Source organism: Gossypium raimondii, chromosome 5, assembly GCF_025698545.1.
Source record: "Gossypium raimondii isolate GPD5lz chromosome 5, ASM2569854v1, whole genome shotgun sequence".
Taxonomy (NCBI): Eukaryota; Viridiplantae; Streptophyta; class Magnoliopsida; order Malvales; family Malvaceae; genus Gossypium; species Gossypium raimondii.
The window spans coordinates 23141329-23411569 of NC_068569.1; the positions used below are offsets into that span (position 1 = coordinate 23141329).

Sequence of the window (270241 nt, forward strand, 5' to 3'; positions counted from 1 at the left end):
TGTCACTTAACTAAAAAATTATAATTTGCTCATTAAACTATTTGAAAATTTTCATTTAAGTCACTGGGCTATTAAGTTTTTCTTTTAAAAGTTCTGTTAGCGAGCTTTAAGCAACAATTCGATGATTGATATAGTATATTAGTACCCGTCGACGAGTAGAAGAACATACTCTATATTCAAGTCGATCTGACAGTCTGTGTCAAAAATTGGAGAAAAAAACTGTTTAAATTTTTGTTCGTAAAATTGTGACGTTTAAAGTTGTTTCTTGAAAAAAAATTGAACTGTAGAAAAGGAAATAAAAGACAACTTTCGATTGGTGTAGGCAACACGAATAGAGAAAGCCATGTAATATCGATTAACAACATAATGACTTAAATGAAAACTTTTGAATAGTTTAGTGATCAAATTGTGACTTTTTTAATTAAGTGGCCAAATCGAGAATTTATCCATAAATTAGTAACTAATGATGTAGTTTACCAAAAATATTATAATGAGTGTATTTTTATAATTTTACCTTCTATAAATCAAATAATAAAATTTAAATTTAAACCATGATAAAATAAATTATTAACATTTAACTTTGCATTTGAATTTTATATGAATTTTTAATAATTATATTTCTTAATAACTGAAAATACTCCTACGGTAGAAAAAAGGAGAGGCAAAAAGAAAAAGCTATAAAAAATTATAAAATTATGGTGAACTCTCCCACTCTTGCTAATCTCTTGATTTTTCTTTCTCAGTTTCTTTCTGTTAGGTCCTCTCTCTCTCTCTCTCTCTCTCTCTCCATATCTTTCTTTTCTTACTTCATTGTCACTGTTCCTCATATCTCTGCACACCCAAAAAGAAACCCAGAAACAAAGTAAGGGGGAAGCTTTAGAATATTTAGCAGTGTTAGTTCACCTCGAGAGAATATTTTTTATTAGAGAAAAAAAAAACCAAGTTGAAAGTTATAGTTCCATTATATTTCCCTCCTTTTTTTTTAATTTTTTTTTAAAATTTTTGATTTGCTTGGGCTTTCATCAAATCAAAGAAGCTCTGCAAATTTTGGAGTCATTTTTGGGTTTGCATTTTGTGGGGTTCAAATGTGGAGTAAAGAGCAGTTTTGCTGGATTTTAATGCCGGCTGGAGAGTCGAGGGAGTTTTGAATGGAATTACAAGAGTTAATGCTTTACTTTTTCCGACATTTCTTGGAGAGGATATAATCAGCTTTGGTTCAATCATGGTAACAAGATTTGATTTTAAGCTTCGATTTGCTGTCGTTATATTCGAGGTAAACCTTCGATTTCACTGTAAATTTTCTCATTTTCTTTTTCTTGAAAAAAATTGAATCCATGGGTTTTCTGGTAGAAATCAAAATGGTGCAGAGCTCTTGCCGTTACTGAGATAATTAGTGGGAAAAAGATCAGATATTTCCCATTTTTTCTGTCTAATATTTTTCTTAAACAAAATCAAATCATTTTGCTTTGTTTTCTCTTCGTATAAAGATGGAATTAATTTGGTTACTTTTTAGTTTTATTTATATTTACTTTACTTCCATTTTTAAAACTTTTCCGGGATCTTTCCTTTTTGGTAACTGTTCACTAGGGTTTACTAATTGAACAAAACTGTGAACTTCTAGTTTAATTCATTATTGGAATTTGAAAATTATCCAGGATTATGTATATAAAGCTTTTAAATTTTATTAATTGTTTGAAGTTGGAATTTTGTCGTTTCAAATTAGCTGGATTTGAATTCATAATTTACAAAAATATCTTTTTTGTGCCGGTATTAGTCATTCTTAGCTTGGTTTCATTATCTTCATTGTTGCGTACATAGTCTCTGTTGGCTTTTGTATTTAATTTGTTTGCCTACTTCACACTGAAACCCAAGCTTTTTCTGGCGTCTATTGCAGGTTTTATTGATATTGTTATGGTTTGGAGCAGCTACTTCGAAATTTCAGGGGCATCATCCACAATGGGAAGGCCCAGAGAGCGAAATTGGTGAAAACATTGTCTCACATTCATGTATTCATGACCAGATAATTGAACAGAGGAGACGACCAGGTCGAAAGGTTTATTCAGTTACCCCTCAATTTTATGTCCACTCCAGTACCTCAAATAATGTTCTTCACAAAGGAAGGTCCTTGCTTGAGATTTCTGAGGTGCTTGAGCATCCAAAGGAGGCTAAGCAACCTATAAGAATATATTTAAATTATGATGCCGTTGGCCTCTCACCGGATAGAGATTGTCGAAAAGTTGGTGACATTGTGAAGGTGGGTGCTTTTGTTTCGTTGGTAAACTTGGTAACATCGTAGTTCTGGTCATGATTGTGAACCTAATGTGCACCCTTGGTGTTTGCTCTCTATGCTTGTTTTGTTTTCATTTTTGTATATATTTTTATTTATCAGCTTGGGGAGCCTCCTGTGAGTTCATCTCTTGGTACACGCTCCTGCAATCCTCATGGTGATCCTCCGATTTATGGTGACTGTTGGTATAATTGCACTTTGAATGATTTATCTGGGCAAGACAAACGTCATCGTCTTCACAAGGTTGTACCCTATACATACTACAGATAAACTACAAAAGAAATTTGTATTCATTTGAATTACGATGAAGCCAATGCTAACTTTTGAAAGAAATATAATGAAGGCTCTAGGGCAGACAGCTGACTGGTTCAAGAGAACCTTGGCTGTAGAGTCTGTGAAAGGGAATTTGAGATTGAGTGGATATTCTGCATGCGGACAAGATGGAGGTGTACAGCTTCCTCGTCAATATGTTGAAGGTATCTCATTCAGTTCTGTCACTGTGGTTTGGTTCCATTTATATCTTGAATGTGGCCTCTAAGAGCACTTTCATTTTAGGTTCATTGTTTTGTAACTGTTATCTTTATCCAACTTTTCTTGCAGAGGGTGTTGCTGATGCAGACTTGGTCCTTCTTGTGACTACACGACCTACCACTGGCAACACTTTGGCATGGGCAGTAGCATGTGAACGTGACCAGTGGGGCCGTGCAATTGCTGGTAATTTCTAGTTGGCACATCTCTAAAGTGTCGAATATGTTGCTGTCTTGTGAAGTAGAAGTCTAAAACCAAAGGCAATGTTTTTGTAGGACATGTGAATGTTGCTCCTCGGCATTTAACTGCAGAAGCAGAGGCTTTACTTTCAGCTACTCTTATCCACGAGGTGTGGTGATGTTATTTTATGAATTTAGAAAAGCATAGAAGGAAATTTAGTGTCCTAAATATTGTTCTTATCCAGGTTATGCATGTTCTTGGCTTTGATCCCCATGCTTTTACGCACTTTAGGGATGAGAGAAAAAGGAGGCGTAGTAAGGTAATTGCATGGTGTTTACTATGAATATGTCCTTGAGGCATCAAAGCAATTTGCATAAGTACTGTTCGGTTATCTCTGTGTGCATTCTGCAGGTTACTGAACATATTATAGATGAAAGGCTTGGGAGGATGGTTAAACGTGTGGTGCTCCCACGTGTTGTTATGCACTCGCGGCATCATTATGGGGTATTGTTGACATTTTTTTTGTGTCGAGTTTTGTGGTTTTAGATTATTGAAACAATGAGAAAATCGAACAAATAGTTTATGGAAGTTAAATTGACAGGCATTCTCAGAAAATTTTACTGGCTTAGAGCTAGAAGATGGTGGAGGACGTGGGACATCAGGTATTCAGTTCTGTCTGTTATTTGTCTCTCTCCTCTCTATTGAGATGTTGCTTATGGGTTTTTTTTTTAACACATGGAACCTTTCTCAAAACTAGCGTACATTGCACTATATGATTCCTAACGGAAGATGCAGCAAGCAGTTTGGTCATTAATGTTTGAGTGATGACTTGGCTGCAGGATCTCATTGGGAGAAAAGGCTTTTGATGAATGAGATAATGACGGGATCCGTGGATACAAAATCAGTAGTTTCAAAAATGACACTGGCTTTGTTGGAGGATAGTGGATGGTATCAAGCTAACTATAGCATGGCAGATCATCTTGATTGGGGTCACAACCAAGGAACTGATTTTCTGACTTCTCCTTGCAATCTCTGGAAGGGAGCATATCATTGCAACACAACCAATTTGTCCGGTTGTACGTATAACAGGGAAGCAGAAGGTTACTGTCCTATTGTAAGTTATAACAGGGACCTACCTCAATGGACTCGGTACTTTCCTCAGGCTAACAAGGGTATGTTCTTGTTTGTGTTCTTTTATCTGTCTGCTTTTTGTTTTTGAGGCCCTCTTTTGTGACCTGCTCCCTCTTTTGTAATTCATATTTGAACAGGTTTCAAGATATGGGCATGTAATGCAATCATTTTATGCTTATCAATGTCATTGAACTTTTAGTTTGGTCCTCCTTGTGAGGTCTATGTACTTATGTTTTTTACTTTTCCAGGTGGTCAGTCCTCATTGGCTGATTATTGCACATTCTTTGTGGCTTACTCTGATGGATCTTGTACGGATAGTAATAGTGCAAGGGCCCCGGATAGAATGTTAGGCGAAGTGAGAGGGAGTAACTCCAGGTGAGTTTTGAGTTTCAACCTTAAAAACTTTACTAGGAATTGGTTTAAAATTTTTATATTACCTTAGGAATGGTTGATGAAGTTTTTGTTTTGATGTGATTATTAGGTGCATGGCCTCATCCTTAGTTCGTACAGGTTTTGTCCGTGGTTCTATGACTCAAGGAAATGGTTGTTATCAGCACAGATGTGTAAATTACTCATTAGAGGTATGGGTTGGTGTTTGTAAAGTCAAGCTTTGTGCTTTTGTAATTTTTTAGAAAAGCACCTTCAAAGCTTGTGTGTTATGATCGGTGTGGGCTGTAATCTTATCTTTTAGAATAAGCTACTTGGCCAATGCTGATTTACTGCAATGTCAGAATTAAACTTGTTGATCATGGCCTGGTTGACTGAAATAATACCTTTTGTTTATATCGTAAATGTTGAAACTGACAGAATAATTTGCAGGTTGAACTTTAAGCTCATTCTCACATACACTTCTTCATCCTTTTGTTTATAATTGTTTGATTAGGTTGCTGTGGATGGTATCTGGAAAGTGTGTGCCAAAGCTGGTGGACCAGTTCAGTTCCCTGGTTTTAATGGTAATTTCAATCTATTTACTTTTTAGTTAATAAGATATATCTATATGTTTTGACAATTTCTTTCGATGTTTTTTATCTGCAGGTGAACTAATTTGTCCTGCTTACCATGAACTCTGTAGTGCTGGTCCGGTTCCAGTGTCCGGGCAATGTCCCAATTCTTGTCATTTTAATGGTGATTGTGTCAGCGGAAAATGTCGCTGCTTTCCTGGGTTTCATGGTCATGATTGTAGTAAAAGTGAGCGCCAGGATCCTTCTCTATTCCATTGTTTAGCTATGTACAAAATAACTCATGGTATGCTAAATCTGTTCTGAGCTAATCCTTTTCAATAAACTGATGTTATTTTTCTTTGTCCTCTTCTGTTATACAGGATATTGCCCTAGCAATTGTAATGGGCATGGGACGTGTCTGTCAAATGGGGTTTGTGGATGTGAAAATGGTTATACTGGCATTGACTGTTCCACTGGTAATGTGTTTATTTAGCTGTTATTCTGTAAGTTTCTTTTTTTGTGAAGAAAAATTTGAGAGGTTTGATCTTTTTGTCATTTTTGCACAGGCCTTTTTAGAGCACTTTTATCAAATAGTTAAGCACACAAATAAAAGATATATTTCTTTCCTTTTCAAAGAAAAAGAATTGAAGAGGGCTGTTTCAATATGCTTATATATTCATAGACACCTCCTAAGGTTCTCATGTCATTTTTGATACCATTTCATGATGCGAAATATGTAATCCTCCTACTTATGTCGGGATAAATACAGGCGGTTAATACCATATCCCCCCTGCCCCCATTCTTTACCTTTTTGCTTTGAATTTCATATGCAGCCGTTTGCGATGAACAATGTAGTCTTCATGGTGGTGTCTGTGACAATGGAGTTTGCGAGTTCCGCTGCTCTGACTATGCGGGATACACATGCCAGAACAGCTCCACTCTCCTCTCTAGTCTTTCTGTATGCAAAAATGAGTTGGAGAGAGAGTTGTCTGGGCAACACTGTGCACCCAGTGAGGCAAGTATATTGCAACAGCTTGAAGAAGTTGTCATCATGCCGAATTACCACCGTCTATTCCCAAGTGTTGCTCAGAAGTTGTTTACTAATCTCTTTGGAAGCAGCTACTGTGAATCAGCTGCCAAGCGACTGGCCTGCTGGGTAAAACATCCCATCCCTATCGTTTTATTCATCTCCATAGTTATTTTTGCTTTTGGTTCATGGCTCTTATTTTCCTCACGAGCTTGACTCTAAACACCGATCATATATGACCAGATATCGATCCAAAAATGCGATAATGATGGGGACAACAGACTACGAGTATGCCATTCAGCATGTCAGGCGTATAATTTAGCATGTGGAGCATCACTAGACTGTTCGGACCAAACTCTGTTTAGTAGCGAGGAGGAAGGCGAGGGGCAATGCACCGGCTCTGGCGAGATGAAGGTTTCGTGGTTCAATCGTTTCCGAAATCGTTTATTTTCAAGCAATTCGTCCTTGAAAGGAGTGTATGTAAAATATAGCCAACTCTAGCCCCCTCCTAATTCTCTTGCTCTTGTTCCTTCTAAATTTGGCTTGTAATATTTCTAGGGTTCCAGTGTAGGAAAGTTGTAGAAAAATAGGAAAATTTGGGTTTTGATTAGGCTTTAAAGCCAAATGTAGAGAAAATTGAAAAAGAATGTAAAAGCAGCAAAAGAAAAAAAAAATAGAAGAAACCAAAAGGAAGATGCTCTTGTGAGCGAGTGTCCGGATGTTTGGCCGAAGGCCTTTGGAAAGGAAATGTCTCAGATTATTGTCTTCTTCACTTTTAGGTAAACTATATAAGTAATTTATAAACATTTTGATTACTGTGCCGTTACCAATCTTAAAAATGTTATGAATTGTGATGACATCATCACGTTTCTTATCTTTTCCTTTTCTTTTTTTTCCCCTGTTCCTTCATCACCATCTTCGTCTCACCTATGAACTCTCATCTTCAACATTCAACTCTCATCTTCAACCCACTAATACCCCACGAACCAGAAAACCCAAACGTCAACAACAAACCCCCAAATCCATGAATTTGGATAGTGGAGAGGAAAAGCCTGATGAGGCTTTGGTGCTCCATTCGCAGATCTCAACGGTGAAATTGAAGCTTAAGAGTAGATAAACAACGTACAGAAAACAAAAGCTGATCCGACGATGGGGGAGGGAGATCGGAGAAAGGTAGGCTACAACTTTGGTTTTAGATCAAGAAAATCGGTGATGATTTTGAAGAAATGGAAGATAGATTCGAAAAGAGCATGAGAAAACGAAGTTGGAGATGAAGCTTGGGCTCCTCTAGCCATCGGAAATGACGACCGGCGCGGCGACCCGACACCGGAGTTAGCCAGATTCTGGGTTTGGCTTCTGGTTTTAGAGCGTTGATAGAACATTTGAGTTGGAGAGGGAAGAAAAGAAACTAAAAAAAGAAAGGAAAGAAAACGAAAAAAAACAAAAAACAAATGGGCTCTACGCTTATAAAAAAATAAAAAATTAGGATAAATTACATTAACAATAATAAAACAGTTATTCAGCTTTTAACACAGTTAATTAACAAATCAGTCCTATAACTATTTTTCATTAAAGATGTAACGAAAAATTGATCTGTCATTTAACTGGTCATGTAATAGCCCGATTTTAGGCCTAGTCGGAACAGTAGTTTCGGGACCACAAATCTGACGAAAAAAAAATGTAATGGCTTGAATTTTCAGAGGTGTCGGAACGGTGATTCGAGATCACTAAATTCGACAAATGGGTAGAAAATATTATTAATTTAGTGAGTATAAGTTAAATGTAAAGTTAGGAAAATTTTTGAAATAGTGAATAGTGCACTAGAAATAAATATTAAAATAATTAGAATCGAAATGAGGTATCAAGACCTCGGGGATTTTAAACCGAGCCATAAATATTTTTATAAATATTTATGGAGTGTTAAAAAGTTAGTATTAAAGTTTCGTTAAGAAATTTTAAAGTTCCGATAATTAATTGAACAAAAAGGACTAAATTGTAACAAATGCAAAATTATAGGAAATGATTAAATAGCTTAAATGATAAAAGGAAGAGGGCTTAAAAGGAAAATAGACCCAAGGCCTATTTGGGCTGGACGGCAGGGGCATGAAATCAGCAGAAAGTAAAGAGAATTAAGGGCAAAATTGGAATATTGCAAAAATTGCTTAATAAAGTTAGGACCAAAGTGGAATTATCTAGATTTCTCTTCATTTTTCTAAATTCTCATCAGCTAAAACACCATGGAAAGGCTTCTTCAAGCTGGTTCTTCATATTTTTATTACAAGTAAGTTCAATTCTTGACTATTTCTTGAATTTTTTGTATTTTTATGACTTTTACAACTAGGCCCACTTGTTAAATTCATTAGTTTGTGATTTTATGAAAGAAGTTGAAAGTTGATATGAATATGTGCTGGAACTATATGATGATTTATCATGAAATTAGAGCTTTAAATTGTTCATATGCTGATTGTATTGAAAGAATTGAATAGAAAGTGAATGTTTGGGACCTAATAGAAAAAGAGTTTGAAGATAGAGTTATATGTGGAAATTCTGAATGCCAATAGTTGTGTAACAGCTTATAATGTCTAGGTAAAGTATTAATTGAGAAAATTAGATTAATTGAGGGGTTAATTGAGAAAGGACCGAATTGTATAAACTGTGAAATTTGGGGCAAAATGGAAATCAACATTTTGCACTAAAGCAGTTTTGGACAGCAGCAGTAGTGTAACTTTGAAAAATCACCAAAAATTGTAGAAATTGAATTAGAGGATGAATAAAATATGAAACTAAAGCTTATTGAGTCTAGTTTCTTATAAAATAAATGATGTGAGCAATGGAATTGTAAATCATGAGATATAATAGATTTTGTGAGATAAGGTCAGAATGAATTCGGGTTCCCCTGTTCTGACTTTGAAAAATCATTAAAAATTGTACAAAAATGATTATGAGTTATAATTTATATGGTTAGAATCCTTAATGAGTCTATTTTTAGAAGAAACAAACGAAAATATTATCCGAATTCTGTACAATGAGATAATTAATTTTTAGTGAAGAGTGGTCGGAACTGTCAGACAGCGAAACAGGGGAAGCTTTAAAGAATAAACTGTACTATTTTGCTAAACCAAAAATTCTGAAAATTTTATGGTATGAAGATATGTGAGTCTAGTTTCAGGAAAAATTAACGGATCTTAATTTGGAGCTCTGTAGCTCCGGATAAAAATAATGTAGTGACTCTGACTCGGATAAACAGCTTTGAATATATATATGTTAGTGAATATTGAAATTATGGTTAATGTTGTTTAAGTGTGTTATACACATTAAGGATGTGGAATGGAGAGGAGGAGGAGGAAAATTGGGAAATATATGAATGATTTGTGTATAATTGGTCATATGCTTGATTTTAATTGATAAACGATGAAATATGAATTATACTTATATTTGTGCATTAGTGGTCATGGCATGTGTGAAAAGAAAGTTTCATAGTATGTGTGTATGGTATATTCAATATATGATGTGGCATGAAATAATGTCATGAATGGTTTATGAATTAACACATGTTGGTAAGCCTGATATATGAATAAATGGTCAAATTGAGCGGAACGCCGAATTTGAGTACTTCTGATCAAGTGAAAAAGTGATAAGTGGTAATTTTAGCTACACTTATCTGATCAAGTGACAAAGTGATAAGTGGCTACACTTATCTGATCAAGAAACAAAGTGATAAGTGGTTACACTTATCTGATCAAGAAACAAAGTGATAAGTGGTTACACTTATCTGATCAAGTGACAAAGTGATAAGTGCTAAACTTATCTGATCAAGAGACAAAGTGATAAGTGGTAGCTTTAGCTACACTTATCTGATCAAGTGACAAAGTGATAAGTGCTACACTTATCTGATCAAGTGGCAAAGTGATAAGTGGTAGCCTAGCTACACTTATCTGATCAGGGACAAGTGATAAGTGATCATACGTAAGACCATAGTTATACTATAGCAAAGTGAAAGTGAAATACTCAATTTTCCGTGACCGTTCCCTAATTTGATTAAGGATGGTAAGTGACAAATGGGCCCAAAAGAATTAAAGTAAATGGATAAGTGGTAGCGTATTTATATCAGGACGATGTTGTTATTCAAACTAAAGTGATATTTTCATTGCAAAATTGAGAATTTCATAAATGTGTTATTGAATGGTATAATCAATAAACATTGAGTTAAATGGTAAATACGTATTAGTTTTGAACTTGATGTCATTGAATTGTACGTGAATTAAATGGAAATTGCTAGTGATATGATTTAAATTATGAGCATGAGAAATTGCGAATTGAATGAAATGGAAATGAAGCATTAAATTGCATGAGTATGTATCGAGTCTCGCAGGCCCTAATTATTATGATTATAATATTTTGAGGATATACTGTGAAAAGTTATAGAAACATGTTAATTATTTTGAAAGTTTTAATTTTGATGAAATTTTATAACTCGGTTAAATACGTTTACAAGTGTATGTGTTTTGGTAATGCCTTGTACCCTATTCCGGTGTTGGATACGGGTAAGGGGTGTTACAGGTCATGTTGGTATCCTACCTGTCATTTAATTAGTCCCAATTTAAGAACCCTGACTAGGCAGTAGAAGAAAAGATAAATAAGAAGAAAAAAACAGAAGAAAAGAAGAAGAGAAAAATTCTAAATCCCAATCTTTATGACTCAAATCTGGATTAGCAAAATAAATAAAATGATAAAACCAAAACCCCCCAATGCCAAAACACATTTAAGATCCATCAGAGATATCTTAGTACCGTCAAAAAGGGGTGGCAGACGAATGGCAGTGGTGGGTTGGTGCCTTGGTGGACACCGAATGGGTGTGGTCATGTGGCCTCTACTCTAGTAGTGATGATGGTGCAGCGTGAGGAAGGCAGAGTTGTTGGAGGAAGGTTGTGAGAAGAGATTGTTTGGAAGAATTCGAGAGCAAAACTATTGCTGCAAAATTTGAAAAAACAAAAAACGTGTTGAAAATTTACACATCTATATGACCATTTACGAACTCTTGCAAAGGTTAAATGCTTTGCAATTAAGTTACCCATCTATATACCATTTCATCTACCGACTTTTACTTTAAGAGAAAGCTCCCTAAAATATTAGAAAACACAGAAAAATTCGAAATCAAAATACCCTCATCTACCATCTCCACTGTCAGATGTAGATGAAACTTTGGCTACCGCTTCTCCTCTATAGACAAAATAAAAATCTGAGAAACCCGAATAAGGTTTTGGGTTGATAGATTCTAGGGATCTGAAAGTGGGTTTAATGAGCTTTGGAGGTAATGATGATATGCCATTGGTGATGAGTGGAGCTTTGGAGGTTGGGTTTACCTGGGTTTAGAAAGGGAAGTTTTAGTTCTGACGTTTCCTTAAAAATTCACCTCCCTTGCTGCTAAATGCTATGTTGGAATAGGAAAAGCTAACAATGACAATAACATTTTGTTGATTCAGATTCGCCTCTCTCTTGTTTCGGCATCTCCATTTCTTCTTTTCTTCTCCTCTTCTTCTTTTATTGTTTTGTTTGGTTCTTAAATTGAGTTTCACCATGGCTAGTTAATTAGCCATCTCAGCTAGTTAACGGGTCACATCAGGCGTCCCATTAGGTTTATAACGAAAGATGTTAGTGGGTGATTGAATTATTATTTTTTGATAATATTAGTGACTAAATTGTTATTTTTTTAAAATTAAATGATTGAATTGAAAGTTGAGTGTGTTTTATTATTGAAACAAAAGTTAAGTAACTTTTGGTGTAATTTACCTTAATAAATATTATATGTATATATATTATTTTTAAGTATTAGTGCGCCTCATCAAAAATATGATTATATGTATATATTATTTGAAAATGACGTGATGACACAATATCATTTAATGGCACAATATATAGTTCATTAGAATTTCCTAACATTTTATTATTAAATAATAATACAGTGATTAAAATATTATAAATTGATAATATTAATGATATTTTATAATAAATTAAAATTCAATGATTAAAAAGTAATTTAAATCATATATAAATAACTATTTTTATAGTTTTGTTTTCTTTTTCATCTTAAAAATTTTCTTCTAGTTATGGATAATAATCTTTAATTTAGGTAATAAGCATAAGTTATTAATTAATTTTTATATACATATTTTTTGAATCCCTGCTGCGATTCATCGTTGGTTCATTGAATTTCATTATACTGAAGGAAAATTTTCATTCTTAAGCGCGCATTTTCTTTCTGGCCAAACAAACAAAATCACAATCTTTGAAACAGTCGAAATGTCGCAACTAAAAGATCATACCTTATCATCTATTTTAAGCAAAAATGCTTTGATTTCAACGTTACATAACAATCCAATCAACAAATTCCCATAATACCAAGCATCAAATTTACCCAAGAAACTACTAATGAACATTTATTCTAACCATAATTATGAATCAAGACACAGTTGGACAAAACGTGATCAAATAATCTGACCCAGAACAAGTCCGAGTACTTGAGGCATCATCATAAGCATAACTATATGCTGTAGGACAAGCATTCTTGAACATCACCGAGAACTGCGTCGGCGAGCAAGTCTGAGGTGTAGCATGGTCGCCAGTGCAGCAAAACTCAGGCGAGTTAAACGCCGCACAGGCGCTTTTACAGGCTACGACAGAACCCGAGTCAATGACCTGCAACTCGGGCGGGCAATTGGAATTAAGATCCGAGACACAGCCTGCATATTGGCAATCCCCTGAACCACCAGTTGCCCTGACTCCTAAGGCAACGTTGTAACCATCCACCAGACTGACATCGTAAAAGTCCTTATCCCCCGAGCCTCCGCCTGCAATGGTGAACTCCACCAGGGAGACAGGTGGCGCGCCGCCGCCAGTACACTTCAGTACGCCACCACAGTCGCCAGTGACGCATTTCCCAGAGCCAGAGTTGTCAAATGTGCAGCCGGTTCGACCCCAGAATCGACCTGACCAGCCAGGTGGAGCCTGATATTGAGCTGATGAACCAGGTGCCAAAACAAATCCGCCCTCGCCAATCGCAGCACCGTTACCGGAGAGTGAACCTGGCCATACCATGAAACTGCAATGGTTTTGGAGTGTAAAAAGCGTCGCTGAAGACAGAATCGTCCCTGAAACCGTCATTAAAACCAAAGTTGAAACAATGCAACTAGAATCCAAAATCAGCTTTCAACTAAAAATGATTCACAAAAAAAAGAAAGAACAAAAGACAAACAACAAGGATACTTTATAAATTACAGATTTACCAAAAGAGAAGAGATTTAGAAAAAGAAGATAAAGCCCAGAAATCGCCATTGATGGCATTTGTAAGGAAGGAAAGATTGAGATAAATGGGAAGGAAGTGGAGAGATTTGATGCAGGGCAAAAATGGGATGGTGAGGTGTTAATATAGAAAGTTGTTGTGTGTACCCCATAAATTTTGCTTGCAAATATAATAAAAGTTTGTCAAACTTTTCGTGCTCAGTTCTCTTTGGGAGTACTGAGTAAATTATCAAAACAATTTCTAACATCAATTTCCTCTCTTCTGTCTTTTCATGGTCGGTTATGATGCTTAGATTATTAATCTCTTGCTTCGGTTCTACAAACATGGTAATTCGTGTATTTGTATGATATTTTATGCTTTTTTTTTCTAATACTAATTATGTTCTAAGATGCTATTTATTAAGTTCATACTTTATTTCGTATCTATACTTATATCACAACACCAATTTAGTTAAATAAATTATTTAATTTTTTAATAAAAGATCAAATGATATTTTTCATCTTTTACTAGTTTTATATAAGATTTATATGTAAAAATATCAATTAAGCCCCTATATTGATTTTGCATCCAATTAAGTCCTTGTCCTTAACTAAAATAACCAATTAAGCTCATTCGTTAACAGTTTTCGTCATTGACCACGTTGACCGTTAAAATAAATTGGCGCACCAATCAAATGGTGACATGTGGTAGCTTTTGGTTTAATCTAATATTTTCTCATAAAAATATTAAAAAATTAGAAAAAATAAAAAATATAAATATTATAAATTATAATAAATTATAAAATATATTTTTTTATAAAATTAATATTTTTTAAAAAAACATTTAAAATAAAAACGTATTAGAATTCTTAAAAATAAAAAAATTGTAAATAATTATAAAAAAAATTAAATTTGATGTAAACTTATTATAAAAAAAATCATAAATGTAACACCTCACACCTAATCTGATTGTCGAATCCAAATCACTACGTTGCTGAAGCAACTCAGGCTATCTCATTATACAATCATAAAATTTAATTTATAATTATCATTCAAACCAATTTAACCACCAATCATAATCACAATCACACATTCATAATGTCCAAGAATCAAATTCATCATTTTACGGAGTTATACAAGGTCAAATTTAGAGTTAGGAATCGAATCCAAACTTAATTATCAAATTTTAGTGTTATCTCGAGACAGACTTTATTTATTTTTGATTTTTTTGCTTCGATGTTTACATGTCTTGAGGCACTAGAAGTGATGTCTCTAGGAAAGGTTCCTTAAGTCTCGAGACCAACCTCCTCTATTTTCTCAATTAAGCTTCGGTGTTTGAAAATCTCAAGACAAGGAGTTCTTGTCTCGAGACTTGAAATAGGACAAAACTTGTTTAGGTTTGATGTTTCCATGTCTCAAAACAAAGCCCACTCTATCTCGAGACATGAAAGAATAGTCTAGAAACATAGGCCATTTTAACAACCCAAATAACAATTTAACATTCTTAAAGTCTTGAGACATCTCAAAACATGTACTTTCTATCTCGACACTGAATTATATAATGACCCTAAATGCTCAATTTCAAACATTCAAAACATTCCAAATACAACCTTAAACATACTTAAACTTTATATCAATGCCAAACCATCAAATTTACGCATATAAACACAATTGCACACCACCATTTCATAGCAATTCACGCATAAATACCCAAACAACCAACTTGCCTATTCAAAACTCATATAAAACTAGCTTAATTAACTCCAAGTTACCAAATCGCAAACTCAGCACTAAACCACAATTAACCTATGTACATGTCATATAGCCCAAAGTCATACATACATACATACATACATACATACATACATACATACAAAAGAGGTAATAATACATATCTCGAACTGAGTTGTTGAGTTAGATGCTTGAATGTTGTCAATCTATGTCTACTCATGTCTAAGACTTGTGTACGGAAACAAACATAATTGTACACTGAATATTGAATACTCAATAGTACTACTATAATTCAAATTCAATATATATAATTCGATTTAAACAAATAAATAAACCTAACATTAGCTATTTTACTCCATCACAAAGTCAATAATCACATCATTTCCCAACTTCCTCATTCATTACATATTTCAACATTTCATACTTTCGTATTATGATGCATTTAATAATTCAAAATACCATTCAATGTCATTTTCAATATTTACTCATTTCGGCTTTTATTAACCAACGATAGTCACTAGGACGGATACTTGGATCTGTAAAATGAGTAAGTCCACGACCCTCTAGGAATTGTGACTGTTTTATTCTATCATCCGAGTTGCTCGATAATGATGACTTTTAGTATTTGTCTGAACTGTTTTATTCTACCATCTTGGGTTGCCTGACAACGATGGCTTTAGTATTTGCTCATTACCCTCAGGGAATTTGAGCTAGTAAACCACTGTATCAGTGACCCTATGACATGCCAACTATATCCGAATTAAGTCTAACATCATTTAACAAGGCATGATCATTATTATCACCATTATAACACAATTCAACATGATATCAAAATCTCAATATAACATATATATATGTCTGTATCAAGCATATTTTTACACTTAATTTTATATATATATATATATCACAATTCAAGCACTCAAGATTCTAAAATTCATCATTTTATAATTTGGAATGGTAATAACTTTTGATTTGCTTTATCGAATTGAAAATTGATTTAACATTTCTTTACTACAAACTTCTAACTTTCAATTTATGACATAAACTTTTAACATTTATTCAATTTAATCAAATTATCCATATAAACAATTCTCCAAACTAAGCTTAAATCAACATTACCCATTATGATCTAACATGTTCTCCACTTAATCAAACTTATACAGTTATGAAAATCATGATTCCAAGATTTAAATTTTATCAGCATTCAACAATGGAAACTTGAATTTATTTCAACAATTGAAAATTCTAAACAGTGAGCAAAACATGCTAAAGTTTCAATATTCACAATCCATGAAAATTTTCAATTAAAAATCTTACCTACCTTAAGAATTTGGATTGACGAATACTAGGAAAAACTACCAAAATTTTTCTTTTCTTTCTTGCTTTGATGAACCGAATGTGGAAGAAGAGAATGGCTTTTCTCTTTCATTCCACTACCTACTTGTCCATATTAAGCTTAATTAATTAAAACAATTTATATAAGTCAATGGTCATGATTCTTTGATGGTTGAATTACTGGAAATATAAGGTTGGGATCAAAGCGAACCGCTAACCTTATATTAATTATGGGTTATTGATTCTTAAGTACTTGTACGTGCATAAGCTTAATCAATTCTTTTATTTACTCATCATTTTAATTTAGTCCTATACGATTTATAATAATTAAATCAATTTAATTATTTGCTATCCCCACTTCTTAAACTCATAATCCATTCGTAACTTTCTCATTTCAACTTTTCGAACAATTTGATTTATTAAAATCGGTGATGAGGCTTTTCGAATATCGATGAAAATTGAATCATTACAATAAAAACTTGAACCAAACCAGTTAGCCCGAAATCGGAAGGGTACTGGTCCGAGAAAAGCCATTGGACCGATTGACCTGGAACTGGACGGTTGAACTGTTTTTTTTTTTTTAAATTTTTTTATCAAATCAAAATTTCATTATCAAACTATTAGCATATGCCAAGGTTTTCAGAATAAAAAATCGGTTTAATAGTTCAATTCTCAAGTCAACTGGTCTAATGGCTTTCTTCAGATCAATACCTTTGTTGATTTCAGTCTAATCGGTTCAACCGACAGATCCTGTCCAATTCAAATTTTTATGGGTTTTTTTTTATAATTTTTATAAGTTTATATAAATTTTCATACCTTTAATACTTTTTTTACAATTTTTTTTTCTTATTTTTATAGAAATTTAATATGTTGTTATAAAATTTTAAATAATTTAAATATGTTTTATTAATTTTATAATTTATTAGAATTGTATTAATTTTATAATTTATTAGAATTTTTTATTTTTATAATTTTATAACTTGATATCAATTTTTATATATTTTTAAATATTTAATAATTTGTATATTTTAAATATTTTTATGATTTTTAATATTTTTATAGGAAAATATATATTAAACAAAAAACACCAAGTGTCACTATCTCGATTAATCCATTAATTTATTTAACGGTCAATATGGTCAATGATAAAACCATTAATGGAGGGGCTTAATTGATTAATTTAATTAACGACAATGACTTAATTGGGTGTGAATTTAATACATGAGCTTAATCAATTTTTACTAGCTTTTTTGCATATAAACATTTATATAAATATTTAAATAAAAATAAAAAAACAATCTCTAACGTTTAAATTCAAAGCATATACTATTTTACTTATAACTAAAATTTTGACTAATTTTTATAAAAATATAGTTTAAATATTAAATGTTTATATATTTGTATTATTTTTATACGGTGTCATATGATTGTATTCTTATTTTAGATTGTGAGATGAACTGGCGTCATTATATTTTAATTGTATAGTTTCACATTGATTTAGATTCTATATATTAAGTTTTATTTTATTCCAATTTATGTTTTCTATAAAATGCGACTTGATAAGTTTTATTTAAAGGGGTTTACTAATTACTACAGAGAAGAGGACTGCACGTGCAAGAGAAGCTTCAAATCACGTGAGTTTCTCCTACGACTATGAATGCCTTTATGGTTTATGGTGTATTTTTTAGAAAATAAAATTTAATCACAAAGATAATTGCTATTTGACGTAAAGAGTTCCGAACTAAACTCATTAGATATTTTTTTCACTTCGAAAATAAAATATTGCTTTTATGGTTTATTTTTTTAGAAAATAAGATGCCTTTGAAATATATTGGTAACCAAGACACAGTAAGTATGTAAAAACTGTTTATATGTGAGGATAAAAAGAAACTTAAAAGGAATTAAGAAGGCTTCAAAGTATGTATTAATGTCACTTTCTCAAAGGTTCTATCTATCTCACCTATATTTTAGTGTGTAAAAAAATCACAGGTAAATAAACTTCAAGAATACAATGACTGTTGACATTTTGCATTGATAGAAACAGTTCATTGAATATTGAGCGGAGAATAGCAAAAAAATCAATTTCTATAAAAAATTTTATAATAATTCTTTATAGAACAATTTATGATTATTAGAAGATAAAAGAGATAGAAAGAAACTTTTAATGTGTTCTATTTTTGTATCATACAAATAAAATTTGACTCGTATTTATAGGAGTTCTCATTTCTCTTCCTAGAAACATAATTATTCAATAGATATCTACTTGAATAATTATAAATTTTTGTTAATAATTAAGTAATATAACTTTTGGTAACACGTGACATAACTTACTACTATGAATAGTGACAACTTTTGGTTAACAACCAAGTGATATAACTTTTGGATCACTTTAACTTTTAATTAAAACTATCGGAACATTATAAATATTTTAAAATGTTCCAACAATCTCTCCATTTTTAAAATATTTTAGATTTTGATAATATTGGAAATTGATTACATAAATGAATGTGTCTTACGATTGAACCTTCACTTAGTGAAAGTATGATAAAGTTAATCGAAATTGCATGGTAGATTATGTTTTGAACCTTCTATTCCGGCTATTTTACCCAAATAACCCAAAAAAATATTATATTTACAAAAATAACCCAAGTTTAAAAACAATCACCAAAATAACCTAAAATGAACAGTACCCACTCTTTTTTTGCACCAATGATTGGCTAATCATTGTGTCAAACTTAAAAAAATTATTTTTTTGGGTTCTGGCATGTCAATGGCCGGAACCCATGTATTTTTTTTAAAAAATTGTGTAATACTGAAATACGGATATGCGAAAAAGAAAAAAAACAAAAAAAAAATTTTGGGTCTTTGGCACATCAATGGCGGCACCAAGATACAAAAAAAAATTTATTTTTTTTCGTGTCAGAATCAGATAAAAAATACGAAAAAAATTAAAATTTTTTTTTGGGTGCTAACTTGTCAATGGCGGCACCCAAGATACAAGACAAAGAATTTTTTATTTTTTCGTATTTTTATCTGATTCGACACGAAAAAATAAAATTTTTTTCTTTGTATTTGTATCTTGGTGCCGCCATTGATGTGCCAAAGACCCAAAATTATTTTTTATTTTTTCGTATTTTTTTATCTGATTCTGACACGAAAAAAATAAAAAATTTTTCTTTGTCTTGTATCGGGTGTCGACCATTGATGTGCCAAGACCCCAATTTTTTTAATTTTTCGTATTTTTATCTCGATTCGACACGAAAAAAAGATAAATTTTTTTTCTTTGTCTTTAGCGTCTTGGGTGCCGCCATTGATGTGCCAAAGACCCAAAATTTTTTAATTTTTTCGTATTTTTTATCTGATTCTGACACGAAAAAAAATAAATTTTTTTCTTTGTCTTGTATGTCGGCCATTGATGAAGCAAAGACCCAAAAAATTTTTTAATTTTTTCGTATTTTTATCTCGATTCGACACGAAAAAATAAAATTTTTTATCTTGTGTCTTGGGTGCCGCCATTGACAAAGCCAACACCCAAATTTTTTTTTTTTTTCTTTTTCAGATATCCAGTATTTCAAGATTACACAATTTTTAAAAAATACATGGGTTCCGGCCATTGATGTGCCGTAACCCAAAAAATAATTTTTTTAAGTCTGATACAATGATTAGCCAATCATTTGTGCAAAAAAAGAGTGGGTACTGTTCATTTTAGGTTATTTTGGTGATTGTTTTTAAACTTGTGTTATTTTTATAAATATAATATTTTTTTGGGTTATTTAGGTAAAAGAGCCTTCTATTCCATTTGATTAGTTGAACCTTAAACAGTTGACAAAATGGCTAATTATTTGATAACCTTCAATATTTTCCAAAATGGATAACTTAATTTCATCTTAATCATGACTTTAAGTCCAATAAAGGATCGTATCTTCGATTGGATAATTGACATTAAATGTTGTATGACGTTGATTGATTAAAGTGATATTTATTAAAAAAATAATTTAATATAAATTAATAGTTAATTTTAATTCATTTTTCACACTATATAGTCTGTGCCTACCCGTTTATTGTCGATTGACTACCGATCAACCAACTTTCACATAGTTCTTGGCATTTTCCATGTTTTTCGGCCTTGATGTTCAATTGTTCATACTTATATATCGGTATTTGGTGAGCTCATAATTGCTGAAGGAATAAATATCATACATAATATATTTTATATACTAACTTTGATCTGGTACAAATTTTTATATATAATTTTAATTTTAATTTAATTTTCAATATTATTTATGGAAATTATTTTTCTTGAAGTAATGAAAATTGTTGATTGATATTTTACTAAAATAAAAAATAAATTTTAATATTTTCACATAAATTTAAATTATTTTTTCATAATGATAAAATATATAATTTAAATTAGGCAGTTTTTGTTGAACAAACCCAACATAACTAAAAAAGAAGAACAAATATAAACACTTTTTCAGACATCCCATGTGTTTTTTTGACAAAGGAGACAGCAGTAACTCTCACCTTCACCATTTCACCAAAAAAAAAAAAAACGTTTAAACTGCAAGGCTTTGTTTAACTGCACCTAAAACGCGTTAATTTCTTTGCTTAGTAAGGCAGTTGGTGGAATCTTTTGTGAGGTCATCAGTCATGTGATTCATGTTCCATGTGGGAAATAGCAAAACCTAACACACACGCACAACAAACCCAGCTTAGTGTTTCATTTTAACCACACTTGATGATGAGGAACTAATTCATCCTCGTATATCTGTTACCTTAATCCTGCATTTTTCAAGCAAATAGTCCAGGGGGAAGCCAGAACAAATTATTAGAGGGGTCGAATGAAATTTTAATTTTTTATAGTCTATATTTTTATAATTTTAAAAAAAATAAATCAAATTTTTATAATTTTAGGAGGGCCGGAGTGCAATTTTAACTTTACTAATTTAAAAATTTTAAAAAAATTTAAGGACTTAAATAGTAGTTTTACATTTTAGGGGGGCCGAGCCCTGCCAGCCCCCTAAATCCGCCTCTGAAGTAGTCCTAATTCTCCTTACTACTTATAAAATGCTAAATCTTGTAAAACAATTGAATTCTAATATTTAATGAATTATTTAATTAAAATTCGAATTTAGATAAAAATACAAGAATTTAATCCGAATGAATAATAAATTAATATAGTAACTTTAAACATCTAACCCTCCAACTTGTTATTGCTTTGTGTATAAAGTGACTTTGAAGGAAAGATTGACCGACTACTAATGATTTTTTCTCTTTTAGTTTATTGAGGAGATCAAATATGGGAATAGCTTGTTAAGTTTGCACTTGCAATTTTCATATCACATATAATTAGCTGGGAAAGTGTAGGGTCATGTTTCTTAGCTTATCCCCAGATTGGATAAGTTTATAGATCAAGTCAAATGAAGTTGAGTAAGCAATACCGGTTTGACAAAGGCCTGCAATCCAAGTCAGTCCATCCAATCATTTAGTTGTTATATTTTAAGTTTCATTGCATCGTATTATATATAAATCAGATGAACAATATACTATAGATATTTGTGTGTTAAGAGCAACAATCCCGAACTGGGCGAGTAATAGGACATTAGATGAGAAGTATCTTCGAATTAGGAAAAATTAAATTCGAAAGTTTTGGTTGATTGAATTTTAACTTGATTAGTTTGATATTGTATTAAACTAAATGATTAATTCTCTAAAAACTTAATTTGATATTATATTAAAGTTCGGAGAACGTTCATGAATATAGATGGATTCGAATTTAAAAGATATAAATTAGCAGACCCAATGGAGGGTGGACCTGGACCATGGGTTTTAAGACCATGAATGTGTGCTTTCTTGTACAAGTCAGCCCAATGGCAAGTTGAGTTGAGCTTAGTTTATAACCAGTAATGCAAGCAAGATATGGAGAAGCTAAGCTTTTATAAATTATACAAACTTGACATGCGCACACCTTGACAAACTGGCGCATAGCCCTGCCATGGACAAAGAGAAATGAGCCACTTCCCACACACTTATGAGCTAAAGGACAGCTCCAGCTTAGTCCTCGAGCCAGAAATAAAAATGAGATACTATCTTCGGATATAAAATAGTTATATCACGTCAAAATATAAATCATATCACTAATTTCGTATTAATAATTAAAGTAACGGATGTTTGATTTTTCTGTAAATATAATTGTGTAACATGATTTGAATTAAAGTGATATATATTATAATTCCGCATTTAAATTTTTTTTAAACATAATTTGTTATTTGACTGACAAGAAGTACCCATTATTTGCAAAGAGAAAAAAAAAATTAAAACACAAAAAATTTTTTGGTTCAGTTAATTATCGATCTGAAACTTTTTTTTTTTTTCTTATTTTATACAGCAATGACATCAGGATTGCATTTGCTGGTTGCTTAGCTATACTTGTCTGCGACTGCGATTGTCCAACAAATCTAAAGGTTTATTTTACTTGCAACCAGGAACCATCAACAACCACTGTTATCTGAATAAAGTTAAAAGAAATTCATACCCATATGCTTGAATGGTCACCATTGAGAAAGGCAGAGCAACTCATTTTCATTAATCTACCTTTCAATATAAGTGTCGTCAAAGATGCTCTTTTTTCTTTGACAAATTTTTTACTTAAACTTCAATCCATGTGTGTAATGCCCACCTTGTTTTTATTAATACGAAAGAAGGAGAAAAAATGCCCCACTGGAATTTAGACAAAAAACTGCACCGTATTTTTAATTTGGAATGAATGCTAAAACTTTAAGAAATTAAAGAACAAATAACAATGATTATCATATGTTGTTGACCTCAATATACTGAACAAACAGTGCAGCTAACCTAATAATTAATATACATAATGAATTAATGATGAAGCATTTAGCATTTTTATTTAAGAAAAAAAATGGGATTTTTGAAATTGAAAATTCTCATATTTGACTCCAAATTTTACCATTGGGGAGCAACTCTATTCTTTAAGAAAATGCTAGCCTTTCCTAATGGAGTGAAATGGAGAATAACATTTGAGGCGTTGAGGGAAAACGATGTAGCACCATCCTCTTTTCAAATATTTATATATGATGTTGTTATTATAAATAATATATTAATTAATCTTGAAGAGAATATTTTAAAGATGGTAGCAAATTATACATATTCTTCAATGTGAAACCATGAACATTTTGCACAACATTTTTCTAACTAACTTTGGATTTAGAAGAATTCATATACATAATGTATTATCATGAATAAGATATTATTTGTACTATATTAAAAAATCCATCTGTTCTTCAATTAAATGAAACATTTTAGTCGTATGTTTGAGAAACTAATATATTAGTCTTTGCATGTTAACTTTATCATTAATGGAATGGTATGACTTAACGGTGGTTGTCGCGGTATTAAATTAACTTAAAAAACTTATTAGCCTTAAAAACAAATAGAGGCTTAACGGTGATTGTGCAAAAATTGAATCAAAAACAATTTAGGGTAAAAGCAAAATTAACTTCTTTATCTCTAGTTATTCTTCAAAACTATTGATTAACTTTTTAATATTTGATTTAATGCAATCAGTTACTCTTAGCAACAAAGTTGATGTGTAGGGACTAAACTGTCAATTTTTCAAATGTACAAGGATTAAAATGTTCCTTTTAATACTATAGGGACTAAAATGAACTTTATGATATGATATAGAGACTAATGTTAAACTTTTTATTTTTTTTAAAAGTTTACTAATAAAAAAGAATTAAACTATTATAAGCTTATAACATAAATTAAGAATTACATCAATTCAAATTAGGAGCTAAGTGAACTAAAAACTACACATAACAACAACATCAATTCAAACTACAAACTCATACATAAATACCAATGCTGGTAGCAGGACTCGAACACCCATACATCATAGCTGTATATACTGAATCTCGAGCTTCACTTTTACAAATTCAGCGAACAACTGATTTTCACTTATAATAAACTTTTAAAGGAGAATATTGAAATTATATTTATTAATGACCATGCTATTAATGAATTAGATTATGTCACTAAACAAAGTCTAAAGTAGGTATATAATTTAGTATGATTTATCGGTATATTAAGCCCATAATAATTTAAATAAAAACAAAATTGAATTTCCTGGTCAAGAATCAAGAGCAGCCCTTGCATAGTTTAAAACCCCAACACCATTTTTACTCCATTAGCTTGACCTTTCGACAATATCTTAAAATGCCTAAATCACCGTCACTCTTCGATTTTCACCTTCTCTTACTCTTCACTATCTTTTCCTTAGCCGCCGCCGATGCCATCGCCGCTGCACGGCCAATAACCCAACAATTCAAAGAAGCCCCACAATTCTATAACTCTGAAATTTGCCCTAAGATAGTTGGCGAAGATGATGAATCTGATAATGGAACCTCCGTTTTTTTATGCTCGGGTCAATCTGTTCACGTGGCAATGACCCTTGATTCAGCTTACATACGGGGTTCCATGGCGGCTGTTCTTTCAATACTTCAACACTCCTCTTGTCCCCAGAATATCGTCTTCCATTTCGTCGCCTCCGCCACCGCCAACGCGTCGTTTTTACACGCCACCATCTCTTCCTCCTTCCCTTACCTCAACTTCCAAGTCTACTCCTTCGACGACTCTTCTGTTTCACGTCTCATTTCAACCTCAATCCGCTCCGCACTAGACTGCCCTTTGAACTACGCTCGAAGCTACTTAGCCGATCTCCTCCCTTCATGCGTCGGCCGAATTGTGTACCTCGACTCCGACCTGGTTCTCGTCGACGACATAGCTAAACTCGCCGCAACTCAACTTGGAGACAACTCGGTCTTGGCAGCTCCAGAACATTGCAATGCAAACTTCACGTCTTACTTCACTCTAACGTTTTGGTCAAGCCCTACTTTATCCTTAACATTTGCGAACCGTAAACCTTGTTATTTCAACACCGGAGTAATGGTGATCGACCTTGATAGATGGAGACGAGGAGATTACACAAAAAAGATTGAAGAATGGATGGAGATTCAAAAAAGAACAAGAATCTACGAGTTGGGTTCTTTGCCGCCATTTTTATTAGTTTTTGCAGGAAACATAGTTGCCGTTGATCATCGATGGAATCAACATGGACTTGGGGGCGATAATTTTAAAGGTTTATGCAGGGATTTGCATCCAGGTCCAGTTAGTCTTTTACATTGGAGTGGAAAAGGAAAGCCATGGGTGAGGCTTGATGCTAACAGGCCTTGCCCTTTGGATGCTTTATGGGCACCGTACGATCTCCTGCAAACGCCGTTTGCATTAGATTCTTGATGGGAAAATTTGGAAATGTTGAAATGCTTGTTAATTCGCAGCTGGATTGCAGCGGTTTATAAATCTACCAGCTTTTCTGGCAAGTGTTTGTTTGCCGAGAAAGTAACAGAATCGTCAAGAAATGGGTGCATCGAGCTGTGTATTGTTTCTTCCTTTTGCCAAGATTACGCATTAAAGATGAAGAAATTGAAAATCCAGAAGGAAAATACCGATGGATTTTACAGTCTTTGTTCGGGCGTATGATAACTGTAATAAAAAATAATCTGTAAAGCAAATTAAAGAGGTGGCTATAATTTCCGTGGATCCTTTTTATTTAATAAAAAACAAATTTGCCTTTGTAAATAGTTTCTTTTTCCCTTTAATTACTATACAATTCTCACTTTTGTTTCATATTTTTGAAAGTAAAATAAAATAGTTTTTTTGGAAGTGTTTATATAAATAAGGCTTAATGCCTCTTTTAGAAATTCCTAAATTTTATGTTGATGATAATAAGATTTTAAAATTCAAAATAATAATGATTTTATGGGTAAAATTAAACAATAAAAATAGTTTAAGGGTTTCTTTAAATAAATAGATATTGTTTTCGTTTTTTCGGAAAATAGAAATATTGAAGAAAATGCCTTCAATTAAAATTTTTAAAATGATTTTTGAGAAGATGAGAATGAAACTATGTGAAAATTAGAAAACAAAAAAAATTTATTTTCACTAAAATTATTTTGTAAATGTGAAAAAGATGAAAACAAGATTCTTAACTTTAAATGAATTGACTTTAGTTCAAACCCTATAAAAACAAAAATATTCACTTTTTTTAATATTTTTCAAAATTTTAGTACTTTAGTTCAAATCTACATAAATGTATTTTATTATATTCACCATGTTTATATTATAGAAAATAGTTACCAAACATCTTTTATTATTAAAACAAATTTTGTTTCTATTTACAAAACATATTTTTCAATTTAAAAAATAGAAAATGGAAATTATTTTTGAAAACCAAACATAACCTTACATCAAGAGAAAGGAAAATAATGAGTTGAATTTCCTTGATTTTCCTTCAATTACATAGTATTTATTTACTCGATTTGTGGGTAAGACTAGAGAAAGGAAAGTATTTTTCCTATTAAATTTTACATAAGTTATTTTAAAAAATATATAATTGAAAAAATCATTATAATCCTTTTACTATCTTTTTAATCTAAACAAAATAAGCATACATTATTTTCTTTCTATTTCCTTTATAAACCAATGAAAGCTTTCAAAGAACATGTTGCCTATTGTATTACTTCTCTCCTTAACTTGTGATTGCCCGTTGGTTTCTATCAAATGGTGACAGATTGAAGGAGATTCCGGATGTCTTTAAGCGTTGATTGAAGTTTCCATCCTGCTTTGGTGTGTCCAAGTATAATGTTGGTCCTTTTTTGTCGATATCCATTAGCTTACACGAAGTAATATTATGAGACTTAAGGGTTAAAAGAATAATCCGTAGGGTAAGAATACTAGCCTGAAGTTGAAACTTTGAATGAACAACAATTGAAATCCGTTTTCTGAACAATAGCAACCCCTTCAATCATGTCGATTTTGAACAATGCTTCATGAAAGAGACCATTGAGAGGAGTGTTCTCTAGAACTGAGCGAAAGTTGAGTCCTTAATTGACTGACTTGATAAATATTAACAAGATAGGTGTTGAAAATTGAATGGTAGATATCAGATACTCTTTCAATAGCACCTAAAGGACTGGGATTAGATCCTTTGAAGATGAGTTCATTTCTTGATTTCCATATAATACCATAGCAATACTGAAGCTTCTTGAATCTTGAGAGTTGGTGTTGTTTCCTTGGAGCCATTGGAGAATCCAGTTTGAGATGAATGAGTTAGTTAAAGAGTTAGAGCAAAGCGCAAGAGGAGAATCGAATCAAATTGCCTTAGAAAAATTACAATTTAAAAAGAGATGTTCGCAGTTTCCCTATTTTCTTTATAGAGAGGACAAATATTACCATTAATAGAGTGTCTTATTGAGAGGAGACAATTACTACAGATCTTCCATAGGAAAATGATGACTTTGAAGGGAAGTTTAAGTTGCCAAAAATTAACCCAAGTTTTTTTTATAGAGATTGATGGAGGGTGGTAATGGTGCTCATCTAAGAAAAAAGGGAATAAGCAATTTTAACCAAAAATACCCTGAACAAATCTCCAAATTAATTTATCATCACCTCCCTGAATGGAAAGGATTCTACTAAGAAAATTTGAGGCTCTATTAGTATCAAGTAAGCTGAGGGACATATTTTGATATAGTTAGTTTCTTACCTAAGCTTAGTTGAGTATATACTTAAAAAGGTAAATTATACCATTAGCCACTAAATTATGAGTAAGTTTTCGTTTTGGCCACTAAACCAAAAAAAAGTTACAATATGGGCATTGAATTATTTGAAAGTTTTCATTTAAATCACTAAATTATTCAACATTAATAATAAATAAAGAAGTTTTGCCGACGTGCTCTGAGCGATGATTCGACGGTTAGTAGAACACACCTTAGATCCAAGTCAATCTAACAGACAATGTCAAAAATCAGGGAAAAAAGCTATTTGAATTTTAGTTCGCGAATTCGTGACGTCTAAAGCTATTTCATGAAAACTAAACTAAACTGTAGAAAGGAAGAGAAAAGAGAGTTTTGATTGATGTAAGTAATGCAAACAAAGAAAGCAATATAACATCCATTTTAACAGTTCAATGACTTAAACGAAAATTTTTGAACAATTCAATGATCAAATTATAAATTTTTTTAGTTAAATGACCAAAACAAAAACTTACTTATCATTTAATGACTAATGATGTGGTTTAACCTATACTTAAATAGTCCCATTTTAAAAACAAATTAATATTTATATATTAAATCAATTAAATTAAAAAAAATTAATTTTATTACTAACGCTAATTAAAATATTGAAGAACGACCCAAATTTAATTGAGCCTACCAAGTTGATCGAAAATGGGTAAAAAGGCCTGTGATTGTGAAGAAGGTAAGTTCCTTCCCTAAAGGCTAACACGCGCGTACATCGCACAGTGCACTGCCACTGGGGTTTCGGCTTTCGAGGCTTTCCCCAAACACCAAATTCCCCTGCCTTCTCCTCTGAACATTCTGCCTTCTCCTTCCGGTAATTATCTTCCATTCATCCCCTTTTTATTACAACTTCATCATCTCAACATTTGGTTCAGTGTAAGCTCTAATGGAATCAATTTTCCCCATTTCCCTTTTCTTTTTTCATATTCTATTTTAAGAAAAGTACCTTTTTTTTACTCAAACTACTTAAAACTTTTAAATTCTTTCTTTTTTCTTGATTTCATTGACATTTTATAGTGAAAGGTTATATTTACTTCGGATACACTGGTTTTGAAATTTAAAGTTATTCAAAGTTGTAAGCTTTTATTTTATTATTTTGAGTATCTATTTGAACATATAGTGAACAAATTTTTGTGTTTAAATATCTCAGATTTCGGCTGGTGGATTAGTTGAAAACCAGGCCTTGATGGTTTAATTATCTTTTTGGGTAATTTAAGATCATTTCTTGAAATCCCCCAAACAACTAAACGGAATGAGCATTGTAATCGTAAGTTCTTTTTTCTTTCTATTGTTTCTATATGTGAGCCACTTTTTCATTTCAGTAATGGGGTGAAAAGCCTTAAGAAATGAAGTAGATATCTCTTCCCGTTATGTTTCCATTTGCTGAATTGAGGGTTTGATAGATTTTGCATTTTTTAAGGTGCCATAGTATCTATCTTAAAAAAAGAAATAAAATAGAACACCAACAGTGATGTTGTTGGATTTGTGCTGGAGAAACCATATAGGTCACATTGTCTAGTTTTGTCTGTTTGAAACTCTCCAACATTCTTGCTTGTATATCTAAGCATAAAAAAATGGAGATAAAGTGAAGATTAGGACTACTTTTACAATGTTTAAAGATCGGTAAGGGCTATCTTTTATAATGTTATGTACCCTTATCTCAGACATTATGGTTTCAAAATGCTTGCTTTTTCATACTTGCCTCCTTGGAAATATCGAGAATCTGCGTTAATTCGTTTCAAAAACTAACAATATAATCTGAAAAGGTGCAATTTGTTGTCACCAATGAGATTCATAGGAGATTAATCTGTTTTATAAGCTTAACCAATGGAGATACAAGAGAGTATTAGGACAAAATTTACCATGTTTTAAAGATTGGCAATGACTATCTTTATAATGTTATGTACTGTTATTTCAGACAACGTGCTTTCTAAATGCTTGCATTTTTGTACTTTCCATCTTTAGAGTATTGAGATTCCATGGTTTAATTTGTTTCAATGACCAACTGCATAACTTAAAAAGGTGCAATATATCGTCATAAATGATTTTGATGGGAAACTAATCTGTTTCCTTGGCCACTTCTTTTGCGATACGTTTGCTTTTCATCGTATAACTTATGTTTGTTTGTTGAACTTCAATACTTTATAGGTGTTAACTATTTATGTATTCTTTCATTAACTTGCTTGTTTTGTCTGTTATGAGTATTTAAGAAGCAAAGAGAACCATCAAGATTGCCCAGCAAAGCAGATGCAGAGTTTGATAGGATCAGCAATTTACCAGGACATGTTATTGATCAAATCTTGTCACGTTTGCCGATAAGGGATGCGGTAAGGAGCAGTGTTCTGTCAAGGAAGTGGAGATACAAATGGGCTACGATACCTTGTCTTGTGTTCGATAATCATTGTTTTAATTTCTCTTCCCAAGACCAATCTTTCATAAAAAACAAGCTTGTAAACATCATTGACCATGTACTTTTACTTCACAACGGCCCAATACACAAATTCAAACTTTCACATCGAGATCTTTTAGGTGTCACTGACATTGATCGATGGATACTTTGCATATCAAGGAGCTCTATCAAAGAAGTCGTGCTGGAAATATGGAAGGGCCAGCGCTACAAACCACCTTCTTGTTTATTTAATTGCCAGAATCTAATTCATTTGGAGCTATTTAATTGTTTGCTAAAACCTCCATTGATGTTCAAAGGTTTCAAGAATTTGAAGAGCCTTGATCTCCAGCATATTACCATCACCCAAGATGTGTTTGAAAAGCTCATTTCGAGCTGCCCTTCTCTTGAGAGATTAACATTGATGAACTTTACTGGTGTCACACATCTTATCATTGATGCACCAAATCTGCAATTCTTTGACATTGGTGGCATTTTTGAAGATGTTAGCTTTCTGAATACGGTCCATTTATCTTTGATTTCCATTGGTTTGTATGTAAATATTGACAATGAAGAGAATGGTGCTCAAGACAATTCTAGTAAACTGCTCAGATTCTTTGTTAATCTGCCTCATATACGGAGGCTGGAGATTCAGAGTTACTTTTTGAAGGTAATGGCGTAGTGAACATCATTGTATAGAACTAGTATCTTCTTGGATATGTTGGTTCCCTGGGGCATTTCAATCTGAGTGTCTTTGTGTGCTCATTATCATTTGGACATCTATATGCACTTTTACTGCCTTTTACAGGTGTCTGCATACATGAAATATCCCGAAAAATGGTTATTGAATCCTGATATGCTTGTTCAAGTCCTCTACAATGTGCTTATTCCACTTTAATTTATCCATTGGAGATTCTAATATATACTGTTTTTCCTTTTTCCACTCCAGTATTTGGCGATGGGATATGTGCCGAGCAGGTTGCCTAACCTATGTGTTGATCTGAATCATTTATCGATTCGTATAGATTTTGATGATTTGGAGGAAAATACCGCTGCTCTATGCCTCCTAAGAAGTTGTCCAAATCTCCAAGAGTTGGAAATGTTGGTGAGTTCCATATCTTTTAATCTTTTAGGTTCTTTATGATGATGCAAACGGTAATATCTCTAGCTCTTATATTGCATTAGTGTTTTTAGCAACATCGTTAATCTAAAAAGATTATGCATGTAATGGTTCTTGGTTTTGGAGGTCGATTAGTGGATTAGAAATGTATGATGTTTTATGTAGGCTCGGCCCGAGGAACAATCTTCCATGGAAAGATCCACCAACTTCTGGGAAGATGATCATTGGAGCTCTTTGTTTGCACATCTGAGACTGGTCAAAGTGTCTGGCATCTCTGGTGTTAAATCGGAAATGGATTTTATCAAGTTCCTGCTATCGAATTCACCTGTGCTCGAGCAGTTGACTGTTAAGCCAGCTTCCCAGGAAGGCGAATGGGAGTTAATGAAGGAATTGCTGCGGTTCCGGCGAGCTTCGATATATGCAGAAGTCATTTATTTGGACCCATGATACTCATGGCTGCCATTGTGGAAAATTAAGGGTTTTAGGAAAATGGCATCCATGGCAGGTTTGCTTATTCACTTCCTTATCAGGGTAGTGCCCTTTAAATTTTTAATGCATAAAACCAGAGTTGTTAAGTGCTTGTTCCCATTTGGTTTGTTCTTTTTACTCTATTTTTTGAATAATTAGTCCCAAATCCACAATTGTATAATCCGATTTTATTTTATTTTATTTTATTGTACAAATGTTGGATTTTAGAATTTGAATGCATATCTATTAAATAACATTGTGGTCGCATGAATCAAGTGTCTGAGTTTATTATCTTAATTTTATCAAAATGACTAAACTACATTTTCATTAAATATTTCTTTTATAAAACATATAAATTTTGTTTTTAATATCTTAATTATGGAAATAAATAAACTAAATCCGCAAAAAAGAACTACATTTTCATTTAAAGCTAGGCACTAATAATATTTATAAAATATCGCAATTTGGATACATAGAAATACATAACTCTACCCATCTAAAGGATACATAGAAATGCTTCACAAAAATTAATTAATTGTAAAGATTTTTCTTTAATTTTAGCTAGATCATATTATAATAAAAGTTGGGCTTCATGCAATTATTAAAGATGATTTTAATTTGGAAACATAAAATAAAATTTTAAGAATTAAAAGGAGACTAAATTAATTAATTAAGTTCAATATTATAGTAACAAATTGGTTGATACTATCAGGGATAAATTTTTTCAATAACTTATTTAATTGATTTTGATGTTTTGAATTTTAAATTTTCAATATTGGAAAAAAATTAGAACTTTCGGCAATGGGGCAAACAAGTATAATTTGACAATTTTTAAAGCATTATTTTAGTTTCTACCACCTTTTCACTTTAATCATTAATTTTTTTACCCCAATTAATATTAAAAAAATATTTTTGTGGTGACCTAAATGAAAGCAACTTAGAAGTTGGGGGATCAAAATGAAAGTATGGACATGATGTGGCATATATAAGTTAATTGTTGTTAGAGATTTAATGATTGGGTGACTAAAATGAAACCGTTTTAAAAATTGAGTAACGAAATTGAAAGGATTTCATTTTAAGTGCCCAAAATAAAAGCGCCCTAAAAATTGGGTTTTCCCATATTACATATACTAATAGCATTAGACCTACCCATGAGTCAGGCTGTGGTCCGATTTTAAAATGTTTTCAAGCTCAAGTTCACTTCCGTCTTGGCCGGATTTGCTTAAAAACCCGTTTCATTATTCAAAAATTAATAAAATATTTTTATATTTAAATTGAATTTGAGTCGAGTTAGACTAACCTGAGACATAAAAAATTATGTCCAAGCCTAACCCAAGTTGAGTCAGGCTATCAAGTGGGCTACCCAAACTATAAACAAATCCAATTAGCATACATCCTTAATTAATAATATAAAGAAAATTAAAATCTAAAAATGACATACTAACCTATTTCTTAATTCTATTTACTTAAAAATCTTCACCAATACATCAAATAATAATTTAAATATTCCTTAAAAGATAATAATCTCAAGATTATCATTAATTTTTTTCAACAATATTTTGGTGTATCATTAATAAAATAAAACAAAATTAGATTATGACACAATCACGATGTAGATGAAAAAATAGTGTAAAACCATAATTATAAAAATTAAACAAAGCTTTGATTGAAATAGTGAAATTAAGGTATAAAATGTTGAGCTTTTAATTTTATTTTGAATTCAAATATATTCTTATAGTAATATTTGTTTCTTATAAAAGTTTTAGCTATTTTTCAATTAAAAATAATCACAGGGCTTAAATATAATATAGATAAAATGAATTATTACCGCACCCATTATTTTGGCAAAATTAACTACACAAATCTGATTTATTTCAGGCATAATGGTAAATCTAGTTTTATTTACTCTTTTTAACCATTTTGTTAGTTTCACTAACTTTTAAATTTAGTTCAATTTACTCTTTTTTTAAAATGGGCATAATGGTCAATCTAGTTTTATTTACTCTCTTTTTTTAACCATTTTGTCATTTTTTTAGTTTGGCTCTCAACTTTTAAATTTAGTTCAATTTACTCTTTTAAAAAAATTAATTGAATTGTTAAAATTTTATAGTAATCCATATGTACTTCATTGCTAACGTGGGCATTCTTTTAAAAAATTTACAAACTTTTTAAAATTTTTGAAATTATTTTTTATTTTTATTTTGAAATTTTATAAAGTATACATCAATTGTCACCTATGTTATGTCATTGCTAGTAACATTTTAACAATTTAATCAAATTTTCTACTCAAAGAAAAGTAATTTGACTAAATTTTGAAGACTGAGTGCAAAAAAAGAATTAGAGCCAAAGTGACAGAAGAGATAAATATTAGGAACTAAATTTGTGATTATGACTTTATTTTAAATGATTTTCATCTATCCATAAATTAAAAGAATTTTGTTGGTTTGTGTCCGTTAACCGTTAATCACTTTTTTTTTTTTAACATTTCCTCTCTTTGAGATTGGGCACCAGGGAAAGCTCGCATAGGAAGGAGAAGGTTGAAGCAAAGCCGAAATGGCGAAAACGAGCGCCGATGATGAGGAGCTAAGGCGAGCTTGCCAAGCTGCAATCGAAGGCTCGAAGCAGAAGATCATGCTATCAATTCGCGTAGCTAAACGCCGCGGGATATGGGGCAAATCTGGCAAATTGGCCAGCTACATGGCTAAACCTAGAGTCTTTGCTCTTTGCTGTACGTCTTTTCGGTAATCTGACAAGTATTTTCTTTCCTTTAATGCAGGATGTAGGATTTTTTTTAACTTTCTTTTTTCATTTGTAATGTCTTTGATTATGCTAGAATTGTGCTAAACACGATGTTGAACTACTGGCTAAAGATAGTAAAATTGTGCACAACCGATAGGACAGTTCAAATTCAAGGAATAAAAACTATACTTCTTAAAGGTTTTGAATTTACATAACATGATCACATTTGAAGTAACATCTGGTTCCTTATTTGTCCCCTTTGGAGTTTTTATTTTGAATAATGTCGGATTCTTGAAGCTTGTTTTTCTTCACTGAAGCCGGATGCAAGTAAATATGAACTATTTTAACCTTTTCTTTTTCTCTTAGAGAAGGTGCAGGTTTCTTGTTCTTATGCAATAACTATGGTTTCTAGCGGAGGAGTTATTGAGGTAATTCTCTTATTGCAATCCTTTAGACAATGTGTGTTAGGACAAACAAGGACAAAAGCAGAAAGATTATCCAGTGGGTTTATGGTTCATTATTAAAGCTTTATGGTGTTACTACGTGGTAGCTTGCTAGAGCTTAACAGTGGCCATCGCATGGTTGGTTAGGGTTCCCTGTAAACGGTTTTTGCCTTCTTGTATGTTTATTGGTTCTTTGTTAAGGCTTTGATGGTGCATTTATGTGCACCTCAAGCTTCTTATGCTGATATAGTTAAACATTGTTCATTATAGATCAGATTTCAATGTTACCAAAAAGAATTGTCAGGGTCTAATTAGTTTTCTTTTGAGTGAATTTGTGCTTAATCAAGAGTCTTATCTGAAGATGGCCATGGTAAAGTAGGAGCTCGCTTTGTTCATTTTTCATATGGATCATGTCTTTCCACTTTCTACTTAAGTTTACTACGGATAAAAAATAAAGAATAAACAAATAGTAACTAAAGTTAGTCATTTGTCAACCTCTTCGGAATCATTTATAGTACCACTTTTAGCTTTAAAGAAAGAGAATATTTCTAGTATAAACAGAAAGCAAAATTCATTAACTTCCAAGTTCCAATACAAAGGGAGGAGTACTATTTGATTAAAGACAAGGTTCTTAAGTAGTAAGGATTTTAGTTATTCTATATTGACATATAAATCATTTAAATTGTGCAGCCTGCTAAGTTGTACAAGCTGAACCATCTTTCAAGGGTGGAGGTTTATAACTAATGAACCCAGTGGATGTACTTTTACTATGGTAAGCCCTTCTTTTTGTTGTTTGAATTAGAATATGCTTTGAAAGCTGTATGATCTTTGATTTTTGTCAATTCAGTAGGCCAAACAATTCTTAGGGCTTATGTTACCTAATGAAGTAATTCAGCTGAAGTTGAAGCCGTTTCTCTCCCTGCTTGAGATTTTTTCTTCTGCTTCTTACTGGATTTCTTATAGGGATTCGATAGCCTCTCAAGTCAGAGTATTGCTCCACCTCAGTGGACCATGCGCAACATTGATGACAGGTAAATTGAGATAGCTCTGAACCGAAAATATCACTTTTTTCATGTCAGGGTAGCTCTTTTTCCCCTTTTATGGTCCTTTCCTTTTGGTTTTGAAAAAAACCCAATTCTTATATTCTTTTCTTAATTTTCTTTTTACAACTGGATGTTATAGTTATTGATTTGTCTATGTTCTTTCTTCAATATTTTTGTAGGAACCGCATTTTATTCTGCATTTTAAACGTCTGTAAAGAAGCATTTGGTCGTCTCCTCAAAGTTGTTGGTATAGATGTTGTGGAGATGGCTCTTTGGGCTAAGGTGAGTGATAATTTTATTCTTTCCGAGTTCTTTACTATTGAATTAATACTAAATCATTTTTATGCAAATTGTAGAGTAATTCGAAAAACTCTATAATCTAGTGTATAACATAATCTTTTTGTTGCTTCTGCCCAGTGACGAAGTTTAAGGATATTCTCTCTAATGAGTATCATTTCATATTGTTGAGTTCTGATCTGAAGTAGATTTAATTTCCCCTAAGATTCAATAAATCTTATTTTAATAGTTTTATCTGAATTTGTCTTCTCTTTCTTGTCTTTGACTTTTATATTGTATCTAGGAAAATAAACCCTCAGTTATTACTCAAAAGAATCAGCAAGCTGGCCATGGTCCAGTTTCTACTAGAGTAGCAGAAAGTGACTTGAAGGTGACTGTTGAAAAGGATCTTATCTCCACAGCTGAGGAAGACGACATGGAGGCTCTTTTGGGCAGGTATGTATTCAGTGGCGAAGCCAGGGTGGCTGGCAAGGGTCCAGTCCCCCTTAAAATGGAAAAAATTCTATTTAAGCCGTTTATAATTTATAAAATTTTAAATTAGTAATTGTAAAATGCACTTTGACCCCAGAAATGATAAAAATTTGATTTAATCCTTTAAAAATTATAAAGATGGCTATTAAAATGTTGAAATTACATTTTTACTATTGTAAAAATATACAATTTAATTCTGACCCCTCAAAAAAATTTTCTGGCTTCGCCCCTGAATGTATCCTTCTAAAGTACAGAATGGTAACGCCAATTGATAGAGTAGACATAAGGCATGAAACATACATGCAGCCCAATTCTTTAAATTTGATATGCAAGTATTAATATATTGTTGGTTAGATTCAGAAAGATATCAGATGAGTAAGGTTTCTATACCATTGCATTTTCATTTTTTTAAAAATAAAATATTCATGTATCATTTGCCAAATTTCAAAGATGGCTAAAGTCATATCTATTCCTCTTTAAGGGGGGGGGGGGAGGTCCTTATCTTGTCAGTAATATCTTTGATTATTTTGGAAACAGAGCCAAAGGTGTTTGAAGATATGGATTGATTCTTGTAGTGATCATAGTTCCATGGCAGTCTATGATTCCTGATGTCTTTTTCTTCATCTGTTGCATTCGCCTTACTGAAAAGCAATATACTGTTTTTTATGCTTAGCGCTAAATGTTGAAGGTCTTAATCCTATCCTAAATTCTCATAACATGGTACACAGTTATGTCATGGGAATTGGTGAAGCTGAGGCATTTTCTGAAAGATTGAAGCGAGAGCTTCTTGCTCTGGAAGCAGCAAAAGTGCATGCCATGTTGGAAAGTGAAACTCTAGTTGAAGAGGTATTTTCATTCTACTTTTGCTTTTCAATTTTTTTCCTTTACATCATGTATAGTCTCAAATCTCTCTAACATCATGTTGGGACCATGAAGAATCAATGGTCTCTGTTGTTCCATGCTGTATAGCTTTTTTAATCCAGTCCCACACCCATATGCTTTAGGTTTCAAACAAGCTTATCAATTGTTCTATGCGGTCTTCTTTACTCCCATTTCGGATGTACTCAAGTTCACTATTTCTTCACTTTGACTTCTAGCCATTTTTCTATGACAGCTTCTTATTGTGTTTGTCTACTCCTAAATAGTTTCAATGAGTATGTTGTTGTGCTTGAGGAACTTCTGTTTATTTTCCCTCTTTCCTTGTGGCTTTTATGATTTTTCATATGTTCAGGACATTATTTGGTCTTTTTTGAAAATTCTTTATTAATCTTGGTGTTGCTTTCATCTCTATTAATCATACGCTTCTTACTCACCAAATTAATTTTTCTGTTATTTGGTCTTTCAGGTATTGCAAGGGCTTGAGGCGGCAACTCATTGTGTTGATGACATGGATAAATGGTTAGGGACATTCAATGTTAAATTACGACACATAAGAGAAGATATTGAGTCAGTATGAACCTTTTGTACATAGTCCGTTAAAATGTAGGGTTCTCTGTCTGTCATTGTTCCTGCCATTATGCCAAATCCTTACACGCTGATTCAACTTAGTTATTTTAAGAAAGGGGCTTTTGACATTTTTCGTTTTACACTTCCCTCTACCAGGAGCTTGTCTGAAGCAAAGATAGTTCTAACTTCAAAGTTATTGCATCATTTGTATTATTTATTTGCTTCTAGTCTGCTGCAACTTTTTTCCCAAAGTAGATAATCTGAAGATGGAAACTATATATTCTTGACTTCAACATCTAACCTCTTCTCATGCTGGTTGTAATTCTTTTCACAATATACAGATAGAAACTCGTAACAATAAGTTAGAGATGCAATCTGTAAATAATAAAGCACTCATCCAAGAACTTGATAAGCTTCTTGAACGATTATGTGTCCCTTCTGAGGTATGTTATCCATCTCTATGTTTTTTGTTTAGACTTCAGCTAAGGTATGTCGCTTGTATTCTTCTTAATAACCTCTTTTATCTGATGTAGTATGCAACATGTCTGACAGGAGGAAAGTTTGACGAGGCTCGCATGACTCAAAATATTGAAGCATGTGAGTGGTTAACTGGAGCTTTACGGGGCCTTGAAGTTCCTAACTTGGAGTCCACTTATGGAAACATGCGAGCTGTATGGACTCTCCTCTCATTTCCCCCAGTTTCTTCAGTTTTATGGCTAAGCAAATTATCCAGTTGGTTATGTGGTACATGTCTAGCTTAACACAAGCTGATCACTTGGATGTCTATTTAACTTTGGACTTTTTTGGAATTTTTACTTTCAGTAACTTTGCAATGAGCTAGTATTGCTATTTGATTCGATATATGTGGTCACTGAAGAATAAAAGTAGCTCTCTGTTTGTTGTGCCTTTTATTTTAGGTTAAAGAGAAGCGGGCAGAACTCGAAAAATTAAAAGCTACATTTGTCAGGAGAGCTTCTGGTTTCTTGAAAAATTACTTTGCCAATTTGGTGGACTCTATGATGAGTGACAAAAACTACTTCTCTCAGGTATTTCCTTCATGTTATTTCATCGTGATGATAAGTGTCATGTCAATTGTGTGGCAAGGATTCCTAATGTTGTTAACCTGCTTTCCTAACAGCGGGGACAGTTGAAGCAACCTGATCATGCTGACTTGCGATATAAATGCAGGATATATGCTCACCTTCTGCTACATTTAAAGGTCAAATTGCTGATCAACCCTAAAATCTGTAAAATATCACCCCTTGGTTGTTTCTGATATTTTGTTCCTTCTCCCTCTCAGAGTCTTGATAAAAATTGCTTGCGTCCTTTGAGGAAAGCTTATTGTAGCTCCCTTAACTTATTTCTGCGCCGAGAGGTTAGGAATGCAAAATGAAACATTTAGTTATCTAGAAAAGAAATGCATTTCTCATTTGAACTTTATTCTGGTTACAGTGCTTGATGAGGAATTAAAATTCTGTTTAGGCTCGTGAATTTGCCAATGAACTTCGTGCCAGTACAAAAGTATCAATAAGTCCAACTACTTGGCTGGAAGGTTCCCCAGGTGGCAATCAAATTGGGAATAGTACAGACACTTCTGCACTTTCCGATGCATATATCAAAATGTTGACGATTTTCATTCCATTACTTGTAGATGAGGTAATGTTCCTTTTGCATGTAGTTTATGTTGAATCTATTCTCAAGTCTTAATTTATTACAGTTTTTTCCTTCATGGCTTAAACGGCAGAGTTCTTTCTTAGCACACTTCATGTGCTTTGAAGTTCCTGCACTTGTTCCCCCAGGAGTTGGTGCTAATGGTAATAAAAGAGGATCCAATGATGATCTGGGCATTATGAACATGAAAAGCAATGACAGCAAGGACGGTAATAATTTTCTTGTGTCTTTATAATTTGTTGGACGCATTCTCCCTTTCCTCTAATTCAAAATCTCAAAAAGGGAAACTATATGATTTTTCTATGTTAGTTTCTATATATGATTTTCAATGTAAAATCTGCAGATCTGCAATCATTAAATGAATCACTTCAAGATTTGCTTGATGGAATCCATGTAAGCATATTGGATTTTTTTGCAGATAGATTCTTTTGCTCCTTGGAATTCATGTAATCATTAAAAGAAAAACGTTTAGGTCTCAATGTAGGAACATTAGCCATGTTCAAGGCCTAACTTGGATCAAGAAAAAATTTAGACCCCAATATGAGAACAGCTGCCAAGTTTACGCCCCCAAAGTGATTTAACCCAAAAAAATGTCTTACTAATAAAAGGAAATCAACCATTTTTCAAGGCCATTTTCAAAGCCAAAGAAGAAAAAATTATCTCACAAAATATCTCCTAAAAGTATGAGCTAAATCAAAAAAAAAAAAAAAACGATCCAAACCAAAAAGGTAAAACACCCCACGTTGCTTTGACTCTTCATCTTCTTTTTTCTGTTCAACATGTGCTCGACTCATTTCTGCATATAAGTTTGACGATATGGCCTCCCAATGATGCTCCGAACATATGGGGAAAAAATTAAACAAAATATGAACATACATTTGTAGGATACATGCTCATATACATCCAAGTCCGTGTAACAAAGAAAATCCATCTTCAGTACGGAGCCCAAAAGGCTGAGAAGAATAAAAACGAAAGGATAGGGAATACAAAAAATCAAAAACAAACACAAAAGTCTACATTATGATGGTGTGTCTTTCATCAGCTATACAATTTTTTAGACAGAACATTCAAGTGTAACATTAGAGGCCATCTTGCTAGACTAATAAACATGCTTTCGGTACTCATCATCATTGAAGAAAAAGGAATGTAAAAATTGACAGGTAGTAGATGCAACATAGTTTGGCAAAGGATTGGCAACTACCTGTGTAACCGGAAGAAGTAGTGGAGGAAAAGTGAAGTATCTTGAACCAATTATCAGAGAATTCCTTCAAAGGAAATAATCGGGCATTCTACAAGTAACATCGAGTTCTCCTCTCCTTGGAGCTGGCTCAAACTGTAGCCAGATGAACTTAATGGTTTTACAAACACAAGGAAGAGGCATCCGGGAATTCAATTTCAAAAGTTAGCTATTGCTCTTTTACCTTAATTTGTGTGCAATGATAGGAAAAGGAAAAAGAGGGAAATGGGGGAAGAAAGACCTGGATGAATGTGTGACTCTTGCAATCATCGACTTCCAAAATCAAAGCCTTGTTCCCACAACGATAGCAATAATTAGGGGCACTAAATATGATTACCACCTTTCGTTCCTGTTACAAGGAAATAATTGGGAATTCATAAACCCGAGCAAGCATATAAGCAAAAAATAATAAGAGTTTAACTTCTAAGAATCATGAATGATTGCATGTGCCCAGTTAAACCCATCCATAACCAGTTAATGAACTCTAGCAATCAATTTTAAGTTGTTTGTGTGATTGTATGTTCAGATATATCCTACAAACAAGAACTTAAACTTTTGTTATTAAAATACTGAAACAAAAAAGGCAAGACAACAACAAAAAACTTGAAGAATGGTCACTCCGAACATTAGTTACCAACCAAAAGTATAGCCAGCACCACGAGGTGAGATGCCCCAACCACATCGATCATCTGGATCAGACCACAATAAATCACACATGGGACCTTCGTAAGGAACCTCTTGAACACGGTCAAAGTTTCTTATGTTATCCAGGGTTTCAATTGAAGGGACAATCCACCATGCAGACACCTAAGATGAAGAAAAAAACACTACATCAGTGAACAGAAACACAAATAGCATTTTAACTACCATCATCTCCCTTCCGTTCTAGGAGGTACAAAGTCGAGTTTGAACGTTGCCAAGGCAATACATCTTTTTAGCCAGGAGTAAAACAATAGAGCAATACAGTCGTTTATCTTGACTTTACAATAACCACTAAATACAAGAAACATCTAATTGCTTCCATGACATTTCAAAAAAATTTGGTGTCATTTCTTAAAGTAAGAGACTTCTAGTTCCTATTTAGAATGATTTCAAAATGAAACGGGATAAAGGTAGCAACCTATAAATCCCAACTTTTTCTTGCCCAATCAAAAAGACAAAATGAGTTCTCAAAACTTAAAATTCAGATAGAATGAATATGATCAAAGCTAAAATAATATAGCAGTCTAGTACCACGATAATAAAAAATATGGAGCACAATAAGAGCATTCAATTGCAAAACCAAATGAAATACAATTAAAACATAAATGCCAAACATCAAAGAGACTAAGGCCAATATGCATGCCCTTAGTTCTTTCTTTCCTAAAATTTATGTTGCTATTAATTGAAATCAAAACAGTTTGCACCTCATATTAGTTCTACCCACCAAAGCAGTTAATGGAAAATAGTCAAAAAGGTCGGTAAAGATCTTCCAAACATTAGCATTTCCATATCTGTAAGCAAAGCATTGTAAAAAGTATTATCACGGATTTGCAAGAGAAAGAAGCAACTACAATCAAAGCAAATACAGTACCAATTTATTTTCTTAACTGGAAATAAGAGCAGTTTAAGAATATCATGAAGACAAAAAAGATAATGAATAGACATTTAGTAGAGCTAGCACATTTGAGGCTATTATTACTACACCCTTTCAAATGAAGGTTATGCAATAAAAACTCACTTTCGCAGGCATTTAACATAAAACCCATAAACTTGAGTGATCTGGCAAGAGAAAAGAATGACTAAAGATTTCGCTTGACATTTACTACAATAATTGGTTAAAAGCTCATATTAGAGCTTGAATTAAGACTAAGGTATGAATAATATAACACCAAAAATTTCAAAATTTGTGCGTATGTGTGTGGATGAGGGAAAAAGTAAAAGAAGATGCAGACTTCATACCTGGCAGCTTTCATGATTTCCTCTGAGAATGGTAAGGGACTTCTCAAGCCACCAATAGATGAAATAGTAGAAAAGTGGTTTTATCCAAATGAAATACACAAATGGCTTACTGCTTAAAATTGCTATCGATCTCAGTGTTGTTGATTTCAATTTCAAAAGATTATGCAGCAATGCAGAATCAACTATGAACAAAGTTAACATGTATCTTTGTGAACAGAAAGAAGTAACGGTAAGCAGAGACTCCGATGATTTAAATATCTAGCATCAACCTAGCGCAGAGTATAATTCCATTTAAGTGGAAATTAATGATAAAAACTGCCAGCAAAACATTTCCCTACATGTACCTCTTACATTACATCAAATTAAAGTGCATCCACCACAAAGAGAACAAAAAAAAACAAATACAATAAAATGCAGCCACTCTAGATCCAAAGAAAACCCTATCTAAAGGAAAAAATCTGAAGTAGTTCACCATCACTCTAACCAGTATAATCGTCCCTAGAAATCGTCCAAAAGGCGGAGGCACGTTTAATTTATAACTTAAAGCCCACAAATATCAATCCAAGCAAGTTTTTTTTTTCTTCTTTCCTCTGTAGTGATGATAGGAGGATGTGGCCAAATTTCAGTTACACAACTAGGAGCCAAAACACATGATGCCTCGTTTGGTAGGAGTGTTATAATCCTTATACACCTCTTAATACATCAGTTTAAAATAAACAACTGTTTGGTTGAGAAAAATAAATTTAACATAGCTGTTAAGAAATCATCAATCACATGACTCTTTCAATGTAGCCGCAATATAATCTACCATGTAATCATATTACTCTTTACGAAATTAATCTTCCACATCAGAGGTTTCCTCATCGTATTCATCTCCTGTTTCAATCTCTTCATATTCTTCGTCTTCATCATCATCATCATCATAATCACCACCTTCTTCTTCTTTGTCTTCCATTCTATTCTCCATGTCTTTCAGCAAAATGTCTTCTCGAGGTATCAGATTCGCACCTTTACCACGATAAAGAAGCCCCGTCCTCATTACGTGATAGAACTTATGTCTTAGACGAACAAGAGGATGTGGATTCACTAGTTTTCCCCGTCTGTATCCTTCCTTGAGAGCCACAGTTGTCGTTTTGCACTTCAACGAGAGGTAGAAAATCCCAGGATATCTAGTAAACAATCGAGTAAACTTATGCGGGATGTTCAGCTCCTCTCGCAAGCTTCTCAAGTAGTTCCTCTTGGTCTTCTTATGAATTGTCAAGCTCAAAAACTCATGCAATACACCAACAGCCCTTTTCTCCATAAGCTCACTATTCGGATCAATATGCCGAGAATCTTCGTACGGAGATATGTATGGAAGCTTCTGAAACTCCTCCATCCAAGCTCTCACCTTCTTTTGTGCTCCATAACCCCTTGGGAAATTCATCGGGAATGCTAATGTGGTTTGGCCCCTCTTAAATTGCCTGTACTCATCACCCATCTCCTCACCCTCATTACTTTTTTCCAATGCTGAAACAGCAAATTCCTCGCGCCATCGTTTGAGTCTCAAAGCTGAAACACCAGTTGGTGCCTTAACGAAACTGAAATGATCAGGGTATTTCGGGATCAACACTTTCTCAAAGTTATCTGGCAAACCAAGATCCCATTTCAAGGAATGAAGGGACTGAAGAGGTGCAGTCCTACTTCTCATCATCATAAGCACCTTTGAAAGCCTCTCTATGGTATCATTCTCATGCGCTTGGTGTATGCTTTGCTCTTGCGAATCTAACAAGAGTGCAGTGCCCGTCAATCGAAAGCAAGGCAAATTCGCGTAACGCGCATGTGGGAATTCTTCAAAGAGAGTAGGGTACCTAAAACAAATTCAGAAGAACCAATTTGCAATCACCAACGGCTATACTTCGTATTCAACTCATAGTCAATACCAGTTTATTAAACAAGGTCTCTTGTTAGTGCCAAATGGTTTATGTTACTCATGCTCGAGGTTAGTGCAAGATATGGGTATATATGCCTGACATGAGAATGCTCAAATATGGGTATATATGCCTGACATGAGAATGCTCAAAATTTTCAAAGGTTTTATGTGTTTGAACAATTATACTCTACAATTTATAGCCATTGTAATGTAAAATGAGTCCAGTAACACGAGATATAACAACACAGCAATGTGGGAATTCATCAAACAGAGTAGAACACTTAACACAGAGTCGGAAAAACCAATTTGCAATTTCCAACTACTATTCTACATATTCAACTCAAGTTAATATCACTTTACTAAACAAGGAAAACCACTCTTTTGGCAATGTCTACCAAGTTATGTTAATCAGGCTTGAGGTGAGTGCTAAATACAGATAAATATATGTCTTAGACGAGTATGTTCAAATTCTTTTAAGTTTTTCAATGTATTTTGAAGGAGCTATGATCGGAAATATGGCGTCGAATACAAATATTTTAAGAAAAATGAAGTGTCCGGGTACCACGAGAAATAACAACGCAGCAAATTACCCACCAAAAAGGATTCACTAATGCCAAAACCTACATATAGGGTATTGCTTTGTGATTCTGCCATTGAAAAGAAAAATACAAATATATTGGCTAACCAAAACTAAAAGCACAAATTTCTTTGTAACAAAAAGGGTGATTTTAATATAAATTTAATCAATTTTTCATATAATATAAATCATGATTTTATCATGTATAACAACTTTTACATTACAATGCAAATAGTAAACAACAAAAATGGCAATTAAAATGAAGCTTTTTAAAAAAGAAATGAAAAAACTATTCATCGTTGCAAAACCAGCTAAAAAGGGCATTTAAAAAATGGAGGATACGAGGCCAAAAATACCTACGCAAGAAGCGAAGAACGGGGACAGTGAGGCCGAGGAGCTTTTGCCAATCGGCGAAAGACTTGGCAGTGAGAAAACCGGTGGGCGAGCGTTTAATAGCATCCTTCAAGAGGCAAGCCGCTTTGAGATCGGTGTCGGTGTCAATCACGTGGTCAAGGCTACGATTCTTAACCCATTTCAACCTCACTTTCACTATGCCCCTCCATTGTTGATGCTCAAATTGGGGGTGTGAAAATAGGTTTTTTATTGAGGAAACAAATATTTTGGCTTTGAACATTATTTGTAGCAGCTGCATAAGTATCACCAATTAAAGCGAAAAACATATAATCTTTGGTGAATTTTGTTTAGTTTTCTTTTCCATACTGAGAGAACTGGAGCAGTGCTTTTCAGTCGTTTACGTTTGGTCTAATTCTGGTTTTAGTATATCCACTATGTTGAAATTTGATATTTAATCCTTCTTTTTGAAATTGTAATCTGATATTTTATTTTTAGGTAAACCATCAAAATAGTCACTTTTGTAACATTTTAGTCATTGAGCCATTAATTATCGTTAACGGTATAACGGTAAGCTAACGTGGTGGTATGTTAAATCATTAATTCAATAAAATATTTTAGGTTAAATTATACAATTGATCCTTATAATTTTCTGTTTTGAGCAATTTGATTTTTTCTTTTATATTTTTTTTCCTTTATTTTCAATTCTTTTATCCATCTTTTTTAACGTAATTTTTGTATGTTTTTCATTTATTAAAAAATTATGTCAACGCTAGTTCTCATGCCCTCTTTCATGTAACTGCAACTTCAATAAAAAAAAATCGATTATTAACTTAAGCTCATATGAAGAAAAGTTTCAACATGTCAATTTGTAAGTAATCTTACGCCAACCACGATTAATTCTTCAAGTAATTGGCGTCTTTTTCTTTAAAAAAAAAGGGGGTTTTCTTGCTTTTGCTTACCTAAAAATCAAGTCAATACTTTTACAAAATTTAGTTCATCTATTTATTCTTTTAAGAATTTAACCTTCTATTTTTCGGATTAAAAATACGCTTTCAAATTAACACATTTTACTCAAAAGTTAATGATATTAACTATTTGAACATTATAAAAAATATAGAGACCAAATTATATTAGAAATGAAAGCATAAAATTAAATCTTAAATTTAAGTATAAAAGAGAGACTAAAATTGAGGAAATATAACTTATTTTAGTTTTGCTCAAAAATAGTTATTTTAGTCTAAATTGAGTAACAAATTAAATTAATTAATTAGAGGCATGGACCTAATTGAACATTTTAAATGCTTCAAATAGGGATCTAATTGTATAAGCAACAATTTAGAACTATTGATTATTGATTTCTACCAATTGCTTTTAAGGCATTGTCTCCTAGCATTCATTATTTGTTGCAGTTAAAGTGATTGGATGGAATTTTGTTGTATAATTATATTTAAAATAATATAGTGACACGTTAATCATCAATAATTATCAAGTAGTAAAACATCAACCATGTTTAGGTTTTGTATTTTCAATCTCTGGCCGACATGATTTATTATTCAATAATTCAAATTTATAATATTTTATAATCAAATTTAATACAAATTATTTTTATTATACTTTGAGAAGTGAAATCGATTTTTAGGGTTTGAAAATTGGTTTAATTAATTCTAGACCCGATTAGATCCATGAACATCTTTAGGAGGCATTTGGTTCCCTTAATGCAACAATATATTATGGCATATAATATTACATTTCGAAATAAAATTAATGTATTTATATTTCAACATTCCGGTCATCTTGTAATATAAGTTGTAACTCATTATGACTCATTTCTTAAGAAATCTTAAATTACGGGTGTAATCTTAAAATTTAGAGCAACTTACCTTTTGTTTTTATTAGGAGTGAGCAAAACTCGATTCGACTCGAAAAAATCGAAAAAAAATCGAATTTCGAGTTAAACGAATCGAGTTATTCGAATCAACTCGAATTTTTTTTTCAAATTTCAAGTTCGAATCGAGTTGAATTTTCGAATTCAAATAACTCGAATAATTCGAATATCAAACTATAATATTTTACATTTTTACCCCAAACTCTCAAATCTTTTTACTTTTCCCTCAAAACTTTTACTCCTTCCCACTTTCCCCCCAAAACTTTTACTCCCCTCCTCTCCCAACCCCCTAATCTACCCAAAATCCATTTCCCACCAAAATTTTACTCTCCCATTTACTTTTTCTCAAAATTTTACTCCCAAAAACCCTTAAAACCTTTTATTTTCCCCCAAAATTTTTACTCTCTCCCACTTTTCCCCTAAAACTTTTATTTCATTCCCATCCCACCTCTCATCTACCCCAAACCCTCCCCCCTCTAATTTTTGTTTTTAAATATTTTCCCTCCAAAATTTTACTCCCCTATTTACTTTCCCTCAAACTTTTATTCCTCAAAACTTTTTATTTCCCCCCCTAAACTTTTACTTCTCACCCTTTACTCTCAAATAAAAAATCAAAATTATCCAAAAAAAATCAGTAAACATAAATAGTAATAATTTTATTTATATCTACTATTTATATTATTAAATTAAATTTCACATTTTATATTATTTATATTATTGAATTGTTTAGTCATATTGAATATTTATATTAAAATTGAATTATTAATTATGCCATAAAATATTCTTGTTAAAATTTTATATTTGTATCAATTTCACATTTTATTTTTAAAATAACTTTTATTAAAAATCATATTTTTACATTTAATATATTTTTAATTCCAAAATACATAGTGACAAGAATCAAGATAATTGAAACAACTAAGCAAGCAAAGAAGCTAACCAGTATATAAAAAATTAATAAATAAATTATGAGGTGATGAAAGTTAATAAAAATTTTGATTAAGGTGGACAAATTTTATTACGATGGGTGACAGTGGTTACAAGGACCCAAAATTATTTTTTAAAACTTAACTCGAACAAATATATTCGATTCGATTCGTTTCGAATTCCATCTCACTCGACTTGATTCGAGAAAACTTCAAATAAAGTTAGGATGATAAGATGAGATTCGAAAACTCGATTAACTCGGAAATTTTTGATTCGATTCGATCGAATGCTCACCCCTAGTTTTTATTATTCTATCAATTTAGGCTTCTTTGTTAAATAAAGTTTAAGACTAATTAAAAACGAATAAATATTTTTTTTCTTAATAATGAACTAGTTGATATCATCCATTATAATTGTAACCATTGTATTTCATTTATTAATATATTAATTATGATTGATGTTGTAATCATTTTCATGAACTATTATAATTATAATTTATAAATTTATTTCAACATAATATATTTACTTGTTAATATAAAAATTTTGGCAAAGAGTAAGAATTCTAATAATTTATCATAACTTATGGAAATTGAGACTAAAAATTTAAAAGAATTAAACTTATTAAAAAAATCTATAACAAGGGCAATTGAATAAAATGTACTTCTAGGTAATATTACATTTCGTCAATTAAATACTTGTATTTTACATTCCAACCAAATGAAATAAACCAGGTAATCTTACATTCCTCCCATAATCTTATTGCAGAACATTATCTAAGATTCGGCGATCCAAACGCCCCCTTAGTGTTTAGTAATTGTAATCAAGTATATATATTTACATTTGGTGAAAGATAAATATTATTTTTAAGTAGTAAATTATAATTATAGAGGACAACAGATGGATCGATTTCAAGTTGTTAAAATGTTTAGAACCGAATCTAAAAATTGAACAAACAAACTATTAGAATGAAAAAGAAAACATAATTGAAAAGAAGAGAATCAAAACAAGAGGAAATAAAATTTTGGCCAATGTTTGATGAATTTTGAAATGATCAAAATGGGATCTTATTTTCCGAAAAGATGAATCGAATTCTTGAATCTGAAAGTCAAAATTAATTCAATTAGGAGCAATTCAAGAACCTAAACAATTTAAGAATGGGTAAAAAGAGATGAAAGATGAAAGAAAGATTAAAAAAAAATGATGCTGGTGTTTGCGTCCATGGGCCCAGTCTGTCTCAAAATGGGCTAATCAATCTTTGTGTCGCCTGTATTTGGAGAAGTGTCAACTTCCCCGATCATTTTTGGTAGCGCTTAACTTGTTAGTTAACAGCTGTTTTAGGTCAACAAATGACAAGCTTAGTGGTGTGAATTTCTAAAACAAACAAGAATATTTCCATCATGGGGGAATGAGAAATTCTTTTAGAGGCGAAATTCAATTATAAAATTATGAGAGATTAAAATATAATTTTATTATGTATTAATTTTATTATTTCATTATTTTTGAAGAGACTAATTAGACTTATTTTTCATTTTTGAGAGGTCAAAGTATAATTTTATCATATGTTATTTTATAATTTAATCATTTATAGGGATTAAATTACAATTTCTCAATTTTTTGGAGGCCAAGACTCTACCTCCCCTTTATATTCACCCTTGATTTCACTTACTTTCTATACATTTGGAATTTAATCCCTTTACTTATATTTTTAGGAATTTAGTTCTTTTACTTTTCAGACTTAAAAATCCAAGTCCAGTTGTTGACATTGTCAAAATTCTTTTGTTAAATTCAAACTCATTACAATATCATTCTTTTTGTTACATGACCATTAAGTGAGTATTTTCTTATTTTAAAACGGTCGAATTTAACAAAAGAATTTTAACGATATCAGTAATTGGACTTAAATTTTTAAATCTAAAGAGTAAAAGGACTAAACCCCCGAAAATATAAGTAGAGATGTTATTAAAATTCAAGTATACGAAAAAGTATAGGAACTTGAACATGTTTTAACTTTACAATAATACCCATGAGATTAGTATTTTAACTGTAATTAAATTATTTGGACTAGTAAGAAAATTATCAATAAAAATTCCACATCATAATTTTAACCCAAATTTCATCTAATGCATAGACCTCCCAAGTACGGGTGAGTTTGGATGGGCGGTGCGTTTACCTGTGTTAGTGTAAAAATAGCGGTGGCGGTGAGATTAGATACTGTAGCAATACTGTAGCGTGAGACAAAAAGTAAACTAAACGCACCGCACCACACCTAATCGCCCATCTAAACCTACCCTACATCAATCTCTCGAGAACTCTTTTGCAGTTACTAAGCACCATGTTCCCCGCCAGAAGACCATCACTAGCGCATCATTAAATTAGCCCTTGGATCATGACCTACATAATCTCACAACATCTCCTCTTGAGCTGCACTGAATGCCGTAGGGTGGTTTGAGTAGGATAGACATGAGTGAATTTAAAAGGGGTAGGTAGGAGATTTTGACCCTTATTTAAGAAATGTTTAAATTATAAATTAATATATAATTAAATTGTACTTTAGTTTTTTCAAAAATAAAAAAATTTAATAAATCTCTTTAGAAAGTAATGAAATTATAAATTAATATATGATAACATTATAAATTTTATAATTCAAATTTGACCTCAGTAAATTTTTTTTTGAATTCGCACTTGAATAGAGTAAGGTTGAGTTTGGATAGACGGTGCGTTTACTTGCAGTTAGTGTAAAAACAGCGGTGGCGGTGAAATTAGATACTGTAGCGATACTGTAGCGTGAAATAAAAAGTAAGCTAAACGCACCGTACTGCACCACACTCAATCGTTCATCCAAACTCACCCTAAAACATTGTGAGTTGAACTTGATTATCGATGAGAAAGAGGGGCGAGGGCATAAGCCTTTTCTTGGTGAGTTTTTTATTCAGCAAAGTGGGACGCGCATGAGGCGGTGGAGATTATGGAGTTTGGAGGGTGGATTCCAAGGGCCAACAGCACACTTGAGTGACATCGATCGAGACAGCAATTTCTTGAGCTGAGTTAAAGGTCGACCAATTTTCCTTCATTCGAAAGCCATCCAAATGCACTATAAATTTTGGAGTTTGAGAGACCTCAATGGTAGTAATACAGTAAAGATTCTTCGTGAATATATAGTAGTTTGTCGGTTTTGAAGCAGACCAGTTCAAGTATAAATAACATGGTCCCCAGAATTTCACCTACTTGATTTAATTTACACAATCATTTATGGAAAACTAGGGTCTTCAACAAGTGGGGACCGGGGTTTAAATTTTACGCACTTTATTTGTGTGATAAGTCATTTTCATATCATTATTTACAAATACGGCTAATACCTCCTGAAATTTATTTAAAAATATTTAGTTGATATTTAAATTTTTATTTATCTAGTTCGTACTTGAACTTACATTTTATCACTCAGGTTTATACTTTTACACTAACATTATTAGTTTGTACTGATGTGATATTGATAGTCAATCTGATAATGATAAATGGCACCCTTTCAATATAACACGTGATGGACAAACATTTATCCATGTTCATTCTTGATATTTATTAATTTATATATTTTTTAATTTATATCTATCATGGGTTGTACTAAGAGATTGTCATGTGTCATCACTGGATTGACATTAATGTCGTGTCACCATAAACTAACAATGTTAGTGTGAAAATACCAACTTAGGTGACAATGCAAATTCAAGAACCAACTAGATAAAAAAATTTAAGTACTAACTAAATACTTTTAGATAAATTCTGAAGACAAATTACATATTAACCCATACAAATAGGTGTGACAAGTCAATTTTGATATTGTAATAATTTATTAGTTTTATTAAATCCCACCCATGATATGTCAATTTTGAAAATCAATGAACAAAATTTGGGTTACCATGGCCCTTTTACTACCTTAATTTTTGGGTAAACTACATTAAAATTACTAAACTATTAATAAGTTTATGTTTTAGTCACTCTAGTTTAAAAGGTTAAAAAATAGTCATTGAACGATTTGAATGTTTACATTTAAGCCATTGAACTATTCAAAAGTTTTTATTGAAGTCACTCAATTGTTAAGTTTTTTTAAAAGCCCGACTAACAAGCTTCAAATAATGATTATGGTGGATTAGTACCCATTGACGAGTAAAATAACATACTTTAGATCCAAGTCGATCTGACAGTCAACGTTGGAGATCGGAGAAGAAAGTTATTTGGATTTTGGTTCGTAAATTTATGACGTTCAAAATTGTTTTATGAAAAAAATTGAACTGTAGAATAAAATGGGAAGAAGAGCTTTTAATTGATGCAGGCAATGTAAAGAGAGAATGTCATACAACAATAACTTTAATAGTTCAATGACTTAAATGAAAACTTTTGGATGGTTTGGTAGACATTTTATAAATTTTTAAAGTTAAATAATCAAAATATAAACTTACTAATAGTTTAGTGAACTTGAGAGTAGTTTACTTGTATTTTGTTGGTAGAAAAATATTACGGGTTATATAATCGTCAACCGATATATATATATATATAATTGAATTCATTTTGATTATTTCATTTAGTCCCATTTCATGTTTATTGCAAATTATTTTACATATTTAATTTTTAAATAATATATTTTTATAAGTATTTTAAAATATATATTTACTATTTAAACGAGAAATGGTTAAATTTATAATAAAAGTATGTTAATTTTGAAAATTAATTAAAAGGATAAAATAACATTTTAAAAGTAATGAAAATAAAAAGTAGGAAGCAACCGATAGTAAAATATTAATTAATTAGATAAAATAACTTGTCATTCAAATATAAATCTAAAATTTCACTTACAAAGAATCATTATTTTAATATTTCATTATTTTTATATAATATTTCATAAGACAGTGATAAACAACATTCACAGTTGTGTAAATATTATTAAAATCAAATAAGATGATGGAAACAAAACCTATTAAATAATGCTAAAATGTGATTTTTCCCGTAATCTTCTATTTTTATTTTGAATGAAAATGTTTTACTAATGCATATATTTACAATGCTAAATATTTGTTTTAATTGATATATAACTGTAACACTAATTAAGTGATAATTAATTTAAAATAATAAGTATATTTTAATATAGATCCAAGCCTAATTAAATGATAATAACTATTTAATTGATAATAAAAATATTTTAATAAAATAAGTATAATTATAATTAATCTTATATTATATTACTGATTTTACCAATTCAAAAATATGAGAAACATAGATAATACAAATTATTAATTATTAATTAATCAAATTTTTATATTAATTTCTCAAATAGATATGAGACTACTATTTGTCAAGTCAATATTTGAGTTGGATCAAAATTATTTGATTAGATACAATTAACATTTATAAAAAATAATATTTAAGTTTAATTATAAATATATTTATTTTATTTTTAGTTTTGATATATAAATTAAGAATAAATAAATAACTTTATACATTTTAGATTTGATTACCAATATATTAATATTATCTTTTATAGACATAATTTTAATCTCACACGTTTAATTTTTATTATTATAAAAATATTTTAAAGTTATTATATTTAAATAAAATAATTTATATAATTTATATTTATTGAATTAAAATATTTAATTAAAAACTTGGAATTTTATTTTTAATATATCCAATGGTTTTATTAATTTACAATTTTATTAATTAATAACATATTATGTTATTTTTAAGTAGAAATTTTAAAAAATATGACCAAATTAATTAATTCTACATTAATATATTATCATATTTATTAATATTATTTCTATTATAATCACATAATAATACTAATAAACTATTATTCTAATGTTAATTTAGTAATATAATTAACAATAAAATGTATTTTTTCGGTTAAAAAATTTAAACTCCTACTTTTATATATTACATAGATTGTAGATTATAGATAAAAAAATTATTAAAATCAGAAAATTAATACGTGTAACTAATAAAACATAAGTTATAAAATAACTTGAAATAAAATATATTTTACAAGATCTGAGTAATTAAAAATATATTATGTATGGTTTTTGGATAGATGATAGATCTATTTTCCCTTATTTTCACTAGTTTAGTGACAAAGTTCTGTATCGGTGTTATGTTTAGGTTAAAATATGCTTATAGTATCTATACTTTTTGAAATTTAAGAATTTAGCCTTTGTATTTGTATTTTTAAGAATTTAGTCAATTTACTTTTCAGATTTTAAAATTTAGGTCCACAAATGATATTGTTAATTTTTTTCTTAAATTCAGGTTAATTACAACATCTTTTTTTAATTACATAGTTATCAAGTGAGTAATTTTTTTATTTTAAAATGTAACAACAATCAATTTAACCAAAAAAATCACAATATTTGAAAATTATAGGAATTGTAATAAACTTATCTCGGTAGAAAAAAATTAAATTAGACATTTGGTTTTATATAAAAAAAGAAGAAGAAGAACAAACTAAACTTTAAGCCAAAAAAAAAGGGTGAACACCTTTCGTTAATATTTTTATTTTAGTCATTTAACTAAAAAAAGTTACAATTTGATTATATAATTATTCAAAAAAATCATTTAAGTCTTTGGGCTGGTAAAATTAATGCTATATGACTTTCTCTATTCGCATTGCCTACACCGATCGAAATTTCTCCTTTCCTTACTCTTCTATAGTTTAGATTCTTTTCATGAAACAACTTTGGAGATCACGAATTTGTAAACTAAAATTCAAATAACTTTTTTCTTCGATCTCCAATACCGAATGTCAAATTGACTTGGACCCACTATACTAATCTTCAAATTGTCACTTGGAGCTCGCTGGCAGAACTTAAAAATAGACAACAACTTAATAGCCCAGTGACTTAAATAAAAACTTTTGAATAGTTTAGTAATTTAAATAAAAAATTTTGAATAGTTCAATGACAAATTGTAACTTCTTTTTTGTTAAGTGATCAAAACAAAAATTTATATAGTTTAGTGACTAATAGTGTAGTTTACCCAAAAAAAATAGATCACGTGAAGTTAATGTCAAATTTGGCCGGCAGTGAGAACCAGCCGTAATCCCAAGTTAAATTGGTCGGAGCTGTGACGGCAACGAAGAGCATTTGACATTTTGTACCATTTTCCTGGCCCACCTCTTGTCAATGTTTTCAACTACCTCTTGTCCTTCTTGGGTTATATAACCTCCACAACATATAAAATATATTTTGTTCAATAATTAAAATATAAAATTATTAGGAATTTTTTATAACATAAATTATTAAGAGTTAGGGCGGTCAAACTGTGAAACTCTTCATAAGCCTATTACCGCGTTGATTAGCCAAAGTCATCAACAGTAGGGTTTATGGCTGTAAAAACGTGCGAATTCATGGAGCAAAATGCTTAGAAACTCAAGGTTTTGTGTTGATTCATCCATAAAGAAGATTTATATTTTTAATAAAAAGATCATTCAACTTCAACTAATATTTTCCATTAATAGGGTTTTTTACAATAATATTATAAAAAAATAAAAATTTACCAAAATACTATAAAATTTTTTTATTTATCAAAAAAAAAATTTTTTTATTTACCAAAATATATAAAAAAAAACTTAAAAAAAACCTGCAAAAAAAATTAGATCGATGTGACATTTAACTGTTCACGCCAATGGGATTGGCGGCACCAAAGGTGCCAAAACCATTGGCGGCACCAATGGTGCCAATACAATTGGTGGCACCAGTGTATATTAGGGGGGGTCGGTGGTGGGGGGACCAGAAGGAGAGGGAAAGAAAGAAAGAAAGAAAGAAAGAAAGAAAAAGAAGGAAAGAAAAGGAAAGGAGAAGAGAAAAAAAGAAAGAAAGAAGAAGAAAAGGAAAGGAGAAGAAGAAAGAAAGAAAGAAGGAAAGAAAAGGAAAGGAAAGGAGAAGAGAAAAAAAAGAAGAAGAAGAGGAAGGAAGGAAAAAAAGAAAAGAAAAGGTATTTTTTATAAATTTAAATTTTTTCTAATATTTGTGTGTTTAAAATTTATGTTACGTACATTATAGTTATTTTATTATTTTGTTTAGCATATATATTTTATGAAATATATTTAGAATGAAAAAATAATGGTATGTACATTATATGTTGAATAGTGATTTTTTATGAAATTTACTTAGAATTTGAAATTTAAATTTTAAGAAAATAGCATTAAAAGTAAAATGACAAAGAAGTATGTTTAAGAAAACATAAAATACGAAAAGAAAAAATGGGAATTGTATATTTATCGAAAATAATAAAATAGGAATAAAATGCGAAAAATGTACATGTAATAAATTTCAAACATAATAAATTGAAATAATGTAAAATTATAAAATAAAAATTACGATATTTTTAAAAATAATAAAATGCGGATAAAAAATACGAACAAATGGGTAAGTAAGAGTGTATTAGTAATTTTTTTAAAATTCAGAAATAAGTTATACAAATAATTGAAACAAAATGTACTGAAATAATATAAAATAATAAAATACGAAAATAATATATATTTTTGAAAGTAATAAAATCGGAAAATAATAATAATACGACCAAATGGCGGGAAAGGGTTTATTTCGGTTTTACCAAAATATTACAAAAAATAAAAAATACGAAAATATTATAAAAATTTTTATTTACTAGAATAATGGGTTTTACAAATATATTAAAAAATTAAAATAACTAAAATGTTATAAGTTTTTTATTTACCAAAAAATATATATTTTATTTACCAAAATATATAAAAAAAGCTGCAAAAGAAAGGGTGATGGTTATTTTTTTACAGAAAATTAATACGAGCAAAGGGCAGGGGTAAGGGTTATTTTTTACAGAAAATTAATTTAAATAACACACTAGATTAATAAATTTCAAACATTATGCACTGGAATAATGTAAAATTATAAATTTTGAAATTATGATATTTTTTAAAGGAATAAAATGCGGAGAAAAAAATACGAATAAATGGCCGAAGTAAGATTTTTTTACTAACTTTTTTTTAAACTTGCAGGCATCGCAATGGCTGGATTGATTCGAAGCAATATTAGACACATATCTGATGCGGCTAATAACGCGGTATGATTTATTATTTGTTAATTAGGAGTTCTATTTATTTAAAAAGGATATACGCAGTATATACAAAGAAATTATGTTATCGTAATATTTTTTCTGTAATTTAACACTATCAGGACTCGTTCCGAGTATTAAGGGGCCGCGTGAGTGTTTTAAAGATGGCTCCAGATGATCGATTGCTGCCGTATCTGGAGGTAGCCGGATTTGGGTCAATAGCATTGATCCGGTCGTCCGACTTGGCATGACCAGTAAAATGTCACATCGATCTAATTTTTTTTGCAGGTTTTTTTTAAAAGTTTTTTTTGATATATTTTGGTAAATAAAAAATATATATTTTGATAAATAAAAAAATTTATAGTATTTTGGTAAATTTTATTTTTATTTATAATATTATTGTAAAAACCCCATTAATACATATCATGGACAGCATCCTCAAGCAATTCCGACCAGCTCCAGCTGGTTAATTAAAATTTATATTTTTATATTTAGAATCTTTTAACAAGGAACCTTATTTTATTTATTAACAAAATTATATAATTTTTACTCATGCGTTGTGGTATATATTAATTAAATACATTATATTTGTTAAAATTCTAGTATAAAATATGTACCGTTTCATGCATCGTTTAAAAACGTAACGTGTCTTATCATAATACTCAATAAACAAAATAATAAATATAAAATAAGTATGAAACAAACTCAAAACATGAAATCGGCAAATAACAACAAAAGGAAGTAAATAAAAAAACAAATAAATATGATAAAATCATAAAACAAATAAGGAAAAAAACTAAAAGCTAAAGTGTGTGTTAGGAATTAGTTGGACAACATTTACAAACTAAACTTAAAAGGTGAAAAAATCATTTTCAATCATTAAATTAAATTTGTTTCTATTTTTCCATAATTCCCCATGGGAAAATTTCCCTTAAAAACAATATGCATTAAAAATTATATGTGGTAAGAATTTAAAATTATTATAAAAACATTTGTTACCATAAATTAATTTAAAATATATGGTAAAATTAAGCATTAATTCCGTAAATAACTTGAAAATATTCGGTGAGATTTAGCTGTAATTAAAAACAAATGCTAAATGATTTTAGTATTTAGCATTAAGAATTATTGAGGGTTAGTATTTGGTATATTGTATTTTTTTTGGTTCTATGGGTAATTTTAAAAAATTAATATATATTTTAATATTTTACTATTCATTATAAGAGTGATCCAAATAATTAATATTTAAATCCGTTTAACTGCAAACCGTCCACACGTGCCTATTAATTTCCTTGAAAAAAAGGAAAAAGGAAAAAGAAAATATAATATTCAATAGTGCACACCTTTCATGACTGGATCAAGATATATTTGAAGCTTAATAGAAATCACCGACCGGTCCGACCCGGCCCCTCACCTTTTGCTTACGCCATTGTTGGCAAACATTATAAATAGAGAGTTGAAGACTGGACTCTGTCATCCACTTGCGACCCACTTCAGCTTATTATCATAATATCCCCCACCTCAACACCTTTCGCGGAGCTGAGGAAGCTCATTGTTACTCTATTCAAATGGCATCTTCTTCTTTACCTTTTACCTCTCTTCATCCGCAATTTGTTTCACCAAACACAAAATCATCGACCACTAGGTTGTCTTCTCGGCGGATTAGAGCCTCAGTGTCGGAGAAACCACCTGTTCCAGCGCCGGCAGTGGCGGTTCCAGCAAAGGGAGAAACCAAGCTTCCATTGAAGAAAATTCCGGGGAATTATGGGGTTCCTATTGTTGGTCCATTCAAAGATCGACTTGATTATTTCTACAACCAAGGCCGAGACGAGTTTTTTAAATCAAAAATCCAGAAATACAACTCGACAGTGTTTCGGACCAACATGCCACCTGGTCCTTTCATTTCTCAAGATCCAAAGGTTGTCGCTTTACTCGACGGTAAGAGCTTCCCCGTCCTTTTCGATGTCACCAAGGTTGAAAAAAAAGACCTTTTCACCGGCACTTACATGCCTTCAACTGACCTCACCGGCGGCTACCGAATCCTCTCATATCTCGACCCTTCCGAGCCCAAACATGCTAGGCTCAAACAACTCCTCTTTTTCCTCTTGAAATCTAGGAGAGATCATGTAATCCCCGAGTTCCAAGCCTCTTACAGTGAGTTATTCGAAACGTTAGAGAAAGAAGTCGCCGAGAAAGGCAAAAGCAGCTTTCAGACAGCTAACGATCAAGCTGGGTTTAACTTCTTGAGCCGGGCTTTCTTCGGTTCAAACCCACCGGATACTAAACTAGGAACCGATGGTCCTAGTTTGATCAGTAAATGGGTACTGTTTCAACTCGGTCCGGTTCTTAAACTCGGTCTCCCAAAGTATGTTGAAGAACTCTTGATCCATACCTTCCCTCTTCCCCCGGCTTTGGTTAAAAAGGATTACCAGAGACTGTATGATTTCTTCTACGAATCATCTGGTTCCATTCAAGATGAAGCTGAGAAACTGGGTATTTCACGAGAAGAAGCTTGCCATAATCTGTTATTTGCTACGTGTTTCAATTCATTCGGTGGCATGAAGATCTTCTTCCCCAACATGCTTAAATGGATTGGCAGGGCTGGAATTAAGCTACACAATAGATTAGCAACGGAGATCAGGTCAGCCATAAGATCCAACGGTGGGAAACTCACAATGGCCGCCATGGAACAGATGCCATTAATGAAATCGGTCGTCTACGAAGCGTTACGGATCGAACCACCGGTCCCGTTACAGTACGGGAGAGCAAAGAAAGATATCGTGATAGAGAGCCACGACGCGGTGTTCCAAGTGAAACAAGGGGAGATGCTGTTCGGGTTCCAACCATTTGCAACGAAAGACCCGAAAATATTCGACAGAGCGGAGGAGTTTGTGGGGGAGAGGTTCATGGGAGAGGAGGGGGAGAAGTTGTTGAAGCACGTGCTATGGTCAAATGGACCCGAGACTCAGCAACCGACGTTGGGGAACAAACAGTGTGCAGGGAAGGATTTCGTGGTGTTGATGTCGAGGCTTTTGGTGGTGGAATTGTTTAGACGTTACGACTCGTTTGATATCGAAGTGGGTAAGTCGGCTTTGGGGGCTGCCGTTACCGTCACATCCTTGAAGAGAGCTAGTTTTTAAGCCCTACAAGTTTTAGCTTCTGTCAATTGTAAACTTTGACAAAGTCAGTCATGTAATATGATAGAATATTATATCACATTTTTTTATAATTAATTATTTTCTTATTTGCATGGTTATATGTGGGATATAATCAATTAATATGATAGGCTTATTCCAAGTGCCAAAAACGAGAGATGCAAGGAAATGGTTGTAAAGTAGACGTGACAGCGGTGGAAATCATGATTGTGGGGACAAGTTTAGGCAACAAAAAGAAGAGTACTTGTCTTTAACTCTATGGACTTTGGGTTATGACAAATCGTTGCTATTTTATGCATATCGGCTAATGTAAGCAACTTTGAATTCAAAGTGCGTGTTAGACAGATGTTCAACCGAGAAGTGTTGATATAATGCGTCACGCATCACGAGTTTACAACCCAAGTAGTGTTGGATTCCACCTTTTTATCATTTTTCATTATCTCAAAACAAGTTGGGGGTAAAAAGTTACAATTTTATTATTAAATTATTAAAAAAATTACAATTTCATCTTTCTATACGGTTTTATCTATTTAAATTACCTACACCAATTGAAAGTTTTTTTTTCTTTTTTATAGTTTAGTTTTTTTATAAAATAATTTTAAACTTTATGAATCTTTGAACCAAAATTTAAATAACTTTTTTTTCTCCAATCTATGACACTAACTATCAGAATAACTTGAACCTAAAATATGTTTTTTTTACTCACCGATTTGTATTGATCCACCAATTCGATCATTGAATTGTCGTTTGGAACTCATTGGCAGAACTAAAAAAAAAAAAAAACTTAGCAACCAAGTTACTTATAAAAACTTTTGAATAGTTCAACGATCAAATTGTAACTTTTTTTAGTTAAGTGATCAAAACGAAAACTTACCCATAGTTTAGTGACTAATGGTGTAGTTTACCCAACAAATTTTTAGATTACCGTTTCATTATTATTATTTTAGGTAAACTACATTATTATTAATCTAACTATGATTTTTTTTGGTCATATAACTATGAAAAGTTACAAAATGGTCACTCAACTATTAGTAATTTTCTTTTTTGGTCATATAACTATGAAAAGTTACAAAATGGTCACTCAACTATTAGTAAATTTCTTTTTTGGTCACTCAACTATATTAAATTTTTGAATGTTTCCATTTCCACGTTAGCCAGCTGGTGACCAAAGACGGCAAATTTGAATAATTAAGTGACAATTTTATAATTTTTCATAGTTGGATAGAAAACATAATTGGGTGACGACAAATGTAGTTTTTTTTTTTCTGTAATCTATACTATTATAGTAAGGTGGGTTTTACCTTTTAACAACCTTGGCCTTTTGTTTTTTTTTTTTTATTTTAATACAATAGTTAAATTTCAATTTTGATATTTATTCTATGTCGGGATTTAAATTTAATTTTTTATACATTAATTTTTTACATGATTTGAGATCTAAATGTTTAGGGTGGGTTTGGATGGTCGGTGGGGTGCGGTGTGTTTAGCTTACTTTTTCTCATACTACAGTATCGTTATAGTATTTAACCTCACCACCACTGCTGTTTTTACACTAATAGCAAGTAAACACATCGTCCATCCAAGCCCACCCTAAACGATCAATATTGTTAACTATTTTAATTAAATACTGACAACATTTTTCTTAAAAATATTATTCTTCAAGAAAGCTTTATTTTATCAAGATAAATTTGAATGTGTTTTCAACAACAATTTTGCATTAACATTTTCAACGAAATAATTAAGAATGTTAATTGTTTAGATTAATTAGTGTCATCATAATAGTATAGGAACCAAATGATTCAAATAAAAAATACAAATTAAGGCTCCGTTTGCTTCATCGAAATGACTTATGAAAATAACTTATTTTTCGAAAAAGTTAATATTTTTGGTGTTTAGATGAATCTTTGTAAAATATTTTTATTATTTGACAGGTTTCCTAAAATATTTCATGAAAACTATTTTAATGAAACAAACAGACATTTGAAGTTTTCTTGTATTTTCATTGTTCAATCGAGTTTGTTTTGTATCTATAAATTTATATTTTACATTGTTGTTTACAAAACAAACACGACATAAATATATTTGTTATAAAATATTATAGTATAATTTCCTTTTAACAATCGAAATTTATTTTATAATGAAAACATTTTGTAATAAGTAATGTGATATATAAACTTAATAATAAATAATGCTTAATTAAAACTTAATTTAAATTACGATATTACATATATGAGAGTATATATTGACACATTAGCATTGTAAGGGATAAATGAAGCAAATCATTGATTAAATAAATACTCATATGCATATAATTAAATTATTCATATTTTTATAAATTTAAAAATTAGTTCATATAGTTTTAAGTTTGAGTTAGTTCTACTTTTTTAAATACCAAAATTGAGGTTTAATCTCTCCTACTTGAAAAATGCCGTGAAAACCTAATCTTGGCACTCTCTAACTTCCTTTTTCTTCCCTCAATCCTCATTAGTGTCAGGTTTCAGAAACAGCTCAAAACAGACTTCTGCGTCTCTTGCTTTTCTCTTTTTAGGAAGAACAAACGTCATCTTAATTATTATATAAAAAAACAAATCCTATTAAAAAAAGAAAACAAACAGAAATTAAACCAATCAAGCATTTATCATACAAACAAAAACAACCCAAATTGGGAATTAAATTAAACTACAAAGGGACGTTATTATTAGGCAAAACGGACCCAGCTGGATTGCAATGGCCATTCTCGACCTAAAGTAGTTGTTTTATTGTTTCTGATGTTGATTTCAACCCTCAAATCCCTCCTGTCCATCATATGTTCTTCATTTTCCTATATTTAGAATTGGCATTAGTTTTTTGGGTCATAGTTAGTTTCGTACTCTTTTCTTTTTTGGTTTTCGATTCTGTCGTGATCGTAATGAGAGAAGCAGTAAGGTCACAATGTTTGCTGAGGCTGACGGCTTTCCAAGAGCCAGAAATGGCAAAACCATCCATTCTGATCCCAACATTTCCATCACTGATCCCGCCAGTGAAGATGATTTCAACATCCGATACAGCAGCGCATCGGCCGCCCCCGCTTGTTATGAAGTCAACAGGGTGAGTTGCGACGCTTCACCTTTGACTATGTCGCCTTGGAAGCAAGCTTCTCCTTTGAGCAAAACGCCATGGACCCATTCCGACGAAGCCAAAGTTCCGGCTAATAGTCTCATCGGCTCCATTGTACGTGAAGAAGGGCATATTTATTCATTGGCAGCAACAAAGGATCTTCTTTACACTGGCTCTGATAGCAAGAACATTCGTGTGTGGAAGAATTTGAAAGAATTTACAGGGTTTAAGTCAAACAGTGGATTGGTTAAGGCCATTGTTATATCTGGTGAAAAGATTTTTACGGGTCATCAAGATGGGAAGATTCGTGTTTGGAAAGTGTCGCTTAAGAACCCCAGCATTCATAAACGATCTGGATCCTTGCCAACTCTTAAAGACATCCTTAAAAGCTCCATTAAACCAAGCAGCTACATCGAAGTGAAACGTAAGCGTTCTTTATGGATCAAACACTCGGATGCGCTGTCGTGTTTGAGCTTGAACAACGAACACGGTCTTCTTTATTCGGCTTCATGGGACCGGACATTCAAAGTTTGGAGAATTTCAGATTCCAAATGTCTCGAATCGGTTCATGCACACGAAGACGCTGTTAACTCAGTGATTTCCACCTCGGGAGAAATGGTTTTCACTGGTTCCGCAGATGGAACCGTCAAAGTGTGGAAAAGAGAACTGCAACATAAAGGAACAAAGCATAAGTTGGCTCAAACACTTTTACAACAAGAAAGCGCGGTCACTGCCTTAGCCATCAACGCCGCTGGTTCAGCAGTTTACTGTGGTTCCAGTGAGGGCCTGGTCAATTTCTGGGAGATTGGAAAGCAATTATCCCACGGTGGAGTCCTTAAAGGCCATAAGTTAGCCATTCTTTGCCTTGCGGCGGCTGGGAATTTGGTTTTCAGCGGGTCAGCGGATAAAAGTATATGTGTTTGGCGTAAAGATGGCAACATCCACACATGCCTTTCGGTGCTGACGGGGCACACTGGGCCAGTGAAGTGCTTGGCCGTCGAAAAAGATCATGAATCGGGGAATGACCATCGATGGATCGTTTACAGTGGAAGCCTTGATAAGTCCGTCAAAGTGTGGAGCGTTTCGGAGTTTGCTCAGGCGATGTCGAAGGTGGGTGGCCATGAGAGCAATAGAGAGGCTTTCCCGGTGGAAGGGAGCTATTCCACGAACAGCCGAGCCAGCCATAGTAGGTTCTAACAGTGAAGGAAGGGCTCATCTTCAGGGTTTTACAGCGGGTATAAAATTGTTGTATTGTGGAGAAATGGATATACTTAAACGAAAAATGGAGACAAATTAAGATAAAAGCTTTCTTAAATAAAATTTATCATCTGTTATTTGTCTAGCTGCCAAATCTAAAGATCGCATATTCATCCAACTTCAAGCTCCTGCAGTGCCTAATTTCTTAGTTTTCGAGGTTTTGGATAAAAGTCCAAAGATTAACAACTCAATATCTATATTACGGTACCACAAACTATGATTTCACCTGGTTCTTCTTTCTTTCTAATAATAGAATGATAAATCAGCTTTTTTAATACTTTTAATTAGATTTAAATTTTTTGAGAAAGAAAAAGTTAAAAATAAAAAATAAAAATCCGTCATTCTCCTATTAGAACGGAATATAAATGATTTGAAAATACAATTTCATACAATCTATTTTCTCGAAGCCATAGGCAGGTGACAATTATAATGAGATACCATCTATCTATATATATATATATATATATGTAACATTTCATATTAAATTATTTTAAAATCCAAAAATTAATTAGTATTTAAGTGCAAGTATAATCAGAAATTTTAAAATGAAAATTATCAGAATCAAAATGTTTAGCCTTTAGATCAAATTAAATAAATCAAAATTTTAGGTTTATCATTGAACTTACCTCACTATTAAAATAAAAAGCACAACCCAAAATTAGTTTTAAAATATACTTTTAATTATTTTTAAATTAATATTCATGTTCTAAGTATGTAGTTTTCACACGTAATTACTTGTGTGGTAGAATTTTTAAATTAATATTTACAAACAAGATCCACGTGAAACAAAATTCACACGAGCAAAGGTAAAACATTATCAGGGGTTATTTGAAAATATTGAAAAGCTTAATGTTTATTGCCCCCGAACTATACTCGTTTTTTCACTTGAGTATTTTTTTTTGATGTTAAAAAAAAAAAAGCTAACACGTGGCTTATTAGAATGTGCAACGTTGTCTTCTTTTATATTTTAATATTATGTATATTATATTAATTAAAAAGCATATATAATATATAAATAATGTAAAATTTTAAAAATATATTTTAAAATTGTCTTCTTTTATATTTTAATATTATGTATATTATATTAATTAAAAAGCATATATAATATATAAATAATGTAAAATTTTAAAAATATATTTTAAAATAAAATATTTTAAAATATATATATATTTTAAAAATTCAGAATAATATATAAAATTAAAATTTTGTAAAATATTTCAAAATTATTTAAAATTTAGAAACTTGAAAAAACCCTTAAAATTTTCAAAATATATATATTCTAGAAATATTGTAATAATTTTTTCAAAATTCAAAACAATAAATGAAACATTCAAAAAAATTAACTAAAAAAATATACATTCTATAAATTGAAAAAATGAAATTTTTAACTTAGAAATCAAAATAAAAAATCAAAATATATAAAATTGAATTTTTTTTAATAATTTTTAAAAATTACAAAATAAAAAATTATGAAAATATTATCTTGACTTGAATGAAGTGTTAGTTAAAATTTTGGTCACACTCATTTGACACAGATTCGAACCGTGCTGTCCCATCTCTCACCTCTAATATTGTAAAAAAAATTATGAAAATATTAAAATGTTAAAAATTTAAAGGAAAAGTCGGTAAACTATTAGCTAAAGTCAAAGAAATATAGTTAAAATGTTTAATTTTTTTAAATTATTAACAGTATTTTTTCTATTTTTTATTTTTTGAATTTATATATATTTTAATTTTAATAAGCATGAATTTCATGTAACCCATTCTCATCGGCGTTGTATGTCAACAGAATTTGTTATTGCTATTATAAAAATCAAACTAAATTGGGTAACCAAATAATAATTTTAAAAATAAAAAATTTAAGCATTAAGCCATATTAAAAACTAAACTATGCTAAAGTAGCCTAATCCACACTATCTACTGACTATTGTCATCTCATATTATGGATTTCCATTAGAAGAGGACTAATAGGGGAGAGTTTTGACATCCATTTTTCAGGTTCAAATTACAGTCCTAGATTGTCCCTTGCTCCCATTCCTATGAGAACATGCGACTTTATAAATATATAATATTCCGGCAAACAACTATATATATAGGTAGATTTATTCATACAGATGAGGGGGAAGACGAGGTGTGAAAACAACATCAAGTGGCGTGGCTTTGAGACTAGTCAAACCGGTACCCTCGCGCATGTCGACTGGCTCATCGAACGGTGTCGTAATCTCGAACGATTGCAGCAGAGTCGCAAGGTTGAGTTGTAAAACTTGAAGAGCAAATGAAATTCCGGGGCAAACTCTTCGACCGCTGCCGAATGGTATGAATTCGAAGTTTCGTCCCCACATATCCATGTGCTTTTGCGTTGTAAGGAACCTTTCCGGTCGAAACTCGTCGGGATCGGACCACACTTTGGGATCTCGCTGAAGCTTGGAAATGTTTACAAGAAGGCGTGTGCCTGCCGGAATGAAGTATCCGCCGGTGATGCAGTCTTCGACGGATTCATGCGGTACAGACAGTGGGGCGGCGGGGTATAATCGGGTTGTTTCTTTGATTATGGCTTGGAGATAGACCAAGTTCTTGATATCGGATTCTTCCACTAGCCTGTCTTTACCGACAAAAGTGTCTAATTCATTTTGGGCTTTCTTCAACACATCGCGGTGGTTTAATAGTAACGATAGAGCCCATGTTATCGTCACTGTTGTTGTGTCGGTTCCACCTAAGATTATCGCCTTGCAAAAGGAACGAAACAGTTTTGAAGATAAATTCTACCATGGGATTCAAAATTCAATCAACTGTACCTCTTTCTCCAACTGTGACGCTTCAATAATTTTGGGCTTAAATGGAGAAAACAAGACATGTGAAACCCACTCTATCTCCATTTATTTGTAAAAATCAATAAAACATTACCTAAAATTTCAGATCCAAACTCCAAAGGCAGCGTGGCTTAATACGTTGATATTGTCCAATCTTAATTCTTGACATAAATATCGGATTTAAATAATGAAAAAAATCAGAAGCGATTTGTAGATAAGAACTAACCAGGCAGGTAGCTTTGTTGATTGTGTCAGCATCATAAGAAGGGTGGTCCTCAGCATCTTCAAGAAGCGACAACATCATGTACATGAAATCATCATGTTCGCCGTATGATTTGCCTGAATTTCTCTTCCGTTTATGTTCCTCCAAGCATTCCTCAAGAATTTGGTCCAGTTTCTTTGCCGTCTTCTTCATCGCCTTCTCATGCCCACCCAAATCCAACCACCGCAAGAACGGCAGCGAGTCCGCCACCGTGAACGTCCCTGTCAAATCGAAGAAATCTCTCACCGCTTTCCGCCGTTGCACGTTTTCTTCTTCCTCGTGTGAAGTTTCAACCTCGGAGTATCTCTTCCCGATAACAATCTTGAAAACTGTGTTCATGTTCAAAGTCCAAAACCATCTCTTCATCTCCACAACCACCGGTTCCGAACAATTATTGGTGACTAACTCGTAAAGCCGTTTGATTGATGCTCTGATTTCCGATTCTCGTACATGTCTCAGCTTCGCCAATCGGTAGTTGGACAGTACCTCGAGCGTCGCTATCTTGCGAACGTGACGCCAGTAAGGGCCGTAAGAGCTGAACCCAAACATGGCGAAGTTGTATCCCAAAAGCTCCGCCGCTAGAGTTCTGGGACGACTGGCGAAGGCTTTATCGTTGGTGGTGAAACACTCTTTAGCCATTTCCCAATTGCTTACTACTAGTGTTGGGTGCATGCCTAGCCTGAAGGTGAAGATCGGCCCGTATGCGTCGGCAAAGTTACCCAAGGTAATGTGGGCTGGTTTTGGCCCTCCTAACAGGTGGAGGTGGCCAAGAAATGGCCTTGCACCGCCAATTTCTGGTGGTTTTTTCTTCTTGACTGAGCTTTTTCGAGTAATCACGGTTGTAAACAACAAATAGCTAAAGAGCAAAAAGGCAAAGATTCCAGCCACTCCAATTACAGGGTTTGGAAAGAAAGTTCCCATGGCAGATAGTTCGAAGTTCTAAACTTTGAGGTCTTTGGAACGAAGATAAACGAATAAGGATTTAGAACGAATAGTTTTGGGAAGCATGAATGATCAAACATAATGCATTCAATTTATAATTCTTATTCATTTTTACATAATTTTATTTTTTAAAAGGGTTACAAATATAATTATAAATATATGTGTCAATATATCAAATTACAACAATACAAATTATCTTAATTACATTTTAATCATTAACATTATCAACTTATAATATTTTAATCACGCATCTGAAGCCTTAACCATAAAATCACATGATTTAATTAATATTTAATTTCATCCATGAATTATTGCTTCAGTTGTTCCTTTTACAATATTTTCAATCATAATTCTAAAATATAAAAAAACTTTTAAAAATTATTATTTACTTTTGAAATGATAATTTATAATTATACCCAAAAAAATCATAAAATTCTCAAGGAGGAAAACAAACAGAGATGAGAAGAAAATCTAGCTCTTGAATCTGGCACACAAAAATACATGTAAATTTTAAAAAAAATTATAATTGAATTTATAATTAAATATATATTTTATTCTCTCTCTACTTTATCGGGAAAAACGGAGTTTTTTTTTTTTCCAAAAATATGATTTCGTGAAATTCCAAAACTCTAATTCTATTTTCCTCTTTTTAATTTCTAGTGCAAAAAGTCCTTTCTATAAAAAAAAAGTTTCTTTTTTTTTTGTCTCCTGGTTTTTCATTTTTTTGGGGTGAGGTTATGAAAATTTGGAATTTATTGATTTTTATTCGGCTAAATTTGATGAAAATATGGAGGAGGCCTGTTCTGCTTTTCTTAGTTTTGCTTGAGGTCTGATATACTGGACTATTAAGGCTTCCTTTGGATGTAGAATCAGCCATGATGAGATGGACTTTTAAAGGAATATTCTTTTTCTCTGCACTGTGTTACTGTTTGGAGAAAGAATGGTGAGGTGCAGTTGAAGGTTTGAACTTCACTGTCAACCTTATTTCCAACTGGAGGTAAAAGCTCCAGCTTAAACACAGTGGGGAGTCAAGTTTTATTGCAGACAAAAATACCCATATTTTCATTTATTATTGTGGCAGTTATATATGGATTTTCTCCATGCAGTACTGCATTCTGAACAACCAAATTCCCCAAAGGTTCGAGGCAAACATAACTCTCCATGGAATTTTTGGCCTGTCAATTAGTCTAGCATTTTGTTGAGAGGTGTCTTATTGTTTCCTCGTGAGCATGGCATAGAGAGCAAAGGCAGCTGACGTTAATGCCTCTCGTATTCAAAAATTTCCTTATGGGGAGTGCTTTGAGGCTACAGTTCCATAAAAAAGAATTTAATCTTGGGTAGGAGCTTAGCTTTCCATATGTTGTCCCAAGTTGGGATGTTCCCTCTTACAGCCATATTTTTCTTTCTCTCGACTACAATGTCGTATGTCGTTTGAAGTGAAAATAGGCTTGTATGGGATGGGCTCCAAACTAAAGTACCTGTGGCACTCCCAGTAATTGAAGTTGGTGTGCTTGTCAATGCTTAGATCAATTCTCTAGGGAGTTCAAACGAGAAACTGTCGATCCCTTGTGTACAAGCCCAATAATGCCCGGGCCCAAGCAAATAAATAGGCCCAAATACTAGACCCAACCTACTAAACCTAGCCCACACAAAAACAAAATAACAGAAACCCTAGGAAACTATTTGCTTCAGCACCGCCGCAACTCACCCTCGCACGCCGCCGCGAATCTCGCACCACGACCTTCCCCAGCGTGCGCCGCTCCGTACGCCAGCATTACCTGCAGCAACAATATGCCAACGAAAAAACAGGATAGATTTCTTTGGATTTGGGTTCATTTTTTTCCCATTTCGGCTATTTAAAGCAGTTATCGAATCTGTAAAGGGGGAATTTTTCAGTGTAAAAAATATACGAAAATGGAGAGAAATACTGGAGATTACAAAGAATTTTTTTTTCGAAGGTGAATCGTGTCTATTTTTTATTTTTTATTTTATTCCTTTTTTATTTATTTTTCATTTAAAATATAAAGAAAAGGAGAAGAGCCTTACCTGGTCGTCGGAGTCGTCGGGCCGGCATCTTCTCCATCGAAATCGGAGCAAAGGGGAGCGGCAGTGCTCAAAGGGTTTATTTTCTTTTAGCTTTAATTTTGTTTCTTTTAAAACTTAAAAGCAAAGACGAAATGGTGCCGTTTGGGGAAGGGGGGTCCGCGCGTCAGACCTTAAATGGTCTATTTTCGCATTCGGTCCCCCTATTCTAGCAGTGCGTTTAAATTGAATTTCTGATTTCTTTTAAATTTTCCCGCATATTTTATTTTTGTTCCATTTTGGCCCATCGCTGCGCAGCGTTTTGGGAAGGCGGGAATAATTTCCCTTTTGGTCCTCCAGTGTGGTGTGTGCATTCAATGTGGTCCTGTCTTTTGGTTTGCTTCGAATCTACCCCATTTTCTTCGTTTTCCATTCAATTTAGTCCATTTTTTAAAAATTATTTCTATTTTTCATGTTATTATTATAATTATTTTTTAGTTACTATTATTATTATTCCTATTGCTAGATTCATTCACGCATGGTTTTTATATAATATATATTTGTTTTTTTTTTCATATAGTATACACGCATTTGTTTTTATACATAATACATATATATGTGCATTCTTTTACATAGTACATAGTACCTGTCTACCTACATATATATATTATACATATGTTTTTCTATTTTATTTTCCTAACTTCTATATATATACTCTTATATTTTAGTTTCATTTTTTTTTACTTTTGTAAATATGTTACGTTTTTTATATATTATTCTTCATAAATTCTTTAAAAACATATATGTATACATACATATTTTAGAGATAACAGTAAGTTTTGCTTTACATGTTTTTACATACATATACTTGTATATGTGTGTTAAATATATGCATACACATATTTTCAAATTTACTTGTATATTGTGCCTGTCTTTACATATTTTGTAAATACATGTACATATATATTTTAAATTAAAATATTTGTATCATATTGTACATTAATTTTTTAACATACCCTTTTTGAAAATATAGTTTGGTTTTAACCATACATCAAAGTTATTTTCTTGATTCAAAGGTTTTTTTGAATAAAAGCAATATTCGAAGTTTGAGATTTTCGAGAGAAATTGAGCCCTAATGTATTGGGTTCTGATTTTCTTTGTTAATCTTAAATAACCGAGGATATTATTTATTCAAAATGCATGAGTATAAAAATCATTTTTGGAAACTTAACTTGTTGTGTCCTAACGCATTGGGTGTGGCATGTTACTTTCTCAAAATGAAGATTTTCACATAAAATAAAAGTGATATTCAAAGTTCGAGAATTATGAGGAATTGTACCCTAACGTATTGGGACTCGATTTCTTTACATGACTTGAACAATTGATTATCCTTTTTCAAATTTCATCATTTGAGTTGATTTTGAAATCTTTTTAACCTTCGACGCTAAGATATTAAATGATCAATTTGATACCGATTTTGGGCGTTACGAGGGTGCTAACCCTTCCTCGTGCGTAACTGACTCCTGGACTCGTTTTCCCAAAATTCGTAGACCAAAATAATTTTTAAAGTGAGCCGATCACACCTTAATAAAGGATCGGTGGCGACTCCAGTTTTATTTTTAAAGTCGACAACTAAATTTTTGTTTTCAAAAAACGGTTTCGACACCTTGTAAAACCCAATTCTCTCTAACTTAAAATAATTATCATTTATCAAGTATTTTCATTTATTATTAAAAATAATTATCATTTTATCTAATAAATAATCTAAATTAATTATGTAATTCATTAAAATATTGGAAGATACATTTTAATATTTTATTAAATGAATTTATAAATTCACATATTTTAATAATTTTAAAAAAGCAAAATAATTTAAAAAACTTCTATTATATATCAATTCTTATTTGATGTCCTTAATAGTCATTTTTTATTCTCACATCACCGCTACAGCTGCGTTTGAATCCAAACACACACTCTACCATTGTTTCAAATCTCACCGCTACAGTATCCAATCTCACCGCTACAATAACTAATCTCACCGCCACCACTGTTTTTAACCTTACCGGAGGTAAACATACCGCCCATCCAAACTAGCCCTAAGCCTATTTGGCTCTTTTATAATATCTCAGTTGAAATTTCAAAAAAAAATATTAGTTTCTGTGATATTTAAAAAAATATATTGATTTTAAAGAGAAAAGACGAAAACGCGTTATATGAGACGTAATTTTTGACTTTTTTAATATATTAACTCATTTGGTTAGATTATTAAATATTAATAGTATTGTTTGTGAGGATCCGGATTGATTCTTATTTTACTCACATTTGTATTTTTTATTTCATGTTGTTTCAATATTTTTAATTAATATTTTAAACATATCACTCATTTGGTTAGATAGTTAAATAAAGTTATTTCATCCTTAAATCTTAGATTCGATTCCTCTTTTAAGTACAATTATATTTATTATTTTATGTTCTTTCAAGTTTCTTATTATTTTTAATTAATAAATATATTTTTTCACTTTTATCATTTTTAATCCATCTTTTAATTAATAAATTTTTATTTATAAAATCAAATAATTATTGGAAATATTATTATTTTTAGTAAATATAATTTTATATGTGCAATTGTATTTTTCAATCCATATCATGAGTGTAGTAAATTTTAGTAGTTAAAAATAAAAAAACTTAAAACTTATATATTTATTAATTAAAATAAAAATTTGAAACGATATAAAATAAAAAATACAAATTTAACCATTTATCCCAAAAAATTAATACATCAATAAATAAAAAAACTCTTGTAAGATGCGTTTTTTGTTTCTCTTTAAAAATCAACTTATTTCCATAAATATCCAAAAAAAATCATTTCCTAAAATGGTTTTTAAAATCAGCATTTTCTGGCCATCTTTATTCACCTTCTTCTTTTCTTTGTTTACTTACACTTACACAAATAACATTTATTGCATGGCCTTCACCTTAAATCATTTTAAAATTACATATTAATCGGGTATCAATTTAATTAAAAAATTACAAATATATCATTTTAAATTAAAATAAAATACATTATTAAATTGTACTTTAGCTTTTTTAATTTAAAAATAATAAAATTACGCATATAATGCAATTTGAATTCACACCATTGCATTGATAAAACTTTAAATTTACCATCCAACCAAAGTTTTATTTTGATTTCTTTATAAGTTTTAATTTTATTATGCACATTTTATCACATGCATCCATTATATATCTATACAATTAATAAAATCTCTAACGAGTTGGTGTCACAAAGTTAACGGTATCAACTCGCTTAGGTAAATTACAAAAATATCCTTACGTATTTAAATAAGTTATATTATTCAAGGGTACTTAGTCTTTTAATTTAAAAATAATAAAAATTATGCATATGATGAGATTTAAATACACACCAATTGCATTAGTAAAACTTTAAATTTACCACTTAATAAAAGATTTATTTTAATTTCTTTATATTTTTTAATTTTATTATACACATGTTATTATCTCCATCAATTGTATATATTAATAGTGTTGTTGATTGAGTTAGTGTAACAAATTAACTCCACACAACTTAGGATTGATGACAACACCATAATAAACAATTGTATTTAGTATTCTTAATTTGATGCATTTGTGCTTAAATTTTGTTTTGCTTACAATTTAATCTAATTTTTTAATTTTAATATCGTATATATTTCACGTGTTATTATTCATTAGTTTCAAGCCATACTTTTCATTATTTCTTGTATGTCATTTTTAAAAACATCTAAATACATGGTTTTCACACGTATATGCGAGTGGTAGAATTTCTAGTTTATATTATTAATATAAGAGAGATAATTTGTGACACCACACATCCGATCTGATCTGAATGAAGGATGCAACATTACATTACTGAACGCCGTAGTGGAAAAATATGGGTACATAAATTTTCAGACAAACCAGTTATGGTAAGACCTACAAACACACGTATGGGTTCGGAGAAAGGATCTTTTGAGTATTGGGTAGCTGTTTTTAAACTGGGCAGAACACTTTATGAAATGAGCGGAGTAGCCAAAAATATAGCCAGAAAGGCTATTTCAATAGCAGCATAAAAAATACCTATAAAAACTCAATTCATTTTTTCAGGATAGAAATATAGAACCAAAGGAAAGAAGTATTGTATTGGGAATTAAAAAAATTGTGAGTTTTTTTTACAAATAATATTTCTTTTTTATTCGTCTTTTGTTACATTAAAAAGAGATTTAAAAATTATTTAACCTCATTCAAATGTGGCAGATAAGATTAATTCGATATCATTTTACTAATTAACATGCATTCAAACCAATAAATTATGTATAATTTCAATTAAATCACATGAACATAATCAATGAATGTTAATTGATCTTATTTAAAGTATTTAGGGGTTGCACGGGATTAAAAACAAAGTTAAAATTCGAATTCAAATTCAAATTCTATTAGGGGTCTCGAGACATGGCTTTCATGTCTAGGGTTAGAAGAAGAAAGAGAAGAAAAAGGAAATAGAGAGAAAAGAAAAGAGGATATTGAAAAGAAAGAAAATCATATGTTAGATTTTCGTTTGAGATTTTGACGGAAGTAATCAAAATTTTAAGAGAGGTAATGTTTATTTCAAAGGGACTTACTTGGACTCCTGCTGAACAACTCCATCAGCTTCAAGACTGCATCCACTCCAACCCTTCTTGGCGTCAGTTCCTCTTCTTTATTTGCTCTGTTTTTTGTCAAGTATTTACCGTCTAATTTAAAAAGAAAGCTGACAAAGCTTTGAAGTTTTTAGGTTAAAAGTTTTACTTTTGAATATTTTATGGGTACTTCTCGTTAAGTACTTGAGCAACGCCTATGTATTATTCGTTTGATCTTTTTCGATTTATCTTGTCACTCCTTTCGGTACATTTTAATACTCTGTTGCACATAAACTAGCATAAATCTATGCATATTTGGAATATTCGGATATAAGTAGAGCATAAATGGAATAACTTGGAAAAAGTTATGCATATCGATTTGGGACATATACTACTACTGGACACTCATTTTTCGAATATCAGTGGTATGCAATCAATCTCACAGAATTAACTTGTTTAACAGCTCAAGCGCTTTTACTGGCTTTCCAACACTACATTGTGAATCTTGGAACTAGTCTTAATTGCGAATACATTTGTGTATCGAATGGGTGGTCATCATGTACGTTTTACGATCCGAGATTTCTTTTTAGTGGGATTAGTGTCCTTTTTATGTCTCTCAATCCTTTGTTGTATGCTATGAACAGGGAGATAAAGCCCGGGTCATTCAAGTGTTGTCATTTATGTCGGGCATTAATACGCTGCTTCAAACGCTTATCGGCTCGAGACTTCCCACGGTGATGGGTGCATCTTTTGCGTACACCTTACCGTTGTTGTCAATCATCAACGATTATTCGGACGAGGCCTTCACATCTGAGCACGATTTGCCTCTATTCCATTGCCGATATTTGCCGCCATATACTGCATTTTATTGGGCATCGTCGGTGACTGATAGTTTTGTGTATCTGATATCGTAGTGTTTATTTAATTTAGAATTTCCATCTTGATGCCAGCTGCTTCCGGGATCACATTCATCCAATTTGCGAACAATAATTCCATGAGAAACATCTATGTGTTGGGCGTCTCTCTGTTCCTCGGGCTTTCGATTCCTCAATACTTTGCAATGAACACAACTTACGTCGGTCATGGACCCGTTAGAACAAATGCTGGATGGGTAAGTTCCATGTACTGCGATTTTGAGTTGCTTGTACACGTGTTTTGGTTGGATATAACATGGGATTACGATCCATGCAGTTCAATAACATATTGAACACAATCTTCTCGTCACCTGCAACCAAGGCGATCATCATTCGGACAGTGCTTGATAACACACTAGAAGCAAAGAATTTGGAGGATTGAGGAGTTCCATGGTGGAAACCCTTCCAACACAGCAAGGGAGATGTTCGAACCGAAGAATTCTACAGCTACCCTCTCAGAATAAACGAATATATCCCCACCAGGTTTCTGTGAAACATCCTACGTTGTGTGTATTGCACCAGACATGCCTTAATTTATTTACAGATAACTCTCAGTGTTGGCCAATGTGCGGTATTGTAATCGTCTACAACCATTGTTAGAACCGAGATATTTTAGTAAAATGAAACATCTGGTAAATACAACATTTTTTTTATAAAAAATTGATAAATAAACGAAATGGGTTTCAATTTCATCACGAAGTGGGAGCCTGGATTAAATTGATGCAAGTGTGAACAGCTTTACATGCTTTTTATTTTTTTTAATTAAAGATATTTGACTTTTTTTTTAAGTTTATTTGTGGAGAAAATATAAATATTAATCGAAATTAATAGAGATGAAAAATTCATTTGTTTTTGCCCATCTGGGTACCCATTCATCGAATTTAGATATAAAATTTCCTTTTCTCTGAAATAGAAAAAAAACATAACTTATCCTCCTAACTTTAGAACCACATGCACACCAACAAGAAGAATTCCACTAAATCTTTAATAGCCGCCTGTCACATCTCGGGTGATGGCATTTTCCTCATCCAGGATGGAACCTTTTTATGCTTCTTTTCTCTTTATTTTGCTGGCCCTGCTCCTTCACACCCTTCTTTTAAAGGAAAAGGAAAGTAGTTGCAGTACTTCCCCATTGATTTGAATTATGATCTAACACCAAGAGGACTTTTATGGCAGTAAAATAAACTTAATATTAATATTTGACACAGAGATACAAATCATATGCTGTTTCAGTCATGAAGCCAGTCCAAACTATACCATTTCTCTGCAACTTGAACATGAAGGTGTCGCATTCCCCTCTTCACATTTTTCCAGTCCCCAGAAACTTCATCATCGCATATAACTCGGCGTAGTGATTTCAAGTTCAACAACATGACTGGCGATGGTAAATTCACAATCTGTGGGCATTCCCTCATGTCTATTATTTCCAAGCTTGCTAATCTACCAATTTCTCTGGGTAGAGACCTCAAGTTAACACATTGCGAAATGCCAAGGTATTTTAACCCGATTAGCTCGCCTATGCTCGGAGGGAGGACCTTAAGTTCCAGACAAGCATAAAGCCTAAGTATTTGCAGTTCCTTCAGCAAGCCGAAACCAGCAGGCAATTCAGATAACCTGTGGCAGTTGGTTATGCTGAGACTTTGAAGTGAATTCACCTTACAAATGCTTACAGGCAGCTTAACTAAATCATCACAATGATCGATTACGAGCTCGGTTAGACGAGGGAAGATCTGGGGCAGGCCTAGAACTGATGGATTGAAGCTGTTATTAACCTTACAGAGAACCGTAGATAGTTTCCTCATGTTCCTCAATGGAGCAGTGGTGTTGGACAATTCAGGAACCAACACCTTTTCAAGCCATAGGCTCCGTAAATTCGTCAGATTAGTGAAAACAGAGAAATTCAGAAGCGTTGCCTCAGTTGTATTGTAGTTTATTATAATAAGTGCTCTAAGCTTAGGCATATCATCCATGAAAGGAGGCAAGAAGTATTCATTGGAGGCAAAATTCAGGATGAGTACTTCAGCCTTCGGAAACTCCATCCGGTACCAGTCCATTTCCCTCATTTCTCCTGTCATCAAGCAAGTTCCAGAATTGTTAGCTATGCCAGATTTTAGCCAAGGAACTTATTTAGTGCAAAGCAATCATTTATACCTGTATGAACTGAAACGATCTGAGCATTGAATGGCCGATCTGTATTTCTTCCCCAGTCTCTCGGAAGTTCGGTATCTCTTCTTGGCATAAGTAATCGCTTTCGTTCATTCACATCCGGGTGATTGCTTAGATGAAGAGCGAGGTCCCTCAACACATCGTGTTGAGTAACATAGATTTCATGGTAACTGCTATAAGCATCCCCGGACCTATCCAAACACAGTTCACAAAACAAATATCAGACACCTCAAACTAAAAACTAAACCAACTAAAATAACTTGCTTCAATAGCAATAACAATTACCTTGCATCTTTCACCAAAGTGAGTAAGTTCTTATCCGAAAGCTCAACGAGGATGGCGAAGGTGTCTTCCTCATCGATGCCATGACTTTCTACCCAAATATTGATGAGAACATCGAGGGGGATTTTCTTATCTTCAGGAAATGATCCCAAATCCAAGAAACATTCCTTGACCTTCTTGTTCAAGTAATCGACACTGATTGCCATTCGTTCAAGCAACTTGTTTTCGTGAGATTCGCAAATCGGTTCACCTCGAGTTAACCTTTTCTTTGCACTAACCCAATACATCTCAGGCTGGTCTCGCAATGAAGCTCCAATCACTTTAAGTGCCAATGGAAGTCCTTTACATTCATTAACAATCTGTTAAACCCCAAATTTTATAACCAGTTATTGAACTCTGAGGGACAAAAAAATAAAAATAAAGATCAATCAATTGTTTGAATTTCATTATTACCTGCTTCACTAATGTCTCATTGGCTGTGGGAGGAATCGATTTTTGACCGAAAGCAGAGTGGCAAAACAGTGACATCGATTCATCGTCTCTCAACAATTGAACTTGATAAACTTCACCAACAACTTTTGTTGGGAACTTGAATCTCGAAACTACCAGAGTTTTATAAGATGGTATCTTGAAAATCAATTGTTCTAGAACTGACGACGACCAGACATCATCTAAAACAACCAGAGTTCGAGGTCCAGTTCCCCACTCACACTGTAGCTTCCCTGGTGGAACAAACGAGTTATTACTGTAACCCATGGCCTCGTTTCCCGTAATGAATCCCCAGATTTTTTCCCTCAGTTGTGCCAGATCCGGTGATTGTGAAACAGTTAGAAACAAAATCCTGTTGTTGAAGTAACCTTTTAAAAAGAAAAAGAGAAAAGTAGGTAATTTCATAATCGGCGGTTTTTGTTTGATTTGGTTACTTAGATTAAGGAAGAGACTTACTTCGAACTTGATTATCTCTACAAATTTCATTAGCCAAAGTGGTTTTGCCAGATCCTCCAATACCCCAAATTCCAACAACGTTTAAATCATCTCTTCCGATCACCAATTTTTTAACGTTGTTTTTCGCTAAATCCAAACCAACTCCGGCTACAATCCCCACACTAGCTTCATCTTCAACTTCCATTCTCTTAACAGCTTCTTCGACCCACCCTCCAGCTCCAATCTTCATCGAACTGAGCCGCTGCTCCAACCGGCCTTCCAACCGATCAAACCGCTCCGCCGTTTCGAACCGCATGTGGTGGACGTCGGCCAGCAAGTGGGCTTGCATCGGTCCGCTTACGAACCTCTCAACTTGTTTCTCTAACTTCTCCATCTTCCTGGCTAGCTGGAGGTTTTTGTAGACGTTCCAACGGCTAGAGGCGAGGACTTTGCGGGCCAATTCGAGGCCGCCACGTAGGGTCTCGGAGAAACGGTCGAGCTGAGATTGGCGGAGGGCGGGAAGTTCGACGCCGGAGTATTTGATTTCGTCGATGATGGGAAGGAGCACTTGGATGCTTGATATGAGATTGTCTGCACTGGATTTGCAGAGGCAGGACTTGCGGGAGATGGCGATTAACTGTTTAAGAAGTTCCATTGCGATTTCTCCGGCGAAAAAATCGTTGAACGCCATCGTTTTTCTTGGTTAACCGGCGGGAAGAATTCCGTTGGGGTATGAGTAATGAGTTGAAATGGCGGGCGTTGTTGGATTTCTGGTAGCTTGAGTTACTGTGTCTGTCTTTAAAAAGAGGTGCAATTTATCTTCAAAAAAATAATGGTAATAAAAAAATGATTTTTTTTCCGGATGTAGGGAAAAACTACTTTCTTTTTATTTGTGAATCTTTAATTTTTTTTATTTCACTTTAATACTTTGAAATATTATTTTCATTTCAATTTATTTCAAAGAAAAAATTAATAAAAATAAATATATTTACATATATTTTTAAATTACAATGTTAAAATTTTAAACTTTTAGGTTTAAAATGAAATTTATAAATTTTATATAATAATATAGAAAAGGTAAAAACACTCTATAATAGCAGATGTTATTTTGTAAAAGATATATATATTTTAATTATCTTTAATTTCCAATTAATTTATGATACTAATTTAATTATAAATTTAAAACAAAATACAAATTTAAAACCTGAGTGATTTTATGGTAAGTATTTTATGTGAAACTCACTATCCAAAAAACGAAAATGTTCTACACAACATGTTTACTTGCGTCTGAAGTTGAACAGCTTTAAAGAAAAATATATATTATTCTGTTTATTTGGTCAAAAGTTTCATTTTCTTAAAAGATAAAGACCCTATTGAGGTGTGTGCATTGAATGCAGCTGGAGTTATTTTTTTAATTTATTATTGAAAAATAATAAAAATAAAATTATTTTAAATTAATATTTTATATTAAATTTAATAATTAAATATAAATGTCAATCGGCTTGTATTCCTAAATTCTTTCTTCAAAGTGTCACTCTTATGGGTAGGCCAACTCTTTGTGTGGTTAGGGGAATTTGATTATAAAAAATCAATTTCTTCATGTCCCATAAGATTTATTTTAAAATTGGGAACTTCTTCTTTTTTATTGACTAGTCTTTTATCACAAGCAAAATCGAGAGTGGTGTGATTCCAGCTATGTATTGATGGTGCGGTTAAGGTTGATCCGATTTTGTTGCAATTGAGGGATTTTTAAGAAATGAGAATGAAAAATGGATAATAAGATTTAACAGATTTTTAGGAGGACTCTCCGTATTTGATGCGAAATTGTAGGGAATTCTTGATGGGTTTATCTCTTATCCATGACAATAGATTTGCTTGAATTATGATTCAAACAGATAGTCTAGAGATAGTCAAAACTATACAGGAAACTTCTTTATTGGTTTCAAACTCTGTCTTAATCAGCCGTATTCATCATCTTTTGGAGAACGTAAGATTTTGAGTTCTTCAATACATTCTCAAGGAGCTTAATAATGTCGCAGATTATATTACCAAATTGGCCTTTAATACAAGACAAAGTCCTGAAGGTTTTCAAGGAAACCCCTAAAGAACTATTAGCAAGTGATAATCTTGCTTAGGGAATTTATGATGTGTTATTGTAGCTTTTAAATATTCATATTAATTTAATAAAATATTTGAAATAGTCAAATTAAGTTTTAGTTATTATATCCAATAACCACATCATAACAAATACTGTTAATTTAAGTAACTTCAAAGTATTCTTGTTAACAGAATTCTATATTTTCTACATTTTAAGTAATTAACTGTATTCGAAGGTAAATTTGAGCCCTTTTATTTTTAAAATTATAAAATTATAGATTAATATAGCGCCATTCTAAAATTTCATAATTCAATTTTAACCCTTAAATTTTTTTATGAATTCACCCATGAAAGCACAAATTCATTTGGTTTGATGTGAATTATTATTATTATTATTATTATTATTTTCTAAATTTTAATTCGATTTTTATTATGCGTATAAATTAAACTAAATTGAATTACATTGAAATGAAGATGATGATGATGATTCACCAACCTTGACGAACTAATGTAATGAATGACGACTGATATAGAGAAGATTCAACGCCTAAACTTGGAGGACTAATTTTTTCTTACGAGTCATCATCGCTTGGAAGAAGATTAGTTCTGTCCGTACTATTACTCTGTCCAAGTATATTAGATTTGACTTTTTGGATCCAATTTGTAGTTTATATTTTTCTTTTCCAATTTGGGGTTAATAATTACATATATCTCGAGATATATATGTTAAAAAAATAGAATATGAAATTAAGAAATTCAATTGACCCATGGTTGGGTGGAGCTTCTGCTATACATACATCTCTCGCACACATATTATATATAAAATATGGGCTTAAAGCATGCATGAAACACAACTCGCTGACTAATAGCACCAATTTTTTTTTATTTTTTTTATTTCAATCCAAAACAATCAAGAGTAGCAGTGCACGTAATATATTTTTTAACTCGTTTTTTATGTTGCTTCATCACATTTCAACATTGCAGGCTACGTTTTGTATGCTAAAAGGCTGTTTTTGTGTGTATTTTAATGAGTTTACGCTAACAGCAGCTAGCTGTTCATACCAGTATCTCACATAAAGTGCAGAAATCTTCCGTAATATTGATTCTTACGCAAGTATGTAACTTGCAAATAGAATTATTAAATAACTAGAAGCATAAGCCCATGCTTATTATCTTGTTCCAACTCGAGTTTAATTTCAAATTAAAGTCTTTGATCTAATTATAAAATATAATTTAATTTAATTAAACTCGTAATTTATTAAATCCAAATATTAAAATAGTGGAATTCAGAAGGTATGCTATGTTATTAGGTTCATAAGAAGAATTAAGTAAAGAAAAAGATGTAGCCCATCAGCAACAATCCAAGGCCCACGTTCTCACTTGTCTCTACAATTACAAACCATAGTAGCTCTCATCCTTTTTAACCCCGTGTTGCGTCCATCACCACGGTACTTGTTTTACTAGATTGTAATGTCTCTTTACCTTATCAAAAGAACCTTCTACATATATTTTGATCAATTCACAAACAAATTTAGATATGATGATGAAATTTAACAACCTAAGACGATTTCATTAATATTATTAAACTTTTCAGATACCTTATGAGACACAAATCTCTAACATGGGTAACATAATTTCTCTCCTGCAGAGCTTTTAACTCCCATTGAAATGGTTATTGTATGCATTTATTTCTGGGGTTTCAAGAATCTATTAATTGAAGCACCAAACTGAAAGAACAACAGTACTGAAAGCCACATTTAACACATGCAAGCCTTGTTCAACTTATGTGAAACCCAAAGTCGATGATGTCAAGTTAGAGAGCTTTGATTAATTGAATCCGGTTTCAAAACCATGTTTTCAACAGGCAAGGCCCACCTTGTCTGAACTTTATATATGTTGGTAGAGATAAATCCCAACAGTGTTTTTTCTAAAATTAAATCAAGAAAGAAAGTGCATTAAAATGATTAAAACGTGAAAGTGTCACGGTACATCACTTCCCCATTGGACTCAACGCGCAATAGTGGGATTAAACAGTTCAAGGGCTATTAACAAAAGCAGGGAATCGAAACACTGCTCTCTAATCTTACAAGAGCATCTGCACAAAGAGTTCATTGAAGCTGAAAATGAATACTTGATGCTGTAAGACTCCATAGTCCATACCCAAATCTCTTTTTATCTGTTTTGAAATTCATTTACACTTCTTTCAGGGGAAAAAAAGTAAAGCTTTTGAATGGTGAAAAACACAATTACTTATTTTTTCTTACTTGCCCAACCCCATGAGATCTAAGGCATTGTAAGCTGCACGTGTTATCAATTAATGTTAACGAGAACCGGGGTACAGAATTTAACGTATTAATTTGTCTTGTGGTGGCCACCCACTATCACACATCTCCTAGAATTGGGAGAAATTCTAAACAGTGCTACTCGACAGAAGATACTTATCGTTTTTCTCAATCTTTTTATTTGTTCAAAAACATAGGGAGATTAATACAGAATAATACAATGGCTTAGTGAAATCTTGATGCTTCAGTGTGATGAAGTTGAGCTCATATACTCTCTAACTTCTCTTGCTACCACATCTCTCATTACATCCCAAAGCTCCGCCGATACACTTATCCTCCTCTCCGCCACCGACGCAGTTCCACTACCAGGCGGCGCTAGAGTCAACGACGTCGACAAGGCTTCCTCATCCATTTGCTGATAAGTACTCATTGAGATCTGTTCCTTTCGTTGCTGTTGCTGTTTTGATTCTTTGGCCTTCCTTTTCAGCGTGGAGTTCCAATGATTCTTCACAGCATTATCAGTCCTCCCATGAAGCAATCTAGCAATGGTGGCCCACCGGTTACCGAACCTAGCATGAGCAGCCAAGATGGTCTCATCTTCAGCTTGTGAAAACGGACGATGCTCCACACTGGGGCTGAGCTGGTTACACCATCTAAGCCTACATGATTTCCCTGATCGACCCTTTATATAACGGCTTATCAAAGACCAGTTTCTGGGTCCATATTTCTCAACGAACCGAGTCAAAATCCTATCTTCCTCGGCACTCCATGGACCTTTGATCTTCTCAGATTTGCTCGAAGCCATTGCAGACAAAGATGACTTTGAAGAAGAAGAAGAAGATGTATCACATGATGAAGAAGATGAACATCCATTCACTGCTTCCATTTTTAAAAGACTTAAGGCAAAGAGAAATGTATGAGATGAAAGAGGGGGATCGGGTTTATATTATATATAATGAAGGAAAGGTTCATGAACATTTTAGGCATCCACCAGAGAAGAGGGAACTTCCCGGAAGGTGGCGTCTTAAAGTTTTATTATTAAAAAATGATCTGATTTTTTTTTTTGTAAATAGAAATTTGATTTTAAATTTATTTTAGGTAAGCAACAAAATTAATTATTTATGATTAAATAAATTTGCATATTGGTCACTAAATTTTAAAAATTTACTATATGATCATTTATTACTTTATAATTATTTCAACCATTAACTTCCGTTTAGAACGTAATTCAATTGTTATTGAACAAATGGATTCCTAGTAAATTAAATAAACCAATTTATTTTTAAAATCATGTCCGACTAACTATTTGACCTTTTTCATCCTTAAAATTATTGCTTCACCAAAAAGGTAAAAGAAAAGGCACGAAAATGCAGTTTTCTTAATCTTAAAGTCCAGTGTAGTTTAGCATCCCTACCCAGTTTTTCTTAATCTTAAAGTCCAGTGTAGTTTAGCATCCTTACCCAGTTGTTCTTAATGTTACCCAAGTACAAACTTTTAGTAAAATCATAACCTAACCAATCCATCAGTCTTAGTGTGTTGCAACACACGTGGTAAAAATACCTTAGGAGTCACCGACTATGTATGGGAAAAAGTTCCAATTACACATGAATTCATCTAAAATAATTGTTTCTACGCTTAATCCCAAAAATAACTCTTAACATTTAATTTTTTGGTCACTTTGATCTTTTATTTTGTTTTTTTAGCACTTTAACTCTTAACTTTGTCAAATTGGTTTATTTTTAACAAACATGCTCGCTGATGTGGAAAGAAAATTATTCCACCTAAATTCCAATGCATTTCACATGTAGTTAAAATAAAAAATAATTCAAAAAATTTTTTATTCATTAAAAAAAATTAAAAATAAAAAAAACGTAAAACAATTAGACACTGAATCATTTCAGAAATGAGACGGACGATCCTAAAAAAACAAACACTTGAATTAGATAATTTTAAAAAAAAGAGCAAAAATTGAACTCTAACTCGAGAAAGTACAAAAATTGTGCAAAAGAGGATTATCCAAAGCCTGTTGTAGAATCGTATTTTGATTTTCGATAATATTTATGCAGGGTTTCTATTTTTGGGTATGTTTGGAGGAAATCAGAGTTAAAATGATTACCTAATGCATGTTGTAGATTCGCAATTCAAGAGAAAATAACCATGTTGGAGGAAATCAAAGTTAAAATGATGACCTAAATAGTGGATAAGAGGAATCAATGCAATTCATGGAAATACAATTATGGTCCACTGATAAAAAAGAAATTTGATGATAGCAAGAAGAAATGTGTTGATTGGAAGATGTTTTGGAATGGGGAAAATGGGTGTGAAGTTAAGAAAGGCAGAAAATACTATATAGTAAATGTAGAGGATAGAATCTGTAGTTGTCGAAGCTGGTAATTATTTGGGATCCCTTGTCCTCATGCCCGCTCTGCTATATCACATCTTGAACAAGAACCTGATGACTATTTACATAGGTATTACCACAATGAGACATATTTGAAAGCATATGCATATGCTTTACAACCCATAAATGGGTTACATGAGTGGAGAAAATCTGGTATTAAGCTCATGCTTCCACCAGTTGAGAAAACATGCCTGGTAGGCCAAAGAAGAATAGAGGGAAGGCTAAAAATGAACTGAAAAAAGTGTGGTCTAGACAACTCAGTAGGGCTAGTTTGATTATGAGATGCAGAAAATGTGGTGGTTAGAGTCACAACAGAAGATCATGCAATCAACCTAACACAACTGGACCACAGGTATATCGTAAACACTTTTTCACTATCAAGTTTCAAAATATTTTAATGTAATTTAAGGTTGTGCATTTTTTTCTCAGTCTGGTACGAGTACAAGAACTAAAAGCCAAAAAAGAATGACATATCAAGATCCTATCAACACACAAGAATCCACTGCAACAAAGAAGATGAAGAAATGAATTGAGGTGTTGTTCTAACTAAACCTTTTGTTTGTTTGTCATTGTATGTAATAGTTGCCTAAGATATTTTTTACATTTCAGGCTTCTAGGACTTGCTTAAAGTTGGTATAACAATGATGGTATATGTAATAAATTGACGTGGTATACCATTACTGCTATAGGCAACTATGTGGCTTTAGGATCATTTTGTTAGTTACTTTTGTTCATGGTGCCTACGATTACCCATACAAACAACTATTTTGTACATGACATACAATGTCAAATATCCAATATTTTAGTACATGTAACATTTTCTTGTATCTCCAATTGCCCCCTTTAATTATACTTCTCTCAAATTAGCTACAAACCCAATATTGATACAAAACTAAGTACACATTTTATTATACTTCCCTCGATTAACTACAAACATCAATTCGAATGTGACAATTTATGTCAACAACAAAGTTTGAAGGTACTAGATATACAAAACACAAAAACATGACACCATAGTTTTCAAATTATAACATTCCTACATAATGTGAAAGATAGGATAAATAATAGATTGCAGATAAACATTTTCTTATAAAACTCTTTCTCTTTCTTAAGTGATTTACATTTTTGCTTCAAACCCTTATTCTTTGTCCTTAATTCAATGTGATCCACAACATCATATTTGACCTATTTATAATTGTTCTCCTTGCCCACATTTCGCACATTGCCACTCTCAAACATCTCAACGTTACTGCTTTTACTACTACATAGGCTCCCACACTTTATAATTTGCTTCCTAGGCCTTGTATTCTCTTTTGCAAGTATTCTTTCTCTATCATGTAATTCATGAATTACTTAATTCGCATTGTTACACAGCTTACCATCATACCACTTAAAAATCCACATCCACATCCACCAACTTACAATTCACACAAGAAGGTCAACATTTTATTATGTAAACCCTCCAATTCACTTAAAAATCCATTGTTAGGACGAAATGTAGCACCAATTTATTCTAATTGACACAAGAATCAAATAAACTAAAAAAAATCCCCAATTTCATATGAACTCTAAAACAAAATTGCTAAATATATGCTTACTCGAAAATCTAAGCAACCATAATACCTTCTACTTGGGTTTAAATCGCTCCACAAAGTCTCTCTCGGAGCTAACTTGTTAAAGAAACATGTTATTTTCTCTCCATCATAAACAAGCTCTCCTTGTGATGAAGAAACCAACTTCGAATAAGACAACTTCTCCATTGATGGCTTTCAACCACTGTTTTCAGATAATATTTTTGATTCTTTTACTGACCCATTAGATTTCAAGCTTCGATTTCTACAGAATTTCAGTGGAGAGTGAGAGGATTCAATATTTAGGGTTCTTTGTTTAGAGGCACTTGGATTATTTTATCTGTGTATGTATGTGTTTAAGGATTTTTTATTGTTTTTTTAAATAATTTTGAAATTATTTACTAATGTAGCATATAAGACAAAATAGTGGGATGTCAGCATTTAATTACATTTGGACTGCCACGTCAGTGGTTAATATTGATCATTAGTCAACTAACGACCACGTCAGCATGCTTGTTAAAAATAGACCAATTTAACAAAAAAAATAAACGTTAGGTATTAAAGTGCTCTAAAAAAAAGAAGATAAAAAGACCAAAGTGACCAAATAGTCAAACATTAGGGGCTATTTTAGGCATTATGCCTTGTTTTTATATACTCCTAATACAAGTATAACTCTTGCAAATACTCATTTTTCATTCTATATATATACATACATACATATATACCATATATGTGGTGAAAATTATACACCTAATATATTAGGGAAAACTTTGATGAAATTTAATAAAAATTTATTTGAGTTAATTTTATTTGTAATTGATTTTTTGAGTTTTATTCCAAATTGTTATATTGTAATTGCACTCATCTAGCAAATATAATTTAAGTTTAGATATTTTTTTTTGGTTTTGGGACATCCACGTAGAGAAAGTCGACACCCCTTATGAAAAGTCTTGGTTTTCATACTATGTTTGGTTGTTTGTGTTAGTGGCTACTTTTTAAGCATATGAGAGCATAAGCGAATTTAAGGGGGGCAGGAAGGGGCCTTGCGCCGCCCCCTCCAAAAAAATTATGCAATTTATCCATTTATGAATAATGAAATTTTAAGTTAATATATGGTAAACTTGCACTTTGGTCTCCTAAAATGAAAAAAAATATGTTTAGTCCCTTAAAAAAATGATGAAATCATAAATTAATAAATGATCAATTTAGATTCTGACCTCTCAAAATTTTATAATTCAATTCCAATTCCCACTAATTTTTTTTTGGATTCACCCTTTTACGAAAATATAAAAATAGCAAAGAAGATGATTTGAAAAGCTTAAAGAATTTGAACACCAATTTAGATTGACCAATAAATTTAAACACCTTCCTAGAGCCTATTGTTACTTCAACATCTCCCCAAAATTGGAAATACATGTACTTAAATTGATCACATTTATCACTATAAATATCACGATAAAAGTTCATTTTAGAAAAAATAAATTTCCATTGTGTAATGATTTTCTAACATTTGGTATAAGAGTCAAGTTGTGTTATGTTTATTAGTATAAATTGAGGTTCAAATCTATTCTCCTTACCTTGTGTTTGATTAAATTGATAGAAAGTAATCATTCTTACTCTTGTACATGTAATATCCCTAAAATTACTACAAGAAGAAAGTAGGTATACTTGATATAGTAAAATAAAGAAATAAAGTGACAAAAAGCAAAATTTTGATTTATGTCAACATTGGGAAGTATATTATGACATATTAATGCAAGAAAAGACTAATTCACAAAAGTGAGAAAAGTTTTATTGCCCATGAGTAAATATTTAAAATTTGAGGGGTTAAAGTGTAAATATGAAAAGTTGAAGGATTAATTGTGCAAATATTTTAAGGGTGGAATGATCTAGAAACTAAGGAAAATGGATGAATTAGGACCAAATTGAATAAGTGAAGAATTATGAGGGACTAAATCGTAATTTTACCAAATTGAGTGATGACTAAGGATGGAATTTTAAAAGATCATGAAGGGAAAAATGGCCAATTAGAAGGAGAGAGAAATCTAGAAGGCAATGATGATGTTGGAGATATTTTAGATAAATAAACAAATAAATATTAGTTTATAATATTTTATTTGATTTTTTAATGATATTTTATTATTTTATTTAGTATATATATGTGGAAACTGGAAAGAAAGAAAGAAAAAAGCCACCATCCCATCATCTTTCCATGCAACCAACGTTAGAAGAGAAGAGAAGAGAAGAAAGAAAGTTTTGCGTTCTTTACAATTTGGTCCTTTCACCAAAAATTTACTATTTTCACCTAGAAATCAAAAGAATCTCCATAGCTTCCAAGAGAGAAAAATAATAAGGAGATAATGGGGAGCTAGAATGTCAAGTTAGATTCAATAAATAGAAGCTGGAGGAGAGAAAATCAAGTTAAAGATTGAAATCAATAGCACAAGGTAAGAACATCAAGATTTCAATATATTTTTAAGTTTGTTATTGTTGAAAAAGCATGGAAATGATGTTATAGTAGAGTTTTCTTAAATAAATTCTTATGTTCTTGATATATTAGTGAAGGGAAATAAGTGAAAATGATGGGAAATGTTATAGAGAAAGGGAATTAGGGAGTTATAAACTTAGTAATCAACATCTTGCACTAAAATAGTTTTGGACAGCAGTAGTAGGTTAGCATTGAAAAATCACCATAAATTGTGGAAATCGAATTAGGGGATGAAAAAAATATGGAATTAAAGCTTATTGAGTCTAGTTTCATAGGAATTTAGCGGATCTTAATTTGGAGTTCCATAGCTCAAGATATAAACAATTTAGTGACTATGACTCAAGTGGACAACTTTGAATTAATATATAAATAAATGGTGGAATTATAGATAATGTTACATATAAGCATATTATACATTAAGGATGTGGAATGGAGAGGAGGAGGAGGAAAATAAATGATTATTCAACTAGCATGAGTTCTCATTAAAATGACCAATTTGCATGTTTTAGGTTCAAGGACTAAATTGAATAAAAGTAACATTTTAAGGGTAAATTCGTAAAAATGTCAAAAAGTGACCAAATTGCATGAAATGAATTGTTTTATTATTTAAATTAATAAATTGAATGAAATATTAATTTAGATCAAAATTGGGTGAAAATTTGAGGAAAATAGAAAATTACCAAAATGTCCCTAAATTTTGGTATTTCTGCAATTTAGCCTGGTAAGTTCGTATGAACTATATTTTGTATAATTTTAATTAAAGTGAATGTTATTTGGTGATGAATATTATATAAATATGTATTTTATTATTGGAATTGAATTATTATTGGTAATATGTATAATTATTAGATGCATTGAAATGATTATCGGAAGCTCGATTGGATTGGAAGCTTGTCGGAGATATATCACACTATCCATTGATTTTATCAGTAATTTTGGATGATTTGATTCTAGTTATAATGGCATGAATAAGTTAAATTGGCTAACGTTAGCTCATTAATGTTTTGATTTTGATTGGCTATAAATATGAATGCTTGATGAAATAATGAAATATTTGTAAATTAATTTGTAAACTCTGGTAATGCCCTATAACCCTATTCTGACGATGGATATGGGTTAGGGGTGTTACAGTGCATGTTCTTGAATATGTACATGAAAGGATAATATGTAATTTTGTCAAGTACATGGTTTCAAGAAATAGAATGGCGATATTTAAGTTATTTCTTGGATATGTAATTAGATCATTAGATATGTAATTTCTCTCAATAAAATCTGACAATCCAAGTTGAAACCTGACCAGTTTTGGAGGGCGAGTAATCATATACTTCCTTTGTGTCAAAAGTATTCAATTAGATTTTAATAAATTAATTAAAAAACAAGTTTTAAGTTAAAATACATTTAATAAAAATCAATTCTCAAAATAAAGTAACCTAAATTTTTTAATTTCGAATGCCACACTCATAAATTTATCAGCGTTAATAATTGGATTGAATTTTAAAATTTGAAAAGTTAAGATTAAATTCTTTAAAATAAAAATATAGGACAAAATTTCAAATTTGTAAAAAGTATAAGGAGCTATGTCAAATTTTAACCTAATAAAATCACGTTTAAAACATGAGGCAAAAAATTAAACAGAACAGAAGTTTTATATTAAATTAAGACGGAAAGTGAGGACCATAAACCTTTTTGACTACTTTTTGGTTACACTAATCAACGGCTCTCAATGGGAAGAGAAAACAAAATTACAGACTTGGGCGCCCTCCACGTAGGATTGCGCCAGCAGCCAGGTTGTAAGAATCTCATGTGATTCCAATTTCACTCCGTGGGTTTTAATTTAAATCTCCTCCCTAGGGAGCGTGTGACTCACTTGTTTTCGAGGAGCAACTATACTCATAATTAATCATTTTTAACCATCTAAGCTCATACGCAAATATCGCTTTAAGTAAATATGATTCTTGAAGCGTCTGATGCCTAATGAGGGGAGTATGATGCACGCGCATGAGAGAAAAAGGGAAGTGGAAAGATACGAAGAGATTTATGAATCTAACGCAGAGCCACTTGAATGGTTGTCACCAAGGTGGGCCCGTTGTTGTCTCCTTCCAACCCATTTGCCGGTCGACTTTTTGGTCCATCTGTCTCCGAGTCAACTCAACCCATTGCTTACATTCCATGCATTTTTGTTGAAATTTATATTTAATTTATTATCTATGTTTGTTAAATAAATTGTTTATTATTAAGAAAAACATTTGTGTCATTCTCAAGTATAATTTTTAGACAAAATTACAAAAGTAACATGAAACTATAATAAAAAGATGATACGTTTAACGCACTCAAATTTATATTCTTCTATATTGACAATAATATATATACTAATCAAACTATAACTCAATTAGTAAAATATAATATAAAATTTAATTACATTATATTATTCAATTATTAGGTAAATATGAAGTATACTTTATGCTTCAAATTATAAGTATCAACACTCAATAATTTCTTTCAAAGATTGATTGAGAGGAAAATGAGTCTCTCTTAACATTAAGATTATCACGAGTTTTAATCTAAAATAAACGCATATAAAAAAAAGGCTATTCAATATGCAATTTTTCTCATTTAAATAATTAAATTTCTTTTATTAAATATTTAAAGTTTTGTTTTGTTATCACTTTAAGTACCAACAATTAACTCTATTAAAAAACCTCTACACGAATCAAATTATGAAATATGATTTTAATTAAATAAAATATTTAAAATTAAGATTCAATAAAATTTAAATTTAAATTTAAAAAAAAAATCGTCTCTCGCTCCTTCTCGTTCCATCTTCATCTTCTCTACAACGAAAAATCTACAAAATTTTGAAATAAATTATACTTCAAATTTCTCCCCGTTAAAACAAACCCAATTTTTAGTATTAAAATAAACCCTCATCTTCTTTGCCATTAAGACAAATCTCCATTTTTAGCATTAAAAAACTCAAAATAGGAAAGAAAAGAAAGCCCTATTTTTTTTCCCAAGCCTAATTTGGATTGAGCCATGCCGTAATTAAAGATGTTATTTAAGGTCGAACTTACCAGACCGGACAAGTAGCCCCATCTTTGGTACTTCTTATTTACCATATTCAACTTTTATATTCCAATCCCTACAAAAAACTATCTAAGGGGTCAAAATTCAGTTCCGGTCCACAGTTGGAGAGGATTTATATAAAGATTTCTAAAGAAATCTAGAGAGCTTTTACTGCTTTAGTTTGCCGTTGGCCCCCTTTAGTTTTGAGTAGCTACTCACTAAGAGCTACAACTTCTCTCCCCCGATGTCATTATTTCAACTAACTTGCTGCTGATGACTGCCATAGATGGGATATGTCCCATATGCGGCTGCGTACATGCCCGGGTCATGAGGTGGTGGCACAGCATACCTATAACCATCGTAGACTTGTCCTCCATAATAAGCTCCACCCCACTGGTTACCATAATCACCTCTAAACTGCATTCTCCAAAAAAAATCGTAGACTAAATATGTGATTTATCATAAGTGATGGGCAGGAAGCTTATATGCAAAGGTTTTTAGTTTGTTTCGGAAAATGTCCTTCGATCAATACTACTTTCTAGTAACAGGCAGCTTTGACAAACTACTGATGGAGAAAAAAGGGAGTGTGGAATATGGATAGAAAAAGAGACCTGTTTATTTGCCGGGTTGCGACCCCAGGAAAGTCGCACCGTTTGCTTGCCAATTACCATCCCGTTCAACTTTTGCAATGCCTCCTCAGCATTTTTCCTGTTGAGTAACAAATTATATCTTAAAAATAGCAGTCTATTATAGGCAAAGGCCGAAATAGGGCCATAGATTTACCTGTTGGCATATTGTACAAACCCACATCCTTTTCCAACAGGTATTTTAACAGAGACTATTTCACCATACTGAGAGAAAGATTGGCGGAGATCTTCCTCAGTGACGTTTGGGTCAAGCCCTCCAACAAATATCTAAAATAAATAAGATTAGCCAAGGAGCACAAATGGTGATGCTCCTAGAAGTTAAAAGCCGAAAAAAGAAGGAAAAACTCACGGTTGTGTTTGAAGAATCTCCATCAGATTGAGTTGAGTTACCATTTGATGCATAGCCACCTTCCATGAACAAAAGAAAGAAAAAGTGTCTGGTAAAATCCTCAAAACTTTAAACCGTAACAAGTAACTTTGCCCGGACAGTTTAAAAAATAGATGGTGCAAGAATGAACATAGCAACCAGAAATTAATTCTGTGTAGGGCGGCAGATATAAAACCCGGTAAATAAGCATTTGGGTTTGGCAATTGACCATGGCACTGAAGTTCTTTCACAGTGCCGATCATGCAATGCTACATTTGCCAAAGCCAGTTTTAAGTTTCATGAAAGAAAAAGGGAGCAAGAAGGTTAATTTTAAGACTCATCCTTTATATAAGGTGAGGTAAAAGGATGTTACAATTATTAAAAAAAAATGATAAAACTTTTTATAATAAAATTTTGAGGCAACCAATTAATTTCTCACGCTATGAAATAAAATCCTTTAGTGATGTCAATTTCAGAACCCCAATTACTATTCTAGAAATTCAGTCATGGCCACTAAAAAAGGAAGCTAATAACTTACGTGATATGATAATAAAATTTCTACCGTGAGTGCATGAGTACTAACTCTCTAATTGTATATTACCAAAAAAATAAAAATAAAAACAAAAACCCCAGACAACTAGCATTTATTGTCCAACAAAGGTACCATTTAATACCAAGATGTTCTTATAACCGAAGAAACGGCAATTAACCAACAAAAAGAGAGGAGGCAAAGACAATTATGAAATGTCACCTAAGAACATTTGCTTTTTGATAGTTCCGAAGGAACATAAATTCTCCATAAAACTTGAAGAAATTAGAAGTACCAATGCTTGTGAACTTTAAAAAGAAATGCAAGGTAAATAATCAAATACCTTGCAAAGAATACTGTTGCTGATACCCTGAGGATTTCCTCGGAGTCGCGGCACCAATGCGCATCGGCCTGCTTGAACAATATACACCATTCATTTCATTCATGGCTTGTGACCTCTCAGTCTCATCCCCAAACCTCACAAAACCATAACCTTTTGATCGACCAGTATTAGCAACAATAACGACTCTTGCAGCTTTAACAGAAGGATATTTACTAGCAAAAGTTTCATGCAATAGGCTATCAGTAACATCAGCACCTAAATCTCCTACAAAAATAGAAAGATCAGGGCCATTTTCTGAGCGTTTCTCTCCCGTGCTTAAAGTTGCCCAGTTCAGACGGAAAGGTTGATCAGTATTAGGCATCAAAATGCTGCTATAACTTTGGAGAACTTTCTCTGCTGTTGCATGCGAAAAGAATTCCACAAATCCATATCCTTCTGATAGACCAGTCTGCTTATTGCGAATGACTTTAATGGATGCAATCTGCTCAAACAAATTCCAAATTATAAATTTAGGCAGGCAATCAACTAAAACCCTTACTCAAATTTCTTTCTTTAAGATTCTTCCTTTTCTTTCTTCCTTAAGTACCATTGTCATACTTGGTATGAATTTATGCAAAGTTACTGTCACTACCAACCTTACATTCTAACTTGAATTTAACCTCAACATTCATACAAATACAGAATCCTGTAAAAGCAATGCCTTCTCTTAACAGATTTTTTTATATTCCAGACTATATCTTCAGACAGGGTAGAAGTTAATTAATGTTCTTTTTGCTATATTCAAATGGGGAATCGATGTCACACAGTTCACCGGTTGTACTCATGTAAATTCATGGCATTTGATTAGGGTTAAGCATGCAAGAATAGAGCAAATTAATACCGACGCTGATGTACAGATACAATTTTTTCTTTATAACAGTAATTGTGAAGGTTAGCATTTAAAGAAGTATTTTCATACATTAAATTATGACGATCATATTGATTGTCAATGGAGAGGCACGTAAAGAAGTATATTAAAGAAGATTCAATCACATTAATCTATAATCCGTACTAACGATATCAACAGCAGAAAACCGTGAAATATGACAATGTAACTGTTGCGAAAACAGGAGAATATAAATCAGAGCAAATTAGGCACTTAAAAAGAAGCATCTAAATGTGTCAATGAGATTTTGTTCAACCTCGCCAGTGGAAGCGAAACAGCTATGAAGATAGTTCTCGTCCATCCAATGATACAAATCACCAACCCAAACGGTTTTGTTCTCACCGCTACCTCCGCCGGATCCTTGCTGCGCGTGGCCATTGAGATGAAGGTGGTGATAAGGCATGTAGTGCTGAGGTGGAAGTGGCGACGCCACGAAGTGCTGCGGTTGCATCATTTGATGCTGCATTACCATAGCGGCAGCCGGATACTGCATTGCCACCCACTGCGGCTGCGATCGCGGAGGTTGTTGCTGCCGTTGGTTCTGTTCCTGCGACGGTTGTGAATCCGAGCCACTATTTTGCTGCATCCTTATCTTTTTTTATTAATAAAAACTGCTAGCACTTATTATCTTAGGAAAATAATATAAATTAAAAAAGATTTGAATGTTTAGTTGAATTGAATCTGAGTTTTAATTTCTTTCTTTCTTTCTTTTCTTTTATTCGTTTAGGAAAGAAAATAAAAAAAAAAGTTGAATCCGAATGTTTCCACTTTCCAGGAAACAGAAAATAGAAGAGAAAGAAAGTGCGGCTAGGGTATAAGCAGAGGATTTAACCCAAACGTAGTTCTGGTTTTGGCCGTTAGATTAGATAGGTGATAGTTTGATATCAGCCGTTGATTTTGAGGGGATGCACACGTGATACTGGTTTAAGCCCACTCTCTCACCCTCAATCCGCCGCCAGCTACATGCATTATTTACAGAACCAAAATTATTTTAATAAATTTTTTCCATAAAAGGATAGTAGTTTGTATCCAATTAAAACTTTATCCTTTCCCATCCTCTTGTCTTTCTTCCATCACCTAATTAATACGTGCATTCATTAAAATATATCTTCTCACGATAAATGATTTTATGAAATAATGATATTATTCATTTCTAATAGTTTAATATTACATCAACAATTTTATCTTAAATTTTAAGATTTTTATTTAATAATTTTGTCCGAGTAAAAATATTAAAATTCAAAATGAAAATACTTATAATATAATATTAAATTATTAAAAAAGATATATAAATAACGTGACGTTACTGTTTTATACCATTAAATTATCTATCCAAAAACAAGCATGACGAATCATAACCAACAATAGTTGGAGGTCATAAGGTTTTGGTTATCTAAAAAAGGTAACTTGAAAAGGTGTAGGCAATTAAAGAAGACAAGACAGCTCCAAACTTTATAATATGTAGATGCCCTAAATAGAAAGATGAAACTTTATATTATATGTAAATAGGAACATAATGCATTAGTCATTTTAATAATTTATTAATGGAGACAAAGATGCAATTTTCTTGTACTTAATACTACTTTCTCAGCTCATCAAACAACATCATAGGATAGAAGATAGCCTATGAGATTGATTAAAAAGGCTACAAATGATGATATAAGACATTATTTCAAACAGTGGATATTATAAGATAGCAGTACGTACTTAAAATGAAAATAATATAATATTTCGTATGATAAATCTAGTTATTCTAGTGACCAGCGCCGGGACTGTGACCGGGAGTCGTGGAACGGAAAGCGTCGGTGCGATAGGCAGCTTTTTGGACATTGTTGACAGTGGCGGATCCATCTGGTAAAACGTCACCCTTGACGTTCACATTTAGACTGGAATGATGATGTGTTTTATGGTCGGCTTTCAAAACCCGGACTTCCTCGGAAAATTTGATCCCGTTAGCAAACAAAAGGACGGCGAGAATGGCAGCGGGTACAATGAGGTTGGTTTTGGCCATTTGAGCGGCTGAAAGAGGAAAAGGTAGAGGTATGAGTGATGATGATGAGAAGGAGATGGGTTTAAGCGTTTGGTTTGGCTGGGAATTTATAGAGTTTAATTAGCAGTGGAGTGGAGTGGGAATGGCCGTGCTGGCTGGTTTGCAGACTGATGAGTCTTTTTGGTTTTTATGATGGATTGAAAGGACAGGTTCAGTATAATCCCATAGTGTTTAATTGTTGACATCTATGTGTGGTGTTGTACTGCTGCCTGCTTCCTGCATGTCTTGATTCCATGCAGTGTCAACTATTGTTCCCCGTTCTTTCTCTAGATTTGAATTGTTAGACAGCATATACATGCTTGTTGTTGGTGGGAGGAAACTTGCACGTATTTGCTTCCTAGGTCTCACTTCTCAGGTATTGATTTTGCGGTTGCGGATTGTCCAGAAATTAATACAACAAATTCAAAATCTATTGAACTAAATTTAAAGGAAATTTTCCTTTTATGGTAAATTGTAAATAGGAAGAAGGCGGAGCCTTAGAATATCAGTTTACAGCAAACGACCATAATCTTTGAATACTAGCCTTGGAATTACTGTTAACGTCATGTTTCACGTGCTTAGTTAACAAAGTAATTTTATTTGGAGTAAGAGTTATTAAGCACTAAAACCTTTGAAAGTGAGATAAAAGCTGTCACTTCAACAAAAGATTCGTTGTTTCCAAAATTTGTAGATTTAACGTATCAATTTCTTGCAGGTATGAAATTCTTTTCTGTAGTGACTGAGGAATGGCCATAAACAGAAACATAGAAGAGACTAACATGTAACAAGAAGTAATCATAATTGTTATCAAAGGAACAGAAAGTGGAAAATCCAAGTGTCTTCCAATTTTCCTTGTCTCTCGTGATTTCTCTGCCATCCTTAAGATTTTCAAACCATCACTGCATACCTTCTTTGACTTCACCATCCCCAGCCCCAGCCCCAGCCCCAGCCTCTGCACACTTTTCCTTTTTCTTTTACATAAAATACCCGTATAACATACTGGATATATATTCTTACATGAGTATCAGGTAATATAGATGCTGGCTCCACAGTAGATGGTTGAAATACGATGTATATATTTCTAGTGGTCTATGATTTTCTTTTATGTTCTTTTTGTTATTTGTTATTGAATGTTTTCAGGATGAGCATTTTGAAGCGTGATAAGGTAGAAGAAGCAAATTGCCAGCAATGGGTGGGTTATTATGATAACGGAAATCAAAGTAGGATTTTGTGGGGCTTCTACTGCAGACCGGAAAATCTTTATCTCCCTTCAAATGGACACATTTCTCGGTCCCATAACCGGCCTCCGACTAGGCCTTATGTCTAATCCATAGGGGGTGAACCACTTGTATCAACCGACTACCACTAGTCAAGGGGAGCCTCTTTTTTTCCATCATAATCAATCTAAATCTTCCTGCATCAACTTCATTTTTCAGGAACACCTCATCATCCTCATCCCTGTTCTTGGATTGGATTCAATCATCCTTGTGAAATTTTGATGCAGAAGAGGATGTAATGCAAAGGAACAGAGTACAGCAGCAGAGTAGACCTTCTTGTTAGTCTCATGTCAAGGACTCAAATAACTATAATTTATCTACAAATATTTGACAAAGCTATTGATCTAACTGCAAACGTAAAACAAATTCTTCTTTGATCTTCATCTAGATGATCAGAACACAACATAAATTCTTATTAAAATTTCTCAACAAGAGGGTAATCTGCATTGTCATACGATAATCCGAAAAAATTTCTTTGTATGTGTCGGACATGGAAACTTAACAAACAACAAACATAATGAAAGTGTCCTAGCTTGGTCTATTCCCACTTGGTTATGTCTCTTCTAAAATTTCAAAATAGTACATAAAGTGTCCAATTTTAATCAAAGCCTGCATACTCTTACACCCACTAGGATAAATTCATGGTTTCTTGCATGTTACATTAAAAAGCAAACACCCAAGAACATGAAACATCGCCACTGTCCCACCGTCAAACTTGCTGTTTATTTTCACACATCTTCAGTGGAAACACCAATCGCCACCATTTTCATGTTTTGGAAACAAAGGCCGCTTCCTTTGCTTAGTGCCCCCAAGTAAGAATGTCACCACCACCACTAGAGGACATTAATGTCAATGAATGCACGACAGTGGTGCCGATATTCCATTTGTTGGCTGTCCCGACAATCCCGACAACTAGGTGAATGCATTGCCGGCTGAACAGCAAGAAAACACAAACATATTAGCTGAGACCATGAGAAGCCTTGGAAATGTAAGCTAAAGTTCGAGCAAAGAGGAATGTTGGTTTATTTCCAGGATATATCAACATATTTGATGTCACCTTCTAATATCAATGGCATGCAGTGCAAAAGGAGGTCGGTAGAGGAGAACAAGTGGAAAGGTTATCGGCTTACAAATATACAGTGCATTGATGGGAAACCAATCCTGTTTATAAGATTATCAAACGAACTATCTGCCCCAAAAACTTGAATGACTTTGCTGCTTCTTTCAGGCATTTATTTCGATCATCTCGAGACCAATGCTGCACAGTATAAGCCAGAAATAAGTATGAAGAAAAACCTAGAAAAAAGAAACAGATTATTCTTCCAGTACATAGCAATCTCAATCATCAACCTCGCCAAGCATGTTGAGATTCTTGCGGACATCTTTCAATGATTCTTGCACATCACCCTCCCATTTATAGAACTCTAGCTCCGTTCCTTCAAGAAGCTGATCAGAAACCTAAAGACAATTAAAAATTAGGAAAGAAATGATTGGTTTGGTCTCAGAGAATCTAAATCCGGCAAAAAGAACATTATTTTAAGCTCCTGCATGTTCGTTTTTTGCTTTCACTTAGTAGAGAGAGGCTGTTACCCTTCATAATTCTCTTTCAGATTAGAGTTTCTTGGAGGACACAATATAAAAGCACATACAAAGAACTCATCTAAGTTCCTAAATATCAAAATAAGAACATTACAAAAGTTTATAGGCTCAAATCCAGAAATACTTTCAATGCTACCACCTCAAGCAATGATAGTAAACACTACTAAACATCATGAGTACCGCATACTGGTATATGTACAATTTTTTCTATGCTTTTCCATGTATATGGAGGGTCCTTGGAGAATCAAATCTTCATACTCGTTTTGAAATTTGTCATACAAAGGTGTCAAACACAAGTACTTCAAGAGAAATGAAGAGTCAGAAGGCAATGACCCTATGCATACCTTCCTTGCAATCACTTGACCGCCAGCTATGTGTGAAAAATAAATATTGTAGAAATGAGACAAGAAAAGTGGGGCACTTTTCTCGGCTAATTCCTTCAAATAATTGACATACGAAACTCCTGGATTGCTAGGTTCTGGAACTACAAGATCTCGTTGGCTGAACCATTCTAGATCTTTAGAAAGCCCTGCTGATCTTTCCAGTCCAGTTTTCCTGAAGTAGGCATCTGCAGCAAATTTCGATGTTAAATTCTCTAGTAATTCAGCAAGCAAGAGTTAAAATTGTGCGACCAACATAATCAATTATATCCACCATGGATTCACTGAACACAAGATGCTAATTCTACATCTACGAATTCAAAACAAGACAAGAAGATATCAATTGAACTCATGCAAGTAGCAGATATTGGTAGCATAAATAAGAAAGCAAAGGGCCACCCCTGTTTATGCAAAGGCTCAAATTTCACTCTAACAAAGCTACTCAAAATCCACAATCAGTAGGCACAGCCACAAAGTTCAATATTATTCTAATTTGACACACATAAAAATGTAAAAGGTACTCCCCAGATAATGGGGAAAAGCAAAGAGAAAAAACAAAGCCAAAAGCACCCATTTTTTTGTAAAGCAATTTGCTAGGAGAAAAAAAAAAAACTCACAAGCAACATCATCGGATTCATCAACGATGCGCTCAATAGTGTTGAAGACGAATTTGCTATCAACCAAGTACTTAAGAAATCCTTCCATAGTGGGACTCCAAGTCTCCGCTTCTCCACCACTACCATTTTCACCGCTTTTCACAGTTTCAGAATCATCTTTTTCTTGATCGCTTGGGTTATTTTCAGTGTCGGTTTCAGAGTCAGAAACACTATCGGAACTGACCTTTTTACCTTTAATATTACGAAGTCTCATGGCAACGAATCTCATCTCTTCAGTAATGCCCTCATTCTCTCCAGGGTACTGTTTCCTATACCGCTTCCTCTTCTTCTTCACCGGAAGCCCTGCCATATTGTTGTTATTACCATTAGTGGTGGAAGAAATGGTGGAAGAGTTAGAGCAGCGTAAGATGGTGGGTGGTTTGTTGAGGCTAAGGTATTGTGCTTGGAAGCTGAAGAAAGGGAATGAAACTTGAGAATGACTGAAAGATGCAGTTGGATGAAAGATGGGCGATTTGAAAGCCGAATCCATCGAAAGGTGTTGGCAGAAACAAGACAATCGCATCATCGCTTGGGATGAGAGAAGAGATCAAGAGATGAGGTTTTTAGATGTTATTGGGCTCTATTGTTGGGTAGCCATTTTCAATAACAAGCTCCTAAATGGACCGTTTTCCTTGAGGTCAGAACATCAGCCAAAAAGCCCAACTAATAAAACACATGTTGTCAGAGCCTGAAAAATAATGGGTTAATATGCAAATTTGCCACGTGGAAATTGAAAATTATCAATATTGATATTACTCACGGTCCTTACGAACTAGAGATAATTTTATCACTATATTTTAACTAGAGATAATATATATTTTTTATTTTACAAGTAGTCTTAAATAATCGACATGTGTCTTTTTTTAAAAATATTTATTTTTTAATATTTGAGTATACCCTATAGGACATTTGTCAATCCTCTAACCCTAGTTATGGAGTCTAAAAACTTCACTATCAATGTACCAAATTTTTTTACTTTTATTTTATTGAATTTTACCATTAAAGTTATTTTTATTAAAATTTGCTATTCAATTTTAATTTTAATTTAAAAATACTTTGAAGATAAAATTTAATAAAATAATTTTATATTTTACTTAAATATTTAACAATAATATGTTAATTAATATAACATTAAAATTAAGTAAAATGGTTATTATACAAAAAAATGATTTTTTCTGTTACGATATATGTATTTTTATTTTTCAAGTTTTCATTTCGTTAAATAGAAATTTTAATTTGTTTTTTTAATATTTATAAGTTAAATTGTTATTAATTAATAAAATAAAAATATTTGAAATAATTTTTCTTATCAAATTATGTTTTTAAATCATCAAAATAATATTGTGTGGTAAAATTTAATTTAAAAAACTAATTTAATGGCAAAATTTAATAAAATTCAATCATATAAGAGTTGAACACAAATTTCCTCATATTTTCAAAACATAATGGCAAATATCAATATAAACAAAATATAGTGATAAATTTCAATATTCATTACGACTACAAATTTATACTTTAACCCTTTAATAACATAACACCCTTGGAGTATTGGTTGAAACTTCTTTGTTAATGCCTCAAGGTTTCAAGTTCAAACATTCATAGTATTTTTAGGTATAATGATAAATTTAACCCTTAATATTTATATATTTTATCAAATTGGCCATTATTTTTTAATCATATTTAGTTATCAATCTTTTAAAAAGAGTTAAAATTGACCATAAACTTTTTAAAAGAGTAATTTTTTTTGTTATAGAAATATTAACTAATTTTAAATATGAAAACTTACATGATAATCCAAAGGTACTTCATACTATTTTTTTAATTTATATATATTTTAATTATTTATTGATGTGATATATAAGATCAATAGTGTCATGTCAAAAAAAATACATATAGACTGCCAAGTGGATTACCACGTCAACATCATTGGAAAAATAATATTTTAGTTAGTATTTTGATTAAAAATAATTTAATTCTTTTAAAAGTTAATAATCAAATTTAGCTAAAAAAATGGCCAAATTGATAAAAAAATGTAAACGATAAGGATTAAATATATCATTATGCCTATATTTTAAAATAATTTCCTTACAGATTTTACATAAATTATTAAAAGATAAAATATCTCTTTAATATCAATTATTTATGAAAAATAGATATTTTACACATTTTCTAAATAAACTTTTGCCTAAAACTTCATGATTGGAATATTTTACAAGCATATAGAGTACAAATTTTATACCGACCTAAGTAAATGTTGAAATCGAATATTTTTATGTATAATCGAGTGTTGGCTTGATGGTTGAGGTTATAGTAATAGAATTGGTGTAACATCTTCTTATAATATTATAATTATTTTAAACTTTAATATTATTGGCTTTTAGGCACTCGTTAAGGAATATTTCTTAAATGAGACCTGACTCTACATCCAAATATGATAAAAGAAAGATAAAATCTAGACGTAAGTTGGGTTGTTTGATGTGTTGAGAAAATCAATGTTTGAACAGTGTAGTCAAATTCTTGAAGAAACAATAATTGATGAGAAGATTCTTAACTGATAAACATATGTTGGGGGCCATCTTGAATTGATTCTCCATCACTTTAACCTTCACTGATATTCTTCAGCAAGATTAGCTTTTATCGTAAGGAATTTTTACATGGGGACAACGAAAGCTATTGAGAGCAATACAGCATAAATTCTGCAGTTTTAATGGAGGCCTTTTATTTTTATTATACTTTAATCAGGATATTTCACATTCAACATCTAGTAAGAAATTCGAGCTTTTTTCTTTTCATTTCCTTTGATCATTTTTGTCATTTTGTGGATTGGGAGACTGACTTCCTATGTTGAATGTTGCAGGGTTGAATATTTCTTCATTCCCTCTTTCCCAAAGTTATTTTCGAGTTAAAATGTTTCAGAACAACAACCCAGAAATGAATCCTGGTGGAGTTGTTAACTTTTCCAATCAATTGTTTGGAAACAGAGAATCATATTTCAGAACAATGTTCCCCATTTATGGATTGTTTAAAGTTCAGAAAAATTGTGAAAAACCTTAATTTGGACTGAGAAACTTGGAAGATGTTAAACTCTAAACAACAAAGAACAAGTCCTAATATACTTAAATATATTATTACACCTGAAGTACACAAAATACATTATCAAAGGCAAACTGGATCTTAATTACATACTGATTGTATATTATATGACTGCGTCACTACCCAGATAATTGCTACTTCATTGATACAGTACAGTACTAGTGAGTTTTTCTATATATATTCTTAGTTACTTACGAATCTAGTATTTACCTTAATTTGGTTTTATAATGATGTGCGGAAGCGTATAAAAGAGTAAAATTATTGTACTAAAAAATCACACTAAATTCAATTCCCAGGAAAGATAGGTGGATCACAAGGATCGCTTAAGTACCAGGTCTTTCCTAGCCAGAATATCCCACAATCGTAATTTAACAGCACAATAAATCACTACAATCACACTTACAATTCATACAGAATAATACAATAAAGAACACAATAATTTAACGAGGTTCTGCAAATTTTGCCTACGTCCTCGGGCACTACCAAATATATTTCACTCCAAAATACAAGTGAGAATCTACAGAGAGAGAGAGAGAGAGAACAATGCCTTAAGTAGAGAATGAAAAATATGAGATACAGAACGAGAGATGGTTATGCCTATTTATAGTTGAGGTTTAGGGATCAACTTGCAAAATCACTTTACAATTAGGGACCAAATATTGCAAATATCTCAAATTTCTTATGCCAATATCTCGATACTCATATATTTGACTTTCCAATATTTGATACCCATATATTTGACTTTCTATTATTTGATACCCATATCTTTGACTTTCCATAAATATGGATGATTGCCAATAATCTCCACCTTAAAGATTTGATTCGAATAATCTTATCTTCACACAATTCTCTCTGCCTTGGTCAACAACACTTGATAGTGCCTTCTTCAACTGTTAAACATGCAGAATATTGATCAAGTTCAAACAATGTTTGAACTTGATTGTTGTTACCACCTTGGTCATGATATCTGCGGGATTATCTGTAGTCTTAATCTTCTGAAGGTGAATTTTCCCCTCATCAATAATTTCCCGCACAAAATGGAAATGTACGTCGATATGCTTTGTACGTGTATGATAGACTTTATTCTTTGCTAAATGAATAGCACTTTGACTATCACAATACACGTTAATATGCTCCTGAACCAATCCCAAGGTTTTAACCATACCTTGTAACCAAATAGCTTCCTTTACGACCTCTTATTACGCCATGTATTCAAACATGGTTGACAACGCAATGAGGGTTGCGATGTAGACTTCCAATTTATTGGTCCTCTAGCAAGTGTAAACACATAACCAGTGGTTGATCTTCGTTTGTCCAAATCACCGGCATAATCAGAATCAACGTACCCAATAACACTTTTACCAAGTGTAGTATCTTGCTTGAACAATAATCAAATATCCATGGTCTTTTGAATATACCTTAGAATCCATTTCACAGCTTGCCAATGTCATTTTCCAGGATTATGCATATACCTGCTCACTATACTAACTGCCTGTGAAATGTCGAGTATTGTACACACCATTGTATACATCAAGCTACCTATTGTATTAGAATACGAAACTTATAACATGTATTCTTCTTTCGTATTTGTTGAAGGAGATAGTTGTGCAGAAAGCTTGAAATGAGAAGCCAACGGGGTACTTACAGCTTTTGTCTACTCGTTCATGCCAAACTTTTGTAGTACCTTCTTCAAATATTACTTCTGAGACAAACTAACTCTGCCATGAGCTCTATCCCTACATATTTCCATGCCAAAAATCTTCTTAGCTTCACCTAGATATTTCATCTCAAACTCAAGGTTGAGTTGAGTCTTCAATCTCTCAATTTCAACTTTACTCTTAGATGCTATCAACATATCATCAACATATAAGAGCAAGTATACGAAAAATCCTTCTTGTAGCTTCTGAAAATACACGCAATGATCAAATTTACTTCTTGTGTACCTTTGTCCTTTTATGAACTGATCAAATCGCTTGTACCACTGCCTCGGGGATTATTTCAATCCATAAAGTAACTTTGTCAGTTTGCAAACCCAATTTTCTTTATCAGCAGAAACCTTGAATCCATCTGGTTGAGTCATATAGATTTCCTCTTCCAAATTACCGTGTAAAAATGCAGTCTTTACATCGAGCTGAACTAGTTCAAGATCATATTACGGAATCAAGGCTAGCAAAATCCGAATAGATGAATGCTTCACAACTGGAGAAAACACTTCATTGTAGTATATTCCTTCTTTCTGAGCGTAACCCTTTACTACCAATCTAGCCTTGTATCGAACTTTATTTTTACTAGGAAATCCTTCCTTCTTTGCATATTCCCATTTGCATCCAATTGCCTTCTTTCCTTTGGGTAGTGTCACCTACTCCCAAGTCCTATTTTTATGAAGAGACTACATTTCTTCATTCATAGCTTACTTCCACTTTACACTATTAGGGTTACTTTTTGCTTTCGTGTAAGTAGAAGGAACTTCATCATCTGCAATTGGAAGTGCATAGGCCATCATATCATCAAAGCGAGCAGGCATACGAATCTCTCTTCTTGTCCTCGTATATGCAATTGAATCATGTTGCTGTAGAAGTTCTTGGGTCGAAACTTCTTCATCATTTGTTCCTTCAATATTAGCTGGATCATCATTAACCTTTTCAAGCTCCACCTGTTGTAAAGTGCCACTGGTTTTGTTATCCTTTTGTGAATCATTGTTCTTCATCATGGTTGATTCATCAAAAGTCACATCTCTACTGAAAACAATATTCCTTGTATCAGGACACCAAAGACAGTATCCTTTTACTCCACCAGTTTACCCATGAATAATATTTTCTTTGCTATTGGGTCTAATTTAGATTCTTTTATATGATAATATGCAGTGGAACCAAAAATATGTAAAGAATCATAATCAGTAACAGGTTTACCAGCCCATCTCTCCATAGGAGTTTTTCCATTTATTGTAGCCCAAAATTTCTTGCCCAATCCAGCATTGGACAACATACATCGAACTTTCTCTAGTATAGTCTGATTCATACATTCTGCCACTCCACTCTATTGTGGTGTATCTCGAACAGTGAAGTGTCGCACAATGCCCTCATCTTGACATACTTGTAGAAATAGATCATTCTTGTACTCAGTACTATTGTCTGATCGAAGTCGTTTGACCTTTCGACCAGTCTGGGTCTCCACTATCTTCTTCTATTTCAGAAATGCATCCAAAACTTTATTTTTTTCTTTTCATTAGATACACTCATACTTTTCTTGAATAATCATCAACAAAAGTAACAAAATAGTGCATATCTCCCAAAGAAGCCACTTTAGTAGGTCCTCACACATCATTGTGAACGTAGTTCAGAATTCCTTTTGTATTGTGAATTGCTGAACCAAATTTTATCCTCGCCTGCTTGCCCAAAACACAATGTTCACAAAATTCCAATTTGCAAGAATTTGCACCTTTCAACAAGCCTTGCTTCGCCAAACTCTGCAAAGCTTTTTCACCAGCATGTCCCAATCATATATGCCATAACCTGGTAGCCTTTGAATCTGCATCTTTCACAGAAGCTGTTGATGTTGATCCAATAACTGTACTTCCATTTAAATAGTAAAGGTTATTCCTTCTTGTGCCTTTCATCACCGTCAATACGCCAGCTACTACCTTTAGTAATCCATCCCTCAAAGTGATTGTGAGCCATTTAGATTCTAAGACCGCTAATGAGATGAGATTTTTCTTCAAGCTAGGTATGTAGCGAACATCTGTCAAGACTTGAATTGAGCCGTCATGATTCTTCAATTGGATTGTACCTACTCCCATTATCTTACAAGCGCTGTCATTGCCCATAAAAACAACTCCACATTCTAATTCTTTAAGGCTAGAAAACCAGTCCTTATTAGGACACATATGCTAAGTACATCCTGAATCCAAAATCCATTCATCTGTATGACATGCCATTGCCATGCCAACCAAGTTAAAGTCTGACTCCTCATTATGCTCCGCTACATGCATCAGAAATAGCCTTGCCCTTTTGTAACTTAGGACAATTCTTATTCCAATGCCCTTTTTTTACGACAAAAAGCACATTCATCTTTGGCAGGTCTCCCTTTGGATTTACTCCTTCTACCAGATTTGTTGCTGTGTGAATGACCTCTTACTGTTAATACTTCTATAGTTGTATCTCTGTGATCTTTTTTATCTTTCTTTCGAGTCTTAGATCTATACAACGCACTACAGACTGCATCAAATGTGATCGTATCCTTCCCATGAAGCAATGTGGTGGTAAGATGATCATATTCATCAGGAAGAGAATTCAACAACAGTAATGCCTTGTCTTTATCTTTAAATTTCTCATCCAAATTTAGCAAGTCTGCTAAAATTTTATTGAATGAGTTCACATGGTCATTCATCGACATACCAGGTGCATACGTGAATCGATAAAATTTCATTTTCATATAAAACCTATTTTCAAGACTTTTTGTTAGAAACTTTTCTTCCAGTGTATCCCACAACTTCTTCACTGATGTCTCCCTCATGACAGAGTACTTCTGCTCTTTGGCCAAACATAGGCGAATTGTTCCACATGCCTGTCTATTAAGCTTAGCCCACTCCTTGTCATCCATCTTGTCAGGTTTTTCTTCAAGGGCTATATCCAGCTCTTGCTGACATAAGACATCCAGGATCTCACATTGCCACATACCAAAGTTATTGGTACTATCAAATTTCTCTACTTCAAATTTTGCATTGGTCATAGTAGTCTTTGCTGATAACGATACCTTTTCCATTTTTCTCCTCAATCCTAACTATTGTACGTGAACAGTACCGTGAATGGTCGTATTCCCCAAATACGAATCTAGCTCTGATACCAATTATTGTGTGGAAGCGTGTAAAAGAGTAAAATTATTGTATTAAAAAATCACACTAAGTTCAATTCTCAGGAAAGAGAGGTGGATCACAAAGATCGTTTAAGTACCAGGTCTTTCCTAGCCAGAATATCCCTCAATCGTAATTTAATAGCACAATAAATCACTACAATCACACTCACAATTCGTGCAGAATAATACAATAATGAACACAAGAATTTAACGAGGTTTTGCAAATTTTGCCTATGTCCTCAGGCACTACCAAATATATTTCACTCCAAAATACAAGTGAGAATCTACAAAGAGAGAGAGAGAGAATAATGCCTTAAGTAGAGAATGAAAAATATGGGATACAGAACGAGAGATGGTTATGCCTATTGATAGTTGAGGTTTAGGGATCAACTTGCAAAGTCACTTTACAATTAGGGACCAAATATTGCAAATATCTCAGATTTCTTATGTCAATATCTCGATACCCATATCTTTGACTTTCCATAAATATGGATGATTGCCAATATGTAAGAATCCAAGGCATATTTAACAAGCTGGTCCAGTACTCAGACTCAGTGATATAGCCATCACCGTCTTTGTCAGCTATGTGAAACGTACGTTGAGTTCTATAAGCAGGCCAACGGGATTGAAGCTTCTGGAAACCAGCCTTCACCTCGTACCAACTAAGCCTTCCATCGTTATTGGCGTCACGACGCTTCTCTGCATAATCGTCTTTTAATGTCTCTGGAAACCTTTTATCTGTTTTGCGGAAGAAGAAAACCATTTCTTTTTTTCTTGCAACAAAACAAAAAGAAACAACTTGTGACAAACGTTATTTCCAAGTTTAAGAGGGTTTCAACTTCTACTTATATATATACAAACACATACAAGTACATAGTTCCAGGTGTTCGTGCATTGTAACTTGTGAGTTGTAAAGACAATAATGCAGATATACATGGTTTCATTGTACCTTTACTTGAGCGATGGGTTGGATTATTCACATTCGTCCAAAAGGTCCTTTTGATATTTAAAAAAAAAAAAATTCAAATAAAAAATTAGACTTTTTAAATTTTAAAATATGCGATAAATTTGGTTCCACATTTTTAAGTTGTTTTATTTCATCTGTGGAAGTGTATTAGGGTAGGCCAAACTTGTATATATATATATTTAAGTTTAGTCTAATTAAAAATATTATATATAGAAAGTTTTAAAAAAGGTTATTATACTCGATTAGTTTAAACCTATCCACTAGGGATGCTAATGGAGCAGGGTGAGAGTAGATATTGTTACTCCATCATTACTCTAAACTTGGCATACTCTCCATCCATCCATCCTCGATCTACCTTACCCTACTCCACTTCACTTCAATATATTTTTTACTATTTATTTTTAATATTTTTAATCTTTTTAAATACAAGTAAATATTTTAATATAATTATTTAAAAAACATTTAAATAAGAAATATATAAATTTAAATATTTTTATATTTTTATATTTTTATCCTTTTAAGAATTATATATCTAAAGATAAAATGATAATTTCATTTAGTAAAATGAAACTAGATGAGATAAGCAATTATCATAATCGTTTTATACCTACCGTCCAAAAAAAACAAATCACCGGACCTGCACCTCTCTACATCCATTGTTCGAAAAGAAAAATCTACTCAATTCGATGCGGATGGATTTGGAAACGATGGATATTATAAATCTAACTCAAGTTTTCTTCAAAGATTTGATTTTTCTTTAATGAGATTTGGAGGAAGAGCTCGAAGTTATGTGGAAGCCAAAGAGTTTAGAAATAAAAATGAATTGTTGAGTAAGATGAAGGAATTCTGGTCTCTGTTGCCACCGGAAACTCGAACGGAATTTTTTACAGATGTGAAACTTGCAAAAATATTTAACTTTACAGTCTCAAATCAGGTCCTAATATGCTTCATATTATGATCCAACTATAGGAAATACACAGAATACACACACAAACACTAACAGCAGCTTAATTACATATATAATATTAGTTGAGGCAGTGGATATTTGTAGATATGATCTAAATCAATCTAAGTTTGATGGTGCCTGGGTAACACTCCAAAACATAAGTAACAAGCTTGTCGAGCTCATCGCCGACGTTGATGTAGCCATCGTGGTTTTGATCAGCCATTTGGAAGGCACGATGGGTTCTATATACCGGAAAACGAGAGTGAAGGCGTCGAAAACCTGCTTTTACTTCTTCCCAGCTAAGCCTTCCGTCGTTGTTGACATCGCAACGCTTGAATAGCTTCACTAATTCATCGTAATCTTCTTTGGGAGGTAAATCTTTGTGCTTTGTTTCTGTTCTTTTATTGAAGAAAAACACCATTTTTTTTTCTCTCTTGCGCTGCAAGCAAGTAAAAGAGAAACACAAACTAATCGTGAAAGTTTGAAACACTACTTTCTTCGGTTTAAGTTTAAAATGGTTTATCATTTACTTGTATATATAAACATTCTGCCATATATTTTTATTTTTATATTAGTTTATAAGCTATTGAAGGAATTTTTCATGGGTACATCAATCTTCATGTTCAAGATGCTTTTGTCTTCGTATATCTTTTCATGTTATATAACTTTTTGGTTGTGCTGAAACTGTTTTTTTTCTAAGTCAAGCCCTAGTTTATCTTTATTGGAGGAACCAGTAGAGTTGGTTCAGGTTGAACATTTATCTTAAAAATAATTTAAAATTTTAAGATAATAATATTTAAGAAATTAAGATGTTTATATATAAAATAAATATTAAATTAAAAATAATATAAATATTTTGAATATATATATAAGCGCCCTAAACTAAGTTTTAGCCATTTCTTTACAAATAGAAATAGACTCGAACAAAATTTTAGATACATATTTCGAGTTAAGATTTTGACAAAAAAATAAAATACATTATATCATGATTAAACTCTACAGGAATCAACTAGCACGTGTTACTGGAGGAAACTTTTTTTAAGAAAAAGCAGCTTTATTAGAGAGAATAAGTCCATTAAAACAGGGTAACATCATCTTCTTCACGTAAGAGAATAATTTTGTTTTGTTGTCAGCAAATTAGGTCAAGGTCTTAGGTTTTCGTATACCGTCTTAAACTCTGTGTTAATTTCGACATAAAATATTTTATACATTCATCGCTGAAAGTAATATCTGCCTGCGGAATCATATGGAAAAACCAGTCTTATGTTAATTAAATTTGTTTTTTTTTTCTTGAAATGGAAAAACCGGTATTATTTAATTTCTTAATGTGCAGCATAATCTTTGCAAAACGAAAATTAAGAGAATTATTTTACGCAAGTAAGAATTATTCTTCCTCTCATAAATTTAAGACACAATGTTCAATGCTGAAAGTTTCAGACAATCAGAGATTCAGACATAAACTGTTTTAGAAAAGTTTTTTCCCATTGTTTGCATGGTGTTAGATTTTGTAAAACACCATTAACAATCTTGAAGCGTCAACAATCTTTCTTTCTTCCTTTCAATTTCTTTTTTCTTTCGATGGAAGGAAACTCGAAAGACTTTAGAGTTTGTAACACTTCTATCTGACATTGAAGTTAAAATTACATACTCTTCATTTCATAGACTAAGAAACACTCAAAGTACAAAGCTCAAACTGCAGCTACATCATCACTACCTAAAAGCTTCATTGATAACCCTTCATGGTGGATTGTCCGAATATGTACATACATATATAATGCTACATCACTACCTAAAAGCTTCGCTGATAACTCTTCATGGAGGATTTTCCTAATATATACATATCTATTTGGTCAATCTAAGAGCTACGCTGCCTTCGTAACAGTCCAAGACATAATCAACAAGCTCGTCGAGCTCTGCCTCGCTGATGAACCCATCGCCGTTTTTGTCAGCCACCTTAAACGCACGTTGAGTTCTAAAACCAGGAAAACGAGACTGAAGCCTTCGAAAACCTGCTTTCACTTCGTCTTTGCTAAGCTTTCCATCATTGTTGACGTCGCAGCCCTTGAATAAACTCAGTATCTGCTCATGTTCGGCTAGCAAAGATGGTGATACACTTTTCTTAAAAAAAACCATTTTCTCTTTACCCAACCAAATGGAAGAAGAAAATGTATATGTAAAGCTGCTATTTTAGCTTCGGTTGTATACGTCTGAAGTGGAGAGAATATCTGCTTATATAGAAAACTGATTATGCAACTTTTATTGTTAAATTCTATTATTCTTCTTCTTATGAATCATTATTGATTTTTTTAAGTTTTTAAATTTTAGTACTAATCATAGCATTTAAATTTATTAACTTATGCTCTTTTAAAATTCTAGGTAATTAAATTATACTTATTTTTTCATATTGATACTTATTTTTTTTGTCACAACCTAAATTATTCTTCCGTTACCCATTTTAAACCAAAGTGTTATATTTGTTAAAAAAGTTTTAACCAAAATTGTCATCTCATATAAACTTTTTAAAAGTATTTTTAAATTTTTTCATTTTCTTTTTACATTATTTCTCTCTTTTATTTTTCTATTTTTTTCCTTTATTCTTTGTTTATAATGTTTGGCAATGCCAACAATGCTTGAAATTTTCTCTCTTGAGGTCAAGACAATGACGATTAATTCTATTTTCGAATCTCACCGCTTGCTTACTTGATTTGATGGGATCGCAAAAGTTTTTTCATCAATAAAAACCAATATTTTCAGAACTAGATCAGTTGATTGGACTGTGAACCTATCGGAGTATAGGTCTAAATTAGATAGGAGGTGAATTGATTAACCTGCAAACCATACACACTAGTTGAACAGAACTAAAAATCTAGTTGAACTAATTTTCTCTATTTATTAAAAAAATTTATTTTTATAATTTTTTTAAACTTATTTAATTAAACCAAACAAACCGCTCATATTTGGATGGAGACTTGAATGGTTAAATCATTAGTCTAATTCTAAAAACATTGATTAAAATCATGAAGCCCAAAATGCGAGGAAGAAAAAAGGAAAAAGATATAAAGTAAAAAGAATATAAAGTTTTAAAGAGGCTTTTGAAAGATTTAAAATAATGGACTAGTAGAGGAGGATGGGATAAGTTTGTCGATATCTAGAATGGCAAAGAATGACGATTTTAGGGGTGACCTGACATGCAGATGAAACTCCAAAAGGTATTTTTTTTTGAGAAGATGATGAAATTAAATAAAAAGAAACAAATAAAAGTTAGAAAAAAAAATTTAAAAAGCAATAATTTTTTGCTTCCTTTATAGAAAAGTAAACACTACAGCATAAGTTGTTTTAGATATAATGACATAGTAATTAAAAAATTTTAACGATTAAAATGAAATTTTTAATAATTGAGTGACAAAAAATTAATATAAAAAGTTTAATTTAAAATTTAATAATATTGTGTGTATAGGAAAGAATTTGTATTTAGTTTTTTGAAAAACTATGTTTGTTATTATCAATTAAAAATAAATACAATAAGAAGAGATGGATATATTTATTTTTAATGGATGCAGTGAAAAGGTTTGAAGAGATTAGTAGTTTTCAAGTAGGCAATTTTTGAGGATTGAGCAGTTGGTGGGAATTGTATGCTTTAAAATCGGTTGCCCAACACGTGTTTGGATACAGAGAGATGCGTGGCACTGCGTGGTCAAAAACCAATGATACCCCGAACAGATAACTATCGTTTTAGAGGAAAAAATGAATAAAGGGGCAAAAGCAATGGTCCAAAGATGCGAAATTTAGTTATTTGTGCTTAAAACATGAATTGGATTTTATTAATTGATTTTCAGTTATTTATTTCTAATTTAAGCTTATCCAAATGATTTGGGTGGGGGGCTTTTAACTGAATTTCTTTTTCTGCAAAAGGCTTTTAACTGAACTTGAATCCCTTTTTTCTTTTTGGGTACATTTTGATTCCCAACAAAACATCAAGTAACATATCAGGTGGATGCTCCAGAAATCGCAACCCTTCCAACTCTGAATGTCCCATTTTAGCTAGTCGATCAACGCAACAGTTCTGCTCCCTATTTATATGCTTGAATTCAATCGGCCACTGCCTCTTATAAAGTTCATTGATAAGACCAAAGATTTGATGATGTGGCTTGTGTTTTTAGAACATAATTAGATTGGCTGATTGGATTAATTAGATTGGGAACCAATTGGTATACTAGTCCGAACAAATAGGTTGAATCAATTGAATAAGAAACTGTTCGTAACTAGTAAAATAAAATTAAAAAAAAACAAAAATGGTAGTTGAACCATTTTAATAAAAAACACTTCTTTAAATTTTTATGAAATTGTAATTAATTATTTAATTATTATTGATTTAGTAATTGAATCGAGAACCAGTGGTATGACTAATTCAACCACTAGTCCGGTTATTAGAATATTATATGTGACATTTTAGGTTTCAGTTATTAGAGCACTATATACGACACTCTAATAACTGTATCATGTCATCACTAGAATATATATAGAGATAGATAGATATATTTAATTTTAATCTCATATCACCACATCATTAAACCTGATTACCGTGTTGATTAAATTTTTATATTTTTATAAACAAACATTTTTTAAGAAGAACTTTGATATTCCAACTATATGAATATAATTAAAGAAATGAATCACACTTATATTAGACATATATCTACATCCGATATTCGTTTTCAAAATCATATAACATAAATAAGAAGACAAGATCACATGACCACTTATTATAATAATAAATCACGAGAATCAAGTGAAGTGTTAAAGTGTTAATGGAACCCCCCCTCCTCCCCCAATTCCATATTCTCTGGTCACCCTCAGAGCTTTGTTGCCTTTTCTTTGCTTAATTCTTTAACCTTGATATACCCAACATTCTGTTAGCTTACATGTCGAAGCATATTTTAAAGAAACTTCATTTTCAGCATATCAATGAAGATTTCATATGAGAAAATAGAAATGAATATTAAAAGAGATTAAATTATTACTGCATAAAATCTCTTGTTTAAAATGCCTAATTGGGATGCCCATTCTCTATAGAAAAATCATAATTGAGATATTTCCTTAATTTGATCCTGTCCTATGGTATCCAAAGCAAAGATTTGGGAGTTAAAAAAATGATTAAAGACTAATTCTGGGTTAAAGAAATTGCCTAATTACCTAAAAGTAAAATAGAGATAAACATAGAAATTGGTTACGCTAAATTGAAAAAATTTCTATGTTTATGAGGTCTTACCTAAAGAGTAATATCTATTATCAATTTGCAACACAAGATGTGATTTAGGTACAATATACTCATCAAGTTTAAGATCACTCTCTTCGCTAAAAATTTAGCTTGAAAGCTTAGTTACAAACTAAGTATGAAAGAATTATTTAGAATCAATTCTTCTTTTAATGAATAGATAAGTGATCGTATACAATTGTATAGTAGGCTTGCCATCCTTCAATCAATGTGAGCGTGATATGCCTCAATATTACTTCTTTAAGACTTCCATATGACATCAAAATTAGTAGAGATCTTCAAGGATATAATTTCTATAGAAATTAGATCTTGTAATCACACATAAAGTCTTCAAAACAAATCATTTCTTAATTGATATTCAATGTGATTCAATCCATATAATCTTTGCTTAAAATCATCAAAAGACATAAGAATTAAAATAAGTTTTTCCAATTAAAAGGATGCCAACATTTTGTACAGACAAATTTCGAGCTAAAAAAAAGATAAAAAAGATTAGGAACAAATCAAAGAATTTTATTTATAAAATTTTGAGTTACAACCTTTAAATAATTCGTTTGAATATTCTTCTTTTTGGTGGAGCTTCGATCTAAGGGTCGTGTAAATTTAATCTTGGATGGACGCAATCTACTTCAAAAAGGTCCTAGAGACTTGATCTTAAAAACAAGTCTAGATAGATGTTTGCTTGAGAATTTGTTCATTTAAATTCAAGAGGATTTGAGACTTGATCTTGAATAAATAAAGTCGGCTTCAAAGGTAGTCGAGATTTGATCTTGAGAACAAGTTTAAATTCAAGGTTCTTTGAGATTTGATTGGTTGAGTCCGCTTCAAGGACCATCTAGATTTGATCTTGAAGAATGAGTTTTATCTTCTTTGTGCTAATGTAACAAGATTGAGAGAGCTTTGATTCAAAGGTCTTTGAGACTTATCTTGGATACTTCAAGACTTGATTTTGAAAACGAATTTAATCTCCTTTTTGTCAATTGAATAGGATTAGAGAGCAACCTTTTTCAGAATTTCTTTGATTTCTTCAAATATTTCTTGATATTTTGGAAAGAACCACTCTTTAAAAACTTCTTGCCGGAAACTTTTATCCACATTCACCTAACCAGTGGTGAACTATCAGTCAACGAACCGTAGGAAAAATCAATAGGCGTGTTTTTTTCTTTACCGAGAGCTAATTAATGCCGGTAATTAAAAATAAGTTTATTTTTGGTAGTATATGTTTACATGTCGCCACTGAAACCTTGACTGAAATCTTTTTCCGATGAGAAGCTTGCAAAGGTAGTTAACTTTACAGTCTCAAATCAAGTCTTAAAATTCTTCAATTTTTTTTTATATTTTTCATGTTCGTTTTGTGGTTTTACGGTTTATGTTCGGAGTTTGTAGTTTTCTTTCTTAACAATATTATCTTCAAGGTTTGAACTTAAATTCTTACTGTAAAAGTACAGCGTTCCATACCATTACACTCAAGTTTGCCTAATATGCTTCATTTTATACACAAAGTACACACTCAAACCTCAGCAGTTGAGTTTTGTTATGATATTCAGATTTAAAAGGATAACAGCAGCTTGATTACATATATAGTGGATTTTCTATATAAAGAGAGAGAGAAGGGTAGATATATCTAAAGTAATCGAAGTTTGATTTTGCCTGGGTAACACTCCAAAGCATAAGTCACAAGCTTGTCGAGCTCGTCATTGACGTTGATAAACCCATCGTGGTTTTCGTCAGCCATCTGAAACGCACGATGGGTTCTATAAAGCGGAAAACGAGATTGAAGCCTTCGGAAACCTGCCTTCACCTCTTCCCAGCTCAGCTTTCCGTCGTTGTTGACGTCGCAACGCTTGAATAGCTTCATTAATTCATCGTAATCTTCTTTCGGTATATCCTTGGTCTTTGTTTCTGCTTTTTTAATATTGAAGAAATGCACCATTTTTTTTTCTCTCTTGTGCAGCAAGTAAAAGAGAAAGATCAGATGAATGTTTGAAATTCCACCTTCTTTGATTGAAGTTCAAAATGGCTTCAACATTTATTTATATAAAAAGAAAAAATAGCCAATACTGCAATTTAGCATTTTCTTTATTTCTTTATTATTTTTGGATAAACTATATCAAATGTCACTAAACTATTAATAAGTTTACGTTTTAGTCACTTAACTTTAAAAAATTATAAAATGATCACTGAACTATTTGAAAGTTTTTATTTAAGTCATTGGACTATTAAAATCACTGTTGTATAACATTCTCCATCCAAACCGCCTACACCAATCGAAAACTCTTCTCCCCTTTCTTTTTAACAGTTCAATTTTTTAACCCAAAATCCAAATAGTTTTCTTCTCTGATCTTCAACACTGGCCGTCAAATCGAGTTGAATCTAAAGTATATTCTTTTACTTATCAATGAGTACTGATCCACCATACTGATTGTCGACTCCTCACATAGAGCTCAGTAGCCGAACTTAAAAAGAAAACTAAACAGCCTAGTGACTTAAATGAAAACTTTTAAATAATTCAATGACCATATTCTAACTTTTTAAAATTGAGTGACCAAAATGTAAAGTTCTTAATAGTGTAGTGACGTTTGGTGCATTTTACCCATTAGTTTTTAAGCTAGTGCGGCAATTTTTCATGGGTGAATCAAGCTTCATGTTCACGACGAATTATTGGAAGGATTAATAAATCCACTAAAACAGGGTAACATCATCACCTCAACGTAAGAGAATCATTTTGTTTTGCTGTCACCAATTTTTCTCAAATTCTGTAAATATTATCCACAATGGGATTTATTTATTTATTTGGTAAACGTAGACTACTTCTTTTACAATTATTTTACTGCTGGGTACCAAAAAGAATTACAAAAAGTATTGTGCTTACAAATTGTTTTTATTTTGGTTACTCGTCGTTAATTTGGGGTTAAGCAATGTTTATTATAACTCATTTTAGTCACCTAACTTTAGTAAATTTTCATTTTGCTCACTCATTTTCATTTTATTTTTCAAAAAAGAAAAGAAAAGAAAAGAAATTTTACAAGAAATTGAATTATTCAAGTGTGCGAGATAAAACCTAAGTTTTTCATGTAACTCAAACACCGTACAAAGTCAAAGTTATTGTTTTCTTATAAAACGTAGATTTTTCTCTTTTACTGAAAAGAGAAAATAAAGGAAATTGAAAAGATATTTTAAAAATTCAAAATTTTCCTTATAAAAACTCAAGTAATTCTTTTAACAAGAAAAACTAAAATTGATTCTAAAAAAATTTAATTTTTCTCTATAAAAACTTAGGTAATTCCTTGTAAAAATTAGGCTTTTTCTTTTTCTTTTTTAAAATTAAAATTAATTCTAAAAGATAAAGATAATTAAAAGATAAATTGATTTTTGTAATGCCCTAAATTCAAGGTTATCGGAACAGTGGTTTTGAGACCACAAATTTGATGAAGAAAAATTTATTTTTCTTATATTTTTATGATCTACGATTTCACAAAATTATTTTGTGAAAATTTCGTTCGAAAATTTCGATGTTTGGGCACTCAATTTAGTAAAAAGAACTAAATTGTAAAAAGTGCAAAAGTTGAGTTCTACATGTTAGAGGTGTCCAATTGTTCTGAAACTTTAAATTGGAGGTCCTTATATAGTAATTAGACCATTGGTTAAGTTGGTAGACAAAAATGGACATGAGATAAGTGAAATAAGAAATTTTTAAGTTAGGGGCAATTTGGTAATCTAGTAATAAAAATAATTAAAAGGGAAAAAGATGGCAAAAATCATCATCTTCTTCATTAGGATGAAATCAGCAAGGGAGGAAGCCATAGTTAGGGTTTTCAAGCTTCCAAGCTCCATAATCAAGAAGAACGAAACTCGAGGTTAGACAAAGGAAAGAATAAAGTTGAAGACTAAGTTGGTGAATTGGACTATATTTAATACCGAGGTAAGTTTACGATAAATAAATGCAATATTTCAATATTTATTATTAATGCTGTTATTTTCCAGCAACTATGAATTTATTTTATGAATTTATTTGATGATGATCCAAGCATGAAATGATAGAGAATTGAAATTAAAAAGTCCCGTTGATACATAAGGATGGTACTGGATACGAATGTCATGACATTTGGGTAAAGAGGTCCCATGTAAGACCATGTCTGGGACATGGCATTGGCACCGAGACGAGAGGTCCCATGTAAGACCATGTCTGGGATATGGCATTGGCACCGAGACGAGAGGTCCCATGTAAGACCATGTCTGGGACATGGCGTTGGCATTTAGATGAGAAGTCCCCCGTAAGACCATGTCTGGGACATGACATGGGCACCGATATGAGAACATCCCATGTAAGACCATGTCTGGGACATGGCTTTGGCATGTTATTATCAGAAGAGACCCGAGTATCCTTATTGTTCCAATGTAGCTCAACGGGCTTGTAAACGAATCATGTTCATGAAAGTTCAGCTTAAAGCATAAATGGCAAGCTCAGGTAAGTTATAAGGGTTAAGAATTTATTATGTTATCAACTGATACTCAACGTTTTAGCAAGGGAAGAGTAAGCTATAATCACAAGTTAACTAAGTAAACAAGCAAGAAGATGAGAATGAGATTAATTAAAGAGTAAATTAGAGACCTTGATATTTGAGTATAATCATTTGTGTTAAATATTGTTATTTATTTGCTAGTAAACTTACTAAGCTTTATGCTTACGTCTTTTATTTCTCTTTCTCTTATAGTATTGCAAAGCTACTTCAAGGATCCTAAAGAAGTCGGAGATAGTCCACACTATCAACCACAACTGCTCGGTATTTTATGTCAAAACACATTTGAGTTATGCCATGTATAAGGATTTAGTTATTTTGTATGTTTGTAATTATGATTTTGCTAAAGAATGGTGTGTAAGTATTTGATGATGTATGGTCATTTAAATGGTTAAGTATGAAGGTTTTTGTTGTTATAAGAGTCTAGGTGATAAATTATGTATGGAAATCATGAAAGGGTAAAATTTTGCAAAGAAATAGAATTCAGGCAACAACAGTGACGTGACTTTGAAAAATCACCTAGGATAGTACAAATTAATTAGAAGATTAATGATATATGAAATTAAAGCTTGTTGAGTCTATTTTCATGGAAAAATAATGGTTTAATAAAAGGAATTTTATATTTTGAGATATGTGAATTTTAGTGAGATAGGGTCAAATCTGTTTTTGGAGTCCCCTGTTCTGAATTTAGAAAATCATTAAAAATTGTACAAAAATGGTTATGGGTTATAGTTTATATGTATAGATTCCTTATTGAGTCTATTTTCTTTAGAAACAAGGAAGAACTTCATATGAAAATCCTACAGTGAGAAAACTTATTTTTAGTGACAAGAGGTCAGGACAGTTGATTGGTGAAACAGGGGAAACTTTATGTAACACCCCAACCCGTATCCGTCGCCGGAATTGGGTTACGGAGCATTACCGGACATATCGGATAACTTATCACTAGTTCACAAATAAATAACATACATAGCATACTTTAATTAATACATTACCTAAATACATGCCACAATATCAAAAGAAAGGCACATCACTAAAATTTATCTGAGGTCGGGATTGCTCTGGATGCTGGACCGGACACTGGCTTTCTACTAACCTGCGCACGGAGACAACCGTACGCTGAGTATAGGAATACTCAATGGTATTACCATAATTCAAATTAATAACAATAAGCAATATTATTCATACATTATTTCACTATCTAAATTTTTATTGGATTTTTCAACAACAATTATAATAACTAATTTTATAAAATTTTATTCAAATTAACTCATACACTATTTCTTAATTCAATTTATACCATTAATCTTTCAATAAGCATTTAATACATTAAATCAACTTGTTTCAACAATAATAATAATAATAATTATCTTTTAATTCAATTCGTTCATTTATAATCAATTTACACTTATAATCTTTTAACACTCAATTTATTCATTAAATCCATAAATAAATTTCAATAACTTGTATTCAATTAAATTCACATATTATTTCACTATTTCAAATCATTTTATTTTCACTTCTCATTTCTCAACAATAGCTATTTTAATTTGCTTTTCTTCACTTAGATTTTTACATTATCTCATACTACCAAAACCACTTCATGAACTATATCATTATCTATTTCTTGAACCCATGGTTCATACATTTCATTTTCATATATCAATTTAATATCTCATTTCGATTCATATTCAAGATCATTCAATAAAATTTATATTATCAAAATATTTCATTTACCCCTATTAACTTGACTCGGACTCTGACAGATACGCGGATTCCACCCAAACACACCAAAATATCCAACCAAAACACACCCGAAATAAATATAAATCCTCCATAACACACCAATATATCATATCCTTCCAAACACACCAATAAGGCATTAAATGCCTCTTTGGATAAACCGAAGCATATAATAACATAATCTTCTTCTCGGCCGAACTACAAATCTCCTCATCACATCACAAATCCTATGGCATGCCATTTGTATCCAATCTAGTCCGATAAGTTAATAGGGTATTCGAATCACATTTCAATTCAATCACTTTCTCATACTTTCAATTCCAATTTAATCACAATTTAATTCAATACATTTTTCACCTTCCAATCAGTATACCATCAATTGCTCATACATATTCATACTTCATTTTAATTTCATTCAATTCACATACAATTCAATATCATTTAATTCAATATCGATATTCACCTTATTTTTATTTACTAAACATATTATTCAAATTTCAACAATTGCTATTAATAAATTCAATATCAATATTTATTTATCATTCAATTCAATCATGATACTTACTTCAATTTGCTTATCATGTATATTAATTTAAATATGACTCCTTTGAGCCCAGGTGTATGACTCCTTTGAGGTAGAATGATGAGAGATCTATCAGGATGCTATTTCAAAAGAAGTCAATACGGAATCAATGATGCCTTTGACGTTGACATGTGTTCGTTTAGTGAAAGGATAATACATTAAAAAAAATTAAAAGCTAATACAAAAATTGAAAAAGTTAAGAATGGCTTAAATTATCACAAATCTCAAAATATGTGTAGTACCAAAATTTGACATTATTGATAATATCTAATTACCCGCCCAAAGTAATTTCTTGATGAGAATGTGAGTCTAAAATGTAAAATTAGCACAAGTAGCGAAAGAAAAATATCAAATATTTTCTACACATGTATTTAATGTATATTTGAATTTGGATGTTAATTTTTCAGAATAAATAAATAAATATACCCATTCTAGATTAATTCTGTGTAATAGTTGGGGAATAAAGGGGCAAAAGCAATGGTCCAAAGATGCGGAATTTAGTTATTAGTCAGAGATATATGATAACTCACTACAACAATTAATGTCTTTTTTTAGGGTTATTTTGTTGTTAAAACATAAATGGAGATCAGATAAGTATGTCCCTTTCAATTGGATTCTATTAACCCAAACCATATTTCTTAAGAATATCTTCTTTTTAATTGATTTTGAGTTAAAAAAAGAAGCAACAGGCTAACCTGGAATCTGAATCTCACATATTGGGCAGCAGCATGATAATGGTAAATTAAGCATATCTAGGTGGGGGTGGAGAGAACTTGAAACAGTTCTCACATTTTGATATAAATAAGATTTAAAATAAAAACTACTCCTATTAAACACATATCTACATCTGATACTCACTGAAAAACAGGACACAATCATATAAAACGAGTAAAAATGAACACTAATTATATATAAACCATGAGAATCAAGTGTTAGAAGTGTTTGTAAATGAATTAAAATTGTTGACGTCCATCAATAAGTGGGTTGCAAGGCAAGAAGAAATAGGGGTAGACCGAGAGGGCGCCGGACTGAATTCTTCCGCCACTTTTTGATCCTTAGGAAAACGAACATTGGCGCAATCTAATTTTACGGTATTCATATTTATAGGTTGTAATCACTGAATTTTGTCCGGGAATAACTTTCGTTAAAAAAAAATTTAAAATTAATTTTTTTTTAATTTTTTGCATTTTGACCCCTAAACTTCTCTAAAATTTCATTTTGACCCCTAAACTTTCTCAAAATTACAGTTAAACCCCTAAAATTTTTAAATTACATTTTGACCCCTAAACTTTTAAAAATTACATTTTAACTCCTAAACTTTCTTAAAATTACGTTTTGACCCCAAAAGTTTTGCTGCCATTACATTTTGGTCCCTCTGGCAGCCACAGGTGGCGGCCGGCCTAGCCCTCCCTAGCCCACCTGCAACCTGCAAAAAAAGAAGAGAACATCAAAATAAAATGGGTTTTAAAACCCCCAAAGCAAAGAAGAAAAGGGGGGGAAGAAAAGCAAGAAAAAAAAAAGCAAAAATTTTTGAGAGAAAAATCAAAAAAAAAATAACAGCACACCGCCGGCCATAGCACCAGCGCCACCGTGCCCACCGCCGCAGCACCCCCATCGCCGACACCTAGCAAAGCAAACAACAACCAAGAAGCAAAAATAAAAAGAGCAAGAAGCAAGCAACAAACAAAAATAAAAGAGAAAAAAGAAGAAAAGAAGGGAAGAGGAGACCACCGTGTGCGCCACCGCCGGCCGTCGCTGGGCAGCAGGTCACCGTCGGCAAAAGCAGAGGAAGAGGAGGGCTGATCGGAAAAGAAAGAAAGAAAGAAAAAGAGAAGAAAGAAAGAAAGAAGAAAGAAGAAAGAAGAGAGAAGAGGGGAAAAAAAAGAATTAACAGTCGGGTCAAACCGACCCGACCCAGATCTGACACGACCCGATCCGGAGACCCGACCCAGCGAGCCCATTAGTCAAGCCCAAAGCAGCGAAAAAAAAACAAAAAACAAAGCAGAAAAAAAAAAGAAAAAGCAGCAAAAAAATAGCAGGCCCATTTCTCTAGCAGGCCAGCCAGCAGGCCCAGATTCGGCAGCAGCCCAGCAGGCCCAGAAAGCCCAAGTTCAACAGGCCAGCCCAGCAAAAAAAAGAGAAAAAAAGAAAAAGAAGGAAAAAGGGGAAAAGGCCCAAAATTCAAGCCCATAACTTTGGGCTTTTGGTAATTTCTTTAAATCCATTTTAATTTTGTCTATTTATTTAAATATTGCTCCATTTTAATTAAATTAGCATTTTAAAAATAATTTTTGTTAAAATATTAATATGTTAATTGTATTTTCATGTTTAAAATAAATAAAAAATAAAAATTATTTTACAGGCAACGAACCGATTTAACATCAAGCCGTTGATTTCATCGCTATGTTGGGTGAATATCGATAGCTCGTATTAAATACGGGACGTCCTTCTAAAAATGGAAAATATTCAAAAATTCTCGTTTTTTATTAAAAAAAGGGTTTCTTGTGTTTTAATAGAATCACGATTAAATATTAATTTGAATCGTTTGACATTAAGTCGTCGATTTCATTGCCATGTCGGGGTGAATATCGTCGATTCGTGTTAAATATGGCACAATTTTAAAAAAAATTTGTCGTGTTTCAAAAATTTCGAGTTTTCAAAAAAATTTCTCATATTTCAAAAATTTTCGTGTTTTCAAAAAATTCCCGTGTTTTCAAAATTTTCATGTTTTCGTGTTTTCAAAAAATTCTCGTGTTTTTTTAAAAAAAAATTCATGTTTTAAAAAAAATTCATGTTTTCGAAATTTTCGTGTTTTCAAAATTTTTCGTGTCAAAAAATTCTCATGTATCGAAAATTTCCTTGTTTTCAAAAAATTCGTGTTTTCAAAAATTTTCGTGTTTCAAAAATCTTCGTGTTTTCAAAAATTATTATTGTGTTTCAAAGTTCTCGTGTTTAAAAACAAAAAAAAAAATTTCTCAAGTTTCAATCGGATCACAATTAAATATTAAATTGAACTTGTATTTTTGAAAATTAAGACAACGCGCGTTTAACGAGATACCAATTTTGGGCGTCGCGAGGGTGCTAATACCTTCCTCGCGCGTAACCGACTTCCGAACCCTAATTTTCTTTGGATTTTCACGTAGACCTAAAATTATCTCTTTTTTTAGAGAAATTAAAAAAAAAAATCTTCTAAAAGAGAATTTATTAGGTGTCCGATCACACCTAGGAAAAAAGATCGGTGGCGACTCCCTTTTAAATAAATTGAAACTATTCTTTTAAATTTTCAATAATCACTTCGACTAGCGCCCATCGCCAAATTTTTAGGTCGCTACATAGGTTTGTGCGGGATTCTCCAAAACTCTCTAAATGTGAGCAAATCTTTATCAGTTGATTCATTTCTCTCATTTTCTTACACTTTACTGAGTAGCTAAGCTGGTGAAATTCTTTGTAGAAATCTCTTCTGTAAAGTAGAGAGAAGCTAGGAGGAATGCCTATGGGCGAAAGAGATACGTATGATCCTGTCTTATGGGCCAAATAAGGTTTGGTGGTTAAAAAGGATAAAAATTGAATTTTGGATAAAAGTTTTCTTTAACAAATATTCTTAACTTCAATGATTTATGGGTTTTGAGTTTAGTCATTTTTTAAGAAGATACAGCACAAATAGATGATATTCAATGATATATTGTGGATTTATGTCTCGTATTTTCGGACTAAACTGTGTGTGATGTCGCAGCGAGCAAGTGTTCTTCGTCTCGACGAATAGTCGACGTCACAATGAGAAGAGAGTGTTTGTCCCAATGACACGATGCCACATCACGACGTGACAATGTGCACCTCAAGTTTTTCGGTTTTGGATTATTCTAAAGATATTTTAGTATGATTAGATTTCTAATCTTAATCCATTTAAAAGGGCTTTGTATTCATGTTTTGAGAGGCCAATTAAGAAAGCAATTAAAGATGTAGTACTATAGTCCTTTTCTTTTGGGGACGATAAGATGTAGTCCTAGATAAGTTTTAGTGAGAATTTTCATGATAACTATGGAGAAAATTTTATTCTCAAATTAGGGCTTTATTTTTGAGGTTTGAATTTATATGTTTTGTACATTTAAGTTTACTTTTTTCATATTGTACTAGTGAAAAGTTGAAACCGCCTTTGCCCCTGATTTTTCCCTCTTTAAAATATTAATTGTGCAAAAATAAACTTGCACTCAATAGACCCTATTGTAGCTAACCAAACCAAACAACTCTGAAGCATTTTTTAAAACAAATATGAAACAATCATAAGAATGAAGCAGGTTAAAAGAAGAGGTGTAAGCTCATGAGGATGAGAAATGTTTCTAGTTTTTGTAGCTAACCAAACGGCTGGTGTTTAGTTGTTGTGGTTACATGAGAAAACAAGTGTTCCCTGCATTGAGGAACGAAACATCCAGAGAACACTAGTTTCATCCTTTAGAGCTTTGAACACCGTTTCAATGATTGCCTTGGACCACCTATTTTCAGCTATTAGCTTGGAACCAAGGGCCTCACCCAAAACTATAAGTCCTCCCACTTGGACCACCCAATTTCAGCAATTTGCTTGGACCCAGGCTTGGATCGGAGAATGCTTGAGCGCCCTTAGTGCGCAGAACAGCGCAGAGAATGTCTGTTCTCTTTAGGTTTTCAGAAATGAAATAGTCTTTTAGGGTTTTGGTCTTTAAATACAGAGATGAAACGTGGCTATTTGGAGTCAATGCGATGGCTTTGAAACGACGTTGTTTTGAAGACCCGATCCGAACGATGACCCGACCCGGGAAGGATCCACACATTATGGATCGTTTGGGTTTATTTATTCAACAAGTCCCTCCGTGTTTAATAAATTTATAATTTGGTTTCTTTTTTTATTTGTAATTTATACCTTGAGTTTAATTCTGTATTCATTTAGATCCGAATTTAAATGACGTCATTTCTGTGATTGACTTGGATTGTTATGATGTTTGTGTTTAATTACTGATTGAGTCCTTCAAAGTCGAAATGGATTTCATTTTAGTACGAATTAGGTTTTCTAAATTCAATAATATTTTAAACACAAATTAATCATATTTTCATCTTAAAACTTAATACTATATTTATTTTCAATAGTGTTTAAATTTATTATGGTTTAGAGCGTAGTAGATTATTATTTTAGTTTGTATTTTGTGTTTTAAATGCATTATATATTAATATTTTAAGTCTATTGTATTTTCTATTTATTTTATTTTATATACTATTATTTTAATTTTGTTTAAGATTGGATTTAAAATTTGTTGGTCATGGTTCTTGATTTTAAAAATGTTTATGCATTTAATTTTGCCTTCAAATTCTTTCAAATGAAGTAATTTTATTTATTCATTATTTTTATCATTATTTTAATATACATATATATGTGTATAAAATTTATTATAATTTGTAACTTATAAAAATTTATTCTATGTTTTAAAATTTTTATTCATTTAGATTATTTTGGTTGGTTTACGTGTGATTAAATTATTTTTGTATTAATTATTCTCATTTTGTTATTTGTAAGATTGATTATTAGTTTATTTGATTATAAATGTTTGTAATCTCTGAATTTTTCCCGGTTAGAATTTTGGGCCTGGTCGGTCTCGTATGGGCCCAATGATTGGGCCCATTAGGATTTAATTTTGGAATTGTTTTAGCCCATTTTTAATTTTTGTTTTAATATTAATAAAATAGTCATAATAAAATTTTGAAAAAAATACAAAAAATATAAATTACATTTTGGCCCCTAAACTTTTTAAAAATTACATTTTAACCTCTAAACTTTTCTAAATTACATTTCAACCCCTAAACTTTCTCAAAATTGTGTGTGTGCATTATATGTGTGCGTGCTCCAAATTGTAGAATTAGTTTGCCATTCATCATTTACTTTGTATATTGTTATTCAATTATATTGTTTGTAAGAATTACATTTCATTAAGACATTACAATCGTTTTATTTCAAAATTCCTAAAAAAGGGGGTTTGGTGTTTAATAATCCTCGAGAGAATTGTGCCCTAACTTACTGGGCTTCAATTCTTCTCAATAAGTTTATATCATCAAGTATCCGTTTTATTTAGACCATACAATTTTAAAATAAAGCATTTAAGATTTTAAGATGTTGGATCCTAACTTACTGGATATGACATTTTGTTATCTTGATTTTAAAATAAAGACAATATTTGGTGTTTAGGAATTTTAAGAAATTGAACCCTAACTTAATGGGTTTTGATTTATCGATTCACCCAAATAACCAAATATCCTTCTCAAAACATATGAATTTTAAAAAATAAAAGGACGAATCTAACTTCGAAGATTGAATTGTTGCACTCTAACTCACTGAGTGTGACGGTTTATTTCTTTAAAGTGGGTAAGTCTTATTATCCAATTCGATTATTTAGGTTTTCATTTCATGAGATCATATTTTAAAATCTTTTCAAAATTTCGGCCCTAAGACATTAAACAATCAATTCGGTACCAATTTTGGGCGTTACGAGGGTGCTAACCCTTCCTCGTGCGTAACCGACTTCCGAACTTATTTTCTCAAAATTCGTAGACCAAAAAAATTATGTTTTCAAGGTGATCCGATCACATCTCAACAAAAATCGGTGGCGACTCCCATTTTTCATTTTAAAAGTCAATCCCCGTTTTTTTTAAATTATTAAAAATGGTTTCGAAAATACTCACTGAAAAACAAGACACAATCATATAAAACAAGTAAAAATGAACACTAATTATATATAAACCATGAGAATCAAGTGTTAGAAGTGTTTGTAAATGAATTAAAATTGTTGACGTCCATCAATAAGTGGGTTGCAAGGCAAGAAGAAAAAGGGGTAGACCGAGATTTATGGATTTTGGATAAAGTTTTCTTTAACAAATATTCTTAACTTCAATGATTTATGGATTTTGAGTTTAGTCATTTTTTTAAGAAGATACAGCACAAATAGATGATATTCAATGATATATTGTGGATTTATGTCTCGTATTTTTGGACTAAACTGTGTATGCTGTCGCAGCGAGCAAGTGTTCTTCGTTTCGACGAACAGTCGACGTCACAATGAGAAGAGAGCCTTTGTCCCAATGACGCGATGCCACATCACGACGTGACGATGTGCACCTCAATTTTTTCGGTTTTCGATTATTCTAAGGATATTTTAGTATGATTAGATTTCTAATCTTAATCTATTTAAAAGGGCCTTGTATTCATGTTTTGAGAGGCCAATTAAGAAAGCAATTAAAGATGTAGTACTATAGTCCTTTTCTTTTGGGGACGATAAGATGTAGTCGTAGATAAGTTTTAGTGAGAATTTTCATGATAACTATGGAGAGAATTTTGTTCTCAAATTAGGGCTTTATTTTCGAGGTTTGAATTTATACGTTTAGTACATTTAAGTTTACTTTTTTCTTATTGTACTAGTGAAAAGTTGAAACTGCCTTTGCCCCTGATTTTTTCTTCTTTAAAATATTAATTGTACAAAAATAAACTTGCATTCAATAGACCCTATTGTAGCTAACCAAACCAAACAACTCTGAAGCATTTTTTAAAACAAATATGAAACAATCATAAGAATGAAGCAGGTTAAAAGAAGAGGTGTAAGCTCATGAGGATGAGAAATGTTTCTAGTTTTTGTAGCTAACCAAACGGCTGGTGTTTAGTTGTTGTGGTTACATTAGAAAACAAGAGTTCCCTGCATTGAGGAACGAAACATCCAGAGAACACTAGTTTCATCCTTTAGAGCTTTGAACACCGTTTCAATGATTGCCTTGGACCACCTGGAACCAAGGGCCTCACCCAAAACTACAAGTCCTCCCACTTGGACCACCCAATTTCAGCAATTTGCTTGGGCCCAGTCTTACTGCAAAGCCTTCATCCACTAGTGCCATGCGACTGTACACTCATGTGTTAGAATTCTGAGATGTTTATTCAAGAATTGATCACCAGATGTACAAAGACGAATAAAGAAACAAGGAACAAAAGCATAAGGAAGTTTTAGAAACAGAGAGTTCTGTATTCTGAATACTGAAGCTTGAAAATCTTTTTTACACCATGTTTATGTATTTATAGTTTAGGCCCTTAATCATTTCAGGGAGTTCTGTATTCTGAATATTGAAGCTTGAAAATCTTTTTACACCATGTTTATGTATTTATAGTTTAATCCTTAATCATTTCTTAACTACTTAACTATTATAACTAACAACCCAATAACCATTTCTTAATCATTTGATTATTATAATTAACAACTCAATAACCCACTATTAATAATATGCACAAATATCATGTGCCTCATGTTGGTAATGGAAAGTGTGTAATCCCACATTAATTGAGAAAAGACTTTTAAGAGAGTTTAAATATAACTTTATTTCTTGTTTTCATTGAGCAATTGAGGATAAAAGCTCAACACATGTTGTTGTTGCCTTGTTTGTTTACATGTTAACATTTGTTTATGACATGTATTGCACATATATTTCTCTTCTTTTTTATAAATTATCTATTGTTGTAGAAAGTCTGGTCAGTTTCTAACCGTTGTACTTTTTGTAAAAATTGATACTGTGTGTTTTATCATTTTGCCCCTTCAAAAAAATAGTATAAATAACAGGTCATTCTCCTCATTTTACACAATACAACAACTTCATTCTTTTTTCTCAGCTCGCCTGTTTTCTTTTCTATTATATTTTCTAATTAAACTTTCCAACGAAATTCTATTTTCAATTCTTTTAAAGAAAAGTAATATCAATTGTGTTTCCCTCTACTATTAATACCCTCAAAGGCCACCTTATGACTCCCTCCTCAACTAATGACAATAGTTATATTCTTATAAAGGCTATGGAGAATGCGTCAACGAGGGAAGGCCTATTGAATCTCAAACAATTTCTTTGCAACGCTAGCACTTATCCCTCCATCACTTCTCAAAACCAACTAGTGATTACTTAAGTAGTCACATCAAGTCAACTTCGACATCCCTTAATCTAATCAACTGCCACTCTACCCCTAAGACCTAGGTAGTAGGGTGTTTTTTCAGGTGAATAGACGGTAGGTTTTTTATTCAATGTAACTCGGGCCCCAAAGTCTTTATAAAAGTGGATCCTCTCCACCAAAGGCAAGAGACTTGGGTAAAACTCTACACGGATTTCACTATGCACTTGAAAAAGCCCTAACAGCTTTCATATTCCATGTTAGTATAATTATGATAACTCTTGTTCTAACTAAATATAATTTGAGTAATGAGCATCAGTACTTGTCATCATCAACATGAAGTGTACTTTGTTTATAGTTAAAGTACAGATGTGGATGTTTTCCATTATGAGACGGTGTCAGTTGTTGTCATCAATTCTATTAGTGGAAGACAGATGTCAGCTGCATTGTTAGTTAAGTAACTAACAGATATTCACTCTATTTCTCTTGAAAGGCACCAATTAGCATGAGACACCCGGTCTCTCAATTTTTCATCTCACCAACCCATTCGGGTATAAATATTGAAGGCAAGTATATCTCTTAAATATTTTTTAATATTTGTATTCAATATTTTAACAATAAAAAATGAAATAAAAACCCAAATAAGAGAAGTGTGAAGTGTGAAGTGTCGACCCATCTTTATTTTTCTACCCTTAAACCACACTGTTTTTACCAGCAATCAGCTAGTATGTCCAAGTCCCTGGGGGACAAACTGGTTACCTGAGGATGGATGGCCATCCTCCCAATAATCGACAGCATAAATTCCATGTGATGAAGACACAAAAATACCTTCACACTGCTCTTTCGGTTGCCTTTTTCTTGTTGTTGTCTTCTTACCTTCTTTTTTTCATGTTTTAATTGTATTTCTGATATTTTTAAGTAGATTTTTTTAAAGATTATAACAAGTTCCGGTCTGATATTTTATTTGGATGCATTACTTTTGGTGATATGTGTTTCATGGGACCTGGAAGAAAATCCGAATGAAATATAATAATCTGGCAAGATGTGGGATCTGCATTTATATAAAAATGGGATTCACATTCACATGATGAGCCAAGATGTCAAATTCCCTTTGGCCCTTGGAACTTGAAGAAAAGATACAGAATCCCATTAAATGGAGTTTTTAGCATATGGTGAGATAATGAAGTCCAGATGCCAACAGTTGGGGAACCAACCGGCTGCGCCACGCATTTGAACAATACTTGAACAAACACATAAAAAGGCTCTCAAGGATAAATGTGGTCACCATTCACCAATGTCGGGGTTTCTGTGACACTGGATTTGGATATTGGACGCGTGTGCCTCTTCAAAACCCTACTTCATGAAAATGTTTTTTTTCCCCTTTTATTGGATGAGGTCATTACAGTTCAATTTTGGTAACTTAATTAAGAATTTACAAAACTGTTCGATAGAATTTTTTTCAGTGAAAAGGATAAATAAATCAATTTATAATTTAATTTTTTTCTTTTATAGTATGTATTTTCCTTTAAATTAAAAATCAATCCGTAATAATTTAAATTAATTATTTTATTATTAGTTTGGATATTGTTAAAATATTTATTTTTAGTTTTATGATATTTTATATTTAACACTTTAACTTTTACTAGATATTTTATTATATTGAAATTAAATTTATTAATGAAAATGTAATTTTTTAAAAAATTTAACATTTACGTTTACCAAACAAATTGTATATATTTAATGTACGTACCCTAAAATTGCAACAAGTGGCGTAATTATGTTTTTATGTCATTTATATATTTTTAAAGATTATTTCTATAATTTTATTATCCATTAAATTAAAATTTTTATATTTAAAAATAACTTATTCATTTAATTTAAATATAATTTTAAAACGGCATGAATAAATAATTAAAATATTTCATGCACGAGTTAATTATCCACAACATAATTATTTATAAATAAACCCGTGCATGTAAATTGTTAATATTGATCCGTGCGTGACAAATATGGTATAAAACATTTAAGTATTTAATTAAACGGATACTTATCTGAGACAATTTAAAATAAATATTTTTTATATCACATATAATTTAAAGTATATTTTATTAAGATATTAACAAATTAATATAATTTTAGAACTTTAAATAAATAAAATTTAAGTATTTTTAATTTTTTAAATTTAAATTTATTTTGATCATTAAATTGATTTTTTTAAAATTTTATTTCACTTATTTCTTATATTCATATTAAGTAATAATTTATTATTAATTTTTAAAAGTAAATAAAATTTTTATTTTTATTTTATTTTTGAATATTAAGTTATATTTTATATATTTTGTTATACTAATAATATTCATATGTCTTTTTATTATTTTAAAATTCTTAATAATAACATTAAATTAAGATAATATTTTATTTTATTTAAAAATATTTTAATTAATTAAATTTTCTGTATCATTAAATTATAAGATAAGGTTGGGTATCACACATATAATTTTTAAAAGTAGAAGATTATTTTAAAATTATAAATACATTGTTTGAGATAAATATAAAATATTTAAATTATAATACATACTTTTAATTTTAAATAAAAAATATAGATTATATGAACTTATAAATTATATTTTAATAATTTTAAATTTTAAATATAAATTGAGCAACTAAAATCATAAGCCATAAATGCAATATGCAAATAGGACAACTTAACTAACTAAAACAGTCATGTCCATATATAATTAAAACAGTCATGACCATATATAATTAAATTTTCACACAATTTTAAAAATTAAAATATAAAATTACCACCATACTATTAACAACATTAAAAATCGTAATTATATTTTATTTTGATTAATATTTATCTTTATAGGATTAAATTTGTCACACAATTTTAAAAATAAAATGTAAAATTACCACCATACTATTTAATAATATTAAAATTGCCACTAAATTTTATTTCGATTAATAATTGTCACTAACTATCTACTTCTTATTTACAGATCAAAAGTCCATCTGATGAAATAAAAATCTTTACTTTATTTGAAATTTTTATGTATGCTTTTAGGACTTTTTTAATATTTATTTTATAATTTAATAAATTAGAGGTCTGATATCATCACCTTTGTTGATTATATTATTATCTCGAATACTAAATTTGATTTAATAATTAAAATATATCTAGATTTAAATAAATATATGCAATGATACTTAATCAGAGTAAATCTAATTAAAAATTTATAAGTAGAATACGGTCTCTAATTGAATCTGAATTCGATTTACATATAATTACGTATGATAAATCTGTATTTAAAATCAAATACTCCAACTTTACTGACTTAAATACGAGTACACAAAACAATCAAACATTCTCTTTTAGACCAAAATACCCCTATATCAGTGCGAGCTCCATCGAGGCTTTGCATTTATCCCTCGTCACTATCAATTATGCCACTACACTACACCCAAAACCATAAAATTCACACCACCACCCCCGTTTCTTAGTCGAGACGTGGACGGTCTAGATCCTCCCACTTTTCACATTTCCAATGGTAAGTCTCTACCCTATCCTATTGATTAACATTTCGGTATCCGGTTGGCCCACACGACATTATTAAAAGGAATTGTATTTAATGTCTTAAAAAAATAAAAGACAGGGGACACCTGGCGGTCGCGAAGAACCAGAAACGCAAAAAAGAAAAAATATAAGAAGGGTAAATATAGTAGAGGTCACTCAACTATGGTTTTCTCTTTTCTGGTCACCTAACCGTGAAAAGTTATAAAATGGTCATTCAACAATTCAATTTTGTATTTCATTTGTCACCAGCAGGCTAACATCAAAATGAAAACATCTGAAAATTCAAAATAGTTGGGTGACAAAATTGAATAGTTGAGTGATCATTTTGTAACTTTTTGTAGTTGGTTGAGAAAAAAAAACCATAGTTGAGTGGCTATTAATGTAGTTTACCCAAAAAAGAATTCTCATTGTTTTGTTTTTTTACTTTGGTTAGAATATGTTGTTAGTCCCTAGACTTGTATAGAATTTGAATTTAGGCCCTATACTTTAAAAGTTAAAAACTCAATCCTCCTACTTTTTCAATTTAAAAATCTTAGCCCAATCATTGCCATCATTAGTAGTTTCTATCAAAATTTGCCAGCTTACCATTTTTATTTCCTATCGATCAAAATTTCAAGTGGGCAAAATTTAATGATTTTAGTGACTAGGCTGATATTTTTAAATAAAGAAAATAGGAGGACTTGATTTTTAACTTTTTAAGTACAAAGACTAAATCTGGAATTCAGTCAAAGTACAGGCACTAATAGCATATTATAGCCTTTTTACTTTTAATTAATCGACCGATTTGTACTATTTACACTTTTTCTATTTTGGGTTGGGTGGGGTTCTGATATTTTTATGTTTTCTTTCAATTATTTGGTACGTTAAGTTTGGATTTTTCTTTTCGGAATTAAAACGCTGATGTTTTCATTAAGCTCAGATCTTCAACTTTGTGATTGTTGAAACACATCAAAATGTCTGATTTTACCATTACTTGAAGTTGATCTTTGTATTGCTCTTCTATTTTCTTTCTGTTTTTATTTTTAATATGAATATGATATTGATTTTTGGGTTTTATTGAAAAGTTTCCAAATATAGAAAAAGTAAGGAGCTTGATTTTATATAGTAATTTTCCAAATATTCATCTACATACCATTTTGTCGACACTATTTTATCCAGATTTTATTAGGGACTCACATGAACTTCAAGAACTTTGGAAGTAACCAACCGCCGTCAGATGATGGCGGCGGTGGTAATAAACCGCCTGGGAATTATCCGATAAGTAGACAGCCATCGGTCTATTCTCTAACCTTTGATGAGTTTCAAAGCACAATGGGTGGAATAGGCACAGATTTCGGGTCGATGAACATGGATGAGCTGTTAAAGAGCATTTGGAGTGCTGAAGAAACTCAAACAATGGCTTCTCCCGGTGTTGGCCTAGTGGGAAATGGAGGGTTACAAAGGCAAGGGTCTTTGACTTTGCCCAGGACACTTAGCCACAAAACTGTTGATGAAGTTTGGAGAGAGATCTCAAATGAGTTTTCTTTAGGGACTGAAGCTACTGATAATATGCCTCAAAGACAGCAAACCTTAAAGGAGATTACTTTAGAGGAGTTTTTGGTCAGAGCCGGTGTGGTAAGAGAGGATAACACCCAATTTTCTTGGAAGGACAATAATGTTAATGGCGGCTTCTTTGGGGAATTACCGCAAGCAGGGAGTAATACCAGTGGAATTGGGATTGGGTTTCAACAAGGTGGAAGAGGTCCAAATTTGATGGGGAATAGGCTACCTGATGGTGGTAATCAAAATGGTTTTCAAGCTTCCAATTTGCATATGAATTTAAATGGAGTTAGACCCAACCAGCACCACTTAACTCGGCCTCAGCAGCAACCATTATGTCCTAAGCAACCTGGTGTGGAATTTGGAGCTCAGACGGGTTTGCAAAGTGTTGGTCAGTTGGGGAGTCCTGGAATTAGGTGTAGTCAGGGACTATATAATGGCTTGATCCATGGTGGTGGGATGAGTATGGTTGGTTTAAGATCACCTACTAACCACCTTTCATCAGATGGGATTGGGAAGAGTAGTGGAGATAGTTCCTCAGTTTCACCCGTTCCTTATGTGTTTAATGGAAGTTTGAGGGGTAGGAAAAGCAGTGCTGTGGAAAAGGTTGCTGAGAGGAGGCAGAGAAGAATGATAAAGAACCGAGAATCCGCTGCAAGATCACGAGCTCGCAAGCAGGTTATTATGTTTTTTCATTTCATCTAACCTTTCCATCTTCTAGCTCTTTAGTTCATCTTAGAGTAAAGGTAGATACTTTGGAATATGATTGTTACCAGTCTATTGCTTTGACAATGTTTCCCGCATATGGATCCTGTAACTGATTGTCAATTTTACTATACTTTAGGATGCTCCATTGATATCTCTAAGATTTTGAACTCTGCTTTTTAAACACTTCATCTTTGTAACGTGTTTTACTAGCCATTGACCATCTTTGTAACAAGGTAATGGAGCATTCTAACATATAAGAACCAATGAAACCGTTTATTAAGGTTAACATCCTTGACCTTGTTGGTTTTGTTATAATGAATTAACTATAGCGAATCAAAACAATTTTATCCTATGGTTTGTCTCAAATACTTGCATTGAAGTTTCCTACGGTTTTTGCCTTCATTGCTTCTCAACTAGGCGTATACAACGGAGTTGGAAGCAGAAGTTGCTAAGCTGAAAGAGGAGAACCAAGAATTGCAGAAGAAACATGTATGTTCTTTCCCTTCTTTGTTTAAGTGCACTCGATTCTTGGTATTAACATTCCCATTAACTGGTTCTCGGCTGCTGCAGGATCACATCATAAAAATACAGAAAAATCAGGTGCCCACAAGTTCTCATTTTTATGTCTGTTTTTATTCGATTACAACTTATTTCATGCTCTACTCAGATATCACCAAGCATCACTGTTCTTCCGAAGTTCCATAGTGTTTCTGTTGGGTTCACTATGTATCTGTCCATTAGCGTGTCATTGTCGTTTCACTTTACTGGCATGGTATGGGTCTCTCATTTAGGAAGTGTTTGGTTGAATAGAAAATTGGAGGGATGAAAAGAGTGGAAAAGTGGAAAGAAAATAAATTTTGAGTTTGATTGATATGGAAGAAAAGAAAATAGGAAAGAAGATTATTTTCATCCTAATGCATAAAAACTAATCCTTTCAAATTGGAACAATGAAATGAGAGAAAAATGAGAGAAATGTCCACCTTAATTTAAATTTATGCATTTCTCAAATGCTCTATGTTCTTTTCTTTCATTTTTCAATTTTATCAAGCAATGAGTGGAAAGAAAATGACTTTCTTTCAATTCTCATTTTTCTTACCAAACACACTTATAGAAAGATAAATTATATTTTCTATTTTTCTACCATTTCACTTTTTCATCTTTTCAATTTTTTTCCAACTCTATCAAGCAAAGTCTTACGCTGAGCTTGATTGAGTAGAAAAGTGAAAGGCTAGAAAAGAAAAATTTGAGCATGCTTAGTAGAAAAGAAATTGGAAGGGATACCATTTTCCATTCTAATATATATTTCAAATTGGAATGATAAGAGGGAAGAAAATGAGCGAAAACTATATTTTAGTTCAAAATTATGAATTTTTTTTAAAAAAATTCATTTTATTTCTTCTCATTTTTCAACTCTACCAAGTAATAAATGAAAAAAAATATTTTTTTCTCAATTTTTCTATCTTTCCTATCAAGCAATGTCAATATATATATATTTATTTATTTTTTCATCTCTTAAAATTTTCATTCTAAATTTCTTCCCACTCTACTAAACAAAACTTTAAAATCATTTTGTTTTTATGCATGCATGCATAATATGATATAGGATGATACGGTATGGTATGGAATCCTCTAAAAACCCATCCATATACGATTAGCCATTTGTGATGAATGTTCTGCTTTGTTGCTTAACAGAGTGTTTCCCCATGCTTGGAAAGTTTTTTAACATATGAAATGCAGTTAATTTTGGCATTAACCTTGAACGTAAGAATGTGTTTACAATTGTAGGAGTTAAATTGCGAGTGTTGGATATATATATATATATATATGAGTATATTTCTTTTAAATCTTTTTCATATATTTAAGAATTATATATGTCTTTGTATTCCGTTAGATGCTAGTGTTTGAAAGAAAATGAGGAATCCAGTAACAAAGATTGCAATTAATCTCAAAGCACTCTCTAGTGCACTGATTGCTTATTTAGTTTTTACTTGCTTCACTTTTTTAGGTGCACGATCCTATCATCTTAGAGCATTAAAAAGAAACTTATACATATACACATTAGCTGCAAACACCAGTTTTCCCCCTTAGCTATTATAATCATCTTGAATTATATTAGGAAACTTGCTTAAATGTTGACAACCACTAAATCAAATGTTTGACAACCACAGGTGATGGAGATATTGAATGTGCAGCCAGGAGCTAAGAAACGATGCTTGCGACGAACACGGACAGGTCCTTGGTGAATCAAAAGGGTTACGTTAGTTGGTTTTTGTACATAGTCGGAGAGTTGATGAATTAATGTGGTTTTGGATTAAAAAGACTTCTTTTTTTTTTTTTCCGGTAGTATAGCAGTTTGCCATGGAAATGGATATGGAAACTTTTACCTTCTTTTTTTACAAGCGATAGAATTGGAGGGTTCAAATAGATTATGAAACTGTTTTTTCACAAATCATATCTGGTTTATACATGTACATGCTGATGGAACATGTCCTAAAAGTGATTTGACAACAAGCTTTATGAGAATCTTTGTCATCAATCTATTTTAAGTTGGTGTTTGTGGAGCTCAACATCCGACAAGGTTCCCAATCGAGTGGAATTAACGTAATCTTGAGGGGAATGAGCTGACACACCTGGTACTAATAATCCAATTACCCTCAACATTCTCAAAACCCAACCTTCCTTGTAGTCTGGACCGTACATGTAAGGCAAAATGATGCCCCTAATGAGCTCCCAAACTGCATTCACCATCTTTGGAATCACCCATAGTAAAGAAAAGTAATTCTTGTTCGGCTGTTCTGGTAAGATCTGCATCGTTAAAATCGTAAACATGAATACGATACCATGATATGCATATTAAACATGTCGGAAAATCGTTCCTTTCCAACTTACCTCCCCAGTGTAGAAACTATTGAAGAAGAGGCAAGGTCCAAAATGCTTAAACAATGTCATTTTATCATCATAAGGAACCCTAGGCACCAAGTCATTGTTGTAAACATATCTTAAATATTTCACATCAAATTTTTTCATCTTCTCCTTCATATATTCCCCAAAGTTTTCGTCCCCAACCCTTGGTTGTCCAAAGGTGAAAACCCCATCCAATTTCTCCAACAACAATTCTTCGTCATGTAACATCAGCACTGCAGCAAACAAAATAGCTAAAGCCCCACCCAAACTATGGCCAGTCACTATAAACTTGGCATCTTCATTCTCCTTGAGAATCTCTCTCAACTTTTGTCTAATAGCGTAGTAGGCAAATTGGCGTTGGCCATCCCTGTGTTGTTGGATCTCCTTAGGCCAACCGTTGTTCGTTTGCAAGCCGAGTGCTTGCATGAAACCACTGTGGGTCCTGGCCTTACCCATGGCTTTAATCTTGCACCAAGAAAAATCAGCATCAGTTCGCCAGTCGTCGGCGTCGAATGGGCTTGTCCCTCTAAATGCAACCACATACAAGTTGGGATTTGCTTGTGAGTCTTGAAGAATAAAGGCTTGGGTTGAAGGAAGTCCTCTGTATTCTGTACCAAAATCAAACACATTTCTTAATATGGATGTGATCTTTACATTGCTTGCTGCTTGATTTACACACGGATGGATCTTAAAGATATGGTTAACACCCTAGATCAATAAGTAATCACATTTTTGTTTTTAATTTAGCTCGAAGATCAAGAGTAAGAATGAGAAATAATGTTGATATGGTCGAATAAATTGATTAGTAAGGGACAAATTACATATAATGACAAATTGACCTCAATTAAGGATTAATTAATCCTATAAATCAGAAGCAAAGGGCCTCCCGTTGGTGGTGGAAGTAAGACGCCACGTCTTTGTGTTGGCCACTACCATAGCAACTTGTTATAAAATATTTAAAAAGCGGGATTTGACATATTTTTATTAATGATTTGTAATTAAAAAGGATTTACTTATTTAAATGCAAATTAAGGGATAGAAAGTTACATATTTAGGTTTGTAAAGTCAATCTTTTTTATTGTCCAAGTCTTGTTCTTGTTGCTCAAACAGAAAACCTACCTTATGCTTAAGACATAGTCAATAAATAGGTTCGGTGTTATTTCTTTAACCCCACGTTAAAGTTGTCTAATATGTTTAATTATAAATTATGATTATTATGATAGAAGGGTTATGTATTATATTAATTACATTGACTTCAGTCACCAATTATAGTCATTTAATGCTAATTAAACGAAGTTGACAATTAGGGAAAATAATAATTTGTGGACAGCCCTTTTATCATTTAATTACTATTTTATTACCTCATAGCAATGTTATGCAAGAAAATAATTTACTTAAAACACATTATAGAAAAAGAGAGGAAATAGAGAGAACTTACCATTCCAGCAATTAAAAACTTGACGAATTTCCTCTGCTCAAAAAGAAAAGAAACATTGTCATATATATATATATATATATATATATATATATATTCTTTAATTTAAGAAAATGAAATGAATAATGGAACGTCCTCATTTTAGAATCAAGTTAATAATATTTATTTTTTAAGTCTTTTAATGTTTTTTATTTTGATGGTGCATGAAATCTATAGGTTAAAAGATGGAATATTATTTAAGAGTAAAAATGGAAAATACGTAGTTACGTACCTTCCAAAGTTGGGTGACTTTGGTTTCAATGAAGGCTTCATTCTCATAGGATAATTTGGAAGCCATCATGGACAGCGAGGCTTTGTATTTTTGGTCAGCTGGCTTAATGTTTTCGTCTAATTCAAGGCGAGTGTCGGTGTTCCCTACCATCGATGTAAACTTCGCGGATGCTCGCTTGGGCCATTCTGTTTTCCCTGCACCATGAAAGGTAGGTATGATGATGAAAATAATGATTGCAAACGCTCTATTTCTCAAAACAACATAGGCAAAAGAGAAGTCAGTCAGCCAAATTGTGGAGGACATGCAGCTAGTAGTTTACCTGTTGGAAGATTTAGTAGGAGACGAAAGAGGCCACCGTTGGCAGATAAAAGGTTGAGCCACATCTCGATGGCATCCCCCATAAAGGCCATAGGTTTCTTTACCCAAATGAGGAGTATTTGAAGAACAACGGAGACGAAGATGGGCCATCGAAGAAGAAAGCTTTGATGTTGGCTCCCAGGACAATCTATGAATCCTCTTGTCTCCAACTGAGGCGAGACTAGAAGGCTAAACAGATCAAACAAAGTTGCTTTTTCTGGGTTTAGTAAAAAATAATCGTCACAAAAACCTTGATGAGAAGTAGCCATATGGCTTGGAAGCTAATGAAGAAAGAGATTTGAGGAGTTGTGTCAACCTGTTCTAAAAACTGCAGGAATCGGCAATGAGAAACTAGTATTTAAGTATATATAGAACTATAGAAATGCTTAATCAATTCTCCTTTCACTGTTGCCTTTCTCCGATATCAGCGTTGAACAAATCAAGGGTCTTTGAGCAAGGATTGAGTTGTCCTTCATTTTTTATTTTGGATTGTTGAGTTTGACCAGTAAATTAAATACAACTTACTGCGGAACTTTATTCTTTCTTCAAGCATATAAAGGTTTTGATTTAATCACTATCCATAGTATAATATTTATATATATATATATATATATATATATAAAGTAAGGGTAGACAAATAAATTAAAAATATTTTATAAACATTTTAAAATAGTGAATTAATTATATTAGCATAATCTTAAAATATATAGTTTTTAGGTACCAATAATAAAATGTCACATTATCAATTTTTAAAATGTAAAATATTTATTATACATTCATCCATATTAAATATATTCTCAAACTTAATTTAACTTTAATTAAATTACTTAAAAATTAGAAATTTTAATAAATAAACCAACATGTTTTCTTCTTTTATAAATTTTAAATTATTTTAGTTTTCCTTTTTTAAATTTAATTGTCTTTTATTTCTTTGCTTTCAAAACCAGTTTTATTTTTATGCAGTCTTTTAGTTTTTAGGAGGTATTTTTATTTTTATTTTAATGTTTTGTTTCTATTTTTTAATTTTTAATCACATTTCAGAATTTGATAAAACCACCTTATAATTTTTCAAATTTTGATTTTTTTACTAGTGTTTCTTATTTTTAGATTTTTAATGGTTGATTTAATTTTTTTAATTTGTGCTTATGAATATTATCAATTTTTTAATTAATGATTTAAGCATTTTCAAATTTTATTTATTTTTTGCTATGCTTTTCCTTTCAATGTTTTCCCAAAAAATTTTAATTATTTCAATTAAAGTTAAATTAAATTAGAGATGTTATCATATATGATTAGGTGTATTGTATATCTTTAAAATTGATAATGTGGCATGATTTTATTGAAACTTAAAATTATATATATTAAGATAATCCTAATATAAGTTATTCCTTTTAAATATCAATATTAATTTGAAACTAATTTATAGCACTTTATTTAAGACACAAAACATTTTAACAATAATCAATAATAATTTAAAATAAATTTAAACAACATTTTTTTATTTTCAAACATGAAAATTTAAAAAAAACTTCAAAAAATTATTGTTTGTACATTTGTAAAGGAATAAAAACTTAATTTAAAATATATAATTAATATAATTACAACATAATCAGATTTAAAAAAACAAATTATTGTTTGTACATATTTTTGGACATTCCCAATGGAGTTTTTAGATTCCATAAATAGGTTAAGAGTCGAAAAATGTCTTATAAGGTGTAGTAAAATATTGGATTTTTTTACTTAAATAATATAAAAAATTAAATATATACTGAAATAGGATAAGGACCCTAATATTTACCGATCTAGGCAAAATCTACAGTGTAAAACAGGTGCCATCTGATTAATCGACAATACCGCTCTCCCCTGCCACCAATCACATCACTTTTTAAAAAAAAATAATTTTGTGTCGCCTAATTAATCAACGACACCAATATTGGACACCTAAATATACGTGTATTTTTTATACGTTTGAAACGAAAAAATATATTTTATAATAAAATATTTCTTAATGCTAAAAAGAATTGATATAATTAATTTTATCGGGAATTGGAACCCGAACCGTGACTGTCAGCGGCACCGACCTGACGACTTGTCACCGATGTGACCCGTCGGTCACGGTTCGGGTTTCAATACCTGATAAAATTAATTATAACAATTTATTTTCAGTTTGGGTTTAAAATACTATATTATATTATATTATATTATATTATATTATATTATATTATATTATATTATATTATATTATATTAATTAAAAAAATATTATGAGTGTTAAAAAGTTGTTTGTGAAATAAATAAAAAACACACTGTCAGTGTACCAAATACTAACTCTTTAAAAATTATTTAAAATATATCTAAATATATTGTTAAAAATAATGAATTTTCTAATAAATTTTCAATAATTACCGATTGAGTATTGGTATGAACATTATTGTCAATGCAGGAGGACGTAAGTTCGAGTGCGTTAAAACGCATTATCCTCATTGGGGAGAGGCTATAAGTAATTCTAAGTATTATGTCAAAAAGAATAGATATAATCAGAACTGAGATTATTAAAAAATAAATTTTCAAGAATTTTAATTCGAAAAAAGAAATCGAAAAAAAGGAGAAATTGTGAAGTGTGTTTGTTATAATTAATTAAATACAAATGTTTAAAGAGGAAAGGTTTGAGTTTAACAAAAAAGAAAAAGAAAGGCAAAGGTATAGAAGTCAACTCAAAGTCCACCCTGGTTGCTTAGAAGTTAGAACCAAGGCAGAACGGATGGCTTCTCTCAAAATTGTAAGGATGGAATTGGGAGTATTGAATTACACCTCCCACTGCTTGGTCAACTTTTAAAAGGAGCGACAATTTAAATGCGTTTCACGTGGTTTTGGTTCCATAGGATGAGAATTAGGACCAGGTTGAGTCGCGCATGGAATTGGTTGGCGTGAGTAGACTTACCTCGGATTTCAATAGTATTAGTTCCACTCGATTTTAAAAATGAGTTTAAAATTTTAATTATATTAAATTCTTTTATATTACTATTTTTATATATTAAAATAAAAGTGTGACTCGGCTCTTGTAATTATATAATAATTATACATTTTTCTTAAAAGTTGGTTGATGGTAATAAGTACAATATTTTATTCCACTTCTTATAGAAATATTAAATGTACACATAAATTTATTATGTGAATTAAAAGATTATAATAAATATTCTTATTAAAAATTTATATAAAAATCAAATCGATACTTTCGTTGTAATAGTTAAGTTAAAAGGTTGATATGTATAATATTTTTGGTTCAAATCTCATTATAGATAAATTTTATTAATTTATAAAATATATAAAAAACACAAAAACATTTTCATAATAATATAACTTAGTCATGACAGAATTAAAATTCTAGACTAATTTGATTTACAAGTTATAATCTTACATAACATTAATAATTAAAATAAAAACAAATTAGGCAACGAATCAAATAAACATTATTAACATGTTACGAACAAGATAATATGCACAAATTGTGGTAACTAAGTGTTTTGTTTTATGTTTGAAGCTTGTAACTAAGGGAGTGTTGTTCTTTTCTCTTCTTTTTAATTAATGATCACATGAATACGTAACGGATAATATGAAATATTGTAAAAATTAAATCATAATAGAATCGATTAAACCATCAATTTTAATTTATCGATTAAACCGATAATTTAATCATGAAAATAAAAATTTCTAAAAATTCTAAAAAACTCATAAAATATAAAACTCTAATAAATTTCTAAAAGTAACAAACTAAAATAAATAATAATAGAAATATAAACATTCAACCGAATATTAACATTGATTCGATCAGTTTTTAGCCGTTGAATCAATTTTTATCAATTTTATGGTGTCTGATGAATTGATTGAACCACCAACATATTTCTTCTTAATTATAAATATCCATTTGTTTTTGTAAAAGTTAAACCACCCATTATTTACAAAAGTTATCTACTCTCTTTTTTCTTGAAATATTATTATTTCTTAAAATACAAAATTTTTATATGAAATATTATTTTTAAATGTAAATTTATATATAATATATAAAATTGATGGTTGAATTGGTTTATACAAAATCATAAAATTGATAAAAAATCAATTTAATTGGTAAAAGCCGATTGAATCAATACTAATATCTAATTGAATTGAGTTAAAGCTAGTTTAAGTATTTAATTTTACTATTATAGTTTATAAAATGAATGTTGATATTTCTATTATTATTTATTTGGGTTTGTTAATTTGTTTTAGACTTTTAGGTTTCTTTATAAATTTTCTAGTTTTTTAAAATTTTCATTTTTCATGACTGAATCAACGGTTCAATCAGTTGAACCAGAAACTGAGAGTGTAATCGGTTTGACTATAATTTGATTTTTGCAACATTATATATATCTGTTATGTATTCATAACATCACTATGTAAGCATATGATCACTAGTTAAAAATATGAAAAGAACAACACTCTCTTGATTACAACCTTCAAACATAAAATAGAACACTTGGTTACCACACAATTTGTGCATGCGTTCTTGTTCTTGATTTGTTAATTAGGTTATTTGATTCATTGAATAATTTGTTTGTATTTTAATCGTTAATGTTGTATAAGATTATTAATTTGTAAATCAAATTAATTTTGAATTTTAATTGTGTCGTAAGTATTTTATATGACTATATTCATAATTTAATTTTAGGTTATCTAAGTTTCAACATATATGTATATAAGTAGTGATTAGACCTATTTAAAAGTCGAACTACTCGCTCAAGCTTGAAGGCCAACACAAATTGTGAGAGGGTTTAGAGAAAAATACAAAACCTGAAAAATGAACTTAGGAAAAAAACAAAAACAAAATCGTTTAAAATATGAATCATGCTTGGACTCTAAATTTCAAAGCTTGAGTCTAGCCAACCCATTTTATACTTTGATAATATATCGTTTATTGTACTTTTATATATTATGTAATTTTATATTCCATAAAATTAAATATATAATGATACAATATAAATATCAACGAAAATATTTTAAGATGTGTGCGATTAAAATTTTAATAAAATTAATATGTAATTTTATTAAATATTAAATTAAAAATAATATATTTTAAAAATAAACAAATATAAACAAATGTAAAACGAGCTTGAATTTATATGAAAAAAAAGTAGGTTGATCAATACACGTGGAATTGAGTCAATTGAAAGAAAGAAATATAATAAATATATCTTTAAGTGAGACTACTTTTGCATGAGAGAAAAAAATTATATTTATTATTTTTTGGTGGAATAAAACCTAAAAACTAACTACAAATTAAACATTAATCCTAATATTCCTAAAATTCTCTAAACAGTTTTCATAATCCAATTTCTTCTTGCTAGTTTGAACCCAGCTTTGTGCTAAATTATACTGTGTTGCCCAACTTAATAAAATTTTGATAGTTTCTAAAAAATTTCAGGAAAGACCTTGGAAGACGAAAAGATTTTTGTTTTTCCATAACCGCCATGCTAGCAATCCAAAGAGAGTTGTCCATGGGATCCCATTCCTTAACCTTTATATTGAAGTCTTTAAATTTGTCTTAATCCATTCGGAGATGGTTCCTGAGAAAAATTTTGCTCGATGGTCTCTTGGTACAAAATAGCACCAAATTTCTTTGGCAACTGGGCACTCTCTACATACATGCAGAATATCTTCTATTTCATGTTGGCATACTGGACACAACGAATTTTGTCCAATACTCCTTTGTACTCGTTCATGGTTAGTAAGCAATCTATTCTTACTGGCTAGCCATAGGAAGAATCTAACGCGATGAGAACCATGGTATTTCCAAATGGCTTTCCTTCTTTCATCTCGCAAGTTCCACATGTCTTTCTTCATTATTTGATACGTGCTTTTGACCGAGAATTTTCCATTTATAGTGTGCGCCTAGAAAATTTGGTCAAGGCCTGCTAATAGGTGTGGAGGAGGAATGTTTGTGATTTTCTTGACAATATTTTCTGGTATGCTTTCCCTAAAAGCGTTCAAATTCCGTGCTCCATCAAACGTTACCATTTCGCTAAGGGGACAATTTGTAGGTGGCCTTCCTAATGGGAGTAGATATGCTTTAAGTGGTTATATTTTGGGCACCCATGGATCCACCCATCATTTAACCGAGGTTCCTGTCCCAACTGACCAACATAAGTTCTCTTTTAGTAAAGGCCAAACCTTGGCGATCCCTTTCCAAATAGCTAAACTATTTTTTTGCATAATACTTTCGGGGATTATTTCTTTCATCTCATACTTTGTTTGTAGAACCTTAACCCAAAGAGTCGAATCTTTTGAGACAAGATTAAATCCAAATTTAAGTAAGAAGGAGGTATTCTAATCCTCTAAGTGCCGAAGGCCCAGTCCACCACATACACGGGGTTGACACACGGAGTCCCAATCCACTAATGCCATTTTCCTTTATCCCATTTTGACCCCCCAAATGAATTGTCTTGCCAAGCGCTCAATCTCTATACATACCCTGTTTGGAATTCGCATGGACTGCATGAAGTAATTTGGAATAGAGAGGAGAACTGATTAGGCCAAAGTGAACCTTCCTGCCATAGATAATTGTGTAGCAGTCCAGTTATTTAATTTTGCTCTAACTTTCTCGATCACAAATCCTAGAGTAGAATTCGTGACTCTTTTGTGCAATAGTGGCACTCCTAAATATGATCCCAAGTCCTGGACTTGTTGGAAACCCAATAACATGCTCAAACCGTTGCTTGAAATCTTGTCTACTCCTCTAGAAAAGAATATATTTGTTTTTCTGGCATTAACACGATGTCCCAAGAAATCACAGAATCGATCCAGGATACTTTTCAGCATCAAGCCTTGTTTGATGTTCGCTTCTGAAAAAAGTCATCAACAAAAAATAAGTGTGATAAGGTAGGTCCTAGTCGTGTCAACCTGATGGAACTCCATTCCTCGATGGATTCAGCCGTTTTAAAGCTATGTCCTAGCTATTCCATGCATAGAACAAATAAGTAGGGTAATAGGGGACACCATTGTCTCACTCCTCTTGCAGGTTTGAATTTTTCTATGGGTACTTCGTTCCACAATATTTGTATAGTGGATGTTGAGATAGCTGACATGATTACTTTCCGTAGGGAATCTGGAATTTTGGCTGCTGAATAGTGGCATCTATAAATTCCCACCGAACTCTATCATAAGCTTTTTCTATATCAATTTTAACAGCCATCCACTTTTTGCTCTTCCCCTTATAGAATGAATTACTTCTTGGGCAGTGATGATATTATCTTAGATATTTCGCCCAACAATAAACCCAACTTGTTCTTGAGTAATAATTTTTGGAAAAACAACTTTGAATCTATTAGCTATGATTTTCATTATTAGTTTGTATAAAACGAAACATAAGCTGATAGGTTGAAATTGCGAAATTTCTTCAGGATGAGCTACCTTTGGGATAAGCACAATGAGTGTATTATTTAATTCTTGGTCGATGGGTTTACCGTTGAAAACTTCTTTAACCCATTCACAAATTGTACCCCTAATGCTATCCCACTAATTCTGGAAAAAAATTGCATGATATTCATCACTTCTTGGAGCTTTTAGTGGGGCCATATCAAAGAGTGTGGTTTTGATTTCATTGTTCGAGATCCCTTTGCCTAGAAAATCTAAGTCATTTTAGTCAATTTGTGTAAACCGATTGGGGGGAAGCTCTCCCATCTTATATGGTAATTCTCCATAGAGTTGTTGAAAGTAGTTTACTGCCTCTTTTTGTATTTTATCTGTGTCATACAGCCAATCACCACTCATACTACGTAAGGCATTTATACGATTAATATTCCTTCTAAACATTATGTGACTATGAAAGAATTTTGTGTTTCTATCTCATAGTTTAAGCCATTCGAATCTTGAATTTTATTTTCGTAATAATTCCTCATGATTGAGTACTTCTTCAAGTTCGTTTCTTATTCTCATCTCTCTTTGGATTAGTGTGTCCGAGTTTAACTTTTCAATTTATTTCTGAATTCGATTTAATGCAAGCATCAGTTTCCACTTATGAGTCCCAATATGCCTATATACATTTTTTTCCATTTTTTGAGGCCTATAGTGAGGCTTCCTAAGGTTTCTTGCATATCCCCATTATACCTCCACAATTCTTTTATTATGTTTGGAAAACTCTGGTGTTGGGTCCATCCTGCCAGGAATTTAAAGGGACGACATCTTGGAAGGCTAATTTCTGGGTTTAGAGTAATGAGGATAGGTCGGTGATCTGATTTAATTCATACTAGGTGTGTGACTATACATTTTGGAAAAGATTGGATCCAAGTTTCGTTCCTTAAAGCTCAGTCAAGTCTTTCAAAGATTCTACTCCTTTGCCAGGTAAAGGTTGGTCCTCAAAATCCCAGGTCTTGTAGCTCATTAGTCTCAACAAAATCACCTAAATTTAGGCATCTCCTGCCTATGTTGCCTCCTGTTTTGTCACTCGTAGCTAGGATAACATTAAAACCCCCTGCTGCCATCCAGGGAATAGAAGTAGTGGGAACGGTTTCCTTTAATGCTTCCCAAAGCACTCGTCTTTTAGTACGGTTAGGACTACCGTATACAAATGTAATTAGAGCAACCTATGTGGAGGTCTTGAAGGAGACCCTTGTAAGAACAAACTTTGGTTGATTTTTAATAACTTCAAGGCAAACTATATCCTTCCATCCGATCCAGATTCCTCTTGAAAACCCTCGTGCTTCGACCCAATGTGAGTATTGAAACCCTAACTTTGTAATAATCTCCTTTGCTTCCATCCCCACTAACATTTGCTTCCAATAGGCTAATAATATCCGGCTTGTGTTCCACATTGTATTTTTTGAAAATACGAGGGAATTTCACACTCGCACATCCTTGACAGTTTCAAGTAAACATTGATAGATTGGCATTTATTATTTTATTCAGAAATTATAAGATTCATCCATTCTTCACTGTTGGATCCCTTCTTGGTTTACTAGACCCACCCCCTCTGTTTGAGGGACCTCAGACATCAATCCCTGTTGGAAGTCGTTCTGTAATAATTCTACAATATTGTTAACCGAATCAGTCAAAGAGAGCTTTAGGGAGGATACTTTAAACAAACTAGGCTTTTCCTTAATAGTTTTACTAAGCTTTTTACTATTATTAATATTATTTTTTTAAGACCGTTCTTTTTAGCTCCCCCACTTCGTGTTGTCCTTAAATTTTCCCAGTGCATCGCGCCTCTTAGACCACTGCCATGCAAGTTCACCAAAAATTAAGGCAGAGGTTGTCTTTAAACATTACGACTGAGTGTTTGTCGAAATCCAAAATTCCTTCCGTTGGCGTCAGCAAAATCTCCCGCAGTCCACCAATTTTTGGCTTCTACCTATCGTGGCTATCGTTAATATGGTCACCCTTCGCAAAGTCCCCAAATCGCACCCCATCAATGTTTTGACCCTCAACAAACTCTGTGTTTAGGCCATGGTTCCTGATGCTTTGTTTCACATGTTTCGTCACTCTGGGTCTCGATGTATATAGAGGAGGTCATGCTTTCGATGACTTGCCTCCACTATGTACCAGGTTAGTACCTTTCAGCCCTAGCACTAGATTCAATTTTTTCCCTTCATGGCCCAAGTTTTCCTTTTCTGACCTACTAGCACTAGTCCCCTCCTTATTTACCCTTGAGAGCCCGTTCCCGATATTGGTCTTATGAAGACTTGATTTCATCACATACCTGATATTTTTACTAGGTCGATTCTATCCCAGGCCTATCTACCATTGTTCAGTCGCAACTCCCAAGCCAAGCCTTATATCGGGCCTGAATTCACCAATGGTTCCATGAACCAAATTACCATCGATTTCCTTTTACTTGGCTGATCGTTTCTCAAAAGAGCCTGCCCTAAAAGCTATGGCTACCTCACTTGGGTTTGTTTCTTGTTGGCCCACTTCGGTATCGAAATTGTCTTGTTGGGTCAGACTATCTTTCCCATCTTCTAGAGTTTCCAAGGTTTAGAATCGGGAAGCATACGCTATTCCTTCTTCCCCTTCGTTCCACTAATACCCACGGGCCATAACCATTACTCGTTGAGCCTTTGGGGTTTGAATTTCTTGTCGTTGTGTACTCTCTTTCCTCCCCTGAAAATTCTAGTTCTGATCATGTTCGTTTGGTCGCTTCCTTGGTGCAGATTTCTTTTACATGCCCATAATGACCACACGAAAAATAGACTGTGGGAAAGTACTCATATTCGATCCGCTGAAGGGAGCCATTGATGAAGACTTGAAAGATCATCGCTTTTTCAAGATTTACATAAACTGCCATTCGTGCAAACCTCCCCGAACCCTATTGTCTGTATTAAAATCTAACTTTGCCACCAGCCCAACCATTCCACCTATTTCTTGTAAAATCTTTCGATTATACATGTGCCTAGGTAATCCCATGAACCGAATCTACGCCATTACTATGTTTGGAAAAGGTTGCAATGTGTTAAAGTCGATAGTCCAAGGCTGCACTATAAGGTATTGCCCGTAAACAATCCACAGACCTTGACAGAGAACCTTCTGAAAATCCCCCGAGCTTTGAAATTTTTCTAAGAAGTACCCGTTCTCAACGTCCATTAGTCGGAACGGTTGCGTCGACTTCCAGAGGGAGCATACATTGTTGTACAATACCGAATATCCAATGTTTCGACCAAGGAGTTTGATTGCCACGGTGAAGGCCATGTCTTTATTAAGAATTTGGTTAACCCTCTCCGAGAAGTCGATCGAAGGTATGCCGTTAACCAAGGAACGTTTTACATCTACTTTTGACAAATCAAAGTCCTCATCTTCCTGGCAATTATCTGTAATAATTGTTCATTCATCGGCCTGGATGCTTGTTCCTATCAATCGATCCTTCCAAGACAGCAATTTACCCATCATAGGAGCTGCTTCCATTACCACATTTGGGTCTCAATCTGTCTGTCAGATACGCATATTTTTCGAGTTGCGCCTTTCTTGTCGTCTCTATTATCCTTCTCCAGAGAACTCATAGCGAATCTCTTATTTTATTTATATATTTATTTTTAAAACACTGAAAGAGTAAAACAATAATATCAATTATTTAGATTTTAATTTCGGACATTATAGATATATATTTTCTAGAGCTGTTCATGGGTCACGCCACTCGCTTAGGCTTGAAAGTCCGCTTGAAAAATGAGAGGGTTTAGGTAAAAATATAGATCTAAAAAAATGGGTTTGGACAAAAAATAAGTCTTGTTTTCTAAATGGCGAAGGCCTTAGGCAAGATTTTTTTGCCCAGGCCCGACCATAATTTGACTACTTTTTTTTTTGCTGCTGTTATGTTGTTTTGCTACCATTTCACTATTATATTGCTACTATTTTATTGTTGTTGTTTGGATATTATATAACTCTTGTTCTATTGTTAATTTTGCGACTAATTTAAAAGCATTTACTTGTTAAGTTACAATTATGTTAGTGTTATCTAAGTATAAAGATTTTTTTAAATTTTATTTTTAATTTGTTGGGAAATAATTATTTTAATGTTTTAATATATTTGATATATTATATTTTTTAATTTATTTTATATAAAAATCTAAAACAATTAAAACGGACGGGCCGAGCTCGAGTTTAATATTTTTATTTGGATTAGGCTTTGACAAAATTTTAGACTCATTTTTAGGTCAAGATAGACTCTAACTTTAAAAAGAAAGATTTAAAATTTTGCATCAACTTTATCTAAAATCAACCTGATCTTATCCATAATCAACTCTAATATATTCTAAATATGGAATTATTCTTATGTTGAATTGTTTTTCCTATTAAAGAAAACAATATTTAAAGCTAATGAACAACGTTGTAGTTTTAATGATATTAGGTGGCATCATATGAAGGAAGTCTTTCACCTTTTCTTGCAACAAAATCTATGCGGATATTATTTTTCTAATCACGTTTAAAAATTTCCACTCTTCTTAAGTTTTAATTTTTTTAATGAAACATAAAGCTTCGTAAGAGTCTTAGGTGGGTTTGGATGGGCGATGAGTTGCTGTGCGTTTAGTTTTTTTTTTGTCTTAAGCTACAATATCACTACAGTATCTAATCTCACCACCACTGCTATTTTTACACTAATCACAAATAAACGTACTATACCCATCCAAACCTATACTAATTCTTACATAATTGACCACCCTTTATGTGGTTTAAAAGTAGTTGTTGCACTCTAGGTGATGGATCCTCCACTTAAGTTTAGCACATAAATAAAACTTACGCTTAATTCAATCACCATTTCTATAATTTATCTATAATAACAAGTTATTCAAATCAAGGTTTTTGGAATTGAATTGATGGTCGAATTAATTAGATTATTGGTTCTCAGATTGATCAATTTATACAATTCAATTAAATAAATAATTAAAAAATAGAAAAAAATATTTCAATTGATTCGCAAGTCAACTAGTCTAGGCTGGTACCCAAACCAATTCTTAGTCTAATTGGCTAATCTGATTTGGCTATGAAAACAATGAATTAAACAGTTATAATTGGTATTAAAACATGTTCCACCTTTGTCCAATACCCAATAACCACATAAAAAAGCAAATACCTCAGGATTTATATGCAACTAGACCTTTTTATAACAACTGCCCTTTATAATAACATTGCATTATAGCAACACCAATTTTTATATTTTATTTTTACGCTCTATAACAACCAGGTTTGTTGTATTTCACTATAATTAGTTTTATTTTTAAGTGAAAGAAAAGTAATAAAATGTTCAATTAAATAAAAAAATATTTTAAAAAATGAAGTTATGTTAAAAAAACTTAATTTAAAAATTCAAATATATTCAAAGGAAGGTTGATCGTACGTCAAACTCAGAAGCATCCAGGGAGAAAAGAAAAAGAAAGAAGTTAGTGGATCTGTCTCTCAACTCCTACATGTATGCAGCTTTCTTCTCTAAGGAAAATTAAGATAAATGGAAACTAGACTGGCGTATAAGAAACTAAACATTCATTTTATTGAATATGACATATAGTGTTTTGTAAGCTAAGATATTGAATGACTGTCAAATGATTTGTTCTTTTCCAATCACGGAAAAACCTTGTTCAACTTATTGCTTCAAATTTCCCATTTCTACTACCTTCATTTTATTTTTCATATTTAATTTAGGTTTCGCTATCTGAATTTGCACGATTTACCTATATTTAATTTATAAAATTATTTTTTTATAATTTGAATAGAATAAAGTTTAACATAATCTACTAAAATAAGCTTGAAATTTAACATGATCACTTGTTTTCACATAGAAATTAGAAAGCTTACAGTCAATATGAATTACTATTTAGTGTTTGATTGTAGCTCTTATTTGGGTTTTAGCTCTAATTTGGACATACTGTATTGGGTATGATTCCATTTCATTCAATAAAATATTAAAATTCTATTATATGTGTATTTGTTTTGTTCAAAAATAATATATAATAAATAAAATAATATATGACTTCAAACTACTATCAGTAAAATTTTTGTCTAATAATAATAAAGCATTAGTTGTAGTGCTAAAGATGTGATTTTATGCATGTCAATGGCATCGGTTCAAATATCATCACTATAATATTTTTATTGACTTTATTTTAAATGTAAAAGATAAAATTACCCTTGTAAGAATATAACTTATTTTCAATGTGTAAGAGTAATTTAGTAATTTTCCCCCAACTGAGTTGATGTTGATGTCTGGTTAACTCATGACACCAATTTAATTAGGAGTTTAAATAATATTATATATATTAATGGTTTTCAAAAAAAAAAAATTGTCCTAGGAGAAATGTAACGGAGGAGTAATTCAAGGGTAAAAGTACCACGAAAGTCATTGTATGATGTTTTATGCATTTTGGTCCTACTGAAAAATAGACAAATTGATCCATGTATGTTAGATAAAGGAGCAAAACTGTCCATCTATATGAATGTAATGGAGGAGCAATTCAAGAATAAAAGTACCATAAAAGTCCTCATATGATGTTCTATATCCCTATATGTTATTTTCATTAGGGGTATGCACTCGGTGGGTTCGGTTTTTATATGGTTATAACTAAGTAAATCATTTTTAGCTTCTTCTTTTTTTACTTTATGTGTATGCATTGCGTGGATTTTGTCCAATTTTATATTAAAACAACCACAAATGTTGAACTTAAACTTTAATACATAATATCTCAATTTTTACCAACAATATCAAAACCTTATTAAAAACTATTACATATTTTAAATTATCATTTCAAAATTCCATAAGTATAATATTGTAAACAATAAGCAATACCACAATATTAACATTTTCCCTTTTAAAAATGGCAGAGACAATAATTTCGATAGACAATAAAGTATGGAGCTTTTAGATGATTTTCAGATTTGAACAAATAATAATAATTATGTGTTCGGACTCAATTTCTTTGAGGATTTTACATTATATAAAAAATAATTATCTATTAAAACTTAATTCGAAAAGTATATATCTTTCAAAAATATATATTCTAAAAGTATATAAATTTTATAATAATAAAATTAATTATATAAATGATAATTTGGGTTTAGGTTTAGTTTTCTGCTTTTTTAATTTTAATTTTAATTTTTAGATTAAATTATTTAGGGTTTATAATTTAATTTCATAAATAAATTAATTATTAAGTTGGGTTTATAATTATATTTGGTTTGGGTTAGTTTAAATTTAACATTTTAGGTTGGGTCCTTGGGTTGGGCTTCTATTATGATTTGAGTTGGGTTTAATATAATGATATTGGGCTGAGTATAAAATTATTTATTAATTAAAAAATCAAAATAGGTTTATTGGGTTTGGATCCTCAATATCGAAACTGAACTGATTTAACCATTTAAGCCGAATTAGCTACCCAAAATAATCGAAAATTTTTTATTTTTTTGGTTCAGGTTGTTTGGTTTCATCGGTTTAATCGAATTTTTGCTCACCCCTAATTTTATGTGTTATATATGTAGCATAATAATAAATTTAATCCTTAACATTTACATATATATTTAATCGGCTGCTATTATTTTATTTGGAGATATTTTTATTGTTTGATGTATTACTATGTTATCTTATATGTCATCCAATAAATAATTTAAAAATTATAAAAGTTAAAATCCAAAATACATGACAAATGGTTTTAATTTGTTTTATTTTACTTAAATAATCATTATTATTTGATTTAAAATTAAATAATTCTTTCAAATAAAAAATCAATTGTTTTAAAGCCAATTAAAATAATTATTTATTTACATAAAAATTATTAAAAGATGCATATTTTTTATACTATATTAAAAGTGAAGGATTATATTTTTAAGTACTATTTAAATTTAATTTCAAAAGAGTACAGACCTAACATGCAAATAGATTAAAAGTTTAAAAGCATTTAACTGGTGCCATCAGAAAGAATGGTGTCACCCCTTTTTCATCCAAAGGGTAATAATTACTTCATTGGGTCTTTGAACGTTTTATATAATTATATTTCGGTTTGATATCACTAATGACAACAGCGACACTCAAAAAAACAAATTTAAACCAGAGGTGGTGATGTTAATGACAATGGCGTCACCAACATTTATTGTTCAAAATGAAGTATTTACATACATAATTTTCAAAGTGAGTCATTTTTGTAAATAATCAAAAAATTTAGATACTTTTTTATAAAAAGCCCATGTTTAGATATGCATTTGATCCGTATGTTAAACATGAATAGAGAGCATGCATGTAAATACGTACCTTCCAAAGTTTGGTGACTGGTTTCAATGAAGGCTGCATTCATAGGCAGAGAGGGTTTGTATTTTTGGTCACCTGGTTTAATGGCTTCGTCTAATTCAACCCCAGTGTCAGTATTTCCCTATTACCGTTGTATATGTCGCCTATCATTTCATCAGACTCTGATTGTTGGGTTCACTAAATTAGAGTTTTAAGAAAAAAGCTTGGAAGAATGAAATCTCTACATTTGTTACCTAATACCTATCCTTACTGTTCAACTGCAGTTTTAACTTTTCCCTTTACAACCTAAATCCTCAACAATGGTGGACCCAGAAACGTGGCAAAAAATTCCTACCTCAAATTTATAAGATTTTTGTGTTGATGATTGGATTCGGTTTCAAAAAAAAAAAAAAATCAAGTTTCCGTTTTCGGCTTCACCTGCTTAAAAAGTCCGTTTTATTATTCAAAAATTAATAATATATATTTTTATAATTTAATTTAATTTTTATAAAAAATAACTATTTAAATTAAATTCAGGTCGAGTCAATCTAAATTATAAAAATACTTGTCAAAGTTCAACCCAAGTTGAGTTGGATTTACCGTACCACGCGAGCTACTCAACCCATGGAACATTGGAGTTACATTATAAAATCAAAACAAAGTCTTATATTACAATTTGGTTGATAAAATTACTATAGAGACCTTTGTAGTAGGAGTCAATTTGTACTTTGCCCTTTCTATTTAAAAAATAGATAATTTAGTATTTATATACTAGATTAAAGAACAAATGGTCCTTTATGTTAAAAATTTCATCTATTTTTACTAATAAAAATTGGTATGATTAATAAAATAAACAGAAAATGGCACATGTTGTGTCACGTGTATCTTATGCTGACGTACATGGATCAGTTTTTAACAATAAAATGCATGTACTTTTTAATAGAAGAACAAAATACTCTTGAATCTAACATATAAAAATTTTAAAAAATGAAATATCCTCGTTGCATAATACTTTTATTGAATTGGATTATCAATGATGATATCTCTTTAGTCTCCCATATGCATACATCAAATTTATTATTGTCTTTTTCTTAATTTGAATCAAAGATGGAAGAATTTTTTTATGAATGGAATTAGTAAATAAAAACATAAAACTATGTATATTTATTTGAAATTAATGATATAGTGTCCCAAATGTTAAATTATAATCATTATGATTTCTAAAGCTTTGGGTCGATATTGAATTGTCCCAAACGTTAAGGTATTGAAAGAAGGTAGAAAAGAAAGAAATTTATAGAAAATACCCCACAATTTGATGTTAGGTAACAGTGTGAAATCAGACCATCCAACAGTCTAAACCAACAACCTTAATTATTTTTAGTTGCACAAATTTTCACTCTTCCTAGCTTTTTGTTTTATGTGCTTTTTCTTCTTCTTTTTAAACACGATTGTCAAAAAATAGCCATGCATGGAATAGGATAACATAAAATAAACGACCTCCAGACAAGCAACTAACACCCATTTGATTATTACTATTAATTATTGTAACCAAAGTCTTGATTTTAATTAGTTCCACTTTTTTGTTTTTGTCTGAAGCTTCAACTCTTGGGTCTTTCTTTTCCTCCTTTGATAAACATCATATCAATTATTGAAGCTGTAACAGTCTAAAATTGTTTAACGACAGTAAAAATTACCAAACTGAACCAAACAAATATCTTACAAATATATAAAAGATTTTTAAAAAAAATTAAATACATTTAGTGTATAGAATTTGTAGTCAAGACCATGATTGAAAACGATTTTGTCATTTGTCGATCTTGTAGCTTGTGGCAACAATGGGACTTCTAACAACATGTTTTCGTTGGCTGTCTTCCCAAATGAGATAACCAAAAGACACAGTCTTATCAAGCTGTCTTGGACCTTCAATGCTCAACTTGAAGCTTTTCTTCTCGTTTATTTCCTTGAAGACCAACGTGTCTGGCTCCACACTTACCTTAACTCCCTTCATTGCTGTCAAACTTGCTTTGTAGATGAAGCTTCCTTCTCCAACATTAGTCACCGTTCTTTGAAATTCCTTCACAGTGTTGGAATCCGGTTTCACATTCCTGTCATTGAAATACGCTATAAAAGAAGGGTAATTGAGATCTAAAGAAGGGTTGGAACAGTTGTTTGATGATCCTGTGATGGTTTTTATTTGTTGTGGTGTAAAGTTTAGACCGCAAAGAAAGTCGATGTAATCTTGGACTGTAGCATCGTATACGATCCCGGGGTCAAGCGCTTTGTTGGGATTGATATGGCCAGCTCCCATTGCTAGTGGAGTGGCCGGTTGGAGATTAGTACCGATATCCTCGATAGGATTGCCGGCGTTATCGATGGGATCCGACGTAGTCATCAAGGCTGATCGGATCGCTGTGGGGCTCCAATCCGGATGTGCCCCTTTCAGGAGTGCTGCAATTCCTGCTACATGGGGGCATGCCATGGATGTTCCCGAAAGTAAATTGAAGCTACTAAACAACATATCGTCATTCAAACGAGCCACTCCGATATTTAGCGGCCAAGCAGCTAGGATTGAGTCACCAGGGGCCATAATATCAGGCTTGAGGACCAATGGAGCACTATAGGATGGTCCTCTAGATGTATAACTAGTTACAGTGGGTGAGGGTTTGGAACCCAGAAATGTTGTTTTAAACTCAATGCTGGCTTTTGGGTTTTTATTGGTCTTAATGTAATCGACGACAATATCGCCATCTTTCTGTTCCAGGAAAATGGCTGGGAAAGGGCTTTGAGTGAATATATCCAAGAGGGTACTATTTGTTATGAAAACACCAGCTACATTCCCCGCCACTTGAATGCTGCTAAATTGGTCATTGAGGGAATCTTCCTTGCCTGGATCTTGGCAAACAATAATCATTCCCACAAGTTTCTTCAACTCTTTGGTCTCATCACATTTGTCCATGAAAACAATTGGGTATTGGATTGAAGAAAAATTCCCAGGATAAAGAGCAGCTCCTCTGACATAACCATCGGTTCCAAGGCTTAAACTTGCGCCGAAGAATCGATCCATTGTACCGGCAGCCACAGTTAAAACCCAAGGGGTTCCATTATGTAGGGTCTCTAAATCTGGGCCTTCATTTCCTGCAGATGTAGAAACGAAAATGTTCTTCTCTATAGCAGCAAATGTGGCTATTGCTATGGGGTCTTCATACAATTCAAGCTCATCCAAGCCAAATGACAAGGAAAGAACATCAACACCGTCATTAATCGCTTGATCAATTGCAGCAATTACATCGGTCGTATATGAGCCTTCATCCCAAAGAGCTTTATACATGGCAACTCGAGCCCCTGGAGCCATTCCTCTAGCAGTTCCCTGGGCATATCCAAAGTATGAAGCATCTCCCACATATGTTCCAGCCGCAGTTGATGATGTATGAGTCCCATGTCCTGCAGTGTCCCGTGGAGAATTCATTGAGATGGTGATACTAGGATTGTTGGCAATCAAACCTTTATTGAAAGACCTTGCACCGATGAGCTTTTTGTTGCAGAGTGAAGAGTTGAATTGGGTACCACTCTCACATTTCCCTTTCCATCTCAATGGAACATCATTCATTCCATCATCATTAAAGCTCTCACTTTCCGGCCAAACCCCGGTACCAATCAGCCCAATAATAACATCTTTGCCGAAACCCGACGCCGGCCACAAACCGGCATCGGAACTCAAGCGAAGAAACTTGAAAGAATAAGTAGTATCGAGCTTCACAGTTTTGTCTCTAATGGAAGAAACATACCCCCGAGAGTTTTTCAAGGCCTAAAGCTGAGCCAGAGTGAGACTCGCACTGAAACCTTGAATAACATGGTTATAACTATAGAGAAGTTCAGCGGTGGGGATGGTTGAATTGGTGTTAGCTCTCAAGTTAGCAGATAAAGATGAAAGTGTAGCCAAGTACCAGCTTTGGCGGCCGGCGAAAGCTTTGGGCATGGCAGAGTGGTCCATGTGAATGATATAGTTGTCGGCTTGTACCTGCTTTGTAAAGATGAATGATAGACTAAAATAAAGGCAAATAAACAGGAGATTGATATGATGAGCTGCCATGGTAGAGATTGCAATTTGGGAAGATGATGATGATGATGAATTTTGTAAGGCTTATATAGGGAAATAGGATGCGTGGGAACTTGTGAATTGTCTGAAAGATATCCAAACAAGAAAATTTTGTAAAGGCCTTATCTATCAAAATCGATCTTGCTTGTGGTGGGGCAGAGCTAAGATAGAACAAGTTCTGTGTTATTTCTAATTTCATGGTCCTTACAACTTGCAAGTCAATGAAAAAGTGAAACAGGGGGAAATACGGGCCAATTAATTCAGATTTTAGAAGCAAAGTGTCTTCATTGTTGGTGGCAGTGGCAGTAATATGCAATCCAAGTACTTGAATAATTGGTACAATATGGGGTCGTTTTGGAGACCAAAACTTGCAAGAAAGCAACAGCAATTTGGCCCATATTTTTGGGAGTTTCTGAAACTTGAAAGATACTGAAGATTGAGAATGGCGTTAAAGAAAGGGTTGTCGACAAAATGTAATCCTGGGGAATGGTCGGCATTTCCATGAGAAGTTTGGGAATGGTTGGCCTTAATTTTTCATTTTATAATTCTCTCTTCTCCCTCCTTGTGTATTGGTAAAGCTTTGATGTTCATTAAAACCTTATACCTCAATAATATTTGTGACTGAGAGGAGTTGTTTAATCTCATTACAATTTCACAATCTTATTTTTTTTCATCTCTAATGTTGTCTTCTTTTTTTACCTTATTTTACATGTGTTATAGCAAAATAGAGATCTCCCATCCCTTTCACTAGGTATGAGATTTTATGAACAACAAAGCTTTATCAATAAACACGAGAGAAATTCATGAAAGATAGAATTTATGGATCGTCAATGTATCAAATATAATTCTTTTTAAAATAATAAAATTTCTTTAATTATTTTACCGCTTTTTAGTCAAAAGTAGGGTATCCATCATCGATAGACATACCAAAAATGTTTAATGTCACACCTTGTTAGTTTTTATAAGCATAACTTACAAATAAATAAATAAATAAGCATTTTAACTATTTTACCCTTGAATAAGATATAAAGTATTTAAGATAAACTACACGTTGGTCACTCAACTTTCATAAATTTTTATTTTGAACACTAAAAAAAAATTACAAATTGAGCATTGCTGTTAACAACCGTTTTCAATTTTTAAAAAGTCAACGAGTGATCAAAAAGGAAACTTATTAAAGTCAGGTGATTAATATGAGTGTACAATAGCATTAAATTATCAGGGTAACCAAAATGAAAACTTCTTAAACTTGGGTAACTAAAATGAAAGCAGTTATTAATCGCAGTACCCAATTTGCAAATTTTTATTTCTAGTGCCCAAAATGAAAACTTATGTATTTAGCCAAGTATTCAATACACGAAATGTCAACTGTTCTCTATGTAAACCGTCTTAAAATCAAGGACAATATTTTGAGCAAGTACAACTTCACATAATCAAACTAGGCGCAAGCTACATACATATTACGAATAATAAGCTCTCTTTTTTTCTAAAGGAAAAAAGTGCAAAGTGGTCACAACTTGGTCACAGTTTCATTGCAACATTAATTCTATGTACCTATACACCCTGTATTGCATGGATGTGAGCCATATTTTCTAAATCCGCCTTAAATTGCAATTATTAAAGCCTGATTACCACTAAAATTATAAGATATTTGCATCATTGCATGCATAATACTTACTCTGTTAAAAAAGTTGATCTACTCCACTTTGTAACTCAGAGTTCAAACAGCTTTCCATTGCTGGAATGTTAGGATTTAAGCCTCAATTATTACAAGAACTTGGTCATAAACAAAATAATAGAAAAGAAGAGAAAATTTACGTTAAGCAAACACAATACGATGGATTGAGACACACACGTCATATTCAAGTAACATTATAGCACATCTAACTATTATGAAGGGAAGCTCCAATGTTTCCACCTCCCTTTTTAGTTGTCAAGGTTTGCTCCCGTCGCAAGCAAAGCCCCCACACCCTTTAAAACCCGGATGGTCATGCAATACAGATACATGTGAGTTGTAGGACCCCCAATGTTACAATTCATCACCCTCTGACCTCCCAATATGTTAGCAACTGACATTTGTATACTCTGATATTTTTACTACGACCTTCGATTCTAATAATTCAAGCATCCCAGCTTCAATACTAGATAATATGACATATAATTATCATTGTCAAAGCTCGAGGAACATGGGACGGGTTTTGTTTATCTAACAACTAATGAACCAAATTATAGACCTGAAAGAAGCAACATGGCAGCATGGCCAAGAACATGATTAATCATATTACCAGCTGAAACTATATGGCAAGAAACGGTAATGCATTCATCGATTATATACCAATTGAAGATACTGAGCTTTGAAAAATAAAAACAAAAAAATATTGCATTTAAAGATGAGATGTATTGTATATACACAGAGGTGGAAGTGGTGTTTAACTATGCTGGCTCTCCATGGAAACAAATAGCTAAAGACGATGTGTGAATTCACCTTAACCCGAGTTTGAATGGCTATTTATTGCTCTTAGGATTCTTGTTTTCTCCATAATGATCTATTAGTTTGGGCACCACTTTCATACCCACTACTATCACCGGATTCGTTTACACGTTTGTCAGTCAATCTATTCTTTACATCATCTCGTAGTGAGCGCATGTTCTCCCGTCCATCTTTGCGTTCCTGAAATTTAAATGTAGAAAGAAAAGTGACATGTGGCAGAATAACGTCGACAAGTTTAGGCACAATTAATATGTTCGATAAATTTTGACTTTGCAAAAGCATTTTTCTTAAACACATCTGGACCAAAATATCATCCAATGGATTCCAGCGGAACATGAATGTTCCTACTTCCTAGTAAAAAAATGTTTCATTTAGCAGTTAAACTTGAGCATCACTGGAAATTGCTAATCTTCTCTTGATTTTCTCATCAATAATGAAACTAATAATGATGTTGCATTATACATGATGAAACATGCACTCTTGTCAACCCAAGCAATTTTAACATGCGAAACACATTGCTTAACAAAAGAAACACATGGAACAAAATATTGTACAAAATAATCTACCAGAAACAAGATAAAATTCAGAACTAATGTTACGTCAACTTACATCTCTAAACGGGAACTCATCGGCTTCTAGCATATGAATTACATGCCCCATTTTAGGCCTTTTCTGAGCATTTGGGTCCACGCAGCGTAAAGCAACTAAAAGGGCTCGCTTCAGTGCTCTGGAAGAAGGCTTCTCTGGTAACCTTGGATCCAAAACACCCTCTGCATTCCTGTTGCTAACCATGGATTTAATCCACTCGACCAGATTTACCTGAAAGTTGGAACAAATTGCATACATATTACAAGAATAAAAGACCAAGAAAGCCATCAAGCTTTGAATCATAGGATAATATTATCAATTGACTTAATTAAGGCCTACAAACCTCTCCTTGAGGCCGGCTGTAATCCACCGGAGTTCTTCCTGAAATTATTTCCATAAGAAGAATGCCAAAGCTGTATACATCACTTCTCTCGTTTAGCATGCCTGTGCTAGCATATTCAGGAGCCACATATCTACAAAACGGAGGCAATACTAGTATATCAGATGACCATATGAAAACATTAGATAACCATGAAGATGTTCATTAACAGAAGTTCGACCAACCCGAATGTTCCCATCACACGAGTGGTCACATAACTCCTCCCAGACCCCAAGAGCTTGGCAAGGCCAAAGTCAGATACTTTTGGATTCCACTGCTTATCAAGCAAAATGTTGCTTGACTTGATATCACGATGAACAACCTTAGGTTCAAGTCCCTCATGCAGATATGCCAACCTAAATTTCAGTTTTTACAAACAACAACATTCTCAACAAACATAGGGAAGAACACCAAGGACAATTCAAGTTCGGTTACCATTTTCTGTTAACCGAAAATTTACCCTTTCGCAGTTCCAAGCACTATATTCATACGGATCTCCCATGTCAAAGGGCTGCAAGGTCCCACATCTCCATGAAGCCATTGTTCTAAATTCCCATTGTCAACATACTCATAAACAAGCATCCTATGACCACCAAATTAAGTATGTTAGCAAATCCTAGCATGATGCTGAAGTTTCACAATTGTAAAAGTTGCAAGTTTTAACATAAAATCCAAACTTCCAATGCAGCAAATTAAGATCAAAATGCAACAAAAAACAGAGAGTACGTATGTACCTATGAGCTCCTTCAGCACAATAACCAAGTAGTCTCACCAAGTTCTTATGCCGTACGCGCCCAATTGCTTCCACTTCAACCTTAAACTCCTTTTCAGCTTGACCTCTAAAAGAAAATACAAGAAGAAAAACGAAAACAAAAGTCAAGTTTCCCCCAACACAGAACTCCATGCTTCAAGGGCTATTCTCATTTCTCAAAAAGTTACACTAATACAACAAATGCATTAAATAGCTTAAATTTAACCCCAAAAAAGGGTAGCCTTTTTACCTATTATTTAGCAGATTCTTGACAGCAACTTTGCTATTGTCTTCCAAAACTCCACGGTAAACAATTCCATAACCCCCTTCACCAATCACATTATCCGCCGCAAAATCATTTGTAGACTCCTCAAGCTCTCTCAATGTATACCAATGTCCCCACCCCAAGTGGGAAACTTCCGGAACCGCCCTAACTGTCATCCCTTGATCACTACACCGGGCCTCACCTGACCCGTGACTCGACCCGGATCCACGCTCTGGAGACGCTACCTTATGATCCTTCCCTATCTCAATGTGAATGCCGTTGCACCTAGAAACAGCGCCGCTGCCTTCTTCCGGATGAAGAATCAATACAGGGTCGGATTCCGGAAGTAGGACAGGGTTAGAATGATGGGACGGTTCGACGCGGATTTCTTGAAACTCCTTAGAAGCGATGGGGATACTGGAGTTAAGAATAGGCTTAACAACGTTGTTGCTGCTGCAGGTTGCTTTGTTTTGGCGTTTACAAGTGATCCAAAGGGAAATAAGGAAGAGAACGATGACTATAGCAGCTCCAACGCAGATTCCAAGAACAACCCATAATTGCAAACTGAAAATAGAGGTGCGTTTCGACAGCTGATCGTTTAAGAATGAATAACCAGACATTATCACGGGTTACTTAGTTTCCTAAAAGAAGAGCCAAATTCAAGGTATCTTTTGTTTGCTCAAGAAATGAAGTGAGAGGAGGAAATGTTGAGGGAAAGATGATTTAAACGTGGCCATGGAAGAGGGAGCAAAGAGTGAAAACAGTGGAAGCAGACTGCAGAAGACAAAGAGAAGGCTGCAGCTGGCCTGATGTAGACGTAGCAATTTTGTCACGATAGCATTGGAAGACATAAATAAGATACTAAAAAAATCATTTAAAACTAAACATAAAAACAATATATTAATGATTTATTTAAATATAATTACAATACATAAAAAAGGATAAATATCGATTTTATACATTAACTTTGTTTTCATGTGTAATTTGATACATGAACTTTGATTTAGTGTAATTATATACATAAAACTTGTATTACGATTTATAGGTATAAACATGAAGGCTTTTTTACCTCAATAATGTGAAAAAATAATTAATTACCAAAATAGGCACACAAAAAATTATTTACGTTAATAAGCATATGTTACAGTGCCTCGTCGGTGCCGCCTGACACACTGACGACACTACCCATTTTTCTCCCCAATCATTCTGTCATCATTACCAGTATGTATTTTTTAAAGATACCTGAAAAATACGGGTATACCAATTTTTAAAAAAAAAGAAGAAAAATATATATTTTCTAATGGTGTTGTCGCCGTGCCAAGCGGCACCTCTATTTACCTGGCGGTCAAAGGAAAAAAAAGTTGAAATCTAGAAAAAAAAAACAAAAATGAAAAAAGAAAGGGCATGGGAGCCCATGATCGTCCGGGCGGCATCGGCCTAACGACCTGCTGTGGACGTGGCTCCCATGCCCTTTCTTTTCAATTTCAACTTTCTTTATTCTGTTTTTTTTTTCAGATTTTAGCTTTTTTTTCCTTTGTTTTTCCTTTGACTACTAGGTAAGTAGCAGTGTCACTTGACACGGCGGCTACACTTTTATTTTTTTTCTTTTTTTGAATCTGGTATACACGTATTTTTGGGGTATTTTTAAAAAATACATACTGGTGTCGCTGGACACAATAACGGCACAAAAAAATTGTTTTTTTAAGTAATGATGACAGAAGATTGGAGGGAAATGGGTGGTGTCGTCGGTGTGTTAGGCGGCACCGACAGGACATTGTAGCGGATGCCTATTTCCGTAAATAATTTCTAGTGTGCCTATTTTGGTAATTAACTTTTTCCAAATTATTGGGGTAAAAAAGCCATACATGAAACTTTGAGTTTGAGTCAATTGTACGCATTTAAAAAAAACAAATACATATATTTATTTTCATATTTGATTAATATAATAGTTTGTTATACAATATATTAACGTAAAAAGTGCTAATTTGATCATATTATTAGTAATTTCTAAAATTTAATCAAATCAAAATTTAATATATAAAATCGCACAAAATCAAAATTCATATATAACATTGCACATTAAATTAAAATTCATGTATAGTTTAATATTTCTCCTACATAAAAATATATACAACTTTGAAGATTATAGGATCTAGTATTATTCTTAAAGTTATAAGAAGGAAGAGATTTTAGAATATTTTGTTTTTGTATAATTTTTCATATATTTGTAATTTATGCTATATAAATTTAATAGTTTTTGCTTTTTTGGATAAATTACAAAATAGTCATTTATGTTTGGTTAATATTATGTTTTTGTTATTGAACTTTAACTTATTACAATTTAGTCACTAACATTATCATTTGATAACATTTTAGTCATTGTACCTGTCATGAGCCGTGGATCAAAGCCCGTGACTAATTCACAAAGAGTGTCCCATGAAGGTCAATTTGATTAAATGAGGATCATTCGATCCACTTGAACTGTCCCAATTTCTGGAACATATGGAGAAGTCCATCTATTTGAAGCATTGGTGAGCGAGTGAAGCACTTAAGGAAAATTAAATTTACATTAGTGAATATGGAAAGTAATATTTCAATATATGTAATATGATAAGATTTGATTTTGTAATTTTAGGGGATTATGTAAATCTCTTAAGAATCTCAATTGTAGATAAATTTTAATCTCGATCATCGATGTAAAGTAAGTTGTATCGTTGGATCTGGGGGAGCTCAATTATAAATAGAGGCATTCCCTCTTATTTGTATTCATCCCATACTTGAGTTATAACAACCCGTTTTTAATGGTGTCGAAATAGTAGTTTCGGAACCAAAATTTCAACAAGCGAGCTAGTAAATATTATTTATTTAATATTTGTGAGTATTTCATAGAGTTGTATTTAAACATGGTTAATAAATTGTTTAGACAATTAATTTAGTAAAAGGACTAAATTATAAAATATGTAAAAGTTAGTTTCTATTAAGTAAATGTGTTAAATAGCAATTGAATGTAAATTAATGGACTAAGTGTGTAAATAAACTATATAATTAGATAGTGGACAATTATGGACAAGGTTTTGTTGAATTTAAGTATATTTAATAAGGGTAAAATGGTAAAAGGGTAATTATTATGAGAAAAACAATTAGGAAAAGAGCTATCATCTTCTTCCTTTATTTTTCCCATAGTTGAATCCTCCATTAGAGAATTTAGAAAGCTTCGGTCAACATTTGTTCATGCATGGTAAGTGATTTTGATTCCATTTTAATGATTTTTATGTTTTGAAGTTATTTTAGTTTAATCTAACTAACACGGGGTTAAATTATAAAATTATTAAAATTTTAGGAACTATCATGAATGATGTAGGTGTGTTTGTGAACTTATTTGATAAATTCATGAATTTGATAGCTAATTATAGTTTTTTGTTAAGTGATTTTTAGTAATTTTAATGTTTAAGGATTTATTTTTTAAAATAGTAAAACTCTATGGAAATATTTTGAAATGGTGATAAATATGGGTTGATTAGAAACCCTAGGAAATTTAGCTAGCATGAATGGTGGTTAAATGTGGTTAATTTGTAAGTTTCGGGTTTAGAGACTAAATTGCATAAAAGGTAAAATATTGAGGTAATTTTGTAAATTGATAATAAAAGGACTTATAAGTATAAGGACTCAAATCGCGAAAAAGTCAAAGTAGCAAAGTAGTCGTCAGTTTGTGTTAGTAATCGTTTTTGTATAGGTAAGTTTTTATATTGATTAATATTTTTTTTAATTGTTATTTTGGTTAAATTGTCGATTAATGTTGTGCTTTATATAATTCTAGTTGATTGTTAAATGTTAACTAGTGACTTGGATTAAATTATAATGTTAATCAATTTGATGATTGTGTTTGAAAATGTGAATTTCATAGATGTATATTTGACAAGGTATAATAGATTGAATATAAAGGATTTTGATATGTAATGTGTCCCGTTTGAAACTTGTGAATGCTTAGGATACAAATGACATATCATTAAGGGTTATATAGTTTCGGGTGATAGTCTTGGATGACCTACCGATGGCTGAGGTCCTACATTTGTTGCGGATTCTCCACAGCTCGTGTGAGCAGCATTGTATAGCTTTACATCCCAACCCACAGCTCGTGTGAGCATATTACAGATATGGTTACAGTTACAAATACAGACACACTTTGTGTGAGCATGGTTCACGTGTATCCGACATTGTTTCATTTTGTTCAACGATAATAAAAGCTTAAACGAGTGAACTTAATTATATGAAATGTTATGAGATCATGATAGATGAAATGGAAATTTTGGCATAAATGCTTTGGTTGGAATAAGTAATTCAAATTGGAAATGTGATGAATGAAATGTATATTTGAGTTGTTACTAATACATGTTTTATAAAATGATAAGATTATATGTTACATTGTTGAGCTCACTAACTTGTGGGACTTGTGATGTGTATAGGATTTTAATGAGTTCATGAGCATATTAATGGAATTATGCATGAATTAGATAAATTGAGTCTATATGGTAAGTTTACGTTTAAGATTTATACGAGCTTATTAAGCATTAATTGCTTACGTTAGTTGTTTTTCTTTTCTTGTAGATTGATGCGGTCGTTGAAAGCACTAAAAATATCCTATCCTTAATAAATAATGAAAAAGAATAGTAAAAGGGAAGTAGGGTCAAATCCTCAGGGACTGGATTTGCATAATGTCTTGTTCCGTGAAATCCCAGACAGAGTCTTTACCAAGAAAACCTGCGTTCCTAGAAAAAAATAAGAAAATAACAGAATTAAAGGTTTGGATCTCGAAACGAAAAATAAAATAAAAACAGAATTAACAATATTGAATCGAAGATTCGAGAAATTAAAAATAGAGTTGAGAGAAAGGAAATTCTTATGAGAGGTTACAGCCTCCAGTTGTCTCATACTGCCTTGGGTTCAATCCTCGGCTTTTAGATGATCCTTCCAAAACGAATAAGCTAGCTATAGTGGAAGAGGACACCTACGATCACCAGCTCCAAGGATTTAGACTTACGATTTAGTGGAACCTGACTCTAGCCAACAATCGCTTCTGTGGGATCGTCTTATGCTAGATCAACACTTTTCAATGGCGAATCCCACGCCATTTTGTCTCTTGGGCTCACTAACCTCTAACGTAGTAAGCTAACGAACTGACTGTGCAACCTTCCGAAAACATACAAAGCGGCCGCCTTTGCATACGTTGAAAAGCTTACTTCTTAAGGGACATGGACGGAAGCGTCAGCCCTGTAGTGTGGAGAAATAATGAATACTCGACGAGGAGGCTAAGTACGGACTCTAAGCCTCAAGAACCCTTTTTGGGGAATATCGACAACCTTCGGCTAGATGGGTTTAGTGGCTCATGGTTGTGGTGGAAAAGAAAATAAATAAAATAAAAATGGGGATTTTATTGAAAGGAAATATGAGAAGAACAAAAGCCTAGACTTTTGAGGAGAGAGTGTTTACAGAAATAGATGGATGCCTTTTGAGTCACTTCACCCCCTATTTATAGTGTTAGGAGAGATAGTCTAATCCTACTTAAACTCCCAAAAGATAAATACATTTAATTGAAGATAAATAAAGATAAATAAAATTAAATCCTAAAATTAAATAATCCTTAATAATTATCTTAATATTAATTATCCTAATTAAAATAGAGTCTGATAGAATAAAATCTCTTCTTTTTGCATTTCAACCCTTGTTTCCTCCATGCTTGCACTTTTGGCACCAACTTTTCGTTGTGTCACATATTGGCCTATTTTATCTCTAAATTCACATTTTTGGCCCTTAATTTTACTTTTGCCTCAAATTTAGTCCCTATGAGATAAAAGATCATAAATAGCTCAAATTAGCAGGATCATACTCAGAATAAATACATAATTAATACATAAAAATACGTTATTCTAGAGTGTTATCATAGATCATCGGAAAGTTCGATCGGTTGGAACCTAGTCGAAGTACATACACACTATTCGTCCATCATTTGGTAGATGTTTTGGTTATTTTGTTGATGGTTGTAAATGACATATAATAGGGGCTATTATGTTATTTTTCCAATATGATATGGGTTGAGCTTACCTCTAGCTTACTTGTATATATTACTTAGTTTTGGCTTGTAAGTGTCTATGTATATGTGTTTGTGGTCACTTTGTTTATGCCTCAAGAAAGTAAATAGATTATGGTGAAATGGATTGTAAATGGAATGGTTAAATTGGTTTGATATATGTTTAAGATATGAACTTGTAGCATTGAAATTGAATTAATTTAGTGTGTGAATTACGGTGTCAAATGATGACATATTGGTTAGGCACTTAGGTTGAATGTTTTGGTATGTTTTAGGCTTGATTATATGTATTTTGAAAGCATGTTTATGGTTAATTTGGTTTTGGATTGGTACTTAAGGAGTTGGTGTTGTTTTGCCTTGTTTTGAAAGCAATTTTAGGAGCACACGGCCTAGGACACAAGCTGTCACACAATTGTGTGCCACGCACAGTCACACCACACAACCGTGTGTGATTTTGATTTTAAGTGCAAAATTTTTCACAAAGAAACAGGTTGTTACACGGCCATGTGACCTTATTACGAATTGCACATGAGTTGAGACATGGCCGTGTAACCCATATTTTGAATTGCACATGGTTTGGCCACACAGCTGTGTGACCCCTATTTTCAAAATTTTTAAGTTTTTCCATATTTTTCTGATTTACAAATTGATCCCTGATTGTTCCCAAACTATTTTTAAGGTCTCGTAAGCTTGATTTAAGGTTCGTAAATGTAAATATCCTATGAATGATATGTAGTTTGAATATTTGGTATTTAAATTAATATTTGAAAGGTTTTATGTTGTCATTTGTTTTGTTATGTGTCGTAATACTTCGAAACCCTAATCTGACGACGAAGACGGGTTAAGGATGTTACATGAGTAATAGGATACTTTGAGAGCATTTACTCAAACACTTGGCGCAATTTTTCTTTCTTGTGTCTTTTCTGTTCTTTCGTTGCTCTTTTATCTTTGAGTTGCTTTCGCTTTATTTTCGGTGTCTTAGAGAATTTCTATCGAAAATTCTCACTTTGCAAGAGTTAAGTTGATTTAGACGAATTTGAACTTAAGAAATTGCCTAAGGTTGCACGGGTTGTGAGACTAAAATTTTAGCCCCTTGACATACCTTTACCCACTGCCAGAGGTGTAATGGAAATCACATGTGGCATAAATTATGTCGTTAAATGCTAACATATCATCCACATTAGTGGTGCATAATTAAATACTTTTTATTATTTTAACCTTTTTTATTAACTTTATTCCCTATTCCAACTCAATTATTTTCTTCTTCTTTAGTCAAAATGAAACCCGGAGAACCAATCTCAACTCCATCCTCACCACCATTCAAAACTCCACTCTCAAACTTGACAAGTCTACACCATAACTCGACCTAAACCGATACCTAATCTCAACTCTAACCATACCCATTCCTACTGTCAACTAAATTGAACCTATAAACAAACATCACCACCTCCTTTGTTGTTCATTACCAGCACCATTTGAGCCATCGCATCCTATCACCTCACCCTTTAAAATTACTGACACTCATTTAACTAACCAGAAGAGAAGGAAAAAAATCAAAGAAAGGAATTTGCCACGCAAGTTTGTGCTACGAAAAATCTCAGCTTTCTCATCTCAGGTTTCTCCTCATGTCAGCATTAAAGGGCACAATTTGTGGTACGTGTGATTTCCGTTATACCTTTAACAGTGGATAATAGCACAATGACTAAAACGTTACAAAATGATAATGTTAGTGATCAAATCGTAACAAATTAAAGATTAAAGATTAAAACGTAATATTAACCAAACATAAATGACTATTTTTGTACTTTACCCTTCTTTATATGTTATATCTTGTAGTCTTATTTAATTATTTTTATATTATATATTTATTCTTATTTAATTATTTTAATCTTTGTACTTTACTATTTATATTTAATTTATACTTAAATGTTTCTTTGGTCTTAATATATACTTAAATTTGACATTGTTAACTTTTGGACTTTTTAGGAATTTAATTATTTTGTATTTTTTTTAGGAATTTAGTTGACATTGTTAACTTTTGTACTTATGGTCAATAAAATAGTGACACAACTTAAACAGTCATTTGTACATATCCATTATAGATTTACATTTTTATTAAATTTATTTTCATAATTACAACTAATATTTAAAACTTGATATTTAGAAAATAGGTATCTTTAGAAAGTTTTAGAAAATTTCCAGTTTTATTAACCTTTCTGATATTTTTAGAATTTTTATTATTTTATTATTTTAAAATAATACTTATTAATATCATATTATTAGTTACTAATGTCAAATTATCAAAAATTGACAGAATTAACTAAATATTCTAATTGAAACTATTAACAAATTTGATATTTTCTTAGATACATGATTAACTCCGTCAAACTTTTTATAGTTTGGCACTCGTGATCAACAACTCAATTCAAAAGACATGATAAGAATTATTTAAAATAAATAATAATAGTATTTTAAAAATATATTGTAAAAAGTTAAAAATTATAAAAATTCAAAAATTATTATTGGTATTGATCTATTTTATAATTAAATGTAAATGAAAATATTTAATTTTAATTAGAAAATGATTATTGAGAGTTGAGAGCCAAGCCGTGATTAATTCAACCAAATAGGTATTACAGTAATATTACATTTAACTTATATGGCTAGCTTAACAATAATATTACATGTGAATTGTTGTCGCACCAACATCGTTAAAAATGAAAATGGTAAGGAAAGGCTAACCGTGTTTTTTTTTTTTTGCGTAACTCCTATTTATAATGACTAAATATGTTCTGATTATATCTACTATTTTTGACACAATGTTTAGAACTACCCATAGACAGGAGGATAATGTGCTTCAATGCACTTGAACTCACATCCTTGTGCATTGGCAACAGTACCCATGCCAATCGAGCTAAGACTCAATTAGCATGGATAAAATAAAACTTATTTATTTATACGAATTTTGATTAGATATAATTATACCTACAATATCTTGAATTTTAATAAATATAATTGTATGTACACTCAGTAAGTATACATATTCAATAATAATGTTAGTTGTTTGTAAAACTAAATTAAAATAAAATATTCATGTATCTAATTAAATAATATAAAAGTTTATTTTAATTTAATCATGTGGCCGGGACTTCGATCCTCGCTCATAGGAATGGAATATATTTTGTAGTCAGTCGTTTACTTCTTTGGAAAACACTTGTGGCGAGAAGATTAGTCACTACTACCGATGATGAATCACCTGAATTTAACAAAAAAAATGAATCACAATATTTTACATAGAACTAAAATTCACTTATAATTTTGAGAATTTCTTCTTGGTTTTCAAAGATGAAGCTGGTTGTTTGGGTTGATGACTGTTTGTTGTCCAAATTATGAAGTGAAAAAGAGCAAAGCAATCCTTGGCTTATCCCATTGCGATGTTGAATGTGGAATAGAGTTATCACATGGAAGAGAAGTCTCAATTCCCTACCTTATATGTCTTTTAATCAGATAGATGCCTTTCAGTGGCAAAGCAACAAAGGCCATTTAAAGGTGCAAGTGATAGGCTGAAGATGACAAAAATTTCGTTTGAGTAAGTAATCCAAGTTCCAACTTTGAACCATATTAACGTGAGAAGAGCAATAGCAGCAGTTAATTTAAATGTCTCCTCCACCGACAGTGCCACCGGAAATTGGTCAGACTCTCCACCAGCCTTTGAATCCATGCAAAAATAAATTAAAATAAAATCCCCCAGATTGCCAGGGAAATTTATATAGTTTTATATAGCAGACAAGATTCTTATAAAGGCATCAATTACACCTTCTTTGAAGAGCACCTACTGGATTTGAAAGTATACCATTGAATCTTGCACCAACTTTTTAATTTAATTATGGCGATTCGTATCCCGACATTGACCTGTTAAATGTCGGTGGATGAATGTTCATTTAGGTTACTTTCTAAGTTGCCATGGACCATTGTTTTCTTTCTATCGTCTTCACTGTTCTTCGCATTCAATTAATTTACCTCTATATTCTACCACCAATTAATGAAAGAGCATAGGCTGTGGTCCTTGGAGGCTTGATTCTTATAATCAACAAAATGTAAAATTCAATACTAACATCTGCAATCATTTTCTTATTCTGAACATATTACTTTTTAAAAGAAAATCAGAAATTTAGATGAAGAAATTGATTTTGAGTTTAGCTTGCAACAAGTTTATATGAAATCTACATGCAAAGTTTTTGATTGTTGTCGAAGGAGATCTTCCGTAGGAAAAAAGGGAAGGTTGAACGAGTTAAATCAATTTCACAAAAGAAGAAAGGTGTTGCAAAGTCATAGGATAATGTTAAAATTAAGTGAACGTTCATGCATGGCCAACTTTGAGAAAATTGTGCCTTTTTTACTTTACAACGATGGCGATGGCGATGGCGATGGCCAGCAAGCGACATTACTAAAGAATTAAAACGCGTGAAAATGATAAACCATTGTTCTCCACATTACCAAGCATGCGATTTTCTTACACATAAAACTAATGAAGTGTTTTTCTAGCTTTTAATGGGAACTTCAGATAAATAAAGAAAAATAGAAAAATGGAGTGTTTTCTCTTCTTTTTTTTTTTTTTTTGATAAGGAGATTTTATTCTCTTTTAATTTTTAAAATGACTAATAAATTCAAAACCAGGGGTCAACCATCAAACACCCACTTTTTTTTTTTGCCTTGAAATATAAATTTATATATCAAAATTCAGAGGTTTAGTGGACAATGGAACAAATTGGAGAAAAGTAAAAGCATCCTGGAGGAGATCCATCAACATATAATATAATATTAAAGTTGTGATAATTGGGTATAAGAACATTTTTAAAAAAATGAAAGAAACCCCCCACTACAAATCCCACTAAATCCACTAATCTCCTATTCTATGCCCGTTTTCCTTCTTTTTAATTAACCAAAGCACAGAATAAGGAAGCCTATAATATTGTCTTTTTCAAGAGCTAACATACCAACTAATGAAAGCCCTTGGTTGAATTTGGAGACCATTAAGATGATTCCAGGATCAAAGCAGGTGAGACATCGGTGCTGTTATGCCTATGATTGTGGTCAGCTTCATATGTTACAATCAGCATCATCGGTTCATCTAGAGCTCGCTCTACATGTTTCCTGGCAGGGCAGCCTTTGACGCTGCTGCACCTGTAATACCCCCTGAAAATTGCCCCAAACAAACGTGTTAGGAAAAGTCGGGTTTGGTCCGAGTTAAGTGGACTCGCGCAAGCTTAACAGATGAATTTAACTCAGTAGACGATTCAATCTAAAATACATAATAAAGTCAATGACAATTGCTGCTGAAAACAAATTTCTTTAAATATGCAAACTTGAATTATTGTCCTTTTGAGGCGTTTAATCAAACAGGTAACGGGTGGATTGACTGGTAAAGAGACCCACATGAAAGGCAAAAACCAAGCTAATAATCTTTACGAACCTTGGATGAGGGGACCCCTTGATTGGTTTCTGCCCATATTTTCTCCATGAATATTCATCAGGAGGAATATCAGCCGTCTTGTTGCTAATAGCTGGAACTCTAATGACCTTCTTCAATCTTGATTTCCTAATAAAAGTTCAATCAAAAGGTTCAGACTTTCAGAATAAAATCAATTAAACGATCCAAATTGTATGTATGACCCAGAAAATCTAAGAAACCAACCTTTTCTTGGAGCAATGGCAACGGCGAGAGAATGAACCGTATTTAAGAGCAGCACCATCCAATGAATTGCACTTCCTTTTCAAAGAGGAAAACAATGGAGGTTTGCCAGAAGAAGGGACGTGAGAAGGACTAGTAAATTGGAAACCGGATGGCTGAAAGCTATCAGTATTTCCTGTTGAGGAAGAAATAAATGAATTCCCAGCAGACAAAGTACGCGAGGATGAGAAATTTATGGTACTAGGCGATTCGTTTCTTTCCAAAACACCAATCTTTGCTATCAAAGGAGGACTTCTTTTACTCTGGGGGCGACTATGAGGCAAAGGAGGCAACCTATAACTTGGGGTCGAACAAAAAGGCTTAAAAGCAGACACTTGATCTTTGGTTACTTGAAAAGAAGAAGACCCCGTCTCTGGCTCTTGAATCTTCTTCGAAGCTTGTTCTGTATCTTGTTCTGGGTGAAGAACAGGGGCTCGTCTAAATCGAGCATGGCCGATTCTCGGTCGATCCAATAAAGAAATAACCTCTTTGAAAGAGTTAACAGTCTTATCTGTAACAGCTTGGATATCCATGGCTGACTCTGCTGAACCAGATGGAGCAGCAGTTTTAATAGAAACATCTGGATTGAAAAGCTCTTGATTTTTAGACATCAACGTTATCAATTCTTCAACACCCTGAATCCCAGAATTTGCAGCTTCTTTCAAAGCAGTTTCCACCACTTTTCTTGCAAAACTACCACCACCGTCACCGCCGTATACCATCTTCAATTCCACGGTCATCTCTGTTCATCAAACGAAAAAAGAAAACCCAAACCCACCAAAAGTCTGATAACCCGAAGAAGAATCAAACCAGTTGCATAGATTTACAGAAAACGAAGGTTAGATATATTTAGGATAGGAGAGGGAAAATGAATTGAAATAATAATGTCAAAATGATGAAAGTAATAAGAAGAAAAGCTCAAAAGAGAAGAGAGTCAAACTTAATGCCTTCCGTTACATATTACCGTCGAACTCACCACCCAATCAATTCATTCCACGTATTAAAAATGCTGTCGGCACCTTGACCAACTTGGGTCCCATCACAACGGGAATTTTAAATTTTAAAAGTCAAAGGGCGATGAATAACCGTTGGATGAGATGACCAGGTGAAATTGGGAATTCTATTTTGGTTGGAGACAGTGAGGCAGTGGAGTTGACTATGAACTGCTTTAATTAAAGAACTAACATAAAAAGTCGTTCGTGGGACCATTTTTACCGGAAACTGGAAGAAACGTCAAACTTTCGTACCACAAAGTCATATGGGATTCTTTCAAAGTGGGGCCATTGCTGCCGTTCGATTTTGCATCATATAACTATTTATAAAGATTGGTCTTTTTCTTTTCTCATCATCATTTGAGCTCAACTTTGCCAAATGATTTTTTTTTCTTTTTCTGAGAATATATTTTTTGAGAAGCCCTAATCAAATTTAAATAAATATAACACGTTTAGCAGTTAAATTAAGTCAATGTTGACAGCCACGTGGATTGGAAAAACGTTTTTTTAATTAAAATAAAATCATATCAATGGCTGAAAAAGAAGTTCATTTTGAATAAGGAATTCTCAAACTTTATTAAAAATTTATTTTACCCTTTATTTAATTTTTCATTTTTTAGTTTTTAACTTCCGTTTCTATCAAATCATTTTAAAATAGATGAAACAGTTGAGGTTCATTAACTTTGTTGACGTAGATAACATTTAAACATTTAATTAATTTTTAAAATATTAAAAATTCTTAGATTTTTAAATAATTTTAATGATTTTAATTTTAAAAATAGTTTATATATTTTTAGGATTTTTAAATTTTAAAAATTAAATAAATGTTGATGTGTCAACCATATGGAAACCAACGTGTACACAAGGTCGATAAAGTTAAAAAACATTAACTTCTCTATTCATTTTAGGGTGACTTGACAAAAATGTAATGACTAAAAAGAAGAAATTTTTAATGAAGGGTTAAAATATTTTTTATAAAATTTGAAGACCAAATAAATCATTATGCTTTTGAATCTTGATATGCTAAGATGTTCATGACAACTTTTTTCTTAAATTAAATCAAGTTTAATTTACACAATTAGTAAAAAGTATCATAGTTAACACAATTTTGTTAACACCCCACATTTGACCCGGTCACTATATACAAATTTATGACGTCATATTATACTACCGAAGCAACTTAAGTTAACTTACTTCTTAATCATATCATTCAATGCACAAATATTGTTCAAATAAATTCAACCATCCATTTTAACCACAAACTTATATTTATAGTGTTTAATAATTTAATTCATCAAGTTATGGATGTAACAGTCCGATTTTTAGTGGTGTCGAAAACGGTAGTTTCAAAATCCTATTTTCGATATCAGAGTCCTTAAATATAATCATTATATTTTTACGAGGTTAGTATAAATGTTAATTAAGGTCTGGTTCCTTGATTTTGTCAAATTAATAGTTAATTAAGGTATAAAGATTAAATTGTAAATATAATAAAAATTAATCGCTATGAATTTTTAATTAACCCAATGACCAATTAAGTAATTGAAGCATTAATGTATAGTCAAACGGTGGTGGAGGCCAGTTGTAATCCACCAGATTAGTTAATTATGCTTATTGTTAATTAAGTAAAGGTTAATTAAATTAATTAAAGATTAATCTAAGTATATTAAAAGACAAAATTTAATGAAAACAAAACATTTTAACTATTCATCTTCCTCTCCAGTCTCCACCCGTAGCAAAAAGAGAGAATAGGGTTTGGAAGCTTCAATTTTTCGATCTTGATTTGATATGTTAAATTTAGTCTTTTCTTTATAATTTTTATACTTTTGAGATCGTGGGAGCTTGATTTTGCTAGTCTATGTACCAATTTATAAAACTGTTAAAGTTTATGAAATTTTTCATTGATGAGTGCTTGAAGAAATTGATACTAAATTGTTAGATTTTAAACTTAGAAGTGAAAAATAGCTGGTTTGTAAAGTTTAATTACTAGTTTTGAATATAAAGACTCTATTGTATAAATTTGAAATTGGTGTAAATTTTCTGTAATTATAGATAGTAGAGAGTTTTAAAAGGATGTAATTGTGATTGGTTTTAAAATTTAAGCTCAAATTTGAAAATTTTACAATTTTAAATTTAGGAACTAAATTAAATAAAATGTAAAATTTTAGAGGCACTCAAAAAGCGAAATTAAACTGATTCATGCATATAATAGGATATTGTAAGATGTCTGGAATTGATAACTTGAACTAAATTATTATAAAGATGGGGAATTGAGCCAAATCGAAGATAATCAAGGAAACGCAAAAATTGTTGATTCGTCCTTAAAGATTCGGTTGTTTATTGATTTTGTCAGGTAAGTTCATACGGTATGATTGTATTTAAATTGATATATATTTGAAGTATGAATTTGCGTAAGATTGATAGAAAATTGAATTGTTTGCAAATTGATACAAAATGTGAGATATGAACTAAACCATAAAGAAATGATTACATGTGTTAAAGATATCTAGGTCATATTAGTAAAGGATAAGATACAATTAACTTGTCAATATAATTACGTGCACGTTAGTACAGGATATATGTGATGATACGGAGTTTATTAACCTACAAAAATGAATGCACATATAATAAAACTCTAATGAAGGTAGCTAGATTACTATCCAAAAAGATTTCTCGTATAAAAAAGAAGAAACAAGATTTCTTGCCTACCTCGTAGAGTGGATGAACCAAAACAAAGCAGCAGCTGAAATTAGGAGGGAGGATTTATAACCACAAATCATCCACAATTTAACAGGTGCATAGGGATACTAATGGAATAAGCCCATAAACACAAAAATAGAAGGCAGAAGGGGTTTCCCTTGACCCCAATTTGCAGCATAAGAGCCTGAAATCGGCTCATTCGTAGTGGGCTGGTAACAAGGGCCACAATTTGTTGTTTTCAATCCTATCCTAAACAATGGGACCATATTCATATATTCTGCTATGATAATAACTAGTTTATATATATAATTTTTCTGGAGCGAGGGATTTAAATCTTAATGAAACATTAAATTTATCAAAAGCGTATCCAAAAAAAAATATTTTTTTCATTAATGTTATGAGATTTAAAAACATGTTAAACTATTCATACTTCTTTGAGAAAAAATGTACTTATATTTATTTATTTTATTATTATGCATATATGATGTACTTATATTAACTTTTTAATTGTTGTTCATATTTGGTAAAGGATTATTTGTAGAAACATTCGTGGTATAAACTATTCATTAATTAATTAAGCATAAGAATGATTTTAAAATATATATTATAATCATTTTCATATTTTAATTGAAAATATTTAATAAATATAGAAAACCATATATGCATATGCAGTGTCGTAAAGTACCATACGATTATTTTTTTATATTAGTTGTGCTATTTATAATAGTTGTATCTATATTTAAGTTTATTATATCTAAGTAATTAGCATAACATTGATTAATAATTGCTAAATTAAATATACATTAAAAGATATGTGTTTAAAATTCAGCATTAATATTTAAGAAAAAAATTTGTTAGCAACCAAAATATCGTCACTACTTTAGGCATAAGCAAAGGAGAACTCAAATCTAGGAATTAAAAATTTTGTTAAAAATTATTAGGATTAAAAAAATCGAAGTAGTAATATTTATTACAAATAAAAATATAAGAAAAACCCTTGATAATTATTCATTAAAATGTGTTTTTGTTATTAATATTTTAATATATATTGATAATTCACGTAATATGTTATTACTTTTTTCGAAATTAATTTCTTGAACAGTAATGATGCCAATCACTTTAATTATCATTATCATTATTGTTTTCTAAATTTAGTTATTTGATTGTATTTTTTTTTTGGTAAAGAAAATAAACATGATAAGTTAATTACATAATAACTCTTTGGGCAATATTGCCATTAGTTTGACCTAGGGGTGTGCATAATTCGGGTAAAACCGAAAAAATTCGGTTAACCGACCGAATTCGGTTAATCGGTCGGTTAACCGAATTTTTTCGGTCGGGGGTCGGTTAATTTTTTTTATGATTTTTCGGTTAACCGAAAAAATCAATAAATAAAATTATCCAACCCAGCCCAAACTCAATTACCCAACCCAATTACCCAACCCAATAAAATTAAAACTAAAGTTTACCCAATTACCCAATCCAATAAAACTAAAACTAAAAGACAACCCAATTTACTAAAGTCTAAAACTCAATTTACTTTAATAATTTATAATTTTTTTAAATTTTAAAAAAAAAATTCGAGTAATTCGGGTATTTTTGGCAATTCGGTTAGTTCGGTTAATTCGGGTAATTTTTAACCAAAAATAAAAAATATATAATTTTCGGTTAATTTGGTTAACCGACCTTATTAACCGAAAAAATTTCGGTTCGGTTAATTTTTTTTTTTAAAAATCGGTTCGGTTAACGGTTAAATTTTTTGGAAGGTCGGTTAATTCGGTTATAATAATTTCGGGTCGGTTAACCGAATGAACACCCCTAGTTTGACCGTAGAAGAAAGCGCTAGCACCTCTTTTAGAATATCCGCAAATACCTTCAGCTTGTATCAAAGGCTATTTTGGCTAGGTCATATACAACCTTATTAAAATCTCTAGGGGAATGTTCTACGGTCCAAGATCCCAGGTTCTCCAGAAGAAGATGAATACGCCTAATAATAACAGAGTTCAAACTTGTCAAGGAAGGACCCTAAATGACCTTGATTGCCTCCAAGCTATTTGTTTGAATCTTTACACCTGCATATTACATATCGTGAATGATGGTCAATCCATCAAGAATACCCATAATTCAGCATAAAAAATTGAGCAATTGCCCAAGTACCGATTATATCCTTTAATCCACTCCTCATTTTCGTCCCTTACTACAGTGTTTCCAGTAGTGACCTTAATCGCGCCATCTGTGTGAAGGCTGATCCAACTTTTTGGTACCTGTACGTCTGAGCTCGACTCATACTATCTAAATGTGTGGTCCCTATGAAAAGAAATAATTTTTTTTGCCTATATATATGATATCTTAATTGCCTCACCTGTATTTCATGAAACACCCTGAAAAATAAAAAGTTTCTAATTCTTCCAGATTCGCCAGGTAAGTAAACCAAATAAACAAGACCAATTCACCTTTTCAGCTACGAATTGAGCAGGTTCCTGCAAATTAGACTTTAACCATTGAAGGAGGTCACTTGCAAAAAAATGCTCACTAATATCATTAGGAAGTACATGCATCCAAATTATTCCACTTCACATCTTTAGGGTTCCACAGTCTTTCCCGAATGTGCCAATAAGCACGTTTTAGAGAGAAAATACCATTCAAAGTACAAACCCAAATAATCCTATCATCACCTGCAAACAGATGAGGTGGGGGTATACCCACAATATGTCTAATTATATCCTCTGAAAACCAAACACAAAAAAAACTCCAAATTCCAATAGCTCTTCTCAATGATCATTTCACTGAGTAAATAGTCTAGATTATGACCTCCCCGTTCCTTTTGTTGATTGCATACATATATATTTGGATCCTCGCCAACAATGTTTTGTGCTGGTGAATCAAAATATGAGTGTTGGAATCAAGATAATATTCGTAATCCAACTAGCCAAGGGTATTCTCAATGACAAAAATATTGACTTGGTAGTTCTAAATGTTGATGAGACCCCATTAAAGGTGCTAAAGGTGTAGTGGTGTTTTGACAATATAAAGCTTGTTGAGAAACTAGTGAGACTACCACCTAAAATAGAGGTAGATTATTCGTTAAACTTTGTGGTAAAGAAGTGTTGATGCAACATGGGTAGTCAAAACACTATTGTAGTGCTCTATGGTGTGATTTGTCTAAATTGTTGAACGTAGGTTATAGACAACCAATTCTAGTAGCTTGTTGATTTATTATGGCTTAGCATAGATGCAAAGGTCCTTTTAGAGTTCTGTGATGAGTAGGCAAAGTAAATTGTTAGGATTCTATCTTTTAGATAGGTTTGAATGTGAGTTGTTAATGTAATTCAATCTATATCATTTATGTAAAGAGGTATAAACTATAAATAGAGGCCTTCTCCAACCTCATTTGTACCATTCATCATTGAGTTAATCAAATACAGAGAGTATTTACTCTAAGCTTTTGTGCTTGTTTCGATTAGTCGTTTTCTCAACTTCGAGGGTTAAGGTTGACTTAGACAATTTGAAACAAATTCTCGTCCTAAAGTTGCATGGTTTACTTGGTTAAAGTTCGAGCCCATAACGCTTGCATAATACATTTGATTTTACAAGAAAAGAAGGTATGAAATAGTTATGTGATCATGTTAATATGCATTTTTATTTAATTGATGCAATTTAATTATATTAAAAAAATCAAGTATTTATTAATTTAATCATTATTGAATTAATTTTTATCCTTTAATTATCAAATGTGATATTTAATAATTGACCTTTATTTTTAATGTAATTACGTGGCATGATTTGAGTGAAAGTGATACATGCTAACATAGCATTATTGTTTCATACAATTCTCTCTCGCTCTCGATACAAACATATATTAGATTATAACACATATCACTCACACAAGGTGGGTGGAGAAAAATTAGGTAATAAATACATTTATTCAAAATTTATATAAAAATCAATTGAACGTTTTGTTGAAATAATAAAGTTAAAGCATTTAATATTCATTGTGTCACCGATTTAATTCGAGTTTTTATTGATTTGATATAAAAAAAACAAAATAATAATTTTAATATATCAATCTTTAAAGAGAGAATTTTGTTGTATATCCATGCGGATGCAGTCCTAGAATTCGTTGTAACGTAAGGCAGTGTTGTTATTCCACAGAAGCGCAAAAACAAAGAGAAAAGCCAAAATTGGGAAAAGTAGTGCTATGCTGATATTTCAATGGATCTTTAACATATCATAAGATTCTTCACCACCTTTGGAGAAAAGCTGAAATGGTAATCCCTTTTGACAGCGACATACTTCCACATGGTAAAAATAATAAAAGGAAAGAAATATGTCTACCGTTAAGCACCTTTTCAGTCAAAGAGGATCCTCTCTTTTGTGAATCTTAAAGAGTCCTTTTATATCATTTTTAAAAAATTTATGCCAAACAATATTATTTTCTATAAAATAATATATGAATTATTAAATTGAATTTGCATAATAATTTATTTGGACCTTGACTTTACAAAAATATATCAGTTTAGCCCTTTATTTTAAATTTTTTATCTCTTTTAATCCTTAAATTTGTATTTTTTGTCAAATTACTTCAAAATGAATAAAAAATTAACATTTGCTAACTTTGTTGACATGACATACACGTGTATGCCACATTAGCAATTAATTAATATTTTTAAATATAAAAATTTTAAAAAGTATAAATTATTTAAAATTTAAAAAGTATATATTAAAAAGTGCTAAAAATTTTAAAAAATAATTTTAATTTTTAAAAAATTAATCAATCCCTGACGGGCTTTCACGTGGATGCCACGTCAGCAAAGTTAGCAAATGTTAATCTTTCTATCTATTTTTTTGGTGATTTGACAAACAATACAAGTTTAAGGGCTAAGGGGTGAAAAATTAAATACAAGGCTAAAATGATTTTTTTTTGTAAAGTTGGAGGGCAAAATAAGTCGTTATGCCAATTGAATTTACGTATTATTAATAATTCAAATTCCAATTATGATCATTTTTGTTGATACAAGGCATAACAAAGGAGGAAATAGTGATGGTTCTGTGGAGGTTGGTCCACCTAGAGGGGCAAAGACTTGGAAAAGAACAAGAGAACAGATTGAAAGAGAAAGAGGAGAGATTTACTCAGAGTAACTTTAGGGTTTCAAATGATAATTTTTTCTTCATCAAGTGTGACGTGACAGAATAAATGTTCAATCCCATAAAATGCATAAGGGATATTCATGGGCGTGAAGAACATACATATCGTGAGATTCATCTTACTATGCATTGAACCAATACAAAGTTGTTATGCTTAAATGAGACCATTATTGTGTTGAAAGTGTGTTCACACTTGAGTAACGTTGGTAGCTAAAAGTGAATGGTTTGAATCATAAAAGGGTGTCACTCTTCAAGTTTGGAAACGTGATCAACTAGGATACTACCTCACATGAAACCAAAAGAGAATTGAACATCTTCTGCTAAGATGGGTCTATATAGCCGAGGGGTCTAACAATTTTAATGAAGAAAAAGCGAAAACTAAAAGTAATCAATAAATTAGGATAGTCATTTAAATCAGGTTGATATCAATACGTGAGATTTTTTTAAGGTCTGATTTGTATTTAAACTTTAAGCAAATGTTGAATTTGAAATGCTATATTTTATGTATGTATGTATGTACGGTCCATGAACACATCGGATGTCACAATAGCGTAGCCGTCAATTTAGTCATCATCTTTATTTATGCAAGTGGATGTAGTTAAAAGAAATTATGGATGTTAATCAAGTTTGTGTGATATAATAAAAGCCTTTCATTGGAATGGAATTATAATTGGAATCAAATGAATGATGACTTGGGGGGGAGGGGGGCTTTGAAATAGAAGGCCAAGTCGGAGGATGCAACGGCGAAGGTGGTGAGTGGCCCGCAGCCTTTAACGTTACAATATTTTAATGGTCGTCCGCCGTCTAAAAGCAAGCAGGTGCCACCAAGAATCTAGTAAGGTTGGGTTGAATATAATTGGTGAAGGGTGGGGTCAGCATCAGTCACCCCCACATGGAAACTTTAAACCCCTAAACCCATGGATGGGTCCATAGCTTTTCATTTTTTTCTGCTTCTTGTTGGCCACTGTTTTTAAACTGCGATACTGACTGCACAGCGCGCGCTCCTGATAAAGCCGAACGGCCGCCTATTTTCCTTTTTTTTTTATATTTTTTAATTATTACTTTTTCTATTTTCTAATAATCTTACTAGTCAACTTTATTCAATTATGTAAGAAAAAAAAATACCTGGTACACACACTAATCATAAAATTGCAGTACGTACAAGTAGTAAACTTGCTTTACACTTTCAAGTTTCAACCATCCTCTCCAGTAATTATGTTATGCTTTGGATTATCTGGTATATTTTATTTTTTATATTTTAATAATTTGTATCATACAGATATATATATTTAAGAGATAAATGCAAACGGGTATAATTCTTTTATTTACTAAATTTTCATTCTATATACCACTCAAACTCGAATAGAGATACTCCAGCACTGCTTCCTAAGAGCAGCGTATGTACCAATTTCACCATAGCGGCTTGCTCGAAATTATAATAACTCATTTTTTAGTCAATCATTGAGATTGAAGGTGTAAAATGATCATGAAAGTTTTTATATTAGGAGTTAAATTTTATTTTGTCCATCTACTGAAAAAGAAGAAGCAAAAAGAGCAAATTATTCCTTCATGTTAAATTTTTTATCTATCTTTAGTATTAATTAAAGACTAGCGAGTCTTGTGCTAGTAGAAATGAATGATTTCTTAATAGAGGATTAATTTGCTTTTTGATATAAGGTACATAGAAGGATTATATGAAACTATGATTTCATATCATCTTTATCATTTTCAATAGGAGCAAATTTGCCTCCTAATTTTTAGCATTTTAGTTGGATTTGAATTTTTTCGGGAGGAATAATCTAATTTATCATACTCCAACTCGAAAGAGATAAGGATGACGTGGAATTATAGTTTCATATAATCATTTCTAATGTATAGAGATTAATTCACTAATTTTTGAATAAAAAAATAATCTGATTCATTTACCTTGTTCTAAACCCTTTGTGACCTTGATATTAACCCTTTCTTTAACAAAAGCCAATACAATATTTCATTTAAAAAGAACTCATATGGAGAAGAATAGAAAATCAAAGTGTCCATATCACTCCAAAAATATGCACATCTTTAAATTCAAATAAAATCCTTGAAGATTAAGTATGATAGCATTTACTTCCCGATTCCAATATGTGGTTGCTGAAAACTAGGTATTCTCTGTCATATCAACTTTGGTTCCAACCTAAAAGAGATGCAAAAACAAATAATTAAACAAACACCTTGGTCCTTGCACATAGGAGTGGCTTTCAAATTTTCATTTGGCTACCAACAATTATTTATTAGCCTAAAAAAGTGGCCAAAATGAGTGAGGAACTCGAGACAATAGTTTATTTAACTTCCCAACTATCAGTGCAGGAATCTCTTAAGAGAAAATCCAAAATCCAACTTTTAATATATTATCTCCTTAATTAGCATTTTCTATTGGGGGTTAGGTGTGAAATTGTTTATTACCTTCACATACAAATTTCAATCTCTTACTAAATCAAGCACATATTACCAAATATTTTCATTTTTTATTTATTTATAAACTAAATGTTTTTATATTTAATTCTTTTTTTTCGTTTTGAGAAATTTTCTAGTAAGATTGAAGGTAGAAAGTACTCAAATAGAGACGGGGCATAATAATTTTTTTGGTGCACCAATTTTATTAGAAAATCCTTTCATCTATATATTTTCATTTTGTTAATCTTTAAATTTTATCTTTTCTCAATCCATTAAATGCTAACAATTTACTTGTGTACCAGTTAACAAATATTAATTTTTCACTTATAAAAATAAAATTTTAAAATTTAAAAGTGAAAAAATAAATAAAAGAATAAAAAACATATTTTTAGTTGGAGGGCCCAAAGAAACTGTTTCTCGCGCTTCTCATAATTTATGATTACAGGCAAAGCCTAGTAAATGACATGTAAAATTTGAACGATGACAACAAGTGGGAGTGAGAGAGAAAGAACACAAAAAGAGATAGATCCCTCTAACCTGATTCTACCAAGATTTTTTTCCTTGAATGAATAAAAAAACCCAGATTTGAATCAAATTCAAAGAGGTTTTCAAGTCCGCGAAAGTCTATAAAAGGGGTCCAAGGTTTTAGTTTTTACGTAGCAAAGCAAAGAGTGCCTAGGCGAAAGGTTAGAGAGGCAGAGAAAAGGCAGTGTTGAGAAGGGAGAGAAATGGGGGCCTGGGCAATAGCAGTGCATGGTGGTGCTGGTGTCGACCCTAATCTCCCTAAAGAAAGACAAGAGGAGGCTAAGAGACTCCTCACTCGTTGCCTTGATATTGGAATCTCTGCTCTCCGCTCTAACCTCCCCGCCATTGACGTTGTAGAGCTTGTCGTATGTTCCCTCCGCCCCTTCCTTTCCCTTTAATCCCTTAAAATAGAATGGAGATTATACATATAGCAAGTAAAATGGAAAAACCATCAGATTCCACATTTTATTATCTCTGAATTTGGATTTTGTTTTGGTATAGGTGAGAGAATTGGAAACCGATCCTCTGTTTAACTCCGGGCGTGGATCTGCCCTCACGGAGAAAGGAACGGTGGAAATGGAAGCCAGTATTATGGATGGTCCGAAAAGGCGGTGCGGTGCCGTTTCCGGGTTAACCACCGTTAAGAACCCAGTTTCCCTTGCCCGACTTGTAATGGAAAAATCACCACATTCGTATCTGGCCTTTTCAGGCGCCGAAGAGTTTGCCAAGAAACAGGTTCGTAGTTTGGTCCAAATCCCACGTTTTTTTTTAAATGCTTTTCGAATCTTAGGTTCAGCAACACACGCGTCGAAGTCTGACACCTGACACTGTCAGGGACAAGTTTGGGTCTACTTAGATTAATGGTTTGGATTTGTTGCAGGGCGTGGAGATGGTGGACAATGAATACTTCATTACCGAAGATAATGTCGGGATGCTCAAGTTGGCAAAAGAGGCTAACTCTATCCTGGTATACGTTTAAGATTTTACACTACTTTCCCTCTTAAAAAACTTCATCCATGCAGTGGGACGATGGCTAACGTTTCCTAGTATTGTCTTCTGGTCAGTTTGATTATCGTATCCCTGCTGTTGGCACCTGTGGAGCCGGTGCCGCCATGGACAGTCCTTTGCAGATGAACGGGCTGCCAATCAGTGTCTACGCTCCGGAGACAGTCGGGTGCGTGGTGGTTGACAAGCAAGGCCGATGTGCTGCCGCCACCTCCACCGGTGGGCTCATGAACAAGATGAGTGGAAGGATCGGTGACTCGCCACTAATAGGATCGGGGACCTACGCATCTGAGTTATGCGGGGTGTCGTGCACCGGCGAAGGGGAAGCAATCATCCGGAGCACACTGGCGAGGGAAGTGTCTGCAGTGATGGAATACAAAGGGTTGAATCTGCATGAGGCGGTGGATTATGTGATAAAGAATAGGTTAGATGAAGGCAAAGCGGGGCTGATCGCGGTGTCCAAGGACGGTGAAGTGGCATGTGGGTTTAACACCACCGGGATGTTTAGGGGCTGCGCCACTGAGGATGGGTTCATGGAGGTGGGTGTCTGGTGAAACGTCAATGGGTTGCCCTAAGAGAGATTTGATTTTTATGTCTTTAGGTTTTAACCATGTGCTTCACAGTATCCCTGGTTTGGTCGGTCAATGTGTAATTGAAATGCCCCCATTAATAAAATTAGGATCTTCCGTATCAATATTGAATCATGACAAGTTTGATGCTTTAGATTCTTAATCTATGGGATTAAAATCTTCAATGGGACAGCCAAAAGTTAAAAGTCTACCTCAAATAATTTGCGTTGCCATTATCATTTACGTTTCTGTCTGCATTGGTCCCCCATTGAAAGCTGCCACTATTAAACACACATTGGTTATGCATATTTTGGAGACCCCCATCCAATCTACAGGACTGGAATGAAGTGTTCATTGTTTTATCTCACAAAAAACTCACCACAATGTTCAATCTCTGATATTAGTGTTGTATCCAAAACAAAGTTATGGTTTGGTGGGATCGAGTTTTACACGTTTTATTAAAAGAAGTTAGTATATTATTTTTAATTATATTAAACTTTAAAGTAAAAGAATATTTGTTTATCGAACTTGAGCCTGATATCCATTGGCGGGATCGAGTGTTAAAGGTTGAAACTTATTTTGGCACCTTTTGGCGGCTCCCGTTTCCAATGGCTGGAATCCATCAAACGAAACAACAGAAAAATTATAATTTTAAACAAAGATTCAAACTTGTGACTAGATTCCGAACCCTAAAACGACAGCTACCGAATGGGGCTTGAGGCTCAGAACACGAGATTCTAATTTCATGGGTAACACACCACATCTGCTTGGAACCACCCTACTTTTTATTTTATTTTTCCAACTAGTGAGAAAGCGGGTTGACTAATATAAAGGTATGGCAACATGCATGTATCTAGTAAAATCCATTACATATCAAAATATTTATATAAAAATAATGATGATCAAAATACCTCTCAAAGTCATATTTTATTATTTTACAAAGTACAGAGTTTTTAATACAGCATGCCTTGGCTGTACCATGCCACCTTTTTCTAAGTTTATGTAGAACAAGTATGATGTTTGCAACTCTTGAAGTTATGTCGTCTCAATTTCATTAAGTAGGAAAGTGGACTACCTACTTTTTTGTATCAGTATGACTTCCAAACCCTATCAGAATCTCCAGTTTATGATCAGGTTTAAGTTTATTGAACCTGCACAACATTTTCCTGGAAAAGACACAATTTGAGTTTGCATCATTATCAGTATCCAAGGTCCAAGGAGTCAATACCTAACACAGAATTTCACTTTGAATGCTGCCAAAATTTATAAAAAGAAAAGAAAAGATACTTTAGTTCTTAGTAGAATTTTCTACCAAATCATGTGGGCTGCTGCTATTTAACATGATGAATCCAAGAAATGAATCTTAGACCAAATATACTGTGCTGGGTCTCCTTGTTCCTTTCAATTACCCCAGTTTTTCCTCCCTCTTCCCGAATTTTCTAATCAAGATTCATGATAGAATCTTGCACCAAATCTACCCTCTCCAATCAACGTCCTTTAAAATTTCAAAGCTAGCAAGCCCTTTTCTATGACTTTGTTTCCTTCTCTTTTGCTTTTCACATTTAATTTAATAATTAAAGGGAGTATCTAAAATAAATAAATCATGGGCCTGCAATTTCAAAATCTATGAAATTGTATATTCAAGGTTGATACCAGAATCTCACGACGGATCCAAATAATTTAATCGCCTTATTGTTTTCAAACTGAACTCCCCTCGTTTTCACTCTCTTATACCCTTCATTGCTAAAATTCAATAATTTACTAGGATTTTTTTTTGAATAAATTCTGACTGGGCTTTATTACTAAAATTAAGTAAATCAACACAAAAAAAGTCCAAAATTAAAATGAACCCAATACAAAGGCCTATAACTCAAACCCGGAAAGCAAATTAAAACCCATAAAACCAATCCCCCCTTATTTTTGAATTTTAAACTTAAAAAACTGTAAAACAGAAACCTCTAGAACCTAATAAATGCACCGCTATCATGCCCAATCAGAACCAAATCATTCCCCGTCTTTTCAAATCTATTTTTTCATTTCTTCATTAAGACGTTTCCGGATATCCATGAGGTTGTTTCCTTCAAACTTTTGGGTTTCCCCTTTTTCAGCCTCAAAAATTTGTGTCCTTCATTTCATCTGCTTCTTTGTACTCCCTTCCATTCATCTTCCTTCAGTCGCTCGGCATAATCCGGAACTCTACCAATCAGGTAAATTTCTTCTTTTTCCTTTAATGCCTCCCTTGCAAGCATATGAGCTAGACTATTTGCTTCTCTAGGCGTGTGCTCAAAATAGTGTCTTTTTTATTGTATTAATAACTGATGAATATCTCGAATATATGCTCCAACCCTTGATCTGTCATTTGCTTGTGTTTTGCATTTCTTAATGATTGAAAGTGCATCACCTTCAATAATAATATTTGGCCATTTCATGTTCATACCGATGCGAGTTGCTGTCCTGCAAGCAATTGCTTTTGCGGCAAAGGCTGATGCTACTTGGTGATGAAGCTCTATAATAGATAAAAGGGCGTTTCCTTGACTGTCTCTGGCCACAATTCCCACTGCTGATTGTCGAGCATTTTCATCAAAGGTTGCGTCAAAGTTAAGCTTTATAAACTGACCAGGTGGGTGTTTCCACATTCTACCTTCTTTTATACTTTTGTAGCTTTTCTTGATCCTTGAGCTCAAATATATCTCTGTACAAAACACGCAATTTCTTTCCCGGATCTACTAACCTTCTCATGAACTCTTTTATTCCGCTCTCCCCAGATTGCCCAAAGAGCACAACAAAATACCCTACGCATATTGGGATTATTCTGATCGAAAACCGGGTAAGCCACTTTAAAAATTCCATATAGGGTTCATGTAAAATCTTGAGAGTGATAACTCTTCCCATACTTCAGTTGCCACAGGACACTCACGAAAAATGTGATTTGTGGTTTCTGCTGCTCTACCACACCCAGAACATGTCGTTTGACTTAGGAGCCTTCTGAAGTGCAGATTCACCCACGTTGGAATATAATTCCAGGCTATTCGCCAAATTGTAATTTTTATCTTCGAAGGTAGATTAAGGAGCAGATGTTTTGTAAAATCCTAGTTTCAGGTTTGTAAGGCATAAGCCCTAGGATCATTTTCATTACCTTGTAATAGTTTATAGGCGCTTCTCACGGTGAACTCTCCCGAGGACTCTCCCCTCCAGGCTGGAAAATCTTTGTAAGGCTCTTTTGCAAGCGGAATGCAGAGAATTCTCTCAGCTATCTCCATTGGAAAGGTAGACTCAATCAAGCCCTGTTTCCACTCCCTCTTACTTTCATCAATTAGATCTGCAACTTTACAATCACGTAAATTAACAAAATGCAATGATAACCTGGCATAATTTGGTATCCAACTATCATTCATCATCGAAATTTCACTCCTATTCCCCACTTTCCAGCATAATCCTTCTGATAGAATACCCCTAGTAGCCCATATACTCTTCCATGTGTAAGAGCAATTATTCCCAAGACGCGAGTTTAAGAAATTAGTTTCTGGAAAATATTTTGCTTTTAAAACTTGTGAGACCAATAAGCTTGGATTGGTGAGTATTCTCCAACATTGTTTAGCAAGTAGAGAGATATTAAACTTGGCCAAACTCCTGAAGCCTAACCCCCCTTCTTCTTTGCCTCTACACATATGCTCTCATTTGCACCAATGGATCCCTTTCTGCCCTTGCTTCTTTTGCCACCAGAAATTAGCAAAGATTTGTTCCAAATCTCTACATAAAGAGTTAGGAAGAAGAAAACATGACATGGCATAAGTCGGAATGGCCTGTAGAATTGATTTAATAAAAACTTCCTTTCCTCCTTGTGAAAGCCATCTAATGCTCCAATCTCTGATTCTGGAATTGACCTTATCCTTCAAATATTGAAAAGACTCCTTTTTACGTCTTCCAATCATATTAGGGAGACCTAAATACTTTTCCATATCTGTTGACCCTCTTAACCCTAAACTGCCTAAAATTTCACCTCTTGTTTCATCTGCTGTATTTGAGCTGAAAAAAACCGTGGATTTTTCAAAATTAACGCACTGACCAGAGCAGTCTTCGTATTCCTTCAGAACTCCTTTTAGCACTCTCATTCCCTTTGTGGTAGCTTCAGTGAACAGAATACAATCATCCGCGAATAGCAAATGTGATATCCCTGGACCTTTCCTACTTGCTCTTACCCCTTTCAACTTACCCTCTTTTAATGACAATCTCATTAATGCCGAAAGCCCCTCACTGCATATTAAGAAAATGAATGGACTGAGGGGATCCCCCTGGCGCAACCCTCTGGAAGATTGGAAATTTCCCCTCTTTTCCCATTAATGTTGACTGCGAAAGATGTAGAAGAAATACATTTCATAATTAAATCAACCCATTCAACAGCAAAGCCCATTTTCAACATTACCTCTCTAAGAAACCTCTACTCAACTCTGTCATAAGCTTTGCTCATATCGAGCTTAACTGCCATAAAACCTTTCTTACCTGTACGTTTCCGTCTAAAGGTATGAAGGAGTTCATAAGCTATTAAAATATTATCAAAAATTAATCTACATGGGACGAAAGCACTTTGTGCCACATCAATACACTGCCCAATAACCCTCTGAAGTCGATTTGCAATTGTCTTTGCAACTAGTTTATATATAACTGTGCATAAACTAATTGGTCTGAAATTTGCTAAATTTTTTGGATTCTTGGTTTTTGGAATCAATATAATTTCAGTAGAGTTGAAGGGGCCAAGAGTTTTACCCCTGTTTAAACAGTCAAGGCAAAAACTGGTGACTTCTTCCCCTACAATATGCTAGTATTGCTGAAAGAAAAGTGCTGGAAATCCATCAGGCCCTGGCGCTTTCGTAGGCCCCATTCCTCTCAAGGCTGAAAACACTTCTTCTGCCGTGAATTGATCCGTTAAACCTGTGTTTATGTCTGACGTGATTTTTCCTTCGATACCTGTTAAGAGATGAGATAAATCTCCAACCCCTTTTGATGTAAACAGTTCCTGAAAAAATGTCTTCGCAACCTCACTGATCCTATTCTCTTCAGTCACCTCTCCTCCACCCCCTAATTCAAGCCTCGAAATATTGTTTCTTTTCCGACGAGCCGAAGCATACTTATGAAAAAAACTTGTATTCTTATCCCCAACTTTAAGCCAGTTTGCTCTTGCCCTCTGCTCCCAATACTTCTCATCTTTGTCAATTTCTAAATTTAGATGCACCTTCGTATCAATAATCTTTGCCAACACATCATCATTGTTTTCTTCCTCCAACAACATCTCTAGATTCTTTTTTAGCCTTTTCTTTAACCCTTCACGACTTTTCCTAATTTGTTCTGCCCATACCATTAAATTCGATTGAAGCATTTCCATTTTCTCCATTAAAGAATCAGCTGGTGTCTTCCAAAATGATTTAATTTTTCCTTTTAAAGACTCTTCCATAATCCACTATGCCTCAAACTTGAACCTTTGCCTCCCCACATAATCAGTACCATTTCTTGTATTGAGTAAAATTGGACAGTGATCAGAGATTGAGTGAATTAAGTGTTGAATGTTACCATTTGGGAAAAGGTTTCTCCATTTGTCGTTTGCAACACCTCTATCCAATCTTTCTCTGATGTTTGTTTCAGGCAGATTCCCTCTTTGCCATGTGAACCAAGCCCTTGTATACCCTAGATCTTCTAATTGACATTCCTCAAGGTTCTTTCTGAAAGCCTCCATTCTTCTTTCTTCTCTTAGAAGCCCTCCTTTCTTCTCGAAAGAATACATAATTTCGTTGAAATCCCCAGTTACAAGCCACGGGTGTTCCTAATTCTGTCCCAATTTTCGTAAAAGGTTCCAAGACTCCTCCTTATCTTTAACATAAGGGGATCCATAGAATCCTGTGAATCTCCACTCTACATTATCAACCTCTTCATTCACCATAACATCAATATGACTTTTGGAGAAACTTCTCAGTGTGACTAAAATATCTACTTTCCAAGCTAAACATAGTCCACCTCTAGAACCCTCCGCAGCAACCTCAATACCATTTAGAAACCCACAACTTCTCCTGACTTTTTCCATACATTTGCTTGTTAATTTTCGTCTCCATTAAGAAGACCATTTTGAGATTATGCTGCCTTAAGAAATGTCGCAGCCTTTTAACTGTTCGTGGACTCCCCAATCTACGAACATTCCAACTGATGCTTTTCATTGCATTCGGTTGACTTGTCTCTTGGCAGCCGCCGATCCCATAAGTAATTAAACTTCGTTCTCAACCAAAATATTACTCATCGTTTCTGTTAGCGATTCTTCCAGGTCCTTTTCTTGCCCTATTTTCTGCCGTTTCGTACTATTATCATATTCATCTTCTGCATTAAGAGACTCCACTTTTCCTTCCGTAACTTTCCTCTTTTTTAAACCACCTTCATCCACTCGTAGACTTCCCCCTTTGACCTGGGCCAATTCTTTTCCAACTCATTTTTTTTCCTGAATTAGAATTTATTATAGAGATGCTCCTATTATCCACCATATTAGCATCAGTCATGACTGTGCCGTCATCCACTTGATTTTTCAGCATCTCCTCTTTCACGTTCATTTGTAATCTCCCATTTTCCTCCACCTCCAAATTTTTCACTTCTCTATTTATTATATCTTCAGTCATCACATACTCAGAATCACCAGTAAAAGAGCATTAAGTTCTATCCTTCTTCGCAGACTCATTAAATTTTATAACTTCTTTTCCAACAAATTTTGATCCTACTTTTAATGTCATCGTATATGGAGGATCCTCTTTAATTTTATTTTTTTTCTGCAGTACTCAACACACTACATTCTGGAAGTCCATGGCCCAACCGTCCACCAAAACAGAATAAAGGTAATTTCTCATACTTAAACGAAATCCACCATTGATTCCTATTATATGATGAAACAAAGATTCCTCTTCGAAGCGGTTTCTGTACATTCAGATTTATTTTGAGACGACACCACTCTCCACTAATTTCAGATCTAATGACTCCTCCAAATGTAACACCTATAGCATGTAATAAATCCTTTTTATCAAATTCTGGTAAACATGGGCCTATCTTTAACCAGACCGGAGATGAATTAAGACATATGTTTGATCTTTCCACCGAATGAGTTAATCTGTCAAATAAGATTAAACTTTTCCGAAAAAGCCATGGTCTACCTTCCATGATCAACTCCAGATCTTCTTCCGATTCAAACACAATCAAATATAAATTCTTTCCTGCCAATTGAATTTCAAACTTTTTCTTTGTTTTCCACACACTCCTCATCTACGCTTTAAAACTTTCAGGGTTGTAAAGTGTACCTATCCAAATTGTGCAGATTAGGGTTGGTTTTTCATCTGGAATCACCTTCGAACCTTTAACAGATAATTGCATGAGCTCTTCAGATAGAAGGGAAATCTCCTCCCTCTGCTCTCTAATGTCGCCACCGCTTTCCCCCATCCCTAGCCACAGAAACAACTGCCTCTACTAGGACTTACGGCAAAGCACTCTTGGAGAATAGAGAGAATTAGGGTTTTTTTTATTTTTTAATTTACTAGGATTTTTATTATAGGCAAGATAGCGAGTGTTTTAGGGCCGGTGAATTAAGCTCCACTTGATTAAATTAGAAATATTTATGAGTTGAGTTGAGTTATGTTTAAGAGAAATTATTTTATGATATTGATATAATTTATATTTATCTAAGCGTAGTTCAACCCTAAATATAAGACTTAAATTATGGTCATGTTCATTCATATTTGTAAATGGCTAATTCAAGTCCATTTTAAGCTTGCATATATTTCTTTTAAAAAATATTAAGAATAAATTTATATTATTTTTAATTTAATATTTAATAAATTTATATTTTTATTTTATTATAGGTTTAAACATAGATAACATATTATTTAATTTATAATATTATATGTTTTTTATATATATAATTGGGGTGGGGATGAATTGTTTAGGATTGAACCAAAGCTCTAATACCACAATACACTTAAAATTAGGCTAGGCTGAGAGATTGTTGGAATATATTATAGTATTATATATCTTTTAAGATTTAATTTTTTTAAGGATAATATAGTTGTTACTTCATTAATTAAACCCCTTTGAAACAACAAAAGTCAGATGAAAAGAATGGAAACAAAAATAACAAAGCTAAAATCAGGGGCTCTTATTGAAAACCATCCCTGTACAAAAACAACTAGCAAAAACAATTATATTATCTCTCTTAGAAGCTCAAACATCCATAGCTGAAGACCAAAGAGAAAAAGGTAAGCTCCACAACGTGAATGTATTGGATCTAGTGGTCTAAATGTAGTATATTCGTTTTGTATACCTGTAATTTTTGAACATATTAGTTTACTAAAAATATTCATTAATAACTTTTGTATAATGCCCTCGATGTTTTTGCATGTAAATCAAAATGAAAGCAAATATTGACTTATTGGTTATCTAATGTTTAACTAATACTAAGTGTTATTACGTAGTACTTTTCGGTAAAAGTTTATTGCTATAACTATCACATACCGGCTTGGTTTAGAAAAAAAAATTAAACTTCTATTGTTACAATAAACCATCTTCTTAACCAAAATTTTCCAACAGAATGATGCTAGGCCAAACATATCAGCTTGTTGCTTGTTGCTAGTTGCTTAGTCAAAAAGGTCGACCCATCACCTTTCCTCCGTTGCTAATGGCTCCAAATTAGCAAGTAATTCCTCAATCTAGTACTGGTTACCATCATAGTTCCTCCCTTCCTGCGCTAGGTGATGAGCTAAAACATTTCCTTCCCTATGTGTGAAAGCATAACTACAAGTGTGGAACCAACCCACAAGCCCTTTACCATTTTAGATAAGGCCACTTATTGCTGAAAACTCAACTCCCTAAGATCGAATTTTAGTGATAACTGCTAATAAATGAATAATTTTATATTTTATATCAAGATCCCATAAATACTTGTGAAAAAGGAAAAATAGCGGAATAGTCCCTCAACTTCTGCAATTACTACAATTTAGTCTAGGTAAATTCGTATGGCTAAAATTTAACATTTTGTATAAATTGATGAATGGTATTATGCATTTATTCTATTGTTAGATATGAATTATTGTTGGAATTATAATATTGAATCGGATACTCGGTTTGAATTGAACGCGGGATTTGAGTACATTCGTAATTTAATGTACGATGGTATTAGAGGGAGATATCAACATTTTACCTAAGTAAACCGGGGTTCAACATTTGTTGCAAACTTTCATGTTTTACTTTCTGGTTGGCGTAATTGGGTGAAATAGCTCTTACGAGCTTCTGTTCAGCTTTCAAGCTTCTGTTGGCACATTCAGATGGACCAACTCTTATGAGCTTCTGTTGACGATGTACTCTTATTCGTAAGTCGTTATTCGAATGGAAAGATTTTGGTAAAGTGATTTATTTAATGAATTTGAAAGACATGTTATTTATTTTTGTATTAATTTGAAAACGAATATATTTATCAATTGAAGTTGTGAATGACAGGGAATTGACATGAATGATTTTATTTATTTGATTTGTTATAGTAGGTTCGATAAGATTTTTGTTTAACCGTCGAACTTACTAAGCTTTATTAAGCTTATTAGTATTATTTAATGTCTTTGTAGATTTTTAGAAGGTTGAACGAACAGATCAGCACTCAAGGTACACTATCCAGCTTATCTCGGCAGTTTTTGAAACATTAAATACAATTTATATGGCATTGATAGGCATTTGTACGATCTTAGTCAAAGTTTAGCTTATGTAAATATGATGAGTAATATTTTGTTTATATAACCAACATATATATATTGGTATGAAATTAAGGTATGATTGTGATGTTAGTATAAGTGATATATGTATGTATATAATTGAGTTAAATTGAACTTTAGTAACTTGGTTACATAGGTTAATTAGGTAAGGTTGGTTACTTGGTTGACATGTTTTTAAGTTGTCATTTGATGTGCCTAAGGGCATATTGGTTGTATGTGGTGATAATACATGTTTGAGACTTAATTTTTAGCTTGATTTGAATGCCTTGTTATGGCTTGTTGATGTGCATTTTGTTCAGGCTAGGTTGATGTCAATTTGGGTGAGAAATGTGGCCTAGAAAATGGCCTATTTTTGTCCATACGGGTAGAGACACGGGCATGTATCTCAGCCGTGTAAGATACATGGCTAGGTCACATGGCCGTGTGTCCCTTGTATATTCTTAAAAATACAAGTCAGTATGCTCACACAGCCTAGCACACGGGCGTGTGACTTGGCCGTATGACCCAAGTTAGAGAGTTACACGAGCATGGACACAGGCTGAGACACAGCCGTGTGTCCCTATTTCGAATGCCCACACGGCCTAAGACACAAGCATGTCTCCTGACCATGTAAATCACACAGCTTGGCCATAAGGCCGTGTGACCCCTACAATGTTGAAAATTTCAAAAATATTTCTAAAAAAATTTCTGAGTTTTCGATTTAGTCTCAACTTGTTTCTAATATGTATTTCGGGCCTTGAGGGTTCATTTAAGGGACAATATATATGATTTTGGTTGATTTTATTATGAATATTGATATGTAATGAAACATTTGAAATTTCTGTCTGATTGATCTGTAAACCCCGGTAATACTCTGTAACCCTATTCTGGCTACGAATTTGGGTTAAGGGTGTTACAAGACAATTATGATCTCGAATTACAACTAGACCTGTCCATGGGCCAGGCGGCCAGGCCCGACGGCCCGCCCGAAATATGGGAGGGTTCGGGTAAAAATATAGGCCCGAAATATGGGCTTGGGCAAAAAAAGAGGCACGTTTAAAAAATGGGCAGGGCCTCGGGCAGAATTTTTTTGGCCCGGGCTCGGCCCGAAAATATATTAAATATATATTAAGTTTTTTATGTTTTAAGTTTTTTATGTTTAAAAAATATATATTTATTTTTATGTTTAAGTTTTTAGTTTTAGTTTTCAATTTAATTTCCCCTGACAGTTTAAGTTTTCAATTTTATTTTTATGTTTTCAATTTCATTTCCCCGACAGACTGTAGAAAGGAAGTCAAGGCATGATAGCAATTGAAAGTGATAACATTGGTATTTGGTAAATCCTGCACATAGCAATTGACAGGATAACAATTGAAAGTGATAACATTGGTGTAATATTGGTTGGATATTGGTTGGTTTTAAGATAAAAAAAATGTAAACTTATTTGTTTACAAAAATATTTGATAATACAAAAATGTAAACTAATCAAATGTTAGATTTTGTTACAACAATTAATATACTTAACAATTAATACAATTAACAATTAATAAGTTGATAATTTTACTAACAATTAATTTTAATAACAATTAATTTTAATTTTATCAAAAAAATTAATTTTAATTAAAAACGGGCCGGGCCGGGCTCGGGCCCATATTTTTTTAGGGCCGGGCCTGGACAAAATCTCAAGCCCATATTTCGGGCCGGCCCGGCCCATGGACAGGTCTAATTACAACACCAACTATTGATTTATGGGTTTCGTTTTTACATGATGCATTAACATTAAACTTAACCTTTAGAAATGTTAGAGGGTTACCCCTCACATGACTCCTATCTACACTCCCATTCAATGCAGCCCTGGATGCATCCACCTCCATATCATACACCTAGGCCTAGGTAACAATATTTCGACTCGATTGTACCAAAAATTCATGCACTAGTTGATTTCTAGAGTACTATAGGCTCCAGATAATTATTGATATTAGTTGTCATTTTGGCGAGTCAAAATAGTCTAAAAGATTTACAATCCATTTATTCCACTACATCTGATTCCAATCAAAAGGCCAACTAAACCCCGCTCACCTCACCCGTAAATGGATAATCCCTAAAGACATGATAAACATCTTTGACATCAAAAGAGTACTTGTTAGCTCAATTGATCAAACTGAAAATGCCAAGAGGGGGTGAATTGACTTTTAAAAAAAAGTTGTGGACGCCAGAGAGAAAAGATAGAAAATGAACATAAGAATTTAGAGTGGTTTGACCCCAATTACTTACTCCACTATCTTAGCTTTCCACAACTAAAGATTTTCCCAAATTCACTAATTTATTCAATCTTTGAGGACAATGTTTAATCTTACACTCCATTAAGATTTCTACCCAAACCTTAAGACACAACTCCTTTCAAAGAGATACAAAAAATCAAACAAAGAAATAATCTTTACAAGATTGAGATGTTTACAAATTAAGTTAAATTACAATGAAAAACACTTGAGCAAAATAATACAAATAAGGCTCTCAAGTTTTTGAAAGAAAAGTATGGAAATATATAGCACAAAGGTTGTTTTGATTGATCTTTAAGCTTGAATATTCTTTCTTCTTGTTGTAGGACCTTTAGAAGCTGATATTTATACCATCTAATTCATTTTTAATTGTTGTGGTTGTTGAGAAAATAAATAGAGTCGTTGGGGATGAAAATACTGTATCATTAAATTCACCCGCAATAAAAAGTATCGATACTTTTTGTACGAGTATCGGTACCAAAGGCATTTAATGCCTGATTTAGTGACCGTTACTGTTAGTTTCCAACAATACCAAAAATAAGTTATTGATAACTAGTAAAAGGTAAGCGATGTAATTTTATAGGTAAAGATACTTGTTGACATTTTTGAAAGATCATTAAAAATAGAATGCAAAAAATGGTATTAATATAAAGTTTAGGTATCGATAAAATTCAATAGGTATCAATACATATTGTTTGTGTTTAATTTTTTATTCAAAACAGATAGCAAATTTGGTACCGATAAAATTGTACAAGTATCGATACATTTTGGAAAACATCGATACTTCTTGTAGGGAGTAGTTTTAAAGCTGATTTGAAATCGTTTTAATTGAGTTGAAGAGTCATTAATGCTAACCACAAAGGACACCATAGTAACGCAACGCAAAATCAGTTGAACCCATATTCGACATCATTGTTTCCAAAAAAATTTACTCAACACGATTGTAAGCCTTGCTCATATCCAGTTTTAAGGTAAAAGAACCTTTCATCCTCGTTCTTCGATTCTTAAATGAATGCAATATTTCATAAGCCTATTTGTCATTGGTTTACATTATTGGTCTCTTGGCGATAAGCTCTTATGCTTATATATTGTGGTTTGCATTTGACAAACAATTATGATATACTTGACAAAGAAAATTATCAATATTTTAGCGTAACAAGACTGATCCGAGTTGACTTGGTGAACAAAAATAAAATTTTTGAGCTTGGGCCTAACAAGGTTATAACAAATAAGAGAGGTAAAATCCATTCACAATAATTTTTTAGCTTCAGTTAATTAATTAGATAATAATCTAATTGAAATTGAATTTTTTTCCAAATAAAATATGAAACTCTTTGAGATTTTGATGTCTTCTTTTTCACTATTATCCCATATACCTATAACCTGTCACTAACTGAAACTAATGACCATCCAAAAAACTTGAGCAATTATGAAAAAATAAGGAACAAAAATGGGTGGAGAATGGTTGGTGTTGAGTGGGTTGGGCTGGAAGTGAAGGAAAGCATGGGCTAACATGTCCCCCAGTCTGACCTGTGCAGGAGTGGTGAGATGTAGCCCATCTGGCTCCAGTGGAAGTCCCATGGCATCCACGTTTTCCACATTCGGAAGCTCTATCTTTAACTGGGCTTCTCTCACTTCCTCTGTGTAACGTCCCTGTCCTGATGCTAGAACCACCTGCCAATCATTTAAAGCTATTTATTAGAAAATTTTCAACTTTTTTATTTAGTATTTTAATTCCACACCAACTAAAACTTATATATTTTGGTAATTTTTTTATTATTTAATTTAAGTTTTAGAATTGATTTGATCAAAATTAATCGCTAATATGATTAAGTTTAATTTTTTATGTTTGGTTAACCAAACATGCTGCCTTTGTGTAATTACAAACAAAATTACACCTAAATTCAATTACTAGGTGACTTTTCAAACACTACCTTAATTTTACATTTAATTTATCAAATATGCGATTTCATTTTGGTTCTAGTATTGATTTGATGAAATCAAATTATTAATATTATTAGTTAATTATGAATTTTCATCAAATATTAATTAAATACCAAAAATTAAGTTTGTTCAAAATATATAATTTTTTTAATCAAATATAGATGCCAAATTAAACTAAAAATAACACAAGACTTGTTTATAGGATCCAAATTGAAGTTGATCACGTTCTCTTATTATTTAATTTAATGAAAATTTAATCTAAAATATATAATTTATTTAAAACTAACTATAAGTTAATGCCTTAGCTCAAAATTCAGATTGAGTTATCCCCAAATTGAAAAAAGATAGTGAAATTACAATTCAAAGTTTTTAAGCAATTCCCGATTCTCAATGCTCCTAGAATGAACAAAAACGCAAGTTAAAGTTATTTGCCAACTTGAATTACATTGAACTCCACCGACATCAGCCAACATGAAAGCCTGTTTTTAATCATCTAAACCAGTGGATTGGTGGGTTTCATGGGTTACATCCCGACCCAAAGGTCAAATTCAAGTCAACAACGAGTCAAACCTAATTCTAAACCAGGGTAAAGATATGCTACCGATTAAGTTGAATGAACCAAAATCCAAATCTAGTGGTTAAAAGAATCAGTATAACCATATTGAATTAACAGTGACCAATAATATGAGGTTTGCAAAGTGCCCTAAAATATCTGCAACTATTGAATAAAAAGAAACAATCAAACAGATGGTATTAATTACCTGGAAAATTGGGAGCCTAGGAGCCTGCAGATCAGAGCGCAAATCATTGAAAAATCTCTTCAATCTACCTTGATACAATTCAACATCTTGTTTATATATTGTATCAGTCTCCCCTTGATACCAAAGCATGGCTTTATATGCTCCCCCACTCCGCAACGCCATTTGAGCCCTCTTCACCAGCTGTTCGTAAAGGAACCCCCCTTTCTGCCATTGGCTTAAATTGGTCCCTCCAATGGCGCAAGGCACCAATCCCACCAACCCAAAGTTTGGGTCCTTGCTCAACACAGCATTGGCAAATGCCATTCCGGGTCCAATCCCATTTGTTTTCTTGGCATCAATGTCAGCATGGATTGGCTCACGGGCTTCAACCCATGCCATGTCCGCACTTAGCTTGAAGATCCAAGGGTTAGGTTGGCATTGTGGAGGAACATCGCCATCCCATGTGGGAATCCCCCTGACGCTGTGATTAGCGACGCCTCCACGACCCGCCATGTTGCTTTGTCCTGCCAGGATAATTATGTTCAACCTTTGTTCAAGTATATTTTGACATGATATAGAGGTGGCGTGAGCCAGAAGAGCCAAGAGAATGAGTGAAAGCATATATCCCATGGGGGCACTTTGCAAAAGCGAGATCTCTTAGAAGCTTGGAACCAAATATGTTGCCTTCTTATATGGCTATGCGTCTCGCATGAAAATAAGAGCCCCATCACAATCAAATTTGTTAGCTTTAACCATAATTCATTATCACATCTAATTAAACTTTTAATTAATTTTGTTAGATGGTAGAGTTTAACTACAATTAATAAAATTCTTCCAATATTTTCTTAACCAATTATCGTATTCTAATTACACATATAACTATATTAATTCATTATATTACTTACGCAAACTACATGCATACACGAAGTTAATATCCACATCATCGCATGGCATACCAGTCATCACGTGTATTTTATTCCAAATGTTGGCTTGGTTGGTGGGGGTTATCAGCCTCGTCCCTCGTCCCTTTTAGGATAACTGAAATGCCCAAAAATTTGTACCTATACAGGCTGGCACCCTCACACTTTAACTCTTTTGTTTTTCTTTCAAATCATTTAGGCTTATATCTTTTTAATTTGTTTTTTTTTAATAATTAAATTTTATGGTTTTAAAAACACTTTTAATTCTTAAAAACATATATTAATATAGATAATTTTAGATCAATAAAATAAAAATATAGGGTTGATTTAAAATTTTATCCAGCATGATATATGATAAATTCAATATTTAATTTTTAAAAATATATTTTGGTAAATTAACAAGTTGTATTATAAAAACTTTGGTATATTATTGTTTGTATTTTCATATCACGTGATGTAATATGAAATAGTGCCAGGGTCTAACTGGCCAGCACTGACCTCTGTCTTCCCACCCAATGTTCCTTTCATAATCTTATATTATAACAACCTGTAATCGACCAAATCACGTACTAAAGGGAGATTCAAATCAAACAAACTGAATCCTATATCATCATTACTCTCTTCCTCTAGTTCCTCCTTTTCCTCTGCAGGAGGAGGAGGAACAACACTGCCTCCACCGCCAGCTACAATAGGTGCAGCTGTCATGACTGGGGTACCAACACCAGCAGCTCTGACATTGATTCTCAATGTCGCACTTCTCAAAAAAGTTTAACAAACACGTTTGGTCCATAAGACTCAACAAACACATTTGCAATTTTAACTAGCGTGGGAATTCTTCTTATTTATTATTTATTTAATTAAACCATATAAATTAATCGAACCAACAAACCGATAAATTTAATTGATTTTGAAAACCTTCAAATTTTCAATATAAAACCTTGTTAAAATCCTGCAACTGAAAGATGCATGCAACGGAAAATCAGGGCCTGATTTTTGTTACATCTCACCACGTCATTATCTATTCTCCTTACGTGTTACATTAAGCTTTATGTGATATTTGTTCCTTCCTATTGTTGTTTATGATGGTGAAAATATTTTGTTTTAGGGATAAATTTGTTATCTTCCTCTTTAATTTCATAAATGTTTAGTTTTTTTTTGTGACTCTACTCGACGTTTTGGTTCTTTTATTGTGATAAATACTTGCAATATTTAAAATATATTGCGCTTGAGATGTGACAAAACTAAATATATTATAATATTTAAAATCTAAAACTAAAAGATGGTGGGCTAGATTTATTGTTAATCATCAAGTTGTTAAAATGGAGAGATAAGAAAGCTCAAAACCCACTTTTATTTATGTTTTGTGGTGGTTTAGAGAAGACAAAAATTGTTGGCAGATTAAGTTAATTAATCACACACTAAGCATGGTAGCTAATTTACTTTAGCCCAAATGATGTGATGTTTATGAAGCTTAGCTTTAAGTGATGGATAGCCTAACTTCAGTTTTATAGGCTAAACCATCATTTGTCTTTAAATACTTCATAATTGTTTTATTTCATCATAATAACAGGCATGAAGCAACAATCTTATTTTTGTTATGATATCAACTTTTTCACATTTTTTGACTTTATATCCACTCTAAGAGCTTGTTTGGTTGGGTGTATTGGCATAGCCATTACACCCCTAATCGTGGGCCCCACTCAATACATTGTTTGGTTGGGTGTATTAGTCTAATACGGGTCTATTACATTACTGATCTAATCCCCAAATTCCACCGATTTCCAATCCCTTCGTTGTGCTCAGTTTAGGTCCGGATTGAGTTTTGGTCCCTGTTTTACCCTCCTGTTTCTTCCTTCTACCTTTCTTCTCCACTCTCCTCACCTTTTTGTCTTACCTTTCTATCTCCACCGATTCACGCTTCTACCTTTCTATCTTACCTCTCTTTGGTGTCACAACCGAGTTCAACACCGATCGAAAGCGACCTCCTTCTCACGTTTTCCGTTCCTCTCCATCGGTGAAACTGTGTTCAGTCCATTGGAACCGGTAAGGAAGATACAACCTTATTTTTTATTTAAAAATATGTTTTCCCAATGATTATTGGATTAAATTTCATCCTTTTAATAGTTTTGTTTCTTGGCTTGGAGATTTAGAAATTGGATTAAAGGAAACAATGGAACACGGGTCTTTCACGATAATAGTGTCGCCACTTTTCTTTAACCGATGAGGATCATACCATAGCTAACGCTATTAGATTCACTTTGAATCAAGAGTCAGTTCACTCACCTCTGTTTTTGGCTTTGATTCATGCTGGGTTTTCTTTGTTTTAAGTGATTGTATTGAAAGTGGAAGCTATCCTTTTATGTTGTGCACCCAAGGGTTACATTCTGTGGCTACAGATTCCTCATCCTTCGAGGCTCGAGTTAATATTAGAGTTCAAACCACTGGTAAACTCAATATAACACTCTTTTCAAGTTAGAAGGAAATGAAATTAGATCCTTAAATATTGTGTTTTCAATGCTAAGGCGTGCTTTTGTTGCTAAAATAATTGTGGTAACACTGTTTGATTCAGTTAGAAGTCAAATGTCGTTTCCATATGTGAACAATTTCGGTTTTAAGTAGCGACTTTGTTTCATGTTGGCTGGACATTTTCCAGTTAGTAATTATAAGTTTGAATTTGGCTACTAAATCACGCCGCTTAATGATTTCAGTGTCTTTGGTGTTTGACTTTCAGTTGAATTGTCTTTGGTTTGAATATTTTTAGTGATGGAAATAAGCACGATTTATTTGAATTATGATTGAATTGGAGAAGTCGCTTTTGTACATTTTGAGAAATATCGTGCCCTTGGATACACAAAGGGTGTTAACTTGCGCCATCTCAATTACCCCATTCCCGCCCATTGAATTGGAGAAAGTTCTTTTTTAATGATTCGTGTTGCTACCGATTTTTAGTGAAATGATATTTTTCTTATGATGTGTTTTCTTCTTTATGAAGAGCTCATTTCATAAAGTTAACCTTTCTATTATGCAGAGGTGCGATTTGATGCATCACAATAGGCATTTTTGGAAACGATGTCCTCGAGGAAGTTGAATTGGGGGCTAGATGATGAGGATGAGGATTTACCGCAATTGGACTTGATGAAGAGAAGTTTTGTTTGATCAAGAGGAGGTTAATATTCTTGTTTCTTTCAGTTTTATTTTTCCTATTTCGATTGTTCTTGCAAGTTTCGCAAAGATAGCACAACCAAAGGACTATTCGATCGGAAAATAAATGTCTCCTTCCAGCGCCATGCTAAAAATAGCCTTTTAGATTATTTTTGGATTTTTCTCCATGTTCTTTAATAGATAGATTCCATGCATTCAATTAGTGGTTGGCATGCGAGTTTTATTTGTGGAATAAAGCTCTGTGGGAGTTCATATTATATATTGTTCTATTTGTCTGTGCAAAACATTGTGAACCTTATTCTCTGTATTTATAAATTGACAATGTAGCCATCTTGGTTGGCTGCTTTCCGAAGTCAATTTATTTGATTCGTTCTCTTTGCTCTTCACAATGAGAGGTAGCTCTTTTGTACTTTTTTAATAAGATCATATTATACATGCTCTTTTGCAGTGGTCTAGTGGTTTAGTATCTTGTTAATAAAACCATATTATATATTTAAATAGTTTGGAGATTGTGTTAACTGTATTTGGTGCATCTTGAAGTAATGTTTGTTGTGTCTTATATGCTTCCCGAATCAAATATGGAGAGAAGGTAGTATATGGAGTTTATATTTTCAAGTATTTTTCACACAATTGATTTATCTGTTCCCTTCATTGAGGGGAAAACATGGAATGAATTGACTTACACCTCACTTCTTCCTCAAACACCTTTTGTACCACTTATTTTCATAAAATGATAAGAATCTTTTCAGATTACAACTTCCAGAGGTCTATGTCACCTTCTTGACAATCAGGTTTTTAGGAATCTTTTTACCCATCATGCAGAAGTTTTAGACAAAATCTTGTTCGTGGTTGCTGCTAGATGCATGATACTGCCTCATTTCCTCTGTGGTGGTTCTTTGCTCTCCCCCTTCTTAGTATTTTTGGTTGTTGAGTCTTGGAGGCGCTTGTATTCAAGAATGGTTTGGCTTGCTTTGATGCATTGCTTCAGATATCTTTGTAGAAAACGAATCAGATCTATTATTAACACAAATTTGATTAGTTCATGCCAATGGATTTGTAAAGTTAAATTAGTTATTGGCGTTAGAAATTTACTCTTATGCCTGGAAGGAGATCTGGCTTATAGATCAACTATTGGAGTTAATTGTGGAAATTTGTTTGATTTGGTTTCTTATAAAATTGTTACCCTGTTCTATTTATGTTGGAGTAGCTGAAATCTGATGTTGGATTTGTCATTAACAAATAGCAATCCAAAAAGAGAGGAAAGTGATATCATCCCCTCCACTTTTTCCTTGGAATTGCGTACTTCAAACTTTTTAAATTGTATAAATTCATATAAGAAAATTTATTATGATGTTGTAAAACTATATAACATATGGATTATGATGTAGAATTTCATTTTCATCTAACCTTTTCTTAATATAAGTTAATTATGTTTATGCAGAATATAATTCTCAAGTTATTTTTTGATTTTAGTAAATTCATATAAGAACATTTTATTATTAAATTATATTTAATATTAATTATTTTAAATTGTATAAATTCATATAAGAAAATTTATTATCACGAATTTTATGAAATTATATATTATTATTAAATTATATTTAATAATAATTATTTTAAATTATACAAATTCATATAAGAAAATTTATTAGTTATAATTATTTTAAATTTTATTAAATCATATATTTTAATTAAAATATTTTTAATATTAATTACTTCAAATTATATTTTATAGTATCATATATTATGATTTTAGCAAATTCATATAAGAATGTTGATTATTAAGAATTTTATTACATATATTTTAATTAAAATATTTTTAATATTAATTACTTCAAATTATATTTTATGGTATCATATATTATGATTTTAGTAAATTCATATAAGAATTTTGATTATTAAGAATTTTATTAAATTATATATTTTAATTAAAATATATTTAATAATAATTATGTTAAATTATATTTTATAGTATCATATATTATGATTTGAGTAAATTCATATAAGATATTGATTATTAAGAATTTTATTAAATTATATATTTTAATTATAATATATTTAATAATTATTATGTTTAAATATAATTAAATGTTCTATTATTGATATTAATAATCTTATTAAAATTTAAATAACAATATGAATAATTATTTACCCAAACAAATTTATGCTAAGGGTATTCTAGTCATTTTAGTTTTTTCCATTATGCTATTACACCTCTATTCCATTCAACCAAACACAAGATTACTATTACGCCTCTATTCCATTACACTCAACCAAACAGTTGATTTGCTATTACACCTCTATTCCATTACACCTCTATTCCATTACACCTCTAATCCAATACACCTCTAATCCAATACAGCGAACCAAACGTGCTCTAATAGTTAATTCAAATTTTGAATAAAATTATTAAGTCTAAATTTGTTAAATTGTTCATCTATAGAAATGTAATAAAAGAATAATATGGAATGGCATATAAATGTATATTTATATATGATATATATAGATTTGACCCGAATTTAATGAATTTAAATAGGGAAAAATATTAAATTTATACATTAATTTTGATTCGATGTACAATTTGATATTTAAACTTTGATTTGGTGCAATTATACAAATGAAACTTTAATTATGATTCAATTGTACATATTTAAAGAAATAAATATATATACATTAATTTTCATATTGAATTAATATAATTGTTTATGTAAGCAATATATCGAGTAAAATATTGTTAATTCGATAATGTTGTTAGTGATTTGTGAAAATCAAATCAAATCAAAATTTCATGTATAAAATTACAAAAAAATCAAAATTCATGTATGACATTACACATTAGATCAATGTTCATGTATAATTTTTATTTGATAAATGATTGAAAATTTTAATTTCATTGAGTTTCAACATTTAATTTTATTTTCAACAAAAAGTGTGGAATGAAATAAGCAGGTGTATAATTATTTATCAGTTAAAAATAAAATTATTTTATTTTGTTTTTAAAATTTTACATTAAAATGAAATGAATCTTTACTTTTGTTAAATTTTGCAATTTATTATATATATTTGGTACAAAGAATAAATAAAAGATACTAAAACCTTATTTGATAAAGTGTAAAAGATATCCAATCAACTAAAATTAACATTTTATAAATTAATTTTTAAACACGTTTGATAACCCATAGTAAAATTGCGGATAGATTTTTTTCCAAAAAAAAAGTGAACAATGATAAGTAGATAGATTATATTATCTTTTATCAAACAATATAATCATATTTAGTATTAATATTAGGTAATACACCAAACATATTTTATAAATTAAATTGAATACTTAATTTTTCAGTTTATCAAACATAGTCTATGATAGCAAGATAAATTCGTATTTTTAATATATTTATTTTAACTAATTATCAAATAAAATGCTATTGAATTTGGATTTTTCTTATTAGGAATGAAGTAGGTGTGCTGAATTCAAACTCTTACAAAAAAAGGACTAAATTAGAACAAAAAGCAAATAGGAGGGCTTGATTGAAAGATTGAACATTCAGAGATGATTGGATAAAAATTAAAGGGTTGAAATTTTTTTTAAAAAGTGGCTGGATAAAGATTGAAGAATTTTTGATATTGTTACAACTTTGTAATTAGTTTAAATTCTAGTTTAAATTTAATTTTTTAATTTTGAATTATTTAGTGATAATATTTAGAATTATTTAGTGATAATGTTTAGGAAAAATCTAGCTAAATTTTAACACTATAAGTATGTATAAATACGTAGTGGCTACAACCAATTAAACACACTTTAGCTTCGACTTTGGCTCTAATAAATTCTTTTTCTTTTTTTCTTTCCTTTCTAGCGTCAATTCCCATACGGTTTCATTCATTTTTTTACTTTCAACCTTTTTGGTTTAATTCCTTCCAAGGCCCTTTCTCTTTCCACTTTCCACTTTCCACAAGTTCATTTAAACCATTTATTAAAATTCTTTTCATGATTAACTAAACTCTTTTTTAGCTTTAGCCCGAAAATTACTCCAATAAAACAATCGTGAGATACGAGCCCACTCAAAAAACCTCTCAACGCAGTATTTTCTATCTCTTTGGTATATGAGATAGTACAAATTCGTCATTTAAAGTTGATTCAGCTTCGATTCAAAAAGTGTACGCTGGGTTGGAGTTATTTAGCGTATAGTTGGGAAGACGAATCAGCCGTGCTGTGTTCGAATTCCCACGAACAAATTGACATGTCTAGGTGGGAAAAGCCAGTTGGATTCCGTTAAGGGAGATAGAGATCGAATTTAAACGACCCACGCGGTTGAGGTCATTGATTCGAGTTGGGATTTTCAAAGCGCAAGGCTGTCAAAATCTTAAATTGCGAACACGCGTATCGCAATTAGAAATTTGGCAAGAGTTGGTTTGCAGGTCGTACCGGAATTGACTACTTAAGGAAAAGTTGGCGATCGGGACGTTCTTGGTCGCTATAACTAGCTTATTGCTTGGAAAGGAAAATCTATTTCAAGGATCGATTCAAGATTGGAGTACATCGAGGCTAAGGCTAATCTTAAAAAAATATTTTATTTATCCATTTATTTATTTTCTTAAATTTATTTATTTTTCACATTTCTGGATCTGTTTTATTTTAATTTTGTATTTTCTTCTTTATTTATCTTAACCAATTTAAACCCCCTCTATTTTTTTTATTTTCAGCATTTCTACGCATAAGTCGTGGGCACGACTATGACTGCGACATCGATTCTGGTCACGAAAAAAGGCGAAATTAGATAGCCAGTCCCTTTGGATTCGACCCTACTGCTCTATACTGCTAATTACTTTTATTTTGTTGTAAGAATTTATATTTGGTGGTTTCGACGTCCATCAAATTTTGACGCTGTTACCGGGGATTGGTGAAATTTTCTAATTTTTGTTTGTTTTCTTTATGACTAGGTCAGAATAAGAGACTCTAGCATTTGAACTAGAGATAGAAAAGTTGGCTTGTACACTTCGAAGAGAAGCTATTCGGTGCGATAAACAACCACAACACGATCTTGAATAAGAGTCTTACACCGAAGATATCTACTTATCTGAAGATTCAAGCAAAATGACAGATCAAACTATACGCTAACTTGCAGCTGCACCAGATGAACAACAACTGCTATGTATAACTTATCTGATGGGCCAAACACCATTCGAGTTAAAGTCAGGATTAATACATTTATTGCCTACTTTCTGCGGTTTGAAAAATGAGAACCCACATACTCCTCTGAAAGAGTTCCACATGGTTTGTCTGAGCATGAAACCAGATGGAGTAATTGAGGATCAAATAAAACTACGAGCTTTTCATTTTTCATTAGCTGATTCTGCTAGAGAATGGTTGTCTTATTTACCTCTGGAATTTGTTATTACTTGGACTGATATGTCTCGATTGTTTCTTGACAGGTTTTTCTCAGCAGCTTGAGCAGTCGAATTAAGGAGAAGTATAGTCGGAATACAACAAAAAGAAGCAGAGTCGCTCTATGAATATTGGAAGCGATACAATAAGTTGTGCGCAAGTTGCCCACAACATGGCCTGTCTGAACAGTCGCTCCTATAGTATTTCTACGATGGGTTACTCCCAATGGAAATGAAGATGATTGATGCTGCTAGTGGAGGGGCTCTTGTGAACATGACTCCCTAAAGAGCTATAGAATTAATTTTGACTATGGCTGCAAATTCTCTACAGTATTGACCACTTATGGAACCTACATGAGCTAAGTACTCCTTCCATAGTAAATAAGATTGATAAACTTACTAATGCGGTTAAAAATATACTTGCAGGATAGACAAACCTAGCTCGGTTGTGTGGGATTTGTGCTAATCCTGATCATCCTATCGATTCATACCTAATTTTACTTAAGGACACAACTGCACAAGTAGATGTCGTTGGGAACTTCCCATGCCACCTCAAAGGTGCTATGATCCATATTCGAACACGTATAATGTAGAGTGGAGGGATTACCCAAATCTAAGCTATGGATCGAATCCTCGATACAATCAACTATATCAACCAAGGTCACCTCCGTCTCAATAGTATCAACCTCCAAAGTCATCTTTCGAAACCACAGTAGAAAGGCTAGCCGTTAGCACTAAAAAGTTCCAACAAAAGACTGAAGCGCATCTCTAGGAAATGGATCAGCAAATAAGTAAGTTAGCTCTTATAATTAGTCGTTTGGAGAACCAAGGAAAATTACCATATCAAATCGAGCCGAACCCACGTCCAAATGCAAGTGTTGTGCCCATAAAGGATGGAAAAGAGTCAGAACTAGTGGCAGGCTTGAATCGTGACCACAACGTTGAACACGAAGCCGAACCAGCAGCTCCCACTGCTCCGATGCCTCATAAACCATTTGTTGTACCTCCACCATACCCTGGAAGGCTTGCCTAAGTTAAAAAGGAACGAGAGGAAAAAGAAATCCTTGAGACGTTCTGAAAGGTAGAAATTAATATTCCTTTACTTGATGTTATTAAATAGGTTCCACGCTATGCAAAAATTTTAAAAGAACTATGCACCGACAAAAAGAAGCTACAAGGAAATGAATGGGTGAATGTGGGAGAAAACGTTTCTATAGTGCTACAAAGGAAAATCCCACCGAAATGTAAGGACCAATGTATGTTTTCTATATCCTGCAAAATAGGTAATATTGGCATAAATAAAGCCATGTGTGATTTAAGAGTATCTATTAATGTAATGCCTTTATCCATTTTTAAATTGCTAAACACGGGTCATTTGTGCAGATATGTCATGCGTATATCCAGAAGGGGTGCTGGAAGATGTCATCGTAAAGGTAAATAAACTAATTTTTCCTACAAATTTTTACATCATTGATATGGAGGATGACCATTCAAGAAATGCTTTTGATATTCTATTCGGGAGACCGTTCCTAAGTATCGTACGTAAAAAGATTGATGTTCGAAGTGGAACCCTCACTATGGAATTCGATGGTGAGGTGGTAAAATTTAAAGTTTATGAGACGATGGGCCAACCTAGTACAATGTCGAATATTTCTAGTGTTGATATTATTGAACCACTAACAAATTTTCATTTTGACTATCATGAAGGGGATGAATTACAAACTGTACTTTCTAAAAGTTTAGACCTCAATACGATGGATAAATTGAAAGAGATAATGATTTTCAGAGAACTAAGTCAGGAAACTGTTGTTCTATTGGAGACTCATCAATTCCTAGAAGCCAAGGTAAGTATTTTGAACATTCTCCTTCTAAAACTAAACTGTTGCCTTCTATTTTGCAGGCCCCTGAGATAGAGCTTAAACCATTGCCAGAACACTTTAAGTATGCCTATCTAGTTAATGGAAACACTTTACCAGCAATAGTTTCCAATAAAATTTCAGGATTGGAAGAGGGGAGTTTAATTTGAGTCCTGAGAGACTACAAAGGGGTTATCGAGTAGATTATCACCGACATAAAAGGATTAAGTCCCACGACTTGTATGCATAAAATACCGATAGAAGAAAATGCAATCCCAAAGAGAGAAGCTCAAAGACGCCTTAATCCACCAATTTCCTACAGTAATTGGTTCTGCCCAATTCATGTAGTACCCAAGAAAACTAGTATGAGTGTAATAAAAAATGCAACAAGAGATCCAGTTCCCACTCGAGTTTAAAATGGGTGGAGAGTCTGTATAGATTACAGGAAGTTGAACTCTTTAACTCGAAAAGACCACTTTTCACTTCCTTTTACTGATCAAATGTTAGAACATTTAGTTGGAAAAACTCACTATTGTTGTCTTGATAGTTATTCAGGTTTTTTCCAAATTCCAGTGTGATGCGAACCAGCCTACAGACCTAGCCAACACCAAACGAGATCCCCTCCAGCTCTCCATTGGACCAATTACTCGAGCTCGAGCTAAACGTTTTAGAGAATCTTTATCGGCTCTAGTTGAACAAGCTTGGGAGAAAGCTACAAAGGAGTTGGACAAATAGACAAGAAGCATATTCAACTTGCTGAAAGTTGAATTCGAATCAGCTAGCTCACTTAGCTAACTACACTTGGACATCTTAATTAATTTAGCTTATTTAAATTATGTTTAGTTCACTACAGCTTGAATTACATCAATTAAACGTGTCTTAGTCCATTACATATTTATTTGTGTGTTTAATTTGCTTTAAATTTGTTTTTAATTTGTCTTAACAGGATTTAAAGTAAACGACTGGACAAATTCATGCACAAAGCTGATTCAATGAAGCTCATTCAATATGGCACATGTACCTTAAAATGCATGAACTTTGGGAGCTGATTATTAGCTGAATATACATGTATCTTTCAGGTTCATCGAAGCTAGTTAATGTGGAAGCTTGTATTCGACTATGCATGTACAGAGGGCACTATTTCTTCATACGAATATACATGAATCTAGCCGATTCATTAGAACTCATTAAATATGGAGCATGCACCTGAATTATGCATGAATGTTGGGGAGCTGAACTTAGCTGTACATTCATGTATTTAGCTGATACATTGAAGCCATTAAATGAAGAAACAACGAACCTGATTGTGCATAACTGAAAGGAGTTATTATTCAGCTAAATATACATGCATCTAACAGATACATTGTAGCTCATTAATGAAGAATTCATGCACCCGATTGTGCATGTTTCTTGAGCTTCTTGGTGCATTTCTCTAGCTGAATTCTTCATGAACTTTTGCCAAAGATTATGAGCTGATCAGCTACCTTTTCAAATGACCATTTGTTTCTTGCTGATCACATTTACAAAACCGAGTGTTCACACCTCAAAGACCATTCGGTTGCAAGAAAACACATTCATCAGCTACTTTTCATTCGGTGTACCTCTCAAACATTACTTCTATTCACTGAATCTAGCTTCATTCAGCTCACTCATCAGCACCATGAACCTAGGCTGTTTCGGTATCTTACTTAGTTAAATTCATTGGATTATTCCAGCTGGAAATTAATTCATTTTAGCTTTATGTACCTATATTTAAATCATGTTCATTCGGCTGGTTGTCTATTAGCTTATAAATAGCACAATTGTAAACCTTTTGAAGGTTAACTAAGAACTTTTGACATTTATGAATTATAACTTTGTGAGTTACTCACTCTCATATTTCTTTAAGATTCAACTTGACTTATCTAGTTAAACTAGTGGCGTCATCTTTGTTTCTTTTCTGAACGTATCACTCGTCCGAGTGTGGCGTTTAAACTTATACCGTTGGTTCCTATCTTGCTAGATAGTGGGTCACGATCCTATGCAACTATCCATCTTTTCACCTTGAAACTTATAAGGTTCAGGTCCTTAATCGCTATTAAGGGTTCTTTCTTGTATTGAGTTCTTTAATCCATCTTTTCCATTAAACTATTTTTGTTTTATCCACACCCTATATAAACTATCTTCGTAAAATTATCCTTTTGTTAAACTAAAACGAGAACTACTTAACTTTTAATCGGGTAATCAAACGACTCAATTACATCCTTTGAGCGAGTTCGTATCACAGTGGCATCAGATGACCAATAAAAAATAATATTTACATGTCCCTTTGACAAGTTCGCCTATAGACGGATGCTGTTTGGACTTTGCAATGCACCAGCCACATTTCAAAGGTGTATGGTAAGTATATTTTCTGACTATGTCGAGAAAATAATTGAGATATTTATGAACGATTTTACAGTTTATGGTAATTCTTTCAATGAATGTCTGTCAAACCTCGTTAAAATTTTGGAGAGATGCTTAGAATTTAATCTATTTCTTAATTATGAAAAATGTAATTCTATGGTAGATAAGGGATTGATTTTAGGGCATATTGTTTGCGCTAAAGGGGTAATGGTCGATAATGCCAAAATTGATGTTACCAACTCACTTCCATACCCCATAACTGTGAGGGAAATTCGTTCTTTTCTTGGTTATGCAGGTTTTTACAAGCGCTTTATTAGGGACTTTTCTAAGATTTCGCGACTGTTTTGCAATCTTTTAAAAAAAATAAAGAGTTTGAATTTGATCAAGCATGCAAAAATGCATTCGACACTCTCAAACAAAAGTTTGTTTCAGCTCCTATAGTACAACCGCCAAATTGGAACTACCCTTTCAAGCTCATGTGCGATGCAAGCGACCAAAGTGTAGGAGCTGTCCTTGGGCAAAGAATTGGGAAGGAACCTTACGTTATATCCTACGTCTCTAAAACACTAGATGTTGTCCAGAGTAATTACTCAACTACTGAAAAAGAATTATTAGCTATTGTTTTTGCTTTGTAAAATTTAAATCGTATTTATTATACAATAAAGTTATTGTTTTTCTGATCAGGAAAAAAGACAAAACCTAGGTTGATTTGATGGATTCTTCTCTTACAAGAATTCAATCTCGAGATCAAGGATAAAAAATGAAGTGAGAACCTAGTAGTTGATCATTTGAGTCGAATTCCCTTCTCAAAAAACTACACACCTCTTAAAGATGACTTCCTAGATGAAAATCTTCTGTCAACTCAGACAGTTTACCCATGGTTTGCAAATATGGTAAATTACCTCGCTACAAGTATTGTATCATCTAACTTATCACGTTCTAAAAGGGAAAAGCTCAAAAGAGACTCGCGATATTATATTTGGGATGATTTATACCTATAGAAACACTACTCCGATCAGGTAATTCGACAATGTGTCGCACAAACTGAGGTACAATCTATCCTTTCTTTCTGTCATTCTTATGCTTGTGGAAGGCATTTCGATCCTAAACGCACCGCACATAAGGTACTTGAGTGTAGATTGTTTTGGCCACACATATTTCGTGACGCTTATTTATTTTACAAAACTTGCGAGAGTTGTTAAAAAGTGGGGAATTTAATACGAAAGTGTGAGATGCCTCTAACACCTATACATGTATGTGAAATTTTTGATGTGTGGGGTATCAATTTTATGGGACCGTTTGTTTCATCATTTAATAATGTTTACATTATTCTTGTTGTAGATTACGTATCTAAATGGGTTGAAGCTAAACCTTCCTGACATGCCGGTGCTAAAACTGTAGTGGATTTTCTAACGAACTCATTAATTAGTGATCGAGGAACTCATTTCTGCAACAAGGTAATTGATACTCTACTAAAAAAGTATGGGGTGACACATCGTGTGGCCACGTCTTATCACCCATAAACAAACAGTCTAGTGGAAGTTTCGAACTGCGAAATAAAGTCGATTCTAGAAAAGGCTGTGAAACCCAATAAGAGAGACTTGAGCTTACGTTTAAACGATGCATTGTGGGCATACCGTACTGCTTACAAGGGACCCATAGGAATGTCCCATTACCAACTCTTATTCGGTAAACTGTGTCACCTTTTAGTGGAGTTAGAACAAAAGGCATTTTGGGCAGTAAAAATATGCAACATGGAGTTGGACGCCGCAGGTAATTATCGAAAATTAGACATTCAAGAACTCAAAGAGATTCGGCGAGACGCATATAAAAATATCCAAATTTATAAAGACAAAACCAAGGCGTTTCATGACCAGAAAATATCTCGCAAACAATTTCCAGTTGCCCAGAAAGTGTTACTTTACGATCCTACACTGAGAATTTTTTTGGATAAGCTTCGAACCAAATGGCTTGGTCCTTTTGTTATTACTAAAATATTTCCTTATAGTGCACTTGAAATTAAAAGTGAGGAATCCGGGAAATGTTTTAAAGTCAATGGTCAAAGGTTAAAACCCTTTTACGAGAACTTTCAAGTGCACGTGATGGAAGAATTATTTTTTGAGGAGCCGAATGATTAAATTTTCTAGGTCGTCGAGCTAACGACGTTAAAAAAACACTTTATAGGAGGCAACCCACATTTATTTTTATTTATTTTATTTTATTTTGAATTCTAGTTTAGTTTGAGAATTAAATAAAATATTATTTTAATCCATTTGACCATGCTGTTTTTTAGGAGCAACCACCTTCAACTGTAGACGAGCGACTTTATCGTATTGAAACTCGTCTCGAAATAAAGGAAGCCAACATCTCAAACATCCTTACCGTTCTACAAAGCGATCACTTTCATCGCCCTCTGGCCCATTAAATATAAATGGGGAGTACACTTTCTCCATTTATATTATTCTTTTTACACATTGTGGGCAATATGAGCTAAGTAGGGGGAATTTTAGATCATGTCATACTTTCTTTTTGCATGTGTTTTACAAAGAATAATTTCTTAATTCGTTTCGAAAATAAACGTCTAATTCTTATATTTAGTTTATTTAAATAAGTGGGTGAATCATGAATAACTATTGTTAGCTTGATCAATGAATATTTTATAGAATTGAAAATGTGAGGCCTTAGTCAATATTTCATGAAAATTGTTGGTCTTGTTGAACTTGCCTAATGAAAGTACTCGTTAAAATAAATAAACAGCTTGGTTAAGAGTGAAGATTCGGAAATGTGACCAAGTTGAGTAACCGGGATAAGGTGTTTGGGTTGTCATCTCATTTCACGCCAAAAGGTTTGGTGACGAGCTGAAGCTTGTAACACTCCGCTAATAGAGCTGCCTTGAAAAATAAATCAATTAGGGACATGTGAAACTAAGTAACTGGATGAGGTGCTTGAGTTGTCATCTCATTTGGCGTCAAAAGGTTTGATTATGTCTCAAATACATTAAAAATAAAAAAGTAAATAAAGAGAATGTGTCGGGTTGAGTAACCGGGGTGAGATGCTTAGGTTGTCATCTCACTTCGCGTCAAAAGATTGACTACATTTGAAAAAAAAAACAAAAAAACGCACCAAAAAATAAAAAAAAATTGTATATAGATATAAATAAAAGCATATGTTGAGTATGGTCGTTTTGCATGTTTGATTGAGCCTAAATTTAGTAAAATAGTTGAGTTTGACATACTGTTTAAGATTTTATAAAATGTTTATTGATTGAGTTTAGCAATTGTTTGTTTTTGATTCACCTAATTGTTTGATATATGCTTAACTAGGAAAGGGAGTTTTGATTTTGAAAGGGATTAACAAATTATTTTTAGTGGATATCATGTTTGAGGACAAGCATTGCCTAAGTAGGGGGAATTTGATAGCAAGATAAATTTATATTTTTAATATATTTATTTTTGGCTAATTATAAAATAAAATGTTATTAAATTTAGATTTTTCTTATCAGGAATGAAGTTGGTGTGCTGAATTCAAACTCTTACAAAAAAAAGAGAGTTAAATTTGAAGAAAAAGCAAAGAGGAGGACTTGATTGAAAGATTGAAGATTCAAAGATGATTGGATAAAGATTGAAGGGTTGAAATTTTTTTTTAATAGTGGTTGGATAAAGATTGAAGGATTTTTATATTGTTACAATTCTTTAATTAGTTTAAATTCTAGTTTAAATTTGATTTGTAAATTTTAAATTATTTAGTGATAATATTTAGAATTATTTAGTAATAATATTTAGGAAAAATCTAGCTAAATTTTAGCATTATAAATGTGTATAAATACCTAATGCTACAATCAATTGAACACACTTTGATTTTGGATTTGACTTTAATAAATTCTTTTCTTTTTTCTTTCCTTTCCTGTGTCAATTCCCGTTCATTCATTTTTTTACTTTCAGCCTTTTTTTTTGTTTAATTACCTTCCATGGCAATTTCCTTTTCCACTTTCCATAATTCCATTTAAACCATTTATTATGATTCTTTTCATGATTAACTAAATTGTTTTTTAGGTTTAACCCAGAAATTGCTCCAATAAAACAATCGTGAGATACGAGTCCGCTCAAAAAACCTCTCAATGCAGTATTTTCTATCTCTCCGGTATATGGGATAGTACAAATCCGTCCCTTAAAGTTTATCCAACTTCGATTCAAAAAGTGCACGTTGGGTTGGAGTTGTTTGGCGTACAGTTGGGAAGACGAATCAAGCGTGCTGTGTTCTAATTCTCACGAAAAAATTGGCGTGTCTAGGTGGGAAAGCTAGTTGGATTCCGTCAAGGGAGATAAATATCGAATTTAAACGACGCATGCAGTTGAGAACGTTGATTCGAATTGGGCTTTTCAGAGCGCAAGGCTGTCAAAATCTTAAATTGTGAACACGTGCATAGCAATTAGAAATTTGGCAAGACTCGTTTTGCAGGTCGTACCGGGATTGACTACTTAAGGAAAAGTTGGTGATCGGGACGTTATTGGTCGCTATAACCAGCTTATTGCTTGGAAGGGAAAATCTATTTTAAAGATCGATTCAAGATTGGAGTACACCGAGGCTAAGGCTAAGCTTAAAAAAATATTTTATTTATCCATTTATTTTATTTTCTTAAATTTATTTATTTTTCGCATTTTTGAATCTGTTTTATTTTTATTTTTGTATTTTCTTCTTTATTTATCTTAACCAATTTACAGTCCCATTTTTTTTTATTTCCATTATTTCTACACATAGGTCGTGGACACAACTGTGACAGCGACATCGATTCTGGTCACGAAAAAAGGCGAAATTAGATAGTCAGTCCCTATGGATTCAACTTTACTGCTTTATACTGCTAATTACTGTTATTTTGTTGTAGAAATTTATATTTTGTGGTTTCGACGCCCATCAGTCTAACTAAAATCTAAAACATCCATGCCCATCGACATCAGCTTATAACAACGGTAAGATTAATTTTCAAAAAATAAAATTTATTATTAAATAACATAAAAATTATATTTCGTACTTAATATTAATTAAGATAACAAACAATTCTATAATATAAATTCAACACTTATAATATTTTGTGCTATAAATTCTAGCACTTAACTTTTAGATTATCAAACAACATTTTTAATGTATTTAATTTTATTAATAATTTTAAAATAATAAATAAAAACAAATAATTTATTAATTAATTAAATTTACATATTTTTTTAAATAATCTTATTAAAGAAATTGTTGTAGTTTACTTTTTTTATCTAGTACGGACAGACTTTATGGTACGAAAAGATCTTTTGCAAGAGGGTTGGCTAGAGGTTTCTAGTAAAAACATTAGCCCCGCTCAATTCATAATGACAATATTTCAATTTTTTTAAATTCAATTGATCATATCTACTCTTTTTGATAGAATACTTAGAACTACTTATAGCCCTTCTCCAACTCATAAATAAGATGACAATACTTATATAATCGAACTAAAACTCAATCTATATTTAAAATTTCATATTTAAAAGTACATCATTCTTTAGATCTACATAATCTAAGAATAATAAAATAAAAATATTATTGTTTAAAATTACAAGAATATATTAATCCAATTATCAACTCAAATTTATATAAAATCCAAATAAAATTTGAACTTTTATAGTATTTGTTTACCAAATGGTGGTTGATGAGTACTCCAAAAATTTGGATGGATTACAATACGTGTCAGCTCAAGAGAAACCACTATATGACACGTTTCATATTGACAGCTTTATAATAGTAACTGTCTTCTGCCTGGAACAATCCTCAATGGCTATCGCCGATTACGACTCACTCTTACCGTTTTAACAAGTCATTCTTATCCCCTTTCATTTAATACCTATATATAATGCCCCCTTCTCGCCTTAAACAAAAGAGCGGCGCCGCCTCCACCACCGTCGTAACATTTCCTCTGCTAACCTCTCTTAACAAATACCATTCTCTTATCAATGGCTTGTACAAGGAAAGATATTGATCGGATTAAAGGTCCATGGAGTCCAGAAGAAGATGAGGCTTTAAAGCGTCTGGTTCAAACCTACGGTTCCAGGAACTGGTCTTTGGTAAGTAAATCGATACCGGGTCGATCTGGAAAGTCTTGTAGGCTACGGTGGTGCAACCAGCTTTCCCCTGATGTTGAACACCGACCCTTCACTCCCGAGGAAGACGATACCATAGCCCGAGCCCATACTCGATTCGGTAACAAATGGGCTACCATTGCTCGATTTCTCAATGGTCGAACCGATAACGCGATTAAGAACCACTGGAACTCTACTCTCAAGCGAAAATGCTCTTCGATGACCGATGATATGAACGACGATTCACCTCAGCCGCTTAAAAAGTCAGCTAGTCTCAATACTGGTAATGGTGGACTGGGTCTCTACTTGAGCTCGAGAAGTCCTTCAGGATCCGATTTGAGTGATTTGAGTTTGCCCATTGCCTCACCGGTAACAATAACGGGGTCTTTGGTGCCTTCAACTCAAACAGCATCCTCGGCTACTGATCCTCCTACTTTACTCACCCTCTCGTTACCCGGATCAGATACTAGTGAAATCACTGACTTAGGATCCGTATCCAACTCTTTCCCAAGTTCTACCTTGGTGGCAGAACCAGCAACTGTTCCGGCTCTGAAGTTGCAGATGGAGAAGCAGTTTTTGAACGCTGAGTTATTGGCAGTGATGCAAGAGATGATAAGAAAAGAAGTACGGAAGTACATGAGTGGGAGTGAATCCAATGGGCTTTGTTTTCGAACGGAGGCCATTAGAAAAGCCGTCGTTAAGCGTATCGGGATTAGTAAGATCGAGTGAACAACAAAAATCAGCAGGAAAATAAGTGTTTCGCTTCCGTTTCTTAGCATTTTAGTTTTTTTCCGTTCGTTTAGGTATTTTTAGAGAGAATAATTTTGTTAGTGTACAGAGGGATAAATTGGGGAAATCAAGAACCCTAAAATTGGAAAAGAAGAAGGGAAAAACTCTTTTGTTTTGGATCAGCAGATATTTATATTTTAAGTTCCAAAGAATGGGTTAAAAAGAAATTATTAAATTATATTTAAGATGTTGGCAAACTAAAAAAAGAAAAGAATGCAAAATGGGAAAAAGTTTGATTGGTTAACAAATTGCGGAGGGTCGGACAGAAATCGGTTTTGCTTTCATGCCAACACTTCTGTCGGAAACCGTAACCAATAATCCAAGATGAGTTTAATGTTTCTGTTTTTGTTCTGCACTTACCTCTTACTTAGTGCTTGCCGTTGACGGAATCTTTTTTCTGATATTGCTGTCGACGGATTTTTTGGGGTTTTTTATTTTATTTTATTGTTATTTGAAAAATTTTAATCCTTTTATTTTTAAATTTTTAGTTTTTGTATTTTCTAAATTTCGATAATTTAGTTTTAACCCAACAAATTTAAATTTTTATAGATGTGAAATGTTTGTATTTTAAAGTTGAAACTTTTGGTTAAAAAGTTTAAAGATCAAATTGAAAGAATTTGTAAATGTGAAGGTTAAATTTATCAAAATATTTATGATTAAGAAAAATGGATAGAATATGTAAGTATTGGTTTTTGTTATTAATTTAACGACGGACAGAACATGGACAAATTCAAACATTAGTGTTCAAGTTGAAAATTTTACTAAAACAGACTTTTTTACATGAATAATATAAAATAAATAAATAACTACCATAATAGGATAAGGGGAATAATATTGACGAAATTAGGCAAAATGTATAGTGAATATGTGGTGCTGACTAGTCCAACACCTTTTAATCTTAAAAAAAATTTATTTTTTGGGTGCAGTCTGGCCGATTGACAAAATCAGATTGATATGTGATTGACAAAATCAGATTGATATGTGATGATCTAAAATATTTAGAGACTTGATATGTAAATTTTCTATTTTGATTGAAAAGCTTTTAGGGTGTGGTGCGGCACCAAAGTTTAAAAGGGTAAATTGGTTCATAAGCCTTTCTTGTTTATTTCCCTTCAACACAAAAAATAGAGAGGTTTCTTACTAATCAGTCTAAAATATTTATTTTACTAAAAAGTATTTTTGTAAAAAGTTCATTTTAAAATTATTTTTGTTCAAATAATTATTTTTTCAAATAATTTTTATAAAATTATTTTTCAAAACATTATTCGAAATGAAATAAAATAATTTCAAAAAATATTTTAAAAAATAAATGAAATTTATTTCCAATTAGTAGAAAAAACTTTTTGGACTAATTCGTAATAGGCCTCTATTTTTTATGTTGAAAGGAAATAAAAGAAAATAAATAATAAGGGCTTATGAAACAATTTACCCTTTTGAACTTTTGTGTCACCAAGCTGTCAAGCAGCACCCCTAAAAGCTTTTCAATCAAAATGATAAATTTACATATCAGGTCCCTAAATATTTTAGGTCATCACATTTCAATCTGGTACGGCCGACACCAAATGTTCATTGTACATTTTGCCTAGTTTCGTCAATATTATTCCCTTTATCCTATTATGGTATTTATTTTATATTATTCATGTAAAAAAAGCCACAAACAGGAATGCGAACATAGTTAGGTAACCATTTGTATGGTTCACTCTTATTTTTATATATTTTTCTGACCTATCAAAATATAAGAAGATATAAATACATTTAAAATTATACTTATTTTCCTTTGTATATACTAATTGAATTGAGACCTGATCAGAGGGTCGTACCAACTCAATCAATCTTTGCGCACCCACGATGCGATGAAAACAATCATGCATCAAATTTATTAAAAATTGATATAAAAATAAAATATGGCTTGGTTAAAATGATAAAATCAAGATAGCAAAAACTATAAAATCTTAATTTTTTTTAATTGAGTCGATATTTGAATCTAAATTGACTTAATATATATATAAGGATGTTTACACTTTATAAGAAAAAAATGACATCTTTGTTTTATATAAATCATAGTGAGATTTTTAGAGAGAGTTTTCGTCTTAACAATGTTAAATTTGAACAATTTAACTAAATAAAATTAAAATCGAATCGAAAGAGATAAAATTTAAAATACTACATTAAATTTGATTTAATGTACAATTGTATATATTAATATTATATTTGGTAGGGGTATTATATATTTAGCTTGTTTTATTTTTTACAAAGGTTTTTCCTCATTTTTTTAGTTTCAAGTTTAAATTTGTTCTAATTAATTTTATTATATGTCTAACTATTGTAATACATATGTAATAAATAAAATTTTTTATTATGTTATTATACAAGTAACCAAACGAGACATAAATGTTAATTTCAATTGAATTTAATGTTCACAAATCACTAACACAATTACCGATATAACATTATTTTACATTAACATGTTCTTGTACAAATAACTATATTTATTCAATATAAAAATAAGTTGATGTATTTTTTTAAATATACATAATTGAATCAAAATCGATGATATATATATTTAAACTGCAACCAAAGTTTTATGTGCTTAATTGCACTAAATCAAAGTTCATATATCAAGTTGTATATTAGTCCAAAGTTCATATATAGTTTTGAAAATCAATTGAGGCAATTTCACGAATCCAAAAGGTTAGATCTTGAATTTTCAAAATGTTAAAATACGTTATTAGTCCTTATTCTTTTATAGAATTTGAAATTTGGTCATTGTATTTTAAAAGTTAAAATATTATTCCTCCTACCTTTGCAATTTAAAAATCCTATTCTAATCAATATTGTCGTTAGTGGTTTTTGTTAAAATTTGTTAATATATTTATTTTCTATTAATCATACAACATGTAGACGAAGCAACTTAATCAACATGTTAAATTGACAAATGTTAACAAAAAAGATATTTATGATTTTAACGATTAAATTAATATTTTTAAATAAAAATTACAAAATTTAATTTCTAACTTTTTTTTTGAATATAGAAAGTAAATCTCAAATTTTATAGGAACATATTTTAATCTTTCAAAAGTAATTGAAACTTTTACTGTAATAATTTTGCTTCTTATTTTTCGAAAACCACACCTCCTTAAGTAGGTAGATATATGGAGTCGTCAAGGGATTTACCTGGGATGAGAACAGAATACATCAATTTGAATAAAAACATAATTTCACGTCAAAATAGAATCATTGAATATAAACCAATCGACACTGAAAAAGAGGTAATATGTTGAAAGATTATTGAAAAGATGCTGAGGCGTATCTGTCAGGGTCTCCTGCAGTCATGTTATTGATGGTCTTCCATCACAAGCATCAATTTCGTCCCCTCACAAGCATTTGAACTACTTGGCTCATTGATGGTCTTCCATGTCTATCGGCTTCTGTACATTTGATTGCCACCTCCAGTAGACTTTCCAGTTCATTTCTGTCATAATCGTAGCCCATGGCAGGGTCCAGTACCTCTTCAACCCAACATGTTGTTGCAGAAGCACCCATCTTCTTCCCTTTCACCCAAGTTTCTAACCTTTGGTGCCATTTCTCTCCACTGGTTCCAACAACAGGGACACCTACACTTGGGTTCTTCCCTGTCATCATTTCCAACAACACGATCCCATAGCTATAGATGTCGACTTTGGCAGTGATGGGAAGATTGTAAACCCACTCAGGCGCCACGTAACCTCTTGTTCCTCTAATCTTGGAGAAGCCAGAACCTTTAGGACTGTCTTGATTCAGTAGTTTGGATAATCCAAAATCTGACACTTTAGGATGATAGGTGGAATCCAAGAGTATGTTGTGAGGCTTTACATCACAGTGCAAAACCCATTCCAAGCACTCTTCATGCAAATAAGCCAGGCCTTTGGCGATGCCCACCGCAATATCCAACCTTTTCTTCCAATCAAGCGAATTAGACATGAGGTTATTTGCTAACGATCCATTTTCCATGTATTCATACACTAAAAGCCTATGCTTCCCCTCTGCACAGTATCCCCACATCTCAATCAAGCTCATGTGATTAAGTCTGCCGATTGTGCTTACTTCTGCGAGGAATTCATCCTCTCCTTGATGCGCTTCAATATTAAGTCGTTTAATGGCTGCAATTCGTTGATCCGGTAAAACTCCCTTGTAAACCACCCCACTTCCTCCCCGTCCAATCTCTTCATGAAAACCGCGTGTTGCCTTTTTCAACTCACCGTATGTGAATCTTTTGAACCCAGTTGCAGCCACAAGGTACCCTGATGTCATCGTCGATGCATCGGGACTTTCCCCAGTTCTGTACAAGAAAACGAACACCAGAAAGACGCACATCAACTCAAGCAATCCAATTATAGAAGCGCACCAAATCAAAATATTCAATGTTTCATATCCTGTTTTCTTAAGATAAAGTCTGTCTAATTGTCTTGTCTGCTTGTTGGAGCAATTTAATTTAAATTCCTGAACAGGTTTGTTGTTGTAAGGGAATGATTTGGGGAGTTTCAAGTAAAGGGTTCCACTGTAGCTATTGTAACGATGACCATTGCGCAATTCCCATTTTGAGTAACAGCGATAGGCACCATCTTCTGGGAAATATCTATATTGAAAAGCTTTACAACATGAATCCAAGCAAACTCTGAGGCACTCCTGGAAGGTGTAATTCCGGAGGTTGTCGTAATGGTAGCCAAAAAAGTTAACATGACGAAGTTGAACAAAGTTGACATCATCATTACATAAAAGCTCAAATTCTGGTTCGCACCCATCGTTCCAATCCGCATGGTTTTTCATCTTGAACCCTGGGGGACAACCACACTTGGGACCCCAACGTGGATCATAGCTACATATACTATTTGGTCCACAGGCTCCATGAATCCTACAGGAGTTAGACATAGCTTGCCATGTCACAAACCAAACCCCCTGTTCTTCGAGACTGTATAATCTAAGGTTACCATCAAAATCAAGGGTTAATCTTCTCCAAGGTCCAATACCAAAATCACTTGATCTGAACTCCATTTTGTCAGAAGATGTAAAATGGCCTGAAGAATCCAACACTGCGGTTCTGCTATAATTGTATCTAGTTCTGCCTTGGTGGTAGTCCAAGATGGTTGAATCCGGCCAGTAGATGCTGGATGTGTCGGAACCATTCAAGACAAGACGAAGAACATTATCATCGTCAAACAACAACCTGTATTTTCCTGAAGAATGGTTAGCTCGGCTTCGTGCTGATACTAGCCTTTTGTATTGATTGAGGGGTTGTCCAGGGAGAAGCGTATCAGTTGGTGAATCAAAGCTTTGCCAAAGAGTAAGATTGTCTCGAGTTTGGAGAACGAGATTACCTGAATCAAGGAGATTCAACTGCGACCAAGAGGCATCTATAACTGACTTATTGCTCGTCCAGATTACGGATTCGGCATCGGTTATGATGATTTCATTGGTTTCGAGTATGGACAGCTTTGATCGCTTTCCATTAACAGGCACATCCCGGTTTGCCATCCAAACTAGAGTGTGACTGCCGTCATGGCAAGGCTTGGTGAACCAGATGGAGAAGCAATGAGCGTTTTGGCCGACGGGGTAAAAGCCAGCGGAGAACACGCCGTTACCCGATTTCAAAACATCACCTGGATTCTCCACAGACAGAGACGAACCTTTGCTTAGATATGGAACAGCTGACGATGTTAACCCGAGGAGCAGGAACAATATGATAAGCATGGATTTAAAACACTTGGTGGCCATGAATATTTCTTGGCCTGTAAAATTCATGTCATGGACCCAATATTCTCTTCACCAACTTCAGCTTTTTGCACCAATTTACCTGCATCTTCTCAACTTTACCATCGGGAAATCAACTTGTTTGTACCATTTCATTCTCTTCCAAACTCGATCACTAGCGGTGTTTCTTATCAATTGAAAGCCGCGTGTTTTAGGAAAGCTTCCTTTGACATTTCTTGATAGACTTTTTAGCTGTGGAAATTTCACATAATTTGTTATAAAAAGGTGAATGCAAGAACTTTCAAGTGTCATTAGTCAATGTCAGAATGGTTTCTTATTTTTATGTTCGCACCCAGCCCTTTTCCATCCCCTTAAGACAAAGAGAAATCAATCATCTGACTTTTACACTTCCAAAAGTCTTCATGCACCATTCACAATGTCTTGCAAAATTACCACGCTGAAAGGTCTATGCTATCTGTACCGATACTTCAGTCAATTCTCAGAATTTAGTTTAAACAAATTAGTTTATATATAAAGTGTGTTATTTAATTTCGAGTGAGTATTTGATCGAATCGAGTGAAAAAATTTTGAGTTAATCAAGTTCACGAATCATATTTTATCATCTAGCTTGATTTGATATTTTTTCAAATCGAGTCGAATTGAATGAAATTCGAGTAAAATTGTTTAAGTTAAATTAAAAACTAAACATGTCAAATTAAAATATTATTACAGTATAACTAATTCCATATTAGAACACATCAATTTAAAATCATATATATTTGAAAACTTTTTTAAAGCAAAATAACAAGAAATTAAGATACTTTAATATTATAAACTTGTATAATTAATTAATTTAGGTCCCAAAATTATTATTTTAATTTTTTAAATTTTCTAGAATTCTTATAATTTTATAAAATATATATATATAAATTTTGAAAATTAAAATTATTTTGAAATTTTTTGTAATTTTTGTTGAGAGAGAGACCAATTTGTTCATTTTCAAAGTTGATCGAGACCAAAAGAGTATTTACACCAATCTATTATTAGAATTATTCAAATTGTAAATTTCAATTTGACTCGAACTCGAAACTCGAATCGAGTTATTTGAGTTGACTCGAATAATTTGAATAACTCGATTCGATTAACTTGAATTTTTTTAAAAAATTATAAAAACCAAATACATTTATAAAAATCATTAATTTTTTTAGAAAATTATTAAAATCTTTTAAAATGATAGAAAGTTAATTATAAACAATATTACAATATTTTAAAATAGTTGCAAGCTTCTTGGAATTGTTATCTTTATAATGATATCTATACATAAAATCCAGAAAGAAATTGGGCAAAAACAATCCCACTGTTGTTGGGCTTTGTTATATATACATATTTTTATAATTATTCTTTAATTTTTATTTTAATAATTGCTAATAATTGATTGAACACAGTTTATGATTGCAATCCATTTTTTTAATGTCCAAAAAGATTTAATCAATAAAAATGTTAGGAATTAAAGTTGAAAAAATTAATGACTAAAATGAGAGAAGTGATTTACTTTCACGACATATTTTTTTTTGGTTTAAGATTATAAAATTATCACGTAATTAAATTGAATCTTGATTATTTTGAAGCCGAGTTGAATGAGATCTGAAAAGAAGAAATAAGTATTCAAGATATCAAATTCGTTATCACTTTTTTTATTAGATGGTTTAATTTGAATGACAGAATGTTTATGTTTTGATTAAAATGATGACTACCAACAAGTATTGGAAGTAATGGTTTGTTCATAATTAAAATTTGAATATGACATGGTTGAATTGAACAATCACAAATCTCGAAAGAATTAGTCTCTATAAACTCAAATAAAAAAAAACTCGAAAGTTTTTTCAACGAGGGAGTCAACATGCCATTGTGTTGAATAGCAGTTAGTTGAGAATTATTGTTATGATACTAACTATTATCAACCTACTAACCTGCTAGTCTGTCAGGTCTTGACCCACACTCAGTATGGGTTTGCACGTGCATAGTGTTCGCACATTCGTAGCATAGGCGAGCCCAATATGAGGACGCGTAATACGTAATATGAGTTTGCCTACACGTGGTGCGAACTTTATGTATGCGAACCCACTTCAAGTATACGTGTGTTGATCCTAAAGTAAAGTACGTGTCATCATGCATGGCGATCTACTTAGCGTCTCGCAATTATAATATAGTGCTCGTATTATATAAATACACAGAATTAACCAGTAAAATAAACACTAAAAAAATCATATAAATTATTGGTGTCATTTTTAGTTGGTGAAATGTGAGAAGACCTAAATAATATTGACACAAACACCTTTGGAAACCACAACATTATATGTAATAATCATAAATTTAAGAAACAATTGTTTCAATTTTCATACTCGAAATTACAACAGAATCACACAACTACTTCACCAGCTTAAATACAAATGAAAAATCCCAAGGTAAATATAAGAAAATAAGAACCAACCCAAACGTAAAACAAAAACCCAATACTACAATTATCTGCGCCTGCTTGTGAAATGCATCTTCTCATAATACTGTATAGAGAGAAGAGACAAACAAAGGTGAACCTCATCTTTTCCCCACCGAGCCGGCGGCTTGGAGTTTATAATCTTGGGCGGAGCCCAAGGCAAAGGTGAAGCAGCTTGGGGTTTGGAAAGCGGCCAAAGGTAACGGGAGTGGAGACGGCGGAAACCACCGAGAGGTAAAACAACGGATCTAAGCTGTTGGGTTCCGCAACCGATGTTAGCCCAGTGCCTGGTACAGATCAACTCCCAAAGACGCTCGTCTCTGGCAGTTTTGAGCCACAGCTTACTAACGCAGGAGGCCATTGCTAAGGTCCTGGCATCAACGTGTTTCAGAACCTCGTACAAAAGGTTTTCATCCAAATTCATGAACCCCCCAGTTTCGGGGTCTTCCTTTACTCTCTTCAAATTGGGTTGGGGGGAGGGAGAATCTGGGGAAATTCGTTTCATTGGAAGAAGCAGGAGCCTTCACAGTTGGGGGTATCTTGTTGTTGAGATTTAATGTGAAAAAAGGAAAGGGCATTGGGTGGTGGGGTGGGTGAGGGTTATTGGAGCCGCTTTTGTTGGGTATCAATGAGGACAAACAAGATAAATGGATGTGGTGCTGTACGGTTCCTCTGTTTTCTTTTTCATGTTCGGATAATGAATTCACAACTTTGTCTATTCTGCTTTCCTTTTTTTTTTTCCTGTACAAATCTATTCTGCATTTATGAGTATTTTTTTATTTTTCAAAAAAATTTACAAATAGTTGTTTAATTTTATAATTTAAAATATTTAAATTAAAAATTAAAAATTTATGTTTGATGAAATTTAAATTTTTAACTTTCGAAAAATATAAAGCATGAATATTTCAATTAATAAAAATATAAAGAAAAGTTTAAGAGTGCAAAAAACTCTCCAATTTTTTCAAAAACAAGTTATTAAGCCTTACTTTTTTTTTTTTGCACTTATTTGGATACTTGAACTTTCAAAATACATCAGAAAAACCCTGAAACCTTTAAAAAAAATTAAGCCCCTACTTTTTTCTACACTCTATTGGGTATTTGAACTTTCAAAATACATCAAAAATCTTTAAATTTTTTAAAAAAGACAATTAAAAATCAATAAAATTATAAAAATTAAAATCAATAAAAGCTATAAATATTATTAAATTTTAATAAAAATTCAAATATAAAAATTAGAAAAGAATTAGAAAAATATAAAATTGTAAAAATTATAAAATATATAGAAATATAAAAAATTATAAATTTTATAAAGTCGTAAGAAAATTATTAAAATATAAATTTTGTAAAAATATTTATAAAAATTATCGTATCAAAAGAAACATTTTATGATTTTCTATAACTTTTATTAATTTTTTATCATTTTTCGCACATGTCACGTGTGTTGTAACACGCGATGACTTTAATTGAAAAAAATAGGGTCATTAATTTTTATGATTTTTATAAAATTTTACAATTTTTTTATTTTTTACGATTTTATACAAAATTTCTAATATTTAATAAATTTTAAATTGTTTATATTTTAATTAAAATTTAATAAATTTTCTAAAATTTATTTTTATTTTTATAAATTTTTTTCTAATTTTAATAAGAGCATGGGCTTAATTGCTTTATTGAAAAATTTTAATGCTCTTTTTATGTATTTTGAAAGTTTAAGTACTCAACTGAGTGAAAAAAAAGGAGCAAGGGCTTAAATACTTTTTTTAATAAGTTTGAGGGCTTTTTTTATGCATTTTGAACGTTCAAGTACTTAATTGAGTACAAAAAAAAGAAAGGACGTAATTGCTTTTTTTAAACAACTTGAAGACTTTTTACACCATTAAGCCTATAAAAAATTAAAAACCTTAAAAACTTATAAAAAAATTAAAATTCTAAAAAGTACTTATTTAAAAAAGAAAGTCTCAAATTTCAGAACATAATAAAAAGTGAAGTTGCTCAGGGCTTTCTTGATTGGGATTAGGATTTCTGGCTTTTATTGGGCCTTTATCGTTTATAAGGCTTGGGCTTTTATTTGTTTATTTATATAAAACACGGGTGGGATATGTTTTGAATAAACAATCTTAAAATAAAATTTGATAAAAAGACGATGATTAAAGGTATTTATGAATCGGATCAGATCGGGTTCAAGTTGGACCTATGCATAATATTAATTATCTTTATGTCTGTCCAAGCTCTGCCCGGCTCAAAATATAAGCTTAAAATTTTGCTCAAGTCCATTTATATTTGTAAATGGTTAACTTGAGCCTGTTTTAGAACTACTCATATTATTTTTTAAATTTTTTAAAAATATATATTTATATTATTTTAATTTAATATTTAATAATTTAATATATTGCGTATTTATTAAACTTTTATATATAATCATCTTAACATTTTTTAATATTTATATTATAGTATATATAAAAAACATAATATAAAATTACTAACTTAAAAACAAGTCGGGTCGAGCCGAGCTCGGGCCTAGAAAGTTCAAACCTGAGTTTAGCTCATATTTTAAAAACACATAATTTATTTTTCTGCCTAAGCCCATTTTTCAAGCCTAATAATTTTATCAAAATCCTCTTAAATTTCAGACAGACCTTCGAGCTTGAACAATTAACCTGACCCATGAACGGTCTAGCAATGATGAGCATTAATTTAGATACTTAAATATATTAAAATTTGATTTTTATTTAATTATACATTAAAAAATTATATATAAATATATTTATTTTTATATTGTGTAAATATTTATGATTAATAGTTGATAAATTGTCAGTCACAGTATTTAACTTCACAAATAATGTTTAAATATTATAATTTATCTCATATTTTTATTAGATTTTAAAAGAGTATGTATCACCTACTCATAATTCATAAATAATTCATTGAAGTCTAAAATTTTCAAACAAAAGAATTCAATTTGATCCAAATATTTTCAAATTCAATGAGTGAGATAAGATATTACCACTTGTTTGATTCTACAAAATTAGTCATTTAATTATTAGTCCATAATCTTATCGAAATTTAAAATTTCAGTCATTCGTCCATTAAGTCTCCGGTAACATTGACATAGCCTTAAATAATAAATTTAGCTCTCCAAATTCTATCAATTTGATCTTAATTCTAAAACTTCAAAATATTTTATCGATTTAATATTAATTTTAAATTTTCAAAATTAAAAAAACTTTTAAAATAATTTTTTAAAAGTTCATTTTGAATAAAAATAGTTACAAAAATATAATTTATATTTATAAATAAATTAATAAGTCATTTTTCCCTTTTTCTTTGTTTCTTCAATAGAATCCCATGCATGCTTAAATTGCTTCGTGTCAGAAGTTTTTAAAAGAGAGTTTCAGTTCGACTGTTCTGTATTCCAAATGTTGAGAAGAGAAACTAATTCAAGTAAAACTAGTGACTGAATTTGCATGAAACAGATCATTGAAGAACATGCAATGAAACTGAACCCTGGCGAGTTTCCTCGAAAGTAAATCATCAATGAACACAATTTCTTCCACCTTCATTCTCTATATTGCATTGTGCCAATGAATTGAGCAGCAAAAAGACAATCAACCCATGATAATCAAGCACATTTAGAAGCAGATCTCAAGAAAAGCCCAAGATACCAATTACTAAGTTAAACAAAAGAGCCCCTGAATGATAAATAGAGAAACTCAAGCCTCGGCCTTAGTGGACGAAGATATGAACTCTTCACCGCCCGCACTTACTGCGTTATTCGAGTCTACTTGAGCCGAATCTGATGGAGCGGCGGTCGACGTAGTGGAAGCAGCTCGAGCTTTGACAGTGTCCAGCATACGTTTGCTCATCTCCTTGGAATACACCTGGAGGATCTCCATGCCGTTGTCATCTTCGCCGGAGAACGATGCCCCGGCGAGCGAGAAAGCCTCCTGTTCGATCGACACGGCAGCGGCGGAGGCTTCCTCTTTGGGGATAGTTCCGTAGCGTTTGGATATGAGGGATTGTGAGGAGGACAGCGTCTCGATGAGACGGTTGATGACGGCATCCCGGGTCCGTTGGGTGGGGGGCCAAATTCGATGGGTGAGATTGTTGAGCTTGGCGGAGGTGTCGCCTACTTGATGGCTCTTCGTCGCAGCGGTGGAATCAGGACCCTCCATTTGTATTGGGTGGTGACACTGAGGAGAGAGTGGGGAAATACTTGCTATTTGTTCTAGAAGCAAGCCAAGTAAATAGCAGAGAAAAAGTTAAGCTATTTAAGCTCCATGGGCTTGCTTCATGTGTTTGTAACCCTTGTCAGTCACTTAAACTGGTTGTTGCAGTGTACAAAATATCGAAACAAAACTCTCACCAAATTCCAAGACCTTTTATTTCGTTGTGCCCATTTTCATTTTTATTTTTGACAATCCAACGTTTTATTCAGACAAGTGCGGTTTATAAAAGAACGTGAAACACTCAAGGATTCAAAGTATCCAACTATGATTGTAGCCTCAGTGTTGAACTACGGACATTGGGAAATCTGACTTATTCCTGTTAAGACATCAAGCTCAAACCTGGGACAACTGACATTGTCTGATACCACACAGCTAACTCATACTTCTGAAAGAACATTGATCAATGGAGCTACCAATTTTTAGCTTTTGGCATGCTGATATTATCTCATATAGCTTAGATGCTGAATTGTTTGTGATCTTTAAAGTTAAGTTGGGTCTCTCCCAACTGATTTTAGATTAGATGCTTAACATAATAAGCAAGCACAGATATGCAGTTTATCACTATCGGATTTATTAAAGTGAGTAATATCTTAAATTATTGATTGCCTGTGAGCACAGTCTTCTCCTGATTCCAACTTAAAATTTTGAGGCCCGAAAGTTGTAGAGTCTAACCAAAGCGTAGGGATCCCCGTGAAATCCTAGTGGACTAGTCTTGGAATGATTCATGAGGTGGTTGCTGGTGGTGGAAACAACCGCAGCTCCCATTCATGATGGCAGATTGGGTAGGTGAGGTTCAGCTACCAACGCCTTTTGACCAACAATTCTACTGAAATTACAGTAATCATAAAAAGGTTTTTAATAGAGTTGAGGATGTCTACTAATTGAGATGGTCCATCGCAATAACTCAAGTACAGATAACGTAAATTCATGATTATACATCTGTATGGCTGTCATTGCCATATGAAAGATGTACATAAAAATTTGATGATAGGAATCAACCCCAATATCTGATGCAGTAGATCAACTGATCATTTGTTTGAAACATTGTGGACTATGATGAAGATTGCCCAACAATATGGTGGTCCTGGACTCTGAACCTAACCCATTCCTCATTTCAGAAAGGTCCCACCCCACGTGAACACCCTCTCCGTTTCTGGTGTCGCCACTCACGTCTACCGATGAATCCCACCAAACGTTCCTCCTACTAATCAAGTCACAGATTTATACATTCACAACTTGTTTGGTTTGGTGTATTGGCTTAGCCAATACACCCCTAATTGGTGGATCCCATTTAATCCCACTTCAATCTTCTGTTTAGTTCAGGGTATTGGCTAATACCCGTCTATTACATTACACCCCTAATCCCCAAAATCCACCGATTTCTATTACATTCCTCTTTCTCAGATTAGGTGCTGCTTGAGTTTTAGACCCTGTTTTACCCTCCTGCTTCCCCTTTCCGTCTTCTGTTTCTTCCTTCTGTCTTTCTTTTGCTGAAGATTACAATAGAATCGACGCTTGGCCTTCTCAACCTTTTATTTTCGGAGTTTACTGCAACTGGAAAGGTAAATTCATATTTCTAACTCTCTTTTGCTCTCAAATTTATATGGATTCCTGTATTTTAATTAGCTTAAGTTCCGAGTAGATTTCTATTTCTTAAAGGTTTTTGTTGCTAGTGGAAATTGGAACTCGATTGCAATGTAAATTGTCTCGTTTTCTCTGTTTTAATTAGCAATGTAAATTGCTTCAAAACCCAAGACTGAAAAATCAGCTACTCCTCGAACTACCACTCGACCCTCTGGGATTTTTAAACTTACCCCTGTTTCTCCTACTTTGGCTCGATTCCTTGGAGCCCCAGAGGCTTCCCGTTCCGATGCTGTTAAGCATATCTGGAGTTATATCAAATCCCATAACCTTCAGGTTCTCTCCATCTCTATTGCGTCCTATATAAAGTTATATTGTTTGGTCTAAATAAATGTGGGCTTGAGTAAATATCTGGGAAAATGTTGTTCAATTTTGGTAGTTAATTTGTACCATTTATTAATGGTTCTTGTTGCGAGTTGTTTGCTTGATGGCTTTATGAGGTTTCTTTACCCTTTCCATGGGCATTTGTTCCCTCTATAATAATTTTTTTGTGCTTGTTAATGCTGGGGTTTGGACCTGTTTGGTGTTTATTGTTCAAGAGTAGTTAAGCTAGCAGCTGTAGTAGGATTAGTTCATTAGGTAAATAGTTCTCTGTGATTGGATTCAATAATTCAATTATATCATCAATCAGTTCCGAGTGAAATGTTTGCCGGATTCTGTTTGTTCTAAATTCATTCCACATTATGTATGTTTGATCTAAATTGTTAACCACTATGGTCAATAATTGATAAACAGGTTTTTTGTGAAGAATTTGAACAGAGTTGTGTATGCTTTTCATTGCAGTTTCCTTTGTGGTATTTGAGACTAGATTGTTTTCACATGAGCTATTGGCAATTTCGACTACACAGTCCGATCTTATCGCCTCACTCGTTAGTTTATTTACTTGAATATAGTTATGAAACTGTAATGGTTGTTTGCTGTTAGGGGAGATTGATGATGTGCTGGATATGTGATTTCAGTTTGGTATGATCATTGACTCTTTTGCTTTTTTTGAAATTGACACTGGCTCCTCTATTAGTAATCAGATTGTATTTTGTTTCTTTTACTAAAAATAGGTAAATTAATATTTGTACATTACATCAAAGAGCAAACTGGTCATTCTTTAGTCTTCATACCTTAGTATGAGGTAGATGCCACGTGTCACATTATTCTATTAGTTATGCTAGTTTTTAAGAGTACAAATGAATGAAATTTTTAATAGAAAGGATTAATTTGTTCTTTGATCTAATGGACAATGAATAATTTAAAATACAATTTGATTCCTATTGCAGGGCCTCCTTATACTTTTACCGCCATTTGGATGTGCTTCATTTGGCCAGTGATCTATTCCCCTCTACCCCATATTTGTCTTTGCTTTCATCTGTCATTGGGACATTTGCTATTTTTCTTCATTCATTCTTCATCTCAAGTTGTGTTGCTCTAAACTCTTCAAGACTCGATTCAACAATCTCAAAATCAATATATACCCCAAGACTTGTTCTACTTGTATGAACCTACAAGTTCCACAGAAAGATCATTCTCGCCAAAATCATGAAAAATCAACAATGCTAAATACCATGTTTGCTATTCATTTCTTTAGTCAATTCATTCGCACAAATGACATCTTAAAGAATCCATCTTGGAAAATTTCGGGAAAATGTTGTTCAATTTTGGTAGTTAATTTGTACCATTTATTAATGGTTCTTGTTGCAGTTGTTTGCTTGATGGCTTTATGAGGTTTCTTTACCCTTTCCATGGGCATTTGTTCCTCTATAATATATATTTTTGTGCTTGTTAATGCTGGGTTTGGACCTGTTTGGTGTTTATTGTTCAAGAGTAGTTAAGCTAGCAACCTAGTAGGATTAAATTTTATGAATATTCATTTGCTACAGTTAGTTTCATTGATGGAGATTGGATTGTTATGGTTCATAAATATAAGTTTAGCCTTTTCACAGTTTTATATATAGCTTACATGCTAGCTCACTGTTTCATTTTCCTACTAGCAGGTTTTTGTGGTGTTTTAGTTCTCTTCTTTCTAGATTTCTACCTCCTAAGCAACATTTTCACCCTCTACTTCCTTTCTATCCTTTAATGCTTGCTCAATAATGGTTGTTTTGAAATATAAAACTAGTCACTTTTATCTCAGGAAGACAAACAAACAACAAAATTAGTCAAAAATAACCTGCCTAATCACATGAACCCTCTGAAGTCTGAACAAAAAATAAAACCACTACTGAACTGCACATGATATCTCACTTTAAAATTTTCGTTTTCTACAACTTTATAAGCATCAAGATTGGGAGAAAGAAACCAAAACATAAAACAACTTTGTTTCACTAAATGAACAAGGATTCCTAACATTTTAACATAGCCATGAAATCAAACACTAGCCCATCACTAGTCGTTCTTACTCTTCTTCATTACTTTCTTTATTTCTATCTCCTGGGTTAATACAACTTTTAGTTCCATTATTTGCTCACCTATTCCTTGTCTCGTTGAAGCAGTCCCCTAAAACTGGGGTTTGATTGAAAATTAGCATATGTGATCTCATATACTTTACCAGGAAATATAGGTGCCTATCTAATTCATGTGTGATTGATTTTAATACTAGTCGAATTCTTAGAAGTGTAAATTATTTTGTATATTAGCACAGTTGTTAAATTTCTTGCGCCTAGTGTATCTGACCACTGTTGTTCCAAAGAAATTGATGTTCTATGTGAAATTTTGTAGGTATTGGACTGTTAGCTACCGATTTGCTCCAGACAAAAATCGTTGGCAAGCTGAAGCTGTAGTTGCAATTGAAGAGGTTTGTTAACTTATCCAATCTTCTAAAATTGTAAGACTTCAAAATCAAATACAGAGAAACACAGTAAAACACATACATGCTGATTTTTTTCATGGACTTTTAATTTTTTTTGGAAATTATTTTCTTTTTCGGTCTTTTAGGTATTTATTTTTATCGTATTATGAGTTTAGTAGTAGATTCTAGAAAGATTTGATATTGAATTGCATAAGCAAATGAACTTAATTGCTCTTGGATTTGTTTAAACAAATATTTTTGTCTCACCATTTATGCCTACAAGTATATACAACAAGTCTATTTAACAAGTCCTTCCGAACACATTTTTAATTGGTATTAAAGCCTAATAACATAAGCTTTTGGTGTGAATTTCTATTAGATGGGGCATTAGATATAATCAAACTAATTAAAATTGTAAGGTGCTTAAAATTGAAGTAATAAATTAGAAACATTTTATTAAAAAACTAATTAAATGTGTATATTCATATACAACACATTATTTAAAAATATTTTAAATAAAACAAATTAAAAATATTATTCATATATCATTACATATATATCGACTTTTGAATATGTATCAATTTAACCCAATCCAATCATGAGTAAATTCATATAAAAATTGGATCATTAGGTATAATCAAGTAAACAACTTGATTAAAAACAAATATTCAATATATTAAAATTGGATCATTAGATATAATCAAGTAAACAACTTGATTAAAAATAAATATTCATTGTTATTATGATTGATTAAAAACAACTTGATTAAAAACCAAGTATTTGGTAACATTGTTGATTAGAAAACAAATTTTCAATATATTAAAATTGGATCATTAGATATAATCAATTAAACAACTTGATTAAAAACAAATATTCATTGTTATTATGATTGATTAAAAATAATTTGATTAAAAACAAGTATTTGGTAACATTGTTGATTAGAAAACAAATATTCATTGTTAATGTTAAAGTTCTATTTTTTGCTTCGTTAAGATTCTAAATTTGTGCTGATCATTTTTCTTTGATAGTGTGATATTGCTTCCTATTGAAGCAAATAAATTATTTAATTTAATTTTACTGTTATTGAAATTATGATTAGAGAAATGTGACTTTTTTTTACTGCTTGTTGACAATATGGAACACATTAATATATTGCAGTAATGGCTCGTCTGCCTTTAATTGCACAAAGTGTGAGGCGACAAAGAATTGGTATTGCATTGACAATTTGGTTGGAAATCTGTAGAATCGCGATTTGGTTCTTATTTAGAATGGGTGCCAGCCTTAGCCTACATACTTATAGACTAAGGATTAGGTCCTATACCGTAGATTTTTATGCACAACGGGATTATGTGAAGAGGCTTGTATATGCTAGTGACGAGACTTGTATTGAACAAGTACGGATGAATAGAGCTGCCTTTTTTAAACTATGTGAGATGTTAGAATCGATAGGGGGATTGAAGTCGTCAAGGTTCATACTTGTTGATGAGCAAGTAGCAATGTTTTTACATATCATCTCCCATCACCTAAAAAATCGAGTTATCAAGCATCACTTTAGGAGGTCCGGGGAAACTGTAAGCAGAGTATTTCATAATGTTTTAAATGCTGTCATACGCTTACAAGATGTCTTATTTAAAAAGCCGGACCCAGTTACAGCTGATTCTTCTGACACAAGGTGGAAATGGTTTAAGGTATTAGACTGAGTTTTATATATAGCTTGTACAATATTTAGTTGACTAATATGATTAATCATAGTGTTCTAACTCAATGTTCTATATCATGTGATATAGAATTGCTTAGGTGCTCTTGATGGAACACACATCAAGATTAGGGTGCCAACAGTTGATAAACCTAGATATCGCACCCGAAAAGGTGACATAGCAACAAATATGCTAGGTGTTTGTACACCTGAGATGCAATTTGTTTATGTTCTTCCTGGTTGGGAAGGTTCAGTTGCCGATGGACGGGTGCTTCGAGATGCCATTAGTAGAAGACATGGACTAAAAGTTCCTCATGGTACAGTGTATAGTTAGAGGAATTTGAATTATTCATTAAGATCAAACTTTGTTTGCTGAATTAATCATTTTTTAGCCAATTTATTTTATAGGTTGTTATTATCTAGTTGATGCTGGATACACAAATTGTGAGGGATTTCTTGCACCATTTAGAGGACAGCGATATCATCTGAACGAGTGGCGTCAGGGTTATCAGCCAAGTTCTCCGCAAGAGTTTTTTAATATGAAACATGCCTCAACACGTAATGTCATTGAAAGATGCTTTGGCTTATTAAAACTTAGATGGGGAATACTTAGGAGTCCATCGTTTTATCCTGTAAGGGTGCACAATAGAATTATTATTGCATGTTGTTTGCTCCATAATTTTATTCGAACCCATATGAGTATTGATCCCATTGAAGCGGAGGTGGGAGAAGGATTACCTACTAATGTGGTGGATGACGATGAACTGAATATAACAAATATTCATCCATCGGATGCTTGGGCTACTTGGAGGATGGAACTAGCCAACCAAATGTTCGATGAATGGCAAACATCTAGAAATTAGTTAGGTTTAGGGACAATTTGAGTTTGAATTGATTTGTTGATGTTATTTTATGTATCTAGTTTATTAAATTTTGGTAGTCTTTGATTACAATTCTGTATTGTACTAAACTTTGTTGAATTATTATTTAATTATCTTTTCATTCAGCATGTGTTATAAATTTAAATTTAGTATTGAACTACCGATATAATATATATAAACTGTTCACCTTTTGATTCATGATATTCAAAATAGTAAATAATGTGTATTTGTTTTTTTTTCTTAAGAACAATATGTCAGGTGTTCCACCAACGGGTGCTTCTTCTCAAGCTTCTCGAGGAAGCAAAAGAAAATGGGTTCCAGAAGAGGATGCAGCCTTGGTTTCTTGCATGGTGGATTTGCACAATGTAGGAACATTTAATGCTGATACCGGGTTCAAAGCCGGTTATTTGAACGAGCTAGAGAAAATGCTAGAAAAGGCTTTACCAAGAGCAATGTTGAAGGCGAGACCAAATATTGAATCTCGGATTAGGTGCCTAAAAAGGGAATGGTCAGTCGTCTACGACATGCTTAATGGTCAGAACAACAGCGGTTTTGGTTGGGACGAGCATAGGCAGCTCGTTGTTGCTGAAGATGCTGTTTGGGAATCCTATGTTAAGGTAAAATGTATTTCAAGTATTAATTTGTTTTTTTACAAAACACATGGACTAATATGATTTCCTCGTTTTTTTTAGAGTCACAAAGAAGCCTCTCAGTTCAGACATCGTTCTTTCCCTTACTACAACCAGCTTACTGCCATATACGCAAGAGATCGGGCGACTGGGAAAGACGCTCAAACAGCTGCTGATGTTCTTGAAGAAATACATGCTGAGGATGAACGTACTACAGATATGAATGAAGAGAGAAACACATTCTATGACTGCGAAGCTGACGTCTCTTTAGACGACATGGATGTTTCTGGTACGGATCCGCGAGGAGATAGAGACCAAGGGGGTTCCTCATCTTCAAACAAGAGAAAGAAGAAATCTGATGCTCGTGATGATGTGTATTCTTCATTTGAGGAGGCTGCCACCTTGTTGGGGGAAAAAATCCAGGCCGTTGGCGATAAAATCAGTAGGAGTATTGCCTCCGAGGTGGTAGTTCAGCACAAGTCAGAAGAGAATATGGAAGAAAAAGCTTCAAATTTATATTCAGCCTTATGGTCAATTGAAGGTTTAACCGACGATCACGCAGTATGATGCTTTGAGTAAAATTCCGATCATCCAAATCAAATGATCATTTTCTTTAGTTTACCTTCATTGCTTCGATTGGAATGGGTCAAGATTTCTTTCTCACCATTAAATATCAATGTTCAAACTTTTTGATGTTGTAAAACTATATAACATATGGATTATGATGTACAATTTCATTTTCATCTAACTTTTCTTAGTATAAGTTAATTATGTTTATGCGAAAAATAATTCTCAAGTTATATTTTTATTTTAGTAAATTCATAAGAACATTTTATGAAATTATATTTAATAATAATTATTTTAAATTGTATTAAATCATATATTTTAATTAAAATATATTTAATATTAATTATTTCAAATTTTCATTATATTATGATTTGAGTAAATTCATATAAGAATATGAATTATTAAGAATTTTATTAAATTATATACCAAAATTATAATGTATTTAATAATAATTATGTTTAAATATGATTAAATTATTTATTATTGATATTAATAATCTTATTAAAATTTAAATAACAATAACAAATTTCGCTAATTATAAGAATTTTATTAAATTATATATTTTAATTAAAATATATTTAATAATAATTATGTTTAAATATGATTAAGATATTTATTACTGATAATAATAATCTTATTAAAATTTAAATAACATTAACAATAATCATTTACCAAAACAATTTTCTGCTAATTATAAGAATTTTATTAAATTATATATTTTAATTAAAATATATTTAATTATAATTATGTTTAAATATGATTAAAATATTTATTACTGATAATAATAATCTTATTAAAATTTAAATAACAATAACAATAATCATTTACCAAAACAATTTTATGCTAAGGGTATTCTAGTCATTTTAGTTTTTTCCATTATGCTATTACACCTCTATTCCATTCAACCAAACACAAGATTACTATTACGCCTCTATTCCATTACATTCAACCAAACAGTGGATTAGCTATTACACCTCTAATCCAATACACCTCTAATCCCAATACACCTCTAATCCAATACAGCGAACCAAACGCACCCTCAGGGTCTGTTTGATTGCCAGTAAAATATTTTCCGTAAAATAATTTCTGGAAAATGTTTTACTTTTCTCGTAAAATGATTTCTTGGAAAATATTTTCGGTGTTTGATTGAATCATGTAAAATATTTTCTGCTGCTTGGCGATTTTTGAAAATATTTTTCGGAAAAGTTGTTTTTACATATATTAATATATATTAATAAATTTTTATATTTTAAATTATTTTTACATATATTGCAATGATTTATTTATAATAATACTTAATTATTAAGCTACAATATTAATCGTTATAAATTGAAAAAACTAATATCAAATAAATTATTTGTAATTGTGTTAAAAAAGTATTGAATAATTAAAAAACAAGTTATTGGAAAATCGATAAATGAAGCGCTTTTCTACGGAAATGAAGGAAGGAATGAAAGAGGCGATAGAGAGGAGAGCACGGAAAATGTCTTACGGAAATTGAAAGGGTAAGACATTTTCCCTAAAATGTAACCCATTTTCCCTTGTTTTGGAGTTCATTTTCCAAATGGAAAATGTTTTCCGCCAATCAAACGCTGGAAAAGTTGGAAATGATTTTCTGGAAAATCAATTCCGTCAATCAAACAGACCCTCAGTTTCAATTAGAATGTTATTCTGAATGAATATTTTTAAAACGGTAAGATACAAGCTATTCTGAATGAATACTTTTTAAAAAGTTGGATAGTTTATATATTGTTATAAAAAAATTTATTTTGAAAAAAAATGAAATATTCATTTTAGACGTAATATTGTGAAGTAGAAGATGTGTTTAATTTTTTTTAACGAGGATAAGAAAGTAATTTCAATGTAAAGTCAAAATTTTTGTTTGGGTTAAAATCTCAATTTAAAAGCATGTCAACAATTTGATAATATGAAGATTATGCTGTGAGGCATAAGAGTTTGAGTTCAATTCCAAAATAACCTTATCTTGCCCTAATTATATATATATAAATATTTTGAAAAAAAATCTATTTGTTTTCTTTATAAACATATAATGGAGATATTAATACAAATGAATACATTTAATAAAGATAATTAAATTAATAAAATAAATAAATAAATTATCAAATGTTAAATTAAATTCTAAATAATTTTATAAAAAAGAGTTGAGACCCAAAGAAGGCTTTTTTTTACCTAAATATTATAAAAAATTAAATTATTTACTTATATAATATGTGTTTAGAACTATTTATCAAAATAATATGAAATCGATAGTATTTTAATAAAATTAACACTAAATTATTAGTATTGATGATGATTTGAGAATCCCGAGCCTTAAATCGTCACTAATCTGATTTTGTTATCTAACAATTTGAAAATAAAATATATAAAAAAATATGGTATTATTCAAAACGAGAGTCAAATAGCAATATTAAATATTTAGGGGCCAAACAGTATAAATCCTATCTGACACTCGTATTTAAGTTGGAATAACATGAGTAGGGGAAGAAATGGTCGAAAATGGAGAATATACACTCAGCACAAACATGGTAGGTTAGGTTGCTACTTTTGCCTTGTTTGGTTGTTTTGTCCTTTTATGTTTCCAAAAAGTATTTTTATAATTTATTTCAAGGTATAATCATTATTTTAGCATTCAATGTTTATATCTTTTATTAATTTAGTTTTTATTTTTAAAAAAATTAAATTTAATTATTTATCTTTCGGAAAGAGTCAAATTACTTTTTATTGGAAATACTCACTAAAATATTAATTTTTAATAATGCTGGTTTGACCGTCTATGTATACTTCATTATGACATTACATTATTTATATTATATGTCACATCAACAAATAATTTAAATTTTATAAAAACATTCAAATAAATAAATAAAAATTAGCATGAAGTACACATGGATTGCCATACGAGTTATCATGTTTAAAAATTTAACATTTTAATCGGTATTTCCATTAAAGCAATTCGACTATTTTTAAAAAGTTGAGGGTCAAATTAACAAAAGATGTAAATGTTAAGGGCTAAAATTTTCATTATGTCTCAATTTAATAGTAAAAGTTAATTTAAAATTAAATTTATTAATTATGCAAATTAATTTTATGATAATAGTTTAGAATCAAAACATATTTTTTAAAATTATTTGTTGAATGACATATAAAACAAATAATGTCATGTCAACGTGAAGTACACGTGGACTGTCATGCGGGTTACCAAGCCAACAGTGTTAAAAATAATAATAATTTAGTCAAAGTTTACGCTAAACAAAAGTAAATTAATTATTTTTGAAAGGCTGATAACTAAATTTAACTAAAATAGTAATAAAGATCAAATTGACAAGAAATACAAACATTGAGAACTAAATTTATCATTATACGTATTTATAATTGTACTAGATTTATAGTTGTAAGCTTAATATATATAGATATATATAACAAATTGAACAATTCAATGATTCGACCAATGACTTCTTTTTTATTCTTCATATCTGTTTTATGATCTATGATCGGAGTTTATGGTTGCCCTTCTCAACAATGTATTCTCTAAGGTTCTAACATACATCTTCCATTGGAAACGCAATGTATTTTACCATTGCACTCAACACTTGTTGATCGCAAAAATAAATAATATTTTAGAGAAAATATTACATATAGTGAAATTTAAACATATAACTTATTTGTTTATACAAATAATTACATTACAATAAAAAAAGAAATTTACAAACACAAAATCGAATCTTAAAACTAAAAATTTACAAATAAAAATTTATATTAAGAACATTTTACTCTCAATGCTTGAAGATATATCAAAATAAATATAAAATATTAGCAAAAGTAATTTAATCAACACATTTAAATTTTGAATGAAACCATAAAAATAAAATAAAATGATCCTATAAATAAATATTGAGAATCAATTAAAATAGAAATTAAGTTGGGCATTAAAATATTTAGAGAAACCTACCTTCAAATGATTAAGCTTTTATGGCAAACTGTAACATATTAGTGCTATCTGAAAATTTTATTTAACTTTTATATATACTATATTTTGTGATGAAAACAGAATTAATATTATTTTTATATTTATAAAAGAATATATTCAACTAAAGTAATCATACATTAATTCTTTTCTTTTACACTCACGTTCAATCTTTAAACATAAGCATTTCATATAAAAATCAAATTTTCTTAATTGAATTATTATGAGGATATCAAGTTAACACGTCACACAAACTTAATTTGTTATACAAAATGAGTTTTTAGCATAATATTTTCTATTACATCTGAATAACAAATATTCAATATAAGGCTCAACAAAGAGGTCCTCAAACTCGAGTAACATGGTACATGAAAATTAAATTAAATAAAATGAGGCAACATAATTATAAACCATGAAAGGACCCATATTTTTTTTTCATTAACATATACTAGGTAAAAACTTGACTTAAATAAACCTTAATTAAATAGCCTAATGGAATCCTTAAATGGGTCCTGATGTTTAGGAAAAGTGATTGAAATACAAAATATAAAGCAAAAAGAATCTAAGGGCACTTGGGCTTGCCCTTGGAGTTCTTCAGGTCCCTGTAACAAGGGCATTCATGCTTGTTCCCGTATGTCCCTGATGGAACACATTTGCATTTCGCACAGCAAATTCCACAGTATTTCAAGCATCTAGCTCTAATCCCTGCCTTTGAGCACCTTATCTTACACTTGGAATTGCAGAAACCTGCCCATTCATGAAAATCACAAACTCAATCATTAGCTTTTACAAATACTTGGGAAAAAGAAAAACAAAGTTTGAGATTTTCCGTTTGTTTTAGCTTTGTTTGTTCATGTCCAACCTGCCATTGACACCTCGAAGAGAGAGGAGCTTAGAATAAGAGAAACAAGCAGGAATGTCACGAAGACAAGCTTCATTTTCTTTGCTTTGTAGGAGCCAAAAAACGCTAAAAAAACCAAAGGAAGTGTAATTTAGCTAATGTTTTCTTACGAGGGTTGGCGATAAATGAGCCCCCGAAGGGGGTTTATTTATAACATAGCGAGGAGTCCTGCTAGGGATGGGTAAAAAAAGTTGGGAAATTGCTTATAATTACCTACGAAAAATAAGTAACATACATCAACAGCAAATTCCAGGCTGTCTTGGACTTGGAGGACCAAGATATGTTTTTGGGTATGGTGGGGGTGACATATCGTATTGGTTTATTGCTTTGTGTACCGTGTAAATATTGGATATAGGAATATGTGACGTATTAATAAAAAATGAATATATTTTCATATGTTTGAGACGTGGATATATTTTTAAAAGAACAAAAACGAGTTAATATAGAAGGTGTACTTAAAAATACAAAACTACAATTTAAATCTCTCACTGTATTGGAGCAAAGCCAAAGAGTGATGGACACATTAGGTTGTTTAACATTCTCATACTTCAAAAAATGGTAAAAAGCTTATTCTAATCTCCAAAAATTTATAATGAGATAGAGGCTTAACATCATTTCTGATTCTGCGTATATAATTTGATAGGGATGGGTTCCATTTGGCAATCAATAGAGACGTCGAGAAACTTCAAGCTAAAGTTGATGCTACCCCACTGATTAACCTTATTTTAAACATGAATAATAATGTCTTGGTTGATGATTGCAGTCTGTTCTTGACTACTATTCAAACCATATCGCTAAGAGAAAGACAATGGAGTGCTGATGCTGTGGTTGTACTAGGAAGTGGTTTTGTGCCGTTGGATCTGCTGTTAACTATTTTACTCTGTAATGAACCTCCTACCAGTACTTTGCCTGTTATCATGGCTGAGGCCATTGGAACTGTCCTCTTTGCATGTTGTTGAGACTCAGGAACAATGCAAAGACCAAAAGTAACTATTTTTTTATTCAGGATCGTGAACTTATTTACCTCCAAGGTAATCTCGAGGCTCAACCATTTTTGTGAACATGAATTTGACTTTTGATAAAATGAAAAATTAAAAGGACATCAACGATGATCTCTAGGCTTGACCCATTTTTAAAAACAGATTCGAGTTTTAATAAAATGAAAAACTGAAAAAGACTTCAACAGAAATCTCGAGGTTCAACTCATTTTTGAAAATAGATTTGACTTTTGGTAAAATGAAAAGTAAAAATACCTCGACAACAATCCTGAGGTTTGACCCATTTTTTAAAACGGATTCGGCTAGTAATAAAATGAAAACGTAAAAAGACCTCAACAAAAGTCCCAATACTTGACCCATTTTTTAAAAATGAATTCAACCTTTGATGAAAATGAAAACTAAAAGGACCTTGACAACAATCCGAGGCTCGAGCCCTTTTTGAAAACAAATTCGATTTTGATAAAAGACAATTAAAAAGACCTCGACAGAGAATTCGATTTTTAATAAAAGACAATTGAAAAGATCTCAACAACAATCTCGAGGCTCAACACTCTTTGAAAGCTAAAACAAGAAAATAGACCTTAAGAAAAGTCCAAACATGCTACTAAGTAACTTTGCCTCATGTGAGAGATTTAAAACATTTTGGTGAGATTTAAAAACATCCTTCAGAGAGGTTTGAAAATATCTCTAGGGAAATTCGAAAGCATCCTCGAGATAGGGTTTGAAAATATCTCAAGAAAGATCTAAAAGCATCCTCAAGAGAGGGTTTGAAAATATATCTCATAGGAGATTTGAAAGCATCATGGAGATAGGGTTTGAAAATATCTCAAGAGAGATCTAAAAGCATCCTCAAGAGAGGGCTTCAAAATAAATCTCATAGGAAATCTGAAAGCACCCTCGAGATAGGATTTGAAAATATCTCAAGAGAGATCTAAAAGCATCCTCGAGAGAGGACTCAAAAGTATCTCAAGGGAGAGCTACAAGTATCCTCAAGAGAGCGTTTGAAGATATATGAAAGCTTCCTTGAGAGAGGGTTTGAAAATATATCTCAAGGGAGATATAAAAGCACCATTGAGGGAGGATTTGAAAATATCTCAAGGGAGATCTAAAAGTATCCTCAAGAGAGGGTTTGAAAATATATTTCATGAGAGATCTGAAAGCATCTTCGAGAGGGGACTCGAAAGTATCTCAAGGGAGACCTACAAATATCCTCAAGTGAGGGTTTGAAAATATATCTCAAGAGAGATATGAAAGTATTCTCGAGGGAAGATTTAAAAGCATCTCAAAGGAGATCTAAAAGTATACTTAAGAGAGGGTTTGAAAATATATCTCAAGGGAGATATGAAAGCATCCTCGAGAGAGGATTCAAAAGTATCTCAAGAGAGATCTAAAAGTGTCCTCAAGAGAGGGTTTGAAAATATATCTATAAGCATCTTTGAGAGATTTGGGAAAGAACATCTCAAGGGAGATGTAACACCCCCTACCCGTATTCACTGTCGGAATAGGGTACGAGGCATTACCGGAGTTTACCGAACTAATTTTCCGTTATTACAAGTTAATTACTATTTATTTACTGAAACATGTCATGACGTCCTTTAGATGGGTCTCCAAAGCCCAAAACATACTTCAGGACCAAACTGGGATTTAATCAAACCATAGGGAATTTTTCGCAAAATCCCAAATTTTTTTTATATGAACTCAATATAATCCCTTTATAAATATCCAACCTTCCCTGCAATTTTTAAAACCGAGACCAATCCAAACCAACCAATCCATTTCAATCAATTTGATACCAAATCATACTTCTATTATAATTATAAGATTTAACATATTCATCACTCTTTACTTTAATACATATTCATTAAACAAGTTTTGGCATTTATATAATCAACAAACTATATATATGATATATAAATCAAAAAGGAAATTTACAAAAGCTACCGGAGATAATCTGGATCGTGTGATCCTCAGTGTTGATCCGATCCTCTGTATATTTTCACGTCAATCTACAAGTGACATTGAATACACTCAAGTAAGCTTATAGAAACTTAGTAAATTCATAGGCATAAAACATAAATCTTACCAAACATTCATACACTTATACATTATACTCCATTACTAAGTTTACTTGTCAACCACAATCACTGGTGAGTCCCCTGGTATAAACTTACTACTATTTATCCATTTACTATAACTCTTTTGGGCCCATTTGTCACTTACCATCCTTAATCAAATTAGGGAACGGTTACGAAAAATTGAGTACTTCACTTCCACTTTGCCATAGTATAACTATGGTCTTGCGTATGATCACTTATCACTTTCCGAAGCCATAGCCTTGCCACGGTCTTACACGGATCACACTTATCACTTGTCACTTGTCACTGATCAGATAAGTGTAGCTAAAGCTACCACTTATCACTTGTCACTTGTTACTGATCAGAAGTACTCAAATCTGACGTTCCACTCAATTTGATCATTTATTCAATTTTCGCATTGTTATTTTATTCTCAATTCATCAACAAATATATCTCATGATTTACAATTTCATTGCTTACACTGTTTCTTTTATGAGAAACTAGACTCAATAAGCTTTAATTTCATCTTTTATTCATCCTTTAATTTGATTCCCACAATTTTTGGTGATTTTTCAAAGTTAGACTACTGTTGCTGTCCAAAACTGTTTTAGTGCAAAATGTTAATTTCCATTTTGCCCCAAATTTCACAGTTCATACAATTCAGTCCTTGCTCAATTAACCTCTCAATTAAGCTAAATTTTCACAATTAGTACTTTACCTAGACATTATAAGTTATTTAACAACTATTGAAATTCATAATTTCCACATAAAACCCTAACTTCAAACTTTTTTACTATTAGGTCTCAAGCATTCACTTTCTATTCAATTCTTTCAATAAAATCAGCATATAAACAATTTAAAGCTCTAATTCCATCCTAAATCGTCATATACTTCCAACACATATTCATAGCAATTTTCAATTTCTTTCATAGAATCAAAAACTAATGAATTCAACAAGTGGGCCTAGTTGTAAAAGTCACAAAAACACAAAAATTTCAAGAAATAATCAAGAATTGAACTTACTTGCAATAAAAATATGAAAAAATAGCTTAAGGAAACCCTTTTATGGTGTTTTTGCTGATGAGAATGCAGAAAAATAAAGAGAAATCTAGATAATTCCACTTTGATCCTAGCTTTATTAAGTAAATTTTGCAATATTTCAATTTTACCCTTAATTCTCCTTATTTTCTTACTGATTTCATGCCTTTTAAGCCCTCTTTCTTTTATCATTTAAGCAATTTAATCATTTCCCATAATTTTGCTTTGTTACAATTTAGTCCTTTTGTTCAATTAATTATCGAACTTTAAAATTTCTTGACGAAACTTTAATACTAACTTTTAACACTCCATAAATATTTATAAAAATATTTATAGCTCGGTTTAAAATCTTTGAGGTCTCGATACCTCGTTTTCGATTCTAATTATTTTAATATTTATTTCTAGTGTGCTATTCACTATTTCAAAAATTTTCCTAACTTCACATTTAACTTATACTCACCAAATTAATAATATTTTCTACTCATTTGTCGGATTTAGTGATCTCGAATCACTGTTCCGACACCCTTGAAAATTCAAGCCATTACAGGAGATCTAATAACATCCTCAAGAGAGGGGGAACATAACCTCGTGAGAGGCTTGAAAACTTTTCAATTGAATTTCCTAAACAAGAAACTCTATTATTTCAAAATATTTCTCTAGAGAGATTTGATAAAACATTTCATGAGATAAAAGTTTAATCATTATTTTTAAAAACTCTTACCTAAGAAGTTTCATTCAAAAATTCCAGACAATAGAAGTTTAACCAAAATGTCATACCAAGATACCTCCAAGCGAGAACAAAGCTCAATTCCTTGCTATAAACATTCTTGGTATGAATGAATTTATGCAATGAATGTCATGCAAGTCATGGATGCTAAACTATACAATCAAATGTAATGAATGTCACGAGTATCATTTGATCATTATTTTTCACAATGAAAAACAAATTCTCCAACCCTTCACCCAATACTCAAAAGCACATAATTATAGTTTCAAATTGGCACTTCCTGTAATCTTTCTAATGTAATCTTTAATCTTTTCCGATGTGACACTCTAGTTTAGAAGCTTCCAAAACTTCAACTTCCTTCAAGTGGTTCATATATCAACATGTTACCCCAGTCATCGCTTAGAATCCCTAAGAGTTTAGACCATTTCAAGTGGCTCTCATATCACATGTTGTCTTAGTCATTTCTCAGAAGTCTTGAGAGTCTGTATTTACTACTCAAACCTCATGTTACTTTCTTATTGCCTTCATCACTATAACGATCTAATTTTTAGTGGTACCAAAAAATGCGATTTCAAAATCTCATTTTTGTAAACCGGGTTCGTAAATGTTAAATATGAACATTTAAGGAGATAATATAAAAATATGTTGAAGATTGGTCAAGTAATTTTGTCAAATTAATAGTTAGTTAAGACTTAGGGACTAAATTATAAAGTACAATCGCTGTAGAGTTTTAATTGACAAAAAGACTTGAGGACCTAAATAGCAATTAGTCAAATCAAAAGTCCAATATAGTAATTAATCCATTTTAATCAAGTGATAGTGGAAGATGACTGCATGTTCATTAAGCATTTTTAATGATTAATTTAGTTAAATTAAACATGATTATTAAATTAAGTAAGTTTTAATTAAGATATAAATACCCAAATAAGTGGAAAGAAAGAGAGAGATGTCATCTTCTTCATCCTTTCTTACTTGGTTCCAACCTAGGAAGAAAAGAAGAAAACCATTTTTGAAGCTAAATCATTTAACCATTAAATTGGTAAGTAATTCAAGTTCTTTTCTTATAATTTCTATAGATTTGAGGTAATGGGAGCTTGTTTTAGCTAGCCCATGCACCAATTTGATAAACTGTTAAAGTTTTAAAAGTTTCCATTGCTGATTTCTTGAAGAAATAGGCTTGAAATTGATAGATTTTAAGCATAGATTATGAAAAGATTAGACTATAATGTAAATTTAACTTGTTTGTAACTTTTTTTATTAAGAATCAAATTAGATAAACGTAAAACTTATCATAAAATAAATAACATAATAAAGAAAAAGATGAAACACTAAAAAAAATAATCAAAACATATTAATTAAAGAAAATATGTACACAAAGATGCATGAATGCATGACCAACATAAAAATGAAGGGATCATAATTGAATATCAATTGAACTAATAAATTGAAAATTTAAACAACATGGAATTAACTTCAATCTCAAATCTTAAAAATGGCTCTAGCGGAGTCACCAAGTTGTCGAAACCATTTTTTGAACAAAATTTAGCTTGACGATATTTGAAAGAACATGAAATTTTCAATTTTAAAACACTACAGTTTTATTAAAAAAATAGGAGTCGCCATCGATTTTTTTTGCTAGGTGTGATTAGTCACCTATAAATTACCTCAAAATTCTTTTTTTTTTTGAAAGATTATTTTCAGTTTACGTTGAAGCTGAGAGAAAAATTAGATTTATGAGTTAGTTACATACGAGAAAAATTATAGCACTCTCGTATCCTCTAGAAATTGGTACCTTATTTCATTGTGGTTTGAATTTAATATTTAATCATGATGCCATAAATTTCTAAAATGTGCCTAAAATTTATAATTGAGTGAATCGAATGTTGAAAGCTGGGAAGATTTTCAAAGCTTGTAATTTTTTTATTGTAAAATAATTGTTTTATTCACTTGTATTTGAGCAGGGCATTTGAACATTAAGAGCAATAAAGGAAATTGCGTATGATAATTTTGAGAAAACTCATCAATTTCCCTAATGCTACAATATTGCTTTAATTTTGAATAGTCAGAATTCCATTTGGTGATTATGCATGTCTTAAAAACATACGTATACGTAGATGAGTGTTAAGAGTCTAAGAAAGCACTCTGTTAGTCCTCTGTTAAGTCTGTTAGGTTGTTATACAAATTGTTATGTAGTTACTAAATTGTTAGCAATAGTTACTCATACAACACTTATAAATACTATTGATTGTACAGATTCAAGAATAACGATAATCAATTCAATTTCTGAGAATATTTTCAATCTTACTAGAGATATTAACATGGTATCAGTCGCCTAGTTTCAAGAGACCTGTGTATTGTGCTTTTATGGCCACTTCTGCTTCTACTGATTCTACCACTGCTACTCACGATTGTTCGTCGTTCACCGGCACTCAGCTGTTCAGTCCTTCTCTCGTCACGACACTGTTAAGCTGGATGACAGTAACTTCATTCAATGGTAGCAGCATATCTGTTTGATTACTGAAGGATATAATTTGACTGGTTTTTTAGAAGGGACACTACCTGCTCCGCTAAGATTCTTGCATTCGCCGGACGGATCTATGGTTTCGAATCCTGACGCTTCTTCGTATTTTCAATAGGATAAGTTACTTGCTTCTTGACTTCTTTCTACTATTATCTCGTCTCTTTTATCGTGTTTCACAGATGCTAAGGTGACATGTGACGTCTGGATAATTGTTACTCGTCTCTTTGCCGCTGTTACTGGGGCCAAGATCTCTCGCATCCGACATGAGTTACACTCGACTAAAAAGGGTGCTCTGTCGATCAAGGAATACATCACAAAGATCCAGAACACCTGTGCCTTACTTGATGCTTTTGGATCACAAATTTTAGAAACGGAGAAGGTGGAGATTGTGCTTGCGGGCTTGCCATAAGAGTTTGACGCAATACTCACCTTTGCGCCTTTTTCATTAGAGCCTTTGCCTATACAACGTCTCATTGATGTTCTTTTGGAGTACGAGAGTTGTCAGGCTCGAACGGGCAAGAGGTGTCGATTCATGCACATTTGGTAAAGGCGGTTTCGCTACTGATGGTGGTAGATGCTGTGCGTGGCGGTCGTCCCTCCACTAGTCATGAGAGGGGCTTTCGTTATAGCATCCAATGTCAGATCTGTGGCTGGTTTAGCCATTTGGCTCAACAGTGCTACTATCGTTTTAATCGCAACTACAGTGGTTCGACGTCGATGGCGAGGCCTTTCTCATCATTTACCTTTGCTGATCCAGGTTTGGGAGTTGTTGGTTTTAGTGTCCATGGTGGGTTGCCCAGTGTGCCGCCTGTCAGTTGCCCGATGCCGTTCCCCGGGCAGATTGCTGGTTTCTTCTTACTGACGCTGCAAACATTTCTCCCTAGAGGCTGGTGGGGTAGTTCAACGACAATTGTAGCTCCTCCGCATTTCTCACAACCTAGGGTTGCTCCTCGCCTTTTTGTTACATATGGTGATGGGGCAGGCCACGATTTTGGGCCTTCGGGCAGGCTTAGTGCTAGACTGATTATGTATGGTCTTTTCCTTGGGCTGACTGCTGCTGCGCCGATCATGAATGGTCATTCTCTTGGGCCATTTGCTGTAGGCCACAATTTTGGTGGAAATTTTCCTCCTAGTGGGCCAGTTTTGAATTGTGTCCTGTTTGAGGGCTCTCTTGATTATGGACAGAGACTTTGGCTTATCGGTAGTGGTGATTTTAGACCGAATTCTGGGTCATGCAGTCCCTTGATGAAAAAATGTCGTGCTCGTGTTCATCCTATTTCGGTGCCACCTTATGTTGGGTTGCCTCAAGTTCCTGACTTTTATGTGTCTGATTTCTCGAATTCTACTGGGTCTAATGCTAATGCAACTCATTTTGGGTGTAATTTTGACAATAATGACTCATATATTCTTATGCCTATAGGAACGTCATCTTGGTATCCAAATTCAAGGGCTACGTATCATGTTTGTCGAAAAGCCTCTACCCTGAATGAGTCTACACCATACTCAGGTATCTCTCCTCTCCTCATGGGTGATGAGACTCCCACCAAAATTTCGTGTGTTGGTAACTCTGTTTTACCCAAAAAGACTAAGTTACTCCATTTTGTCTAATGTTTTGTATGTGCCAACTATACGGAAGAATCTCCTGGCTGTTTCTCAGTTTGCTCTTGAAAATAACGTGTTTTTTTTAAATTTCATTCATTTTACTGTGTTATTAAGGACATCAAGACTTAGAAAATTTTTCTACTAGGCCACATTTGTGATAGACTCAACCAATTCTCTCTAATTTCTTCTGTTCACTCTGTTATAGTTCCTTCTGCATCAGAAACTGGACTTCAGTCCTCTACTAACAATTGTGATATTTTTACTTTGTGGCATCGAAGACTTGCTTACCCCTCTTCTCATGTGGTTAAGTCTGTTTTAGATAAGTGTTAGATTATATCAAATAATTCTTGTCTTATTACTGTTAGTATTACTTGTCAGAAGGGGAAGTTTCATAAATTACATTTCCCTCACTCTACCACTGAATATAATGAACCATTTGCTTTGGTTGTCTCTGATTTATGGGGACATGCGTCTGTTCTTGCGGCAATCATTGGTACTATGTTTTGTTTATTGACATGTGCACTCGCTATACTTGGCTCTATCTTATTCAGCCTAAGTCGCAGGCTATGGATTGATTTATTCAGTTTCAGCGGATGGTCAAAGCATAGTTTGTGAGAGATATTAAATAGTTTCAAAGTGATTGCACGGTGAGTTTCATGCATTCAAGCCCATATTGACAGAACATGGAATCATTCACCGGCTATCCTGTCTATATACATCCGAACAAAATGGGGTGGCTGAATGTAAACATCGACTAAACAAAATAGGCTTTACTTTGTTAGTTCAGGCAAATCTTACTATGGGTTTTTAGGGCTATGCATTTTGTTGTGTCGTTCATCTTATTAATCGTCTTCCCACATCCGTTCTGAAAGGGTAATCTCCTTTTAAAGTTCTTCATGGCCAGGATCCCACATATGATCATTTACGTGTGTTCGGGTGCTATTTTTTTCGGTATCTACGACCATTCCTTTCCCATAAATTAGATTTTCGCTCTCAGTCATACACATTCTTAGGGTATAGTTCCCAACATAAAGGTTGTCAATGCCTTACCCCGGATGGTAAGGTAATTTTATCCCAACACGTCGTGTTTGATGAAAGTCGTTTTCTGTTTCTTAGGGTAATTTTATCCTCTTCATCATGACAGTATGTGTCCGCCTATGTTTTGGTGTGGCTAGTAGATCCATTGAGTCTTCGCTTACACGACCTGTTATGGCATCTCCTCTTAGTTCTGGTTTATCTTTCACTCCGTATGTTTCCGTACACTTTCAGGATATCTCTAATTCTTTACCCACGGGCTTCACTACTTTCAGGCCACCCTCTATTTCTTCTGATCCTCTGATTATTCCTCTGCATATTCCTCCGCATGTGGGGAATACACATTTCATGGTTGTGAAATCTAAGGTCGGGATTTTTAAACCTAATGCTCTCTCTGTTGAAGCTCTTAACTGTGAACCGCGCACAATTGATGAGGTGTTTGCTAGTAAAGAATGGTGTTTAGCCGTTCAAGTTGAGTATGATGCTCTCATTCACAACTCTATCTTGGATCTTGTTCCCTTGCCACCAGATTGGAAGGTTATTGGATGTAAGTGGTTATTTAAGGTTAAAAAAAATCTTGATAGGATTATTGCTCGTTGTAAGGCCTAGTTCGTGGCGAAAAGTTGTTCTTAGGTTCCCGAATGTGATTTTAAGGTGACGTTTAGTCTTGTGGTCAAACCTGCTACTATTCGAACTATATTATCTCTTGTTGTCTCTAAAGGCTGTCAACTTCGTCAAGTTGATGTTAATAATGCATTTTTAAATGGAGATTTCACTAACGAGGTGTTTATACAGTAGCCTCCAGGATATGTTCAATATGGTCCACATGGTGATCACTTAGTGTGTCCTCTGACCAAAGCTTTATATGGACTACGATAAGCTCCACGTGTCTGGTTCGATAAACTGAGATGTAATAGCTTGATTTTTAGTAATGTCAAAAACAATGGTTCGAGACCACCAAATTCGGCAAGTAAACTCGTAAATTTTATTATTTGATATTTACGAGCCAAATGTGGTTTTTAAAAGATTTTTTAAATTAGTAAATTTGTGTTTATAAGGATTTATTAGATTAATTGAATTAGAAAATAAGGTATTGAGACCTCAGTTTTATGAATCGAGTCATAAATATTTATAAAAATATTTACGAAGTGCATTAAGATAGTATTAAAATTTCGTTACAAAATTTTAACGTTTCGGTAGTCAATTAATTAAAAAGAACTAAATTGAAAAGGTACAAAACTTATTAAAGTGATTAAATAGTCTAAATAGTAAATAAATGAGGGCTAATAGGGCAAATGGACCCATTTTAAATGGCTGAGGCGGCATAGCATGAAAAAAATCAAGGATTTTTTTGATTAATGGTAAAATTGTAAATAAGGTGAAATTAAACATACAAATTAGAAAACCTAAGGGTTTCTAGGCAATTCTTCATCATTTTCAGCTAAAAACAGCTATTGAAGAGGGTTTAAGTTGATTTTTCATATTTTAACTTCATGTAAGTTTAATTCTTGCTTTTCCTTGAAATTTTTATGTTTTAGACTTTTACAACTAGGTCCAACTTACTATTTCATTAGTTTTTATTTTTTGGAAGTTACCATTGATGAATTCATATGATTTTAGTTATTGGATGATGAAATTGAGATTTTTAATGAATATTTAAAGGTATTTATTAAGGAATTTTGGATGAAATCATGTTTTAAGGATTAATTTGAAAAGTTGTTGAATTTATATGAAATTCTAAAATTCCATGGAATTTTGAGTTGTTATTAATATATATGAAAATATATAGGCTTGGAATAAGGATTAAATTGGTAATTTTTCCAAGCCTATATATTAAAAGTATATGGGCAAATTGGTAATTCTAAAATCTTCCAAGCCTAGGGACGAAATCGTAAATAATTAAAAGTATATGGGCAAAATGGTAATTTCTCCTAAAATGTGAATTGGATAGAAATGAATATGAATTGTATTAAATTGAGCTAAATTTACTCTTATAAATCTTGATAGACCAAGTACGGAAGTAGATCGTGGTAAAGAAAAAGTGTCAGATTAGTAGATTACAAGTCACGAACAATTAGTCAAGGTAAGTTTGTGTAACTTAATTGCATAATTATATGTTTGAATTTATTTGAATGAATTGTGTATTGGCCATGAATATGAAATCTGATTACATATCCGAAAAATATCCGATAAATGTTAAATCTCGTTTGAATGAATGAAATTCGATTGGATACAAGGTTCTGTTTCCCGAAACGTAGTGGTCATGCATTTGTTGCGGACATACCAATGGCTCGAAAGAGCGTCCCGTTACAAGCCCTCTCAAGCTTCCCGTTATAGTGTTCTTGCGAGCTTCCCGTTAAATGCTCTTCGAAGCATCCCGATTGGTTGTGATATGCATATGTTGTAAACACACCCACGCTCTTATGAGCGTTCTGTTTCTAGGCACTTTGTGAGCTTCTCGTTAAAGGCTCCTCGGAGCTTCCCATTAGTGCTCGCTTGAACTTCCCGTTATATGGCTATTTGGTGCTTTCTGATTAAGTGCTCTTTGAAGCTTCTCGTTAAGTGCTATTTGGAGCTACTCGATATAGGCTCTTTGTGAGCTTCCTGTTATTAAGCCCAGAGAAGCTTCTAGTTACCTGGCTTAATGAGCTTCCCGTTAAGTGCTTGAGAGAGACCTTTATGTTTAAGTGCTTTAATGAGTACTCCCGGACATGAATTGACGAATTTTTTATTTGTACACTCTATGTGTACTACCCTCGTATCCATCGAGATTTCAAATGATTCAACGGGTGAAATTCTAACATGAAGACAAGTGAAAATCAAAATGAAATCAATATCTGAAAAATACATGAAATGCATAGATCTTGGTATTTGATGAGCTCATCTTTGTTATTGATATTTACATTAAATGAATAACTAACATATTTGATGAGATTGTGTGCTTAGACTATGACCAAATTGTTTGGAATGCATGTGTATGTTTACTTAATGTACAAATGAATGGTAAGTTAATTTCCTATTATACGGGCTTACTAAGCATAATATGCTTACTCTGTTTTATTTCATCTGTTTTATAGTAATGCGAAAGCTTGTTGGATTGGACGCTTGGCGGAGATCATTCACACTATCCACCGGCATATTTCGGTACAAATATGATACTAATTATAAATATAATAGCATGTATTGGTTTTGGTTAGCCAATGTTGGCATACAAATATTTTGGCTGTAAATAGCCATTGGAATAGCTTGTGATGAATGTGCTTTGGTATATTAACATATGAGTTAATTTAATGTTTGATATAAGTGTTTAATTTGGTTTATGAATATTAGTATGATATTAAGTAAACATGGTCAAATAGATAAATTTACAAACATGAATTTATAAAGTGATATGGTATGTATGAGAATTAAGTTTTGCATGATTTAAATGTTTTGGATTGACTTTTGGATGTATTAAAATGTTTGTGTAGGTGGATGATCAAATGGGTGAGAAATAAGACTTGGAAATAACCTTATTTTGTCCACATGGGCAAAAACACATGCGTGTGTCTCAGCCGTGTGCGTGTATTTTGGTCGTGTGTTTTGGCCGTGTGTCCCCTGCACCTTAGTGTTTTGCAAGTCAGAGTTACACGGGCTGGGGACACGGTCGTGTGACCTACTTCATATACCACACGGCCTGACTACACGGACGTGTGACCCCTACACCTAAGAAAAATTTTGAAATTTCGTAAAAAATTCTCTGAGTTCCCTATTTAGTCCTGACTTATTTCTAATGTATGTTTTCTGAGGGCCCTAATAAGGGACTTTACAATAAATTTTCTGACATGTATGATAAAATAATAGAAAATGTCTGTATTCATCCCGTAAGTTCTGGTAATGCTCCGTAACCCTGTTTCTACGACGGATATGGGTTAGGGGTGTTACTTGAGACATTTCTTTCTATCTGTTGCTTTTGTTTTGTCCAAATCTGATGCCTCTCTATTTGTCTGTGTTACGCCTGCCTCCACTTTTTATATGTTTTGGTTTATATGGACGGAACTGGAAGTCTGCCAGATAGCATTGATGTTTTTGTTCAACAATTACATAGTGAATTTTCGCTTAAAGACATGTGCGACCTCCATTACTTTCTCGGTGTTGAAGTTACATGGTCCTCCACTAGATGCTTACACCTATGTTAGCGCAAGTACATTCGAGAACTTCTTGACAGAAGTGGCTTGCTAATGCAAAAAGTGTTCACACACTGATGATCAATTCTTCTGTTTTATCAAAGGATGAAGGAGATCGTCTAAGTGATCCCACTGAATATAGGAGTCTTGTAGGTGCTTTACAATATATAGTCCTGACTTGACCTAATATTGTCTACGCCGTAAATCGTGTTTGTCAATTTATGCATGCTCCCACTACTGTGTATTTGGTTGCGTTAAAGCAAATTTTACGTTATTTACATGACACTCTTGATTATGGGCTAGTTTTTCATTCGTCTGACATATTGTCCTCAGTGGGTTATGCTGATGCCAACTGGGGATTAGATTTTGATGATCACCAATTAACGACAGGGTATTGTGTGTACTTTGGACATACACCAATCTCATGGTCTTCTAAAAAGCAACAAGTAGTGTCCCGATCTACGGCTGAGGCTAAGTATCGAAATCTTTCCGCTGCTACCAGTAATGTTACTTGGTTACTCTCGTTGCTACAAGAGCTACACTTGTGTTCTGTCAATCTACCCACTATTTAGCGTGACAGTTCTAGTGTCGTCGCAGTCGTAGCCAATCCTGTTCTCCACTCTAAGTTCAAACATGTTGAGCTCGACCTCTTCTTTGTCCGCTAATGGTTCACTTGTTGTTGGTGAGGTATCGGCTTGTGATTAGGTCGCTGACATCCTCACCAAACCTCTATCTGTTTCGTCCTTTGAGCGTTTTCGCAGTTTTCTTTAGGTTTTACTTGTGGAGAAGTTGGGAGAATGTTAAGAGTCTAAGAAAGGCACTCTGTTAGTCCTCT

The 270241-nt window shown here is 32.3% G+C and overlaps 26 protein-coding genes, 2 long non-coding RNA genes and 2 pseudogenes across 38 annotated transcripts; 10 read left to right on the forward strand and 20 right to left on the reverse strand.

Moving 5' to 3' along the window:
- The first annotated feature begins 707 nt into the window (after positions 1–707).
- Positions 708–6866, forward strand: LOC105770076 (uncharacterized). The gene is made up of 17 exons (XM_012591126.2): positions 708–1273; positions 1895–2254; positions 2390–2530; positions 2631–2763; positions 2888–3001; positions 3091–3164; positions 3240–3314; positions 3407–3499; positions 3597–3657; positions 3835–4167; positions 4375–4501; positions 4608–4707; positions 5010–5079; positions 5162–5314; positions 5448–5543; positions 5901–6223; positions 6338–6866. The coding sequence occupies exons 1-17, from the start codon at positions 1223–1225 to the stop codon at positions 6593–6595; spliced, it is 2562 nt and encodes an 853-aa protein (XP_012446580.1). The 5' UTR covers positions 708–1222; the 3' UTR covers positions 6596–6866.
- A 5531-nt stretch (positions 6867–12397) lies between these two features.
- On the reverse strand, positions 12398–13539 carry LOC105770077 (pathogenesis-related thaumatin-like protein 3.5). The gene is made up of 2 exons (XM_012591127.2): positions 13378–13539; positions 12398–13242 (listed from the first exon to the last, which is right to left on the reverse strand). Exons 1-2 carry the CDS (start codon positions 13433–13435, stop codon positions 12554–12556), a joined length of 747 nt encoding a protein of 248 aa, XP_012446581.1. The 5' UTR covers positions 13436–13539; the 3' UTR covers positions 12398–12553.
- Positions 13540–24593: 11054 nt separating this feature from the next.
- LOC105771176 (probable galacturonosyltransferase-like 1) lies at positions 24594–26095 on the forward strand. Its single transcript, XM_012592589.2, has one exon. The coding sequence runs from the start codon at positions 24674–24676 to the stop codon at positions 25751–25753; it is 1080 nt and encodes a 359-aa protein (XP_012448043.1). The 5' UTR covers positions 24594–24673; the 3' UTR covers positions 25754–26095.
- A 2642-nt stretch (positions 26096–28737) lies between these two features.
- Positions 28738–32333, forward strand: LOC105770080 (F-box/FBD/LRR-repeat protein At1g13570). Of its 3 annotated transcripts, none has more exons than XM_012591129.2 (5): positions 28738–28906; positions 29243–29359; positions 30303–31148; positions 31428–31583; positions 31764–32333. In XM_012591129.2, the coding sequence occupies exons 2-5, from the start codon at positions 29345–29347 to the stop codon at positions 32043–32045; spliced, it is 1299 nt and encodes a 432-aa protein (XP_012446583.1). In that variant the 5' UTR covers positions 28738–28906; positions 29243–29344; the 3' UTR covers positions 32046–32333. The 3 variants fall into 3 exon arrangements, with proteins under 3 accessions (XP_012446583.1, XP_012446585.1, XP_012446584.1); XM_012591131.2 differs by having other exon boundaries at positions 30306–31148; XM_012591130.2 differs by having other exon boundaries at positions 28753–28968.
- A 2158-nt stretch (positions 32334–34491) lies between these two features.
- Positions 34492–40597, forward strand: LOC105766886 (exocyst complex component SEC3A-like; annotated as a pseudogene).
- A 3003-nt stretch (positions 40598–43600) lies between these two features.
- LOC105770079 (protein WHAT'S THIS FACTOR 9, mitochondrial) lies at positions 43601–46594 on the reverse strand. Its single transcript, XM_012591128.2, has 2 exons — positions 46200–46594; positions 43601–45204 (listed from the first exon to the last, which is right to left on the reverse strand). The coding sequence occupies exons 1-2, from the start codon at positions 46493–46495 to the stop codon at positions 44190–44192; spliced, it is 1311 nt and encodes a 436-aa protein (XP_012446582.1). The 5' UTR covers positions 46496–46594; the 3' UTR covers positions 43601–44189.
- A 12951-nt stretch (positions 46595–59545) lies between these two features.
- Positions 59546–61317, forward strand: LOC105770085 (allene oxide synthase 1, chloroplastic). Its single transcript, XM_012591138.2, has one exon. It carries the CDS (start codon positions 59653–59655, stop codon positions 61222–61224), a length of 1572 nt encoding a protein of 523 aa, XP_012446592.1. The 5' UTR covers positions 59546–59652; the 3' UTR covers positions 61225–61317.
- A 2835-nt stretch (positions 61318–64152) lies between these two features.
- On the forward strand, positions 64153–65687 carry LOC105770086 (protein JINGUBANG). The gene has a single exon (XM_012591139.2). It carries the CDS (start codon positions 64168–64170, stop codon positions 65527–65529), a length of 1362 nt encoding a protein of 453 aa, XP_012446593.1. The 5' UTR covers positions 64153–64167; the 3' UTR covers positions 65530–65687.
- A 1823-nt stretch (positions 65688–67510) lies between these two features.
- Positions 67511–69683, reverse strand: LOC105770084 (cytochrome P450 CYP82D47). Its single transcript, XM_012591137.2, has 2 exons — positions 68626–69683; positions 67511–68315 (listed from the first exon to the last, which is right to left on the reverse strand). Exons 1-2 carry the CDS (start codon positions 69580–69582, stop codon positions 67692–67694), a joined length of 1581 nt encoding a protein of 526 aa, XP_012446591.1. The 5' UTR covers positions 69583–69683; the 3' UTR covers positions 67511–67691.
- A 1172-nt stretch (positions 69684–70855) lies between these two features.
- LOC105770088 (uncharacterized) lies at positions 70856–72010 on the reverse strand. The gene is made up of 2 exons (XR_001126151.2): positions 71650–72010; positions 70856–71381 (listed from the first exon to the last, which is right to left on the reverse strand). It is a non-coding gene; the product is annotated as an uncharacterized LOC105770088 (long non-coding RNA).
- Positions 72011–76062: 4052 nt separating this feature from the next.
- Positions 76063–77913, forward strand: LOC105770091 (uncharacterized). Its single transcript, XR_001126152.2, has 4 exons — positions 76063–76345; positions 76744–76839; positions 76925–77391; positions 77472–77913. It is a non-coding gene; the product is annotated as an uncharacterized LOC105770091 (long non-coding RNA).
- A 161-nt stretch (positions 77914–78074) lies between these two features.
- Positions 78075–81357, reverse strand: LOC105785160 (probable disease resistance protein At4g33300). Its single transcript, XM_052631336.1, has 5 exons — positions 80588–81357; positions 80096–80499; positions 79646–80001; positions 79346–79551; positions 78075–79262 (listed from the first exon to the last, which is right to left on the reverse strand). The coding sequence occupies exons 1-5, from the start codon at positions 81255–81257 to the stop codon at positions 78424–78426; spliced, it is 2475 nt and encodes an 824-aa protein (XP_052487296.1). The 5' UTR covers positions 81258–81357; the 3' UTR covers positions 78075–78423.
- A 3744-nt stretch (positions 81358–85101) lies between these two features.
- LOC105765908 (transcription factor MYB73) lies at positions 85102–85871 on the reverse strand. The gene has a single exon (XM_012585185.2). The coding sequence runs from the start codon at positions 85829–85831 to the stop codon at positions 85190–85192; it is 642 nt and encodes a 213-aa protein (XP_012440639.1). The 5' UTR covers positions 85832–85871; the 3' UTR covers positions 85102–85189.
- An 8200-nt stretch (positions 85872–94071) lies between these two features.
- Positions 94072–98053, reverse strand: LOC105770092 (polyadenylate-binding protein RBP47C). Of its 6 annotated transcripts, none has more exons than XR_008195948.1 (8): positions 97536–98053; positions 96355–96835; positions 95465–95523; positions 95252–95382; positions 95080–95176; positions 94641–94885; positions 94477–94544; positions 94072–94250 (listed from the first exon to the last, which is right to left on the reverse strand). XR_008195948.1 is itself a non-coding variant. In XM_012591143.2 (6 exons), the coding sequence occupies exons 1-6, from the start codon at positions 97863–97865 to the stop codon at positions 94724–94726; spliced, it is 1260 nt and encodes a 419-aa protein (XP_012446597.1). In that variant the 5' UTR covers positions 97866–98053; the 3' UTR covers positions 94457–94723. The 6 variants fall into 6 exon arrangements, 1 of the variants encoding a protein (XP_012446597.1); XR_008195946.1 differs by having other exon boundaries at positions 94477–94554; XR_001126154.2 differs by having other exon boundaries at positions 94477–94885.
- Positions 98054–99032: 979 nt separating this feature from the next.
- Positions 99033–99290, reverse strand: LOC128041008 (precursor of CEP11). The gene has a single exon (XM_052630277.1). The coding sequence runs from the start codon at positions 99288–99290 to the stop codon at positions 99033–99035; it is 258 nt and encodes an 85-aa protein (XP_052486237.1).
- A 1684-nt stretch (positions 99291–100974) lies between these two features.
- On the reverse strand, positions 100975–103772 carry LOC105770093 (probable inactive heme oxygenase 2, chloroplastic). 3 transcript variants are annotated; one of them, XR_001126155.2, is made up of 5 exons: positions 103182–103770; positions 102529–102752; positions 101936–102043; positions 101643–101843; positions 100975–101517 (listed from the first exon to the last, which is right to left on the reverse strand). XR_001126155.2 is itself a non-coding variant. In XM_012591145.2 (5 exons), the coding sequence occupies exons 1-4, from the start codon at positions 103744–103746 to the stop codon at positions 101751–101753; spliced, it is 978 nt and encodes a 325-aa protein (XP_012446599.1). In that variant the 5' UTR covers positions 103747–103772; the 3' UTR covers positions 100975–101517; positions 101716–101750. The 3 variants fall into 3 exon arrangements, 2 of the variants coding, with proteins under 2 accessions (XP_012446599.1, XP_012446598.1); XM_012591145.2 differs by having other exon boundaries at positions 101716–101843; positions 101936–102031; positions 103182–103772; XM_012591144.2 differs by having other exon boundaries at positions 101716–101843; positions 103182–103769.
- A 9417-nt stretch (positions 103773–113189) lies between these two features.
- Positions 113190–115210, reverse strand: LOC105770094 (probable calcium-binding protein CML33). The gene is made up of 2 exons (XM_052630278.1): positions 114944–115210; positions 113190–113516 (listed from the first exon to the last, which is right to left on the reverse strand). Exons 1-2 carry the CDS (start codon positions 115208–115210, stop codon positions 113190–113192), a joined length of 594 nt encoding a protein of 197 aa, XP_052486238.1.
- Positions 115211–126078: 10868 nt separating this feature from the next.
- On the reverse strand, positions 126079–127401 carry LOC105766004 (uncharacterized). Of its 2 annotated transcripts, XM_052631629.1 has the most exons (3): positions 126930–127401; positions 126764–126822; positions 126079–126624 (listed from the first exon to the last, which is right to left on the reverse strand). In XM_052631629.1, the coding sequence occupies exons 1-3, from the start codon at positions 127157–127159 to the stop codon at positions 126599–126601; spliced, it is 315 nt and encodes a 104-aa protein (XP_052487589.1). In that variant the 5' UTR covers positions 127160–127401; the 3' UTR covers positions 126079–126598. The 2 variants fall into 2 exon arrangements, with proteins under 2 accessions (XP_052487589.1, XP_012440756.1); XM_012585302.2 differs by having other exon boundaries at positions 126764–127181.
- Positions 127402–138574: 11173 nt separating this feature from the next.
- Positions 138575–142486, forward strand: LOC105770565 (bZIP transcription factor 23). The gene is made up of 4 exons (XM_012591823.2): positions 138575–139924; positions 140372–140443; positions 140525–140554; positions 142123–142486. Exons 1-4 carry the CDS (start codon positions 138884–138886, stop codon positions 142195–142197), a joined length of 1218 nt encoding a protein of 405 aa, XP_012447277.1. The 5' UTR covers positions 138575–138883; the 3' UTR covers positions 142198–142486.
- Positions 142363–145364, reverse strand: LOC105770564 (triacylglycerol lipase OBL1). Its single transcript, XM_052631672.1, has 5 exons — positions 144884–145364; positions 144561–144758; positions 143967–143973; positions 142844–143489; positions 142363–142759 (listed from the first exon to the last, which is right to left on the reverse strand). The coding sequence occupies exons 1-5, from the start codon at positions 145188–145190 to the stop codon at positions 142487–142489; spliced, it is 1431 nt and encodes a 476-aa protein (XP_052487632.1). The 5' UTR covers positions 145191–145364; the 3' UTR covers positions 142363–142486.
- Positions 145365–162317: 16953 nt separating this feature from the next.
- On the reverse strand, positions 162318–164961 carry LOC105770449 (subtilisin-like protease SBT3; annotated as a pseudogene).
- Positions 164962–167096: 2135 nt separating this feature from the next.
- LOC105770526 (probable serine/threonine-protein kinase At1g01540) lies at positions 167097–170035 on the reverse strand. The gene is made up of 7 exons (XM_012591757.2): positions 169203–170035; positions 168936–169040; positions 168662–168784; positions 168387–168557; positions 168166–168295; positions 167844–168053; positions 167097–167414 (listed from the first exon to the last, which is right to left on the reverse strand). The coding sequence occupies exons 1-7, from the start codon at positions 169835–169837 to the stop codon at positions 167262–167264; spliced, it is 1527 nt and encodes a 508-aa protein (XP_012447211.1). The 5' UTR covers positions 169838–170035; the 3' UTR covers positions 167097–167261.
- Positions 170036–180075: 10040 nt separating this feature from the next.
- LOC105771079 (probable WRKY transcription factor 7) lies at positions 180076–181934 on the reverse strand. The gene is made up of 3 exons (XM_012592483.2): positions 180998–181934; positions 180776–180901; positions 180076–180498 (listed from the first exon to the last, which is right to left on the reverse strand). Exons 1-3 carry the CDS (start codon positions 181771–181773, stop codon positions 180336–180338), a joined length of 1065 nt encoding a protein of 354 aa, XP_012447937.1. The 5' UTR covers positions 181774–181934; the 3' UTR covers positions 180076–180335.
- A 10959-nt stretch (positions 181935–192893) lies between these two features.
- LOC105770111 (probable isoaspartyl peptidase/L-asparaginase 2) lies at positions 192894–194530 on the forward strand. The gene is made up of 4 exons (XM_012591170.2): positions 192894–193196; positions 193333–193566; positions 193712–193798; positions 193896–194530. The coding sequence occupies exons 1-4, from the start codon at positions 193035–193037 to the stop codon at positions 194388–194390; spliced, it is 978 nt and encodes a 325-aa protein (XP_012446624.1). The 5' UTR covers positions 192894–193034; the 3' UTR covers positions 194391–194530.
- Positions 194531–207686: 13156 nt separating this feature from the next.
- LOC105770112 (probable carbohydrate esterase At4g34215) lies at positions 207687–209807 on the reverse strand. Its single transcript, XM_012591171.2, has 2 exons — positions 209145–209807; positions 207687–208113 (listed from the first exon to the last, which is right to left on the reverse strand). The coding sequence occupies exons 1-2, from the start codon at positions 209751–209753 to the stop codon at positions 207829–207831; spliced, it is 894 nt and encodes a 297-aa protein (XP_012446625.1). The 5' UTR covers positions 209754–209807; the 3' UTR covers positions 207687–207828.
- Positions 209808–228612: 18805 nt separating this feature from the next.
- LOC105770114 (transcription factor MYB44) lies at positions 228613–229898 on the forward strand. The gene has a single exon (XM_012591173.2). It carries the CDS (start codon positions 228804–228806, stop codon positions 229656–229658), a length of 855 nt encoding a protein of 284 aa, XP_012446627.1. The 5' UTR covers positions 228613–228803; the 3' UTR covers positions 229659–229898.
- Positions 229899–232934: 3036 nt separating this feature from the next.
- LOC105770110 (putative receptor protein kinase ZmPK1) lies at positions 232935–235677 on the reverse strand. Its single transcript, XM_012591169.2, has one exon. The coding sequence runs from the start codon at positions 235494–235496 to the stop codon at positions 233079–233081; it is 2418 nt and encodes an 805-aa protein (XP_012446623.1). The 5' UTR covers positions 235497–235677; the 3' UTR covers positions 232935–233078.
- Positions 235678–237781: 2104 nt separating this feature from the next.
- Positions 237782–238544, reverse strand: LOC105770115 (F-box protein GID2). The gene has a single exon (XM_012591174.2). It carries the CDS (start codon positions 238442–238444, stop codon positions 237968–237970), a length of 477 nt encoding a protein of 158 aa, XP_012446628.1. The 5' UTR covers positions 238445–238544; the 3' UTR covers positions 237782–237967.
- A 2814-nt stretch (positions 238545–241358) lies between these two features.
- LOC105770116 (MFP1 attachment factor 1) lies at positions 241359–242583 on the reverse strand. The gene has a single exon (XM_012591175.2). It carries the CDS (start codon positions 242109–242111, stop codon positions 241650–241652), a length of 462 nt encoding a protein of 153 aa, XP_012446629.1. The 5' UTR covers positions 242112–242583; the 3' UTR covers positions 241359–241649.
- A 12163-nt stretch (positions 242584–254746) lies between these two features.
- LOC105771277 (peamaclein) lies at positions 254747–255385 on the reverse strand. Its single transcript, XM_012592703.2, has 2 exons — positions 255206–255385; positions 254747–255090 (listed from the first exon to the last, which is right to left on the reverse strand). Exons 1-2 carry the CDS (start codon positions 255279–255281, stop codon positions 254906–254908), a joined length of 261 nt encoding a protein of 86 aa, XP_012448157.1. The 5' UTR covers positions 255282–255385; the 3' UTR covers positions 254747–254905.
- Between the last annotated feature and the right edge of the window lie 14856 nt (positions 255386–270241).

Excerpts from the sequence above, each read along its gene's own strand:
- LOC105765908 (XM_012585185.2), bottom strand. The coding sequence starts at position 85,831 with ATGGAAGCAGTGAATGGATGTTCATCTTCTTCATCATGTGATACATCT.
- LOC105785160 (XM_052631336.1), bottom strand. The coding sequence starts at position 81,257 with ATGGCGTTCAACGATTTTTTCGCCGGAGAAATCGCAATGGAACTTCTT. Across the intron at positions 80,500-80,587 it reads TAGAGATAATCAAGTTCGAA|GTTACTTCAACAACAGGATT; the intron begins GTAAGTCTCTTC and ends TCTTTTTAAAAG. Across the intron at positions 80,002-80,095 it reads ATGAGACATTAGTGAAGCAG|ATTGTTAATGAATGTAAAGG; the intron begins GTAATAATGAAA and ends GGGGTTTAACAG.
- LOC105770080 (XM_012591129.2), top strand. Across the intron at positions 31,149-31,427 it reads TTCAGAGTTACTTTTTGAAG|TATTTGGCGATGGGATATGT; the intron begins GTAATGGCGTAG and ends TTTCCACTCCAG. Across the intron at positions 31,584-31,763 it reads TCCAAGAGTTGGAAATGTTG|GCTCGGCCCGAGGAACAATC; the intron begins GTGAGTTCCATA and ends TGTTTTATGTAG.
- LOC105770564 (XM_052631672.1), bottom strand. The coding sequence starts at position 145,190 with ATGGCTACTTCTCATCAAGGTTTTTGTGACGATTATTTTTTACTAAAC. Across the intron at positions 144,759-144,883 it reads CCTACTAAATCTTCCAACAG|GGAAAACAGAATGGCCCAAG; the intron begins GTAAACTACTAG and ends TTCATGGTGCAG. Across the intron at positions 142,760-142,843 it reads ATAGTTTCTACACTGGGGAG|ATCTTACCAGAACAGCCGAA; the intron begins GTAAGTTGGAAA and ends TTAACGATGCAG.
- LOC105770085 (XM_012591138.2), top strand. The coding sequence starts at position 59,653 with ATGGCATCTTCTTCTTTACCTTTTACCTCTCTTCATCCGCAATTTGTT.
- LOC105770565 (XM_012591823.2), top strand. The coding sequence starts at position 138,884 with ATGAACTTCAAGAACTTTGGAAGTAACCAACCGCCGTCAGATGATGGC. Across the intron at positions 139,925-140,371 it reads GATCACGAGCTCGCAAGCAG|GCGTATACAACGGAGTTGGA; the intron begins GTTATTATGTTT and ends CTTCTCAACTAG. Across the intron at positions 140,555-142,122 it reads TAAAAATACAGAAAAATCAG|GTGATGGAGATATTGAATGT; the intron begins GTGCCCACAAGT and ends TGACAACCACAG.
- LOC105770111 (XM_012591170.2), top strand. The coding sequence starts at position 193,035 with ATGGGGGCCTGGGCAATAGCAGTGCATGGTGGTGCTGGTGTCGACCCT. Across the intron at positions 193,567-193,711 it reads AAGAGTTTGCCAAGAAACAG|GGCGTGGAGATGGTGGACAA; the intron begins GTTCGTAGTTTG and ends GATTTGTTGCAG. Across the intron at positions 193,799-193,895 it reads AAGAGGCTAACTCTATCCTG|TTTGATTATCGTATCCCTGC; the intron begins GTATACGTTTAA and ends TCTTCTGGTCAG.
- LOC105770076 (XM_012591126.2), top strand. The coding sequence starts at position 1,223 with ATGGTAACAAGATTTGATTTTAAGCTTCGATTTGCTGTCGTTATATTC. Across the intron at positions 3,658-3,834 it reads TGGAGGACGTGGGACATCAG|GATCTCATTGGGAGAAAAGG; the intron begins GTATTCAGTTCT and ends ACTTGGCTGCAG. Across the intron at positions 4,502-4,607 it reads GTGAGAGGGAGTAACTCCAG|GTGCATGGCCTCATCCTTAG; the intron begins GTGAGTTTTGAG and ends TGTGATTATTAG.
- LOC105770114 (XM_012591173.2), top strand. The coding sequence starts at position 228,804 with ATGGCTTGTACAAGGAAAGATATTGATCGGATTAAAGGTCCATGGAGT.
- LOC105770110 (XM_012591169.2), bottom strand. The coding sequence starts at position 235,496 with ATGAATTTTACAGGCCAAGAAATATTCATGGCCACCAAGTGTTTTAAA.
- LOC105771176 (XM_012592589.2), top strand. The coding sequence starts at position 24,674 with ATGCCTAAATCACCGTCACTCTTCGATTTTCACCTTCTCTTACTCTTC.
- LOC105771277 (XM_012592703.2), bottom strand. The coding sequence starts at position 255,281 with ATGAAGCTTGTCTTCGTGACATTCCTGCTTGTTTCTCTTATTCTAAGC. Across the intron at positions 255,091-255,205 it reads CTTCGAGGTGTCAATGGCAG|GTTTCTGCAATTCCAAGTGT; the intron begins GTTGGACATGAA and ends ATGAATGGGCAG.
- LOC105766004 (XM_012585302.2), bottom strand. The coding sequence starts at position 127,159 with ATGGGCTCGCTGGGTCGGGTCTCCGGATCGGGTCGTGTCAGATCTGGG. Across the intron at positions 126,625-126,763 it reads CGCTGGTGCTATGGCCGGCG|GTTGCAGGTGGGCTAGGGAG; the intron begins GTGTGCTGTTAT and ends CTTTTTTTGCAG.
- LOC105770079 (XM_012591128.2), bottom strand. The coding sequence starts at position 46,495 with ATGCAGCTGCTACAAATAATGTTCAAAGCCAAAATATTTGTTTCCTCA. Across the intron at positions 45,205-46,199 it reads GTTCTTCGCTTCTTGCGTAG|GTACCCTACTCTCTTTGAAG; the intron begins GTATTTTTGGCC and ends AATTTGTTTTAG.
- LOC105770116 (XM_012591175.2), bottom strand. The coding sequence starts at position 242,111 with ATGGAGGGTCCTGATTCCACCGCTGCGACGAAGAGCCATCAAGTAGGC.
- LOC128041008 (XM_052630277.1), bottom strand. The coding sequence starts at position 99,290 with ATGGCCAAAACCAACCTCATTGTACCCGCTGCCATTCTCGCCGTCCTT.
- LOC105770092 (XM_012591143.2), bottom strand. The coding sequence starts at position 97,865 with ATGCAGCAAAATAGTGGCTCGGATTCACAACCGTCGCAGGAACAGAAC. Across the intron at positions 95,383-95,464 it reads GAGATTCTTCAAACACAACC|ATATTTGTTGGAGGGCTTGA; the intron begins GTGAGTTTTTCC and ends TATTTATTTTAG. Across the intron at positions 94,886-95,079 it reads GCAACCCGGCAAATAAACAG|TTTAGAGGTGATTATGGTAA; the intron begins GTCTCTTTTTCT and ends TGGAGAATGCAG.
- LOC105770084 (XM_012591137.2), bottom strand. The coding sequence starts at position 69,582 with ATGGGAACTTTCTTTCCAAACCCTGTAATTGGAGTGGCTGGAATCTTT. Across the intron at positions 68,316-68,625 it reads TCAACAAAGCTACCTGCCTG|GCGATAATCTTAGGTGGAAC; the intron begins GTTAGTTCTTAT and ends TCCTTTTGCAAG.
- LOC105770115 (XM_012591174.2), bottom strand. The coding sequence starts at position 238,444 with ATGAAACGAATTTCCCCAGATTCTCCCTCCCCCCAACCCAATTTGAAG.
- LOC105770093 (XM_012591144.2), bottom strand. The coding sequence starts at position 103,746 with ATGATGCGATTGTCTTGTTTCTGCCAACACCTTTCGATGGATTCGGCT. Across the intron at positions 102,044-102,528 it reads GTCAAGTGATTGCAAGGAAG|GTTTCTGATCAGCTTCTTGA; the intron begins GTATGCATAGGG and ends AATTGTCTTTAG. Across the intron at positions 101,844-101,935 it reads ATCTCAACATGCTTGGCGAG|CATTGGTCTCGAGATGATCG; the intron begins GTTGATGATTGA and ends TATACTGTGCAG.
- LOC105771079 (XM_012592483.2), bottom strand. The coding sequence starts at position 181,773 with ATGACCGTGGAATTGAAGATGGTATACGGCGGTGACGGTGGTGGTAGT. Across the intron at positions 180,902-180,997 it reads TGCCATTGCTCCAAGAAAAG|GAAATCAAGATTGAAGAAGG; the intron begins GTTGGTTTCTTA and ends AACTTTTATTAG. Across the intron at positions 180,499-180,775 it reads AAGGGGTCCCCTCATCCAAG|GGGGTATTACAGGTGCAGCA; the intron begins GTTCGTAAAGAT and ends GGCAATTTTCAG.
- LOC105770094 (XM_052630278.1), bottom strand. The coding sequence starts at position 115,210 with ATGGTTTTTTTTAAGAAAAGTGTATCACCATCTTTGCTAGCCGAACAT. Across the intron at positions 113,517-114,943 it reads TGGACTGTTACGAAGGCAGC|CGCAAGAGAGAAAAAAAAAT; the intron begins GTAGCTCTTAGA and ends ACTTGCTTGCAG.
- LOC105770086 (XM_012591139.2), top strand. The coding sequence starts at position 64,168 with ATGTTTGCTGAGGCTGACGGCTTTCCAAGAGCCAGAAATGGCAAAACC.
- LOC105770112 (XM_012591171.2), bottom strand. The coding sequence starts at position 209,753 with ATGGGATATATGCTTTCACTCATTCTCTTGGCTCTTCTGGCTCACGCC. Across the intron at positions 208,114-209,144 it reads CTAGGCTCCCAATTTTCCAG|GTGGTTCTAGCATCAGGACA; the intron begins GTAATTAATACC and ends AATGATTGGCAG.
- LOC105770077 (XM_012591127.2), bottom strand. The coding sequence starts at position 13,435 with ATGCCATCAATGGCGATTTCTGGGCTTTATCTTCTTTTTCTAAATCTC. Across the intron at positions 13,243-13,377 it reads TCTAAATCTCTTCTCTTTTG|GGACGATTCTGTCTTCAGCG; the intron begins GTAAATCTGTAA and ends TGACGGTTTCAG.
- LOC105770526 (XM_012591757.2), bottom strand. The coding sequence starts at position 169,837 with ATGTCTGGTTATTCATTCTTAAACGATCAGCTGTCGAAACGCACCTCT. Across the intron at positions 168,558-168,661 it reads GTGCTTGGAACTGCGAAAGG|GTTGGCATATCTGCATGAGG; the intron begins GTAAATTTTCGG and ends ACTGAAATTTAG. Across the intron at positions 167,415-167,843 it reads ATGAGTTCCCGTTTAGAGAT|GAACGCAAAGATGGACGGGA; the intron begins GTAAGTTGACGT and ends TTTAAATTTCAG.